The sequence below is a fragment of the Triturus cristatus genome, chromosome 10, assembly GCF_964204655.1.
Source record: "Triturus cristatus chromosome 10, aTriCri1.1, whole genome shotgun sequence".
Taxonomy (NCBI): domain Eukaryota; kingdom Metazoa; phylum Chordata; class Amphibia; order Caudata; family Salamandridae; genus Triturus; species Triturus cristatus.
In genome coordinates this window covers 1216486531-1216730323 of record NC_140593.1, presented here as the reverse complement: position 1 = coordinate 1216730323, position 243793 = coordinate 1216486531, and the positions used below count along the sequence as shown (strand labels likewise).

Below are 243793 nucleotides of genomic sequence, written 5' to 3'. Positions count from 1 at the left end.
GGAGAACATTAATGGCTCTGCCAGAGAGGTATCAGTGCATTGACTCACTGGGAAAGCATATTCTCCACCAATATGGCTCTTTGGTCCATTAGTACGGTTTGCGTTCTGGGGTTGTGCACTCATGCCTTTTGGAAAATATCCAATGAGAACCCTGCAGGCCTTACCAGAAAAGCTCAGAAATCCATTCGCTCCGACAGTCCTGAATGGACAAGAAGCAGCCAAGAATCCTTTAAGCAGCCAAGAATCTTTTAAGCAGCCAAGAATATTTTGTGGGCTGGTGTGCCCACCAAGAGCTGTGCTGGCTGTGCGCCAACAATCTGCCAGTCTAAAATTAGGCTCTAAGCAAGCAATAGACAGATTGTCAAATCAACAGGCATTTAATGAAACACTGTCCACACCGTTAGAGTCGAGTGTAAAGTATTCACTTTATTTCACAACTGTACTAAATACACGTTTACTGAGATGAGGGGTGTGAGAATCTTCAGAAAAAAAGTATATAATTTAAAATCCTACACTGGACATCTAATCCAAAACAAGTGTATTGTCTGTTATCAAATACGTTCTCACACATAACGCTTCTAACTAGTAAATGCAAAGGTCCAAAAGGCGCTCCGACAGAGGCATTACTGTTCAGCCATCAGACAAGGAGATCAGAGCTGTGGAGAAGAACCGCAGCAGTCTACTGAGGGGGTTACCCGACAGTCGAATACATGTTCAGCCGACAGACCATAGTCACCCCTAAGTGAAGTAACCCCAGCAGTCTACTGAGCAGGGTTACCTGACAGTCGAGTACATGTTCAGCCCGACAGACTAGACTCACCCCTATGTGAAGGAACCCCAGCAGTCAACTGAGCGGGGTTACCTGACAGTCGAGTACAAATTCAGCCCGACAGACTAGACTCACCCCTAAGTGAAGGAACCCCAGCAGTCTACTGAGCAGGGTTACCTGACAGTCGAATACATGCTCAGCCCGACAGACCATAGTCACCCCTAAGTGAAAGAACCGCAGCAGTCTACTGAGCAGGGTTACCGGACAGTCTAGTACATGTTCAGCCTGACAGAGTAGACTCACCCCTAAGTGAAGGAACCCCAGCAGTCTTCTGAGCGGGGTTACCTGACAGTCGAATACATGTTCAGCCCGACAGACTAAGGCAAGTGAAGTACAGAACGAAGCAAAAGAGGTAAAGAAAGAACCAGCAGAGGTGCAAAAAGAGGCAATAGGGGAACAGAAAGGGGTAAGAGAGGTGCACAAAGAGGCAAGAGGGGTACAGAAAAAGGCAGGAGGGGTAGAGTCACTCCTAAGTGAAGGAACCCCAGCAGTCTACTGAGCAGGGTTACCTGACAGTCGAATACATGTTCAGCACGATAGACCATAGTCACCCCTAAGTGAAAGAACCGCAGCAGTCTACTAAGTAGGGTTACCGGACAGTCGAGTACATGTTCAGCCCGACAGACTAGAGTTACCGCTAAGTGGAAGAACTGTGGCAGTCTACTGAGCAGAGTTGCCGGATAGTCGAATAAGTGTTAAGTTCCACAGACTACAATTACTGCTAATTGGAAGAACCATAGAATTGTTCTGAGCAGGTTTACTGATATAGGTGAATACATTTTCAGCACCACAGACCAGAATCACCTCTATTTGGAAGAACTGTGGTGGTCTACCGAGCAGGGTTACCGGATACAGTTGGATAAATGTTCACGCTCACAGACTGGAGTACCCTTTAAGTAGAAGAAGCGGGGTAATCTACAGAGCAGGGTTGCCTGATATTGTTTAATAAATGTTGAGCCCGACAGAGCAGGGTTACCGCTAAGTAGAGGATCTGGGACGGTCTCCTGTGCAGAGTTCCTTGATATAGTTGAATAAATGTTCGGCCCCACAGAGCAGTGTCAACTGCACCATCAGGTAAACCTCATATAAAGTCCTCAGTCTCTTTGTGATCATCTCTATACTTTGATGAGCGCCTTCACCCGGCGTATACTGCACCACCTGCCTTTTAAAGCGCCTTCTTACACTGGTACCCGCTCTAGATGTCTTACTACACCAAAGTGGTATCTCCTTTCTGTGGTTCGTCCTGACAGGGGGGAATCAACAACAGGTCACAGGGAATGTGAACCACATGTCATGTCTGAATACTCTGTGAAGCTTGTCACTTGACAAGCTTCAAGTGACAAGTGAGTGTCCCCCCCCCCCCCCCCCTAGGTCCACAGAGCTCCGTTTGATGTGCACATTCTGCTGTGTGAACTGTACCTCCTTTAACGCCCTCGCGACAACGTTACACGGAGAGGATGTATCCCCTCTATTAATCCTGTTCTCTAATACGAAGGGTGTAATACTTTCTTAAAAACACATACATGGGTTTCTGGTGGTTCATCTGTGATAAAAAGATACAGCTCTGGCCTCAAAGCGCTACATTCACAAGGATTCAGCTCTCACTTCACAGCGCCACAAACTCGTGAACTTGAGGCTAATAATTCAAGACCCTGGGATACTCTCGTGAACCTACATAGCCTGCTGTGCAGCTCTCACCCCCCAGTCCTCAGCTTCCTCTTCTCCCCTCGGCCTCCTCCCACACACGTACATCCAGCATCAGCCACAACACACTGATGCCATCACTAACCCTCTGCAGCTCAGGGCGACCTGGGATGCTCCTTAAGTGAAAGCACACACTGCCCTTACACAGACAGGCCCCAGCGGAAATGTAAAAACCAAAGCTGAACAATCCCTAATCTTGTACTAAAACTTAGGAGCATATTTACAAGGACCTAGCACCGCTGCAGCGTCATATATATTATTTTTTTTACAAAGTAGCTTTGCAATTAGTGCTCCACACTGCTCCATATTTACAAACTGAAGCTTTGGACCCAAAGTGTCAGTTGTTGAGGCCTGTGTCACATTATACCTGCACCAGGTATAATGTATGCAGGGTAGACGTTCCCACGCTAAAAGCCACGTAGGACTGATTCAGTGAAATGTACAACTTTTCACTGCGTCACTCTACGACTTGACTACGTCAAAATCCCTACGTCTTCTCAAAGCAGGCGTAAGGATTGACGCAGAGCTTTTAACATGGTACTCATCTCCGTGTTCTGATGCAGTGCTGGAGTTGCGCCAGCCTTACGACTAACTCCAGCAATGTGGCACTTCAGCGAGAAAAGATACCTCAGAATTTCTAACGCATCAGTGAATCCTCGTGCCGTGGAGCCCTGTATTGTAAATACAGTGCATCAATGGCGTCGTTAGGGCATTTGCGGCAGGTGCAAGAAATCTGACACATCAATGCTGATGCGTCTAAATATGCTCCCCAGTCTAAAGAGAAACTAAGGCACTGGCAGCTGCAGGACGGTCTGGCAAGCAGTTCCCAGAAGCAGAAGTCCTGAATGCAAACCTTACAGGCATCATAAAAGGCAAGCTAAGGCACGGAGTGAAAATAAGGAATTTCCTCACATTCATGCTTCAAACACCAGGTCCGGCTGCAAGGTTTTTGAAAACAAAAATAACAATAAAATATTCTATTGAAAACGTTTGATGGAATTATTCTGGCAGAGATTATCTGCCACCAGGGAAAGTCATCCAAGATGGCATTCTATGGCCTCTGGGAGCCTGAGGGTAGGCAGAGCTCTTGTCACCTAGATTCCCCATTTTACCAGCGACCTGATCTGCCCAATCATTAGTATTCTTATTTAGCAAAACTAGGACCCCCTGAAAACAGTGGAAACATTCATATTCAGAGATATAAACCGTGATATTCAGAGATATATCAAAACCTTTACACTGAACAACTGGGTGATGCTTCGACACCGCATATGAATTGATGGAGAACATGTTCAAGCATGACCCACACCCAAAGTATTAGCTTCTGAAAATATTTATTCATCGCCTCTTGGCCTCCTGCAGCTGCTCCTTCCTGTTTCCGGTCTGCCCTTGCAGGAATAAAGAGCAGTTTGCCCCAAGTAGTGCCACATTTGCCAGCCGCCTACCACTTACTGATTCAAAATACTGTAAAACCTAGAGTTTCAAGTCATAAACTTTGAAAGTCTTGTTTAGACCAATTGGCAAATTTCCACTTTGTCAAGATTATGGTTCATTTTCATTGTTGAGTAAGCCCCTATTTTAATTCGCCTTGTACCGTCACCAGGTGACACGACAGATAGGGGTCCATGTTTGGGACACAAGCCCCAACGCCCTGAATGGTCACACATTGCAAGACCACCAGGGCAAAGGCGGTGGCATGGACTGAATGAGGAGTAGTAGGAAGTAGCGAAACATCAAAGTTGGGCCTTCTTCAGGGTCCCTTCAGCAGCTGCACTTCTCCTCGTGGGCTTCTCCGCGACCCTCTGCTGTGAGCTGGACAGAGTTCAGATCCGGTGGGGGCTCGTTTTCTTTCTGCTGCAAAAAAGACACATTTTGACTCACTCACTGACCGTACTGATGGAGTCTTTGGTTCACAATGGAGAAAAACTTCAAACATTAAACAGAACTCAAATGATAAATATTAACAGTACACATCCCTCCCCCCCGGGACACACGCTACAAAACCTATTGGGGAACAGTTATGTTAGCCCTTACCTTGCCCAGTGAGTTGCATCGCTGGGACCCAAGTCTCAACAATGCTTGAGGAACACAAGATAACAAGGTAAAGTAATAAGACGTCATGAGGACAGAGAAGGAAGGAGGGACTTGAGTCTTCCAGCCCCTTGGGTCGGGATGCAAATTCCAGTAAAGGGAAAAAAAAGTCTGGAAATGGAAATGTTGGAGTGACCACAGAGTATTATTCATTGCCCAAAACTTGCAACTTATTTTGCATTTCTCCTTTCAAGACACACAGACTTATCTTCCTTCGAAATGGCTGCAGCCCTTTTGGAAAATTAGCCGCAAATCTTTTGGAAAATCAGCCGCAGGACACCCCTGGCTGGATGGCAGGAAGGTGGGTGGCCCACACCAGGAGACCTGGAGCAAGCTGTCGTTTGTATTGTTTTCAAATACCATGCTGTGTGTATCACGACTTGCAACACACGCACAAATGCTAACTAAATAATTTTTGCTTAAGGAGACAGACTTGATTAACCTTAGGACACAACCTTTTTTTATAAAAACTCAAATCAAAGGTGCCTGGTGTAGAATGCCCCCAGTGAGAAGGTTCATTGTGCCCCGCTGGGGTAGGAAGCTGGGTGTGCAGCCAGCACCTGGTGGGTATGTGTGGAACCTGTGGCATTAACATCCACACAATGACATCACTGTGGGCTGCACACGTCGCAAGCACACCCTGCTTTGTGCAGTACGGAGTTGCACTCAATGAATGCTCAACAGCCTCTGCCCACAATAAAATATAGCACGGTGTGGTAGAGGCAGTAGATCCTGACGCTATCTCTATGTGGCAACCTGCTCCTCATTTTATCATTGTGGCAGAACCACTATGGTCTCTTGTGCAAAAGACCGATGTTACAAGTCTTGTGACAAGTGCAACACTAAGATTTTGATGTTGCTTACTAACAAGAACGCTACACTCTGTCGGGTGATAGGAATGCACCCTAAGTGGTACTACTTTCAACATGGATTCCTACAGTCCCTAAGACCAAGACACAATTAGGACAATGGTTGGTGTTCATCCCAGTGGGGATATTGCCTATTGGCTCTCTCCATGGTAACTCTGTGTAGTCTGATGTGACTGGTCCGTTTGTCGTAAGAAGCGTACATAAGAGCACTTGGGGAACCCTGGGCTGGGGCCTCACATATGTAGACCCTAAGGTTGTATACTGTGCCTTTTCGGTTGGTGGTAGCCAGTGCCGCCAGCTTCCCTTCTAACTGCAGATCCCTTCCACATCTTATCACTCCGTAGAGACTGCTACTGATTGCTTCAGAGAGAATTCTACTAGACGGGGCAAAGTACAACTGTCTGGCTTGAATTTCCATGCCAGAGAAAGGGAGAGGGGATGTTTTGTTGCTAGTTTCCAGCAGCTCAGCCCTGGGTTTGACAAGAGAGGCACCGGCATAACCAATATTTAGTAAAGGTTTGGTAGATGCCTGTCAAAAGTAACAGCTGCCGCCCACCAAACTTTTAGTACATGGAAAGGAACTGTTGTGACCGCGGCCCCTTCAGTGGCGTAGCTGGGGGGTGTGGGGGGGCAGTCCACCCATGACTGCACTGTTTTTTTTGGGGTGGCGAGAGTCGTGTCTTTCGACTACCACCAACCACCCGGCCCGAGAACAAATTGTCCGTTGGACGCCAGCCCTCCCCTCCCCAGCTCTTACCTGCACCCGGGCGGCAAACATAGGAGCCGCCCCGGGTGGCAGTACATCTAGCTACGCCACTGGGACCCTTTCAACATACAAAGATGACCGCTGAGCCGGAGGTCATCTCTAAATTTGGCGGATGGAGTATTGTCAGGATGGTGGAGGTAATGTCCTTCGCCATCCCAAGCTATCCCGACAGACACTCCTCCGCCCGTCAAAGGCTAAATCTGGCCCTTAGAATTTTTATGTCCTAGTTAATAAGGGTGTGGGGATTTTATAGTGGGTGCAGAGATATCCTTTTAAAAATAGTATTTAACAGGCATACTTTCTTCTCACTGGTGGGAGGTATTGTCAGCACCTTGTGCTTCTGAAGGAATGAAACACTACACGCTACCAAATTAAACAAATTGAGTAGTGAAGCCTGTAAAAGAACTAATAGACTGTAATCGATTCACTGGAAAGGAAGAAAGCTGCTATAAACTGATGATGACAAAAATGTCTTCTATTTCATTGAAAATAAGGTGAAGCCGGACATGACTGCATATAAATGATGAATTTGGAGTAGCTACTGACTCCATAATCTAGAAAGCGTTTTTGACCTCGCAAAGAAGATGGAAAGCACCAGGGCCGGCTTTAGCGCTGGTGGCGCTCAGTGCGACAAGGCTTGTTGGCGCCCCCCCAATTACCACCTCCGCCACGGATTCCCTCACTAGCACTCTTTAACAGTGCCCCTCGAGTCTCCATAACCACTCTCTCTCAGATGCATTTAATTTGTTTTATAACGCCACTCATATCCATGTAGGGTGTCAGAGCACTTTGCATCACACACACCACACGGAGACAATACATCATAGGTCTGTAAATCAGTGTGTAGAAAATGTTACGCAAGACAGTGGACTACAAGGTGTAGGAGTGACATGTCATCCATACTGGTAGGCAGGATAGTTTAAGAGTGCTTGGCCTGGAGAAGCACAAACTCAGAATTTAAAACATAACACCGTGGTTGGGGGTTCTCTTTAATAATCAGAATTGATTTCTATCCAGATTAACCCCTTTTCCAACATCACCATAATGAAAGACTGGGGAAAAAAAATCATAACGCTCAGATATATACCTTGCAGTTTGCATGCAGCTCTTTGATGACTGTTAATAGCTCACTGTTATATGTTAGGGTTTTAACTGCAGGTAACAAAAGGAACTCTCAGACAAAATCAGTAACCCACTGACCTATTTACATTATGTGCACTTTGTGATCTGCATGGTACATGTTCTTTGCAGCAGGCATATTAACCCTCTGCGCTACCTTACCATGAGTCAAAACTTCCACTAGACAAACCTCCGATCTCTCTCTAGGAAGGACATTAATCACAGGGGTTATCTTGACATTGTTATTGTTGCCGGGTGCCTGCAATCATGTTTGCAGATGACACCCTGCTGCTTTCTAAATCCCCCATGGGCATACAACGGGTGTTGGATGGGTTTTCGAACTTTTGTGTAAAGCGTGGACTGGAAATCAATGCTTCAAAAACTAAGTATATGATTTTAAACCCACCCTCTTCAACTCGCCCAAATCCGACGATAGGGTCCGTCAGATTAGAGAGGGTCACTACGTTTGATTATTTGGGGGTTACACTTAACCAAACTATGACTTGGGACTCGCACCGAACCAAGGCAAATATGAAATTGGCACAGTTAACGGGTGGTATATGCAGGATGACAAGCAGGTCGACTTATAAACCCTTTGGTCCACCCCTGCAAATTTATAAAACACAGGCTAGAGGGGCAGTAACCTATGGGGGCGAAATATGGGGGCATACAGCTGACCAGAAATTGCAGATCACGGAGAATAACTTCATAAGGCAACTGGCAGCATTACCGCCTAGTACCCCACTTCTCCCACTGAGATTAGACCTGGGCCTAAGACCTATTACGGAGGAGTTGGGACTTAAACCCCTAACCTTTTGGCGCAAAGTCTGGAGCACGCCGGAATTATCTAATTACAGGGCTGAGCTCGTAGAGATTTTGCGCCTACCCAAAGTGGCACAAATCCCATGGTTAAAGTACATTAAGCAAACTTTCGAAACACTAGGAAGACCAGATTTGTGGCATAATCCAGGAAATGCATGTTGCAGGATCTCACGCAGATCTTTATCAAAGGTTTACTATGAGCACAAGCTACGGGTCTCTATTGAGAGCACACGTGAGGGGTCCCTATCTAACTTCTTCCTTGTTTTCAAAGATTCATATCGTCTAGAGCCCTTCTTTGATGACGTAGGTCCGTCAAAAACAAGGAAGTTATATATGCAGTGGCGCTATGGTACTCTTCCCCTTAGGGCATACACTGACCACTGGACTAAACTCCAGCTCACAGTTCAATCAATGCCCAGCATGTGCATACCCGCGAGAGAATGATCTGCATATTATATTTTTCTGTCCAGCTTACCAAAGACCTCGGAATTACTGGCTTGTCCCTCTCCTCAAAAATTTGGGTTTTAGGAACTACCTTCCAGCATACAGAATTTTAAAGACAGATTCATCCGCCCTAATCGTATTTGCAGTTGCTAAATTCCTAACAGCAATGTGGTTTATCCGTAATCGTTGCACTAAGCCTAACATGGTTATATGAATATTTTTAATGATTTTAACCAGATTGTTTTATGACTTTCTTTTTATTCATCTAAATGTAATTATTTTTTTGTGTAATTTATAAATTGTAATATTGTTGCATTCTTTTATGGTCCAAGTGACCGAAATAAAGATTATGATGATGATGAATTGTTGCCTGAAAATTGCTGGAGGCCAGGAACGTGGCAGCAGGTGCTTTTAAATCCATGATATCCTTGCAAACACGACGCCCCCACCCAAAGTTAGCGCCCGGTGCAGTAGCACCGGTCGCACTGCCCTAGAGCCGCTCCTGGAAAGCACTATACAAATAGCAACAATACATATAAACATTTGCGCACAAAAAAAACAGGTGTGAGAGCAGAGGATGACGCTCAGTGGCACATTCCTAGTCTACAGACTTACATTCTTCAGCGCCGCCCTGACTGCGTAAAGAAAGGCCTCTTCCACGTTCACCGACTCTTTGGCGCTAGTTTCGAAGTACTGGGCGCTGTGCCCTTTGCACCACTCCTGCCCCTGCCGCGGAGAAACCTATAGGAACCAAAGCAGAGGAAAGTGTTAGGAATTGCCCCCCAGCCCTTACTGACAGATGGTTGGGACAAGCTTTCCCGATTACCCATCATGAGTTTTACGGGGTTGGTAACTTAATGAACATGGCCCGGTCCAAGTAGTGTTGTTATCCGAGATAGGAGGGCACTTCAGATTTCTGGGGTGTTAGGGATCCAGGCACCTCTGGTCAGATCCTTCTAGTATAGGCTTTGACCACAGTCCCCTTTGAAGGGCCTCCCATCTAAGACCCCCCCGAAGGCTACTAGTGACGAGAACAAACAGGTGTGCAGAATGAGCAGACCCGCTCTAGCCCGGGTGCGGCTATGGAAGCCGGGCTGCCCTGAGACAAGAAACTGGACATCGGAGAGCGGGGTCATCTGGAGAGAAGATCAGTGAGGACCATGAGGGAAACCGAGGAGTCACAGCATCCCTCTTATGAGGGGTCAGACCACAGACTAGCCCACAGAAGGTTTGCTGGTAGTCAACCAGCTGGAGGAGAGGGTGGTGGCTGGATAGGAAGGCAGCATTGGTCCTGCTTGGGGCTTCCAAAAAGTCAACTGACGTCAACCCCAGATACTTTGCCACTCTACTGTTCTGTGCCCTGTGAGTGTTACAGCAAACAGATGATGGACGGAATGCTGACAATGCAAACATTCTCCCCCAGTCAAAAGATCTGGGTTAAATCCATCATTCTTTTGCCCACTATGCCACCCCAGTTTGGACCCAACCATATGCAAATCAGTCTTGACCCTGTGCCCCATGGGAACAGTCCAGACTGAACTGCCAGGCCAGGTCCTCCCTGGACCGGAAACAAGCATCCTGGGACCGGTTTCAGGGTATGTCACCCTTCTTCAGCCAGGCTAGCTTGAATCCAGATACTTGTTTCCAGTCCAGGGAGGACCTGGCTTGGCAGTTCGGGCTGGACTGCTCCCATGAGGCACAGGGTCAAGGCTGGTTTGCATATGGCTGGGTTCACACTGGAATGGCATGGTGAGCAAAAAAACGATGGAATTAGGCCCAGATCTCTGTACTGGGGTGAATGTATGACATTGTTCTGCATTCTGTCCATCAACTGTTGTTTTTGTCTGTGCCCTGTGAGACCCAGCGTGGTTGAACTAAACGCACAACAGATTGACTGGCTGACACGGTGTAAAGGTGCATAGGGCTTCTTTCTCCTGATGATGGGCTCGGTGGCACATAATTTAATTGCCCTTTAGTAGTCTGACTGTGCACTTTTACCTAGGAACAAGCCACAACTTTTGAGAGACCGTTTAGGTCCAAAATGGCAAATGACATGTTTCAACTTGCTTCAATCCATTCAAAGCAACTACAACCTTGTTGATCAAATTCTAGCCAGCGTATCCGTCCTTATGCAGCCCCTAGCGTATCAGTCCTTATGCAGCCCCTCATTAAAGGTTATTTTCTTTAGTAGCGTCATGGTAAGTATCTTTGCAGTTTACATGACTGAATTCCTCAACAGCTTCCAATATTCTTTAAACACGATTCTTTATTCATTTAATCGAAGACACCCAAAGTACAGTCACAGACAAGGGGCTCACATAAGAGGCGAAAGAAGCATAGGATCACATATCACTGCAAAGAGACTGATGCTGTTAACTACAAATAAAACAGCGAAGACAGAAACACACCAATCCCATGCTACCCCCCAAATAAAGGCGTCAAGGTCAAAAGCGAACAAAAGGGGGAAAACAAAAAAGGTAAGACCAGGGGATGCAGCATAGTGAAAAAACACCTCAGATTCAAACCTGGTGTAGCTAACCTACCTGCAGCCTTCGAACCATCGGCTGATCTGATCTTCCCTCCTGGTATAAACCAACTACAGTCAGCCCAGGATCCTGCTCCCAACTAAGATACCAACCTATTTTAGGACACAATGTTAGTCCGGATTTCAGTTTGAATCCCTTAGAAGTAGAATTCAACCCGGGAGAGGCAAGATGGCTGCCGTGAGTCCGTAGGGGAAAGTCGTTTCTTCCCTCCTCTCCCCAGAGTATAGTATTATCCCATAACTATGCTAGGAGATCTCAGGCGCCCACCTTTTTTTTCCGCACATATAGTGATTTATGATCTGCACTTGGGCGAGTGATTTTATGAGCTCTGAGACATGAGGCATGGGACAGCGTCTACAGATACAGTTGAAAGTCTTGAGCTTAACGAACTCAACGGCGCTCTCTCCTAAGCACCGTACTGTGAGCCAGCTGACTATAACCTTAGTTATTGTTTGGACCTCCAGCGTTCAGTGCGGAATAAGGAAAAATAAGAAAATGACCTCCAAAAATCTGCAAGCTACAAAAGGGCTAAGGGACCCCGGGGGAGAAGAGAAAGATTATCTGAATGACAGTCCGGAACATAGCGAACCCGGTGCCCCTGCAGACAATTTGAGAACAAAGACTCGCTTGAAGGTTCAGGCACAGAAGGATAGCGGGAAAAATGTTCGAGCAGAGAGATATGAGAAGGTCTCTAGGAGTGCTCCGAGAAAAGAAAAAGAAGTTAAGAAACCAAAGGTTTTGCCGGCTAAGAAGATCACTAAGAATCATACAGCTGATACGGCGACAGGATCGTCTGGGCTCGAAGGGAGAGATGGGAGAGATGCAGTTCTTCGCCAGCCTACCTTGAGAGAAGTTCTTTCCGCCACAGTGAAGACAACAGTAGCTGACCGAGGGCTGCTCCAGGATCAAGAGAAGGCTCCCCCCTCCTCCGACGATGTTGCCGGAAAGGACGCTGTCAGCAACGTAGCCTCACGCATGCGGAGTGAGAGGATGAGCGGTGAGCTGACTGAGTCCGACTGCGCACTGGGAGCCCGGAGCAAGAATTCAGTTCGAATTACAGCCGGGGGCACGCTCCCTGAGAACATAGCAGATTCACTGCAGCACGAGAAGGACGATGACGACGATGTTGACACTGACCTCCTTGGCGCTTCCAGGAAAACTCAGGTACAAACACAGCCATGGGGGGAGGGGCCAGAATAAAACTATACATTTGGTACATTCGGCACCTGCTGTAAATGTAGAAAGTGAAGAGAATGATACTGGCCTACTCCCTGAGATTGCAGAACCTGAGCCTGGCCTTCAATCTGGGACCAAATCTGGGACCAAATTAGACACACAGCCCACTGCTACGGGAGAACCAGGTGATAGGCAATGCTCGGTTGAATTTTTAACTGAAACTGCTCAAGCTATTACTAGCGGCAAACAAATATTACAGCCCCTAAAAACAGTGCAGGGGGTAGTTATCCCAGGCTCGCCAACTGACGATTGTTTCTATTCAGTGGATGATGACGAGGAGGACCAGGCGGGCAAAAACAAGGGTAAGGGTAAGGGCAAAGGTTCTTCCCATTTGGACTTAGTTACGGACTCAGCCTCGGGGTTAAGCAATAGATCTGATTCAGATTTGGATTCAGATTTGGATTCAGCTTCAGGGTCATCCTCATCCTCATTGTCTTCAGGACGCCAGCCCAGAAAATCTGAGGTTGAAATCGAGACCTCAGAAGTAGAATCAAAAAGAACAATGGGGAGTAGAGACCTCAGAGGCCGTAGGTCGAAGAGCGTTAGAACGAGGTCATATGGAAAAGGGCATGACTTACCACAGAATTTAGCGAGCCCTACGCAGCAGGAGGTGGCTAAGAAGCTAGACTGGGATTATTCAGCCACATCACAGATCTATCAAGAGGGAACTGTACACCCTCAACCCCAGCAACCCCAGCTACTCCAGCAATCTACTCAACATGGTTATCCGGAGCATTCCGCAGCTCAGAACTCTAATTCTAATTTTGATTTACTACTTGGAACATTAAAACAAATGCAGAGTGAAGCAAGGGCAGAAGGCCGGAGAGCTAGACAGGCCAATAAAAAAAATAGAAGGATCCCTGCGCAAAGTAAATAAACTATCTGCAGATATGGCTGGAAGAGTTACAGAGGTAGAGGAAAGGACTGGGAAGCTAGAGGATGTAGTCGCCAAGCTTCAGGAAAATAAATGTCTACAAGAGAAAACAGCGACAGATGTCCTTTGGAAGCTTGAGGAGTTTGAGAATAGACAAAGGCGGAATAATATAAGGCTTCTTGGTGTGGAGGAAGGCAAAGAGGGCCAGGATATCCGGGCCTTTGTGGTGGACTTGTTTAAAGGGGCCTTTCCCGAAATCACTAAATGGAACTGGGAAAATGAAATTCAGCGGGCCCACCGGTTCCCTTTAAACCAGAGAAGAGGAGATACAGAAGGTAACCCAAGGGCGATCCTTGTCTACGTTGGAAACTTTCTGGCGAAAGAAGAGATTATGAGTAAGGCAAAGCCAGCGACAAAGAAGTCTTATAAAGATATACACTTCTTCGCTAGGCCAGACTTCTGTCACACTACCGTCGAAAGAAGATGGCGGATGAGACAATTAATAACTCCTTTTCAAAATGCTGGCTGCGAAGTGTATTTGATGTTCCCGTCTCGCTTAAAAGTGATAGCTAACGGGCAGCATAGGGTGTTCTCTTCTGAAATACTTGCTCAGGAATACCTGGTGGAATTGAAGGATAAAAGGGGTCAGAAGAGTTAAGTAATTATTTCAGACACAATTTGACCAGTACGAGGAATATGATGAATAACAGGAATGCTCATAATATAATCTATGTGGCGAGTATAAGTACAAGAGGATAGTACTGAGGGAATCAACCGGTAGTGTATGGGATAAAAGTAGGAAAAGATAGTGCAGTAGGTGGGTGGGGGAAGGAGGAGATGGACATCTCAGGATTAAGGTAGCCATATATAGGTCAAGTTTGACCTATTTGCCAGTAAGGGGGGGTGGGGTTGCAGGGGGGACACTGGGTGGGGGGGGGAGGTGGGGGGAAGGGGGACAGGGCACAACAAACTAAGAATCGCACAACTGAAGATAAGCAATTAATAGGAGGATTAGTATTGTTATGTATTCTAAATACACAGGGAGAGCAGGTTGCACGAAAATCTGAAAATATTATTGGTAGCAAGGTAGTGATATTTCGAAAAGCAAAGTTCCCATGATTTCTGTTTTTCTTACTATTTTTCTTTCAAGAATATTGTTTTTACTTGAGATACAATGGTGATTAGAATAGCGACGTGGAATGTCAGTGGTTTGAACGATCGCCAAAAAAGACAAAAAATTGCCATGTCATTAAACCAAATGAATGCCGATTTTATACTTATTCAAGAAATGCATATTATGGTTTCACAGGTTTATCTTTTGGACCAGTTGGGTTTCCAAGTATTAGCATATTCAAAGCAAGGTTCTAAACATAGAGGGGTCGCAATACTATCAAAGAGTAGAAACTTGAATATTAGAAGAAAACTGGAAGATCAATGGGGCAGGTGGGCACTAGTTGAATGTTTTATTGAGGGAGAGTGGTATACCCTCGGGGTCATCTATGGGTCAACGGAGGATGACCCAGAGAGCTTTAAATTCCTAGATGCAGAACTATCCTCCTGGTCACCTCAGATTATACTAGGAGGAGACTTTAACATAAATGGTGCAGATGGCTTAGGCGTAGAGACAGGCTCATATGGGAGGTACCAGGGAAGAAAGAAAAGAGTATATCGAGCGCTAGCAGAGCTTGTAAGGAATAATATGTTGTCTGATATTTGGGGGAAGTTAAAAAAAGGAGATAATGGATTTACGTACTATTCTGCCCCTCACCAGGTCTGTGTAAGATTAGACTATTTTTTTGCTTCTAACACAATGCTGCCCTACGTAAAGATAGAAAGACTTCCCCGCATATTTAGTGATCATAACCCTTTGATTATGAGTTTAAATATCCCTATTCGATCTAGGAAAGTTAGAACATGGACATTTGAGCGCGGGCTTCTCCAAGACCAGAAATATATCCAGCATATGACTCTTTGGATCAAAGAGTTTTTTGAAAACAATAGAGATAGCGCAGAGACAGGGATAGTCTGGGATGCCTTTAAGGCAGGGATACGCGGGGAAACTTTAAGTTTTAATACTTTTAAACACAAGCAGGAACAATCTAGAATAGGAGAGTTAACTGGGGCAGTCTTGGAGGCGGAGGAAGAATTGCAACACTGCGTTTTAGCAGGGGCTCCACTAGACCAGGCCCTTTTAAAACTAACAAAGGCAAAGATTGATGCTGAAGAGGTTATTGCAAATAAGGCAGCTAAGATATATCTTACTAACAGAGAAAGGGCCCACGAATTTAGCGAAGCAGTTGGGAGAACATTAGCTATTCGCACAAGACAAAGGATCGCTTCAGGTGAGGTTAGAGAAATTATAGATTCAGAAGGTAATTTGTGCACGAGTCAAGATGAAATAAGAGAGGTATTTAGGAAATTCTATGCCTCCCTCTATGACGAGCAAAATGGGTATGACCTGGACCAGATGGGGAAATATATGGAAGATATCCCAGTGGTGCGAATAGAAGAGGAAGTAGTAGAGGGGTTGGAAGATCCATTGGACCTACAAGAGATAAAAAAACGCTATAGCGAATCTCCCTTCGGGTAAAGCATCAGGTCCTGATCAAATTCCAATCGAATTTTATAAGATATTCTGGGATGCTCTGTCACAAGACTTCGTTATAATGATACAGAAAGCACAATCTGGGGTCTCTGTACCAGAGTCATGGGGTGGTGCTGAAATAGTGGTAATTTTGAAGAAAGGAAAACCTCCCACCATGCCAACATCATATAGGCCAATCACGCTCATGAATACTGATGCAAAAATTTTCTCTAAAATACTAGCTACAAGGTTTGCACAAATAATTGATTCCCTTGTGAGTACTAATCAACATGGATTTATCCCGGGGAGGGGTACGACTCACCATACTCGTAAGGTTATTACACTTTTTGACGCCACGGAGGTTTCAGGAGACCCGATGGCCGTAATGTTATTAGATGCAGAAAAAGCATTTGATCGGGTCTCCTGGAATTATTTGTGGTATACCCTGAGAAGAGTAGGGCTCAAAGATGGCTATATTAAGGCAATTCAAGTGCTATACAGGGCCCCAAGTGCTGTGATCCGGATAAACTCAGGTTTAACTAAGTCTTTTCAAATTAAGAGAGGTACCAGGCAGGGCTGCCCTTGCTCTCCGCTTTTATTTGCGATGTATATTGACCCCCTGGTCCGAAGACTAGAGAGCTGTGATATGATTCGCCCAGTATGCACGCCCATGGGATATAGTAAGGTCCTTGCATATGCGGATGACGTGGCAGTGATCACATCTAATCCCATAGAAGCTATAGCGCAGGTCGAAATTGAGGCCATCAGATTTGGACAAATATCGGGTTACAAAATGAATGCCAATAAGACTCAGATAATTAAGAACAAGTACGTAGACTGCCCTGATCATCGGGTGGTGCAGGATGCGGTGTATTTGGGGGTAACTATCTCTTCTGATTTAGATACATTGGTAGAGAAAAATACAACTCCAGTTTTTCTTAAGGCAAAAAGGGATCTAGATAGGTTCGAGAATCTTCATCTTTCCCTTGTGGGGCGCACTAATATTATAAAGATGTTGATTTTACCGAAGTTTTTATATCTCTTTAGGGCAATACCATTATTATTTGAAACAAAATGGTTTAAGGAATGTGAACATATGATTAATAGATTTATCTGGCCAAAGGGAAAAAGAAGGAGAGCCCTTAGGTTTATGGCACTGCCTCGTGATAGGGGAGGTTGGTCACTTCCGGATCTAAAACTATATTATTGGGCAGCGGCCCTACAAAATATGCTGGGTCTGATAGGAGGGGCAGAGGTCGAAGGACAGGATAAGGCGGGCACATTGGCAATTTATGGCTTAGTCATGGGGGTAGAAGCTGAGAATATATTTTTAAAACAAACCGATTTTTGTTACTTTAAAAGGACACGATTTAAGACGATTCTAGCAGCTTATAATATATGGAAAGCATTCTCAAAAAGTTTTGGCTTAGGCAAATATAATGCATACACTAGAATGAGCATGAACTCTACTTTCCCAGTAGATATTTTTTCAGGTTGGGTTTTTGGAGAATGGGGAAGAAAGGGGATAAGGATGCTGGGAGACATCAGGACCACACAAGGGGTCCTCCAATTCTCGGAGATACAGTCAAACTATGGAATTGAGACGAGACATTTTTTTAAGTTTCTGCAAATAAGAAGCTATGGCGAAACAAAGCGGGGGGGCCCAGCTGGGTTCTCTAGGATTCCAATTATGGATTTAGTACAAGCAGGGTCAGACTGCACGATTCGGAGGTTTTACTCAGAATTGATAAAGGCTAAACAAGACGATAAAGATAGAATGGCGCAGAAATGGGGGAGGAAGCTGGATATAATAGAAGAGTGTTTTCATGTGTCTTTAGAGTTGGGACAGAGTATCTTATGTTCGGCACCCCTACAGGCGCAACATTATAAAACTATTTATCATCTTTATTACACTCCGGCGAGAGTTGCTCAGTGGGGAGGAATCTCGGGAATTAGATGCCCGAGATGTGGAAGCTTAGAGGCTGATTTGACTCACATGCTTGCAACATGTACCCATTTGCAATCCACCCAAAAGAATATCGAGGAATTTCTATCTAGAGTTTTAGCTGTAGAAATAATTTTATCTCCATCGATAATTCTCCTTGGGGTTAACCATACTGATATACACATGAAGGGGGGATACTTCTTATTTGTTGCAATGGCAGTATTAAGACTATGCATAACTTCAGCCTGGCTAGATCCTATATCCCCATCGTACCATCAATGGTTTGCTCGATTATTGGCAATATATAATCTAGAGAATGCTATATATGCTAGAAAAGGGAAAAGAGGGAGAACATTAGGAAGAAAATTTGGGACCCATTGAAGAAATGGAAAGAGGATCCTACCTGACTCCCTACTGAAGTTTTGAAGTAGCGAGAGTATTTTATAAAGATATTGTGTATCGCAATAATATTCTTTTCCTGTGTATTGCTTTGTATATTATTTCATTTCAAATGTGTTGTGCCCTGTGTATAACTTCATAAACTTATAAATAAAATTAAAAAAAATACAATAAAAAAAAAGAAGTAGAATTCAACCCATCACCACCAACAATTGATCGTCAAAACTATGGTTACAACGTTAAGCAAGCCTATCCGAAAATGACCCATGTGACAGATTTAAACTATGACCCAAGGAAAAATGCAACTCAAAAACAAGATTTTAATAACTTGTTTGATGACCGTGAAGCTCCTTTAAGCAGATCTAGTCTTCTGAAACGTCTGCACAGCCTCGATGAATTAAGAATGACAGAATCTTGAGACCTTCAATCGGAGACCATTTGCGAGGGCTTCTCTGATATGCGGTCTAGAGTCATATTTTTCTCGAATATTAATTATCCCTGCTCTGATAATGACCTAATTGACTTTTTTTTTTACACTAGGTGTATTGAGGTGCCTCTCCTTACCTCACTAGACCTAAAGTAGAAAGTGGAAAAGTATAGTTCTAACATTAGAATGACACTGTATTCTTCCTGGCTGAAGCGAAGTTAAAGTCATCAACACGTGTAGACATTAATAGCTTCTGGCGCAGACTGAACACTCTCTAGGACCTGGATTTTCCATGGGATGGTTTGATTCAGAATGCCACCTGCACAGTGAGGTCCTTAAGATGTGCCGCAGTTTAATTAATGATAACTGCTAAGCAAAAGTTGAATGCAGTGAAAAGGAAATATAATTTACTGTTGTTAGAGAAGAAGGCAAATGCTACTTACCAGTATGCATCTGTTCTTGGCATGTAGAGCTGCAGATCTATACACTGTGCATAGATCGCCATCTGGTGTTGGGCCCGGATGTTTGCAGTTGTTTTTCCTCTTGGAAAGTCTTTGGAAGTCACGAGGTCGGTGACTCCTCCCTTGGTTCGTATTGCGCATGGGCTTCGGCTCCATCCTCAGATTGTTTTTCGCCAGCAGGGAAAGATGGAGCGTAGTGATAACCGTGAAGATGCCCATGTGTGTTGTATCTAAATAAGATCAACTGGAACAGATAAAGGTAGCCGGGGAGGCGGGTGAGCGTGTGTAGATCTGCAGCTCTACATGCCAAGAACAGATTCACACTGGTAAGTAGCATATTCCATTCGAGGCATACGAGCTGCAGATTAAACACTTTTGCATATATAGCAGTTCCCAACCTTAGCGGCGACCACCGGTATCTGTTGCAGTGGTTTGAAATAATGTTTTGAGTACAGCCTGCCCCACACTAGCCTGTTGCTTAGTTTGCACATCTACACAATAGTGTTTAGTGAAAGTGTGCGGTGTTGACCATGTAGCTGCTCTGCAGATATCATCTAAGGGGATGTTCCCTAAAGATGCCATGGAAGCCCCTATTTTACGTGTACAGTGGGATTTAGGGAGAACGGATAGCGTTCGTTTTGCTTTGTGGTAGCAAATCTGAATGCATTTGACAATCCACCTAGCTATCCTCGACTTGGAGATGGGGTTGCCTTTGTGTGGTGGTGAGAAAGAGACAAACAGTTGTTTGGTCTTATGAAAGGGTTGTGTTCTCTCGATGTAGTAGAGTAAGGCTCGTTTGACATCTAATGTGTGGAGAGCCCTTTCTGCAACGGTCTGTGGTTGCGAGAAGAATACTGGTAGTTCCACAGATTGGTTTAGGTGAAAAGGAGAAATGATTTTAGGGAGGAAGTTTGGGTTAGTACGGAGAACAACCTTGTTATGGTGCATTTGGAGAAAAGGTTCTTGAATGGTAAGTGCTTGTATCTCACTGACCCTTCTGAGGGAAGTGATGGCTACAAGAAAGGCGGTTTTCCACGTTAGGAATTGAAGTTCGCATTTGTGTAGAGGTTCAAAGGGAGGCCCCATTAGTCTGGTGAGAACGATGTTTAGGTTCCACACAGGGGAGGGTGGCACTCTTGGGGGAATTATTCTTTTGAGACCTTCCATGAATGCTTTTATGGCAGGTACTCTAAAGAGCGATAGATGTTGCCTGTTTTGTAGGTAAGCTGCTATGGCTGCAAGGTGCAGTCTAATAGATGTGTAGGCTAGATTGCATCTTTGTAGGTGTAGTAAATAGCCTATTATGTGTTGAATGGACACATCTAGGGGATTTAAGCTATTGTTGTGACAATAGATCACAAATCGTTTCCACTTGGCTGCTTAGCAAGCTCTAGTGGTAGGTCGTCTAGCTTCCCTAATGACGTTCATACAGTCTGGGGGGAGATTTAGATAACCGAATTCTAAGATTTCAGGAGCCAGATCGCAAGGTTGAGCTGAGCTGGGTCCGGGTGCCTGATCTCTCCATGGTTCTGGGTTAAGAGGCGTGGAGAGAGGCGTAACTTTTGGTGCGGTACTACGGATAGTTCCAGCAGTGTGGTGTACCACGGTTGTCTGGCCCAAGTCGGAGCTACTAGGATTAGTATGAGGGAATGTTGTTGTAGTTTGCACACCACTAGTGGAATGAGTGGGAGAGGCGGAAAAGCGTACGCAACTTTGCCTGACCAGTTCATCCATATCGCATTGCCTTTGGACAATGGGTGTGGATACCTGGCGGCGAAGCTTGGCCATTTGGCGTTTGTGGGTGGCGAAAAGGTCTCTTTGTGGATGCCCCACATCTGAACGTACGGGTGAAGAACTTGAGGATGAAGTTCCCACTCGTGGATCTGTTGTGTTTGTCTGCTTAGTAGTTCGGCCATGGTGTTTTGGACTCCTGGGACATGTTGGGCTAGGAGAAAGATTTTTTGGGGGTATGGCCCATCTCCATATGCTCTGTACTAGCTGAGAGAGCTGCGGAGAGTGTGTGCCTCCTTGTTTTTGTATATAGTACATGGCTGTCATGTTGTCTGTGCGGACTAAGACTGCCTTGCCTGAGATTTGTGTTTGAAAGGATTTTAGGGCTAAGAATATGGCTAGTAACTCCAGGTGGTTGATATGGAGTGACTTTTGTTGAGATGTCCACCTGCCCTGCATGGTGTGATGTAGTAGGTGAGCTCCCCAGCCGGAGAGCGATGCGTCCGCTGTGAGTACTATCTGAGGAACCGGGTCCAGGAATGGTCACCCTTTCGAAACGTTTTTGGTGGTCCACCACTGCAGAGAGCGATGGACACGACCGTCTACCAACACCAGATCTGTCAATTGACCCTGGGTCTGGTTCCATTGGCGCGCTAAGCACTCTTGGAGAGGACGCATCTGGAGTCTTGCGTGTGGTACTATGAATATGCAAGAGGCGATCATTCCTATGAGTTGCATAAACACTCGAGCTGGAAGAGTGTGTTCTGGCTGGAATTTGGTGAGAAGAGCCTGCATGCTTGCTATCCTGGCCGGACTGGGGTAGGCTAGCGCTTTTGAGGTGTCTATGGTGGCACCAAGGTATTGTTTTACGTGGGACGGTTGCAGATGGGACTTTGTGTGGTTTACTGTGAAGCCCAGTTTGTGAAGTAGCTGGATAGTGGCGTGCGTGTGTTGTACACACTGGTTGTATGAGCTGGCTTTTATTAGCCAGTCGTCTAGGTATGGGAAGACGTGGATGTGTTGTCTTCGCAGGTGTGCCGCCACTACTGCCAGGCACTTGGTAAATACTCGCAGTGCTGTGGTGACTCTGAATGGGAGCACTTTGAATTGATAGTGTTGTCCGTCCACTACAAATCAGAGAAACTTCCTGTGAGCGTTGTGAACAGGAATGTGGAAATAGGCGTCTTTGAGGTCCAAAGTGGCCAGGAAGTAGTTTTGGGAGAGCAGTGGAAGTACCTGCTGAAGTGTGACCATGTGGAAATGGTCTGAGTGTATATATTGGTTTAGGGGTCTGAGGTCTAGGATGGGCCTCAGAGTGTCGTCCCTTTTTGGTATGAGAAAATATAGGGAATAAACTCCCATATTTTTTTGGTTGGTAGGAACTAGTTCTATTGCCCCCTTTAGTAGTGTTAAATGTTGCTGTGACATTGGGCGTTGTTTGGGTGGAATGTTTGGGGGGGTCAGATGTTAGTTCGAGGCAGTAGCCTGACCGAATTATTTGTGTTACCCATTTGTCTGAGGTGATGGTGGTCCAGACAGGAAGGAAATTGTGCAGTCTTCCCCCAACCGGAGTGGGATGGTCGGGGGAGTGGAGGGAAGTCATTGGGTAGAGGTGGAGGCAGAGCGGGAGGTGTTTGTCTTGCCTCTGCCTTTATTATTGTTGCCCCAGTAGCCACGTCTTTGGTAACCCCTTGTAAAGGTGGATTGGGTAGGGGCTTTATAGGAAGTGGAAGCATGTCAGAGAAGTAGCCTCTGGATGTGCTTCGAAAGGAAGAGCGGCGAAAGGAGCTCCTGGGAGGGTGCGATTGTAAGGCTCCCATAGACTTCGCCGTATCTGTGTCCTTACTCATTTTTTCTAGGGCCTCATCTACTTTTGGGCCGAACAGATGTTCCTGGTCAAGAGGGTGGTTCAGGATGGCAGCTTGGATCTCTGGTTTGAAACCTGAAATCCTTAGCCAGGCATGGCGACTGAGGAGGACGCTGGTGTTAATTGCCCTAGAGGCGGTGTCAGCTGCATCTATGGCACAGCGGATGGAGGTATTAGTGATGGTTTTGCCCTCCTGAATTAACTCATTGGCTCTATTTTTATTTGTCAGGGAGGTGTTGCATTATGGCTTCTAGTTAGTCATAATGTGCCCTGTCATATCTTGCCAGAAGCGCTTGTGTATTTGCGATGCGCCATATGTTGGCAGCCTGGGATGCAGTGCGCTTGCCCGATGCGTCCAAGAGTTTGGACTCCTTATCAGGTGGTGGTGCCTCGCCTGATGCTTGGGAGTTTGCCCGCTTTCGTGCTGTAGACACTACTAGGGAATCTAGTGGTGCTGGCCCTCTGATGTAGGCAGGATCTGTAGGGACGGCTTTATATTTTTTGTCTATGCAAAGGGGGTTTATAACCCTGGCCCTGACTAGATCTTTAAAGACCTCCGGCGCGTGCTTGGTAACTCCCTTGAGCATGGGCAGGATGGAGGTGGCCCTGTGTGTTGTGTCGAAAGTGTCAAGGAGGAAGTCCTCCTCCACGGGGTCAGTATGGAGATCCACACCGTGGTAGTGGGCAGCCCTCTGGAGTAGGTGGTTGAACCCCAGTGAGTCTTCTGGTGGGGATGGTCTTGAAGGGTAGAAAATATCCTGCGGGACATTAGGGATGTCAGGAATGTTAGTCGTCCTATGGATCTGGGGAGCCTGTAGGAGTGGGGTCCCCTGTAGGTTGGTCATGGGACTCGTCCCCTGTGTCATCGTAGACATCATCATTCTCATCATCCGGATAGGGTGGGGGGGAATGATGAGGTGGGGTAGGAGAAGGAGGAGGAGGGGGAGAGGGTGGAGGAGTAGGTGAAGGTATCCTCAAAGGGGAGGTAGCGAAGTCTCTCCTCTTTGGAGGTGGAGCTGGAGCAGGCTTGTCCAGCTGTCTCTTTTAGATGCTGAGCATCAAATGTCCAGTCTTAGGATCCTTGACCAGTGTTTTTTGCAATGGATCAGGCTTAAAAAGTTCTTCAGAGAGTGGCCTGTCCGTCGGCGCCAAAGGTATCAGGCCGTAGGTTTTTTTGTTTTAGAGTCTGCACTAGTCCGTTGTTTGGAACTATGCGGCTTTGGAAGGGCTGGTTGGTCACTCGGTTCCGAGATGCTTTTCAGCTTCGAGATATGGGTGTCGATGGCCTTGTGTTTCTTGCTCGGCTCCGGGGACGGTGTCGGCACCGAGGAGCTGGTGCTTGTTTTTGGCACCGAGTGCTTCGGGGTGGAGCTCGGTGCCGAGGAGGAGGCCATTTTCTTTTTCGGCGTCGGTGTGGAGGAGTGTTTCTCGGCACCGACGGTGGGCTAGCTCGAGCCCGAGCCACCGGAAGGCTTGATAGGCTTCTTTACCGGTCCCGAAGGTGCGGTGTGGGAAGCAATGTTCTTGGTCGTGCCTAGGCCCGTGGGCGAAGGCGTGCCCGAAGCCTTTATGGATGCCATGGAGGGTGTGGGGCGGAGGTGGATGTCGGTACTCCCGACCCTCTATGCTGGAGTGATGTCCTCAACATCTGATTCGTCGGCTTCGGAGGCGCTGACAAAGCCCTCGTCGGTGTGTTGTCCTTCTGGAGCGTCGACGCCTTCTCCGAAGACGTCATCTGGTATCGATGTCGACGAGCGTGCCATTGTTCTTCTTGCTCTTCGGTCTCAAACTGTTTTCTTGGACCGGAAGGATTTGCACACTGGACAGTCTCGAGCCTCGTGTTCAGGGGAGAGGCAGAGGTTGCATACCTCGTGGAGATCCGTGTGGGGGAATTTGGACCCACACCGAGGGCACTTTTTAAATGGAGTCCTTTCCATTAGCCAGGACCGAAGCTTGGGTAGGCCCGAAGGCCGTTGTCGACGACTGGAATCGAAGATCTGGACCGATGAGAGCAGCGTCAAGTGTGGAGATCGCGATCGAAAACAATACTGCGAAAAGGGGGAAGGATTGCGCGTCGATTGGAGAACTGGAAACTGTTCGAAACCGGAGCGCGAAGATCACATCCGAGCCCGATTGCGGAAAAAAACAATCTGAGGATGGAGCCGAAGCCCATGCGCAATACGATCCAAAGGAGGAGGGACAGACCTTGTGACTTCCAAAGACTTTCCAAGAGGAAAAACAACTGCAAACATCCGGTCCCAACACCAGATGGCGATCTATGCACAGTGTGTAATCTGCAGCTCATATGCCTCGAACACAAGAGTTCTTCGAATTTCAATGAATTCAAATACAAGAAACACATATCTCACTGCAATACAAAACAAGCATTTGCAATGCAATAGGTCTCGCATTACTGATAGTTTGAGGTATTGGCATTGTGAGAAGTTGGCCTGGTATATGCTGCTCACTAGTGCTAGTGATCATCTTGTACCATGCCAAGCAACCCTTATGGTGGTGGTTGAAGTCAACCTTGATAGACCAGCTATCCTAGTGGTAGCTTGGACAGTGCAGTCTGCAGGCTAAACTCTTGAGGGCATGTGAAGCCAGCTGTTTTACCATATGTAACCTCCTTGAATACCAAATGAAAGGACACCACACATATATATTCAAAATATATATGTATTTATTTACTAAAAGTATCCCCTATACTCGTTATGAGCACAGAAGCACATTCGTTAAAACAAGGCAATGTTTAAATATACAAAAGTTGCACAATTATGGATGGGCCCGGGTGGCCCGCTAAACCATATACTAAAATAGTGGTATAAGAACCACGTATAGAGAAGTAAGAAGGCCTAGGGCCTTGGGAATTGCTGGGACTACAAGGAGCTAACAGTAGTTAGTGACCAGGAGGCCCACAGGATGCGTGTGCAGTGTTGAAAGTTACACGCGTGCACCTATTGGATTCAATGGGTGCGTAAAAGTCACAAAGTGAAAGCAAAGGGAGTCTTCCAGATGGACCAGAACCTAACAACTGGAAACCTAGACACTAGAGATGTTTCTCTACACAGGAGCACCGGAGTGCCAGCGTTACCTCACCCACAGGAAGCGGGTGCATAGGTGTCAAAGTGCGTCGGGTTTCGTCATGCAGGTCTATGGAGCCTGAAGATGAAGATGCTGCAGGCGGCCAGGCGAGAAGAGTTCCGGTGGATCCAAGGGTGGATCTGAAGAGTAGAAGACCTGAAAGCAGAGGGGACACTGTTCAGAGTCACTAGCCAGTGACCGGCGTGGAACCAGGAAGGAACCAGGCGATGTCGGGTGCCAACAGGTGAAAAAGTGAAGCTTGTCTCTGCAGCCACGTGGAAGTGAAGATGTCGACGACGTCCAGGAGTCACTCAAGAGCTGTCCCTCGAAGGCTCTAGCGGATGGCGGTGTCGGCTTCTCGATGGGAGCAAACAGGCCTTGGCTAATGCAAGCCATGCAGGAGTCGATGGAAGCTTGGTGCTCTAACCAGCAAGGTCAGAGGGGCTGCTCCTTTTCACAGGAGCAAGGGCCAGTCTGGAGCAACCAGACCAGCAGTGTTGTTCGTAGATTTCGTCGCCAAGATGGCCACTAGCCAACGGGCCAGTAACCGGGATGACGCATCGAGTGGCAAAGAGCAAAAGGGCCCCACGCAGATCTCGTGGATGCTGGAGGGCTGGTCTTTGGTGCAAATGCTGCTCGGTGTTGGGGCTTCTCAGGGCCCTATGCACAACGATGAGGATGCCTCGGGTGCTGCGCAGTCAGCTTGTCGTGGATGTTTCAAGATGGCCGGTCCCACGTCTCTCGGTGCCTCCACGGGTCTCTTCTTTGCAGGGACTGTGGATCAGGCTCTGAGATGTCTGGGAGTCTGGGTCTTGTCGGGCTCTGGGCTCGGTCTCCGGTGGGAGGCGGCGGCAAAGCAGTCGTTGAGTTGCTGGATGGTGCCTGTGTTCACAGGGTGGTCACTCCTTGACCACAAGGGAGATTCTCTTCAGTCTTCTGTGCAGCAGAATGTCGAAGTCCAGTGATTCTTCTTCTTCAAGTCGAGTTTCAGGATGATCTAAAGTCCTGGGACACAGCTCCTACTCTTATTCCAAATCTAGGGGCTGGATTACCTGCTAGGTCCCTCCTCTGGGTGGGACCAGGAAGGGGGGTGGTTACACACCCTCCCCTTTGTTCAGTTTCGCGCCAGGGCCGGGGCTGTAGAGCCCCAGCTCCAGTTTGAACTGGCATATGCACGGGGACACATTGTGTGCCCCAGGCATGTGTTAATCTATTCAGCCCTCCCTAACCCACTACACAAAATCCTGTCTGGGGTGGTGCAAGCACCTCCGCTGACAGGAAACCCTTTGTCAAAACCTCGCAAGCTGGGAGGACTCCCAGCAGCAGGAGGGCAGACTTGTGTCTGTGGTGGCAGCATCCATGTTGTGATGCTGAGGCTCTGTCTAACTTTACCCGGGTGTCAGGTTAGGTACATGTCGTGTCCCTCTAGAAGGGTGGAATGCTACCCCCGTCGCCAGATTTGGCGAGGGGGTAGTATTCCAAATCGTATGACACCTTACTCGACATGTTTTGATAAAGCCAAACCAGAGTTAGCATTTGACCGCGAGGTCCTTAATGCACTTAAGAGTATATGGTATGGCAATATCATGGAAACAGCTAAAGGACGTTGTTCCGAAAGCTGCAGACAGGCTCAGCTCATGCCAGAGCACCATCTCACATGAAACCAAGCACTCTGCCTCCAGGATTGTTAAGACCTGCCATAGGAGTGACTGATAGGTTACCATGTGTCCATATATGTTAGATATAGATATACTATAGCTAAGTAAGAGGTGGTTACACCAACTTACCCCAGATGAGTGATCAGCCAGTTGTGTCAAATAGTGAGGCCAGGCCAGGGGTGGCATAATACATGCTGCAGCCCCTGGTAGGCCTTGGATACACCTATGCCCTGGGTACCTGGGGTACACTGTTACAGGGTCCAACAAGGTGAACCAGTTCCAATTGGTAATGCACCTAGTGTGCATTAGCATTAATTTAGGGAGAGAACAGCAGGGCTGATTAGCAGGCCCACAGCCACACTAAGTCATAAAACCAGTGAAGCAAAAGCAACAATTTGGGGTGACCATAGGATAGCAGACCCTACTCTCCTACAGGCATTGCAGATAATTATGCAACGCCAATAGCTCATACTTTCAGTAATGCGAGACCTAGTGCATTGCAAATGCTTGCATAGTGAGCCAGGAACCGGTACTGCATGTCTAAGTGCAGTAGCGCGAGCTGCTCCTAGTGGTTCCTAGTGAGCAAGGCCCCAGCACTGCTTGTCTAGGTGCAGTACCGCAAGCTGTTCCTACAGGTTCCTAGTGAGCAAGGCACCAGCACTGCATGTCTAGGTGCAGTACCGGAGCTGCTCCTAGTGGTCCCAAGTGAGCAAGGCATCACCACTGCATGTCTAGGTGCAGTACCGCGAGCTGCTCCTAGTGGTCCCTAGCAAGCAAGGCACAGCACTGCATGTCTAGGTGCAGTACCGCAAGATGTTCCTAGAGGTTCCTAGTGAGCATGGCCCCAGCACTGCTTGTCTAGGTGCAGCACCGCAAGCTGCTCCTGGATGTCCCTAGTGAGCATCATAAACTTTTGGTCACATATGGTACTCCCATAATGCATTGCATGCAAGACAGTACCACGAGTACATTCAAATAGCTATGACCATATATACAATTGATAGCTTTGAAATGTGACAAAACAATTATATTAATACTGGTTAGGTTGAACTCTATGTGGAGCTGATGAAGGGAAATTTATAGAAGGTCTAATGTAAATGTGAAATGTGTAGGTGCAGTACCGCAGGCTGTGCCTAGAGGTCCCTAGTGAGCATCATAAACTTTGAAGATATGGAAAATCCACCCTACCCATAATGCATTGCATGCAAGACAGTACCACAGTACATTCATTATATACAATTAGTAGCTTTGAAATGTGACAAAAGAATTATATTAATTTCGGATTAGGATGTACTCTATGTGGAGCTGATAAAGGGAAATTTATAGAAGGTCTAATAAAAATGTGAGATGTGCTAGCGAGTAAAGTAACCACTGCCAACCTTGTTTAGGACCAAGTGAGTGTCCTGTCTGAAGGCCTTTAAGTAAATAGTGCCTTGAGGCTGTAATTAAAACCTAGGGCGTAACAACACATGTAATAGGGGGTGTCCTCATGGGAGATTACAAAAAGAGACAAGCTGGTACTAAGGAGGGACTACAAAGCCTAATGACCAATGAAAAGCCACCATTTACAAAGGACAGGGACAGGAGCCAATTAAAAAGGTGGGCGGGAAGTAGGCGGAGCTTCCTGCACATATCCTGAATACAGCATTTCTCGAAGAGACAGCGCAAGCGCTGCCCAGGCGAAACCTAAAAATCTGGCGGCTGGCTAATGTGGATTTAACAGTGTCTCTGAGCAACCAGGAAGTGCAAGTTAGAGAAGACCAATGGGTAGTATATATTACTGATTTATATAAAAGTTCCTCTCATCAAAAGGTAACTAGAATGGTCTGATCATCTACCAGTAAGACCACAGGAAGTAGGGGTTATCGCAGACGTATTGCGAATATGACATTTTTGCATGCTGCCGGTCTGGACTGTCTGCCTGTCACCCTATTTAAGGGCGACCCACTTTGTGCATGTGTGTTTAGCTCATTTTTTAAGCGGGTGTCATTTGCCAGCATTATACCAGTTCATGCATGGTGTCGTCTTAAAACCGATTCACAAGAAAGGTAGTCGCTCGGATAGTGCAAACTCCAGACTGATAGCTTTACTCAACACTACCTCAAAGATCTATGCTAAATCACTTTTAATCTACCTTGAAAATTTGGCATTTATATCCGGAATTATCCCCAGAGAACAAGGTGGCTACAGAGACAATTATTCAATACAGGATCAGTGACTGGCCCTTTGGACTGCGGCAAGGAGGTCAACCCTGTGAGCTGGCAAATTATTCTGCTGCTTCGTGGACTTCTGGCCCGCATTTGATCCGGTCGACCGTGGGGTACACTGGAACAAATTAAAGACCTTTAAAATTGCACACAATTTATTATTTATGATTCAGCCGTTCCATTTGAGTAACTGGGTTCAGGTAGATCTGGCTAGTTGGGGAATCCTTGCTCCTTTACAGTTTGTCAATCCATGCTCCTTCACAGCTTTTCCATCCTTGCTCCTTCACAGTTTCTGCCGGCCTTGCGCCTTCACAGTTTCTGCCGGCCTTGCGCCTTCACAGTTTCTGCCAGCCTTGCTCCTTCACAGTTTGTCAATCCATACCTCCTTTACAGCTTTGCCATCCTCGCGCCCTCACAGTTTCTGCCAGCCTTGCTCCTTTACAGTTTGTCAATCCATACCTCCTTCACAGCTTTGCCTTCCTTGCACCTTCACAGTTTCTGCCAGCCTTGCGCCTTCACAGTTTCTGCCATCCTTGCACCTTCAAAGTTTCTGCCAGCCTTGCCCCTTCACAGTTTCTGCCAGCCTTGCTCCTTCACAGTTTCTGCCAGCCTTGCTCCTTCACAGTTTCTGCCAGCCGTGCTCCTTCACAGTTTCTGCCAGCCTTGCTCCTTCACAGTTTCTGCCAGCCTTGCTCCTTCACAGTTTCTGCCGGCCTTGCGCCTTCACAGTTTCTGCCAGCCTTGCTCCTTCACAGTTTCTGCCATCCTTGCACCTTCAAAGTTTCTGCCAGCCTTGCTCCTTCACAGTTTCTGCCAGCCTTGCTCCTTCACAGTTTCTGCCAGCCTTGCTCCTTCACAGCTTTTCCATCCTTGTGCCTTCACAGTTTCTGCCGGCCTTGCTCCTTCACCACTTGTAATCCATGCTCCTTCACAGCTTTTCCATCCTTGCTCCTTCACAGTTTCTGCCGGCCTTGCGCCTTCACAGTTTCTGCCAGCCTTGCTCCTTCACAGTTTGTCAATCCATACCTCCTTCACAGCTTTGCCATCCTCGCGCCTTCACAGTTTCTGCCAGCCTTGCTCCTTTAAGGTTTGTCAATCCATACCTCCTTCACAGCTTTGCCTTCCTTGCACCTTCACAGTTTCTGCCAGCCTTGCGCCTTCACAGTTTCTGCCATCCTTGCACCTTCAAAGTTTCTGCCACCTTGCCCCTTCACAGTTTCTGCCAGCCTTGCTCCTTCACAGTTTCTGCCAGCCTTGCGCCTTCACAGTTTCTGCCAGCCTTGCTCCTTCACAGCTTTGCCATGCTTGCGCCTTCACAGTTTCTGCCGGCCTTGCTCCTTCACAGTTTGTAATCCATGCTCCTTCACAGTTTCTGCCAGCCGTGCTCCTTCACAGTTTCTGCCGGCCTTGCGCCTTCACAGTTTCTGCCGGCCTTGCGCCTTCACAGCTTGTAATCCTTGCGCCTTCACGGCTTTGCCATCCTTGCGCCTTCAGTGTTTGCCAGACCTGCTCCTTCACAGTTTCTGCCATCCTTGCACCTTCAAAGTTTCTGCCAGCCTTGCTCCTTCACAGTTTCTGCCAGCCTTGCTCCTTCACAGCTTTGTAACCCTGGCTCTTTCACAGCCTATGCCAGCCTTGCTCCTTCAGTTTCAGCCAGCCTTCCGCCTTCACAGCTTCTCAAATCCATGCTCCTTCACAGCTTTGCCATCCTTGCCCCTTCACAGTTTCTACCAGCCTTGCTCCTGCACAACTTTGCCATCCTTGTGCCTTCAGTTTCTGCCAGCCTTGCTCCTTCACAGCTTGTAATCCATACCTCCGTCACAGCTTTGCCATTCTTGCGCCTTCACAGTTTCTGCCAGCCTTGCTCCTTCACAGTTTCTGCAAGCCTTGCTCCTTCACAGTTCCTGCCATCCTTGCTCCTTCACAGTTCCTGCCATCCTTGCGCCTTCATAGTTTTTGCCAGCCTTGCTCCTTCACAGCTTCACCAGCCATGCTCTTTAACAGACTATGCCAATGTCACACCTTCAAGGCTTCTTCCCAAATTGCCCATTTACAGTGTCTGCCAAACGTGCTCCCTCGCAGCTTCTGTCAGCCTAACTCCGTCACAGAATTATTTAAACGATTAAAACACTCTCTTTGTCTTTCACCAAAAAGCTCAGTCTGGTATCAAAAACAGTGGAAAAGAGGTATTTAAGAACAGGAGTTAACATTAATTTTGTGTCTACCAATTCAGTCAGTCTGCTGTCAACAGGGGGGTCAAACAGCAATGAGTAGTACTGATCAACTGGTGCCTGTCTAACCCGAGCTGTTGCACACTCACCTGTCTGTCAGGTACCAGTCTGTCCAGGCTGTTGCATACACCTGTCGTTCAGGTATCTGTCTGCTTGAGCTGTGGCATACACCTGTCGGTCAGGTATCTGTCTGCCCGAGTTGTTGCCCACACCTATCGGAAAGGTACCCGTCTGCCTTAACTTTTGCATACACCTGTCGGACAGGTACCAATCTGCCTGAGCTGTTGCATACATCTGTCGATCAGGTACCTGTCTGCCCAAGTTGTTGCCCACACCTGTCGGCCAGTTACCTGTCTGCCCGAGTTGTTGCCCACACCTATCGGAAAGGTACCCCTCTGCCTTAGCTTTTGCATACACCTGTCGGACAGGTACCAATCTGCCTGAGCTGTTGCACACATCTGTCGTCAGGTACCAGTCTGCCCAAGTTGCTACACACATCTGTGGGTCAGGTACCTGTCTGCCTGAGCTGTGGCATACACCTGTCTGTCATGTGCCAGTCTGCCTGAGCTGTTGCATTCCTCTGTCTGTCAGGTACCTGTCTGCCCGAGCTGTTAGCCACACCTGTCGGTGAGGTACCTGGCTGCCTGAGCTGTTGCATACACCTTTCTGTAAGTTACCAGTCTGCCTGAGATGTTGCACACACCTGTCGGTCAAGTACCAGTCTGCTCGAGCCATCTCATACACCGGTCAGTCAGGTACCAGTCTGCCTGAGCTGTTGTCTACACCGGTCGGTCTGGCACCAGTTTGCCTGAGCTGTTGCATAGCCTGTCAGTCAGCTACCACAGTCTGTCCAAGCTGTTGCATACACCAGTCGGTCAGGTACCAGTCTAACTGAGATGTTGCCTATACCTGTTAGTCTGGTACCAGGCTCCCTGAGCTCTTGCATACACCTGTCTGTCAGGTACCAGTCTGCCTGAGCTGTTGTCTACACCGGTCCATCTGGCACCAGTTTGCCTGAGCTGTTGCATAGACTGTCAGTCAGCTACCACAGTCTGTCCAAGCTGTTGCATACACCAGTCGGTCAGGTACCAGTCTAACGGAGATGTTGCCTATACCTGTTGCTCTGGTACCAGGCTCCCTGAGATCTTGCATACACCTGTCTGTCAGGTACCAGTCTGCCTGAGCTGTTGTCTACACCTGTTGCTCTGGTACCAGTCTGCCTGAGCTCTTGCATACATCTGTCTGTCAGGTACCTGTCTGCCCGAGTTGTGGCACACACTTGTCGATCAGGTATTAGCTTGCCCAAGCGGTTACATACTCACCTCACAGTCCGGTGCCTGTCTTCGTAGAGATGTTGCAAACTCTTCTGTCTGTCAGGTGCCTGTCTGTGTGGAGCTGTTGCACACCCACCTAGCAGCCAGGTACCTGTCTATCCCAAACTGTTAAACCCTCACCTGTTGGTCAAGTACCAGTCTGCCTGAGCTGTTGCACACACCAGTTGGTCGGTAACAGTCTGCCTTAACGGTTACACACCTACCTGGTGGTCAGGTACCAATCCGCCCAAGCCGGTTCACACTAACCTGCCAGTCAAGTTCTGTCTGCCCGAGCTGTCACACACTCGCCTGTCAGTCAGGTACAGTCTGCCCGAGCTGTTGAACACTCACCTGTCGATCAGCGAGGTCAGTTTTGTTTCCAATCACGACGAAGGGGAAATGGTCAGGGTCGCAGGGATCTGCTTGGACCAGGAACTCCATCCTCCAGGCATCAATGGCGTGGAATGAGGTGGGGGAGGTGACATCGAAGACGATCAAACAGCAGTCAGACCCCCTGTACAGCGCCGCTCCCAGGGACTGGAAGCGCTCTGTCCCGGCAGTGTCCCAGATCTGCAAGAGAGGACAACCTGTGTTACTGTGAGACCCTGGCCTAGGGTCACCCCAAGGACCTGAGAGTGTTCCCAGGCTGGCTACCTCACTGTGCGGAGCAGGGGACACCTGTGACCCTTCTACCTCAATGCATGGAATGTAGAACATTCCAATCTTTCAACCCCACTCCATGGAATACAGAACATTCCCAATCCTTCAACGCCACTCCATGGAATACAGAACATTCCCAATCCTTCAACCCCACTCCATGGAATACAGAACATTCCCAATCCTTCAACCCCACTCCATGGAATACAGAAAAGTCCCAATCCTTCTCCCCCACTCCATGGAATACAGAACATTCCCAATCCTTCTACCCCACTCCATGGAATACACAACATTCCCGATCCTTCTACCTCAATGCTTGGAATACAGAACATTCCCGATCCTTCTACCTCAATGCTTGGAATACAGAACATTGCCAATCCTTCTACCCCACTCCATGGAATACAGAACATTCCAATCCTTCAACTCCACTCCATGGAATACAGAACATTCCCAATCCTTCAACCCCACTCCATGGAATACAGAACATTCCCAATCCTTCAACTCCACTCCATTGAATACAGAACATTCCCAATCCTTCAACCCCACTCCATGGAATACAGAACATTCCAATCCATCAACCCCACTCCATGGCATACAGAACATTCCAATCCTTCAACCCCACTCCATGGAATACAGAACATTCCCAATCCTTCAACCCCACTAAATGGAATACAGAACATTCCCAATCCTTCTACTTCACTGCATGGAATATGAAACATTGCAAAAGTTCCACCTCACTGCATGGAATACCAAACAATCCCAGACCTTCCATCACACTGCATTGAGCAGAGAACACTCTGAATCCTACCCCATTCCATGGAATACAGAACATTACAATCCTTCAACCCCACTCCATGGAATACAGAACAGTCCCAATCATTCAACCCCACTCCATGGAATACTGAACAGTCCCAATCCTTCTACCCCACTCCATGGAATACAGAACTGTTCCAATCCTTCTACCCCACTCCATGGAATACAGAACTGTTCCCAATCCTTCTCCCCCACTCCATGGAATACAGAACATTCCCAATCCTTCTCTCCCACTCCATGGAATACAGAACATTCCAATCCTTCTCCCCCACTCCATGGCATACAGAACATTCCAATCCTTCAACCCCACTCCATGGCATACAGAACATTCCAATCCTTCAACCCCACTCCATGGCATACAGAACATTCCAATCCTTCAAACCCACTCCATGGAATACAGAACATTCCAATCCTTCAACCCCACTCCATGGCATACAGAACATTCCAATCCTTCAACCCCACTCCGTGGAATACAGAACATTCCAATCCTTCCACCCCACTCCATGGAATACAGAACATTCCAATCCTTCCACCCCACTCCATGGAATACAGAACATTCCAATCCTTCAACCCCACTCCATGGAATACAGAACATTCCAATCCTTCCACCCCACTCCATGGAATACAGAACATTCCAATCCTTCAAACCCACTCCATGGCATACAGAACATTCCAATCCTTCAACCCCACTCCATGGAATACAGAACATTCCAATCCTTCAACCCCACTCCATGGCATACAGAACATTCCAATCCTTCAAACCCACTCCATAGAATACAGAACATTCCAATCCTTCAACCCCACTCCATGGAATACAGAACATTCCCAATCCTTCAACCCCACTTCATGGAATACAGAACATTCCAATCCTTCAAACCCACTCCATGGAATACAGAACATTCCCAAGCCTTCTACCTCACTCCATGGAATACAGAACCTTCCAATCCTTCAACCCCACTCCATGGAATACAGAACATTCCAATCCTTCAACCCCACTAAATGGAATACAGAACATTCCCAATCCTTCAACCCCACTCCATGGAATACAGAACAGGCCCAATCCTTCAACCCCACTCCATGGCATACAGAACATTCCAATCCTTCAAACCCACTCCATAGAATACAGAACATTCCAATCCTTCAACCCCACTCCATGGAATACAGAACATTCCCAATCCTTCAACCCCACTTCATGGAATACAGAACATTCCAATCCTTCAAACCCACTCCATGGAATACAGAACATTCCCAAGCCTTCTACCTCACTCCATGGAATACAGAACCTTCCAATCCTTCAACCCCACTCCATGGAATACAGAACATTCCAATCCTTCAACCCCACTAAATGGAATACAGAACATTCCCAATCCTTCAACCCCACTCCATGGAATACAGAACAGGCCCAATCCTTCAACCCCACTCCATGGCATACAGAACATTCCCAATCCTTCTACCCCACTCCATGGAATACACAACATTCCCGATCCTTCAACCTCAATGCTTGGAATACAGAACATTCCCAATCCTTCTACCCCACTCCATGGAATACACAACATTCCCGATCCTTCTACCTCAATGCTTGGAATACAGAACATTGCCAATCCTTCTACCCCACTCCATGGAATACACAACATTCCAATCCTTCAACGCCACTCCATGGAATACAGAACATTCCCAATCCTTCAACCCCACTCCATGGCATACAGAACATTCCAACCCTTCTGTCTCGGTACATGAAACACCTAACATTCCCACACCTCTGCCTTACTGCATGGAATACAGAGCATTCCCAACCCTTCCACCTCTCTGTCCACGTCAGAGGGCACCCCGTCACTCTCCCTGGTCACAGAACAAGGGGTGCCCCCCTTCATACACCTCTAAAAGCCTCGTCTTTTCCAGACCGAACAGCAGCAGCAGCGGCTGGGCGAGGCGGGTTTTCATGTGACGGTTCCCATACAAGCTGCGTGCAACCATCCCCCGCCACACTCCTAGACTCGGAAAACAGGAACATGTTCACAGACAGAGGAGGGCACTGCCAGCCTTAAACCGTAATGCAATAGAGCGGGGGCGGGCTGGGATCGGCAGATAAAAAACACGTGAAGTGACCAGGTTTGCACTCGAGGGGCTGGCCTCGTGACATTTTACAAGGGATGTTTAAAGACATTTCATTGGTCTTTTCTTGCATTTCTCATTCCTATTTTGCTACACCTTCGTTTTGCAACTTTAGACACAAAAGTCGAAAAATCTCTTTATTATGAGTGATAAAAAATGGATTGCCTGTCAATCAGGATAGAGCCTGTCTGTCACACCAGCTCCGGTGCAACGACTCTGAGGTCTGGACAAAGGGGAAATTCGTGGTAGCTAGGAGAGCGGGGGGAGAAGCTTTCGGCTGAGATCTAGCGCCTTGCTGCTGGCACTTGCCTCACCTCTAACCACAGTCGCCTCAGTGTAGCACCAGCCCTTGGTCACACGCTAGCCTAGTGTATGTAGTCCAGTCACCATCACTCTCATAATGTGTAAAACATGTTGCCACCAGAGGGCAGTACTGCCCCAGCAATCAGACAGGGTAATACAATTGTGTTAAATTGTCTTGGCATATTTCTGTAGTGCTTTCAGACCATATGCACGGGTCTCAAAGCGCCCTGCAAAGCGGTTCAAATTCAGTGGCGTTGTAAAATCGTAGGCTTTGGGAGGGCCTAGGGGCATTCACAAAGACACGGGACACAATGTACAGTTCTTGGGTGATCGTGGACTGATCCCCGCCCAGAGCCCTGGGCACTTTATTGACTCTATCACGTGGTCTCCGCAGGGGCGAGACCATTCAGCCTGCTCCCAGTGACGGGGGTCTCTTTTACTAGCACTCCCCTGCTTACAGCGATAGGTGTGGGCTGGCCCACGTCCTATCGCGACATTACATTCCTCCCCAACCCAATAACAAACAACACAACTGGATAACTTTTACAAAACAGTCACTTCTAGTCCTCCGTGACCAACACTCTCGGCAGTCCCTCATGGCCCGGGTCATTAGCTCCAGCCCCATACTCAATAAACTGAAACAGTCTTACTTGTTCTGCGGCTCCCGGCCACCGGTTCCGGCTGCGACTCGACCTCCAGTCGCCGACTAGCCACTGGTGACGTAGTCCTTGTACTTCTGGGACGGCTGAGGGCAGGGGCGGAGATGATACCTGCTCTGGCTGTCCCTTGGCTCTCGGGCTGACGGCAGTGGCTCCTGCAGGCAGGGTGACAGGAGGCCGGGGCCTGGTGACTCTTGGCCTGTCGCGCTGGTTCCTGGGTCTGCTGGCAGGCTGCTGGGTGTAGTTCTCTGGACTGGCGCGCTGGAAGGTGTGGCCGGTTCCGTGGGGAAGACCATCTTGAACAAGGACACATTCCTGGTGACGATCTCCGAACCCTTCCGGGCAGTGACCATGGTACCTTTGACCGCCGTGACAGTCCATGAGTCTTTTTCAAAGGGTGTCCGGAACTTGCTTGAGGGGTTTCGGTCTTGAACTAGGACTTGATCACCGATGGTCGGTTCTTGGGCACCTCTTCTCTGGGATGCTGCAGCATTGGTCTGGGCTCGCCTCAGATCTGACGGGTTCGCTGGGTTTTCCTCCCGTTCCCACAGGGAGTGGTGGGGAATGGTGTCCGTCACAGTCCGACCGAAACATAGGCGGCTCGGTGATATCCCTGTGGTGCAGTGAGGGGTGAGCCGGTACTCTCGCAAGAACTGATAGATCGACTGTTCTACGCTACGTGACTCTGATATTGCAATTTGAATGGTCTTCTTGAGGGTCCGCATTATGCGTTCTAACTCGCCGTTGGCTTGCGGCCAGTGCGGGGTAATCTTGCGGTGCTTTGTCCCATGGGACACGAGGTAAACGTCTTTCTCCGAGCTGGTGAATGGGGGCCCATTGTCCGTCCGCAGTTCTCCGAACAGCCCGTGGGTGGCTATCATCTTCTCGAGCTTCGGGATGACTTCCGCCGCTGACGTAGAAGGGACAAACTCGACCTCCGGGTACCTGGAGTAGTCGTCGACTACTACTAGCATGTAGCGCCCGTCTGGGAGGCTTCCAAAGTCCGCACTTACTCTCTCCCACGGCCGCCGAGGTCCTTCCTCCGTAATCACCGGCGCCGGTCTGCTCGGGAGACTGGTGGCGAGGCACGCGGGACACTGCTGCACTAGTGTTTCTATCAGGTTGTCGAGACCGGGGAACCACACCTTACTTCGAAGGCGACTTTTAGACTTGACGATCCCTTGGTGGGCTCCGTGGGCGAGGATCGCGGCCTGTTGGGTGAGGGCGGCTGGCAGGACTAGGCGCGGGCCTCGCAGGAGACAGCCTTCTTCAGACACCGACAGTTCATGCCTCACTTGGTATAGTGACTTGAGCGTGGTCTGGGCAGTCGTCGTCCGCAGGGGTGAAGGACACTGAAGAGGCTGCCAGTCTCCTGACCGGACGGCCTGTATCGCCAGCTGTAGGCAGTCATCATCTTGTGTGGCTGCGACCACCTCCCGTAGCGACATCGGGAGCGGGCGGGAACGCTCGACCACCATCCGGACGTAGTCTTCCGTCGCCGCGGCTTCCGGCGGCGTGACCGGTCTGGCATGCCGTGAGAGGAAGTCTGCGGGGTTCTTCGAGCCGGGTCGGTATTCCACCGTCAGTTGGAACTCTTGCAACTGCAAAATCCATTTTTCGATCCTTGGAGGGGGTTGAGACGAGGACCCTTGGAAGAGTGGCACCAGCGGCTTGTGGTCCGTTATGACCGTGAACGGGTGTCCGTACAGGTAGATATGGAAGTGGCGGCACCCCCACAGAATAGCTATCGCCTCTCGCTCTATTTGTGAGTACCTTTGCTCGGTGGGCGTCAGGGTCCTGCTGGCATACGCTACTGGCGCCCACTCTCCGCAGCTCTGCCGTTGTGACAACACCGCTCCTAGGCCTGTGGGGCTAGCGTCGACGACCAACTGGGACTCATGGCGCGGGTCAAAGTACACCAACGTGGTGTCCGCTGACAGCGCAGCTTTGGTTTGCTGAAATGACTGTTCTTGCGGCAGGCACCAGGTCCACTGAGCCGTCGACTTGGTGAGTTCTCTTAGTGGCCCCGTCAGAGACCATTCAGCCTGCTCCCAGTGACGGGGGTCTCTTTTACTAGCACTCCCCTGCTTACAGCGATAGGTGTGGGCTGGCCCACGTCCTATCGCGACATTACAGGCGTGTGGTTGCTAGAAGTGTGTTGTCGTCAACGCAGAGATTGTGACTGACACAGTAAGGGCCGGTTCGTGGGTATTTGTTGGTGGGTCGTGCTGCTAACAGTCGCTATCACGGCTACATTTAGGCGCTACGTCTGTGGATGTTGGTGATCGCACGAGGGGTGCTCGTATCTTCTCTGGTGGCGCGACAGGAGCTGGGGGTCTCTCCTGTCTAAATCGACGTCCGTAGCAAGTGTTAGTGGCCCTCGTGCTGTGTCCATACTCTCCAGTGTGCCCCTTTACTTCAACTAAACACAGCGCATCCGCAGAAACACGCCGTGTTTCCATCTGTGTCCATTCATGCAAGACACACGGGGACATAGCGGCTGAACATTCCAAAACCACTGGTCTGAAGTGTCAGAGATACACAACTGACCGCATCACGTGCCTGGGTGTAAATATGTCAATGTGTATTCCAAGGACCGCAAACACTCAGGTGGAAGATTCTGCTTGCACCGAACCCACGCACCTTTTTCGTTCCGTAAGAGACGTGAACACGCTCCCTCCCCCAGGGAGAACAGGAGCTCGACCTCCCTACATATTTACTTCCGGAATTTTACAGAAGAAGAGAGAAGGTGCACTCGATGTGAAGTAAATCAATCCAACCAGATCTATTCCAAAATTGCTTCTTTATTGGATTCAAGCTTAAAACTGACAAACAAGCAACACGTTTCGTCCACTGCGGGACTTCGTCAGGGCTCCAAACAATCCAACAGAGTAGTTAAATTTGATGCAATTGTGAAGAAAAAGGTATATGCATCTATAGAACCTCTAAAAGGCAAAATAGGCCTTAAATGGATACATTGAAATTTTAACAGTATCAGAATCCTATAAATATCCAAAAACAGAAAAACGAATGAATGAGAACCTGTAGTAACTTGTATTGGAAGGAGCATCCAAATGGGGAGTTCCAGGTGTAAATCTATCTAGAGCGGTTCATGGTCCTGCGTAGAGGCACGATCACCTGCTCCTCGAATACAAGGTACTACAAGTCCGCAGTCATTCGTTTTTCTGTTTTTGGATATTTATAGGATTCTGATACTGTTACAATTTCAATGTATCCATTTAAGGCCTATTTTGCCTTTTAGAGGTTCTATATATACATATAACTTCTTCTTCACAATTGCATCAAATTTAACTACTCAGTTGGATTTTTTGGAGCCCTGAGGAAGTCCCGCAGGGGACGAAACGCGTTGGCTGTTTGCCAGTTTTAAGCTTGAATCCAATAAAGAAGCAATTTTGGAATAGATCTGGTTGGATTGATTCACTTCACATCGAGTGCACCTTCTCTCTTCTTCTGTAACATTTCGTCAGTATTTGCATCTTTGGACGGCGGGTGCAGGAAGCGTTTGCACCACTGACTTATTTACTTTACACTGGAATGTGATGTGCTTGACCTTGGTCAGTTGTTTGCTCTTTCTTTGTTAATATATTTACTTCCGGACTGCTTTTAAGGAATGCCTTTCAGTTGCAATATCACACCCGCTGCGTCACGTTTATCACACTCCTACACTGAGTCAGGTGAGGAGTTTACTCGAACTTTGAACAAACATTTTCACCTTACGGTTACCATTTAATGCAAGTGTAAAACAGGTGTCTCTGCCCTGACTCCCTACATTGGCTGCCTTTTGGTTGTGATGGGTACACACCTGTAAACGGGCCTTTTATCCGTTGTGTACATGGATACACGTATACGTCACCCCGCCTCAGTGCCACCTTCTGAGCCAAGGAGTGACGCAGGAGCCTGGATGCTGCTGAAACAGTGGACTCCTAGCAGCTCGCCTGCGCCCTGGTCACCTCTGGGTCCACCTCGCATCCAGGAGAGATGCTACTGAAGGGGGAGATGGGGGTCACTAAAAACCATCTGTAGTCTCAGTAGCCGGAAACATCTCTTACGAAAGGCCTCAGGGTCCACCCCACACCCGCAGAGATGCTACTGAGGGAGGGGGCCTAGGTCACTGAAACCCATCTGTAGTTTCAGGAGCCATAGACATCTTTTACAGAAGGCCCACGAGAGGTCCTAGGTCACTCAAAATATTGGCCATCGAAGGGGCTACACGTCCGAAGGCTCCTCTCAGAGTGACCTGCATCACTCTGCGGCTTCCACCCTTCACCCCTTCTGGGGTCAGCTCCAGACAGTAAGTATCGCTTCCCCTTCCAGGGGGCAGAGATCCCCACACACTCCTCCAACGCAGCACCCAGCACCAACACTCGCATGATGGCGGAACAGGCGCTTCAGCTCTGCCCGGCACCTGAACACTCTGCCAAACAACACACACACAAACCCCACACAGATACACAACAGCACAACATCCTGAGGAAATGCAATGTCGAATCCGGTGCTGCAGGCTGGGGCCCACAATCTCATAGGGGTGGTTCTCCAGGTGCCCCCTGAAGGCGGCTACTTCCTCCGAGATGGACCAAAAATCCCCCGTCGGCGGCAGGAGCACCTTGTTTGCAGGGTGGGAGTTTAATAGAACTGCAAATGTGTAATAAGGGGGTCGAAGAGGCAAGGTTTTATCTAGGGATTTCTTCTTTGTGGGGAAAAATTCAAAAGTTAAATAACCAAGTGCATGTTTGTGTCAAAACTGTGCAACTGAAGGTTCCACTTGGTGTAAATTCTGTGCCCTTGGATTTGACGCACCTCAGAACTCATCACTTAGGACTGCGTAGATTTCCAGGAGTACTCCGGAAACGGTTCCTACATCCATAAAAGTCAAAGTTTTACCAAGTGCAAATCAGTCTTGGCCCTGTGCCTCATGGGAACAGTCCAGCCCAAACTGCCAGGCCAGGTCCTCCCTGGACCGGAAACAAGCCAGGATAGCTTGTTCCCATAAGGCACAGGGTCAAGACTGGGGTGGCAGAGTGGGCTAAAGAACGGTGATGGATCAAACCCAAATCTCTTGACTGGGGGTGGATGTTTTGATTTGTTCTGCATTCCGTCCATCAATGGTGTGCCTTTTACAATCTGCGACCAGGCTTTTTGTAACCAAAAAACGTATCTGAGTCGTAATCGAGCCTATTTAATTAATATTCATGAGCCTGGTCGCAAATTGCGCCTCACTCCGTCTTGTCAAAATCCAGGAATGGAGGTCTGCAAGGGTCAGCTACCACCAGGGCTCGAGTCGGGGTACCACGCGGGTGGACAGCGTCCCCCCACGTATTTAATCGGGAGCTCGATAACTGGAGCAAATGGAGCCACACATTCGCTCTTTGGCCTCTCTGGGGCGAGATCGGAGCTCATTAAGAACGCTGCTCACGCGTTGGCTTCTCTGATGCAATCGCATCTAAGGGGTGAGCGAGGGGAGGCAATCAGTGTGATGGTGCAAGCCACCTTTCGTCATGTCACTTCCTGTCGTGACGTCAGAGTCCCCCCACTTCTTTTTTTTTAGGACTTGTGCCCTGGCTACCACCATGTCTGGGAAGCATTTTAAATAAGGTATCATTTTTTTTATAGACCAATTTCTTAAAAAGGAAACCGATCTGCTTAAAAAGTGCGTTGAGTTATTTAAAGTTTCAGAATGAATGAACAGGCTCTTGGTCTTATAAAGCAGGCAGCTGCTCCGCGGAGGGTCCGGGCAGAGACTGGGCTGTGATCCCCCGCACCACTGCCTAGCCTAAGAAACTTTTTTTAAAGCTCTTTATTGAATTGCATAGGACACAGGGCACAAAGACTTTGGTACACACAGTCCTAATTCGTCAGCATACTTTAGTCAGTAACAACAATGGTGACAAAAATAAACACCCTCTGAAACGTTCACCCTAATTCACGAGGGGAAGAGGTCCGAAGGGGACAGTTTCCTTCTCTCAAACAGGTTATCACCCCAAGTTGGAAGGTGGTAACTCCTCAATGGTTTGCAACCAGAATTCCAGTTGCAGACCTTGGACATATCTGGTAAAGATTCGTAAATTGGAAGGAACGCCCACAACATGATCCTTCCAAATTGCAAATGGGTAACCATTTGGAAATTCATTTTAGTTTATCGACTCCTAAAATGGGGTTCGGACACCCGAAAAATCTCTTTTACGATGCAAACACTCAGATTTTGTGACTCTGAGTGTTTATAACTGCAAAGTAGGTTAGCACACCCGACCCTAAGCCCTTTCTTCCTCACCTTCCTGGGCCGTGATGAAGTATTATCCACAAAAGAAAGGAAGGTGCCCTCTATCACGAGTCATACAAAGCCAACACTTGTAGTAGAAATAGTTTTCTTCTTTTTATTTGTAGTCTTGATTAAAAACCACAGGAACACAGCCAACGCGTTTCGTTCCCTTGTGCCTTGGGAACTTCGTCAGGGCTTGGTACACGTATCAAGAATGTTCAGAAAAACCAAATTAGGGTAACTAGTCAAGGATATCTCAAGAGTCTAGTCTTGTTTTCAACATCGCAAATACATGTAATTCTTAGTAGGTATAAATTATGCGTCCAGTACGCCGCTACTTCAATATTTTGGAAATCATGCAAAAAAAAGGGAAGTCTCCAAAGAGTATCTCTATTCAGTTGTCTGTCCACAAAACAGTATGATAGCTGTTCGCTCCATCGATATCCGCAAGGGAACGAAATGCGTTGGCTGTGTGCCAAAATATTGAAGTAGCGGCGTACTGGACGCATAATTTATACCTACTAAGAATTACATGTATTTGCGATGTTGAAAACAAGACTAGCCCATGTAACCATCACAGGAGGAGTATCTCACCCAGCCCTCAGCATTCATGTAACCATCACAGGAGGAGTATTTCACCCAGCCCTCAGCGTCCATGTAACCATCACAGGAGGAGTGTCTCGCCCAGCCCTCAGCGTCCATGTAACCATCACAGGAGTATCTCACTCAGCCCTCAGGGTTAATGTAATCATCACAGGAGGAGTGTCTCGTCCAGACCTACCTGCACAGTCACCATCCTGTTGTCTACCCGCATCTCCTTGGTCAGGAAGTCCGCCCCGATGGTGGCGCGGTACTGGTTGCTGAAGCGGTTGTTGACGTACTGGTTCATCAGGGCCGACTTGCCCACACTGGGGATGACCAGGAAGAAAGAAACATGATGCGAATGAGTGAGACATGCCGGAGAGAGACCCCGGAGAACACAGCCCACCCAGACCACGTATAGGAAGACTACCCAGACTCAACATAATATCAAGCCCCAACCAGACTCCGCATAACACACCCCAACCAGACTTCGCATAACACACCCCCAACTAGACTCCGCAAAACACACCCCAACCAGACCATGTACCAAGACGCCCCAGACTCCACATAATAACAAATACCAACCAGACTCTGCACAACACACCCCAACCAGACTCAGCACAATACACCCCAACCAGACTCCGCATAACACACCCCAACCAGACTCCGCATAACACACCCCAACCAGACTCGGCACAACACACCCCAACCAGACTCGGCACAACACACCCCAACCAGACTCCGCATAACACACCCCAACCAGACTCCGCATAACACACCCCAACCAGACTCCGCATAACACACCCCAACCAGACTTCGCATAACACACCCCCAACTAGACTCCGCAAAACACACCCCAACCAGACCATGTACCAAGACGCCCCAGACTCCACATAATAACAAATACCAACCAGACTCTGCACAACACACCCCAACCAGACTCAGCACAAAACACCCCAACCAGACTCAGCACAAAACACCCCAACCAGGCTCAGCACAATACACCCCAACCAGACTCCGCATAACACCCCAACCAGACTCCGCATAACACCCCAACCAGACTCGGCACAACACACCCCAACCAGACTCCGCATAACACACCCCAACCAGACTCTGCATAACACATCCCAACCAGACTCTGCATAACACATCCCAACCAGACTCCGCATAACACATCCCAACCAGACTCCGCATAACACACCCCAACCAGACTCCGCATAACACACCCCAACCCGACTCCGCATAACGCATCCCAACCCGACTCCACATAACACACCCCAACCAGACTCCACATAACACACCCCAACCAGACTCCACATAACACACCCCAACCAGACTCCACATAACACACCCCAACCAGACTCCGCATTACACACCCCAACCAGACTCCGCATAACACACCCCAACCAGACTCCACATAACACACCCCAACCAGACTCCGCATAACACACCCCAACCAGACTCCGCATAACACACCCCAACCAGACTCCGCATAACACACCCCAACCAGACTCTGCATAACACACCCCAACCAGACTCCGCATAACACACCCCAACCAGACTCCACATAACACACCCCAACCAGACTCCGCATTACACACCCCAACCAGACTCCGCATAACAAACCCCAACCAGACTCCGCATAACACACCCCAACCAGACTCCGCATAACACACCCCAACCAGACTCCGCATAACACACCCCAACCAGACTCCGCATAACACACCCCAACCAGACTCTGCATAACACACCCCAACCAGACTCCGCATTACACACCCCAACCAGGCTCCGCATAACAAACCCCAACCAGACTCCGCATAACACACCCCAACCAGACTCTGCATAACACATCCCAACCAGACTCTGCGTAACACAGTTCCCACAGGTTACGCAAAATCACACATTTCGTGAAGATGCTACATAACATATCCAAACCAGACTCTGCATAATAACACACCCACTCCGATGCCAAATATTAACGTATCCCACCTAGACGCCAATTAACATATCCCGCTCACACTCCCCGTCACCCCAACCTAATACCACATCTCACCCACACTTTTCATAATTGTACAACCCACTCAGAGTCCACATAACACATCCAAACCAGACTACATAATAGCACCCTCACTCAGATGCCACATAATAACACGTCCCACCCAGACCCCATATAGTAATGAATCCCACCTAGACCCGTTACCACATCCTACACACACTCCCACCCACACTCAGCCAAATACCATGTTTCACCCCCGTTGCACATAAACAGAACATGCAACGCAGACTCCACATGTCCCATCCACGCTCAAAGAACAACACATCTCACGCAGACCACATGTACTAAGGCTTCCAAACTCCACATACCAACACGCCCCAGCCCCACTCCACATAATACCACATCCCACCCAGCCTCCACATAACACGTCTCGCCCAGACTCATGGTAGTAACACGTCCCACAGCACTAGATGGACCCGCCCTCACCCTTCGTACTGTCACTTGCTGCCAGATTCCACATGGTAAGAAGTCACACGCAGAACACACCCGGATGTCACAACACACCTTCGACCCACTCTCTGTGTAATAACACACCTCACTCAGACGCCATGTAATAACGTCATACTCCAACTCCACGCGCCAAGCTCCTTCAAAATCCCAACAGACTCCATATAATAACACATGCCACCCACACTATATGTAATAACATATCTGATCCCCCTCCTGTGCACTGGTGCTTCTAGCACAGACAAGTGCCTCGGAGACGGTGTGCACTAACACGTCCCACCCAGGCGCGTGACCCTGTACACTAAAGTGTCCCGTAGTGATTCTATGTGCTGGCATGTCCCACTCGCAGCCTCTGCACCAGCCCTGCCCGTGAAATATGTTCTTTTACATACATTTTCCTTTGTATTTATTTTTTAATTCAAATCATCAACTACGTTTTTAAAGTTACTTTTTATAGCAAGTTGTTTCATCATCTTGTTTAACTTTAGAATTACATAAAAGGTGCCAGTTTTGTAGTGGGTTGGCAATTTCGCTTCCTAAAACTTCCGAGAAACACACACACTTTCGGTTTCCAAATGAAAGTATTGTATTTATAACTAATCTCCGTGGGGAAGTGTCTGGATTCTCGAGGATGGGGTGACATCAGCGTGCGCGTGTTGTACAATGTGGCACAGTGGCCTGTGCGGACAGGTCACACCCTCACTTTAATGAACAAAACCTCTAATGCAGTGGAAGATGGGCTTAAATTGAAAAACCTGTAAAGATAAAAACAACCAACCTTGTTTTCCCAACCCTGAAGAGACTTGGCAAAGTCAGCGCTGTGGTTTGAAAAAAGCGCCACGTGGTGGCTCGTGGCTTCCTGCCCACAACTTCCTGCAAGGCGCCGAGCTCCCAAAAACTGCCCCCTCAGCAGCCCTAGCTTATGAGTAGACAGATGCCCAGCAGGGCCTCTCTGAGGGGGAGGAATGAGCCACACCAGATGTGGCCAGAGTAGGACAAGAAGTGCTTCGCCCACGTGATGAGGTTTCCACCACTAACATCACGTGGGCAGAGCACTTCCCACCCAATGCAGCAGGGAATGTTCTAGACGCTCAAGGCCCGCCCACTGCAGCACAAAATGTTTCTCAAGGCACGCCCACTGCAGCACAGAATGTTCCAGGTTCTTAAGGCCCGCCCACTGCAGCACAGAATGTTCCAGGTTCTCAAGGCCCGCCCACTGCAGCACAGAATGTTCAAGATCCTCATTGTTTATTGTTTGAGTTTAATATAGCGCTGGCTAGACCCGGAGGTATCAGAGCGCTTTACATAAGGTTCCACAAAATTACATCAGTTACAAGAAAACATTTCAAGAGCGTCGGAAGAAGAAATAGATGGAGCTTAGAAGAGAAAGCGGGTGGGGTAAAGGTGTAGGAGGGAGAAAGGATGGAGATAGGATGGATGGAGAGACGAAGAAGTCTGTCCAAAGTCTGGGTGGGTGGGTGACGGCCGAGGGGGGAAGTCCACAGTCCATCTTCTCTATAGCTATCCGGTAGCTCCACCGGGCATCAGTCAAGCGGCTAGGTCTCAATGAGAAAACAATTAGAGAGCAAAGAGGAGGGATAAATGGAGCGCAAAGGAGAAAGTGGGTGGAGTAAAGGGGTAGGAGGGAGAGTACGACGGAGAGACACAGTAAGGTCTGCCCAATGGCTGGCTGGATAGGTGATGGGCAAAGGGGTAGTCCAAAGCCCATCTCCTCTATAGCTATCAAGTAGCTCCACCGGGCATCGGCCAAAAAGCTAGGTCTCCACGGTCAGAGGTAGGTTAACAGATTCGGTATCCTGAAGGGTAAGCCGGATGGGGGATGTGTTCGAGGTCTGGTCGAAGTCCATTTTTTTCTCAGAGGAGTAGCACGACGTAGTAGGGATTGCTGTGGCAGCCATCTTGGGGCCAGGCAAGGGAGTCTGACCTTGGAGTTAGAAACAGCCAGTTCCCATTTTAGTCTTTCGCTCGAAGGGGGGCGTTTGTAGTGTAATGGAGCAGCTTGACGCCGGAGTCAGTGTCCGCTTTCCTCCCGAGATGGAGAGTAATTCTGCGTTATTGCTGCCATGGGGAGAGACGGATGCCATAATAGGATCGGGCCGGGGACCTCTAGTATCCCACTCGGTTGCTTGTGACGCTAAACGAGGACTTCCCTTGAGACCTGAGCTGTTGCTGCTATTTCAAACAAATAGGCTGAGAATGAAATGATTGTCTCCACATGTCCCCACTGCTGTGGTTATTCCGGCTGGTAGTGGGACAGATCCTGGGACCCCTCTGGAGCTGCTGCTGTCTCATCACGGTAGTTAGGGGAAGACCCTATGATGTGGCCTCATGAGGAAGAGATAGCCACCCACCCACTGCAGCAGAGAATGTTTCAGATTCTCAAGGCCCGCCCATTGCAGCACAGAATGTTCTAGATTCTCAAGGCTTGCCCACTGCCACACAGAATATTCCAGGTTCTCAAGGCTCGCCCACTGCAGCACAGAATGTTCCAGATTCTGAAGGCCCGCCAACGGCCACACAGAATGTTCCAAATTTTCAAGGGCTGCTCACTGCAGCACAGAATGTTGCAGATTCTGCAGGCCCACTGACTGCAGCACAAATGTTCAAGGTTCTCAAGTCCCGCCCACTGCAGCACAGAATGTTCAAGGTTCTCAAGTCCCGCCCACTGCAGCACAGAATGTTCATGTTTCTCAAGGCCCGCCAACGGCCACACAGAATGTTACAGATTTCCAAGGGCCGCTCACTGCAGCACAGAATGTTCAAGGTTCTCAAGGCCCGCCCACTGCAGCACAGAATGTTCCAGATTATCAAGACCCGCCCACTGCAGCACAGAATGTTGCAGATTTTCAAGTCCCGCCCACTGCAGCACAGAATGTTCAAGGTTCTCAAGTCCCGCCCACTGCAGCACAGAATGTTCAAGGTTCTCAAGGCCCGCCAACGGCCACACAGAATGTTTCAGATTTCGAAGGGCCGCTCACTGCAGCACAGAATGTTCAAGGTTCTCAAGTCCCGCCCACTGCTGCACAGAATGTTCCAGGTTCTCAAGACCCGCCAACGGCCACACAGAATGTTTCAGATTTCGAAGGGCCGCTCACTGCAGCACAGAATGTTCAAGGTTCTCAAGTCCCGCCCACTGCTGCACAGAATGTTCCAGGTTCTCAAGACCCGCCAACGGCAACACAGAATGTTTCAGATTTCGAAGGGCCGCTCACTGCAGCACAGAATGTTCAAGGTTCTCAAGTCCCGCCCACTGCAGCACAGAATGTTCAAGGTTCTCAAGGCCCGCCAACGGCCACACAGAATGTTTCAGATTTCGAAGGGCCGCTCACTGCAGCACAGAATGTTCCAGGTTCTCAAGGCCCACCCACTGCTGCACAGAATGTTCCAGGTTCTCAAGCCCCCCGCTGTCCACTGCAGTACAGAATGTTCCAGATTTCCAAGGTCCGCTCACCTGTGCGCTTCATTCAATCGCTGAATAGGTAGCCAGATATATTAAATCAATGCTTCATCTCTTAATTATCTGTATTTGATTTATTTGGCAGTTTTTTTATAGCACTGCTGTAGTGGTGCCCTCTCTTCAAAGCGCTTTCAGAAAGGGAGGGTAACACTGTAGGGAATAAGTGACAGTGGTTTTATCTAAAAATGCACCGATCTCCAACGGGCCCCATTCGGAGGGTCCGACCCTCGTTTATGGTGAGTGAGGGTAAAAATCTACCGTGAACTCCAGCACATTCAGCCGGTCTCCGGCATCTGGAAAAAAAATCATCTTTCCTGGGTCAAATGTCCCTCGCTGCACCTTCAAAAGGGGAGAGACCTTTAGCACCCTCCATACTGTCCCTTTAGGACTCCTGGGTCAGAGGTCAACGGAACCTGCGTATCCTGATCAACACAGATCTATCCTTATGACAAGGCGAATGCAGTGAAAACTTAGTTTGAAATACATTCAGTCTGAAATGTTTGGAGAGTTTGAAATTGTAAACAATCTATGAATTTTATATTTAGTTTGAAAACTTTTAATTCAAAAAAGTTTGGACAACAATAAAATCTGTCATTTTTAAATAACTGCACCTGGCAGTAACTTCGATTTCAACTGTTACCCTTCCTTGTCTGGGGGTACATTTACAATTCGAACTCCAGTCCCGATTAATTTGGGCGCCAAGTCAAGGTAATAGTTCAAAGTTTAACTTTCACTTTTTTTCAGACCAAATATTTTTAAAGTAAATGTTTTATCAGACGACAGGTTTCAAATTATTTGTTTATTAAACTAAAACTTAATCTGAGTGCCAGTTTCAGGGGAGAATTTTCTTTTGCACCTAAATCGGGGTTGCATGGAAGGCATGCGGTATATGCCACAAAATGTGGGTGAGAAAAAAACGAGATTCGGAGTTTGTTACTCAGAATGGGGAACTAACTTTCAGTGCACCTTGTTACTGCCGATTCTCACTAAGAGGAGGTAAATATACCATTCACCTGACACCACATGGTCTCACCTAACTGGTATTAATATAATCTACCACATAGAAACTGGGGTAAATGTATGCAATGTTTATTTTTCTCGAGAGCACAGGACTAGCGCAATAACCAGCATTTACCACTGGATTAACCACTAACCTTGGGTCCAGAGTAGCGCCGTAAAGCGCTTCAGTGCCTCACCAGGGGTAGTAAGTGCTATATAAATGCAATTACAATTACCACACTTAGAAAACACCAGATCCTGTGGTATCAATATTTATTGGGTGCAGAATTACCTCCCCAAATAGCAGAATTCTCAGAATGAGGGCGAAATGTATCAAAATATTTGCCTGATGCCACACTTCATGTATCAGGTTGAGGCCATGGGGGGGCAGCAAGTGGGGGCTATGCCATGAATTTGCTTCTGGCCATTCGCAGAGATCCCTGCTACTGGATTTTTGGGTCTACATTACTGGCCAGCAGTATATCTGTGCCTTGCTCTTAAGGTCTCAAATTGGCTCAAGAAACCTAAAAAAAAAAAAAAAAAAAAAAAAAAAAACCTAGCCGTATGCTGATTAGGGCTTTGGCAAAAGAGTCCGTATTCTCTGACCGCAACCCCACCTGCCAAGACGCAGGCTCGGACACAAGCGGTTCCACAAGCCCGAGAGCCCGTTTCTAGACCACAACATCTTCTCGTGCAGAGCCAGCGCCTCAGTTTCATCTGGTTTAACAGAAGACTACAACTCCCAAAATGCATTCATTTTTTTTAATAGGAAGCACTGAATTTCAACATTATTGTCCAATGTATTTCATAAGCCTGCATTTTGGGAAATTCCTGCTAAAAAGATGGTTTCCCAGGGTCATCCCAGATTTTCTAACCAGATCCTGCACATGGTGGGAGGAGACCCCCAACCCTGAGAGATCTTCCCCAAATCAAATCCCACCTGTTCGGAGATAGAAACGAAGAAACGAAAATAACGTAAATTTCCAAGCATGACCGGCTGTACAAAATGAATACTTGTTTTTCTTTTTTTTTTTTTTTAACTCGACCTGTACTTTATAGATCACTTTTCTAAAATAATTGAATAGTACTTATTTCTGTTGTAACTGTTTTTAATATTCTTGAATATATTTGGATTGTATATGATAAGCAGTTTTCTCTCTTTACAGATGATGAAATCCATTTGAGGACAAACGGCCACAGGGGGAGCCAGCGTTACTACTGCCATCAGATTCAGGCTAAAAATGGGACGATGTGTCTTTAAATTTGTTCTTGAGCCACGAGGGCACCCATCCTTTTCGGATAGCATCAGGACAAGATGTCCTCAACTGACCCAGCTTCACCCTAAGCGGGACAATGTTTATTTATATCTGCGGTCAAGTGGTTCAGTTTTTATTTTGGGTGTTTGGAGACCGAGCCTGGCCTCGAGAGAGTCGGTCTGTACATACTGGGTCACAGCGTGCTTGTGGTGCGCTGGTGCAGGGAGCTGCCGCCAAGTACGGTGACTCGCTTGACCCACACCCTACTGTGGTAAATTTAAATTACCTAGACTTAATTTATGCGGTAAAATTCAATAAGAATAACTCAGTAAAAATAAGAGGCAGAATCCGTGGTATTTGAGGTTATAAAAGGGAATTTATTCCTTACAAAGGAATTATGGTTCGAACCAGGCAATCGGGTTCCGTCACCACAAAGGTTCAGGAAGGGATCAGCAATACATTATTGACAGGTTATCGTATTTATAGTAAATGCATTACAGTAAAGACATATGCAGAAGGCGTTACAGCTGAGAAGAGAGATAAGAATACACATACGTAATGAAAAAGGCGTTACAATAGGCATGTACTAGAAACGTCATTATGATGATGACACAAGTGGGTGGATCCATAAGAGAATCCTGCAAAGTCAGCAGAAATACATGGCAGAGATGCGCGCACAGCCGCATGACGTGTGATTGACGTGTAACTAGAGGGTGAAGGGAACTTGACATTTAGCCCTACATGAGGAGACAGAAGTCTGGGATGTCAGGACAACCTAATCCCAAATCGTATCTAATATCTTGTGTTTTAAGGAACTATATTATCTGGAAGGAAAGGTCTTTCGGACAGAGCCTATTCTATACTGACTGCTAGTGCGTGTACAAGCGTCTAAGTGTCTACACGAGATGCGAGGGGGCATGGGCCTACCATGGTAACGAAAGTCATGAATTACTTGCACGGAGACAGTAAGGCTGGGCCCTTTGCTCTGCAGCTGGAGGGATGTTTACCTAAGCTACTAGACAGGAATGCATTTCTCGAGGAGCGGAGCAGATAACTTGAAGGCTGAATACAGTTTTGGCAGGCAACAGGCCGGGCTAGGCACCGTTAGCCGCGCAGGGAGTAAGACAAAGTTCATGGATACAGATACAGGTCCAGGCTGGAGCATTCAGAGGCAGAAGCAGGAAAAGCTCGATGGCAGAATTCAGGGCCTACCTTGCCAGAGCTGGAAAACGTGAAAGACGTGAAAAGTATACCATATAAAGACGGTGGCAAGGCATACTTAGGAACGGAATATCTGACCCATTCATGGCAGATCTGAAAGAGGACATATTAACGTTGGACACAATTGTATTTACGTCTTCATAGCTTGATGTGGAGGGAACATACATGTACTTGTAGCATGTACATGGAGCCGTTGGGGTCTAGATAGGGGACACAATTGATCATAAAAATTCATATTTCCTCATTCCCTCCTTGTCCCCTACGGACCCTTCATGAAATATCGATCTTCAGGAATCCATCAATCTGTTCATGTAACATCATTTGCTCTTCTTTCTTCTTCCGGGATTTTGAATGAGAACTTGAACGTGGAATACACGATGTGGCACACAGGCCGCAAATCGCCGGTCCACATTGTAGACACAGGCAACAACTGAATACTATGAGAAGGCCAATACCTAGGAAGGATAGGACTTTCCATCCCCAGGCTGACAACACGCTCCAGAACCAACCGGACCATGTCCAGGTGCCTGGATTCTGATGTATCTGGTTTGCAATCTTGTGAAGACGAGTTATGGCTTTATATACGGATGGCGCGTTTTCTGGAATTAAAACACAACAACTTGATCCGATGACCCTACAGGCTCCGCCCCCATCGGCTAGGATGACGTCAAGGACAAGACGATTTTGGAGAACAACAATCCGCATCGCAGACTGCTCCTCTGTTAAGTTGCCTAGGGCGGAAGTAGTTTCATTCACTACTGCTTCAAGGGTTCTGGTTAATCTACGTATCAGTTTACTATTTGAGACAACACCTATGTAAGGAAAGAGACCTTTATTGAAGTCCGTATATTGTTCCCATGCTGTTTCAGTGTAGTCAACAATCGGGATATCTCTCTGGGGTCTATGGTGTACTAGATTGGTATTTCTATGATAATCAGGAGGGGCTAGGAAAACAGGTGGCAGAAGGAATGCAATGTAACAGGTACCATCCCAATCTAGAGGTAAACGTATATATGCGGTATGACCACATATGAAGTAGGAATGACGGGAAGCTCTAAATGTAGACTTGCCTTGATCACTGAATTCGATCACAGTAGTACATTTACTATGACCCAAGTGTACTGAACCATTCTTTCTTACACATAATTCACCTTTGACTGGTAATACTGACATAGCAGGCAAGACTAGTGCAGCTTCAGATTCAACATTCAGAATCATGAGGTTAAGTGTAAAATTACCTAATCCATATACTTCATTTTCTAGGTCAGTTCCTGTTCTTTTGGGAAGTCCCTCCTTGTTAGGGTAACAGGCTTTAAGCAAAACTAAGTTCAGGTTTCCCCATACCCAGTTGCTCTGGCAAACTACAGTGTTTGAATCTAAAGAGTTAATCAAACTAAACCATGCTCCACAGGAACCATTGTGTGTGAACGGGTACGGAAAGAGAGGCAGAACTCCTTTGTATTTCTGATAGGGAGGGAGTCGGCCACATATCCAACAATTTGTAGCATTGCTGGTCTGATGGGAATGATGTAACATACTAATGAATGTGTTGTTGCGCAGCGCAAATCTGTAGGACAACTCATGTGGAGGTAGTTCACTAAAAGAATGTTCGGCAGTAACATTGTAAGCAGAATGAGCACGCTTGAAAATAGGATAGTACATGTGCAACAGTATACTTGCAGCAATAATCAAAAAACTTAGAAAAAACATAATCAACAATGTCACTATACAGTGACTATGAAGTGATTTACAATATGCACGTTTCTTGAGCTGTTTCTGTCTATCTCTCTCTCTAATTCGGTCTAGAGGATACATGTCAGAGACTTAATTCAACCGATTCACCTTGGAGAGGACTTAAACAATCGAATTGTCTGACTTGCTAGACCTTAGTTTCAGTTTGTATTCCTGTGATTCGGTTTTCTCAACCAGGGGGAGTTTTGAGTCAGTCAGTGGAAGGGGAAGGCAGGGCTGAGAGTTCAAATCAGATGGTAGTCCATGAAATTTCTTGATATGGCTCGATTGTAGCCAACCCTTGCGACCCTCGACCTTCACTGCTGTCCTCGTGGTTAGAAGTACCAGTTTTGGCGTTTGCCAGCGAGGCTCCAACGGGCTCCTCCTGTCGAAATTTCTTATGAAAACAAAGTTTCCAGGAACCACTTCATGGGGCTTCACCTCGGTGTTGTCGGGAAAGGCTGCAGCTACCTGTGAACGGCAAGATTGTAGTGCAGACATCAAGGAAGCAAGGTAATCTGTCAGCATATTACAATCAACATCAGTGATTTTACGAGGTATAGGCGTCCCCCACATATTTGATGGCCTACCGAAGACCACCTCGTACGGGGATAGCCCTGTGCGAGAATGTGCTACCATTCTCATGTAAAAGAGTGCAACTGGTAAGGCTACTATCCAGTCGACACCTTTCTCTCTACAGATTTTTGAAAGTCGAATTTTCAGGGTCTGATTATGACGTTCCACGAGACCTGCTGCCTCGGGATGTCGGACACAGTGGAATTTCCATTGATAGCCTAACAAGAGTGAAATGTGTTTCATTAGCTCGGATGAGAACGGCTGGCCATTATCTGAGTACACGATACGGGGCAAACCATACCGTGGGAAGAATTCACGAACTAACTGTTTGGCAGTAGTCGGGGCAGTGTAATCTGAGACGGGATATGCCTCTGTCCAACGGGAAAGAGCGCATACAACTACGAGGACATATTTGAATCCTCGACATCGTTCCATCTGGATATAATCCATCTGGAGGACTTCAAAAGGGTGATCGGGAGGTTGAAATCCACCCTGCTCTACAGGTACGCCTTTACCTGGATTGAACTGACAACAAATCATACAAGTTCGGACTTTCTGTTTGGCTGCAGCTCGTAAGTGTTTGTTGAACCAAATGCGTTGAATACTGTCTAACATAGCTTTTTCTCCTAGATGTGCTGGACTATGTATTGTGTTAATGATAACTTGAACCATTGAGTCGGGGAGAAACCATATAGATTTTCCCTTCGTCATCCATCCCTGATCTGTTTGGATCCCTCCTAATTCAGTCCATTTCTTTATTTCCTCTGGTGTAGCATGTGTCTGTATGTCAATTACATCAAGGGCGGGATCCCTAACTGTCATGCAGTGTGTTGATGTCGGAACTATTGTCTTTGTCAAGTCAGTTGCGTGAGTCCTATTCTGTGCTGTTTGCTTAGCTGTTCGGTCTGCTAGGTCGTTACCCTGGGAAATGATATCGGTGACTTTTGTATGAGCCTTGCACTTCATGATAGATATCGAAGTGGGCGGATGTATTGCGTCTAACAGAGCTTGAATGAGGGGACCGTGTTGAATGTTGGCACCGTGAGAAGTCAAATAACCTCTCTCTTGCCAAAGGACTCCGAAGTCGTGTACAACTCCGAATGCATAACGTGAATCTGTATATATGTTGACTCTTTTATTTTTGGCTTGAATACAGGCTTGTGTCAGAGCGATGAGCTCTGCTGCTTGAGCTGATAATGTGTCAATACACTTTGTTTCAATGACTTCGGTGTCTGTCGTGACTGCATAAGCGGCCACTAATTCTCCTGTACTGGTTCTCATACATGAACCATCTACATAAAATGTCAGGTCTGGGTCTGGTAATGGGACATCTGTCAAGTCTTGTCTGGGTTTTGTCGTAATAGTAATGACTTCAATGCAATCATGTGCCAGTGGGTCTGTTCCACTTAATGGCAAAAGTGTGGCAGGATTTAATGTACTACAACGTCTGATTTCTATGTGTGGCTGAAACAATGTTAGTTCGTAACCGGTCAGTCGTGCTATAGTCAAGTGTTGTGTTTGTGTCCGGTTCAAGAGAACCTCTACTGCGTGTGGTACTTGTACTGTCAATTGATGTCCTAATACTATGGAATCGCTTTGTCTGATCGCTAGAGCTGTCGCTGCGACTGATTTCAGGCACGCAGGAAGAGCCTGAGCTACGGGATCTAATGTGCTAGAAAAGTAAGCACATGGTTTGTGTGATCCTGCTTGTTCCTGAGTGAGTACTGACAAGGCAGTACCTTCACGTTCTGTAACAAAGAGTGTAAAAGGCTTACTGTAACATGGTGTCGCTAAAACAGGTGCTTGGCATAAGGCTTTCTTTAAGTCTTCAAAAGCTTGTGTATGTTCTGGAGTCCAAGGGAGGACAGTCGATGTCGCTGCCTCCTGGGTTGTCAACTGAATGAGTGGTTTTGCTAGAAATGCGTACTGGGGGATCCACTGCCTACAGTACGAAGTGAGGCCTATGAAGGCCCGTACCTCCTTTTGTGTCTTGGGTGGTGGCATGTTTACAATTAACTGGACGCGGTCAGGTGTGAGCTGTCTCCCCCCCCTTGGACAGCAAGTGCCCAAGGTACACAACTTGCTGAACACAGAATTGTAGCTTCGAAGGGGACACCTTGTGCCCCTTGTCGGCCAGAAAATGTAAAACCGTCAGTGATGCTTTTTCACATTCGGGTTCGCTTCGGGCGGTGATCAATAGATCATCGACATACTGAAGCAGTGCAGTGTTAACTGGCATGTGGATACTGTCAAGTTGTCTTTTCAGTGCTTGGCTGTAGATGCTAGGACTTTCTGTAAATCCTTGAGGTGCGCGTGCGAATTTAAAGCTTCGTCCATTTAAACTAAATCCGAACAAATATTGGCTTTCCGGATCGATTGGGACGCTAAAGAAGGCGTTCTTGAGGTCAATTACAGTAAAGAACGTTGCCTCTGAATCAATAGCTGTTAGTAATGAAGAGATATCTGGGACCACGGGATATTGTGGTACAATGCACTTATTCAATTCGCGCAGATCAATAACTAATCGATATACTGGGGGTGCTTTTGGATCAGTTCGTTTAAGAATCGGAATGATCGGAGAATTACATACATTGGAGTCGGTTTCCACAACCACTCCTTGTGCAATGAGCTCGTCAATGATTTGCAGTAAAGCCACTACAGCATCTGGAGGTAACTTGTATTGTCGCATTCGTGGTAATACCACTCCTGCTTTGAGTGTGACTCGATATGGTGTAATGTGCATACAACCTACATCAGTGGGGCCTTGTGCCCATAAATGTGCAGGTAGATTCTGTAACCGGTGATCCATGTCTCTTGACACGTAGTGACCTTTAAAGTCACGCAAAAATAGTCATACTCCGTCCGGAGAACAACATATTACAGCTCCTAGAGCTTTCAATGTTTTTATACCTAACAAGTTTTCTGGGCATGATTTTGTAAGCAATAGATCTGTAGTCCGTGTCAATGGACCAACTGTAAGTGGAAGCGGTTGCGATACTTCGTTAATAGTAGGCTTTCCTGAAAAACCAAGGGAAATATTTTGTGAGCCTGAGAGGGGTGCCCCTGGGACTTCGTCGTGACTTAAAGTTGTTCTGCTTGCCCCTGTATCAAGTAAAAACTTTCTGTCTTTCCCTAATACTTGACTCTGTACATAAGGACCCTCTTGATCTACAGGAACCTCAATAAGGGGTAAGCCAACTTCCCTCTCTAGGCTATTTCATGTGTAGCGCTGATAATCTGGATAGTCATTTTGTGCATACTGGTACATCTGTTGTGTCGTGTTTTGTGTTGCGGCAATAGGCTGTGGCTGTGGTACCACTACGGTCTGTTGTGGAACCGGCATAGGCTGTACATGTTGAGGTGCTTATTGTTGGATCTGATCCTGTCTAGGCGGACGTGGTCTCTCCTTGGTTTTACCCGTAGAGATATTATGTTTCAGAACTGCACAATCGTTTATATAATGACCTGGCTGTTTACAATAGTTGCATGTCCCTTTAACGGGAACCGCTGAATTACTGGACTGTGTCGCACCCTTTTTATGACCGTCAGCTGGAACTGACTGAGCGACGAGCATTTTCATTTTCGTGTCTTTCATACGTCTTTGTTCGTGTTCTTGTTCTTCTCTAATTCTATTCTGGTGATACTGTAACATTTGTAACATTTGTGAAGGAGTGTTAGCTTGCCAAGTGCTCTCAACTTTCAATACTCTGTTTTTAACCTGTGGCAGGGAATTCTCGACTAGTTTTGTTACAAAAAGATGTGGATATGAATCGCTACTTGCTTTCAGGCCGCTATTAATACCAAAACATTTTTCAAATCGGGAATAAAAATCACTAGTGTCTTCATCGGGTTTCTGTTTGCAAGCTGAGATTGCTCCCCAGTCTTCCTTTTTCGTAGTTAATAAACGTGGCAATACTTGTACTAATAATCCTGGTAATGCTTTAGTTTTGTCCCCAAGCCCTACGCCTGCAGTTCGGGCATTTTCTTCGTTTTCTAATGCGGTCCAATCAATCTTTTGGTCTCCCACTTCCCACTCCTTTTCTTTGAGTTTCTCGTAAATACCGGCAGGCAATAATACTTTCAATATTTTCATAATGTCAGGATAGGTATAATCACCCATGAGTAACATGTCCTTTAGTTCACGGTGAAAACCTGCTGGATCTTTGTCATGGCTGGGCACTAATTTTTTCATTTCCAATAGTTCTATTTTAGTTATGGGCGTGTACACGAACACGCGTCTAAACGTATTATCATCATTTCTCACTGGGTGTACTTCGCGTAAGGGATTCTGTCTGTCTATGTAATACGTTTTTCTCTCCATGGAGGGAGCTGGGTCATGTTCTGGACACAAAAAGGCACTATATCTATGTCGGTATTCTAGAATTTCTTTAATTAGATCGGTACCTAGACCTCTCCATTTATTCATGAGTAGTTCTATCAGTATATCAGGTAGGGGACCAGGATCGGAGTGTTGGCCTTTATATAATATAAGGAGATGTTGTATCATGTATATACCAGCTAAACGCTGTTCATCTGGGGTGAGATTCAGAAACGTGTGTGCTAGCGCATCATCACTGTATTTTTCAGAACTGTCAGCCCATTGTACTGCTGACCTGGCTAATTCTTGTTCATCCATAGAATCGAGCACATGGTACCCCCTTCGTTCTCGAAGTAATTTATCAGTAGCCTGGAATAAGTGTTCAGGGGTCCTTGGATTTGAGATAGCTGTTTGAAAAATTCTGTTACATTCTGGACGCATCGGACGCATTGTTTTATTAAAAGATCTTCCTTTTCCTACATAAGCTATCGTTTGTCTAGCTGGTAATTCTAATTGTCCTGTGTTCATTTCTGACTGTTCCTCCTCCTCTTCCTCTGATTCAGTTTTATCTGCTTCTAATCTTCTTTCATGTATTCGTTCTACTTCTTTTCTGATCTTTCGGTACATAACTTCTATATTCTTCTGTTTATCATGTTTTCCGTCTGCTATATTCTGACCCCATCTGGTAAGTACTTGCATTTCCTCCGGATCTACCTCAGGCCTATCTCTGTTTCTGATCAAGCAGTTTATGAAAAAGCGTAACAATAATTTTTGCATGTCCACCTTCTGGTATTCCATGGCCTCGCCAATACTTTCAGGACCTTGCCCTGTTTGGACAAAGCGATATATTTTGTCTAGATGTTCAACCATTCCTGGTAATGTCATTAAATAGTTTGCAACTCGTCGTAAACGTACTGATGATAGCAACATTCTGTCGTGTTTACCTGGCACTGGATCATATCTACAATCTGTAAGAGGCTCATTAAGTATATTGTGATTAGCTGTTTGGGGTGTACGTTGGTGTGCTAAATCCCTATAAGTCAATCTAGATGCTGGCGGTGGCGTGGAAAAACCTCCTGTCGCACCCCCTGTCGCACCTCCTGAGGTGCCAAGTCCAAAAGGATTTGTTGGGTGTAGGGTAGAGAGTGTAGATGCAGGAAGGACTGTAGAAACAGGTGGAACGTTTAGAACGTGAGGAGGAGTTTGTTGCTGCGGAGGTGGGGGCAGATGATTTTGGGGTTGAGCGTTGTCAACAGGTGGTGTGCGTGGCTGCGCACCATTAGCATATTCGGGGGCTGCATCATCTAAATAGGAAGAAAGGAAAATGTCCTTTGCGGTCTTGGGATGTACTTTAATCGGGAGTAATGGAGGTGGCAGATCTTTTGGTACCTCCAGGGTGGCCTTAGGCAAACCCTCGGCCAGAAGAGGATACATACCATTCATAAGAGTGTTTCGTTGTCTGTCTACTTGTTCTGTTTTTACTCGGATACCTTCGTCAATTAATATGTTTTCTCGGGCTCTTTCTGAATCTTCCCTACTTTTCTCTTCTTTTCTGAGCGCTTTCTCTGTGCGTCTATGCGATTCTTTACGCCATAGTTCAATGGCATCTTTCTGTGACTGTCTGGCTTTATTTTTCCATAATACTTCTTCTACTCTCATGATGCAATCTGCATCCCATGTCCCAGCAGCGGGCCATCTCTGACTCTCTGCTAAATCCTTGGTGTAGTCCACCCATAGATCAAGATATAATACGGCATCTAGGCCATGTTTATGGTACATAAAGTACCCTGGAGTGTCCCTAGGTGGAATGGGAACAGCTTCCTCGAGTATCCCTTTTCTAGTTTTTATCTGTCTTAATTTTGAAAATAACGGCATTTTGACCCTTGCTACTTAATTCTTACTCGGTCTTGAACACAATAATTACAATAAACACAATAATGAAGATCGAACAATCACTCATACCACGACATTTAAAACATATCAAAAACTTTTTAGAAACGAACAATAATAATTAGAATAAAACTAGTTAACTGCATAATACTAAATATACTGGATGTACTGCTAAACAGTACAGATACACTGCTGAAACAGTGCAGACCAGGTCTGTGTACCCAAACCCGTCTTGACCGGCACAAACTAATGTGCACGTCTAGATGCGTCCCCAGCAACGGTACTCACCGGGAAGCACGGAACGGAAGGCCTCGGAAGTCTGGACTGGACTAGACCAAACTGGACTGGACTCGACTCGTGACTTAGATACTTCGGAACTTCGGAATCTGGTGGGCCTCTGTATACCTCGGATCTTGCTCTCTCAGCTAGGCTCTGGTCGGGATTCTCCGCACTCCTCACCGCCTCGTCTGGGTGTTGATCGCAGCCTCAGTCGCCCCCGTTGGCCTGAGGGAGATACAGGAAATCCTGCGGGTACGCGTAATTGTCCGTCCGGCTGTGGCAGGAGACCGGGTCTGCAACGCACCTCCGGCGCGTGGGGTGTGAGAGGTGTCCCTATTCGGGCGCCAATTATGTGGTAAATTTAAATTACCTAGACTTAATTTATGCGGTAAAATTCAATAAGAATAACTCAGTAAAAATAAGAGGCAGAATCCGTGGTATTTGAGGTTATAAAAGGGAATTTATTCCTTACAAAGGAATTATGGTTCGAACCAGGCAATCGGGTTCCGTCACCACAAAGGTTCAGGAAGGGATCAGCAATACATTATTGACAGGTTATCGTATTTATAGTAAATGCATTACAGTAAAGACATATGCAGAAGGCGTTACAGCTGAGAAGAGAGATAAGAATACACATACGTAATGAAAAAGGCGTTACAATAGGCATGTACTAGAAACGTCATTATGATGATGACACAAGTGGGTGGATCCATAAGAGAATCCTGCAAAGTCAGCAGAAATACATGGCAGAGATGCGCGCACAGCCGCATGACGTGTGATTGACGTGTAACTAGAGGGTGAAGGGAACTTGACATTTAGCCCTACATGAGGAGACAGAAGTCTGGGATGTCAGGACAACCTAATCCCAAATCGTATCTAATATCTTGTGTTTTAAGGAACTATATTATCTGGAAGGAAAGGTCTTTCGGACAGAGCCTATTCTATACGGACTGCTAGTGCGTGTACAAGCGTCTAAGTGTCTACACGAGATGCGAGGGGGCATGGGCCTACCATGGTAACGAAAGTCATGAATTACTTGCACGGAGACAGTAAGGCCGGGGCCTTTGCTCTGCAGCTGGAGGGATGTTTACCTAAGCTACTAGACAGGAATGCATTTCTCGAGGAGCGGAGCAGATAACTTGAAGGCTGAATACAGTTTTGGCAGGCAACAGGCCGGGCTAGGCACCGTTAGCCGCGCAGGGAGTAAGACAAAGTTCATGGATACAGATACAGGTCCAGGCTGGAGCATTCAGAGGCAGAAGCAGGAAAAGCTCGATGGCAGAATTCAGGGCCTACCTTGCCAGAGCTGGAAAACGTGAAAGACGTGAAAAGTATACCATATAAAGACGGTGGCAAGGCATACTTAGGAACGGAATATCTGACCCATTCATGGCAGATCTGAAAGAGGACATATTAACGTTGGACACAATTGTATTTGCGTCTTCATAGCTTGATGTGGAGGGAACATACATGTACTTGTAGCATGTACATGGAGCCGTTGGGGTCTAGATAGGGGACACAATTGATCATAAAAATTCATATTTCCTCACTACGCTGGGGCTGGATCACCACTGCTGGCCCAGGCACCGATCAGTCCCATTTATTGGATCTAGCGACCGCCCCCGGTCACCCAGGTGCATGCGTCAAAGCGTGCCGGACGTAGTCGGGCTGCACCTCTCTGGTACCGTACACTACATCCCTCAATCTACCCCCAAAACAAACATTTCCAAACAAACAAAACTGGACGTTTCAGACAAATCAAGCCCCTCCAGTTACCAGGCATAGTTCTGTAAACTCACTAATGGTGGTGGGTTGAGATTGATAATGTTTATACAGCGTGCGATTGCCCGAAGGAGTCTTGGCGCTGTTGTCTACTACACATCAAATTCCAGTGAAGATTGTGCCAACCTCTTCCTCGACCTGTGTGGGAGGTGGTCTCCTGGCTGCCAGGAGGGCCTGGGTCTCCTTCTCGGTCACACAACCCCCAGATTATTATCAGGCGCTTTCATGGTCTACGGGTTTGTTGCTCAGAGTCGTTCAGGTTGTTAAAGATCTGCCCACCTTGACAATTCCAGGTCTTCGTGGCCCTCACCCCACCTTGGCCTCTTCTCTTCCGAACGTCCGGGGCATCCAGGCCTTGGTATCTTTTTGAACCAGCACGTGTTGTGGGTTAGGAGCTGGTCACCACTTATTGTCAGGGTCGTTGTCCCCTTTAGGCCAACATTTCCCCATGGTTGGCACTCAAAAGTTTGCAGAATTTAATTCCCAGATTCCTGCCCTGATCAAGATCCAGTGTTCCAGCCTCAGGGACAGAGCCTTGCCCGCCTGTTGCGGCTGGCCCGGCTGTTGTAGTTTGTCCTTCAATGCGGGGTCCCAGATGCATCACACTGGTTAGGCACCCATGAGGGATCTGTGGGTAACGTGTCTCCCACGGGTCACCCAAACATGAGATCCACTGTTTTTTCAGTGCAGGGATGGGCGATACACTCTTACAAGCTGATGAATCACAGTATCCACACTCAGCTATTGTTCATCCCAATTCACATGGTCACATTTAGGGTGCGCATGAAGCGTTCTACCCCCCCATTAGCCTGCGGCCACCAAGTATGATTTTTCGGTGGTTCACCCCAATTAGCCAAAGTCTCAGCCCTGAAAGGGCAGGCTATTGACAATCCTCAACTGGTCGGGGACACCTAAAGTGGCAAAATTATTTTCCAATTTGGGATGTACTTTCTCAAATGCTGTCAATGTATCTGTTTCAGCCACCGGGACTTTTGTGTAGGTGTCGATCATTACCAGGAGTTGGTTTCCATCAGGCAATGCTTGGAAATCGGTGCTTATGTTCTCTCACAGCTTTGAGCAGGGCTCTTCCGTGGGCACTGTCGATGACTCTAGACCTCCAACGGACTGGCCCCACAAACGTGCTCTGATCATCTGGTCCACCTGTTGGTCCATAGCAGGACACCAGAGCTTCTCAGTTAGTCGTGCTTTGGTTTCTATGATGCCCTGATGTCCCAAGTGCCTCCCGCTGAATGACCTGGCCCTGGAGGGCCCTAGGAACAACAATGTGGGATCCCCTCAGCAGCACCCCATCATTCATGACACTTCGTTCGTGGTGGGCCCGCCACGGCACCAGCAGGTCCGGTCTGCTGACCATCTCTCATCCATTCATCTGACCAAGGAACAGAGCCCATACATTTCTCCTGGCAGCCTCCCAGGCCAGTTGGAGGCACTCATCGTCCACTGATGTGTCTGCTATTTCCTGTCGGGATAGTGCTTTCGGCAGTTCAGGTCGGTGATAACATTATTTTGCTCTTCTGCATCTTCAATTGGATCAGCAACCCCAGACCTACTAAAAAACCTGCCTGGTTGTTGCAGCCGAGCTGGACCTTAATTGTGAAATTCTATTTCTGATTCTGGGGGAGGCAGAATGGATATTCCCATAAACAGAGGACCTAGTGGCTTACGATCTGAAATCGCTTCAAAGTCATGAAGCATATTTGTAGTGGTGAAAATGTTGGCACCCCCTACCTGATGGCCAGCGCCTCTCTTTCAATTTGTGAATAAGGTAGCTTTGACCCAGTCAAGGCATGGGTGCTGAACGCAAAAGGCCCCATGCATCTTCACTCGCTTTTTGAAGCAGTACAGGACCTAGTCCTACTGGGCTTGCGCTGCCCAGTGGCACATGGACTTGCGAGGATCAAAATATCTCATTGCAGTGTCACAGAGTAATGCCAATTTTATCTCCTGGAATGCCATTTCCTGGGCATCTCCCCACTGCCAAGATCCTCCCTTTTTTGTGAGAGGTCATAGCAGCTCGATCAGGGTGGCCAGTCAGGGAATGAACCAGACACAATATGTGTTATTCTTTGAAAGCTCCAGATCTCTGTCACTGTACTTTTACCTCTCAAATGTCCTTCGCCTTCTGAGGCTCTGCGCTCGCACAGTCATTCGAGAAGATGTCGCCATAGAACTCCACCCTGTCAGTGACGTAGGTGTGTTAATGTAGAACGAGTCCCCACTCAGCTATTCTTCTAGCATTGCCCTGAGTTGCATGTTGTGTTCATGTACATTCTGGCCGTGTATGATTATGTCACCATATGCATTTAGCACTCCAGTGTCTCCAGGATCATCTTTGGAACTCGTTGGAGGTCGAGGAAATCCCAAAAACTAGCCTTGTGTATAAGCTCAGCATGATACGCGTGAAGAATGCCGCTATGTTTCAGCCGGCCTCAGTCAGTTGTGTTTGGTGGTATCCGACATTCTGATCAAACTTTGAAAACCATCGGGCCACATTCTAATCATGTAGCAAATCTTCAAAGGTTGGCACGATGTGCCTCTCCCTTTCAATTGATTTACTAGGCAGAAGCATGTCTATGCAGATTCGCACACCCCCTGGCTGTTTTGGTTTTCATGTCACTACCATAGGGACTCCCGAGGAGTGCCCCTCCACATTTTCAATCTTATTAAGGTCTTGCAGCTTCCTCAGCACGGCCTTCACCGTATCTCTCAAATGGATCTGGATTCTCCGATGTCAGATCACAGTGGGTTTCAATGACTTATCAATGTGCAGGTCAGCTGGTTTGGTCTTGAGACTCCCCACACCTTTGAACAGCTGAGGAAAGCCCTTCACTCGGTCTTAAACACCCCTGCGGTTCACCTGACTGGCAAACGCCACTAGCTTCGGAGGCTCTACTGTGTTGCAGCTGAGGAGCATGCCATCCCTGGTGGCAGTCGATGAATTTTGCTGGTGTAGGCTTCGCCTCATGCTTTGCTTCTGCTGTATAGACCGCTCGCAGTGGGATGGGATCATCGTTGACATATGCAAAGAGTTTCGTTTTTGTCTTGCCAAGGGTGGATGGATGATCGAACCTCTCAAAGGGGGCTAAGCCCATGACACTTACTAATATTCTTGAGTCAGTGAGGGCCGTGACCGCTTGGCCAAGCATTTGAATCACACACATGGGCTTGGGCGCACAAGGTTTGGTTGCCTGTGCGGCAAATGATATGATGAAGGCTTCTTTGTCGTCATCGTCTTCGTCTTCATAGCCTCAACTCACATCGGCGAGGCGTTATTAGCTGCCCAATTTAGTGTCACCCCCAGTTATTGCATGTCTTGCCTTGGGCGGGGCATCGTTCCATTGGGTGCGCTCCAGCACCACAATATTCAGTGGATCTTTGTTCAGTGGTTTTAGTGGGACGAGAATAGCGGGTCCCTCTCTTGGGTCCTCTTGGCCCAGTTTAGCCATGGGCGACTCAGATTAAATGGGCCTCTTTCATCCGGCTCTTTATTATGGGCCTGTGCGAGGGCTGCTCCATATTCTCCGCTCTCATGTCGGAGAGTTTGTGAGAGCGGATTAGGTGATCATCAAGAGACTTGATTGGTTCACGCAGTATCATTTTTCCGAGTGTCAATGATCTGCACCCTTGTATTGAACCCTGATTTCTTTCAGAGGCTCATCATCGGTGCATGTTGAGGCCAGTTCTCGCAGCCTTACGTATCCCCCATAAATGGTTTCATGTTGGTCTTGAATGTCTCAATGGATTTTCAAAGTTGGGGGTTCAGCTGAGGGCTAAAATAAGCCTCAAAGGTTACAAGCGCCCCTTCATAGCCCTCCTCACCATCTATGTCTGGTACGTTGTTGAACAGCTCGAACCTCTCCTCTCCCGGGTTCTGGGGCAGCAGGCAGAGTTTCAACCCCCCTCATGGCAATTCGTAGCTTTGAAATAATGATAAAGGTTGCCTAGCCATACAGGCCAGCGGGGAGCTCTGGTCGCCGAATCTGCCAATTCATTGTACGGTGGCAGTAGGATATCCAGCTGCTCCTCCTAATTGGTGCCTATACATTGACAGGACGAGGGCAAAGGCTGCTGAGCACCTACGGTTTGTGGGAGCCCATTAGGGCGAAGTTGCTGAGTTCAGGTGCCCAGGGCTTTAAGTCGGCAGGGTCTGACCGGGTCTGAGCACCGGCAGTTATTTTCAGGGGCCCTCGAAACGGGTCTCTATCGGGCTCTGTTTTCGGGCCTCACAGAGGTAGTCCGTTTCCTTTTTTTTTCTTGCACCAAACTTATTTTGCTCTAGCTGGAAAGGCCAGGCTAGATCCTGAGGCCGCTGACCTTTGTGCACGCTGTAGATCCTTTCATGCAGATTTTGATCATATGATGCAGGACTGTGGGGAAGGATCACAGTTTAAGACAGAAAGTCCTCTCTTTAATTAATTACTTTTCAGGCACCTATCTCCGAGTCATTCTGGGTAAAGCTTTGTTTGTTGGGTAAGGTACCTAGAACTAAGGATAATAAAAAAACCTTGTAATTTCATAGATTTAGCGCCTTTTTTGGTAAGCGTAAGATTGCGATCCTGCAAGCAGCCTCCAAACACACAGCGGCAACCGAGTACTTCACAGGTCTTTAAAAGACCACTTTCTTGTTAATGAGGCTTTGTTGTTTTTCACCCCTTCTTAGAGCCCCTGCAGCTCCACTCGAAATTTGGCTCTACTTGCATCACTGGGGAGGGTGTATGGCGTTATCCATACATAGCTTTATTTAGACCACGCCCCTACTTGGATAGGCCACACCCCTTTAGGAGATTTGCCCCGCCCCTTTTAGAGCACCCCCAGGTTTTTTCTCCACTTAAAGCCCTGCGGGTGCCTGTAGCACGGAGCCTTCCCGGGGAGCAGGCACCTTCATATCAGCCATTCGTTGAACTGGACATGCAGATGGTGGTAAGACCTCCAGTCCGAGCTGTCCCCAGCAATGCGGAGGCCGTTTCTAGGGCTGGTCACCTATTTGAAGGTCCTTATCTATGGTGCCCTGGTGGCACAGGAGGGGAGGGGAGAAAGGACCAGTGGCCTGCCTAATATAGTCAGAGTTGGGCGGCTTTGACCTGCATCTGATCTGCCCTCACACTTGAAGACCATGCGCCTCCCTTTTCATCTAGAGCCGGGTAACTGCGCACCTTATTCGTCACCGCAGTCTCTTGAGGTCTTAAAGGCACAAAGATCCTTACAACTTTAGTCAGTGGCTGTGCCATCAAGGTGACCCCACAGGATCTGCCCAGACTCATTTTAAGGATTTTTGGGGCCCGCCCAAGACATATTTTAAAGGCCCCTGTTTGTGACAGTTTTAAATTTCAATACCAATGTTGTGCTGATTCAAGCCTGCACAACGCCACAAATATTAAACTACACATTAGAGTTTTAGAAATAGGATCGCACAAGAGCATCGGAAATGTGTTTGCCTGGGGCCCCAAAAATCTTTTAGATGCCCCTGGTGACGGGAAGAGAATAAGAGAGAGAAACAGACAGAGGTGAGAAGAAAGAGAAACATCACTTTCCAAAGGAGCCAATTTAGAAGGTGGGGGCCCTGGGCAATTGGACGCTTTGTCCATGCCTTACATCATCCCTGGATCTGCCCCTGGCTCTGGAAAAGGACAGAACCAGTGCCACCCAGGAGCACCCCGGGCCAGTTGCTGGCCCTTCGCACCTTTGTCGCCAACGTGGTGCGTTGGTGCAGGGAGCAGCTGCAGGGACTGGTGGTGTGCAGGGACTGCGCCGTGCACTGGGTGCTGCGTGGCAACTGCTGGCCCGTGGGCTGATTCCTCACATTTACTGGCACTGACTACTGCACCACTCACCAGAGCGCATGCCAGACCACACCTCTGTTGTCCCGAACACTACCGGGCTTGGGGGTGTTTTCAAATCTCTAGGACAGAGTGATGCATTGTTAAAAGTTATGTACGTTCACTGATTCACAGACTTGTTTGTTAGGAAGATCCGTAGGTTCACTCCTAGTCATGAACAGATAACAAGCCCCGTCAGCTGGTGCATGTATTCACATGGTACAGACGCCTCAAGCTCATGTACAAACCTTTCGGATAGATTTGTGTACCAGAGGACGAACCATACACTCACGGGCTCCAACGAGGGGTGTACCGCCGGAGGAAACACACTCACGGGCTCTAACGAGGGGTGTACCGCCGGAGGAAGCATACACTCACGGGCTCCAATGAGGGGTGTATAGCCGGAGGAAGCGTACCCTCACAGGTTTTAATAAGGGGTGTGCCGCCGGAGGAAGAGTACACTCACGGGCTCCAATGAGGGGTGTACCGCCGAGGGAACCATACATTCACGGGCTCAATGAGGGGTGTACCGCTGGAGGAAGCGTACACTCACGGGCTCAATGAAGGGTGTACCGCTGGAGGAAGCAAACACTCACAGGCTACAATGAGGGGTGTACCGCCGGAACCATACACTCACGGGCTACAATGAGGGGTGTACCGCCGGAACCATACACTCACGGGCTACAATGAGGGGTGTACCGCCGGAACCATACACTCACAGGCTCCAATGAGGGGTGTACTCTCAGAGGAAGCGTACACTCACGGGTTCCAATGAGGGGTGTACCGCCAGAGGAAACGTACACTCACGGGCTCCAATGAGGGGTGTGCCGCCGGAGGAAGCATACACTCACAGGCTCCAATGAGGGGTGTACCGCCGGAGGAAGCATACACACACGGGCTCCAATGAGGGGGTGTACCGCCGGAGGAAGCATACACTCACAGGCTCCAATGAGGGGTGTATAGCCGGAGGAAGCGTACACTCACAGGTTCTGAGGGGTGTGCCGCCAGAGGAAGTGTACACTCACGGGCTCCAATGAGGGGTGTACTGCAGGAGGAAGTGTACACTCACAGGCTCCAATGAGGGGTGTACCGCCGAAGGAAGTGTACACTCACGGGCTCCAATGAGGGGTGTACCGCCGGAGGAAACGTACACTCACGGGATCCAATGAGGGGTGTGCCGCAAGAGGAAGCGTACACTCACGGGCTCCAATGAGGGGTGCACCGCCGGGGGAAGCATACACTCACAAGCTCTAATGAGGGGTGTACCGCCGGTGGAAGCATACACTCACAGGCTCCAATGAGTAGTGTACCGCCGGAGGAAGCATACACTCACGGGCTCCAATGAGGGGTGTATAGCCGGAGGAAGCGTACCCTCACAGGTTTTAATAAGGGGTGTGCCGCCGGAGGAAGCGTACACTCACGGGCTCCAATGAGGGGTGTACCGCCGAGGGAACCATACACTCATGGGCTCAATGAGGGGTGTACCGCCGGAGGAAGCGTACACTCACGGGCTCAATGAAGGGTGTACCGCTGGAGGAAGCAAACACTCACGGGCTACAATGAGGAGTGTACCGCCGGAACCATACACTCACAGGCTCCAATGAGGGGTGTACTCTCAGAGGAAGCGTACACTCACAGGCTCAATGAGGGGTGTACCGCAGGAGGAAGCATACACTCACGGGCTCCAATGAGGGGTGTACCGCCGGAGGAAACGTACACTCACGGGCTCCAATGAGGGTTGTACTGCTGGAGGAAGAGTACACTCATGGGCTCAATGAAGGGTGTACCGCCTGAGGAAGCGTACACTCACAGGTTCCAATGAGGGGTGTAAAGCCGGAGGAAGCGTACACTCGCAGGTTCTAATGAGGTATGTGCCGCCAGAGGAAGTGTACACTCACGGGTTCCAATGAGGGGTGTACCGCCAGGAGAAGCATGCACTCACAGGCTCCAATGAGGGGTGTACCGCCAGAGGAAGCATACACTCACAGGCTCCAATGAGGGGTGTACCTGTGGTAAATAAAAATTCCTTTACCGGGACTGAATTTGATACAGGAACATAGTAAAATAGCTCAGTAAAATGAGAGGCAGAATCCGTGGTATTAGAGGTTCGGAATGGGCTTTATTCCAGTAATCGATTATAATCGGATGCTTCAAGTTCCATCACCACGGGGGTTCAGGAAGTGAAGTACATACTTTATTGACAAGAAGTAACTTTTATAGTCCATACATTATAATGAAGTGAATACAGTAGGCGTAACAATTGATAAGGAAATTGACGTTTGGGCCGCGTAACCGAAAATGGGTGTAATAATGAGTAAAAAGGAACATAATTGGTTGTGATGTCATGTATAGGTGGATCTATAAGATAATACTTGGCATGGATGCGCGCGCAGCAGTATGACGTGTAATTGACGTGTAACTAGGGGGTGACGGGGATTTGACATTTAGCTCTATATGTGGAGACGAGAAGTCTGGGGGGTCAAGTCAACCTAATCCCAAATCATATCCAACATCCTATGTTTAAAGAACTATGTTATCCACAAAAAGAAGGACTCTCGGACAGAATCTATTCTATACTGACTGTGCGTGCGTGTACAAGCGTCTAAGTGTCTACACTGAATGCGAGGGGGTAGGAATATTCCATGGTAACAGGGCTATGAATTACTTGCATGAGGACAGAGAAGATGGGCCTTTTTGCTTGGTAACTGGAGGGATGTTTACTTAAACTACTAGGCAGGAATGCATCGGCTGAGGGGGAAGCAGATAATTCGAAGGTGAAATACAGTTCTTGGCAGAGAATAGGCTGATGTCAGGCTTCGTGAGCCGCGCAGAGAATGAGACAAAGTTCATGGTCACAGATGCAGGCTCGGACTGGAGCTTTCAGAGGCAGAAGGCAAGAGGAGTTTTGATGACAGAATCAGGGCCTACTTGCCTGGACTGTAAAGTGGCATAAGTGAACCATATAAAGCCGGTGGCCTTTCATATTTAAGAATGGAATATCCGGCCTATTCATGGCGGATCTGGCAGAGGACATGTTGACGGTGGGCATACATGTATTTGCGTCTTCATAACTGGAACTGGAGGGAACATACATGTACTTGTGACATGCACATAGAACCGTTGGGGTCCAAGATAGGGGACATAACTGACCAGAGAAATCCACATTTCCACATTCCCTCCTTGTCCCCTCCTTGCCCTTCAAGAGATATCAATCTTCATCAATCCATTGATCTGTTCATATAGCATCATTTGTTCTTCTTTCTTCTTCCGGAATCTTGAATGAAAATCTTGATGTGGAATACATGATGTGGCACACAGACCACAAATCGCTGGTCCACATTGCAGACATAGACAGCAACTGAATAGTATGAGAAGGCCAATACCTAGGAAGGATAGAACTCTCCATCCCCAGGCTGATACCGCATTCCAAAACCAACTGGACCAAGTCCAAGTGCCTGGGTTCTGGTGTATCTGGCTTACAATCTTATGAAGGCGAGTGATGGCTTTATATACAGATGGCGAATTTTCTGGTATGAATACGCAACAGCTTGATCCGATGACCCTACAAGCTCCGCCCCTATCAGCCAGGATGACGTCAAGGACAAGACGATTTTGAAGCACAACAATCCGCATAGCAGACTGCTCTTCCGTTAAATTGCCTAAGGCGGAAATAGTCTCATTCACTACTGCTTCAAGGGTTCTAGTTAATCTACGTATCAGCTTACTATTAGTAACAGTACCTATATAGGGAAAGATGCCTTTATTAAAATCTACATACTTGTCCCATGCCGTCTCAGTGTAATCGACAATGGGGAGATCTCTCCGTTCTCTGTTGTGTACTAAATGAATATTTCTGTAATAATCAGGAGGAGCTAGGAAAACAGGTGGCAAAAGGAATGCAATGTAGCAGGTACCATCCCAATCTAGAGGTAGACGCATATATGCAGTCTGACCACATATAAAGTAGGAGTGGCGAGAAGCTCTAAATGAAGATTTTCCTTGATCACTGAATTCTACTATAGTAGTGCATTTACTATGGCCCATATGTATGGAACCAACCTTTCTTACACACAATTCACCTTTTGCTGGGAATACTGACATGGTGGGTAAGACTAGCTCAACTTCGGATACGACATTTAGAATCATGAGATTAGGTGTAAAATTACCTAATCCATACACTTCATTTTCTAGATCAGTTCCTGTTCCTTTGGGGCGACCCTCCTTGTCAGGGTAGCAGACTTTGAGTAAAACTAGGTTCAGGTTTCCCCATATCCAATGATCTTGGTAAACTGCTGTGTCTGAGTCTATGGAATTGATTAAACTGAACCATGCTCCACAGGAGCCATTATGTGTAAATGGATGTGGAAAGAAAGGCAGGACTCCTTCATAATTCTGATAGGGAGGGAGTCGGCCACACACCCAACAATTGGTGGCATTACTAGTCTGATGGGAATGATGTAACATACTAATGAAAGTGTTATTGCGCAGCGCAAGTCTATAGGACAATTCATGCGGGGGTAAGTCACTAAAAGAATGTTCTGCAATAACATTGTGAACATTTCTGGCAATAGGGTAATATATGTGCAACAACATACTGGTAATAATTATTAAAAGACTTAAGGAAAACAAAATTAATAAGGTCCCTATACAATGGCTACGCAGTGATTTACAATACGCCTGTCGTTTCATCATTTTTCGTGATTGTTCATGATTCAGGTCTAGAGGATACATGTCAGAGACAGATTCAACCGCTTCACCTAGGGGAGGACTTAAACAATCAAACCGTCTGACGTCCTAGGCCTTAACTTAACTTTGTAAAGTTCGCTTTCAGTTTTTTCCACCAAAGGAAGTTTTGAATCAGTCTGTGAGGGAGTGCAGGGCACAGTGTCTATATCCGAGGATGGTCCACGAAATTTCTTGATGTGGCTTGAATGAATCCAGCCCTTGCGGCCCTCGATCTTCACGGCTGTTCTTGTGGTCAACAGGACCAACTTGGGTGCTTTCCACCTGGGCTCCAGCTGAGTCTTTCGGTCGAAATTCCTCACAAAGACAAGATTACCCGGAACAACGTCATGGGGTTTCACCTCAGTGTTGTCGGGAAAAGCTGCAGCTACCTGTGAACGAGAAGATTGTAGTGCAGACATCAAGGAAGCCAAGTAATCTGTCAGCATATTACAGTCAACATCAGTTATTTTGCGTGGTATAGGCGTCCCCCACATATTTGGTGGTCTACCGAAGATCACCTCATACGGGGATAGCCCTGTTCGTGAATGTGCTACCATTCTCATGTAAAAGAGTGCAACTGGTAACGCTACTACCCAGTCGACACCTTTCTCTCTGCATATTTTGGACATTCTAATTTTCAGTATCTGGTTATGTCTTTCTACGAGACCTGCTGCCTCGGGGGGTCGGACACAGTGGAATTTCCACTGATATCCTAACAGAAGTGAAACGTGTTTCATTAATTCGGATGAGAACGGCTGGCCGTTATCTGAGTAAACAGCACGTGGTAAACCGTATCGTGGGAAGAATTCTCGAACCAACTGTTTGGCAGTAGTCGGGGCAGTGTAATCTGAAACCGGGTATGCCTCCGTCCAACGGGACAGAGCGCAAACAACTACGAGAACATATTTGAATCCTCTGCATCGTTCCATCTGGATATAATCCATCTGGAGTACTTCAAAAGGATGATTAGGAGTGTGAAATCCACCCTGTTCTACGGGAACGCTTTTTCCTGGGTTGAACTGACAACAGATCATACAGGTACGAACCTTTTGTTTTGCTGCTGCTCGTAAATGTTTATTGAACCAAATGTGTTGAATGCTGTCTAGCATAGCTTTTTCTCCTAGATGTGCTGGACTATGTATAGTGTTAATTATAACTTGGACCATTGAATCAGGAAGGAACCATACAGACTTTTCCTTCATCATCCATCCTTGGTCCGTTTGGATCCCTCCTAATTCAGTCCATTTCTTTATTTCGTCTGGTGTAGCATGTGTCTGTATGTCAATTACGTCAAGAGTAGGATCTTTAACTGTCATAAAACGTGTCGGTGTCGGGACTATTGTCTTTGTCATGTCGGGGGTTTGAGTTTGAGCAGTCAGTTTAGCTGTTCTGTCGGCTAGATCATTGCCTTGGGAAATGATATCAGTAACCTTCGTATGAGCCTTACATTTCATAATTGATATTTCAGTGGGTAGATGTATTGCATCTAATAATGCATGAATGAGGGGTCCGTGCTGAATGTGGGCACCGTGGGAAGTTAAATAACCTCTCTCTCGCCACAGCACGCCGAAGTCATGTACAACTCCGAATGCATAACGTGAGTCAGTGTATATGTTGACTTTTTTATTCATGGCTTGAATACAGGCTTGTGTCAGAGCGATAAGTTCTGCGGCTTGAGCTGACAAAGTGTTTATACGATTAGTTTCAATGACTTCAGTATCTGTTGTGACTGCGTAAGCGGCTACTAACTCTCCTGTACTTGTTCTCATGCATGAACCATCTACATACAAGGTCAGGTCTGGATCTGGCAATGGGACATCGGTTAAGTCTTGTCTGGGTTTTGTTGTTATTGTAATAACTTCAATACAGTCATGGGCTAGTGGGTCTGTTCCGATTACAGGTAGAAGTGTGGCAGGATTCAATGTGTTACAGCGTCTGATTTCTATATGTGGCTGAAACAATGTAAGTTCATACCCTGTAAGTCGTGCTATGGTCAAGTGTTGTGTTTGCGTTCTATTTACAAGAACCTCTACTGCATGTGGTACTTGAACTGTCAATGGATGTCCTAACACTATGGCATCGCTTTGTCTGATTGCTAAAGCTGTCGCTGCTACTGATTTCAGGCACGCAGGCAAAGCCTGAGCTACGGGATCTAATGTACTAGAGAAATAGGCACATGGTTTGTGTGCTCCTGCTTGATCCTGTGTGAGTACTGACAAGGCAGTACCTTCGCGTTCTGTAACAAAGAGTGTAAACTGTTTTCTGTAACATGGTGTTGCTAAAACAGGTGCTTGACATAAAGTTTTCTTTAGGCTTTCAAAAGCTTGTGTATGTTCTTGAGTCCAAGGGAGAACAGTCGATGTGGCTGCCTCCTGGGTTGTCAACTGAATGAGTGGTTTTGCTAGAAATGCATATTGCGGGATCCACTGTCTACAATATGAAGTGAGGCCTATGAAAGCCCGTACTTCCTTTTGTGTCTTGGGTATTGGCATGTTAGCTATTAACTGAATGCGGTCGGGTGTAAGCTGCCTTCCCTCCTTGGACAGCGAGTGTCCAAGATAAATAACTCGCTGGACACAGAATTGCAGCTTAGAAGGGGACACCTTGTGCCCTTTTTCGGCTAGAAATTGTAAAACTGTCAGTGATGCTTTTTCACATTCAAGTTCGCTTCTTGCGGTGATCAGCAGATCATCGACGTATTGAAGCAGAGCAGTGTTAACTGGCATGTGGATACTGTCAAGTTCTCGTTTCAGTGCTTGGCTATAGATGCTGGGGCTTTCTGTAAATCCTTGAGGTGCGCGGGAGAATTTAAAGCTACGCCCATTTAAACTAAATCCGAACAAATATTGGCTTTCCGGATCTATTGGGACGCTGAAGAAGGCATTCTTGAGGTCAATTACAGTAAAGAATGTTGCTTCGGAATCAATAGCTGTCAATAATGACGAGATATCTGGAACCACAGGAAATTGTGGCACAATGCATTTGTTTAACTCGCGCAGATCAATAACCAATCGGTATACTGGCGGAGCTGTAGGATCTGTTCGTTTAAGAATCGGAATTATCGGTGAATTACATACATTGGAGTCTGTTTCTACAACTACTCCTTGGGCAATAAGCTCGTCAACGATTTGTAGTAAAGCCGTTACAGCATCTGGTGGTAACTTGTATTGTCGCATTCGTGGTAGCACCACTCCTGCCTTTAATGTGACTCGATATGGTGTAATATTCATGCATCCAACATCAGTAGGGCCTTGTGCCCATAGACGTGTAGGTAAAATCTGTAATCGGGGATCCATGTCTCTAGACACATAGTGACCTTTAAAATCACGTAAAAACAATCTTACTCCTTCCGGAGAACAACATATTATAGCTCCTAGAGCTTTTAACGTTTTTATTCCTAACAGATTTTCTGGGCATGATTTAGTAAGCAATAAATCTGTAGTTCGGGTCAGAGGTCCTATCGTAAGTGGAAGAGGCTGTGACACTTCATTAACTATAGGTTTTCCTGAAAAACCAAGGGAAATATTCTGTGAGCCTGAGAGGGGTGCCCCTGGAACTTCACTACGTTTTATGGTCGTTCGACTTGCCCCTGTATCGAGTAGAAATTTTCTATCTTGACCTAATAATTCACTATGTACATAAGGTCCTTCTTGATCTACAGGAATCTCAATAAGGGGTAAGTCAACTTCCCTCTCTAGGCTAGTTCATGCGTAACGCTGATACTCGGGATATTCATACTGTGCGGTCTGATACATTTGTCGTGTTGTTGTCTGTGTGGCAGCAGCAGGCAACGGTGGTGCAGCTGGCACAAACTGTATTGGCTGTTGTGCGGCTGGCATGGCCTGGGCATGCTGCGTAGCTCCTTGTTCATTCTGATCTTGTCTAAGTGGCCGTGATCTTTCTTGTGTTTTACCTATGGCGATATTATGTTTTAAAACTGGACAATCGTGTACGTAATGGCCTGGCTTTTTACAATAATTGCATGTCCCTTTTACAGGTCCTGCTGAATCGGAATGTGTCATACCCTTTTTATGTCCTTCAGCTGGAACTGTCTGGGAAACTAGCATTTTCATTTTCGTGTCTTTCATGCGTCTGTGTTCATGTTCTTGTTCCTCTCTAATTCTATTGTGGTGGTACTGTAACATTTGTAACATTTGTGTTGGAGTGTTACCTTGCCAGGTACTCTCGAATTTTAATACTCTATTCTTTACTGGGGGCAGGGCATTTTCCACTAATTTTGTTACAAACAGATGCGGGTATGATTCGCTACTTGCTTTTATGCCACTATTTATACCAAAACATTTCTCGAATCGGGCATAGTAATCGCTAGTGTCTTCATCTTGCTTCTGCTTACAGGCTGAAATTGTACCCCAATCTTCCTTTTTCGTAGTTAATAAGCGTGGCAGTACCTGTACTAGTAGACCTGGTAGTGCTTTAGTTTTGTCCCCAAGCCCCGAACCTGGACCTCGGGCCCTTTCTTCTGCTTCTAATGCTGACCATTCTATCTTTTGGTCACCTACCTCCCACTCTTTTTCCTTGAGTTTCTCATAAATGCCAGCAGGCATCAATACCTTTAATATTGTCATAATGTCGGGGTAGGTATACTCTCCCATGAGTAACATGTCTTTAATTTCTCGGTGAAAACCCGCTGGGTCTTTGTCATGACTGGGTACTACTTTCTTCATTTCCAACAATTCTATTTTCGATATAGGCGTATATACAAATACACGTTTAAACTCATTGTCCTCGCCTTTTATTGGGTGTACTTCTCGTAAGGGATTCTGTCTATCCAGGTGATACGTCGTTCTTTCCTTGACAGGCAATGAGACATGCTCTGAGCATACAAAAAGAATATACTGCTTTCTAGATACTAGAATTTCTTTAATTAATTTGGTACCTGGACCTCTCCATTTCTTCATAAGCAATTCAGTCAATATGTCAGGTAAGGGACCAGGGTCCGAATGCTGACTCTGATATAGTATAATGAGTTGTTGAATCATATAAATCCCAGCTAACCTCTGCTCATCTGGGGTTAGATTCAAAAATGTGCGTACTACTGTCTCATCACTATATTTTCCGGGACTGTCCACCCAGTGGACAGCTGCCCTTGCTAAATCTTGTTCATCCATAGAATCGAGAAAATGATAACCCCTTCGTTCTCGGAGTAGTTTGTCGGCGGTTTGGAACGAATGTTCGTTAGACCTTATATTAATTATAGGTATTTGAAAATTCCTGTTATTATCTGGACATATCGGATGTATTGAGTCAGTATGATATCTAGTCTGATTCCTATTACAAGATCTTCCTTTACCTACATAGGCTATGGTGTCCGACTGTCCTGTGGGCAGTCCTGACCCTTCTTCCTCGTTTTGTTCGAACTCGTCTACCTCTAATCGCTCTTCGTGTAGGCGTTCTATTTCTTTACGGATCTTTCGGCACATGGCTATTATACAGTTTTGTTTATCATGTCTCCCTTCCGATATATTCTGGCTCCATCTTGTAAGAATTTTCATTGCTTCCGGGTCTACCCCCGGTCGGTCTTGATTTCTGATCACACAGTTTATGAGGAAACGTAACAGTTCCCCCTGTATCTCTACTTTCTGGTATTCCATAGCTCTGTTAATACATCCTGGATCTCGCCCTGTTTGAACAAAATGGTATATTTTATCTAGATGCGTAGTCATTCCTGGTAGCTTCGCTAAATACCCTGCGGCTCGTCTGATACGTAATGATGCCAGGATCATTTCGTCCTCTTTGCCGAGCACCGGGTCATATCTACAATCTATAAGAAGTTCCTTAAGCGTACGATCACTTACGAATTTGGGTGTACGTGAATGCGCTGACTCTTGAAAAATAAGTTTATTTATTCTAGGTGGCGTAGAAAAAATATTGGTAGCACCTCCCGTGGCCCCGTCTGGGGCGTCGGGTGTGAAAGGATTCGTCGAACGTGACACAGCAACTATAGGTGTGGACTCAGCTATAGAAGTACTTGTAGGAACAGATGCAGAAACAGATGTGCTTGCCGGAACTTGTGACTCGATTTGTTGCTGCAGGGATACGGGTGCTGGATCTTGGTGTTGGACCTCCCTGGTATGCGGTCTACGTGGGGCGGAATTAGCATACTCGGGTGCTGCGTCATCTAAATATGAGGAAAGAAAAACATCTTCTGCGGTTCTAGGATGCCCCTTAGGATGTACCTTGATTGGGAATAATGGGGTTGGCAAGTCTTTTAGTATTTCTGGAGTAGCCTTAGGTAATCCTTCGGCCAGAAGGGGATACATACCATTCATAAGGGCATTTCTTTGTCTGTCTACTTGTTCTGATTTTACTCGGATACCTTCCTCAATTAATAGATTCTCTCGAACTTTATTGGAATTCTCTTTACTCTTCTCTTCCTGTCTACGTGCTTTTTCTGTTCGTCTATGTGATTCTTTACGCCATAATTCAACGGCGTCTTTCTGTGACTGTCTGACTTTTCTTTTCCATAACTCTTCCTCGACTTTCATGATGCACTCTGCATCCCAGGTCCCCGCTGTGGGCCACCTCTGACTTTCTGGTAATCCCTTGGTATAGTCTACCCATAAATCAAGAAATAATATAGCGTCTAAGCCATGTTTGTGATACATAAAGTGCCCTGGAGTGTCCCTAGGAGGAATAGGGACGGCTTCTTCGAGAACCCCTTTTCTGGTAGTGATCTGTCTTAATTTCGAAAAGAGCGGCATATTGAGAACTGACCTTATACTTGATTTTGACCTGATACTTGAATTTGAACAGACTTAATACAATAAACACGATAATGAACAGTCATTCATACCACGATATACAGAACATACTTAAACACTTTAAACATTTAACATTAAACCTTTAACTGAAACAACAATGATGATCGTCTGCATAACTAATCACCAAGCTTAATTCTCGACAATAACTAGACAATAACTAGATACTTCGGAATACTTCGGAATACTTGATATACTGCTAAACAGTACAGATACACTGCTAAAACAGTGCAGACCGGATTTGTGTACCCAAACCCGTCTTGACCGGCACAACCTATGTGCACGTCAGAAATGCCTCCCCAGCAATGGTACTCACCGGGTAGCTTCGGAAACGGAAGGCCTCAGTAACTTGAACTTGAACCGGACCGGACTCGACTCGACTCGACTCGTCGGACACTGGGCTTGACTTCGGACTGGTGGGTCTCTGTATACCTCGGATCTTGCTCTCTCAGCTAGGCTCTGGTCGGGATACTTCGCACTTCTCACCGCCTCGTCTGGGTGTTGATCGCAGTCTCAGTCGCCCCCGCTTGACCAGAGGGAGATACAGGAAATCCTGCTGGTACGCGTTATTGTCCGTCCAGCTGTGGCAGGAGACCGGGCCTGCAACGCACCGCCGGCGCGTGAGATGAGAAAGTGTCCCTGTTCGGGCGCCATCATGTGGTAAATAAAAATTCCTTTACCGGGACTGAATTTGATACAGGAACATAGTAAAATAGCTCAGTAAAATGAGAGGCAGAATCCGTGGTATTAGAGGTTCGGAATGGGCTTTATTCCAGTAATCGATTATAATCGGATGCTTCAAGTTCCATCACCACGGGGGTTCAGGAAGTGAAGTACATACTTTATTGACAAGAAGTAACTTTTATAGTCCATACATTATAATGAAGTGAATACAGTAGGCGTAACAATTGATAAGGAAATTGACGTTTGGGCCGCGTAACCGAAAATGGGTGTAATAATGAGTAAAAAGGAACATAATTGGTTGTGATGTCATGTATAGGTGGATCTATAAGATAATACTTGGCATGGATGCGCGCGCAGCAGTATGACGTGTAATTGACGTGTAACTAGGGGGTGACGGGGATTTGCCATTTAGCTCTATATGTGGAGACGAGAAGTCTGGGGGGTCAAGTCAACCTAATCCCAAATCATATCTAACATCCTATGTTTAAAGAACTATGTTATCCACAAAAAGAAGGACTCTCGGACAGAATCTATTCTATACTGACTGTGCGTGCGTGTACAAGCGTCTAAGTGTCTACACTGAATGCGAGGGGGTAGGAATATTCCATGGTAACAGGGCTATGAATTACTTGCATGAGGACAGAGAAGATGGGCCTTTTTGCTTGGTAACTGGAGGGATGTTTACTTAAACTACTAGGCAGGAATGCATCGGCTGAGGGGGAAGCAGATAATTCGAAGGTGAAATACAGTTCTTGGCAGAGAATAGGCTGATGTCAGGCTTCGTGAGCCGCGCAGAGAATGAGACAAAGTTCATGGTCACAGATGCAGGCTCGGACTGGAGCTTTCAGAGGCAGAAGGCAAGAGGAGTTTTGATGACAGAATCAGGGCCTACTTGCCTGGACTGTAAAGTGGCATAAGTGAACCATATAAAGCCGGTGGCCTTTCATATTTAAGAATGGAATATCCGGCCTATTCATGGCGGATCTGGCAGAGGACATGTTGACGGTGGGCATACATGTATTTGCGTCTTCATAACTGGAACTGGAGGGAACATACATGTACTTGTGACATGCACATAGAACCGTTGGGGTCCAAGATAGGGGACATAACTGACCAGAGAAATCCACATTTCCACATACCGCCGGAGGAAGCATACACTCACGGGCTCCAATGAGGGGTGTACCGCCGTAGGAAGCGTACACTCACGGGCTACAATGAGGGGTGTACCGCCGGAACCATACACTCACAGGCTCCAATGAGGGGTGTGCCGCCGGAGGAAGAGTACACTCATGGGCTCCAATGAGGGGTATACTGCCGGAGGAAGCATACACTCACAGGCTCCAATGAGGGGGTGTACCGCCAGAGGAAGCATACACTCACAGGCTCCAATGACGGGTTTATAGCCGGAGGAAGCGTACACTCACAGGTTCTAATGAGGGTTGGGCCGCCAGAGGAAGTGTTCACTCACGGGCTCCAATGAGGGGTGTACCGCCAAAGGAAGCGTACACTCACAGGCTCAAAGAGGGGTGTACCGCCGAGGGAACCATACACTCACGGGCTCAATGAGGGGTGTACTGCCGGAGGAAGCGTACACTCACGGGCTCAATGAAGGGTATACTGCTGAAGGAAGAATACACTCACGGGCTCCAATGAGGGGTGTACCGCCGGAACCATACACTCACGGGCTCCAACGAGGGGTGTACAGCCGGGGGAACCATACACTCACGGGCTCCAATGAGGGGTGTACCGCCGGAGAAAACGTACACTCATGGGCTCCAATGAGGGGTGTACCGCCGGAGGAGCCATACACTCACAGGCTCAATGAGGGGTGTACCACCGGAGGAAGCATACACTCACGGGCTCCATCGAAGGGTGTACCGCTGGAGGAAGCATACACTCACGGGCTCCAATGAGTGGTGTACCGCAGGAGGAAGTGTACACTCACATGCTCAATGAAGGGTGTACCGCTGGAGGAAGCATACACTCATGGGCTCCAATGAGAGGTGTACCGCCGGAGGAAGGATACACTCATGGGCTCTGATGAAGGGTGTACCGCCGGAGGAAGCGTACACTCACGGGCTCCAATGAGGGGTGTACTGCAGGAGGAAGTGTACACTCACGGGCTCCAATGAGGGGTGTACCGCCGAAGGAAGTGTACACTCACGGGCTCCAATGAGGGGTGTACCGCCGGAGGAAACGTACACTCACAGGATCCAATGAGGCGTATGCCGCAAGAGGAAGCATAAACTCACAGGCTCCAATGAGGGGTGTACCGCCGGAGGAAGCATACACTCACAGGATCCAATGAGGCGTATGCCGCAAGAGGAAGCGTACACTCACGGGCTCCAATGAGGGGTGCACCGCCGGGGGAAGCATACACTCACAGGCTTCAATGAGGGGTGTACCGCCGGTGGAAGCATACACTCACAGGCTCCAATGAGGGGTGTACCACCGGAGGAAGCATACACTCACAGGCTCCAATGAGGGGTGTATAGCCGGAGGAAGCGTACCCTCACAGGTTTTAATAAGGGGTGTGCCGCCGGAGGAAGCGTACACCCACGGGCTCCAATGAGGGGTGTACCGCCGAAGGAAGCGTACACTCACGTGCTCAATGAGGGGTGTACCGCCGAGGGAACCATACACTCACGGGCTCAATGAGGGGTGTACCGCCGGAGAAAGCGTACACTCACAGGATCCAATGAGGCGTATGCCGCAAGAGGAAGCGTACACTCACAGGCTCCAATGAGGGGTGTACCGCCGGGGGAAGCATACACTCACAGGCTTCAATGAGGGGTGTACCGCCGGTGGAAGCATACACTCACAGGCTCCAATGAGGGGTGTACCACCGGAGGAAGCATACACTCACAGGCTCCAATGAGGGGTGTATAGCCGGAGGAAGCGTACCCTCACAGGTTTTAATAAGGGGTGTGCCGCCGGAGGAAGCGTACACCCACAGGCTCCAATAAGGGGTCTGCCTCCGGAGGAAGCGTACACTCACGGGCTCCAATGAGGGGTGTACCGCCAGTGGAAGCATACACTCACGGGCTCCAATGAGGGGTGTACCGCCGGAGGAAGCGTACACTCATGGGCTCCACTGAGGGGTGTACTGCCAGAGGAAGCATACACTCACGGGTTCCAATGAGGGGTGTACCGCCAGAGGAAACGTACACTCACGGGCTCCAATGAGGGGTGTGCCGCCGGAGGAAGCGTACACTCACGGGCACCAATGAGGGGTGTACTGCCGGAGGAAGCATACACTCACGGGCTCAATGAAGGGTGTACCGCTGGAGGAAGCAAACACTCACTGGCTACAATGAGGGGTGTACCGCCGGAACCATACACTCACGGGCTACAATGAGGGGTGTACCGCCGGAACCATACACTCACAGGCTCCAATGAGGGGTGTACTCTCAGAGGAAGCGTACACTCACTGGTTCCAATGAGGGGTGTACCGCCAGAGGAAACGTACACTCACGGGCTCCAATGAGGGGTGTGCCGCCGGAGGAAGCGTACACTCACGGGCACCAATGAGGGGTGTACTGCCGGAGGAAGCATACACTCACAGGCTCCAATGAGGGGTGTACCGCCGGAGGAAGCATACACTCACGGGCTCCAATGAGGGGGTGTACCGCCGGAGGAAGCATACACTCACAGGCTCCAATGAGGGGTGTATAGCCGGAGGAAGCGTACACTCACAGGTTCTGAGGGGTGTGCCGCCAGAGGAAGTGTACACTCACGGGCTCCAATGAGGGGTGTACTGCAGGAGGAAGTGTACACTCACAGGCTCCAATGAGGGGTGTACCGCCGAAGGAAGTGTACACTCACGGGCTCCAATGAGGGGTGTACCGCCGGAGGAAACGTACACTCACGGGATCCAATGAGGGGTGTGCCGCAAGAGGAAGCGTACACTCACGGGCTCCAATGAGGGGTGCACCGCCGGGGGAAGCATACACACACAAGCTCCAATGAGGGGTGTACCGCCGGTGGAAGCATACACTCACAGGCTCCAATGAGTAGTGTACCGCCGGAGGAAGCATACACTCACGGGCTCCAATGAGGGGTGTATAGCCGGAGGAAGCGTACCCTCACAGGTTTTAATAAGGGGTGTGCCGCCGGAGGAAGCGTACACTCACGGGCTCCAATGAGGGGTGTACCGCCGAGGGAACCATACACTCATGGGCTCAATGAGGGGTGTACCGCCGGAGGAAGCGTACACTCATGGGCTCAATGAAGGGTGTACCGCTGGAGGAAGCAAACACTCACGGGCTACAATGAGGGGTGTACCGCCGGAACCATACACTCACAGGCTCCAATGAGGGGTGTACTCTCAGAGGAAGCGTACACTCACGGGCTCAATACTACAGGCTGTAGGCCAGAAGGGATGAACCCAAATGCATTTAGGGGTAGAGGACTGAAGTGCTCCTTTGGAGGAGGGTCAGTCTTGTTTTCATTCGGTTCACTTCCTCCCATTGGGGCTCTGTGGTCTGCTCAACAGCTCACAACAATGCACAGATTCACAACTCTTGGGTCTGCATGTACTGGCCCCCCTCTGCACACATGACTGCAAGCCGCTCCAAATGGTGCCAGAATTGTTGATTCTGAGGCTGTGTTTACTGACCCTGGATATATGCTGTCAGAGCGCATGATTTGAAACATAGTTTGATGTTTCCTGGCACAGGACTTATAAAAGCTGTTTCTATTCAGGGTACAGTGCAACAAATTCTACTTCTGTTGTGGCAACAAAACCTGTTTCTCCTTGCGGCCGGTGTAGTGAGCCCTAAACTTTTTGTAAGCCTGGAAACTCCCCAGAAATGTTTCTAATTCATGAAATTTTAAAATAAATATTTGGAAAATGTATTTCACTGTGTGACTCAGCAGCTGCACGCATACCCTCGGGGTTCTCTTAAAATTATTTTCAGGGTGTTTAGTGCCCTACTCAAATCTTGATGGGTCTCGGGAACAAGGGGCTGTTGTGCAGTTCCTTGTGTTGAGTTTTAACCAGTTGGAAATTAAGTGTGAAACAGCAAGAACATGTGAAGCATAGCATAAGGGGAGATCCTGTGCTCACGCCACTAGTCCAGGTCACCGTGCGCTCCTGTGCTGGGTGCGGTCCACCCTAACACTAAAGCGCAGTCGGACACAGGGCTGAATGCGCAAAGTGCAGCCCAGAAAGGTCTTTCTGGAGGAAGTGCTTCTCCTGTTGCTTCGGCTGGAGTGGCTCATAGGAGCTGCTGCTTTCTGGTTCGTATTATGATAGTGAGTGTGCTTGTCTGGTAAATCACAGATTGGGTAAAAAGGTGCACAGAGGCCAACCACAATCCACATACTCACAGATGGCTCTCACGCGCACTGACTAGCACCTTCACACACACGTGCATTCTCACACATACACAATCACACACACATACACTTTAAAGGGCCCTCATTTGGAACTGTCCACTCCTCACAATCCAACCAAACTAAGTCACACTGTAAGGCCAAAGGTCGTAACACCCGACACTCATGCAGAGACCCCTCCGTTGGAAAAGCCCAAAATCTGCTCATGAGGTCTACATCCAGCTATTTGCTAGAGCGCAAGAGTCCAAGGAACTGATGAACCAGCGCTAGAGAAAAACTATGGAACCCAAGGAAAGTATGGAGGCAGTGGGACATCCTAGGGGTGAACTTGAGTTACACTCTGCCCCTCCCACAACACCATCTACATCTGTTAAGAAGTTACTGTAGGTTTTAGCTTCAGGAAATACACAAAATAGTAGCACAAGTAAGGACCTAGAACGTGACAACTGGAAAGAGATCCTTTCAAATGTGTCCCAGAACATAAGCTGCTGTTACAAACGATCAAACAAAACAGGATTGATGTCAGTGGCAAGAGATTATGAGCTTTGCCATGTGACAAGTATAACAAGCATTTTCAGTGCAATAGGTCTTGTATTACTGAAAGTTTGAGCTATTGACGTTGTTAATAATAATGCAACGCCAATAGCTGAAACTTTTAGTAATGCGAGACCTATTGCATTGGAAATGCTTGTTTTTCTATTTATTTACTTGTAAAACAATCGCGATTCCCGCACTTTAGCCTAAGATGTTTAAAGCCAAAGCGCGGGTGCTGCGATTGTAAAAAAAGTAAAGAAATAGAAATAAAGCAATGCGGCTGTAGATATTTTTTTCTATTTATTTACTTTTGAAGCAATTGTGGCACCTGTGCTTTAGCTTAAGATGTTTTTTAATAAAAGTAAAGAAATAGAAAAATAGGCGCGCAGCTGAGTTCGGCGAGCCGCAAAAAAACAAAAGAAAGGCTCAGCCGCCATTATTGCAGCTGAGGTGTGCTGCGCTGGTTAAAAAACACAAAAAACGTTGGGGGAAGAGTGTGTCCTGGCTGCAACAGCAGGGAGGAGAAAGTCATTTAAGAAAATAGTGCTCACAGGCTGTAACAAAAACATCTAGAGTAACAATACATGTAACAGGGGCAGTTTTCATGGGAGGTTACAACAGGAGAAAAGGAAGGACTACTAAGCCTATTGACAAATCAAAAGCCACCATTTACAAAGGACAGTAACAACTGAAAAGATGGGTGGAAAATGGGCTGAGCTTAAAGTCCATACATGATTACAGCATGTCTCGAAGAGACAGTGCAAGCGCTGCCTAGGCGAGACCTGAAAAGAGCAGAGAATTGCCTTTTTTGAAATCTTTCATAATTATACCCAGTAAATGTAGGCAGGCAGAGGGCATGTGAGCCTGAACATTGCAATACATTTTGGTTTTCTTCATCAGAGTTAGTCACAGAAAGGCTTTTTAAAAATAAAGGCGATATTCAAAGCCAGGCACACTAGTGTTCCCATGGTCCGGTCTCTAAAGTCCTCTGAATTTTTCTAGCATGCACATGCACACTAACCATGTTGTGAGGAACATGTTCACTGAACAAAGGCCTTTTAAATTACTGCGTTCAGTCCCTAATGCTGTAAGTGTAAAAACGTTGAGTTATTTCTAAAATTAGCCCAAAATATTTGCTGCAGAGTAATCATTTATACGTGGAAGTCAGCGTTTTTTACTGGGATTCTCCAAGTGGGCCCACCCACTCTGGGAAAGGCGCCTTGCAGGCTCTGATTGAAGGAGAAATAATGATTTATAAGTTAAATGACAATTTACATCTTTTTGATTGTATATAGAGTCCTTTTCTAAATTTAAGGTGATTCAGATTGTATAATATGCATTCGCTATTGAAGGGCTCACACTTCATTTTTATATATTGTAGATAGGATACTTTTTGTTGCATGCCACATTTTCATTCCGTTATATTGATTTATCATCTACGCGTGTAATCAAGGTGCTTCTGATTTTTTTCTTTCTTTCTCTTTTGTTATTATTCCTTCTGGTTAATGTCAGTGTTTATATTTAAATATAGTTTAATTGGTACTTTTTATGTTTATATGAAGATATCTACTTGTTGATCAGTGCATGTTTAAGTATGAAAACAGAAAAAAAATGCAATACAAAAAGAAAGAGAAACTATTATGTTATTGTATTTCTAACTAGTGCCGGGTCAGTGAAGTGTCAGCTCAGAACATCCTGCACCCTGACGCAGCCTTACACAGGCATGTACATATACCGTGCAGAGAAGCTGATAGAGGGGGCTACTTCATGTATAGATGACTTGGGGTTCTCAGCACCCGAGCTGTCCGTTATGTTCCTGGTATGACTCATGGTTGTGTTCAAATCGTTTATAAAGAGCGGTGCATAGCAGGTTACGTACCGTTACATGGCATGTCTCATTATCATATACAAATCTTTTGGCTAGAGCAGTGCACAGCAAGAGGTTACATGTGCTTAATTTGAGCCAGTGGTTTCCAGTGCTCAGCACCAGCACTTAATTGTCAACACTGGCACTTAATACAGTTTGCCAAATGGGGGAAGGGCGCTGTTTGTCTAATTTAAAGATGAGCACAATAACAGTTGTTTATTAAGTCAATATACATAAAAAATGACTGTTACCTGCCGCCCAACACATTTGTGTAGCTTTGGAAGCCTGGAATAGTCTGGATTGTCACACTTGTAGGAGTGTGATGGTTAGTAGTTGTGTTGTTACTATCACTGGTGTAGGAGAGTAGCATCTGCTTCATATGGGTACCCCCACTTTTTGGTGCTGTTTCACTGTTTTTCGACCTTAGTCTGGCTGTGACCCTGCTAATCAGGACCCCAGCCTAGCTGCTTCCTCTCTAAAATGGTTTCCATGTACATTAGGTACATATCTAATTGGATTCTGGAGTGCCTTATAAGCCCCTAGTATATGGTATACTATGTACCTAGGGCTTAGGTACCTCAGAGGCCTACCAGGGGCAGCAGCATATATTATGCCACCCCAGGGAAGCACTCCAAAATGGCACCGCAGCTCTGCTACTGCAGCCTGGGTAAGGGTGTGCTTGCACCCCTTACTGTAGTATAGGCTACCTATATCACTACCCTATACAGACACATATAAACCTATAAGCCACTCCTATGGCAGGCCTTGACAATCCTGAAGGAAGAGTGCTTGGTTTTATGTGAGTGGGTGCCCAAGCATGAGCTGAGCCCCTCTGCAACTTTCAGAAATACTTACTTATGGCTGTTCTGTGATACAGCCATACCATATACTCTTAAGTGCATTATAACCTCGCGGTAAATGCTAACTTTGGGATGACTGCATCAAAACATGTCGTGTTTGGAGTCAAACGCTTTGGAATACTACCCCCCCCCCCCCCCCCCCGCCAGTTCTTGCGGCTGGGGTAGCATTCCACCCTTCTACACCAGGGAGAGACATGTTCACACTGGCTAAACCCGGTAGGACTTTCCTGAGCCCTGGCATCACAAAATGGATGCCTCTGCCACAGACATGGGTCTGGCCTCCTGCTGCTGACCCAAACTCCAGCAGAGGAGGCCTGGACAATAGGTTTCCTGTCGAAGGGAGGTGTGACCACCTCCCCAGACAGGCTGATGTGTATTGGGGCTGGGCGGGAGCACTCTCTGGTGCTTTGAAGTCCTGCACTGGGGGCACGGTTGCTGTCCCTGTGCATAGCCCAGTTCAAACCGGTTGCAGGAGCTACCTGCCCCTGCTCTGGTGCGAAACTGGACAAAGGAAATGGGTGTAACCACCCCTCTTTCCAGGCCCACCCATAGGTGGGGCCTAAGAGTTAGTCCATCCCCTAAACTTACTATAAGTATAGGAATCCAGTCCCTAGGACTTTAGATTACCCTGGATGAAACTCTGTAACGTACATCCTGGACCTTCGACGTTCTATCCTGACTAGAAGACTGAAGAGATCTCCCTTGGGGTCAAGGAGTGACTCCCCTGCTTGGCAGGCACCAAAGAAGCAACTGACCGGTCTGCATTGCTGAAGCTCCCGCCGGACGCCGAAGTCTTTGCATCACCAGAGGTGGATTTCCAGACTTCCGAGGCTACCCTGAGTCCACAGCAAACTTGAGGCCCGTGGCTATCGTGGGTGACATGGAACCTTGACCCCTGGACACGTGAACTTTTGCAGCAACAGTATCTTTCTGGTCCTCCTCGAAGTTGTGCTTTGGGCTCCGAGTAGCCCCAGCCTTGAGCACCTCCTGCACCGAAGATTGTTGGCCTCCACTCCACGAGTGATCCATGGGCCAGCTCCAAGTGCGACCGCTCGAGGCTCCTTCGCGATCACTAGCCCGTTGGCTAGCAGGTCCCCACGAAGGCAACTCCTTTTCTGATTGGGCGTTCCTGGTTGCTCCAGACGTGCTCTGACTTACCCTTGCTGGGTGAGTCCCTCAGACCTTGCTGGTCTGCACCGCAGTCCTTTCTCTAAATTCCAGTGACTTGCTGTTGCCAAGGCTTGTTGGGTCCATTCTGGTCGCCGACACCGCAGCACTCGACAGACTTCATGGGACAGCTCGAATCCGGCTCGTGGACTTCGTCGACGCTTCCTGGAACTCGTGGCTGAAGAGTCAAGACACCCATCAACTCACCTGAAGCACCCGACATCTGTGGGCATTGGTCCACTGCCCTAGGTCACTGGCAAGTGACCCAGACTCTGTCCGCTCTGCTTTCAGGTTCCTTACATCCTAGATCCAGGCTTGGATCTCTCCGGACACTTCTCCTCTTCACGGCAGCAGCAGTTCTTTGCAGGCTCCCATTGAAATCGACGACGCGACCCGACACCAAAAGACACCTATGCACACGGCTTCCCTGGGTGAGGTAACTCGAGTTCTCCGGTGCTCACGTGGGTGCTAGCCCTAGAACTTCTTAAGTCCAAAAGGGTTTGGTCCTGACTCGATTAGAAGGGTCCCTAATCTTTAAATTTCCAACCGCGGCATTGCCCATAGAAGATAACGGGAACCCGCGGTTGTGTTTACACACTGCATACAGCACCCGTGGGTCCCCTGTGTCACTACCTTGGGTAGTTCCTTGGGGTCCTAGCGATTCTAGAGGCTATAGGCCTAGTGTCTATTCCAGTCGTGGTTCTTATACCACTTTTTCGGTATATGGTTTGGTATGCCCCTAGGCCCCAAACGTGTATTTGTGCTATTACTGATAATTGCTGACTTGTAAACTAAGTACTTCGAACTCCAGTCTCATAAAGAGACCAGAGGGGTGTGTTTTATACTAAATACATATATTTTAAATATATACCTGGTGTGGTTGTCTTTTCATTTGGTCATTCAAGAGATTATAGACTGGTAAAACAAGCTGCTTTACACTCCTTCAAGACTTAGCCTGAAGGCTGCTCTCCATAGCTACCACTAGGATAGCTTTCAATAAAGGTTGTCTTTAACCTATCACCATAAGGGGTTGTTTGGACTGATACAAGGTGCCCACTAGAACTAGTGCACAGCATATATCGGGCCACCTTCTCACAACTGGCAGCACAGCAGGGGCAATGTGTAGTGCAAGCTGCAGTAGCCTCATGACAAGAGCCCTGGCACTTATTTCTTACAAACTAAGCACTGAATGTTTTCACTGGTTAGGACTTCTGGTTGTTTGCAAATCTTTTGGCCAGAGTGGAAAACAGATGGAGGTCACATACTCTCATAGGGTACAACGTGGCTACCCCACGGCATAATAGGACAGGAGTGATGGGGCGACAGCTGCTGATTCCAACGGGTGCGCATCCCAAATGCCCACTTATGCCCCCGCTACGTGCGTCAAAATGTGAGCCTCCGTGTTCCCCTGTTCCCCAGACTGTGCGTCTCTTTAAGAGTATCAGATGAAGTTCTCGACTGTGAGCACTCACGTCCCAAAACTGTGCATACACAATGAAACATAAGTAAAAAACATGGTAATTTACAACGCCAATGGCTCTAGCTTTCCCAAGTGCGAGACTGATTGCATTGCAAATGCTTGTCTGTACAGTCATTCCTCATCTTAACTATTTCTCTACTCTACCTCTCTTCTTCCTTGTTATATTTTCATTTTAAAACTATATTTTCACCTGGAATTGGCCTAGGGGTTACTTGTACCGCTGGCTAGAGGGGACCTACCTGGCAGTTAGGGCTGGACTGTTCGTACTGGATCAGGCCTAAGACTTATTTGCATACTTGCATAGTGGGAAACATTACCTGGAATGCACCACAGATGATCACCAGCGCTGAGGTTAATTCAAGCACGCCTCAAGTCGCTTATTTCCTTTTTTCTAAGTGACGTGCACTAGGTGCGACAGAATGCCTAGAGGTGGGTCCTGTTCTCACTTTGCCAATGAACTCAAGCTGCACCTCACGGATGAGGCCCAAACAGACAGAAATGGTTTGGGGTGGGTTGAGTTCCCATCAGCAGAGGCCCTGGCCTGGTAGGCCAGGCTGGACAGACTGTTCCTTTAGGAGTAAGGCCAAGGCTGTCTTACAAGTGGCTGGTCTCCATCTACATTGGTATGAAGGTCACAATAACGATGGATTGGAATGTGGCTCCAAGTGAATACTGATGACTGATTATTTCAAGCATTGCATGCATAATTTCCTGCCTTCCCAGAAAGGATATCCGTAGGGGCAGCTAGAGCGGCCAGCTCCCCAGAGCCCCCCTCTCAGGCTCACCCAGAGTTCCCGATGAGGATGACCTTCAGATGGGACCTCCCCGTCATGTCAAGATGAACCTGCAACAGAAGACAATAAAGAAGAGCCTGAGACATTAAGGAAAAGAACCAGCAAATATAAGGGCATCGAGTATTAAAGACAGACACCAGTGGAAAGAAAAGAGCTTGTGAAATTGAAACAAAATACTTGGGGAACGAGAAGAGCAGACATCAAAGAGATAGTGAAGAGAAAGGCTCAGCTAGTGGAAGAAGAAGACCTAACAGATAAAAAAAGACCTAGGAAAAGCCAACATGGCATCGAAGAAATACAAACAAAAAGGGACTTTAGGCATCAAAGACCTTGAGTAAGAGGATTTGTCACACTGAAGACAAAGACCAGAGGAAAGTGAAGGAGAAAAGAAACATCTCAGGAAAGAGAAGCACCTGAAACAACCAAGAGAAGAGTGGGAGAAAGAGAAGCAGTTGTGACATAGAAGACAAAGACCTGTGGAAAGAGAATGACTTGCAGCATTGGAGGAAAAGATCTGGATATAGAGAAGAGCTTGTGACATCAGAAAGACCTGTAGAAAGGGTAAGGAATGAGACATTGATGATAAAGACAAAGGGAGAACAAGGATTTGCAATGCAGTAGGTCTCGCATTTACGCGAGTTTAAGCTATTGGCATTGTAAATGACAATGCCTTTTATTTATGCTGTAAAAATGAAAACAAAAATAAAAGGCATTGTCATTTGCAATGTCAATAGCTCAAACTCGCGTAAATGCGAGACCTATTACATTGCAAATGCTTGTTTTAAGTTGTGACACTTTTTTTTTAACATTTGAAGCACTAATAGCCATATTATACTAAATTAACAAGCATACACAATTATTAAAAGACACAGTAAAACAAACCCTAGATTTATCGCACACAGTAAATCTTTGACCACAACATTAGTAACACAGCACCAGATGCAGCTAACCTCTGCAAAGGGTTTGTAGACAAACGGACAGAAGAGGGATAAAACCCACGCCCCCACTCAACTTCTAAAGAGAACACAAGGAATGTTTACGGTGGAACAAAAGGATCTTATGAAACTTGTGCTTATCTCGAGGAAGCGCATTCCTCAAAGGTTCTGTGAAAACTAGCAGAAACCCAAGAATACGCCCCCAGTAACAACACAGGTTGTTTATGGGCTGTTACCAGAGCTATTATAAACATTAAACCAGGAGAAATTAGAAGTTGACCCCCAACGACTGTTTAAACCTATGCACAAAAATAAAAAAATATGAGACGCACACTGATTTGCAACAGGCACAATAACCTACAAAGTTACATGCAGATTTAATGACTAAAAAGAAACAATGCGATTAAGGTGGTGCAACCTTTTTAGCCCCTGGCACAGAGTAATGTCGGAGAATAAAATGTGAACTAGGTCAAAGTTTCCCTGAGCAGCAGACAATCACAGTTGCACGGATACTGATTTCACACCTATATGTGAAGTAATGGTGATTTCACACCTATATCTGCAGTGCACACTTATATGTGTAGTGATAGTGTTTTTATACCAATATCTGCAGTGATGGTTATTTCACATCTGTATGTGCAGTGATAGTGATGTCACACATACAGCTGAAGTAATGGTGACCACAGTTATTTCGCAGTGATACTGATCCCACACCTATATCTGCAGCGATGGTGATCTTACACATATATCTACAGTAATAGTGATTTCTCAACTTTAGTGTACAGTTATGTAAGTGAGAGAATGGAAAAGTGAAAATATTGTGGCCCAATTTACTAGACCACTGATAATAAGTGCCATAGTAGTAATAGCAAATCCTTTTTAATGGTGAAAATGTTGAAATTATTTGAAACTCGACTGGTTAAATGTCCTTTATAAAAGCTAATAAATAGTGTTAAAAAAGCCATCCAGTGTCTGAGGTTCTAATTTAGTTTTCCCTCCATAATGCAGTGGATTGTATATAACTGTAGAACTGTAATTTTTTGCTGCGCAAACCCATAGTTCACCCTACTCCTGTGTGTTTAGGGCCCAAAAGGGAGTATGCATTGTACTGATCAAAATGGCTTTAAATCCTACTGAGAGATAAAACAAACCCCACAGTACAGCGGACATCAGGAAGCATTTGTAAGATAGCTCAGTGAATTGAGCAGATACTGCAGAAAACGGTGCGCAATGTTAACGTTTCAACTTTATCTCCACAATAAGCGGTGTGTCGGACTTAATACTGTGAAGGATGATTAACTCTCAGAAGCCTGATTATTTGACATGCCATTTTCATGGTGGTGTAAAACGCTGGGCCCCAAAAGCAGGCAGATTGCCCAGAGGTTATATGAATTTGTAAACGTGTCGCTTTAATAAAAAATGTTGGAGAGAACACTGAACCTACATACCATGTAGAACAAAATGGGGCCCTGATTAAATATATATATATTTTTTTAATAATAAAACGTAAAAGTGCATTTAAAAAAACACAGTATTAACATTCATTTGCCAACTAATATTTACGGGTTACTACTGTCCTGGTACTGGAAGCCTTCACTTAAAGTAAATGCGACCCAGGCTCCAATTGCACTTCACCCGTGATTAGGCTTGAAGCATGTTAAGACCGTTCCCTTCACATGAGATTAGTTGTTGAGTAAGCAAAGTGAACTGCATAGATACCCGATCAATAGTTACGGGATAGTAAAGTTTTGGTACTGAAATCCTTCCATTATTGTTGAGAATTGCCATAGCCGAAATAAGCCATAAAAACGAAAGTAAAGCATACGCATTTTAAACCTGCATGGTTCCCGTGCGATGTGTTGTTTAGTAACAAAACAAACAGCATTTATAGCCTATAAATATTAACGGGGTACCAAAGTGAAACAAGTATTGAAAATGCAATAGGCCTCGCCTTTTATTAAGTTAAAGACATTTGCTTTGCTATATAATACCATTAGCAAAGCAAATGGCTTTAACTTAATAAAAGACTAGGCCTATTGCATTTTCAATGCTTGTTCTTTTTGAATGTGGTTACATATTTTAGTAATTTTATAAATTATTCAATCAGTTTGTGCACAGGATTGGATGGCTAAAGGGTCTTGGTAGGTAAGGTGCATGTATAGCTTGAGACATGATTTATACAATTACTGAAGATGATTTATTGAGTGGGTGAAGATCTTTTTCTGGGCTGTGGTGTTCTGTGGTGCTTTTGACTTCTTGAGGATCTCACAGGCGGAAAATTTTCCAGACTCCAATCCCGCTTTGGAAGCCTATGCTTCTAACAAAACAATAAACTTATGATTTTTGTTTAGTCCCACGCTTGAATCGGTAGCAAAAAGGAGAAAATACTTGTTTGTGTCCTACTCAGAAAATTAAAAGCGCATCAATTTTAAAAATTGTAAAGTTGAGAGGTGAAAGGTAAGTGTGTGGTTGGACAGAGATAGTCCGAAGCACGCCAAACTGAGCCAAAAAAAAGTGACTGACTGCGCCCAACTTAACTTGTCGCTCAGACGGACTGCTCTAGTATTTAATGTCTCTGTTGCAAAGATTGGTTCTGTAATTGTGCATTTACATTGCGAAATCACTGGAAAGCCGAAGTATCTAATGCATTCCTTACATCGTGCTCAACTGGACAGTGAAAAGCGCTTCACAAACTTAAGAAACCGAAACTTGCCAAAATAGAGAAAATAAACGGTCCCATTTAAGAACAAGTTACCAATGATTTATTTTCCCTAAGGCCACGTGTCTATGTTTGCATAAAGTGCAACCCCGAATTCTTCTTATGACTTTACACATGGTGACAAGACTGGTTTGAAATTCAACAGCGCACGAATGCGAGACTGCAAGGGAGCGACTATGCAGCAAGTGTCAGTGAAAGAGCCAGCGCGTGTATGGGAAGTAATGAATGTGGGCAATCCGCTGAAAGATGGCTGGGATGAGACCTAGCAGAACTGGTCAAAGAGTTACAGACTTTAAAATTCAGAGAACACAGCGAGTAAATGCAACAACTTAGAACACGGCTTCTGTTCTGAATTGCATAAAATGATTGTGGTTTTACTTATGCATTTATTTTACATTTCTACCAATCTTAAATGGATGGTGCCAAAAAATTACGGATTCATGCACAGAATGCCTGGCCTGTGAAGCTAGTCTAATGACTGCTTTTGCCTCGGCCATTGACTTGTAAAGGACACAATCCTGTTCCTAAGAGGCAGTCTGCTGTATAAAAGTTCTAAACGGATTACAAGTTACCAGTTTATGCAGAGATTTAGCTGCATCCTCTTTCAGGTCCTGCAACACATTCACGAGGCAGTTTCACATCCTGCATTGAGGAGCATGTGAGCAGCATTTCAAATAAGACAAGCCCGGCTTCTAAAGTGGCCCGGACGCGAGCGAGCGCCCGCCGCGCGAAAGTGAAAGCAAATTTGTGACGCAGCGGCGCGTGGCGCGCGCGATTGGCGTGGGAGCGCATTCCAGGCGGGGGAGCGGAACCTTTGAAGTATGATGCCGAGGGCGCCAGTGGGCTGAAGCGCTTCCCCAAACGGATTGCATGGTGGCACGATGCACGTGATTGTGCGCGTGCTCGCCATGCAATCCACTTTTGGGAGCACTTTGAAATACCCCTCTTACTAGAGTCTCGCATAGCGATTGCGTAAGCTAGGCGAGACCTAAAAACAATGCCTCCCGTGTAATTGAAAAGTGGCACTGGGAAGAAATTGCCTACAAACAGGATTATAATAAAAGCGTTCTAACAGTGCAAGAGTAAATAAAAGGGTATTTAAAACTCACGCGTAATGAGAGCCGCAGCAGTTAAATAAGTATTAAGAATGCAGCTGTAGCCACGTTACTCGTAATTTTTGGTGTTAACCAAAATGGACATAATAAAAATAGTCTTATAATTTTGTTAATAAGTACGTAGTTTGTACGCTAACTCATGTAGTTAAATCAGTGGCCTTTGCTTTGTTGAAAGTAAGGGAGCCTATAAGTCTGCACTAGTGTTAGAATTCTCCATACCCCCCCCCCCACAGTTGTGAAAGGAAACCAAAATGAGTGAATTGTTAGGCTCGTAGTTGTAAAGATCCAAATCTTTTCTTCAGCAGCATGTGTGAAATGCAGATAGGTAACTTGAGAGAAACGAACAGCAGGATGGCTAATTTGTGAAACATCCATGTTTCTGGCGTAGTGTCTGCAGCGTGCAAATCGGTAACTTTAGAAAACAAGCCACCGCAGCATGATGGCATATATGTGTCTAAACTTTATTTACCATGCATAGGCAAGATGGCGAATGCCTATCTTGAAGCAAGCAATACATTTAAATAACACATGCAAAAGTGGATTAAAGTAAAATGCGAGGTGCAGTAACAAATTGAAACTATCAAGCACTCCAAAAAAAGACAAGCAGGAAGTGGGATAAGGGAGGGGGTGGAAAATGGTGTGCACTTTCGCGGCCGCTTTGATGTTCTCAGTGGCCGTGCGGCTCACTGAGAACATCAAAGCGGCCGCGAAAGTGATCAGGCAGGCTGCCAAATGGTGCGCGCGCCCGGCGCACAAGCACTGTATTTGGAGGCCTGAGAAGCACTAGTTTGCACTTCCAAATCCCCTATTTACTAAAGCTCTCGCCAGAGCAGCGCTAAAGCGCTGGCTCAGGCGAGACCTAGAAAATGTCTAGAGGAACGGAAGGGAATGATCCAGATAAAAAAGGGAATTTCAAGAAAGAGACCAAAGAGAAGGACTAGTGAAATCGAAGAAAATTATTGCGTGGGAAACAGAAAAAGCTTTAGTATCACAGGTGAAGCCATGAGCAACAGCTAAAAGAATAATGTATAGAAAGGACGTGAAAGAACTGAAGAGACAGACCTTGGGAAAAAGAACTGGTTACATTGGAGGGAGAGACCTAGGGTAATAAGTGAACTGGTGGACCGAAGACAAGGACCTGGGGAAAGACAATTAGCAACAGTCAAAGGAAAGAGAAGTAGTTGTCACATTGAAAAGAAAGACCAAGGGAGAGACACTGAATAGACAGCAAGCTCTCATACCATGTACTCAATCCCCTTTGTTATTATTAGAGGCCAGGAGTAGACAAAAGAAGGAAGTAATCTTCACAGTCACCCTTGAGAATTCATGTAATAAACAATAAACCACAATGAAAAATGGTGTTACCCATTGTAAAACCTCCGCTCCCGGTCACCACTAAAATATATATATATATATATATATATATATATATATATATATATATATATATACACACATTTTTATTGAGATTAATTTTTCATTTGGGTCAAATGGCTTCTTCTACATGACTAAAGACTAATCTTGAGCTCTTGAGGGCCTGCAGCAAAATCTACTTGTCGGGTCCCTGTTGAACTGCACCTCTGGCCTCTGATGAACCTCCTGTCCATCAGCTACAGCAACCTATAAAGTTGTGGAAGTGGAGTGAATAGTAAAGATCTACCATCGATGGTAACTCTTACACCTGCCATCTCCATCACAAGCTCATCTCTGCCTCTGCAGAGTCGCGGGCTCTGCTGGAATATCTGTCACGAGCGACAGCGCCTCATGTCGGATTGTTTTCTGCTGAGCTTCCTGCCTCCCGACTGTTTTACATATCCTCAGCCTTTTAAAGTTATCACACCATTACCCTTGTGGTATGGGGCATCTCATGCCAACCAGGCACACGGATGCCTCCGCCCGCGAGTCTCCTGCATTGTTTAATTGCTGTTCCACGACCGATGCCGGAACAATGGGTTTTCCACACATAAGCTATTCAGGGCACAACTCTGTATGTATTTTCCTTCCTCTTAAGAGAGAAAAAGGTGACACACCTGTAGTACTGAGAGGTGAAATGTTATACGACCACACTTTGTCAACAAAATCGTGAACATCCCGGCAAGATGACAGAGCTCCTTGAATACCCTCCTTTGCCAGTCTGTTTGCCCTATCGACTAATCCATTAGAAGATGGACAATATAAAGCAACTTTGAAGTGTCTCATGTTATTGCTTGCCAGGAATGTGCACATTTTGTGAGACACAAAATGTGTGCCGTTATCAGTAACAATAATGGAGGGTGATCCTTCAATCGCGAAAACCCTTTACACAAACATGATTGCATTATCCGTACTAGGTGCGTCACAAAACATATGATACAGCCATTTTGAATTGATGGTGTAAGCAGACACCCGAGAAGAATGCCTTCCAAGTTTAATGATCATGTTTTAGGTTGAAGAAAACAAATTTAACCCATGGGTCATTTTATTGTTATGCTTTGCATTTCTTCGTTTTGGTTATTTGCGTTTTTCACATTGTGAAGGAGGGAGAGGTTGTGGTATGGGGCATCTCGTGCAAACCCGGTGCATAGATGCCTCGAGCCTCCTGCGTTGTTCAATTGCCGTTCCACGACCGATGCTGGAACGATGGGTGCGGGAACTCTGGAAACGTTAATTCAGTTTCCAGAGGTCTTCGCAGGAATCGGGAGCCTTGGTCGTGGGTGTCCGCATATTTCACAATAAAGCTTCCACTTGAAACTTACAAGCGTCTCCGAAGACTCCTCATTTAACAACACTCTCAGTGGTCAACTTGGTCCATGTCGTGACAGTCACTTTCAGCCAGGCCTGGCGGTTTCTGCCAACAGGGACCAAGGATGCTTAGCACTTCCGGTTCAATAATGTCTATGCCTACGAGCTGTCCTGCTCATGTTATAATGTAAACTGACTACGCTCTCAAACAGCACAAGCGCCACTGACACGTTGAGTCCTTGCAGAGAAGCAAACAAAAGATTGGGCGTGAAGTTAACTTAATGTTATGCTAAGCGGGTTTATATATAGCGCGTGGCGACCCGAAGGCTTCCCAGCGCCAAGGAGTCTCACGCACATTTAGTTGCAGTTTTTGCATCCTTTTTAAAAGTTCAAATTTGGTTCTGCACTTTCTAGCTGGTACAATCAGTATGTTTCGTGTGTCTCTCGGTATGCGATTTAGGCTCCAGAGAACAATCGTTAAGTTTATACTGGATCTGTAAAATAAATATCTTCCTCTGTAAAGAACAAACAGATTAAAGCAAAGTGCATGCAACCCAGAAACAACACATGCTCTGCCAAGGTAAACACTTACAATCCTTTAAAGCTGCCAGGTGGCCCCTGTATTTTATCACCTTCATTCAGCCACGCAGGCGGTGTATGCACCAGAACATGCGTTTGAGAGATTTAGGTTCGTTTTACTCCTGTATGTGTTGCTTCCCAAATCCAAGCTCGGAAAGAACCCCTGGTTAATAAGATCTGATTTACCAAAGGTGGCGCGCGAGACATGGAGAACGAGCGGGATTTGGTCAAACGCAGCTCTATTTGGACATCACACTGAAAAAATATTTTTGTTTGTTCTAGAACAAACAAATTCTGTGTTTAAAGCAAGACAGTTTTTCAGCAAAATAAATAAAATATAATGAAACTTGAGGAGACATGTAATCAGATTTTTTAAATCAGGAGTAAAGGGGTGTCATGGAGACACACAAACAATCTAACCCGAAACCCACAACTAATTTACAGATGTTTCAGAGGCACCGTGATGCCACTGCACTACAAGAATTCACTTACAAAAGATAGAATTATAGAATTATTAACCAAACTTTAAGAATTGCATACAGGACAGAAATTCAGAAACAAACCATCTGTAATGTTGGGCCCTAGGCCCTCATGCTGCGTAGAAGGACTGACACGGACACATAGTTGGGGTAGTGGGTAATGGCCACGAGCACGTGCGCTCGCCCTTTTTATTATCCTCGTCACCTGACCCAGTGACGTAGGTGGTGGGTGGGTGTATAGTGTATTACACACACATTGGAACACTAGAACGTGTCCACGCTAGGACACTACATCCCTCCCAATTTTTAATGACGAAAACCAAAGTCAAAGTTCAACCTGTGGGAGAAAGAAAACCCATACATATGTAAGACAGTGACCAAAACTTCCGCAGAGTCTCTTACGCCTCCGCTGCTTGGGGTCCCAGACGATGTTCTTCCTGTCGCGGAGACCGCCAGTTCACTGTGGCACCAGTCATGGGTGCTCGATGGATCCAGTCTGTTGACGACTCTGCCTTGAAGTTGTACTCACAGTCTTTTCTTCACTTTACTTCCCTGGCGACAAACGCAGTTGAAGTTCTTGTGGTTCACCGCTAGCTGTTGCCGTTCATCTTTCCGTCCTGTCCTCTTCTTCATCTGTGGCGTGTATTCTGTTTTGGCAAAAGACGGATTGGTTGCAAGACACCCCTCTCACCATGATGCCCCTCTCGCAGGTGTTCCCCTGCCACGGGATATCCCTGAGGCCCTCTCCATCAGATCTGTCCTGGGTTGAGTGTCCTGTATCGTGTTACTCCCATGCCGATAAGTGCGGGTGCCGAGGAGACGACAAGTCTCACCTCAGATTCCGCAGTCAGACCTGGAGGGTAGCTGTTGGCTCCTGTCTTTTCGCGCGATGTCTTCACCCTCCTGGGACCTTTGCTGAAGGGCGGCTGATGACCATCTCTCGTCGCGGGGATGCTCTCTCTCACTGGCATCCCTGAGGCCTTTGCCCCTGAGTCACCACGGCTGGCGTCGTCCAGTGACCGTGTGACCCCAAAGGTGGATGTTCCGAACGGTCCGGCCGGCTCACCCCTGCAGATCCCAGGTGTGCTGAAAGCACCGCCAAGCAGATGGTCTTCTCTCCGTGCCACGGGTGTTCTCAGGACTTGCTCTCCATGTTCTGGCACTTGTCGCCTTCCTTATCTTCGAGGTGTGAGTAGTCTTGCCACACTCCTCTCTCTTTCCTCGGTTCTAATCTCCGTGAGGGTGTCGAGTCACTCTGACTGCTTCTCCTTCTTCTTGCAGTGGCAACCGTGCCACTCAGATCTCTTTCTTTCCCCTTTTCCTTTTAGTGGCAGACGTGCCACTCTGATGTCATCTTCCTTCTTTTCTTGTAGTGGCAAACGTGCCACTCCGATATCTTCTTCCCTTCGCTTCACGACCTACTCTGGACCGTTTCTGTTCTCCACTTGGTCTGGCCAGGCTTCTCCGTGCAGCGCGCACACTCTGCACGTGTTCCCCCTGGTCTTGTCCTCGTCCGAGGGCACTCTCTCCATCTTCCTCAGCATTCCGAGTTAGGGTCGTGACCTTCTCTTCGTCTTCTCCTTTTCACCAGTTACTTTGGTTGTTGAAGTTCGTGGGGCCATACTCTTGGTCCTCTTCGTTCTTCTTGAGCTTCTTGGACCACTTGACGGTCCGCGCTGCCGATCACTGGCAGGATACTTTCGGTCTTCCGTCAGACCTTTGTTTCGTAGATTCACTGACCCGTGCGTCGGTCACCTCCTTGTGCAACCCCTGGCGGGTTGGCTTTGTGGTGCGACCATTTGGCTGGTCATATATTCACTGACCCGTGCGGTCACCTCCTTGTGCAACCCCTGGCAGGTTGGCTTTGTGGTGCGACCATGTGGCTGGTCGGCTTGGCCTTTATGGTGCGACCATTTGGCTGGTCGGCTTCACAAGGTGCGCAACGTCGTGTGACTACCTGTGTTTGCTGAATTGTCGAGCGCTGGTGCATGCTTCTCTTCGTACCGTCGCGGTACATCTTCAGTGTCGCGTTGCTCCTTGCGCCGTGTGGTTTCTTGTTGTGATGGCTTCTTGGCGCCACTGGGTGTGCCTCTGCATCCTTTCCCGTCAGTGTCGGATACTTGCTGCGCCCATCCTCTTCAGTGGGTTCCTCTCCTGTAGGCGCTGCTGTGTACCTTCCGCGTCCGGGGTACATCTGCGCTGAGTCTTTTAGTTCACTCGAGGGTTCGCTCTACTTGATGCGGCGACAGCGCGATCCTCGCTGGGATGGATGTGGCTTGACCCTTTTCTTCTTCCTTGTTCTGCGGGTTCCTGACGCTGTATCCCCATACCTGCGGGTTACTTGCTTCCTGCACTTCTGTCGCGTTCCTGCGCTTCTGGCGCATTCCTGCACCGTACCTCTTCAGTGATGTATCGCCACCGTCGCCTAGCCGCGTTCCAGTGCGCTCACCCTCGCGCATCAGTCAGACCTTGCGGTACGTGCCTTGCTGCCTCTTCTCTAGCCTGTCTATTCTTTTTCCAGCAGCTGGTGCAATACTGCTCTCCAGCCACTAGATGGCAGTGCAAGGTATGCTCTTCACTCCATTCAGCAGCAACCTTCTCTGCTGCTAACCTTTCCTTCCTTGTTCTTTCACTTTTCCAGGCTTCGGTAGAGTGCAGAAGGGCTGGAGCCACAGCAGAGCAGTGGAGTGCAGGACACGGGGCCTGACAGCAGGCAAGTCTTTTTACATTTATTTATTGAGAGGCAGGGGGCACAGGCATTGTCAGGGAGCATATCAGTAGTCATTGCCTTCGCGCACCTAATTGTAGTTTACTTTTGGTGGCGCTGGCCGCTTGTCTGCAGTTCTTTCGTGTCCTGCGAGGTGGGGGGCATGACCCACATGGCCGGCGGCGGCCGATCTTCACTTTTCCTTTCGCCCTCCCTGCCCGCGGCAGCTTCCTGCAGTCCTCGCGCGGCAGGGAGGGGTTAGGGGTGCACTCGCGGAGCTCCTCACCGCTTCCGGCGTTTATTTATTTAATAGTGTGAGCGGCGCTGGCCGCCTACAGTTCCCTGGGCATCTCCCTCCCGCGGCAGCCTCGCTCACTTCTTCTGCTGCGCGGGGGGGGGGGAGAAAGAATAGAACCGGTGTATTGTGCTGCGGGTGGGCTCCGCTTTTACTGTTACGTTGATTACGCCCCCTCCCCGCAGCCGGTCTCCACACTTTGCGGGCCACGCGGGAAGGGGGTGCTGATACCTCGCTCCTCTCGCCACGGACCGGGAGCTTCCTTCGTGCCGGAGGGCACACCAGGTTCTTCAGCGCAGGGTGGGCACCCGCTGCGACCTCCTCACCACTCGGGGCGCTTCAACGCGGCCATGCGGGTGGGCTCCGCAGTGCGGCGCGTCGGGCGAACAGTCGACACAGGGGGTGTAGTCAGCGGCAGGCACCACTGGGGTCGGGGTAGGCACCAGACCTCCTCGTCTTCACCGTGTTCCCCGTCGCGGGGCTCACCTTCGGCCGGCGGGCCTCCTTCTTTCCGTGGGTGGGCACCGCGTGGTACACGCCTCTTGCGGGGGTCGCAGCCGATGCGGGTGGGCTCCGCTCGGCTTGCCTTCCTTCAGGACACCTCCGGGCACAGCGGCAGGGTCGTCGGGGTGGGCACCCGACCTCCTCCTGCAGGGTCACGGCACCGCGGCCGATGCGGGTGGGCTTCGATCGGTCCGCTCTTCTCCTCCTTCACCGGGAATCACAGCGGCAGGCTCCCGGTCACTACGGGACACGCTGCGGGCTCCGCCTCGCCTGCAGGTTTCTCGGCGCGTTGCGCCTTAATGCAGAGGGGTGTGTCCTCACTGGGGGCAGCCCTCTCTCCCTCTTCGTTTTTTTTTTGCGTTGCGCAGATCGGGACTGCACACGCGGGGTAGAGTACCCGCCTCGTCGCCATTGTAATGTTGGGCCCTAGGCCCTCATGCTGCGTACAAGGACTGACACGGACACATAGTTGGGGTAGTGGGTAATGGCCACGAGCACGTGTGCTCGGCCTTTTTATTATCCTCGTCACCTGACCCAGTGACATAGGTGGTGGGTGGGTGTATAGTGTATTACACACACATTGGAACACTAGAACGTATCCACGCTAGGACACTACACCATCCTAACAGGAGAAGTCGTCGAGTTCTTCCCAGACAGCAGGGCATCCACTCAGTTCTGAATGGTGGAAAGTGAAAGTAAAACAGCCTTGGTTTCAGCACAGCCCAGCTCAGAGATTATAAACCCGTATGCTCTCTCAAATTTACTACAGTTCCATGTCGGCACTGTAGTGAGCCACCCGGCCACTACGGTTACGTTGGATGTCGCATGCATACTGACGGTCATGCGCGGTCGGAGGCAATAAATAAAGACGCACATGGAGGCTTGAGGTCATTGTGCACGCACAGCAGCCAGAGTGGAGCAGCAGTGTGTAAGTGCAGGTGCGGGTAGGCCTAGGCGATATTTGTTGTGTGCTTCCGGACCAGGGAGGACCTGGCTTGGCAGTTCGGTCTGGACTGTTCCCATGAGGCACAGGGTCAAGACTGATTTGCATATAGCTGTGTCTGAACTGGGGTGGCAGAGTGAGCTAAAGAACGATGATGGATTCAAGCCAGATCTGTGACTGGGGGTGAGTGTCTGAAAAGATTCAGCGCTCCGTCCATCATCTCCTTATGTTAGCTTTGTTCGCCCTGAGTTGGCAGGGTATGCCCAGACGTGAGTCCCTTGCTCACATTGCCACTGGATTCAAGCAAGCCCGGTGGATGAGGGCGGTTAACCCAAAACCGCTCCCAGGAGGTTTGTTTCCGGTCCAGGGAAGACCTGGATTGGCAATTCGGGCTGGACTGTTCCCGTGAGGCACAGCTGTGTCTGAACTGGGGTGGCAGAGTGAGCTAAAGAACGATGATGGATTCAACCCAGATCTGTGACTGGGGGTGAGTGTCTGCAAAGTTTCAGCGCTCCGTCCATCATCTCCTTGTGTTTGCTTTGTTCGCCCGAGGCGAGGAGCATCATATCCAGCACAACCCACCCTCCCGCGAGGTCCTTCTGAGCGCGCCAGTGTGCTGCTCCTTGCGATTTGTTTCGACAGCTGACGAAGTGAAGCTTAGCCACTCCGACAGTCCCAGGAGAGGGTGTGCGATGGTGCTGGCATCATTCCTGCCCCATGCTTACCACCAGTGTCCAGTTGGTGCGCGGAGGCGGCCTTTCAGAACACCGGTGAGTAGTTGCTGCATGCTTTCTCGCCACATGGCTAGGGCATGGCTCCCTGGGAGCCTACTACAGCTTAAGTCATCAGCCAGCTCATTATACGGTGAGGGCATCGGAGGTTTGCCGGCTGCCTGGTGATCCCATGTGGCCTACCAGGAAGCATCTGAGGCCCAACTGTGCTGCGTGTGCACAAACAAGTAAACAAAAATAGACTTTGGAGGGAACAGATCCCCAAGTACTGTGAGGATGCATGCCTGTGCGCAGCTTGTGAAAGGAGCCCTTTTGCATGCACTAAACCGGGGGCCACTGAGTTCCAGTGATAAGGTAGACAGTGAGTGCCAAGTACACATACACGCATTTTTGCAGCAGCGCCAGAAGAGAGCGCCATGTCAGCACCACCCCAAGATGCAGTCCCTGCTGCAGCCGTGCTGCCAACGCAGCAGAGAAGCGTCCAGGCCCCAGTGGCAGCATTAACGCCGTTCAGCCAGTTATCTGATCCAGCGACGGTAGCACCACGATGGCGCCAGTGGATTGGATGGCTGCAGAATTTCTTTTGTGCGATGCGTGAGATGGGCTGTGCCGTGAAGAGTTCCGGCCGGAGTGATGGATCCGGCGCAAGTCCGTTGCTCTGCAGCTCCTATGGCGGCTGGCGTGGTGAAGGTCAAGGAGGAACAGGTGGAGGCCATCCGATGGCGCCCAGCTCCAGCAAGGAGGACAACCCTGGCCAGAAAGAGTGAGAGAGCATGCGGAAGCTGCAGAATACCCAGCCACGAGGATCTCCAGCACAAGGGAAAACATGCTTGAAGTGTGGCAGATTGAACCACTTTCCAAAAGTCTGTTGCACTTCCACCACAGGATCCGGCCCAAGTGCAAGAACAGGCCGGACTGTTCAGGGTAAGAAGTCCCTGAATATTCAACAGTTGTCGCTGGAGGATAGAGGGGATGACCAAACCCTGCCTCATGAGACCACGGGGCATCAACTAGATGACGACAAAGAGGAAGAGGTATTTACTGTACATTTCATAGGCCAGAACCACCAATGATGAGGCCACCCCCATGTGACAATTCGAAGTAGACGGCGTGAATATCTCTGCTCTCATTGATACGGAACAGTATCAGACTACAGGAGGTAGCCCATATACCCTGAAGAGACTAGGGCAATCATCTAGATAATAAAACAACGTCTCAAAAGGGTGTAAATTAAAGGTCAGTTATACATAGCACAATTGATTGCTGAGAATAGAATCAAAAAGGGGGAGGAAAAACCAGGGAAACAAATTGTTTTCGTAACAAAGATTGTATTTTACTGAATATACACATTTGACATATTAAGCTTCATATAATCCAACGTATGGTAGGCACTGCATTACATTGAATGACATGTAACCTGTCGGATACTGTGCACAAGTGCTCATGAAGGACTGTGACTGCGCAAGTGACATGTGAGGAAGTATGTACAGCGATAGGAGAGGGCGCAGCAAAGAACAAGTGAAGGTAAAGTTCATATAGTTGGAACACCCAAACAATAAATGGTAATGAATACAAATTTAATCAAGAAGGGTGTCCTTGGTGGGAGCGCCGAGAAATCCGCTGTAAAAAGTCGACGGTGTTTCGGCCTGTTGAGGTATTTAGGCCATCATCAGGACCAGGTTACTTATTTATAAGGCAGTGGCGAGCGGGCGCACTGTCAAGAATCCAGGTGGGATGTGGCAGAGTTCCAGGTGGGACCTGCGAAGGTTCTATTTGGGGGGGATGTAATCGGAAGTCCCAAGGCGGAAAAGGGGAAACACTCACAATCGCGATAACCCAAGGGCTGCAGTTCCAGGTATTTGGGAATGTCAGCACGGGGCACGGAGAGTGAAATCACAGGGCTAGCAGAAAGTCAAGCACTATGATACAGGAGCGTCAGTTAATGTCATTGACTCAGTACAAATCCTGAAGTTGAACCCCAGACCGGAAATCCTTCCTATTAAGGCCACAATATACGTGTTTGTATGTGCAGACGTCATCCCATTAAGAGAGGTCATTGAAGTCAAGGTCACCAGTTGTGACGAGAAGACAAGAACCAAATTCCACCTGACCAAGGGCAACATTGGAACCCTCTAAGGGTGTCACACGCCGAGGACTTGGGACTAATGTTCTTCGCAAGATAGGCCCCAGGTCCAGGTCCACCCTGAGTATGTTATCTATTATATATGCATCACTCCCGCCGACTACGGAGAACATACCAGGAGTTGCCAGTCAAGCTCCTCAGGTCTCAGAGTTGCCGTTCATCCCGCTTCACCGCCAGTTTATTTATATACCTGTACCATGCGTCCCAATGCACCGTCTCCCTCCCTGTTGTAGTGGGAGCAAGCGCCAAGTTGTGGTTTTGGCGGTGGCCCATTTGAGGAGGTCTCTCATCCACACTGATAGATAAGGGGCCATTGTGTATTACCACGCCATCGCTATATGGCGTTTTAGCAAGACATACGCCAAGTCTAGTAATTTCAAGGCATATTTGTTCTTAAGAGTGATGGTCAGCCCCAGCTAACAGTGTAGAGCGTCCGCCTGCAGAGGTCGCCCATAACGTCCACCAATGTTCTTACTGCTTCTGTCCTGAATATTCTGATTTTAGGGTAGTCCCATACCACATGCCGAAAGTCCATCACCGGACAAGGGTACCATGGGCACCTCGGGTCAGCACCAGGGAAGAGCAGCCATGGAAGCATGATATATGTTTGATGCGGATAATTAAATTGCGTATACTTCAGCTGCGGGCTCCTGGAGATCCTGCAGACCTGTTCTAGGGCGAGGGACCACTGCTCGTCTGTGAGCCCCTGTCCAAGTGTGAGGGCCCAAGTCTCCCTCAGAGCGTGAAACTTTGGATCTTGGGACTCTAACAGTCCCTTGCAGATTAGCCTAACTGCACACATGCCCACTCCGTGCTCCAGTAGTAACTGTAGCATAGGTGATCCGGTGGCCTTCACCGGGTCTGATCCCCATACGGTCCCTATCGTGGTTGTCAGGGCATCATTGGTCAAAAACTGGACCTCATATCTGTCCCTGAGTTCCTGAAAGGCCAGCAATGCTTTATGTTCAGGCAGGTCGCACATGGTAAGAACAGCTGCCTCTGTCAATGGGCTTGTGTAATGGCAGTCTGCCATTCTACCAAAAGCAGGAAGTGCCCACAGCAGCAGGGCACGAGCATATGGCTTGGGGCCCAGTCTAGGGTGCACGTACATGCACCAGCAATATTTAGCTATCGTGGCAAGGTGTTCCGTGCCCTGAGAGCCTCTCTGGGAATCCATAAGCCACTCCAGTATGTCCCAAGCTTCTGTGACCCGTAAAAAAAAGAGTCCCTTTCATCATTTGGCACAGCCAACAGCCAGAGCATGGGCACTAAAGCTGTGCCGTGGAGTAGTACAGGTCATAATTGGGGGCTCCCGGCCCCCCTCCCCTTTCCAGAGGGGCATACAACTTGTGTAGGGCCTCTCTCTTTCTCCCTTTGCTCCATATCAAATCGGAAAGGATAGACTGCAGTTCGCAGAACAAAACATTGAGGGAGTGGTATCGGAAGGGCCGAAAAATGATAGATCAGCCATGGTAGTATCAGCATTTTCGCTATTCCCACTCAACCCATCGCGGAGAACGGTAGAGACGACCAGAATGCTAGGACCAACGCACGCTAGCCATCAAAGCCCCGAGCTTACCTTGCATGAGATCGTTGTCCAAATGATAGACATTACTCCCCAGATAGTGGAAGGAGTCATATTGCCAGGTTAACCCCATATATTGGGGTTCATCCTTTTCCAACTCGGAGAGTTTTCGGAGGGGAAAGATGCATGATTTAGTTCAGTTTAGTTTCAGGCCAGAAACAGTTCCAAATTCATCCAGCACTTACATTGCATAGGGTAGGTCTCTATGCACATCTCAGATATACTAATGCGTCATCTACATAGAGCTAGATTGCCTCTCACAAGTCCCCTGTGGGCCCGCAGTAAAAAAAAAAAAAGCCAGCGGCTACATTGCTAGGGCAAAAATGATTGGAGAGAGTGGACAGCCCTGTCTGGTTCCCCTGCCCAATCATAAGTTTGTGATATTTCTTTGCCTGTGCGCCCCCAACCAAGCGGATCCATTTATAGGTGTCCTATCCATTTCAAAACCTCGGTACCAACGCTCATTCGAAGCAGGACTTCCTGAAACCAAGGCCAGTCCAGCGTATCAAAAGCTTTTTCGATGTCGAGGGAGATCGACACGTATGGAGACAACCCCGGAGGGTGTTCCAGGAATAAAACTGTTTTGGTCATGATGGATCAAAGTCGCGAGGCAGTGCTTCAACTGGTTTGCAGTTGCCTTATCAAGAATGTCGCAATTTAAGTTCAGCAGGCAGTGTGGTCTGTACGACTGTGCGTTTAATGGATGTCAGCCTGGTTTAGGAAGAACCACTATCAGCACCTCCCTCAAGGTCACAGGTAATACTCCCCAAGCTTGAGCAGAAACATTTGTAGCAATCGCAGTGCAAGGATGGCCATATAAGTGGAATAGAATTCCACAGGGAACCCATGCATCCATGGAGATTTGGTGTATGCCATCTAATCGATTGCTCGCTGGATTGCCACTAGGTTCATCGGCTCATCTAGGAATTGGCCCTGGGGGGGGTCCAAGCGTGGGTTTGGGAGGTAATTAAGTAATCCTGCAGTGGGGGTCTCTCCAGATACAGAGCACTATAATAGTCGACGAACGCAGTGTTAACGTCAGTCTGTGTCTTCAGAAGAATGCCAGTCTGAGTTTCAATCACATTCAATGGTGGTCTGTCACCTCCTGTACGCAACAACCAGGCCACCATCCTCTCCGCCCTGTCCCCCTCCGCATGCTGCCTGGCAACATATTCCACATAGTCAAATTTCCCCAGTATGTCCAGTAGTACACTATGGTCAGCCCTGAGGGTGGAGAGCTTGTTCACCTACCAGTGCCCTTCCCACTCATATTTTCATCATAATGTCTTGAAAATCACTCCCCAGCCCACATGCACGCCCGCCCCCACCTGCGCCCAGAACGCTGCAGAGTTAGGTATCCACACAAGAAAAACTGTAAATAAAAGCAACAAAAAAAAACAAAACTCCCAACCCCAGATCAAGACAGGAGTCCCAGACCATGTAGAAGTAACACAACAAAACAAATATAAATAAGTCCATCGGGCAGTGGGTTATCCATGATTGAGAAGTGGAGCAACCATGCCACACCCATTATACCGTTACAAAGTGGCCCCCTCCCACATGATAAAGAGACTCATTCAGCTCTGGAAGCTACAATAAAGTATGTAGCGTCTAAGGTTCAGATGACATGGTCCGCTGTCCTTGGGGTAAGAGCGGGGCCAGACCAGAGCTCTGGTGGGAAGTCATCGAGAGCATAGGTTGGCACCATCTCCGGTGAGTTCGCCATAGGTTCAGGAGAGCTCACGGTCTGACTAGGGAGGGATTCCAGCTCAGCTATAGCCAACGCTCGCTCTCTTTCTCTCTCTCCGCTGCTTGTTTCTCTGAGGGTCTGCACCTAAGTGCTCCAGACAGCTGGCACCAGAGCCTCCTGCGCAGCCTACTGCCAGAACTCTGCGAGTGTCGTGGTAGAGGGGTGACACCCTTTGTCTTCAGCCATTCCCAGGCTTCAGCTGGTGTCGGGGGAAAGGTGTGTCCTGACTTTACAATGTGCAGTTTAGCTAGAAACATGAGAGTAGCGTATAATCAGCATGAAATATCCCTGTCTATTCTGCACATCCATGCTATAGTCTGGGTTAATGTTCTCCATATTGTTTTCCACTTGCCAGGGGACCTTCGTATGAGCGACCTGAAAGATGTGTTCTTGGTTGCGTTAGTTAAAGAGCCACGCCGCCACCGGCCGCGGAGGGTCCCCTAACTACGATGCCCTCGCAGGAGCTCTGTGGGCCCTGTCAACAGAGTAGAAGGTGGATCGCTTCCCCAGAACGTCATATTGAGCAACCAACACTCAATGAAGAGGTCCATGTTGGGGCCCTCTGCTCCCGCCGGGAGCCCCACAATGTGAAGATTATTGCAACGTGATCTGCCCTCTGCATCTTCAGCCCTGCTCCATAGCGATGTAACCTCTGCTTGGAGGACCTGTAGTTGTGCCTGCATTTCTGTCACCGAGGGGCAGAGGGATGCCTGGGCAGACTAGTTTGACTCCACTTTGTCTCTCAATTTCACTTGATTTGCCCATAGGAGACTCATTTCAATCATCAAAGCGTCCAGTTTTGGAACTTTGATAGCCTGCAGAAGTTCATCAAACCTTTCCGCATTCGCAGGCGTGGTTCTGAGCCCGGCGCCATCCACCACTCCCAGTGTTACATGGGTGGTGGAGAGATGGGATAGCTCCACTCAACTCTATAGGCTTCCCCTTGGGGCACCGATGCGTCACCATAATTGCATGTCAAGCAGCACTGAGGGGTGGGGGGGCGGGCTCCCCCGCAGGCACCATTTGCTGGCCATTTGCACCTCCGGTGGCCCTTCATCCAGTTCACCAGAGGGAGCACGCGAGGCCGAGGCTGCGATATCCCTCAGGCTGCGGTTCCACATTTCCGCCAACAAATTGAGGCTTTTACTGCTTTGCTTTGTGCTCGGGCATGGGCCAGGCACACTGCGGCGAGTTCCGGGTGGTTCAGTAGGGAGCCCTTGTGTAACAGGATAATCGTGGACAAGCGGGTGGAGCTATCTCACAGTGCACCCACCTTAGCCACCATCTTGGTTTGATCTGTGCATTCCTTCCCTTAAAAAATAATGTAATACAAAAAAAACAAATAATTTCTATTCTTCAACCACTAAGCGCTCCATCATTAATATCAGGACTTTCTAGGTCACCTATCCAAACAGCTTTCCAAACTCTTTGTCAAAACTTTCCTAGGTCATTTGTGCCCTGGTTAACCTGAATCAGCTATGAGGGACAATTTACTCCGTAACCCTAAAACTTGGCAAGTTGTTAGAACCCAGGGCTCCTTTTCCCCAACAAACTCCATGTTCCCGTAAGCATTTCTCAATGACAGTACCACTCGACCATGTCCACCCGTACCATCACCTGCACCATGAGTGCATCTAACATTGGCTTTCTTTCTCTTCACAATATTCTTTGGACCCCTGCACACACTTGCAGAATACTCCACTTTGTCACACAATTTACATTTCTAACCATTGTCAGGCAAAGCTTGAACATTGCATCATGGTTGCTACATCCACATTTGTTGCACTCATAACTTTTATGGTCATTCTTGCCATGACATTCACATCCTGCATTAGAGTTTGACAAACTACCCACACCTGAGCCCTTGGTTTCATTTTTATCTACACTTGTTGTTTCATCCTCTTTTCAGACTGCTCCGTGGCTTTGGCAGCAGCAATGCCATCTTGCAAACTGGGATCCCTCAGCACCCAAAACTGTTTCTGGATTTGTTGTTCTTAACATTCACAATTATCTGATCGCACATCATTTCATCTGCCATTATACCAAAGGTGTACCAAAGTTGCATGGCATTGTGACTGTCCTACCTGCAGCTACAAACTCATCGATTCCCCACCTCTGGCGTCAGGTGTCGAACATGCCTCTATCTTGGTCAATGCTCACATTGGGTTTGAGCATTTTTTTCTAAACTCAGGAGCACTTCTTTGCCCACGCCTGGGGTGCAACTTTAAGAAAGGTTTTAAAACAACTCGCTTTTCTGACCCTAGCTAAGGAAGGAATACAGTCTTACGCCTTTCAACAGCCTCTTACCCCTTCTAAGACTTCCACATAGGTGGAAAGCTTCTCCATTCAGCGACACCATTGGCTAAAAGGTTCCCCTTACTTTGCATAAATCTAGATGGTGGTTCGCATGGTCATGGCAAACTCTATGGAATAAAAAAAAAAAATTTGCAAGTGGAAGCAGAGTAACGATAATGTGTGGGAGCACCCCATCGACCCAACGCTCGCTCAAGTCTCGCTTTGCATTATGCACCGCGTAGTTAAGTCTAATGGAGCTCATCTTCAACATATTTTTATTCAGTCTTTGGCTCAATAGATACAGATACCTCTTACGAAGCAGGAGTTTGCCAGCCAGTCAGGGTAGATGAACATGTTGTAGATTCATTGTAGACGTGCGGGGTTGTGGCTTTCCCAGTGGATGGTGTGTCCAGGAGCAGCATCTCCTCAGCCCACTCGCTCTCTCACTGCCCCTCCCAGTCGCACTGTGACACCCCAGCATTCTATGACCTCATAATCCTGCTGGAGAAAAGCTGGGAAGGAGTGACGAACACAGCAGATTACAATCAATCAACAAGTATTTCCATAGCGCAGCTTTATCAACCCTAGGGGTATCTGGGCGCTGAGGGTGCTGGGTCTCCATCGAAAAGCCAGGTCTTGAGTTTCTTTTCGATGTCCGTCCAGGGAGGGTGCTGCTCGGAGGTGGAGTGACATGTGGTTCCAGGTCTTGGTGGCGAAGTAAGAGAAGGAGCGGCCCCCGCTGCAGCTGCAATTGATGCGGGGGGTGTGTGAGGGCCAGAGAGGAGAAGCCAGGTGTCTTGTGGGAAGATGGAAGTGCATTAAGGCTATAGAGATAGTATATAAAGCAGTACCGTTTGGTGCAGCTCCGGATAAGTATTTTTGCTCTGTTTGGAGCTCATCAGAAGTGTTGCAAAGTTGATTTGAAAGTAGTTGAAATAGCACAGCACCACAGAACTTGTTGGGGGAATTTTTCATAATTTTCTTTGTGTATATTAGGCAAAATGCCTAAAAAATCAGCAAAACTACTGAAATATCAATCTGGCCTCTTGTACTATTTTTTAGCACAAAGAGCGTCCTGGCGTGCATTTTGGACACAAGGATGCATTTTGTGCTTAAAGACAGTGCAAAAGTGCATGTAACGCGAACAGCAAAGTGTTCTGTTCATTTATGTGGTTCCAGTGCTCCTGCAATACAACTTTTACCTGATCAATATCTCAATTACAAGACATGGTATAATGGTGTGATCTTGGGCCTTTCACGCAACAAGCGTAATGTGAAATGCCGGAAATTATACGAGATTACGCCAGCGTGAGTAAAATGTAATCCAGGCCTAATTATCTCCTCCGGCGCTTCCACAGTTGTCCCTAGGAAGCAATCATGGAATAACCAAGCAGAAAGACAATGTTACAGAGATGGTAGAGGGTAGCAATTCACTGGTGGGAGATCACTCTTATTTTCAACCATGCACCGAAAGGTCACCCAGAAGCCAACGCTAATTGCAAAGATCCGTGATCTTGTCCGGGGTATGCGGCACTATAAAAATTCTCCATGTACTCAAACATCCAGAAAGTACTTTGGGCTTAGCAGGGATAGGAAGGGGCTATACCAATTCCAACACAATGCAATAGTACAGGTGTTAGACCTGACATCCTTGGTGTGGTATTGTCCCATAGTTTTTGCCTTCACTCCCTATTTTTTACTGAACTTGTTTTGTTGGCATTAGGACTCTGTGCACTTTCCCCCGCTAACCACTCGCAAAGTGCTTCTGCCTTTAAACATGGTAAAGTTGGCATACACCCAATTGACAGATTTAATTTACTTGTGAGGTCCTAGTAAATGGTACTACGTGTACCAAGGGCCTGTAAATTAAAATGCTACCTGTGGGCTGCAACACTTATTGTGCCACATCCTATCATAGACCTGTAAAACATGTCTCAGGCCTGCCACTGCACGCTGTACTGCAGTTTTAAACTCACATGTCAACCTGGCAACATAAACCTTTTACTAGGCCCAAACCTAACTTTTTAATAATCATGAGTCACCGCCAGGGTAGCCCCTAAAGGCCTATAGGGCAGGGTACATGGTATTTCAATAAGTAGGACATGTGAGATTAAGTTAACATGTCCTGCCTGTGAAAAACTCCAAAAGTCGTTTTTCACTGTTGTAAGGCAAATCTCTCCACTAGACTAACAGTGGATAACCTTATTTCAATTCATAATTGCTAACTTTAGTTTGGGACCAGATAGAGAAATGCTATTTCCAGTCAAAGGAATTGTAATTTAAAAACCTCTTTAATTTTGAAGTCGGATGTTAAGGTAAAATTTTGAAATCTCCACTTTAAGAAAGTTGCCATTTACCTGCCCAAAACAACTGTGACTTTCTGCTAGGGTCCTGGGTCACATGACTGTGAATTGCTCTCCTGTTGTGGGTTGTGTATTGTTTGCAGGTATTGAGACAAAAGAGTCCTAAGTATGAGGGGAGAGGGTCTTCCCGACAGGATGGCTGGGGAGGAGTTGTGGCCTACGTAGATTACACTTCAAAGGGCCCTGCCTGCAGCAATCACAAAGTAACCTGACACCAGGCCTGCCCGTGCTGTTTTCACCCCAAGCAGTTTTAAGATAGGGGAAGGTGAAGAACTGACCAGAACCAGTCTTGTGGGTAGGTCAAGGAAATCCCCCACACAAAGGCTGCCACCAGGTATAAAAGTGGGACCTTCAGAACCTCTCATCAGAACACTCCTGGACCTGTGGAAGACTTAAAAGGGCTGCCCTGCTGTCTGAAGAAAGAGGATTGGATATGATTGCCTTGAATCCAGGCTCCCCAGAAGTGACTCCGACCGTCAGTTGGCTGACATCTTGTTTGAGCTTCAGGGACAAACAAGCTTTTAGAGGCCTCCCTGCAACTGACCAGCTGACTAGCACTAACTGGACCTGCCTGAGCCCTGCTCATGGCCTTTTGATGAAGTGAGTCCTGATTCCCAAGAGGTGCCCCTCGGGTACTAGACCATTTGGTGGCATCTAAATGCTCTCCTTCTGGAGAAAGTTGAAGAAACAGAAGTTTTGGGCTCCTCGTGACTGCAAAGGGACCTCTTTTGCCAAAAACCAACTGCCCGCGATGACCGGCAACACAATGCTTCAGTTAGACCTACTCTTCACACAGACAGTGACAGCCCGCGTTGACCACCAACACAAATCTCCAGTGACAACCAGCTCTTAGCACTACAGCAGCTATCACCCAGGACATCCAACCTCCACTTCGTGGCCCCCGCCAACGCAAACTGTACTCTTCCCACGGACATGGGAAAGTAACGCATCCACAGGGCGAACCTGGTCCCTGTACCTGACCCACGCTCCATCGTGACCCGATAACCGTGAGTGGCGTTTTGTGCTTTTTGATGCTATTTTCACCCAACACTTTAAAAACTCCTAGGGGGCAAGGTTGGGGCAGTGTTGGACCCTCGTCGGAATACCCATCAATATCTGGTCCCTTTGTACAGCAAGCAGAGCCCACAACATCCCTTTGTAAGCAAAGATGTGGTGAGATTTAAGTAACAACACAATTCCACCCATTACGAAATAAAGACGAGAGCTGCCCCAACATAGGCAATAAAAAAAATAAGAACTTGGTGACAGACCGTGGTTCTCAAACAGGTGCATAATTCACTCAGCAGTGATTGAATTCAGCTTCCAGGTGGCACTGATCTACATTTTATCTACTGTGCTGCTTCAGTTATGTGCCACAATTGCTTGTCTGGGTATGCTCCATCAGTGTTTAGATCTGGCCTGCAAATTTCTTATGATTTTCTGAATATCCTATTTAACCTAAGGCTCTTTAACAAATATATTCGGATTACTTAAAAAATGATTACAGTTGAAAGGTTAAAAGAAGCCTCTTTCCACCAAATGTCCAAGGTAACGTTCAGGCTCATTAGCTCCATGTAATTTGGGGCCGGCATTTAAGTCTCAAAGGGTGAATGAGTAATTGAAAATTAATATTTTGACAAATTATATTGGAAATATCTGAAAAGCACTGGACTAAAGTAACTTGGAAGGAAACTGACTGCAACCAGGATTTAAAATAAACTACGCCTATAATGAAGCTAAACAAGATGTTAAAATAATGCGGCACAGGAAGCAGGCGGGACTGAAAGCAGCCAAAAACAGTCGACGCGAGATGGTACCACTTTTGTGAGAATGTACATTGTTGGTAGGAATCAACATCTAGGCCTCAAGCAGTGCCTAGGGTGAGCGGCCACAATGGTTTAACCATGCTGGAAGTAATCAGAAGGGGTTTGTAACTGGTAAGGAAGGCTCAAGCAAGCTAAAGCCCTGATGGTGATTTATTAACTCTTAGGTTCCCCTCCTGGAATGAGAAAATCAGAGTCAGATTGGTGTACTTTTCCGCCCAGACGAGTGTCACCAAATGAGGAGGAACACACACTGGTGGTAATTGTTTGAAGTGTTGTATGTGAGAAATCCAAACCACATTACAAGAGTTCCTCACACAGTGTGATTTTTTTCTCGCCGCACGCAAGGGAACCCGGTTGGTGTTCGGTGAACGCCGCCTTCATTTACCTAACGGAGGAGGAGCCACCAAAAATGGTGGTGGACTAACAATCCTAAACAAGATTGCAAGTCTATCTGAATGTTCAGCAGCTGGAACCACATGGCCAACGTTGCATTCTTCAATTCTTATTGGGACTTTCTATCTGGTGCGTTTCTCTTCTTTAGTCATCCACACAAGCCCTGGTGCCAGCCCTCATACATTGTGGCAGGCCCATCGCTTGGATGCAAGGAGAAAACAGAATTAACGGCTCGGACTTGCAGAAAAATGAAATAATTTTTATCCGCAGCCAGGATAAGACCCAGGTGTTGAATTAGGACTGTCCAGAATCTTGTCGAATGGTGATGACTGCATACTTACTTATCTTCTCCTCCCCATTCTTTGAAAGACACAATTAATATCGCAACATTAACAAGCATTTGCAATGCAATAGTTCTCGCATTGACGTGAGTTTGAGGTATTGACATTGCAAATAACAATGCCTTTTATTTTTGTTTTCTTTTTAAAAACAAAAATAAAAGGCATTGTTATTTACAATGTCAATAGCTCAAACTCACGTCAATGCGAGACCTATTGCATTGTAAATTCTTGTTGAAACTGCTAGAGCTGAACACCAGCAGGACCCGGCCCACTTAAAGCCCTGGGTGTGGGGGCAAAACGTTTATCGCACTGGACACCTTCAACGCTTACACTCAGTAGCTGCTAGAAGGGTTTTCTAATTGCAGATAATGCCTGGGCATTCTGTTCTGTTTGCACGAAAGACGATATTTCCCTTACAATATAAGTAAAGTTTAAAAACTTTCTCGTCATATATTTTCAATTATTAGTAAAATCTTGAATGTATGTACCTTTTATATATACTTAGAAATGCATATGTACATATAATAATAAAGACACAAATACACACAACTCTAATAAAATGTCAGACCAACACACACACACGCATAAACAAACACACACACACACACACACACACACGGATGTACACCTATGCACATGGAAAGTACGAGAAGAGCCTCTGCAAAATCCAGTAAATGGAGTGAAACCATTTGAACATCATTATGTGGCAAAAATTGTATTTTCTTTCCTATGTCTCGCCAAAATAAAAATCAGAAATCAAATGGAGTTTTCCAACCATCCGTATTCAACACATAGATGAACTGTGTTTTTGAGTGGTGTGCCTTTTAGAGAAAAGCGACCTGGAATATCTCAACTAACTGTTCAACGTTGCCGTTCAACGTTGCCTTTCATTGCCCAATTGTTACTTGCTTAGTTAAGTGCACTTTAGAAAGCTTGTGGTTTTCATGCAGTAAACAACTCAGTGGAATAAACACGGGTTGTCTCTTGAGTCACTGTTGTGCCTGAAAATTACTTCTGTCAGACTATGTGTCTACGTCGTGTTTTGGTACCAACTGCACGCGGAGCATGGTGTGAATAAATAAAGGAAGGGGGAGCACGTGGCCTCCCTTTCCTGGGCCATTTTTGGCCCCGAGGATCCCGTCTCCCGGGGCCTGCACCTTTATTAAATATTTTTTTTTTTTTAAAGGGAGGGGGGCTGCACCGATTTGGGCCCCAGGGACTTCCTCCCACGGGGCCCAGCCTGGAGTGTGGGTGATGAGCCATTTGTCGGTTTCATTGCTCGCTTGACAGCAGGCAGGGAAACAGACACATGCTCCGCTTTCAGCAAGCGCGAGCATTTTCTGCTCTCACTTGCTGAAAGGAGAGCAGAGTTTGCTATGACTTGGAGAGAGCAATGCTCCCACCAAGCCATAGCAAACTGCAAAGTTCCGTGGGTGGGCACCCCGGGACTTTGCTAGAGCTGGTCCTGGAGGGTGGCAGTATCCAGGGTCATCTATGGCTCCAGGAGGGGGGCCACGTGCCCCCCCTTTCTTTGTTTTAATACCGGGAAGGTGGTGGTCCTTGGGGCTGCATGAGGGGATGCGCAGGCCCCCCCACATTATTAAAAAAAACTTGCACTGGGGAGGTGGCAGTCCCCAGGGTGTGGGGGTTGCCGCAAGGGCACATGCCCCCGGGACCAGGCCTACCAGGGGGCCAATTAGAAACAAAGCACGGGACACCACACAGTTTTGTTTTTTTGGTGGGAGTCATCGATCCAGCGCGAGTCCCAAGATGGCTGCCAACACTTCCTGGTTGAAGTCAAATTTCAGTAGCATTTCAGTAGGGTGTTGGGCTACCAGATTTCTATATTTTTTAAACTTAAATATCTCAAACTACTGAACGGATTTACACCAAATCACAACAAGCATTTACAATGCAATAGGTCTTGCAATTGCGTGTTTTTGAGCTATTGGTATTTTAAATGACAATGCCTTGAATTTTTTATAAAAGGCATTGCCATTTACAATGCCAATGCCTTTTATAAAAAATTCAAGGCATTGTCATTTAAAATACCAATAGTTCAAAGTTTTGCTAATGCAATACCTATTGTATTGCATAGCGCGGTGTCCCTGAAGCAGGCTCTGCGCTCAGTATTAAAGTAAAAAAATAAAATAAAATAAACAGAGTGCTATGTCCCAGAAGCGGACGCCGCGTTCAACATCGAAATTTTAAAAATAAAATATAAACTGAGCGCAGTGTCCCTAAAGCGGGTGCCGCGCTCAGCATGCAAATCCAAGTAAAAACAGCTGCCATTGTCCCCATCAGTGTAAAAAAACTAAATAGTGCTCACCTACTTATAAAGCAGACCGTCTAACAAGCCAAGTAAAAGGTCCAGTCGTTATGGGCGGTAACAAATGAAGACAAGGCGGTACTAAGGAGGGACTAACAAGCCTGTATACAAATCAGAAGCCAGCATTTAAGAAGGACAATCCAATGACAAATATGGGCGGAGAGTGGGCAGGGATTCCACTGCATACTCTATTACAGCATGCCTTGCAGAGCGAGCAGCGCGTGTGCGCTGCCGGTAGGCTCGGCCTAAAAATAATAGGACAACATTGGTGACTGCCGAACGTGCTTAGAAGTGGACAAGTTGGCAAACAGTCTGGATTAGGCATCACATTTGACTGTCCATTAACTTGATAGGTGCAGCTGTAACAAACAGCTCACTAATTTTACAAACATTTCTCCCTCGCCTTAAGATGGTCAATGCACTTTAATGATACAATTTGGCTTAGGAACAAAAAGTATCTTTTACTTCCATCACCTCAGTTCTTAGATTAGTCAGTTCAATGGAATGGATGCACAGGAATTCAAAAACTTCGACTTGGGCTTAATTATCAGAGGTTGAAAGGAAAAAGATATGTTTAAGCAACAAATTTGCTGATAAAACATGAGGGTATATCACTACTGTGGGGGGGGGGGGGAAGTCTGGGAACTGGTCTTATCATGAAAGTAATACTTGGGTATATTTATGAAATAATAAAATATTCTGAAAATGATGGGCTGAACTGTACGTGTGGGGTCCACATTGGTTGAAATGATTTGGGATCGCAGTAAAATGGATTTTACTACTGGAAGAACTCGGGGTGCCCAGTGAGAAATAAAGAAAGGTAGCTATGTTTTGATTTCTATGGCAGTAGTTAGGGGTGTGATAATTAGAAAGATGAAAATTCACCAACTAAATTGGAGGCTTAAAACACAAAGCCAACAAAAAGAGGTCAACCACCCACTGTATGTAACAGACAGCAGGTAGGAACCTCCCTGCCCACTGCCCGTGTCTGAAGAGCTACCAAGAGAGTGGGATCATTTTCAGTGCAAGCGTCTGAGAGGGGCCATTGCCGCCATACCATCCAGAAACCTCATCTGAGCCCTGGTCAGCAATAGACCTTGCATCCGTCCCCGCCTGCAGCTACCACCATGCTGGTCATCAATAAAGCGTGGACTCAACCACGGCACAGGACTGGTGCAAACTGACCATACCCCCTCCTCCAGCAAAGCGGCAACAGCAACTCCGCCTGGGGCAGCTCTACGTCCCCGCCTGAAGGGCCACAAAACATGGAGCGCTAAGGAAGCCCAGTGCCGAGACCCGCGCTCCTTGACACCAGAGGCACAGCGCACTTCTAGAGGATTGGGTTGTCCTCACAACATATGTATGTACATACACACAAATGCACATATACACACACACACACACACATATACATGCCATCACTATACTTACCATGCGTGCTAAAGGCATGCGTGTTAAAACTTTGCCTGGCAAAGGCATTGCGTGGAAGTGCCGCCAGTGTGAAGACTTTCCCATGGGAAAGACCCGATCAACATGTGGTCATTCGTGCAAAGGATACATGTAGTCTCTGAATTGCATGATTACAAACAAAGAAGACTTCTAAATAGAAGAGATCACATTGGTAATCGTGATTGGCCATGTGACACTCTGAGCTTCCGTACAGTCCTCACCACAGCCTTTGTTTTGACAGAGAAATGTGTTAAAAGCACAGACTTGAACAAGCATTTGCAATGCAATAGGTCTCGCATTCGCAATAGTTTGAGCTATTGGCATTGTAAATGACAATGTCTTTTATTTATGTGTTTTGAAAACCTGCAAGCGGTGTATAAACATGCCCTTTTCTACTTCTAGCTCTTGCTTATAAAAAGCAAGGCTGGCAGTAAAAGAAGCACAGTTACTGCCAGCCTTGCTTCTCCTAAGCAACAACTATAAGTACAAAGTGCGTGTATTGGACTGTCAAAGAATTATTATTTTTTTTAATTGAGATTGAAATGCTCCTTCTTGAATATTGTAAAATTTGTGATTTGGGGTTTGTGGCTTAACGGTGAGCCACAAGGATTGAGCGTACGAAACCTATAATATTTCTTAACTAGGCTCACTGGTGCTCATAGGTTGTGACCTCCACCGTTGTTCTTTGGTATTATCTTTCAACGACCTCGATGACTCAGCCTCAAACATCATTTCAACGACCCTGATGAGGCAGCCTCTGAAACATCATTTCAACGACCTCGATGAGGCAGTCTCTGGAACATTTCAACGACCTCGATGAGGCAGCCTCTGAAACATCATTTCAACGACCTCGATGAGGCAGTCTCTGGAACATTTCAACGACCTCGATGAGGCAGCCTTTGAAACATCATTTCAACGACCTCGATGATGCAGCCTCTGAAACATCATTTCAACTACCTCGATGAGGTAGCCTCTGAAACATAATTTCAACGACCTCGATGAGGCAGCCTCTGAAACATCATTTCATCGACCTCGATGAGGCAGCTTTTGAAACATCATTTCAACGACCTCGATGAGGCAGCCTCTGAAACATCATTTCAACTACCTCGATGAGGTAGCCTCTGAAACATCATTTCAACGACCTCGATGAGGCAGCCTCTGAAACATCATTTCAACGACCTCGATGAGGCAGCCTTTGAAACATCATTTCAACGACCTCGATGAGGCAGCCTCTGAAACATCATTTCAACGACCTCGATGAGGCAGCCTCTGAAACATCATTTCAATGACCTCGATGAGGCACCCTTTGAAACAATTTCAACGACCTCGATGAGGCAGCCTCTGAAACATCATTTCAACGACCTCGATGAGGCACCCTTTGAAACATAATTTCAACGACCTCGATGATGCAGTCTTTGAAACATCATTTCAACGACCTCAATGACGCAGCCTCTGGAACATTTCAACGACCTCGATGGCGCAGCCTCAAAAAAGGAGTTACAAACTATCTTGTCGGCGACACTTTCCAAGCCTAAAGAAAAAAACAATGCACTTTGCTCGTTGCCTTTATTTACAAAGGATTCGGGCCGAGGCACTGATTTAATCAGGGCACTGAAAAGCTTTGTGTGCCTTGTTTCTTTAAGCTGTCACTTTTAAATGTATATTGTGAACCTCAGAACCCAGGAGGCCGATAAAACAATGGGAAAAGGAGGCTGTGCTTTGATTAGAGATTAATTAGGACAGTGGGTATTAACTGGTCGGAAAAACGTTACTTAGGCAACCGAGATTAGATGCATGGCAACAAAAAAAGAATGCTATCTTCAAAAGCTTCTAATGGACAAACACCGAGCTCGGACTTTTCCGGTTTGTTAATGGCCTGCTAAGTTGAACGTCCCACAACATAGTCAGGGTTCAATTCTTCCACTCAGTCATAAACTTATAGGAAAGAAAGGTATTGCCTGAACGAAATGTTTATTTACAAATGCCTTATTAAAACAGAAAGTTTAATGTCAAAAGCGTGCTTTCTCTAAAACCGCAAAACCCATATTGTCTCCAGCTCTACCAATGCAACTGCCCCCAGAAGGCCGGCGCCATGTATTTTTCATTTGCAATGCAATAGGTCTCGCATTTCCGAAACTCTCAAAAATGCAAGGCCTATTGCATTGCAAATGGTTGTTTGTAAAAGCGCCACATGCCGCGCTTTTAGTTTGATGGCGGCTCGTCTAAAGAAAGGGGCCAGCCGCCATTAATGTGAAAGCGCGGCATGGGGCGCTTTTTCAAACAAAAGTTCAAAAATAGAAGAAAAAAAAATAAACTAAAAGGTGCGGCTGACACTGTGGCGTGCCGTGCTATGAAAATAAATAAAGCCTTACGAGAGAGCGTGTACTGCTTGCAAAAGCAGGCAGGTGAAAAGCATTTAACAAAACAGTGCTCGGAGGCTGTAATTAAAGCCTACCAAGTAACAGCACACGTGACGGGGGGTTTCGTCATGGGAGGTTACAAAGGAAGAAAAGGCGGTACTAAAGAGGGACTAACAAGCCTTTTAACGAATCAGAAACCAGCATTTACCAAAGACAATGACACAAGCCAATGAAAAATATGGGCGGAGGTTCAAGTCCATACCTGAATACAGCACACCTCACAGAGCAGCGCATGCGCTGCTAAGGCTCAACCGAACAAAAAGTGATGTTGCGTTAAAAAGGGATGCTTTATTGGTTCAGAAAGTAAACCTAAGGGTAGTGAGAGTTGCAGAAACTCCTCTGTGCAAGCCTCTTTACCATATCTTGTACATGTAATACATAGGATTGTAATGATTGTATTCCTCTCACTGCCACTTAGGTTTGTGTCATTCAAAGATTAACAAAGTTTCTAAACATCATGGACACAATGGTCAAAGAAAACGCCCCTCTGGTCTGAGGAAACACAGAAGAACATGTTTTTGTTTTTTTTGCAGTGTTTTATATAGCGCGAACTTGACCCGAATCCAATCAGGTATCAGAGCGCTTTACATAGCATCAGTTACGTTACATGAGGACACACATTCATTTTTTTTTTGTTAGGCACGGGGAGATTAAGTGATTTGCCCAGAATCACAGGATGTTCAGCGTCATTACCGAGACTCGAGACTCAAACCCAGTTCCCCAGGTCCGAGGTCAAGCGCCCTAGCCGTTAGGCCAACTCCTCTCCCCTGTTTGGAACACAGGTACAAAGTGAGTCGATTTATTTTAAAACGAAATCTGTCTTTTTTTCCACGTTTAAAAAAACAGACTTTTAACCTTTTAGTCTTTCAGCTTTTGTTCTTGAACTTTTGTCCTGTTGCCATGAGTTCCTCTCTGTGTAAGACGATGGAAAAAAGCTCACCTTCTCGCAATACCCAGCCTGTCGTTATGCAGGAAAGAGGGGTGCCTCTGTAAAGCAGGAATGTGCCATTCTCTACTAGTTGTCAATAAATTTGATTGGAAATATCAGTCTTTCAGGATGACATTAAAAGCCTCTCGGCCCGATTTAGATCTCGGCGGATGAGTTACTCTGTCATAACGGTGATGGGCATCCCGTCGGCGACATATAAATCTCATAGGATGGAATGCGCCTGACCCAAGACCACCTCTCCTTCAGGAAGAAGCTGAAGACCTGGCTGTTCGAGCAGTAGCGGCACCCCCCCCCCCCCCCCCCCCAGCGCCTTGAGACCCTACGGGTATGTAGCGCACTCTATAAGTGTCATTGATTGATTGATTGATATTTCGGCGGACAGGATATCCGTCACTGTTGTGATGGAGTAACCCATCCGCTGAGTAGAATGCGTGGCTCACCTGAACCTCAGTTCTCCCCCCTCTGCTAGAGTTGTTCTACAATGGGAAGTCCTTGCACGCGACTACCTGTTCAGCGTGTGTGCCGATAGGCATCCCGCCCTCCTCTTGCTAGGCGCGTTAAGATAAGGATCCACCAATCCTTCTGGATGCTTTCAGCACTAGAAATACTTCGGAGTAAACCCCTTCTCCCATATCCAATGGCGGGACTGTGATCACCGCATTCTTCTCCATCAAGCCTGCCATGCCTTGAAAAAGAGCCGACTGCGCCGATGGACCCAGAGGCCGGGAGTAAGAGCTATTCTAGAATCTGGTAGCATCAGTCAATCAATCAGGATTCATAAAGCGCGGCAAATCACCCGTGGGGGTCTCAAGGCGCTGGAGTTGCTAGCTGCTTCGCGGTGCTCTGTTTATTCAGACAACCATGTCTGGAGTGCTTTTCTGAATTGCCGGAGCGATGCGGCGTTCCTAAGGTGCAGAGGAAAGTCGTTTCAGGCTTTGGCCGCCAGGTGAGAGAATTACATCGAACTTCAGGGAATATTCCTGCTGATTGTGCTGTAGGACACAAGACCCAGAGACAGACTTGTTCTAGATGGGACAGAAAAGGAAATGCCTGCCGCCTACTGATGCTTCCTGCAGCAAGAATCAGCAGAATTAGGGTTTCTATCTAGAATTACAGATGAGAGGTGCAGAACGAGAAACTCCATGGGTTCGAAAGGAAGGCTGGAAACACCACCTCTTCGATGATTGGAAGGAATACCAACGTTAATGCCTCTACAGGACAGCTGGTGGGAAGACTGCGCTGACTCAGGCTGCCCCTTATTATTGAGGGCCTGCGTCGATTTTTAGAAGCAGGTAGAAAGAGTTGCTCTAGATGGTCTTCAAACAGCTTAGCTCCTCAAAAAATATTCTTCTCCTGAAGCCCACCGGCCTTCCAGTCTCACAGATCCATTTAGTATAGGGTGCGGCTGCGTTAGACACCGAGGCAACCGCAGAAGCCTTGGAGATATCGCAAGTCACTTCTGATAGAAAGTTGGCCTGCAGCGCCATGCTTGCTAGACGTTCATTGCGTCCTTGCCAGACTGCAAGGATGAAGTAACTACCGAGAAGACCTTGAATATAGATTGTGGAGAGCAAACTGCATACCCACCTCCTCTGGTGGTCAAGTTGAAACCAGCATAGCATAGTACACAGTATCCACCAATATCAAATCCTCTGTTACCACTGTGGAGTGCCCAGGCGAGTCTGCCGACATGGGATGAACACTCACAAATGAAGAAAAGTCTAATTCCTCTTTGACCAAAGGCTGCCATTTTATGAGAAACCTATCGCGGCTGCTTTTCAGGATCTCTCCATTCTCTTAAAAGAAGGTGCTTACTTTCCGTCTTGATTGGCAACGTGGGAGGACATAAAACCTGGAAGTGTTGACACATCCCTGGACTGGTACTGGAAGGGTTCGCCACGGGCAAGTGGAGATTCCGGGATGAATTCTGAAAATGGCAGGAAGTTCAGCTCTCTGGACAAATTTGTAAGTCGAGGCTAAATATGGTTTAAGAATCCCATCTTCGTTGTTGTTTTCAGAAGAAGGCCGAGATGACATGGCGGCAGGATGAGAGACACCCCAAGAGGCAGATGACGAAGGAAAAGAATCATCACCAGCTAGACTTCAGGGTTCAAAGGACGCTTAGACCCCGGAACGACCTCAGAAAGGGGTTGAATCAGAGCCTGCATCCAAGGTGGATTGAGAAGGAGCAACATCGGAGACCACCCTACACCGTTTCCCTCCTTCAACTCCATGCTGAGAGGAACGGCGACGCTTAGAAGTATACCACCTGTGCTTGATGGTCACACAACACCACAAACAGACCACAGCACCAGTGTGCCCTTGTACACAGGTAGACAGGACCCCAGACGGCCAAAGAACATGCTTGTGACCAAAAAAACAACTCTAAATCCCTAGCGCAACTAAGGATAAAGGCATAAAAAGAACATTTGTGACCAAAAAAAGCATGTGGTACAAATGTGGCCAAGCTGCAAACATTTCCCAAGGGAGGATCAAGAAATACTTGTAGTAACAAAGTAAGGCCTCCAATTGTATTTTACCATCAATGTGATGACGTCCTCCTTTCACTGATTTACTTTCCTACATACTGAAAAGACCTCAGACCCACATTAGAATACTCTGACCCGTAAGAAAAAAAAAAAAGAGAATTGCAAACTAGTGGCTGACTGCTGGGCTCCTGCTGCCACATGCTCTTGTGACTCATTCGTCCCTGACATCCTGCTAGTTCTTCATGAACTTTCACACAGAGCGCAAAAAGCAAAATTAATTGCACTTAGCTCCTCCCAACAAGGCAGCCTAACAATATGACAAGGATCACACAATCTGGTAACATGGGGATGTTCAACTTTGCGTAAATACAGTTTATATATTATTTTAATATGTAGAAAAACCAAAAATGCTGCAGGACTATTAATTTAATTTTGAATTACATTTTTAATTAATTTAAATGTATTAAACGAAAGAGAACATTTTTCTGAAGTTTAATTTAAAAAATAAATTCCTGCCTAAAGTAAAAAAACATGTAATATGCATTAATGTTAAAAGTGAACTATAGATTTAAGAGAAACATAGTTGAATTTTAATAAAAGGAATATGCTACTTACCAGTATGCATCTGTTCTTGGCATGTAGAGCTGCAGAGTCACACACTGAGGATAAGATCGCCATCTGGTGTTGGGCTCGGATGATTGCAGGTTGTTGTTGTCTTCGGAAGAAGCCTTTGGTCACGAGGTTGGTGACTCCTCCCCTGGACAACAGTGCGCATGGGCATCCACTCCATCGTCAGATTGTTTTTCGCCATGATGGGAAAAGATGGAGTGTATAGAAATGAAAGAAAGGATGTCCATGTGTAATGTCTAAGTAAGACGGATGCTGGAACAGATACAGGTCCCGGGGAGGCGGGCGGGCGTGTGTGACTCTGCAGCTCTACATGCCAAGAACAGATGCATACTGGTAAGTAGCATATTCCGTTCGAGGCATATGAGCTGCAGATCACACACTGAGGATAGATTATACAGCAGTGCTTCCCCTTAGCGGTGGTCGCCTGTATCCGTTGCAGCAGCTTGAAATAAAGTTTTTAGGACAGCCTGGCCCACGGAGGCCTGTTGTTTGGCCTGCACATCAACACAATAGTGTTTAGTGAAGGTATGCGTGGTAGACCACGTGGCTGCCTTGCAAATGTCTTCTAAGGGAATGTTACCTAAGAAGGCCATAGAAGCCCCTATTTTACGGGTGGAGTGCGCCCTAGGGGGAACTGTAAGTGTACGTTTAGCCTTGAGGTAGCATATTTGGATGCATTTAACTATCCACCGGGCTATACCTGATTTGGAGATTGGGTTGCCTTTATGTGGTGGTGCGAAAGCAACAAAGAGTTGTTTTGTCTTTCGAAAAGGTTTTGTCCTGTCGATGTAATAAAGCAAGGCTCTTTTGACATCTAAGGTATGTAGGGCCCTTTCAGCTACGGAGTCTGGGTTTGGGAAAAAGACCGGTAGCTCTACTGATTGGTTAAGGTGGAAAGGGGAAATCACTTTTGGAAGAAATTTAGGGTTTGTCCTAAGAACCACTTTGTTACGGTGTAGTTGTAAGAAAGGTTCCTCTAGTGTAAGGGCTTGTATTTCACTTACTCTGCGTAGGGAAGTGATTGCGATAAGGAAAGCTACCTTCCATGTTAAGAATTGTAATTCACATTTGTGCATAGGTTCAAATGGGGGACCCATGAGTCTTGTTAGAACCACATTGAGATTCCACACTGGTGCAGGTGGCAATCTTGGGGAAAGGATTCTTTTGAGACCTTCCATAAACGCTTTGATGGCTGGTACCTTAAAAAGGGACAGGTGTTGCCTATTTTGCAAGTAGGCTGCCAAGGCTGCTAGGTGTAAACGTATCGAGGAATACGCTAGATTGCATCTTTGCAAGTGTAGTAGATAGCAAATGATGTTTTGGATGGAAGCGTCCAATGGATGTATGTCATTATTAGCGCAGTAGATGGCAAATCGTTTCCATTTAGCGGCATAACATGCTCTAGTAGTAGGGCGTCTGGCTTCCTTTATGATATTCATACAGTCTGGAGGGAGATTGAGGTAACCGAACTCTAAGACCTCAGGAGCCAGATCGCTAGGTTCAGTGTTTGAGGATCTGGGTGTCTGATTTCTCCATGGTTCTGGGTTAATAGATCCGGGGAGAGGCGTAGTCTTTGATGTGGAACTAAGGATAGTTCTAGAAGCGTGGTGAACCACGGTTGACGTGCCCAAGTGGGAGCCACTAGTATTAGTGTTAGTGACTGTTGTTTCAGTTTGCGTACCACAAATGGAACTAGTGGGAGAGGCGGAAAGGCGTACGCAAATCTGCCTGACCAGTTCATCCATAGGGCATTGCCCTTGGACTGTGGGTGTGGAAATCTGGCGGCGAAGGTTGGGCATTTTGTGTTTTCGGGAGTGGCGAACAGGTCTATGTCTGGTTGTCCCCACTTTTGGAAGAAGGGGAGTAGAACCTTGGGGTGTAGTTCCCATTCGTGGATCTGCTGTGTGTGGCGACTTAGGAGGTCGGCCACTTGATTGTGGATCCCTGGGAGATGTTCTGCTAACAGATAGATGTTTTGGGGAATTGCCCATCTCCAGATTTGCTGTGCCAGTTGGGACAGTTGGGGAGAGTGTGTCCCTCCCTGTTTCTGTATATAATACATTGTCGTCATGTTGTCTGTGCGTATGAGGACAGTTTTGTTCTTTAGGTGAACTTGAAAGGATTTTAGTGCTAGGAACACTGCTAAGAGTTCCAGGTGGTTGATGTGGAGCAGTTTTTGTTGACTGGTCCATCTGCCCTGAGTGGTATGGTGAAGGAGGTGGGCTCCCCACCCCGTGAGAGATGCGTCGGTAGTTAGCACAACTTGTGGAAGAGGCTCTAAGAACGGTCGCCCTTTGGACAGGTTGATGGTGTTCCACCATTTCAGTGAGCGAAGTGAGCGACTGTCCACCAACACCAGATCGGTAAGTTGTCCGTGAGCTTGGTTCCACTGTTGTGCTAAACATTCCTGTAAGGGACGCATTTGAAGTCGTGCGTGTGGGACTATGGAGATGCATGACACCATCATGCCTAGGAGCTGCATGAACACTCTTGCTGGAAGAGATGGATGAGTTTGAAATTGAGAGATGAGATTTTGTATACTGGCTATCCTGGCAGTGCTGGGATAAGCAATGGCCTTGGATGTATCTATGGTTGCTCCTAGATACTGATGTAAGTGGGAAGGTTGTAGGTGGGATTTGGGGTAGTTGATAGTGAATCCCAAATCGTGGAGAGTTTGAATCGTGCGATGAGTGTGGAGAACGCATTTTTGGTATGTATTGGCTTTTATGAGCCAATCGTCCAGATAGGGGAAGACATGGATCTGTTGTCTTCTGAGGTGCGCTGCCACGACTGCTAAGCACTTGGTGAACACTCTGGGTGCTGTTGTTACTCCGAATGGGAGAACTGTAAATTGATAGTGTTGCCCATCTACCACAAATCGTAGATATTTTCTGTGAGCGGGATGCATAGGGATGTGAAAGTATGCGTCCTTGAGGTCTAATGTGGCAAGGAAGTCTCCCTGTTGTAGGAGTGGGAGGACTTGTTGGAGAGTGGTCATATGAAAATGATCCGAATGTATATACTGGTTTAGTAGTCTGAGATCCAGTATGGGCCTTAGTGTTTTGTCCTTTTTGGGAATGAGGAAGTATAGAGAATATACCCCTTTTCCCTGATGTTGAAGGGGGACTGGTTCTATCGCATGTTTTTGTAACAGGGATTGAACTTCTTGTTTGAGGAGAGAGAGATGATGTGAAGACATTGGGCGTTGTTTGGGTGGTATGTTTGGGGGGGATTGTATGAGTTCGAGGCAGTAGCCAGACTGGATAATTTGTCTTACCCATCTGTCTGTGGTGATGGAAGTCCAGACAGGTAGGAATTGTTGGAGTCGCCCCCCGACCGGAGTGGAATGGTCTGGGGGGAGTGGTGGCAAGTCACTGTTTGGTGGCTGGGGAGGTGCGGGTGTTGTTGTTATTGCCCCGCCCTCGGCCTTTGTTATTGTTTCCCCTATAACCTCCCCGGAAATAACCTCTGTTAGGGGATGTTTGTCCAGAATTTTTAAAGGTGGACGTGGTCTCAGTTGATGTGTTTTTGGAGCCTCCTCTATAAAAGGAGCGACGAAAGGAACCCCGGTTTTGAGGAGACTGCAGTGCTCCCATAGACTTGGCAGTTTCATTATCCTTCTTCATTTTTTCTAATGCAGTATCCACTGCAGGGCCAAATAACTGCTCTTGGTTGAAAGGTTGAGCCAGAATTGCGGTTTGAACCTCCGGTTTAAAACCGGAAATACGGAGCCAGGCATGTCGTCTGAGTAAGACGCTAGTATTGACCGCCCTAGAAGCAGTGTCTGCCGCATCTAAGGCGCATTTAATGGAGGCATTAGATATTAATTTGCCTTCTTGAATGAGGTCAGTGGCCTGGGACTTAAAGGGTTCAGGCAGATGTTGCATAAGGTCCTCAAGTTGGTCATAATGTGCCCTGTCATACCGAGCTAACAGGGCCTGGGTATTGGCAATACGCCAGTGGTTCGCCGCCTGTGCGGCGACTCGTTTGCCTGAGGCCTCTAAAAGCTTAGACTCCTTGTCTGGGGGGGGCGTTTCTCCAGTTGTCTGTGAGTTAACGCGCTTCCTGGCATTTGATACGACCAAGGAGTCTAAAGGGAGCTGGGCTTTAATGTATGCAGGGTCCTGCGGGGCTGGTCGGTACTTTTTTTCGATGCGGGGGTTGAGAACCCTCGCTCGAACAGGGTCTTTAAAGACGTCAGTGGCATGCTTTATAACCCCTTTAATCATGGGAAGTATATGAACAGTTTTTTGTGACTGTTCAAAGGTATCGAGGAGAAAATCCTCCTCAAGGGGGTCCGTGTGCATAGTGACACCATGGAACGTTGCTGCCCTATTTATTAGTTGGCCAAACCCTAGGTGGTCATCAGGAGGGGAGGGCTTGGAGGGGTAGGTAGTGGGGTCAGGCATGTCAGGCATTGGATAAGACCAGTCATCTACCGGTGCTGTGTCTGGAAAAGTAAACGGGTCGGTTGGATCAACAGGATCATTAAATAAATCAGGGTCCGCCCCTCCCCCTAAGTCATCATTATCATCCTGTGGAGGAGGTGAATGATAGGGAGGTGGTAAAGGTAAAGGAGAAACAGGAGGAGGAGGGGGGGACGGGTTAGAAGGTAAAACAGGAGAAGAAGGACGAAGTGGTGAAGTGGCACAGTCCTTTTTCCGTATGGGAGCTGGGGGAGGTGTAGTGTCCAGCTTCCGTTTTTTATATGGGATGGCAGTCACATGTCCAGTGTTAGGATTGATGTAGATCCGCTTTTGAGTAGGATCTGGTCGAAAAAGTTCATCTGGTTCCGAAGGTGGTGGCGGCGACGCCCGCTTCGGGTCTTTATGAGCTGTTTTTGGTGTGGACGTAGTTTTCGGTGCTGATGATGTTTTCGGTGCCGAAGGATGTTTCAGTTCCGATGGATTTTTCGGAGCCGATGGAGTTTTCGGTGCCGATGTATGTTTCGGTGCCGAGGGACTTTTAGGCATCGATGTCGAAGAACGTTTCGGCGCCGGTGGAGACTTCGGTGCCGAGGAACGTTTCAGTGCCGAAGGAGATTTCGGTCTCGAAGCCTGTTTCGGTGCGACAGTGGTTTTTTCGGTGCCGAGGGTGTTAAAGGCACAATCACATGAGGTTTGCTCGAGCCCGAGCCACCTACAGGCTTAGATGTCTTCGGAGCCGGGCCCGAGGGCGGGGCTTCTGAAGAGGATTTCCGGTCGCGACTGGGCCCAGCTGGCGGAGTCTTGACCACTGTCTTTTTGGATGGGGCAGGGGCAGGGGGGGTGGTACTCACACGCTGCCCTGGAGTGATGAGGTCATCGGAATTGTCGGCCTCGGACACGATCTCGAGATCTTCGGTGTCGTCTTCGGGAACATCTTGAGCAAAGATGTCCTCCGGTTCTGGAGCTGGTTTGGCCATAATATGGCGTCGAGCTCTTCGGTCCCGGAGGGTCTTCTTCTAACGGAAAGCGGCACAAGCTGGACAGGTGGACTCGTTGTGTTCCGGCGACAGGCAGAGGTTACAAACCTCGTGGTGGTCACTGTGGGGGAACTTCGCTCCACACTGGGGGCATTTTTTGAAGGGTGTCCTGTCCATCAGCCGCTTCCGGAACCGGTCCGAGTTGATTTCGAAGTCGATGGAATGAAGATTAAGGAGTTAAATTGATTGCTAGAAGTTTTCTGCTGGAGCGGAAAAAAGTTCATCCGAACCCAATGGCGGAAAAAAACAATCTGACGATGGAGTGGATGCCCATGCGCACTGTTGTCCAGGGGAGGAGTCACCAACCTCGTGACCAAAGGCTTCTTCCGAAGACAACAACAACCTGCAATCATCCGAGCCCAACACCAGATGGCGATCTTATCCTCAGTGTGTGATCTGCAGCTCATATGCCTCGAACATAACGTTACTTTAATTTATAAATTCGAAAAAGGTTAAAATATTTTATAATTAAATAATAGTGTTCTATTTTCAGATTTTATAACATTAAATTATACCTATTTATATTTTTAACTATTTTAAATAATTTAGTATAATTTATCATTATTTCCAATGAGGTTTATTTTAAGTTCGTACCTCTATTATTTTGTATGAGAGGGTGCTGCAGTATCAGTGGTTGGCCATGTATGATGCTGAACTTACGGTTTCTGTTTTTTGGCAGTAGTAACTTACACTCGTAAGTTTGACTCCAGCCCCTTTTTCAAGGAGTTAAGATATGCGCGGCTACACTTTTGAGTAACTTTACACTCTGATTTTGTGAACAGTCAAAGTAGTAGAGTTACTCAAAAGTGTAAGAGCACATTACGCATATAAATTACGTGTAAATGTAAGTTACCTTTGTGAAGAGCCCCATACATTGCTCAAGAGCTGGGAGATTTCAGTAAATTAAAAGAGCCACCTGTTGCCTGATGTGTGACTGACTTTGACCCAGCCTCTCAGAGGCATTAGCCTATTGTGACATTTTTCAAAAGACTAGAGCGCCTCTACCCCAGCACATGTCTCCTTCACAGCCGACAGTGTGTTCACAGGGGGAGTCAGCTTGAAGACCTCACATTCCCAAAGAAGCAGCAGAACTCAGCAGGTGCATGGATTGTTGTGACTTGTCCCTGGGGGAAGTCTCCTTCCAGGAGATGTAGGCATGACTTACTCACAGACTTGAGGCATTTATTTGTGATTTGAGTCAGCCCAGGGGGCTCTTCCCTCCTGTGGCTTGTACTCCTTTGAGGTGGAGTTGCTATCATTAGGTCGTTAAGTGCACTGGGACATGGCCCAGAGATGCGACAGGGCTACAACACCACATTTATGGCTGTTTTCATTCCTGTAGGGCTGTAGTTTCCTTGCTTGCATTAGGGTCTCTGGCCTGAAAGCATCCAGAATGTAAAGCCTCACAGTCAACAGTTCGCAGGAGATGCCACGAGCGAGACATCCCTCAGCATCACCGGTACTCACTACAGGTGTCGCATCCCTCAGCATCACCGGTACTCACTACAGGTGTCGCATCCCTCAGCATCACCGGTACTCACTACAGGTGTCGCATCCCTCAGCATCACCGGTACTCACTACAGGTGTCACATCCCTCAGCATCACCATCACCGGTACTCACTACAGGTGTCGCATCCCTCAGCATCACCGGTACTCACTACAGGTGTCGCATCCCTCAGCATCACCGGTACTCACTACAGGTGTCGCATCCCTCAGCATCACCGGTACTCACTACAGGTGTCGCATCCCTCAGCATCACCGGTACTCACTACAGGTCACGCATCCCTCAGCATCACCAGTACTCACTACCGGTGTCGCATCCCTCAGCATCACTGGTACTCACTACAGGTGTTGCTCGCTCAGTCACAATAATTCATGCAGGAGGTGGAGAGGGGAGCACTTGTGCACTTACGTGTGCACCAGGAGCAGACTGGGACAGTGCGCCCTATCACAGCAAATGCGCCATTGAGCGCCCTGGTTCAAAAATGCGCCTGTACAGGGAGAATCGCTTTATTAGTGCAGGAGACAAGCTAGCCTGCATTTTCAAGAGGGGGCACGGCCCCCCCTGTAGCTGTGCATTTGCTTTCAATATGACAGGGCGTACTGTCTGGGTCTGCCCTGTCTCACCCTGTGAAGGGTGGGCTGCAGTGCAGACCGGGGCAGTGCAGCTTATTTGCAACATGGGCCCAGGTGCCAGTACTTGTGATCAGGCCTCACCAAGGGCTGCTTCTAAAAGGTCCTTGGTGAGAACAGACTTTGGAGTACATACGTACCTCAGGTTATGTTATACTGATTGGTATAGCGCAATAATCACCCGAGAGGGTATACAGGTGCTTGGGAAGGTGAGGTCCACAAGGTGCCTATACGAAGAGCGAGGTCTTCTGCTTCTAGTGAACTCAAGAAGTGAGGAGGAGGCTCTGATGTTTTGAGGGAGGTCCTTCCATGTTTTGGGTGAAATGTAGGAGATTGGTCCCTAGAAAGGACAGCTGCTGGGGTAAATACGTGCAACAGGTCCCTAGAGAGAACAGCTGCTGGGGTAAATATGTGCAACAAGTCCCTAGAGAGAACAGCTGCTGGGGTAAATATGTGCAACAAGTCCCTAGAAAGAACAGCTGCTGGGGTAAATACGTGCCACAGGTCCCTGGAGAGAACAGCTGCTGGGGTAAATACGTGCCACAGGTCCCTGGAGAGAACAGCTGCTGGGGTAAATACGTGCCACAAGTCCCTAGAAAGAACAGCTGCTGGGGAAAATACGTGCCACAAGTCCCTAGGGAGAACAGCTGCTGGGGTAAATATGTGCAACAAGTCCCTAGAAAGAACAGCTGCTGGGGTAAATATGTGCAACAAGTCCCTAGAAAGAACAGCTGCTGGGGTAAATACGTGCCACAGGTCCCTGGAGAGAACAGCTGCTGGGGTAAATACGTGCCACAAGTCCCTAGAAAGAACAGCTGCTGGGGTAAATACGTGCCACAGGTCCCTAGAGAGAACAGCTGCTGGGGTAAATACGTGCCACAAGTCCCTAGGGAGAACAGCTGCTGGGGTAAATACGTGCAACAAGTCCCTAGAAAGAACAGCTGCTGAGGTAAATACGTGCCACAGGTCCCTAGAGAGAACAGCTGCTGGGGTAAATACGTACCACAGGTCCATGGAGAGAACAGCTGCTCGGATAAATACGTGCCACAGGTCCCTAGAGAGAACAGCTGCTGGGGTAAATACGTGCCACAGGTCCCTAGAGAGAACAGCTGCTGGGGTAAATACGTGCCACAGGTCCCTAGAGAGAACAGCTGCTGGGGTAAATACGTGCAACAGGTCCCTGGAGAGAACAGCTGCTGGGGTAAATACGTGTCACAGGTCCCTAGAGAGAACAGCCGCTGGGGTAAATACGTGCAACAAGTCCCTAGAAAGAACAGCTGCTGGGGTAAATACGTGCAACAGGTCCCTAGAGAGAACAGCCGCTGGGGTTAATACGTGCAACTGGTCCCTGGAGAGAACAGCTGCTGGGGTAAATACGTGCAACAGGTCCCTAGAAAGAACAGCCGCTGGAGTTAATACGTGCAACAGGTCCCTAGAAAGAACAACCGCTGGAGTTAATACGTGCAACAGGTCCCTAGAAAGAACAGCCGCTGGGGTTAATACGTGCAACAAGTCCCTAAAAAGAACAGCCACTGGGGTTAATACGTGCAACAGGTCCCTGGAGAGAACAGCTGCTGGGGTAAATACATGCAACAGGTCCCTGGAGAGAACAGCTGCTGGGGTAAATACGTGCAACAAGTCCCTAGAAAGAATAGCCGCTGGGGTTAATACGTGCAACAGGTCCCTAGAGAGAACAACCGCTGGGGTTTATACGTGCAACAGGTCCCTTGAGAGAACAGCTGCTGGGGTAAATACGTGCAAAAGGTCCCTAGAGAGAACAGCCGCTGGAGTTAATACGTGCAACAGGTCCCTAGAGAGAACAGCTGCTGGGGTAAATACGTGCAACAGGTCCCTAAAGAGAACAGCCAATGGGGTAAATACGTGCAACAGGTCCCTAGAGAGAACAGCTGCTGGGGTAAATACTTGCAACAGGTCCCTAGAGAGAACAGCCGCTGGTGTAAATACATGCAACAAGTCCCTAAAAAGAACAGCCACTGGGGTTAATACGTGCAACAGATCCCTGGAGAGAACAGCTGCTGGGGTAAATACGTGCAACAAGTCCCTAGAGAGAATAGCTGCTGGGGTAAATACGTGCAAAAGGTCCCTGGAGAGAACAGCCGCTGGGGTTAATACGTGCAACTGGTCCCTGGAGAAAACAGCTGCTGGGGTAAATACGTGCAAAAGGTCCCTAGAGAGAACAGCCGCTGGGGTTAATACGTGCAACTGGTCCCTGGAGAGAACAGCTGCTGGGGTAAATACGTGCAACAGGTCCCGAGAAAGAACAGCTGCTGGGGTAAATACGTGCAACAGGTCCCTAGAAAGAACAGCCGCTGGGGTTAATACGTGCAACAGGTCCCTAGTAAGAACAGCCGTTGGGGTTAATACGTGCAACAGGTCCCTGGAGAGAACAGCTGCTGGGATAAATACGTGCAACAAGTCCCTAGAAAGAACAGCTGCTGGGGTTAATACGTGCAACAGGTCCCTGGAGAGAACAGCTGCTGGGGTAAATACGTGCAACAGGTCCCTGGAGAGAACAGCTGCTGGGGTAAATACGTGCAACAAGTCCCTAGAAAGAATAGCGGCTGGGGTTAATACGTGCAACAGGTCCCTAGAGAGAACAGCCGCTGGGGTTTATACGTGCAACAGGTCCCTGGAGAGAACAGCTGCTGGAGTTAATACGTGCAACAGGTCCCTAGAAAGAACAGTCGCTGGGGTTAATACGTGCAACAAGCTCCTAGAAAGAACAGCCGCTGTGGTTAATACGTGCAGCAGGTCCCTGGAGGGAACAGCTGCTGGGGTAAATACGTGCAACAAGTCCCTAGAAAGAACAGCTGCTGGGGTAAATACGTGCAACAGGTCCCTGGAGAGAACAGCTGCCGGAGTAAATACGTGCAACAAGTCCCTAGAGAACAGCTGCTGGGGTAAATACGTGCAACAGGTCCCTAGAGAGAACAGCTGCCTGGGGTAAATATGTGCAACAGGTCCCTAGAGAGAACAGCCGCTGGTGTAAATACATGCAACAAGTCCCTAAAAAGAACAGCCACTGGGGTTAATACGTGCAACAGATCCCTGGAGAGAACAGCTGCTGGGGTAAATACGTGCAACAAGTCCCTAGAAAGAATAGCTGCTGGGGTTAATACGTGCAACAAGTCCCTAGAAAGAACAGCTGCTGGGGTAAATATATGCAACAGGTCCCTATAGAGAACAGCTGCTGGGGTAAATACGTGCAACAAGTCCCTAGAAAGAACAGCTGCTGGGGTAAATACGTGCCACAGGTCCCTGGAGAGAACAGCTGCTGGGGTATATACATGCAACAAGTCCCTAGAAAGAACAGCTGCTGGGGTAAATACGTGCCACAGGTCCCTAGAAAGACCAGCCTTTGGGGTACATACGTGCCACAGGTCCCTAGAAAGAACAGCCTTTGGGGTACATACGTGCCACAGGTCCCTAGAAAGAACAGCTGCTGGGGTAAATACGTGCAACAAGTCCCTAGAAAGAACAGCTGCTGGGGTAAATACGTGCCACAGGTCGCTGGAGAGAACAGCTGCTGGGGTAAATACGTACAACAAGTCCCTAGAAAGAACAGCTGCTGGGGTTAATACATGCCACAGGTCCCTGGAGAGAACAGCTGCTGGGGTAAATACGTGCAACGAGTCCCTAGAATGAACAGCTGCTGGGGTAAATACGTGCAACAAGTCCCTAGAAAGAACAGCTGCTGGGGTAAATACGTGCAACAAGTCCCTAGAAAGAACAGCTACTGGGGTAAATACGTACAACAAGTCCCTAGAAAGAACAGCTGCTGGGGTAAATAAGAGCCACAGGTCCCTGGAGAGAACAGCTGCTGGGGTAAATACGTGCAAAAAGTCCCTAGAGAGAACAGCTGCTGGGGTAAATATGTGCAACAAGTCCCTAGAAAGAACAGCTGCTGGGGTAAATACGTGCCACAGGTCCCTGGAGAGAACAGCTGCTGGGGTAAATACGTGCAACAAGTCCCTAGAAAGAACAGCTGCTGGGGTAAATACGTGCCACAGGTCCCTGGAGAGAACAGCTGCTGGGGTAAATACGTGCAACAAGTCCCTAGAAAGAACAGCTGCTGGGGTAAATACGTGCAACAAGTCCCTAGAGAGAACAGCTGCTGGGGTAAATACGTGCCACAGGTCCTTGGAGAGAACAGCTGCTGGGGTAAATACGTGCAACAAGTCCCTAGAAAGAACAGCTGCTGGGGTAAATACGTGTCACATGTTCCAAGAGAGAACAGCCGCTGGGGTAAATACGTCCAACAGGTCCCTAGAGAGGCCAGCTGCTGGGGTACATATGTGCCACAGGTCCCTGTAGAGAACAGCCTTTGGGGTACATCCGTGCCACAGGTCCCTAGAAAGAACAGCCTTTGGGGTACATACGTGCCACAGGTCCCTAGAAAGAACAGCTGTTGGGGTAAATACGTGCAACAGGTCCCTAGAGAGAACAGCTGCTGGGGTAAATACATGCAACAGGTCCCTAGAGAGAACAGCCGCTGGGGTAAATACGTCCAACAGGTCCCTAGAGAGAACAGCTGCTGCGGTAAATACATGCAACAGGTCCTTAGAGAGAACAGCTGCTGGGGTAAATAAGTGCAACAGGTCCCTAGAGAGAACAGCTGCTGGGGTAAATACATGCAACAAGTTCCTAGAGAGAACAGCTGCTGGGGTAAATACATGCAACAGGTCCCTAGAGAGAACAGCCCTTGGGGTACATTGGGGTAAATACGTGCAACAGGCCTCTAGAGAGAACAGCTTTTGGGGTACATTGGGGTAAATACGTGCAACAGGTCCCTAGAGAGAACAGCTTTTGGGGTACATATGTGCCACAGGTTCCTAGAGAGAACAGCCTTTGGGGTGCATACGTGCCACAGGTCCCTAGAGAGAACAGCCTTTGGGGTACATATGTAGCACAGGTCCCTGGAGAGAAAAGTCTATGGGGTACATTGGGGTAAATACGTGCAACAGGTCCCTAGAGAGAACAGCTTTTGGGGTACATATGTGCCACAGGTTCCTAGAGAGAACAGCCTTTGGGGTACATACGTGCCACAGGTTCCTAGAGAGAACAGCCTTTGGGGTACATACGTGCCACTGGTCCCTAGAAAGAACAGCCGCTGGTTTAAATACGTGCAACAGGTCCCTAGAGAGAACAGCCAATGGCGTAAATACATTCAACAGGTCCCTAGAGATAACAGCTGCTGGGGTAAATACGTGCAACAGGTCCCTAGAGAGAACAGCCGCTGGTGTAAATACGTGCAACAGGTCCCTAGAGAGAAAAGCTGCTGGGTTAAATACGTGCAACAGGTCCCTAGCAAGAACAGCCGCTGGGGTAAATACGTGCAACAGGTCCCTAGAGAGAACAGCCGCTGGGGTAAATACATGCAACAGGTCACTAGAGAGAACAGCCGCTGGGGTAAATACGTGCAAGAGGTCCCTAGAGAGAACAGCTGCTGGGGTAAATACGTGCAACAGGTCCCTAGAGAGAACAGCCGCTGGGGTAAATACGTGCAACAGGTTCCCAGAGAGAACAGCCGCTGGGGTAAATACGTGCAACAGGTCCCTAGAGAGAACACCTGCTGGGATAAATACGTGCAAAAGGTCCCTAGAAAGAACAGCCGCTGGGGTAAATACATGCAACAAGTCCCTAGAGAGAACAGCCGCAGGAGTAAATACGTGCAACAAGTCTCTAGAGAGAACAGCCGCTGGGGTAAATACGTGCAACAGGTCCCTAGAAAGAACAGCTGCTGGGGTAAATACGTGCAACAGGTCCCTAGAGAGAACAGCTGCTGGGGTAAATACGTGCAACAGGTCCATAGAGAGAACAGCTGCTGGGGTAAATACGTGCAACAGGCCCCTAGAGAGAACAGCCTTTAGGGTACATTGGGGTAAATACGTGCAACAGACCTCTACAGAGAACAGCTTTTGGGGTACATTGGGGTAAATACGTGCAACAGGTCCCTAGAGAGAACAGCTTTTGGGGTACATATGTGCCACAGGTCCCTAGAGAGAATAGCCTTTGGGGTGCATACGTGCCACAGGTCCCTAGAGAGAACAGCCTTTGGGGTACATACGTGCCACAGCTCCCTAGAAAGAACAGCCTTTGGGGTACATACGTGCCACAGGTCCCTAGAAAGAACAGCTGCTGGGGTAAATACATGCAACAAGTCCCTAGAGAGAACAGCTGCTGGGGTAAATAAGTGCAACAGGTCCCTAGAGAGAACAGCTGCTGGGGTAAATACATGCAACAAGTCCCTAGAGAGAACAGCTGCTGGGGTAAATACATGCAACAGGTCCCTAGAGAGAACAGCCCTTGGGGTACATTGGGGTAAATACGTGCAACAGGCCTCTAGAGAGAACAGCTTTTGGGGTACATTGGGGTAAATACGTGCAGCAGGTCCCTAGAGAGAACAGCTTTTGGGGTACATATGTGCCACAGGTTCCTAGAGAGAACAGCCTTTGGGGTGCATACGAGCCACAGGTCCCTAGAGAGAACAGCCTTTGGGGTACATATGTAGCACAGGTCCCTGGAGAGAAAAGCCTATGGGGTACATTGGGGAAAATACGTGCAACAGGTCCCTATAGAGAACAGCCTTTGGGGTACATACGTGCCACAAGTTCCTAGAGAGAACAGCCTTTGGGGTACATACGTGCCACTGGTCCCTAGAAAGAACAGCCGCTGGTGTAAATACGTGCAACAGGTCCCTAGAGAGAACAGCCAATGGCGTAAATACATTCAACAGGTCCCTAGAGAGAACAGCTGCTGGGTTAAATACGTGCAACAGGTCCCTAGAAAGAACAGCCGCTGGGGTAAATACGTGCAACAGGTCCCTAGAGAGAACAGCCGCTGGGGTAAATACATGCAACAGGTCACTAGAGAGAACAGCCGCTGGGGTAAATACGTGCAAGAGGTCCCTAGAGAGAACAGCTGCTGGGGTAAATACGTGCAACAGGTCCCTAGAGAGAACAGCCGCTGGGGTAAATACGTGCAACAGGTTCCCAGAGAGAACAGCCGCTGGGGTAAATACGTGCAACAGGTCCCTAGAGAGAACACCTGCTGGGGTAAATACGTGCAACAGGCCCCTAGAGAGAACAGCCTTTAGGGTACGTTGGGGTAAATACGTGCAACAGACCTCTAGAGAGAACAGCTTTTGGGGTACATTGGGGTAAATACGTGCAACAGGTCCCTAGAGAGAACAGCCTTTAGGGTACATTGGGGTAAATACGTGCAACAGACCTCTAGAGAGAACAGCTTTTGGGGTACATTGGGGTAAATACGTGCAACAGGTCCCTAGAGAGAACAGCTTTTGGGGTACATATGTGCCACAGGTCCCTAGAGAGAACAGCCTTTGGGGTACATATGTAGCACAGGTCCCTGGAGAGAAAAGCCTTTGGGGTACATACGTGCCACAGGTCCCTAGAGAGAACAACTGCTGGGGTAAATACGTGCAGCAGGTCCCTAGAGAGAACAGCCGCTGGGGTAAATACGTCCAACAGGTCCCTAGAGAGAACAGCTGCTGGGGTAAATACGTGCAACAGGTTCCTAGAAAGAACAGCCGCTGGGGTAAATACGTGCAACAAGTCCCTAGAGAGAACAGCTGCTGGGGTAAATACGTGCAACAAGTCTCTAGAGAGAACAGCTGCTGGGGTAAATACGTGCAACAGGTCCCTAGAAAGAACATCTGCTGGGGTACATACGTGCAACAGGTCCCTAGAAAGAACAGCTGCTGGGGTAAATACGTTCAACAGGTCCCTAGAGAGAACAGCTGCTGGGGTAAATACGTGCAACAAGTCCCTAGAGAGAACAGCTGCTGGGGTACAAACGTGCCACAGGTCCCTGGAGAGAACTGCCTTTGTGGTACATATGTGCCACAGGTCCCTGGAGAGAACAGCCTTTGGGGTACATACGTGCCACAGGTCCCTAGAGAGAACAGCCTTTGGGGTACATACGTGCCACAGGTCCCTAGAAAGAACAGCTGCTGGGGTAAATACATGCAACAGGTCCCTAACGAGGACAGCTGCTGGGGTAAATACATGCAACAGGTCCCTAGAGGGAACAGCCTTTGGGGTACATAAGTGCCACAGGATCCTGGAGAGAACAGCCTTTGGGGTACATACGTGCCACAGGTCCCTAGAGAGAACAGCCTTTGGGGTACATATGTGCCACAGGTTCCTAAAGAGAACAGCTGCTGGGGTAAATACGTGCAACAGGTCCCTAGAGAGAACAGCCTTTGGGGTACATATGTGCCACAGGTCCCTAGAGAGAACAGCCTTTGGGGTGCATACGTGTCACAGGTCCCTGGGCCACACATGTAAATGCTTTCTGCTGCTCCTCTCACAGCATGCCACAAGCCCCCCAGACACACCACCAGGTACATGGCACAGTGACCAGCCAGCTCCAGGAATGACTATGACAACATTAAACCGGCCTTGCCACGTGGCCTCGAGCAATGGGGTACATTGGGGTAAATACGTGCAACAGTTCCCTAAAGAGAACAGCCTTTGGGGTACATATGTGCCACAGGTCCCTGGAGAGAACAGCCTTTGGGGTACATACGTGCCACAGGTCCCTAGAGAGAACAGCCTTTGGGGTACATATGTGCCAAAGGTTCCTAAAGAGAACAGCCTTTGGTGTACATACGTGCCACAGGTCTCTAGAGAGAACAGCCTTTGGGGTACATACGTGCCACAGGTCCCTAGAGAGAACAGCCTTTGGGGTACATAAGTGCCACAGGTTCCTAGAGGGAACAGCCTTTGGGGTACATACGTGCCACAGGTCCCTAGAGAGAACAGCCTTTGGGGTACATACTTGCCACAGGTCCCTAGAGAGAACAGCCTTTGGGGTACATACGTGCCACAGGTCCCTAGAAAGAACAGCTACTTTGGTAAATACGTGCAACAGGTCCCTAGAGAGAAGAGCTGCTGGGGTAAATTCGTGCAACAGGTCCCTAGAGAGAACAGCCGCTGGGGTAAATACGTGCAACTGGTCCCTAGAAAGAACAGCCGCTGGGGTAAATACGACCAACAGGTCCCTAGAGAGAACAGCCGCTGGGGTTAATAAGTGCAACAAGTTCCTATAAAGAACAGCCGCTGGGGTAAATACGTGCAACAGGTCCCTAGAGAGAACAGCCGCTGGGGTAAATACGTGCAACAGGTCCCTAGAGAGAACAGCTGCTGGGGTAAATACGTGCAACAGGTCCCCAGAGAGAACAGCTGCTGGGGTAAATACGTGCAACAGGTCCTAGAGAGAACAGCCTTTGGGGTACATATGTGCCACAGGTCCCTAGAGATTACAGCCTTTGGGGTGCATACGTGTCACAGGTCCCTGGAGAGAACAGCCTTTGGGGTACATACGTGCCACAGGTCCCTAGAGAGAACAGCCTTTGGGGTACATACGTGCCACTGGTCCCTAGAAAGAACAGCCGCTGGTTTAAATACGTGCAACAGGTCCCTAGAGAGAACCACTGCTGGGGTAAATACGTACAACAGGTCCCTAGAAAGCACAGCCGCTGGGGTAAATACGTGCAACAGGTCCCTAGAGAGAACACCTGCTGGGATAAATACGTGCAACAGGTCCCTAGAAAGAACAGCCGCTGGGGTAAATACGTGCAACAGGTCCTTAGAGAGAACAGCTGCTGGGGTAAATACGTGCAACAGGCCCCTAGAGAGAACAGCCTTTAAGGTACATTGGGGTAAATACGTGCAACAGACCTCTAGAGAGAACAGCTTTTGGGGTACATTGGGGTAAATACGTGCAACAGGTACCTAGAGAGAATAGCCTTTGGGGTGCATACGTGCCACAGGTCCCTAGAGAGAACAACTGCTGGGGTAAATACGTGCAGCAGGTCCCTAGAGAGAACAGCCGCTGGGGTAAATACATCCAACAGGTTCCTAGAAAGAACAGCCGCTGGGGTAAATACGTGCAACAAGTCCCTAGAGAGAACAGCTGCTGGGGTAAATACGTGCAACAAGTCCCTAGAAAGAACAGCTGCTGGGGTAAATACGTGCAACAGGTCCCTAGAAAGAACAGCTGCTGGGGTACATACGTGCAACAGGTCCCTAGAAAGAACAGCTGCTGGGGTACATACGTGCAACAGGTCCCTAGAGAGAACAGCTGCTGGGGTAAATACGTTCAACAGGTCCCTAGAGAGAACAGCTGCTGGGGTAAATACGTGCAACAAGTCCCTAGAGAGAACAGCTGCTGGGGTACAAACGTGCCACAGGTCCCTGGAGAGAACTACCTTTGTGGTACATATGTGCCACAGATCCGGGGAGAGAACAGCCTTTGGGGTACATACATGCCAAAGGTCCCTAGAGAGAACAGCCGCTGGGGTAAATACGTGCAACAAGTTCCTATATAGAACAGCCGCTGGGGTAAATACGTGCAACAGGTCCCTAGAGAGAACAGCTGCTGGGGTAAAGACGTGCAACAGGTCCCTAGAGAGAACAGCTGCTGGGGTAAAGACGTGCAACAGGTCCTAGAGAGAACAGCCTTTGGGGTACATATGTGCCACAGGTCCCTAGAGAGAACAGCCTTTGGGGTGCATACGTGTTACAGGTCCCTGGAGAGAACAGCCTTTGGGGTACATACGTGCAACAGGTCCCTAGAGAGAACAGCCTTTGGGGTACATACGTGCCACAGGTCCCTAGAGAGAACAGCCTTTGGGGTACATATGTGCCACTGGTCCCTAGAAAGAACAGCTACTCGGGTAAATACGTGCAACAGGTCCCTAGAGAGAACCACTGCTGGGGTAAATACGTACAACAGGTCCCTAGAAAGCACAGCCGCTGGGGTAAATACGTGCAACAAGTCCCTAGAGAGACCTGCCTTTGATGTACATTGGGGTACATACATGCCACAGGTCCCTAGAGAGGACAGCTGCTGGGGTAAATACGACCAACAGGTCCCTAGAGAGAACAGCCGCTGGGGTAAATACGTGCAACAAGTTCCTATAAAGAACAGCCGCTGGGGTAAATACGTGCAACAGGTCCCTAGAGAGAACAGCTGCTGGGGTAAAGACGTGCAACAGGTCCCTAGAGAGAACAGCTGCTGGGGTAAAGACGTGCAACAGGTCCTAGAGAGAACAGCCTTTGGGGTACATATGTGCCACAGGTCCCTAGAGAGAACAGCCTTTGGGGTGCATACGTGTTACAGGTCCCTGGAGAGAACAGCCTTTGGGGTACATACGTGCAACAGGTCCCTAGAGAGAACAGCCTTTGGGGTACATACGTGCCACAGGTCCCTAGAGAGAACAGCCTTTGGGGTACATAAGTGCCACTGGTCCCTAGAAAGAACAGCTACTCGGGTAAATAAGTGCAACAGGTCCCTAGAGAGAACCACTGCTGGGGTAAATACGTACAACAGGTCCCTAGAGAGGACAGCTGCTGGGGTAAATACATGCAACAGGTCCCTAGAGAGAACAGCTGCTGGGGTAAATACGTGCAACAGGTCCCTAAAGAGAACAGCTTTTGGGGTACATATGTGCCACACGTTCCTGGAGAAAACAGCCTTTGTGGTGCATACGTGCCACAGGTCCCTGGAGAGACCAGCCTTTGGGGTACATTGGGGTAAATACGTGCAACTGGTCCTTAGAGAGAACAGCTGCTGGGGTAAATACGTGCAACAGGTCCCTAGGGAGAACAGCTGCTGGGGTAAATACGTGCAACAGGTCCCTAGAGAGAACAGCTTTTGGGGTACATTGGGGTAAATACGTGCAACAGGTCCCTAGAGAGAACAGCTGCTGGGGTAAATACGTACAACAAGTCCCTAGAGAGAACAGCCGCTGGGGTAAATACGTTCAACAGGTCCCTAGAGAGAACAGCTGCTGGGGTAAATACGTGCAACAGGTCCCTAGAGAGAACAGCTGCTGGGGTAAATACGTGCAACAGGTCCCTAGAGAGAACAGTCGCTGGGGTAAATACGTGCAACAAGTCTCTAGAGAGAACAGCTGATGGGGTAAATACGTGCAACAGGTCCCTAGAAAGAACAGCTGCTGGGGTAAATACGTGCAACAGGTCCCTATAGAGAACAGCTGCTGGGGTAAATACGTGCAACAAGTCCCTAGAAAGAACAGCTGCTGGGGTAAATACGTGCAACAAGTCCCTAGAGAGAACAGCTGCTGGGGTAAATACATGCAACAAGTCCCTAGAGAGAACAGCTGCTGGGGTACATACGTGCCACAGGTCCCTGGAGAGAACTGCCTTTGTGGTACATATGTGCCACAGGTCCCTGGAGAGAACAGCCTTTGGGGTACATTGGGGTACATACATGCCACAGGTCCCTAGAAAGAACAGCCGCTGGGGTAAATATGTGCAACAGGTCCCTAGAGAGAAGAGCCGCTGGGGTAAATACATGCAACTGGTCCCTAGAAAGAACAGCCGCTGGGGTAAATACGACCAACAGGTCCCTAGAGAGAACAGCCGCTGGGGTAAATACGTTACACAAATTCCTAGAAAGAACAGCTGCTGGGGTAAATACGTGCAACAGGTCCCTAGAGAGAACAGCCGCTGGGGTAAATACGTGCAACAGGTCCCTAGAGGGAACAGCTGCTGGGGTAAATACGTGCAACAGGTTCCTAGAAAGAACAGCCGGTGGGGTTAATACGTGCAACAGGTCCCTAGAGAGAAGAGCTGCTGGGGTAAATACGTGCAACAGGTCCCTAGAGAGAACAGCTGCTGGGGTAAATATGTGCAACAGGTCCCTAGAGAGAACAGCCGCTGGGGTAAATACGTGCAACAGGTCCCTAGAGAGAACAGCTGCTGGGGTAAATACATGCAACAGGTCCCTAGAGAGAACAGCCTTTGGGGTAAATACGTGCAACAAGTCCCTAGAAAGAACAGCCTTTGGGGTAAATACGTGCAACAAGTCCCTAGAGAGAACAGCTGCTGGGGTAAATACGTGCAACAGATCCCTAGAGAGAACAGCCATTGGCGTAAATACATTCAACAGGTCCCTAGAGATAACAGCTGCTGGGGTAAATACGTGCAACAGGTCCCTAGAGAGAACAGCCGCTGGTGTAAATACGTGCAACAGGTCCCTAGAGAGAACAGCTGCTGGGGTAAATACGTGCAACAGGTCCCTAGAGAGAAGAGCTGCTGGGGTAAATACGTTCAACAGGTCCCTAGAAAGAACAGCCGCTGGGGTAAATATGTGCAACAGGTCCCTAGAGAGAAGAGCCGCTGGGGTAAATACATGCAACTGGTCCCTAGAAAGAACAGCCGCTGGGGTAAATACGACCAACAGGTCCCTAGAGAGAACAGCCGCTGGGGTAAATACGTTACACAAGTTCCTAGAAAGAACAGCCGCTGGGGTAAATACGTGTAACAGGTCCCTAGAGAGAACAGCCGCTGGGGTAAATACGTGCAACAGGTCCCTAGAGGGAACAGCTGCTGGGGTAAATACGTGCAACAGGTTCCTAGAAAGAACAGCCGGTGGGGTTAATACGTGCAACAGGTCCCTAGAGAGAAGAGCTGCTGGGGTAAATACGTGCAACAGGTCCCTAGAGAGAACAGCTGCTGGGGTAAATATGTGCAACAGGTCCCTAGAGAGAACAGCCGCTGGGGTAAATACGTGCAACAGGTCCCTAGAGAGAACAGCTGCTGGGGTAAATACATGCAACAGGTCCCTAGAGAGAACAGCCTTTGGGGTAAATACGTGCAACAAGTCCCTAGAAAGAACAGCCTTTGGGGTAAATACGTGCAACAAGTCCCTAGAGAGAACAGCTGCTGGGGTAAATACGTGCAACAGATCCCTAGAGAGAACATCTGCTGGGGTAAATACGTGCAACAGGTCCCTAGAGAGAACAGCTGCTGGGTTAAATACGTGCAACAGGTCCCTAGAGAGAACAGCCGCTGGTGTAAATACGTGCAACAGGTCCCTAGAGAGAACAGCTGCTGGGGTAAATACGTGCAACAGGTCCCTAGAAAGAACAGCCGCTGGGGTAAATACGTGCAACAGGTCCCTAGAGAGAACAGCCGCTGGGGTAAATACATGCAACAGGTCACTAGAGAGAACAGCCGCTGGGGTAAATACGTGCAAGAGGTCCCTAGAGAGAACAGCTGCTGGGGTAAATACGTGCAACAGGTCCCTAGAGAGAACAGCCGCTGGGGTAAATACGTGCAACAGGTTCCCAGAGAGAACAGCCGCTGGGGTAAATACGTGCAACAGGTCCCTAGAGAGAACACCTGCTGGGATAAATACGTGCAACAGGTCCCTAGAAACAACAGCCGCTGGGGTAAATACATGCAACAAGTCCCTAGAGAGAACAGCCGCAGGAGTAAATACGTGCAACAAGTCTCTAGAGAGAACAGCCGCTGGGGTAAATACGTGCAACAGGTCCCTAGAAAGAACAGCTGCTGGGGTAAATACGTGCAACAGGTCCCTAGAGAGAACAGCTGCTGGGGTAAATACGTGCAACAGGTCCATAGAGAGAACAGCTGCTGGGGTAATTACGTGCAACAGGCCCCTAGAGAGAACAGCCTTTAGGGTACATTGGGGTAAATACGTGCAACAGACCTCTAGAGAGAACAGCTTTTGGGGTACATTGGGGTAAATACGTGCAACAGGTCCCTAGAGAGAACAGCCTTTAGGGTACATTGGGGTAAATACGTGCAACAGACCTCTAGAGAGAACAGCTTTTGGGGTACATATGTGCCACAGGTCCCTAGAGAGAACAGCCTTTGGGGTACATATGTAGCACAGGTCCCTGGAGAGAAAAGCCTTTGGGGTACATACGTGCCACAGGTTCCCTAGAGAGAACAACTGCTGGGGTAAATACGTGCAGCAGGTCCCTAGAGAGAACAGCCGCTGGGGTAAATACGTCCAACAGGTCCCTAGAGAGAACAGCTGCTGGGGTAAATACGTGCAACAGGTTCCTAGAAAGAACAGCCGCTGGGGAAAATACGTGCAACAAGTCCCTAGAGAGAACAGCTGCTGAGGTAAATACGTGCAGCAGGTCCCTAGAGAGAACAGCCGCTGGGGTAAATACGTCCAACAGGTCCCTAGAGAGAACAGCTGCTGGGGTAAATACGTGCAACCGGTTCCTAGAAAGAACAGCCGCTGAGGTAAATACGTGCAACAAGTCCCTAGAGAGAACAGCTACTGGGGTAAATACGTGCAACAAGTCCCTAGAAAGAACAGCTGCTGGGGTAAATACGTGCAACAAGTCTCTAGAGAGAACAGCTGCTGGGGTAAATACGTGCAACAGGTCCCTAGAAAGAACAGCTGCTGGGGTACATACGTGCAACAGGTCCCTAGAAAGAACAGCTGCTGGGGTAAATACGTTCAACAGGTCCCTAGAGAGAACAGCTGCTGGGGTACAAACGTGCCACAGGTCCCTGGAGAGAACTGCCTTTGTGGTACATATGTGCCACAGGTCCCTGGAGAGAACAGCCTTTGGGGTACATACGTGCCACAGGTCCCTAGAGAGAACAGCCTTTGGGGTACATACGTGCCACAGGTCCCTAGAAAGAACAGCTGCTGGGGTAAATACATGCAACAGGTCCCTAAAGAGGACAGCTGCTGGGGTAAATACATGCAACAGGTCCCTAGAGAGAACAGCCTTTGGGGTACATTGGGGTAAATACGTGCCACAGGTCCCTAGAGAGAACAGCGGCTGGGGTAAATACGTGCAACAGGTCCCTAGAGAGAACAGCTGCTGGGGTAAATACGTGCAACAGGTCCCTAGAGAGAACAGCCTTTTGGGTACATATGTGCCACAGGTCCCTAGAGAGAACAGCCTTTGGGGTGCATACGTGTCACAGGTCCCTGGGCCACACATGTAAATGCTTTCTGCTGCTCCTCTCACAGCATGCCACAAGCCCCCCAGACACACCACCAGGTACATGGCACAGTGACCAGCCAGCTCCAGGAATGACTATGACAACATTAAACCGGCCTTGCCACGTGGCCTCGAGCAATGGGGTACATTGGGGTAAATACGTGCAACAGGTCCCTAAAGAGAACAGCCTTTGGGGTACATACGTGCCACAGGTCCCTGGAGAGAACAGCCTTTGGGGTACATACGTGCCACAGGTCCCTAGAGAGAACAGCCTTTGGGGTACATATGTGCCACAGGTTCCTAAAGAGAACAGCCTTTGGGGTACATACGTGCCACAGGTCTCTAGAGAGAACAGTCTTTGGGGTACATACGTGCCACAGGTCCCTAGAGAGAACAGCCTTTGGGGTAGATACGTGCCACAGGTTCCTAGAGGGAACAGCCTTTGGGGTACATACTTGCCACAGGTCCCTAGAGAGAACAGCCTTTGGGGTACATACGTGCCACAGGTCCCTAGAAAGAACAGCCGCTGGGGTAAATACGTGCAACTGGTCCCTAGAAAGAACAGCCGCTGGGGTAAATACGACCAACAGGTCCCTAGAGAGAACAGCCGCTGGGGTTAATAAGTGCAACAAGTTCCAATAAAGAACAGCCGCTGGGGTAAATACGTGCAACAGGTCCCTAGAGAGAACAGCCGCTGGGGTAAATACGTGCAACAGGTCCCTAGAGAGAACAGCTGCTGGGGTAAATACGTGCAACAGGTCCCTAGAGAGAACAGCTGCTGGGGTAAATACGTGCAACAGGTCCCTAGAGAGAACAGCTGCTGGGGTAAATACGTGCAACAGGTCCCTAGAAAGAACAGCCGCTGGGGTAAATACGTGCAACAGGTCCCTAGAGAGAACAGCCGCTGGGGTAAATACATGCAACAGGTCACTAGAGAGAACAGCCGCTGGGGTAAATACGTGCAACAGGTCCCTAGAGAGAACAGCCGCTGGGGTAAATACGTGCAACAGGTTCCCAGAGAGAACAGCCGCTGGGGTAAATACGTGCAACAGGTCCCTAGAGAGAACACCTGCTGGGATAAATACGTGCAACAGGTCCCTAGAAACAACAGCCGCTGGGGTAAATACATGCAACAAGTCCCTAGAGAGAACAGCCGCAGGAGTAAATACGTGCAACAAGTCTCTAGAGAGAACAGCCGCTGGGGTAAATACGTGCAACAGGTCCCTAGAAAGAACAGCTGCTGGGGTAAATACGTGCAACAGGTCCCTAGAGAGAACAGCTGCTGGGGTAAATACGTGCAACAGGTCCATAGAGAGAACAGCTGCTGGGGTAATTACGTGCAACAGGCCCCTAGAGAGAACAGTCTTTAGGGTACATTGGGGTAAATACGTGCAACAGACCTCTAGAGAGAACAGCTTTTGGGGTACATTGGGGTAAATACGTGCAACAGGTCCCTAGAGAGAACAGCCTTTAGGGTACATTGGGGTAAATACGTGCAACAGACCTCTAGAGAGAACAGCTTTTGGGGTACATTGGGGTAAATACGTGCAACAGGTCCCTAGAGAGAACAGCTTTTGGGGTACATATGTGCCACAGGTCCCTAGAGAGAACAGCCTTTGGGGTACATATGTAGCACAGGTCCCTGGAGAGAAAAGCCTTTGGGGTACATACGTGCCACAGGTTCCCTAGAGAGAACAACTGCTGGGGTAAATACGTGCAGCAGGTCCCTAGAGAGAACAGCCGCTGGGGTAAATACGTCCAACAGGTCCCTAGAGAGAACAGCTGCTGGGGTAAATACGTGCAACAGGTTCCTAGAAAGAACAGCCGCTGGGGTAAATACGTGCAACAAGTCCCTAGAGAGAACAGCTGCTGAGGTAAATACGTGCAGCAGGTCCCTAGAGAGAACAGCCGCTGGGGTAAATACGTCCAACAGGTCCCTAGAGAGAACAGCTGCTGGGGTAAATACGTGCAACAGGTTCCTAGAAAGAACAGCCGCTGAGGTAAATACGTGCAACAAGTCCCTAGAGAGAACAGCTACTGGGGTAAATACGTGCAACAAGTCCCTAGAAAGAACAGCTGCTGGGGTAAATACGTGCAACAAGTCTCTAGAGAGAACAGCTGCTGGGGTAAATACGTGCAACAGGTCCCTAGAAAGAACAGCTGCTGGGGTACATACGTGCAACAGGTCCCTAGAAAGAACAGCTGCTGGGGTAAATACGTTCAACAGGTCCCTAGAGAGAACAGCTGCTGGGGTACAAACGTGCCACAGGTCCCTGGAGAGAACTGCCTTTGTGGTACATATGTGCCACAGGTCCCTGGAGAGAACAGCCTTTGGGGTACATACGTGCCACAGGTCCCTAGAGAGAACAGCCTTTGGGGTACATACGTGCCACAGGTCCCTAGAAAGAACAGCTGCTGGGGTAAATACATGCAACAGGTCCCTAAAGAGGACAGCTGCTGGGGTAAATACATGCAACAGGTCCCTAGAGAGAACAGCCTTTGGGGTACATTGGGGTAAATACGTGCCACAGGTCCCTAGAGAGAACAGCGGCTGGGGTAAATACGTGCAACAGGTCCCTAGAGAGAACAGCTGCTGGGGTAAATACGTGCAACAGGTCCCTAGAGAGAACAGCCTTTTGGGTACATATGTGCCACAGGTCCCTAGAGAGAACAGCCTTTGGGGTGCATACGTGTCACAGGTCCCTGGGCCACACATGTAAATGCTTTCTGCTGCTCCTCTCACAGCATGCCACAAGCCCCCCAGACACACCACCAGGTACATGGCACAGTGACCAGCCAGCTCCAGGAATGACTATGACAACATTAAACCGGCCTTGCCACGTGGCCTCGAGCAATGGGGTACATTGGGGTAAATACGTGCAACAGGTCCCTAAAGAGAACAGCCTTTGGGGTACATACGTGCCACAGGTCCCTGGAGAGAACAGCCTTTGGGGTACATACGTGCCACAGGTCCCTAGAGAGAACAGCCTTTGGGGTACATATGTGCCACAGGTTCCTAAAGAGAACAGCCTTTGGGGTACATACGTGCCACAGGTCTCCAGAGAGAACAGCCTTTGGGGTACATACGTGCCACAGGTCCCTAGAGAGAACAGCCTTTGGGGTAGATACGTGCCACAGGTTCCTAGAGGGAACAGCCTTTGGGGTACATACTTGCCACAGGTCCCTAGAGAGAACAGCCTTTGGGGTACATACGTGCCACAGGTCCCTAGAAAGAACAGCCGCTGGGGTAAATACGTGCAACTGGTCCCTAGAAAGAACAGCCGCTGGGGTAAATACGACCAACAGGTCCCTAGAGAGAACAGCCGCTGGGGTTAATAAGTGCAACAAGTTCCAATAAAGAACAGCCGCTGGGGTAAATACGTGCAACAGGTCCCTAGAGAGAACAGCCGCTGGGGTAAATACGTGCAACAGGTCCCTAGAGAGAACAGCTGCTGGGGTAAATACGTGCAACAGGTCCCTAGAGAGAACAGCTGCTGGGGTAAATACGTGCAACAGGTCCCTAGAGAGAACAGCTGCTGGGGTAAATACGTGCAACAGGTCCTAGAGAGAACAGCCTTTGGGGTACATATGTGCCACAGGTCCCTAGAGAGAACAGCCTTTGGGGTGCATACGTGTCACAGGTCCCTAGAGAGAACAGCCTTTGGGGTACATACGTGCCACTGGTCCCTAGAAAGAACAGCCGCTGGTTTAAATACGTGCAACAGGTCCTTAGAGAGAACCACTGCTGGGGTAAATACGTACAACAGGTCCCTAGAAAGCACAGCCGCTGGGGTAAATACGTGCAACAGGTCCCTAGAGAGAACACCTGCTGGGATAAATACGTGCAACAGGTCCCTAGAAAGAACAGCCGCTGGGGTAAATACGTGCAACAGGCCCCTAGAGAGAACAGCCTTTAGGGTACATTGGGGTAAATACGTGCAACAGACCTCTAGAGAGAACAGCTTTTGGGGTACATTGGGGTAAATACGTGCAACAGGTCCCTAGAGAGAATAGCCTTTGGGGTGCATACGTGCCACAGGTCCCTAGAGAGAACAACTGCTGGGGTAAATACGTGCAGCAGGTCCCTAGAGAGAACAGCCGCTGGGGTAAATACATCCAACAGGTCCCTAGAGAGAACAGCTGCTGGGGTAAATACGTGCAACAGGTTCCTAGAAAGAACAGCCGCTGGGGTAAATACGTGCAACAAGTCCCTAGAGAGAACAGCTGCTGGGGTAAATACGTGCAACAAGTCCCTAGAAAGAACAGCTGCTGGGGTAAATACGTGCAACAGGTCCCTAGAAAGAACAGCTGCTGGGGTACATACGTGCAACAGGTCCCTAGAGAGAACAGCTGCTGGGGTAAATACGTGCAACAAGTCCCTAGAGAGAACAGCTGCTGGGGTAAATACGTTCAACAGGTCCCTAGAGAGAACAGCTGCTGGGGTAAAGACGTGCAACAGGTCCCTAGAGAGAACAGCTGCTGGGGTAAAGACGTGCAACAGGTCCTAGAGAAAACAGCCTTTGGGGTACATATGTGCCACAGGTCCCAAGAGAGAACAGCCTTTGGGGTGCATACGTGTTACAGGTCCCTGGAGAGAACAGCCTTTGGGGTACATACGTGCAACAGGTCCCTAGAGAGAACAGCCTTTGGGGTACATACGTGCCACAGGTCCCTAGAGAGAACAGCCTTTGGGGTACATACGTGCCACTGGTCCCTAGAAAGAACAGCTACTCGGGTAAATACGTGCAACAGGTCCCTAGAGAGAACCACTGCTGGGGTAAATACGTACAACAGGTCCCTAGAAAGCACAGCCGCTGGGGTAAATACGTGCAACAAGTCCCTAGAGAGACCTGCCTTTGATGTACGTTGGGGTACATACATGCCACAGGTCCCTAGAGAGGACAGCTGCTGGGGTAAATACGACCAACAGGTCCCTAGAGAGAACAGCCGCTGGGGTAAATACGTGCAACAAGTTCCTATAAAGAACAGCCGCTGGGGTAAATACGTGCAACAGGTCCCTAGAGAGAACAGCTGCTGGGGTAAAGACGTGCAACAGGTCCCTAGAGAGAACAGCTGCTGGGGTAAAGACGTGCAACAGGTCCTAGAGAGAACAGCCTTTGGGGTACATATGTGCCACAGGTCCCTAGAGAGAACAGCCTTTGGGGTGCATACGTGTTACAGGTCCCTGGAGAGAACAGCCTTTGGGGTACATACGTGCAACAGGTCCCTAGAGAGAACAGCCTTTGGGGTACATACGTGCCACAGGTCCCTAGAGAGAACAGCCTTTGGGGTACATACGTGCCACTGGTCCCTAGAAAGAACAGCTACTCGGGTAAATACGTGCAACAGGTCCCTAGAGAGAACCACTGCTGGGGTAAATACGTACAACAGGTCCCTAGAAAGCACAGCCGCTGGGGTAAATACATGCAACAAGTCCCTAGAGAGACCTGCCTTTGATGTACATTGGGGTACATACATGCCACAGGTCCCTAGAGAGGACAGCTGCTGGGGTAAATACATGCAACAGGTCCCTAGAGAGACCAGCCTTTGGGGTACATTGGGGTAAATACGTGCAACTGGTCCTTAGAGAGAACAGCTGCTGGGGTAAATACGTGCAACAGGTCCCTAGGGAGAACAGCTGCTGGGGTAAATACGTGCAACAGGTCCCTAGAGAGAACAGCTTTTGGGGTACATATGTGCCACACGTTCCTGGAGAAAACAGCCTTTGTGGTGCATACGTGCCACAGGTCCCTGGAGAGACCAGCCTTTGGGGTACATTGGGGTAAATACGTGCAACTGGTCCTTAGAGAGAACAGCTGCTGGGGTAAATACGTGCAACAGGTCCCTAGGGAGAACAGCTGCTGGGGTAAATACGTGCAACAGGTCCCTAGAGAGAACAGCTTTTGGGGTACATTGGGGTAAATACGTGCAACAGGTCCCTAGAGAGAACAGCTGCTGGGGTAAATACGTGCAACAGGTCCCTAGAGAGAACAGCTGCTGGGGTAAATACGTGCAACAGGTCCCTAGAGAGAACAGTCGCTGGGGTAAATACGTGCAACAAGTCTCTAGAGAGAACAGCTGATGGGGTAAATACGTGCAACAGGTCCCTAGAAAGAACAGCTGCTGGGGTAAATACGTGCAACAGGTCTCTAGAGAGAACAGCTGCTGGGGTAAATACGTGCAACAAGTCCCTAGAAAGAACAGCTGCTGGGGTAAATACGTGCAACAAGTCCCTAGAGAGAACAGCTGCTGGGGTAAATACATGCAACAAGTCCCTAGAGAGAACAGCTGCTGGGGTACATACGTGCCACAGGTCCCTGGAGAGAACTGCCTTTGTGATACATATGTGCCACAGGTCCCTGGAGAGAACAGCCTTTGTGGTACATTGGGGTACATACATGCCACAGGTCCCTAGTGAGGACAGCTGCTGGGGTAAATACATGCAACAGGTCCCTAGAGAGACCAGCCTTTGGGGTACATTGGGGTAAATACATGCCACAGGTCCCTAGAAAGAACAGCCGCGGGGGTAAATACGACCAACAGGTCCCTAGAGAGAACAGCCGCTGGGGTAAATACGTTACACAAGTTCCTAGAAAGAACAGCCGCTGGGGTAAATACGTGCAACAGGTCCCTAGAGAGAACAGCCGCTGGGGTAAATACGTGCAACAGGTCCCTAGAGGGAACAGCTGCTGGGGTAAATACGTGCAACAGGTTCCTAGAAAGAACAGCCGGTGGGGTTAATACGTGCAACAGGTCCCTAGAGAGAGGAGCTGCTGGGGTAAATACGTGCAACAAGTCCCTAGAGAGAACAGCTGCTGGGGTAAATACGTGCAACAAGTCCCTAGAAAGAACAGCTGCTGGGGTAAATACGTGCAACAGGTCCCTAGAAAGAACAGCTGCTGGGGTACATACGTGCAACAGGTCCCTAGAGAGAACAGCTGCTGGGGTAAATACGTGCAACAAGTCCCTAGAGAGAACAGCTGCTGGGGTACAAACGTGCCACAGGTCCCTGGATAGAACTGCCTTTGTGGTACATATGTGCCACAGATCCGGGGAGAGAACAGCCTTTGGGGTACATACATGCCAAAGGTCCCTAGAGAGAACAGCCGCTGGGGTAAATACGTGCAACAAGTTCCTATAAAGAACAGCCGCTGGGGTAAATACGTGCAACAGGTCCCTAGAGAGAACAGCTGCTGGGGTAAAGACGTGCAACAGGTCCCTAGAGAGAACAGCTGCTGGGGTAAAGACGTGCAACAGGTCCTAGAGAAAACAGCCTTTGGGGTACATATGTGCCACAGGTCCCAAGAGAGAACAGCCTTTGGGGTGCATACGTGTTACAGGTCCCTGGAGAGAACAGCCTTTGGGGTACATACGTGCAACAGGTCCCTAGAGAGAACAGCCTTTGGGGTACATACGTGCCACAGGTCCCTAGAGAGAACAGCCTTTGGGGTACATACGTGCCACTGGTCCCTAGAAAGAACAGCTACTCGGGTAAATACGTGCAACAGGTCCCTAGAGAGAACCACTGCTGGGGTAAATACGTACAACAGGTCCCTAGAAAGCACAGCCGCTGGGGTAAATACGTGCAACAAGTCCCTAGAGAGACCTGCCTTTGATGTACGTTGGGGTACATACATGCCACAGGTCCCTAGAGAGGACAGCTGCTGGGGTAAATACGACCAACAGGTCCCTAGAGAGAACAGCCGCTGGGGTAAATACGTGCAACAAGTTCCTATAAAGAACAGCCGCTGGGGTAAATACGTGCAACAGGTCCCTAGAGAGAACAGCTGCTGGGGTAAAGACGTGCAACAGGTCCCTAGAGAGAACAGCTGCTGGGGTAAAGACGTGCAACAGGTCCTAGAGAGAACAGCCTTTGGGGTACATATGTGCCACAGGTCCCTAGAGAGAACAGCCTTTGGGGTGCATACGTGTTACAGGTCCCTGGAGAGAACAGCCTTTGGGGTACATACGTGCAACAGGTCCCTAGAGAGAACAGCCTTTGGGGTACATACGTGCCACAGGTCCCTAGAGAGAACAGCCTTTGGGGTACATACGTGCCACTGGTCCCTAGAAAGAACAGCTACTCGGGTAAATACGTGCAACAGGTCCCTAGAGAGAACCACTGCTGGGGTAAATACGTACAACAGGTCCCTAGAAAGCACAGCCGCTGGGGTAAATACGTGCAACAAGTCCCTAGAGAGACCTGCCTTTGATGTACATTGGGGTACATACATGCCACAGGTCCCTAGAGAGGACAGCTGCTGGGGTAAATACATGCAACAGGTCCCTAGAGAGACCAGCCTTTGGGGTACATTGGGGTAAATACGTGCAACTGGTCCTTAGAGAGAACAGCTGCTGGGGTAAATACGTGCAACAGGTCCCTAGGGAGAACAGCTGCTGGGGTAAATACGTGCAACAGGTCCCTAGAGAGAACAGCTTTTGGGGTACATATGTGCCACACGTTCCTGGAGAAAACAGCCTTTGTGGTGCATACGTGCCACAGGTCCCTGGAGAGACCAGCCTTTGGGGTACATTGGGGTAAATACGTGCAACTGGTCCTTAGAGAGAACAGCTGCTGGGGTAAATACGTGCAACAGGTCCCTAGGGAGAACAGCTGCTGGGGTAAATACGTGCAACAGGTCCCTAGAGAGAACAGCTTTTGGGGTACATTGGGGTAAATACGTGCAACAGGTCCCTAGAGAGAACAGCTGCTGGGGTAAATACGTACAACAGGTCCCTAGAGAGAACAGCCGCTGGGGTAAATACGTTCAACAGGTCCCTAGAGAGAACAGCCGCTGGGGTAAATACGTGCAACAGGTCCCTAGAGAGAACAGCTGCTGGGGTAAATACGTGCAACAGGTCCCTAGAGAGAACAGTCGCTGGGGTAAATACGTGCAACAAGTCTCTAGAGAGAACAGCTGATGGGGTAAATACGTGCAACAGGTCCCTAGAAAGAACAGCTGCTGGGGTACATACGTGCAACAGGTCCCTAGAGAGAACAGCTGCTGGGGTAAATACGTGCAACAAGTCCCTAGAAAGAACAGCTGCTGGGGTAAATACGTGCAACAAGTCCCTAGAGAGAACAGCTGCTGGGGTAAATACATGCAACAAGTCCCTAGAGAGAACAGCTGCTGGGGTACATACGTGCCACAGGTCCCTGGAGAGAACTGCCTTTGTGGTACATATGTGCCACAGGTCCCTGGAGAGAACAGCCTTTGGGGTACATTGGGGTACATACATGCCACAGGTCCCTAGTGAGGACAGCTGCTGGGGTAAATACATGCAACAGGTCCCTAGAGAGACCAGCCTTTGGGGTACATTGGGGTAAATACGTTCAACAGGTCCCTAGAAAGAACAGCCGCTGGGGTAAATATGTGCAACAGGTCCCTAGAGAGAAGAGCCGCTGGGGTAAATACATGCAACTGGTCCCTAGAAAGAACAGCCGCGGGGGTAAATACGACCAACAGGTCCCTAGAGAGAACAGCCGCTGGGGTAAATACGTTACACAAGTTCCTAGAAAGAACAGCCGCTGGGGTAAATACGTGCAACAGGTCCCTAGAGAGAACAGCCGCTGGGGTAAATACGTGCAACAGGTCCCTAGAGGGAACAGCTGCTGGGGTAAATACGTGCAACAGGTTCCTAGAAAGAACAGCCGGTGGGGTTAATACGTGCAACAGGTCCCTAGAGAGAGGAGCTGCTGGGGTAAAAACGTGCAACAGGTCCCTAGAGAGAACAGCTGCTGGGGCAAATATGTGCAACAGGTCCCTAGAGAGAACAGCCGCTGGGGTAAATACGTGCAACAGGTCCCTAGAGAGAACAGCTGCTGGGGTAAAGACGTGCAACAGGTCCCTAGAGAGAACAGCCTTTGGGGTAAATACGTGCAACAAGTCCCTAGAAAGAACAGCCTTTGGGGTAAATACGTGCAACAAGTCCCTAGAGAGAACAGCTGCTGGGGTAAATACGTGCAACAGATCCCTAGAGAGAACATCTGCTGGGGTAAATACGTGCAACAGGTCCCCAGAGAGAACAGCTGCTGGGGTAAATACGTGCAACAGGTCCCTAGAAAGAGCAGCTGCTGGGGTAAATACGTGCAACAGGTGCCCAGAGAGAACAGCTGCTGGGGTAAATACGTGCAACAGGTCCCTAGAGAGAACAGCTGGTGGGGTAAATACATGCAACAGGTCCCTAGAGAGAACAGCTGCTGGGGTAAATACGTGCAACAAGTCCCTAGAGAGAACAGCCGCTGGGGTAAATACATGCAACAAGTCCCTAGAGAGAACAGCCGCTGGGGTAAATACGTGCAACAGGTCCCTAGAGAGAACAGCCGCTGGGGTAAATACGTGCAACAGGTCCCTAGAGAGAACAGCTGCTGGGGTAAATACGTGCAACAAGTCCCTAGAGAGAACAGCCGCTGGGGTAAATACGTGCAACAAGTCCCTAGAGAGAACAGCTGCTGGGGTAAATACGTGCAACGCAACAGGTCCCTAGAGAGAACAGCCGCTGGGGTAAATACATGCAACAAGTCCCTAGAGAGAACAGCTGCTGGGGTAAATACGTGCAACAGGTCCCTAGAGAGAACAGCCTTTGGGGTACATATGTAGCACAGGTCGCTGGAGAGAACAGCCTTTGGGGTACATACATGCCACAAGTTCCGAGAGAGAACAGCTGCTGGGGTAAATACGTGCAACAGGTCCCTAGAGAGAACAGCTGCTGGGGTAAATATGTGCAACAAGTCCCTAGAGAGAACAGCTGCAGGGGTAAATACGTGCAACAGGTCCCTAGAGAGAACAGCCTTTGGGGTACATATGTAGCACAGGTCGCTGGAGAGAACAGCCTTTGGGGTACATACGTGTCACAAGTTCCTAGAGAGAACAGCCTTTGGGGTACATATGTAGCACAGGTCCCTGGAGAGAACAGCCTTTGGGGTACATATATGCCACAGGTTCCTAGAGAGAACAGCCTTTGGGGTATATATGTAGCACAGGTCCCTGGAGAGAAAAGCCTTTGGGGTATATACGTGCAACATGGGCCCAGGTGCCAGGACCTGTGATCAGGCCTCACCAAGGTCTGCTTCTAAAAGATCCTTGGAGAGAACAGCCTTTGAGGTACATATGTGCCACAGGTCCCTGGAGAGAACAGCCTTTGGGGTACATAGGGGTACAAACGTGCCTCAGGTCCCTCGAGTGAACAGCCTTTGGGATACAAACGTGCCACAGGTTCCTTGAGAGAACAGCCTTTCGGGTACATTGGGGTACATACGTGCCACAGGTCCCTAGAGAGAACAGCCTTTGGGGTACATACGTGCCACAGGTCCCCTGAGAGAAGAGCCTTGGGGTACAAATGGGCCACACATGTAAATGCTTTCTGCTGCTCCTCTCACAGCATGCCACAAGCCCCCCAGACACACCACCAGGTACATGGCACAGTGACCAGCCAGCTCCAGGAATGACTATGACAACATTGAACCGGCCTTGCCACGTGGCCTTGAGCACCTTAGCTCCTCATGACGACACCCTCCTGGCCTCCTTTAGCCACCCCTCCCCGCCACAGGGGAAACCACCTGCAAAAGAATGCTTTAAGAACAGGCAGGCTCAGCAAACTGGCCATGATATTCTGCTTTCAACAACCCAAGAAAAGAGTGACCACCCAAGGTGAAGTGTCCCATTTAAAACAACATTGGCAGAGGCAATGGGTCTAGCCCTGATGAATTGTTGTGATGGTTAATTAAAAAAAACAAGCATTGGCATAGCCAATAGGTCTCGCTTTTGGGACCTTATAAGTATTTAGTTATGCAGCACAATATCCTTGGTACAAGAACATCAACTGTTGCATGGCGAAACACTTATAAGGTCCCAAAGGCGAGACCTTTTGGCTATGCCAATGCTTGTTTATTTTTACAAATTAAGCATTGCCTTAAGTACACATCTACACACAACAAGCAAGGCTGAGTCCTAGAGAGGAAATAAAGAACCAATCCGTGCTTACAGCCTGAACGGCAGCAAACACACCCGGTGTCAGCGCTCTACCTACAGAGTTAAAATACTGTGTCCAGTACAACAGACGCTGGGCTTTGAGGCCTTTGAGGTGAAGGACGGCCTTGGTGCGAACAAAACAAAACTGTGAAACCGGAAGGCAGGACAAAATCTCGCAAGTGTAAGGAAAGGCGCATGAAAAAAGATGGGACGGAAGAAAGAACGGGTGACAGGAGGAAAAGAAGAAGGAATAAGGGAAGGATTGCAGGTGAGGTAAAAAGGAAGACAGGTGAGGGAAGAAGGAAGAGGGAGTATAGAAAAGACAGAAGTAAGAAAGGACAGAGAAGGAAGGAAAGAGAAGGATGGAATAATGGAAGAGGCAGGAAAGAAAGGTGGGAAGCAAGGGAGCAGAGAAAGGAGAACGAATGGAAAGTCTGGGATCCTGGGGCATTGGATGGAGCAGACGGGGGATACTATGGAGGGACAAATAGAATGAGGGAAGGAACGACAGGGAACGTGCGAAGGAAAGGGAGGGATGTAAAAAAGGTAGGGCAGAAGGAAACATGGAAGGTAGGAAGGATGGATGGATGAGGGAAGGTAGGGCGGAGTAGACCGAGGGAGGGGGAAAGAAGGAAGGTGGCCGGACAGGGAAATAACCTAGGGAGTGACAGAGAGAGGGGGCAAAGAGGGAAGGAATAAAAGGAATGAGAAAATAATGGGGCAAGAGAAGGAAGGAAAAAGAAAAGGACGAGGGAATTAAGAAGGCGAAGGTGAAGTAACAAAGAAACAAAGCGCCGGGGTGAAGATGCAGTTAGGTACGGGGAGAGAAGGATGAAAGATAGGAAGAACCAGGGGCATATTCACGAAGAGCCGTCCAGACACAGCAAAAAAATCACTAATAATGGGGCTGGAGGCGGCAATTGGCAAAGCAGAGGAACACATGCTAACTTCATAAATCTGGGACAGGAGGCCTGGAGGCGCACCCTTCCACGAGTCTTACCAGGGCCATTAACTAACAGCATGACTCCCAGAGAAAGGCTCAGAGAGCAGGGAATGAATGCAGGTGCCAGGGCTGGGCTTTGAATCAAGGCGTGAGTGCTGCTTTCACAGCCAGGCTCCAGTGAGGGGGCGGGGTGGCTCCGGTGGCTCAGAGAGAGGCTGCAGCTGAAATCAGGGAGTGAGGAGTGAGAGCAGCACCCGCAAAAAGGGGAGAGAGTGAGGGAAGCTCCCTCAAAAGGGCAGAGAGTGAGTGCACATCCCACGACCAGGTTTGAGTGAGGGTCCCAGAAAGCGCTCAGTCACTGCAGCTCATGCAGCTGGTATCAGAGAGTGAAGAATGAGAGCAGCTCCCTCAAAGGACAGAGAGAGTGAAGGGTGTGTGCAGCTCTGGCAAAAAGGCATAGAGAGTGAACAGTCACTGCACGTCGAGCAGCTGGTATCAGAGAGTGAGGAAAGAGTTCAGCTCACATAAAAAAGGGCAGAGTTTGAAGAGTCGGTGCAGCTCCTGTCAAAGGACAAAGCGGGTGAGAAGTGAGTGCAGTGCCTGAAAAAGGTAAAAAAGTGTGTGGAGTGAGTGCACCTTTCTGCAAAGAGGAAAGAGTGAGCAGTGCAGCTTCCGCAGCCGGAATCAGAGAGTCAGTGAGTACAGTTCCCGCAAGAAGGAACAGAGTGAGTGCAGCTCACAGCAGCCAGACTAGGAGAGTGAAAAAGTGATTGTAGCGCCCGCAAAATGGCACAGAGAGTATGGAGTGGATATAGCTCCTACAAAAGGGAAACAAGGAGAGGGGAAGGAGTAAAAAAAAGGAGAGAGGGAGAGAGAAAGGAGTAAAAAGGGAGCGAGAAAGGAGTTAAAAAAAGGCCGCGCGGCCGTGAAAGTGATTGCGGGCTGTAAGGATGCCCGCGAGCAATGCACTTAATGAGCCATGACTGCTCGTAACTGTGCGTGTAACTGCACGCTTTAGGCCACATAAAAAGCTGTGGTCGGCTTTATACAGCCCACTCACTAAATGTTTAGGCAGAGCAGCGCATGCGCTGGCTCAGGCGAGACCTAAAAAGGATTGCAAGCACACGCCACAAAAATAAAAAGAAGGCAATAAACATAATGGCCATATGCTTTCAATAAATAAGAATGTTAAAGAGAAAATCATTGCATCTAATAAAGAGTATGGTTGTTTTCTAGCAGACGACTAAACTTAGAACGGTATAGAAATCAATTTTAGGTTTAAGGAACATCACAAGAAAATAGGATTGTTCTGCGTGGAAAGAAAACATACATTTTGCTTTGAATTACTGTAACTTTTATACATTGTTTAAATGCATATTGTAACATTAAAAAAAAGAAAAGAAAAAAGGATAATGTATGATATGAAAATGGCAAGCGAAGTACAGCGGTGATTGGCCCACTCTTCTTGGCACTGAAGTGCACTTCTTTTTAGGTGAACGTGTACATGTGATTAGACACAATGCTGACGTCACAGTGTAGGGTAACCAGTGAATGAAGTGGGCTGACCCACTGCCTTGTGATGTGTGTTCTGGTCAGAGGAAGCAAAAGGGGATTGGCAGTGGAGTTGAACAGACCAATGGATGAAGAGGGCTGACCCAAAGCCTCTGTGTTTATACATATGGATGGATGTACTGTGTGTTTAGGAATTACTTGAGGCTAGTGAGGCACGTAACGCAGCCTCTACGCCTGACCTAAAATTAAAGAGTCTGCAACCCCTAGGGTTGAGAAAACCTTTGGAATTGCCTTGCCCAACCTCAGAAGATCTGTCAACAACTGGACTGTCCTCTGCAACGTCCAAAAGCAAATGTCAAGGTGTGGACAAAATGAACTGGGAACAAGCAAGTCCCGGGATGGCGCGGACTGCGCAGGACAAGTAGAGTCTGATGTGTAAGCTACCCCTGCAACAAAGAACTGAGTGACACCATCTTGTCCCCACCAAAGAAAGGCCCAGAACATTCTTCAATGAACAGTGGGGACTTTAGTGTTCAATGGGACATGCCTCTCCATTGAAGACCCCAGTGTTCGTGGATACGCATCTGTGCAGATGTGCACCCACACACCACAAATGAAAATGAATGTCCCTGCCCAGAACTCACTCATTTTTTCCCAACTTCATTTAAGGATTCATCTAACAAATTTGCATCAAAACTTTCCATTTCCAAATGCAGGCATAAGGATGGCATTTTCCGGTATAGGTAGACAGCGTACCAAGGCTTGCAAATTAAGACTATAGCTGTGTAACTCTTTTATTGCATCTATTCTCATTTCTAGTTACAGTGCCTATTTTTGTAGAGAAATATCATGTTCATTGGTTCCACTTTTGGGGTCTTCCGATTCTGATGTGGAGTTCGGGCAGCAAAAGCCCGATCTATGTAATCCCACCAACATATGTCTGGGTCATTGTGGTGACCCGCATTTTTTTTTTATATAGGAGTTCGAAATGGGGTCCATGACTTTTCAAATGTATTGATTTTGGGCTAGATGTACAAAGATTAGTAACAGCGATTGCCGAATAGTGATTTTTTACTAATCACTATTACAAATGTACAAAAGGAATGTCTGGCCCATTAGCGATTCCTAGGAATTCGTAAATGGACTTACTTCATGAATATTAATGAGACAGGTCGCAATTTGTGACCCACTAGGATTTCCTGCCATCATAGGGATGGTGGCCTGCTGGGGTCAATGGACCACAATGTCTTGGACTGCTTTCACATAAAGCAATCATTTTTTTAAAGAAAATGCAGCCCGTTTTCCTTAAATGAAAAGTGATGCATTTAAAAATAAAAAACAAAGTTTCATTTTTAGTTTTTAAAACATTCTCAAAAGAGACGGGGGCCCAAGGGTACTCTCTCATTTGTGTATGGGTTACCACTAACTTTATGTTGGTAGTAAAATGAGAATGTTTTGAGATCACATTCACAGTCACAAAACATTCATACATCCCATTCCGATTAGGTATTTGGAAGGGACGCCCTAAACACACCAGTCACAAATACCAATTCGGTATGTATTCACAATTCCAGATTGTGGTTCGGTAACATGTTACCAAATTGCAATTTGGGATTAATACATACCAAAATACATTTATTGCTGTAGGAAATGCCCTGATTCTGCAAATCGAGGCCTTGTACATCTAGCTCTGTGTCTTTTCCAAGAGCAGTCAGTTTCACCACTGCATACCTTCACTATAGTTTGCACCACCGCATGTTTACAGGAAGGGGTGAAGGGACAAGAACTCACTTTCTTACCATTAATCTTGAGTCTGTGCTTCCTTCACAGAGATGTACTGCTATGCATGACACAGCGTGCTTAGTTGTAGTGGGAGGCCTCTTGGCACTTCAGCGTCTGGAAGCAGAACACAAAAGCAAGTTCCACTTGAAGAATGGAAACATCAACCCTCCTCTGCGACAGCCATCGCTGTGCTGCCGTCCATTCTGGAGCGCCAAGAAGTAAGGTTCACTCTCAAGGGCTCTTCATCGCCCATATCCAGAAGGCTAAATCGAATCGCGTCCAACTGCTACTCCGATCTGGAAGTAGAGAGATTGTGGGGTGATGCCACCCTATTCCCCTCTAATTTTGTCGGGCTTTCTTGGAGTGGATAGATTGTGCACTCCGTGGCTGGCCAGCACTCCTGGGAGGGTGCCCAGCATGGCAAGACGCAGTTCAATAAGCCATGTGCCCAGGACAGACAGTTATCAGAAGCCTGGAGTCTTGATTTTGTTGAAGCAAAACAAAAGGTAAAACGCAAAAATAACTGCAGGCCCCTGATCCTTGAACTCAATAAAAAGGCCACAAGGGAGCTTTAACTTCTTAATACAGGTGTTTGAAAATGTAAACAATTATCAGAATTGGCAAAAATAAGTTTTGGGATAAAACAAGGCCTAAAAGGACCTTGAAAGGGAAGAGCCTCAAGCTCGGTCTTCAAAGTGGAGACTCCAGTTAAAGAATGTCAGGACAATCTTACTGCTACGGTTTGCTGGTAAAATACTGGAGAAGCGGGCTCCACAACTACTGTAGAGCCACTTACAGGCTAATAGTTTCGTGTTGACTCTGCGAGCTGGATCCAGGCCAACCCCAAGAGGAAAATCTGTGCTCTTTACGACTGTGGACAATTTGAGACTTGGTTTGGATGATCGTCCGATTAATGCTTTAGTCCTCTTGGACCGGTCTGCAGAAGTTGAAACAGCCGGCGACTCCATCTTGCTAGACCAAGTCGCTGCTACATGTATAAGCAGCTCAGCCCTCAACTGGCTTCAAGCTCTCCTCTCCAACTAAACTCTGGCAGTAAAATTAGACTTTTTACAGGTCATCAATTACCAGTCACAAGTGGAACAGCAAAGGTGTCTTCCCTCACCCCACATCTTGTTAACATATGTTATTCCTGTTGGAAGTAAGTTGGTGGAAAAATGCATCAAAGGATATATCTATGCCAAGGACACACAACTTTGAGTGCATCTGACAAACAATCCTTCTCATGACGCACTCCAACAGACCATGCGATCTATTTGGAACTGGTTGGGGAGTAACAAACGTAAACATAATCGCGAGAAAACAGAGCTCCTTATTGTCAATGGCTGCAGTGATCGTTGGCTGGACACCTATTTGCCGTCTGAAATGGGCGCGGGATCAACTCCTAAAAGTCTCACGAGTCAAAATGAGCTCCCCTTTATCTTTACCCGTCCAGATAGATTTTGTTGTCTTGCACTTACCATCTTAGAATCTTGCAAAAGATCCTTCCATTACTATCTTCAGATTTCACACAAACTGTGGTTAGGGCCTTATTGGATCACTTTTGGACTATGCGAAATCTCTCTGGAGATACTAAGATATGTCCTGCACAAGCTTCAGGTAATTTAAAATACAGGTGCTTGACTGATTCTTGGTTCCTCACTTGGCACGCATGTTATTCCTTCTGGCTTCCAATCATGTAGCGCGTTTAGGTCAAGATCTGTAGTATTATTCGTAAGGCTTTACTTACCAATTCTACAAGCTTCATCAGCAAACGCCTTCAACAGTGTATCCTTGCAAGAACCCTGCGATATTCCTCTTGCAACCGCTTAATTTACTGTCCAGAGGTTCAAGAACAAAGAGTTCATGCTCTCGACTGCTAGACTCTGGAAGACGCTCTCAGTTGGTTTACGATTAGAAACCTCCACCCAGTTGGTTCTATAAGAGTCAAGGACCATGGCTTTCTCATTCGGCTTTCTCTGTTTCGACTAACAGTGTAGGTTCCCTTCAGTAAGACCACTGCTTATTCAGTTATATGACTAGAAATGACTGACGACGGTGTGTGCTACTAATGATACATAACGTATGAAACCATCATTGCATGGTCCATGCTGGGTTTAGGCGAGACACATGGTTTGCTGGACTGGATTTCTCAGACCGTTCATTGCTGGGACTCCGATCTTTGCCCGCCTCGCACCTCTGGTATTTCTAATTTGCAATACTCACCACGTGGTGGGACCAGAAACTCCAGAAGTTTTTGCAGCCCATTCTGTGCATGGAAGAAGACATTCACAGCCAGGTCTACTCTCCCTTTTAAGGGAGCACTCACTCAACAGCTTCCCTCTTTCGTTATTCAGTGTGCACCGGGACCAGTTTCTCTTGAACTCAGACAATCGGTACTGCTGGGCTGCTGCCCGTGTTTCTTGGACGTCTTGCATGTTTTTGTCCCCTCTGCTAGTATGGCGACGCCATAACACTCGAGGTTAACGCCATGTGTGGAGTGCCTCCGGCACCTTGTAGCTGCTGAGCTGTACACTGCTTGAGAGCAGTCTTAAAAGGCTCTAACATTGGTGCCTACCCACAGAGCAATGACCTAGTAAATCTATGTCAGATGCTTAGCCACCTGCGAGATAAGCCACTCCCGGATACCTAGCCCCTACTGTTCCTGATTGATACTCTACACTGAGAGGTCCAGCAGCCAATGGTAACTCCAGGCAGGCAGCATAATTAACTCCTTGTACCACATGGCCCTCTTATACGTACGTAAGACAGAACTGCTACAGGTCGTGTCTACCATCCAGTAACCTTACCAACCCATGGCAAGTAACCACTGTCACCAACCGGACAGGCGTGGAATGTTTGAAGAGATCTGCATCACATTGCTGACCACAAGAGGGCTCTCACTCCACCACTGCAGGTCCTGGCTGTCTACAGTGACCACAAGAGGGCTCTCACTCCACCACTGCAGGTCCCGACTGTCTACAGTGACTGCAAGAGGGCTCTCACTCCACCACTGCAGGTCCAGGCTGTCTACAGTGACCGCAAGAGGGCTCTTACTCCACCACTGCAGGTCCCGGCTGTCTACAGTGACCGCCTGGGACGACTCCTGGTGGCCTCCCGCCCTGGGCACCGCACCCAAACCGACAGACCATGCACGCAACCTGGGCTTCCTCCTGGACACCTCCCTCTCCATGACCAGGCAAGTCAACAACGTCTCCTCGGCGTGCTTCAACATCCTACGCATGCTACGGAAGATCTTCTGGTGGATCCCCACCGAGACCAGGAAGACCGTCACCCAGGCCCTCGTCACCAGCCGACTGGACTACGGCAACGCCCTCTACGCCGGTACCACCGCCAAGCTCCAGAAGAGACTCCAGCGGATCCAGAACGCCTCAGCCAGACTCATCCTCGACATCCCACGAACCAGCCACATCTCCGGACATCTGAGAGACCTTCACTGGCTCCCCGTCAACAAAAGAATCACCTTCCGCCTCCTCACCCACGCACACAAAGCCCTACACGACCAAGGCCCGAGCTACCTCAACAGCCGAGTCAACTTCCACGCTCCCAAACGCCACCTCCGATCAGCCAACCACGCCCTCGCCGCCGTCCCCCGCATCCGAAGAGCGACTACAGGAGGAAGGTCCTTCTCCTACCTGGCCGCCAAGACCTGGAACTCCCTCCCGACCGACCTGCGCCTGACCCAAGACCACCTCTCCTTCAGGAAGAAGCTGAAGACCTGGCTGTTCGAGCAGTAGCGGCACCCCCCCCTCCCCCCCCCAGCGCCTTGAGACCCTACGGGTATGTAGCGTGCTTTACAAGTGTCACTGATTGATTGAAGAGGGCTCTCACTCCACCACTGTAGGTCCCGGCTGTCTACTGTGACCGCAAGAGGGCTCTCACTCCACCACTGCAGGTCCCGGCTGTCTACAGTGACCGCAAGAGGGCTCTCACTCCACCACTGCAGGTCCCGGCTGTCTACAGTGACCGCAAGAGGGCTCTCACTCCACCACTGTAGGTCCCGGCTGTCTACTGTGACCACAAGAGGGCTCTCACTCCACCACTGTAGGTCCCGGCTGTCTACAGTGAACACAAGAGGGCTCTCACTCCACCACTGCAGGTCCCGGCTGTCTACTGTGACCACAAGAGGGCTCTCACTCCACCACTGCAGGTCCCGGCTGTCTACAGTGACCACAAGAGGGCTCTCACTCCCCTACTGCAGGTCCCGGCTGTCTACAGTGACCACAAGAGGGCTCTCACTCCACTACTGCAGGTCCCGGCTGTCTACTGTGACCACAAGAGGGCTCTCACTCCACCACTGTAGGTCCCGGCTGTCTGTGACCACAAGAGGGCTCTCACTCCACCACTGCAGGTCCCAGCTGTCTACAGTGACCACAAGAGGGCTCTAAATCAACCACTGCAGGCCCTGGCTGTCTACAGTGACCACAAGAGGGCTCTCACTCCACCCCTGCAGGTCCCAGCTGTCTACAGTGACCACAAGAGGGCTCTCACTCCACCACTGTAGGTCCCGGCTGTCTACAGTGACCGCAAGAGGGCTCTCACTCCACCACTGCAGGTCCCGGCTGTCTACAGTGACCACAAGAGGGCTCTCACTCTACCACTGCAGGCCCTGGCTGTCTACAGTGACCACAAGAGGGCTCTCACTCCACCCCTGCAGGTCCCAGCTGTCTACAGTGACCACAAGAGGGCTCTAAATCCACCACTGCAGGTCCCAGCTGTCTACAGTGACCACACAAGAGGGCTCTAAATCCACCACTGCAGGCCCTGGCTGTCTACAGTGACCACAAGAGGGCTCTCACTCCACCACCAGGTCCTGGCTGTCTACAGTGACCACAAGAGGGCTCTCACTCCACCACCAGGTCCTGGCTGTCTACAGTGACCACAAGAGGGCTCTCACTCTACCACTGCAGGTCCCGGCTGTCTACAGTGACCACCAGAGGGCTCTAAATCCACCACTGTAGGTCCCAGCTGTCTACAGTGACCACAAGAGGGCTCTAAATCCACCACTGCAGGCCCTGGTTGTCTACAGTGACCACAAGAGGGCTCTCACTCCACCCCTGCAGGTCCCAGCTGTCTACAGTGACCACAAGAGGGCTCTAAATCCACCACTGCAGGTCCCAGCTGTCTACAGTGACCACACAAGAGGGCTCTAAATCCACCACTGCAGGCCCTGGCTGTCTACTGTGACCACAAGAGGGCTCTCACTTCACCCCTGCAGGTCCCGGCTGTCTACAGTGACCGCAAGAGGGCTCTCACTCCACCCCTGCAGGTCCAGACTGTCTACAGTGACCACAAGAGGGCTCTAAATCCACCACTGCAGGTCCCAGCTGTCTACAGTGACCGCAAGAGGGCTCTCACTCCACCACTGCAGGTCCCGGCTGTCTACAGTGACCGCAAGAGGGCTCTCACTCCACCCCTGCAGGTCCAGACTGTCTACAGTGACCACAAGAGGGCTCTAAATTCACCACTCCAGGCCCTAGCTGTCTACAGTGACCGCAAGAGGGCTCTCACTCCACCCCTGCAGGTCCAGACTGTCTACAGTGACCACAAGAGGGCTCTAAATCCACTACTGCAGGTCCCGGCTGTCTACAGTGACCACAAGAGGGCTCTAAATCCACCACTGCAGGCCCTGGCTGTCTACAGTGACCACAAGAGTGCTCTAAATCCACCACTGCAGGCCCTGGCTGTCTACAGTGACCGCAAGAGGGCTCTCACTCCACCGCTGCAGGTCCTGGCTGTCTACAGTGACCACAAGAGGGCTCTCACTCCATCATCGCAAGTCCTGGCTGTCTACAGTGACCACAAGAGGGCTCTCGCTCCATCATCGCAAGTCCTGGCTGTCTACAGTGACCACAAGAGGGCTCTCGCTCCATCATCGCAAGTCCTGGCTGTCTACAGTGACCACAAGAGGGCTCTCGCTCCATCATCGCAAGTCCTGGCTGTAACAATGACATCTTGTAACAACAATCATAGAAGAGATTAATGCAGCCCAACCAGGCAGCTCTCGGACCAAATCCCTCTCCCCTATTCCTAGCCAGAATCATGAAATCTCACGGACGACCCTGTGCACCCCATAACACGATACCCACCCCTCGGTGGTCATCGCTCACGGCTTGGAAACACTTCCAACACAGGGATGCCCCGAGAGCTCCCTCCAAAACCTCGAGACAAGTTTGATTTCAATTTCAAAAAGAGAAGTCTGGAGGTGAACATGGTGGGTCCAGCAGGCAGATCGACTTCTGAGCACGTTTTCAGTCAATGAGAAGGTGAGGCATTGCTGTGCGTGGTGGGTTATGTAACAGGATCCTCAGGGGCTCTAGCCTCCTCAGGGGCTCTAGCTGCCTCAGGGGCTCTAGCTGCCTCAGGGGTTCTAGCATCCCCAGGGGTTCTAGCATCCCCAGGGGTTCTAGCATCCTCAGGGGCTCTAGCTGCCTCAGGGGCTCTAGCTGCCTCAGGGGCTCTAGCTGCCCCAGGGGTTCTAGCATCCCCAGGGGTTCTAGCATCCCCAGGGGTTCTAGCATCCCCAGGGGTTCTAGCTGCCTCAGGGGTTCTAGCTGCCTCAGGGGTTCTAGCTGCCTCAGGGGCTCTAGCATCCTCAGGGGCTCTAGCATCCTCAGGGGCTCTAGCATTCTCCAGGGTCTAGCATCCTCAGGGGCTAGAGTATCCTCAGGGGCTCTAGCATCCCCAGGGGTTCTAGCATCCTCAGGGGCTAGAGTATCCTCAGGGGCTCTAGCATCCTCAGGGGCTCTAGCATCCTCAGGGGCTCTAGCTGCCTCAGGGGCTCTAGCTGCCTCAGGGGCTCTAGCATCCTCAGGGGCTCTATCATCCTCAGGGGCTAGAGTATCCTCAGGGGCTCTAGCATCCTCAGGGGCTAAAGTATCGTCAGGGGCTCTAGCATCCCCAGGGTCTAGCACCCCCAGGGTTTCTAGCATCCTCAGGGGTTCTAGCATCCTCAGGGGCTCTAGCATCCTCAGGGGCTCTAGCATCCTCAGGGGCTCTAGCATCCTCAGGGGCTCTAGCATCCTCAGGGGCTAAAGTATCGTCAGGGGCTCTAGCATCCCCAGGGTCTAGCATCCCCAGGGTTTCTAGCATCCCCAGGGGTTCTAGCATCCTCAGGGGTTCTAGCATCCTCAGGGGCTCTAGCATCCTCAGGGGCTCTAGCATCCTCAGGGGCTCTAGCATCCCCAGGGGCTCTAGCATCCCCAGGGGCTCTAGCATCCCCAGGGGCTCTAGCATCCCCAGGGGCTCTAGCATCCTCGAGGGCTTTAGCATCCTCAGCTCAGGGGCTCTTGCATCCTCGGGGGCTCTAGCTGCCTCAGGGGCTCTAGCTGCCTCAGGAGTTCTAGCATCCTAAGGGGCTCTAGCATCCTCAAGGGCTTTAGCATCCTCAGGGGCTCTAGGATCCTCAGGGGTTCTAGCATCCTGAGGGGCTCTAGCATCCCCAGGGGTTCTAGAATCCTCAGGGGTTCTAGCATCCCCAGTGGCTCTAGCATCCCCAGGGGCTCTAGCATCCTCAGGGGCTCTAGCATCCTCAGGGGCTCTAGCATCCCCAGGGTCTAGCATCCCCAGTGGTTCTAGTATCCTCAGGGGTTCTAGCATTCAGGGGCTCTAGCATCCTCAAGGGCTTTAGCATCCTCAGGGGTTCTAGCATCCTCAGCTCAGGGGCTCTTGCATCCTCGGGGGCTCTAGCTGCCTCAGGGCCTCTAGCTGCCTCAGGGGTTCTAGCATCCTAAGGGGCTTTAGCATCCTCAGGGGCTCTAGGATCCTCAAGGGCTCTAGCATCCTCAAGGGCTCTAGCATCCTCCGCTCAGGGGCTCTTGCTTCCTCAGGGGCTCTAGCATCCTCAAGGGTTCAAGTATCCTCAGGGTTTCTAGCAGTCTCGGGGCTCTTGCATCCTCAGGGGCTCTAGCTGCCTCAGGTGGCTCTAGCATCCTCAGGGGCTCTAGCTGCCTCAGGGGCTCTAGCATCCCCAGGGTCTAGCATCCCCAGGGGTTCTAGCATCCCCAGGGGTTCTAGCATCCCCAGGGGTTCTAGCATCCCCAGGGGTTCTAGCATCCCCAGGGGTTCTAGCATCATCAGGGGCTCCAGCTGCCTCAGGGGCTCTAGCTGCCTCAGGGGCTCTAGCTGCCTCAGGGGCTCTAGCATACTTGCGGGCTCTAGCATTCTCCAGGGCCTAGCATCCTGAGGGGCTAGAGTATCCTCAGGGGCTCTAGCATCCTCAGGGGCTAGAGTATCATCAGGGGCTCTAGCATCCCCAGGGTCTAGCATCCTCAGGGGCTCCAACATCCCCAGGGGCTCTAGCATCCCCAGGGGCTTTAGCATCCTCAGAGGTTCTAGCATCCTCAGCCCAGGGGCTCTTGCATCCTCGGGGGCTCTAGCTGCCTCAGAAGCTCTAGCTGCCTCAGGGGCTCTAGCATCCTCAATGGGTTCTAGCATCCTCAGGGGTTCTAGCATCCTCAGCTCAGGGGCTCTAGCTGCCTCAGGGGCTCTAGCTGCCTCAGGGGCTCTAGGATCCTCGGGGGTTCTAGCATCCTCAGGGGTTCTAGCATCCCCAGGGGCTCCAGCATCCCCAGGGGCTCCAGCATCCCCAGGGGCTCCAGCATCCCCAGGGGTTCTAGCATCCCCAGGGGTTCTAGCATCCCCAGGGGCTCTAGCATCCCCAGGGGCTCTAGCATCCCCAGGGGCTCTAGCATCCCCAGGGGCTCTAGCATCTTCAAGGGCTTTAGCATCCTTAGGGGTTCTAGCATCCTCAGCTCAGGGGCTCTTGCATCCTCGGGGGCTCTAGCTGCCTCAGGGGCTCTAGCATCCTAAGGGGCTCTAGCATCCTCAAGGGCTTTAGTATCCTCAGGAGCTCTAGGATCCTCAGGTGTTCTATCATCCTCAGCTCAGGAGCTCTTGCTTCCTCAGGGGCTCTTGCTCCCTCAGGGGCTCTAGCTGCATCAGGGGCTCTAGCATCCTCAAGGGTTCAAGTATCCTCAGGGTTACTAGCAGTCTCGGGGCTCTTGCATCCTCAGGGGCTCTAGCCTTCTCAGGGGATCTAGCTGCCTCAGGGGCTCTAGCCTCCTCAGGGGCTTTAGCATCCTTAGGAATCCTAGCAGCCTAGGGATGTGTAATTCGAAGGTCAATTGATGCGGCCTCGCTGGCACTGACAGACACCACACTCCGGCTGTGCCCAATAAAGATGTTTTTGTGCCTCCTATTGGCCCCCTTTACTGCAGGCGTCCTACTGAAAACTAACACCTCCTGTATCTGTCTCGGCCCTCATGTCCCCCCCATTGGAGGTCATCAGCTGGGAGGTGAAGAATTCTGGAGATCAAACTTTAGTTGGCACCAGGGCACTGATGTCCCAGTCAACGGTGGCACTGCAGGGTAGAAGCGCCTCCCCTCCTGGTCATACCTGTACATTGCACTCAGAGGTGGGGCGCTCCTGCCTCCCTCTGCGCATTTAGAGATGCCCCATCTCATCCCGCTCCACTGACTCCGGGGGTGCAATGGGGAGTACAGGAAGCCTCTTCTTATGGGGGTTTTCCTGCAGGACCAGCATACATGAACCATCACCTGAACTTCCACCAACCATCCAGACACCTTCACTCTGCCTCCATCGCACAGACACCACGCATGCGTCATAGCCACAGCGGAGGCCACTCCTTCTCCCACCTCGCCGCCAAGTCCTGGAACGCCCCCCACCTCCGAGCATCTCCCTCGCACTCTGACTTCAGGAAGAGACTCCAGACCTGGCTCTTCGACTAAGCCTAGCAACCCCGCGCCTTGATACCCTCACAGGTGATAAGCCGCGCTTTACAAGTACGGATTGATCGATCCCCACTAGAGAAGGCACATCCTGCTTCTAATCCCTCCTCTCTGCCTTGGGCGAGATACAATCCTGCCAGGTGCAAGTGGTTTTTGGAAAGGGAAGCCCGCCAGTTTGTGGACAAAGGGCTGCGCTGTAAGACGAAGCTGAAAGACAAGGGCCTCTAATGCTCCCAGCAACTCCCTCTGGTGGCAGCTCAGTCCTCCACAGACACTGTAGCTTCCAGTGGCGGCTTCTCAACTAAGGCGGAGGAGCGTCACCCCACTGAACAAAAGGAAAAATGAAATGATGATAACATATCTTTATCATCATTTTAGTTTTCCTACTGCAGTCAGTGGCTCGCGGGGCTGGCCAGAGCAGGGGAAGGAGTGGCTTGCACTCCCTAAGTGTGCATGACAGTTTGGCCGGCCCTCTTGGCCTGGCCAAACAGTCATGTGCACTTTGCATCTTCCCCGCCAGGCTGCATTACACGAGGAACATGCCCTGCCGCTCATTCCCCATCTGAGCACCGAACCATGGTGCTCAGACCAATCACAACGCTGTATTGCAGTGTTGTGATTGCCTCAGGGGAGCCCGGATGCTTCCTGCTGCTGGACCGGAAACATGAAGAAGAGGACGGAGGAGAGGCGGAACCCATCCGTTTTCAGGTAAGTGGGGTTTTTTTTCGGCCCACTGGTAGCTTCTTACAGAGTCTTAGCTTCTCAGAAGGGACATTCTAGGAGCTGCTCCCTGACCTGCAAATGTAATACCTCTGGATAAGAAGTCCCGGTCTCCAGGCAGGAGCGGTTAAAGGGGCATTTGGTGCAGAGAAAACACAATTCTGCATCTGCAACGATCACCAACCCCATGCATGCCAGAATCTTCCTTTGTTTTAGGTCTGCCTGGATGTTAACACCTATTGTGACATCATTCACCGATGACCTCTTCAAAGTCCTCCAAGTAAACAGCAGGGCGCACTGGACAAGGTCAGGGATTTTCCATTTGATGAGCCAAATCTCTTCCATCCCACAGCAAGCGAGACACGGCTGCGACTCACCGGGCCTGTAACTGCGCATGCGCGGCGGCGACTCATCGGGCCTGTAACTGCGTGTAGTAAAGAGCTTGTCTGCTATTCTCCACTGTACTGCTTGGTTAGAATGTTGCATGACATCATAGAATGCCTGGGTGTCTCTCTGGGTGAGATTGTCAGTTGGTCTACTCAGGCTGAGCTGAAAGGAGCTTGCTCCTGGTGGGGCTATCTTTATACCATCTACCTTATCCTACTATCCTGACCACCTATGCTGGAACCAAGCTACTAATAAAGAAGTAACCTACATGAACAGATGGACTCTGTATCTTCCTTTACAACATTTTGGCGACGATCTTAAGGACTGACGCGTGCACTAAGGAGTAAGGACTACTAGGAACTAAGGAACCAAAAGACAAGGAACTAAGGACTTTAAGGACTTTCAAGACGTCAATTGAAACTTAAAAGTAACGCCCTGGTCAGCCCCACCAGTGTCCTGTTCCATCTGGACAGCCTGCAGCCTGGGCGTTTAGTCTACTGTCACCCATCTGTCTGCTGTCACCTGGGAGTTTTCAACAGTGCCCAGCTACACCCTCAAGCTTGCCTAGTTGCTTTGCAGACGCTCTGTATTGGTCTGCCTGGGAAGCCTGCATCCTGGGTGTGTGTCTATGGTGAGCCTGCTGTCATCCTGCTGCCATCTAGAAGACGTCTGATGCCGTCTCTTCAGCAACGGTTTGTTTATCTATTTTGAATGGGAAGTGTTGTTGTCAGCGTTTTCTACGAAGTCTTGGCAGTGACCGACAGTGATTACATAAGCTACGTCCAAGCTATGTCCAAGCGGTAGCGGTGCGGATTTAGTGACAGCTGCGGCGATTTTGGGGAACTGTTCTAGTATTTGGAGTAGCGGTAGGGCAGTGCTTTATGGGGGACACTGATTGCTTCAGACGACTTTCAGCAAGCAACGCACGCATTCGCCCTATTCACCTGCTGCGTGTGGCCTGCTGCGTGTGACAGTTGCTTCGAGAGGAGCTCCGCTGCCCTTGACCTTCTCTCTCATTGTGGTGACGTCGTAGAATCTTCACAGGAGTTGGTGGAACACCGTGAGTACTTCGTGCTTGCGTCCTGGCTCTGCCGTCAGTCGTTCCAAGTACGCTGTTACGTAGGCACATTTCATACGGTGGCGGCCATCTTTGTTTATCATTGCCGTGACAACGCTCATCTGCCAACAGCTGATGAGGAAACTCGGCGTGCAGCAGACATCGTAATTCTCACAACACCGTGTCTCCTGGTTACAACGGCGATGCACACGCCTTCTTGTGTCCTTTGGTGACTTAATACACGTTTACAGTTATTTACTGTGTTTACATGCGTGTAGTCTCTACATTGACTTCTGAGCCTTCACAATGTTACATACGCCAGTATCACGATATGGGACTCTTAGCTCCGTTTTGGTTTCCGGCTACCGTATGGAACTGTCTATCATACTGTCTGTCGAGGTGTCGGGTGAGAGATCGCTCACCGGATTTTTTTTTTTTTTGAAATTGCCTATATTGATAATTCATGTATTGGTCTCTAACTTTCTTTTGTGGGCGCACTCAGTTTACTTTCTAGTCTCTTCGGTGGGCAGTTTATGTTTAGGTGTTTCTAGGCAGTCTCTGCTCTAACTTGTTTTCTAGGGTGACGTTTACTTGCTAACTTTCTGTGTACTCTATATAGGGGAAGTTGAGTGTTTTTCCACGTTGTGTACACTTGTGGTGTACTGGGGTGTTTTGTCATTGATGGCTGGTCAATGTCCTGTATTAGTTCGCTAAGCGAGCACCCTGTGGTGTACCCTACACTATGTAGGGGAGGTGGCGTTGCTTCTGGGTAGTCAATGCCTATGAGCTATTTTCCAAGATTAGTACCCTGTGGTGTACCCTTCTAGGTGTAAACTAGTTAGGGGAGGTGGCTGAGGTTGCGTTTGTAGGTAGTCAATGCCTCTAATTTTGTTTTCAGTTTTGCAGGGTTAGTACTCTGCGGTGTACCCTTCTAGGTTTAAACTAGTTAGGGGAAGTTGTGTTTGTGGGTAGTGGATGCCTCATGTCAGTACCCTACATAGGGGAAGTCAGTTGTTTGGTAGAGTGTTTAACTCATAGTGTACCCATCTCTTTGGGGAGGTTGTGGGGGTAATCAACGCCTCTATTTTAGTTTGTAGTTTTCTTGGGTGCGTGTACCCTATGGTGTACCCTATCTAGGGGAGGTTGTTTTATTTTCATGGGTTAGTACCCTGTCATGTTCTTTGGTGAAGTTTTTGGTTGGTCCCTAATGTTATCTTGGGTCTTCCTTTTCATGTGGACACCATGCTCCGGTCGAAGTCTACCTGCGTGGAATTCGTGGCCAAGGGTTTCACGCTTGTACAACTTTGAGGGGAACGTTTTTTTCGTTGGTGTTTAGGCCTCTTTATGTGTCAGCATGCCTTCTACCAAGGGACCTCGTGTTTCTTTACAGGGTGTTTCCTCTCTGGAGTATATTTGTTGTGGTGGTGACACTCTTCTTGTTATCTGGAGTGTATCTAGCCACTATTGTATCTCTTTGTTGAGGATGTTGTTTTCTCCCAAGGGTCTGTGTTTTACACCCACTTTTGTTTAACAGGGTGTCTACCCTGTGGTGTACCCGAGTGTGGGGAGGTTGTGTGGGTGACTGCCCGTCTTTGTTGCAGTGTTTTTATCTAAGCTGCTGTGTTTTCCCTAAGGGAGGGGGATGGGGCGTGTAGTAATGTTGTTTGCGATTTCAATGTTTAACATCTTAACACATTTCTGTTCATGCCAGTGGAATTCATGATACCTCATGTAATACACCTGTGGATATGTGCACCTTATTGTTGCACCTTCTTGCTAAGGATTTATTGGGGTATCTCATTTGTCGCTACTTTTACTTCTGTTGTTCCCTAAGGAAAGAGGATGTGTAGTAAAGAGCTTGTCAGCTATTCTCCACTGTACTGCTTGGTTAGAATGTTGCATGACATCATGGAATGCCTGGGTGTCTCTCTGGGTGAGATTGTCAGTTGGTCTACTCAGGCGGAGCTGAAAAGAGCTTGCTCCTGGTGGGGCTATCTTTATACCATCTACCTTATCCTACTATCCTGACCACCTATGCTGGAACCAAGCTACTAATAAAGAAGTAACCTACATGAACAGATGGACTCAGTATCTTCCTTTACAACACTGCGCATGCGCGGCGGCCTGGTTTCCAAGCTACAATCAGACTCCAAACCTCCTTCCAACCCCAGGGATTATCAGTTTACCATGGTGAGCCCAGACCTCAGGCAGCTTCAGCGGCCACAAACTCCCAATGCCATTTGCTGCAGTGAGTAGCCTCTGTCTACCAATGGGCATTCATGCCATCTCAGTGGCAGGAGGTGAAAGACTGTACCCCCCCCCCCACTCACCATCCCTGGACCCAGATCACCAATGGCTCGGAGTGCTCGCGTTTGTTTGCGGGGGCTTTACTCCATATGCCCCCCAGCACTTGCCCCCCATTGGACCCACCTCTGCTTCAGTCACTGACCAAAGGAGGTCTGATGGAGCTGGGGTCGCCTCCTCCCCTGGGTCCTAGCGCCCGTCCTTCCCTCCAAGAGGATACAGGGTTTCTACTTCCCTTCTATCTCGGTAATGAGAGATGTGGTGGGAACCCCCGAAACTGGTTCTGTATGATCTTTTTTCCTATATTTCTTTTATTGATTTTTGCAATCAAACAACAGTACAAAAGATGATAACATTCCCTCACCCCCACCCCGCAGATCCAGATAGAGGCATTACTTCGCTGGTTTTGTACGATGTAAAACTGTTCTACACACTGCAGACGTGTAGGGTGCAGACCCAGGCCAAGGGCCTGGCTGCAGGTGCCATGGTTCTGCTCTCCAGACTGCAGACCTGCAACAAGGCCTGTGTCTCCAAGAGCCCGTCTGCAGGAACACAGCCTGCTTCTTCAGTATACGCCTGCGGAGCAGCTTACCAGTGTGGGACTGCGGCTTTCACCTCACTGCAGCCCAACACATACCCACACACATACTGGCCCCTTACTGCCTTTCTGCGGCTATAAAAAGGTCCCCCATGTGGCAGACCAGTTGGTGGGGTGCCCTCTGTAGGAGAGTAGGATCTGCTTCACAAGGGTGCCCACACTTTTTGCTGGTGTTTCACTGTTTTTCGACCTTAGTCTGGTTGTGGCTCTGCTAATCAGGACCACAGCCTAGTTGCTTCCTCTCTAAAATGGTTTCCATGTACATTAGGTACCAATCCAATTGGATTCTGGAGTGCCTTATAAGCCCTTAGTATATGGTATACTATGTACCTAGGGCATAGGTACCTCCGAGGCCTACCAGGGGCTGAAGCATGTATTATGCCACCCCTGGGAAGCACTCCAAAATGGCACCACAGGTCTGCTACTGCAGCCTGGGTAAGGGTGTGCTTGCACCCCTTACAGTGGTATAGGCTACCTATATCCACATATATATACAGACACATATAAACCTATAAGCCACTCCTATGGCAGGCCTTGACAATCCTGAAGGCAGACTGCTGGGTTTTGTGTGAGAGGGTGCCCAAGCCCCTCTGCAGCTTTCGGAAATACTTCCTTATGGCTGTTCTGTGATACAGCCAAACCATATACTCTTAAGTGCATTATAACCTCGCGGTAAATGCTAACGTTGGGATGGCTGCATAAAAACAGGTCGTGTTTGGTGTCAAACGCTTTGGAATACTACTACCCCTGCACAGTAGCATTCCACCCTTCTAGAGGGAGAGACATGTTCACACTGGCTAAACCCGGTAGGACTTTCCTGAGCCCTGGCATCACAAAATGGATGCCTCTGCCACAGACACGGGTCTGGCCTCCTGCTGCTGACCGAAACTCTGGCAGGGGAGGCCTGGACAATAGGTTTTCTGTCAAGGGGAGGTGTCCCCACCTCCCCAGACAGGCTGATGTGTCTTGAGGCTGGGCGGGAGCACTCTCTGGTGCTTTGAAGTCCTGCACTGGGGCATGTTTGGTGTCCCTGTGCATAGCCCAGTTCAAACCGGTTGCATGGGTTACCTGCCCCTGCTCTGGCGCGAAACTGGACAAAGGAAATGGGTGTAACCACCCCTCTTTCCTGGCCCACCCATTGGTGGGGCCTTAGAGTTAGTCCATCCCCTAAACTTAGTATAAGTATAGGAATCCAGACCCTAGGACTTTAGATTACCCTGGACGAAACTCTGAAACATATATCCTGGACCTTCCTGACTAGAAGACTGAATAAATCTCCATTTGGGTCAAGGAGTGACTCCCCTGCTTGGCAGGAACCAAAGAAGCAACTGACCGGTGTGCATCGCTGAAGCTCCCCCCGGATGCCAAACTCTTTGCATCACCAGACGTGGATTTCCAGACTTCCCAGAGGCTACCCTGAGTCCACAGCAAAGCTGAGGCCCGTGGCTATCGTGGGTGACGTAGAACCGTGACCCCTGGACACCGTGATCTTTTGCAGCAACACTATCTTCCTGGTCCTCCTCGAATTTGTGCTTTGGGCCCCGAGTAGCCACAGCCTTGAGCACCTCCTGCACTGAAGATTGTTGGCCTCCACTCCACGAGTGACCCGTGGGCCAGCTTCAAGTGCGACCGCTCGAGGCTCCTTCGCGATCACTAGCCCGTTGGCTAGCAGGTCCCCACGAAGGCAACTCCTTTTCTGCTTGGGCTTTCCTGGTTGCTCCAGACGTGCCCTGACTTACCCTCGCTGGGTGAGTCTCTCAGACTTTGCTGGTCTGCACCGCAGTCCTTACTCTGAATTCCAGTGACTTGCCGTTGCCAAGGCTTGTTGGGTCCAATCTGGTCGCCGACACTGCAGCACTCGACAGACTTCGTGGGACAGCTCGAATCCGGCTCGTGGACTTCGTCGACGCCTCCTGGACCTCGTGGCTGAAGAGTCAAGACACCCATCAACTCACCTGAAGCACCCGACATCTGTGGGCATTGGTCCATTCTGCCCTCGGTCACTGGCTAGTGACCCAGACTCTGTCCCCTCTGCTTTCAGGTTCCTTACAACCTAGATCCAGGGTTGGATCTCTTCGGACACTTCTCCTCTTCACGGCAGCAGCAGTTCTTTGCAGGCTTCCATTGAAATCGATGATGCGACCCGACACCAAAAGACACCTATGCACCCGGCTTACCTGGGTGAGGTAAATCGAGTACTCCGGTGCTCATGTGGGTGCTAGCCCTAGAACTTCTGAAGTCCAAAAGGGTTTGGTCCAGACTTGATTAGAAGTGTCCCTAATCTTAAAATGTTCAACTGCGACATTGCCCATAGAAGATAATAGGAACCCGTGGTTGTGTTTACACACTGCATACAGTTCCCGTGGGTCACCTGTGTCACTACCTTGGGTGGTTCCTTGGGGTCCCAGCCATTCTAGAGGCAATAGGCCTAGTGCCTGTTCCAGTCGTGGTTCTTATACCACTTTTTTGGTATATGGTTTGGTACGCCCCTAGGGCCCAAACGTGTATTTGTGCTATTACTGATGATTGCTATCTTGTAAATTAAGTACTTCGAACTCCATTCTCATAAAGAGACTAGAGGGGTGTGTTTTATCTTAAATACATATATTTTGAATATATACCTGGTGTGGTTGTCTTTTTATTTGATCATTCAAGAGATTATAGACTGGTAAAACAAGCTGCTTCACATTCCTTCAAGACTTAGCCTGAAGGCTGCTCTCCATAGCTACCACTAGGATAGCTTTCAATAAAGGCTATCTTTAACCAATCACCATAAGGGGTTGTTTGGACTGATACAAGGCGCCCTCTAGAACTAGTGGACAGCATATATCAGGCCACCTTCTCACATCCTCCTCCTAGGTTCACAGGTTTCACTCACAACAGACTCATCAGAGCAAGGATTGGCCATTCTGTGTACAGGTGTGGCCCGCGCGTCCTCCTTGATAATGTCCTTCATTGTCCTTCAGGGGCCCCTGCCTCGTGAGAACATTACATGTTGTGTGCCTAGCACTCTGTTTCATCTTGTACTGTGTTTTTTTTGTACAGTATTGCTGTTTCACATATGGTACCTTATGCTCCTCATCCATCCTAGCACCATACACTGCTTTGTTTTAATCTTCCATTAAAGAATTATGAAACAGAGTACGGATTGGGACTCACTGGATAGACATGTCCGAAGCTGCTTTAAGGAGCAAATAAATATGTCGATCCTTGCTCATTTCTTGGAGCTGAAGACCGCCTTCCAAGTTCCTCTAGGCGCCAAGGTCCAGGTGTCAGTGGTACATGCAGACAACACCAAGGCACTTCTCTACATACGAGGCACAGCGACACTGACCGGCCACATCTGTACTAGCCGGAAGGACATGTCCCTCTATTCCCCTACAGCTCTGGGGGGCTCTATCATTGTTAAATAGCCTTCATTCTCATCTAAGGTAAGTCTAAAAATAGGAAAAGAATCAGTCAGTCCTCGTCGCCATCTCTAAGGAGGGGTACGTAGGCAGACACTTTTGCGACACTTGAACACGGTTTCATGTCGTACACGTCAGAGATGGTTTAGTATGCGCTTCCACCAAGCGGACTCCTCTAGTCCTCAGAATCCTTCAAAGGAACAAGGACAGTGCCAGGTGTTCTGTGGTCAAATCCTGCCAGGTTGGGTCTTAGACATGCTGAACCTCTCTTACCCTGAGGTTGAACTTTAGGACCAAGGAGTGATCCCCAAGGTGTTGACTGAGTTTCACGTGAATTAGCAAATTCTTCATCAAGCCATCCCTCAGCTCCTTTGGTTTTCCTCAGCTCACTAAATGCTGTACTTTCTAGCAGTTAGGCCTGCTCACCAGTTTTATCAGGACCAGGGACTGGTGTTCTTAGGACTGTTTTTTTGTCATCTACAGAGGCTCAGGTAAGTCAGTGTCCAAGACCTCGACTGCTCATTGGATCTAGCCCTGCACTTCCTGTTGCTATTCCTTGAACAGAACAGCTCTTCTGCGAATAATCATTATGGAATCCACTAGAGGCAAGGAGGTGATGGTGGCCGTCTCCAGATGTGTGCTTGTCCAGGAGATATGCATGGCAGCTACATGGCCACCACACACACACACCAGTTGCCAAAACACTAGCCCTTGGTGGCCTTCTCCAGATGTGGACCTGTCCAGGAGATATGCATGGCAGCTACATGGACACCACACACACACACCAGTTGCCAGCACTAGCCCTTGGTGGCCTTCTCCAGATGTGGACCTGTCCAAGAGATATGCATGGCAGCTACATGGCCACCCCGCACACACCTGTTGCCAGCACTAGCCCTTGATGCTTCTTGACGAGGTGCTGCACAACTGGACCCAGTGACTTTAAGAAACGCGTGTGCACAAAACATTGGTCACTCAACGCTCCTTTCTCCTCCACCCTTTCATCTGTTCTATTGCTTCAGATTTCACCCACACATTGGAATAAGGCGAGCCCAGGCTGTAGGAGGGTAGGATAAGTTACCTTCATGGTGACTCCATTACTATTAGTTCTCCAGGTGCCCACTGGCATTTTTTAAAATTTGATTTTGTTTTCAATTGTTAACATACATTGACATCGTAATAGCATAATGTAATTACTGTAACTCTGATGCTACCTTTTACAGATTTAATTTGTCCAGGGTTCTCAAATATACCCTCAGTCTAGTATTTACCATGAACATCAACAGTGCCAGTACAGTACCTTTCCAGTAGGAACCTTAACTGGTTATCTTTGCTTAGGCTAGGTGACTGTTGTCTTCTAGTGTTGTGTGACACCTTCACTGCAGGATCTAAACTGCGTGTATGGAAGGTGGATCTGGGGGAAGTATGGGGGGTTGGGTCACTGTCACACAGCCGTACAGATGTTCTAGTTACGTGAGTGTGCTACTAAGTCACTGATCATCTCTCCTCTTACACCTACAACACTGTTCAATCGTCCTGTGCTAACTGCTCCTCCAATCCACACAAGCGAAGGCTTCTGTAGGGCCCATCTTCTGGGGGAACCATCTCCTGGGGGACCCATCTCCTGGGGGACCCATCTCCTGGGGGACCCATCTCCTGGGGGACCCATCTCCGGCGGGACCCATCTCCGGCGGGACCCATCTTCTGCGGGACCTGGTCTCCAAGGGAAACTCTCCAGTATCTCATCTTACAATTAAGCTATTGGGCACCTGCGCTGACCCCTCTTCTTCTCTTCCGTGAGATAGCCGTGACCCTTTTAGCTAGTATCAGAGCTAGCTCGAAAATGTATGACCCACTTTCTTCCATTTTGGTCATGTAAACAGTCCCAGCAAACACCACTCCAGACTCAATAAATTTGTCCTATCTAAGGTTGTCTCCATTATCTCACAACGTCCCCCCACTAATGGATTAAGCCAGGACACCCCCATACCAACCATACGAAGTGGCAAAAGCCTACGTCAGTCTGTGTGAATCAGGGCACTTCAAGGTGTTCACTAAAAATAACTTATTAATTCCTTCCGGGGTCAGATAAACCCTGTATGCATAATCTAATTGGATGTGTTGAAGTCTGGAATGTCTGGACACCCCCATGTGCATGGACCAGCTCCTTCTCCCAAGCATCAGCCTCGAAGTTTTTGTCCAAGTCCTCTTCCTACTGAAGCACAAGCAGGTCATATCCCCTTTATCTTGGAGATCAGGGCTCGTATAACCATGCTTGTGACCAGGTACTCTACTGCTATTAACACCTTCTGGCTGCCCATCTGCCATTGGACAAAAAGGCACCAACCCCAGCAGCTCCTTTAATAAAGGGGCGGGGCAGGTAAATGTGGCCAAAGAGCGTGGGCGTGGCCATAGGGGTGTCTCTCTCTCTCTAAAATGTATGAGCTGTACTTTGAGAATCAGTTTCCCGTTCTGCCAGTAGGTGGCAGTCACAGACTGGGAAGAAACGAGCCCTTACAGTATCACCAGAAAGGTACCTTTATCCACCAAACCCGACCAGGCAGACCCACAACAACCTTGTACAAACACACCAGCGCCCAGAGCCATGGGCCCGAGAGACCTTCTTACCTAGAGCTGAGGATTTGTCTGGCATTTAAACTCGAAACATATTTTATAAATGTGTTTCTTAAGAGTAAATCTGTACTATGGCTTTAGAGTACCTAATGTATGGCGACAGCAATGTACTATGTGCGGTCATCGATCAGGAAGTTTTCTTGTTATGGAGCAGAAAAAGGTGATAGAACAGTACAGCCCAGTTATGTTTATTTAATCTGAAATTGTACCAATAAAAAAGTTTTAAGCTTTTTGAACTATATTTAAAACCTAACAGGATTTTAATTTTAAACATTAAACTAGATTACAAGTGACCAGGATAACAAACAAGGATAACTGCACCCTCATGTAATAAGCATTGGCAATGCCAATGTGTCTGGCTTGTGAATGAAAGTGTCTGGTGAGTTTAGGCACTATATAAGACGCCATGTATATGCACTCTGTCGCTGATCCTTGCGCTCATGCGTTTATTCATCCATCCACTGACTCGGTCTTGCTTTCATGCATCAAGCATGTGCAAGATAAAGTAAAAGATTAAAAGCAGAACAAAGTGAAAATATGCAACCACCTAAATGTGTCAGGCATATCATTGCAATAGAAAATCAAATTAAACCTAGCAGTAGGCGGCCATCTTGGAATGGTATTGTGCAAAGTGCATCATTGCTTTAAAGTGCCACCATGGTCAGTGCTTTTGGTATGGAGAACCAGCACTTCTCAGTTTTCTCCCCTTGGGTACCAGAACTTCTTTGGGCAAGTGGCATCCAGGTTCAAGCTCAGAGGTATGGACACATACAGCGTAAATGCTGCTGAAAAGGAGGCCTTCAGGTGGAGCCTGTCTATGAGCCATTGTGTCAGTCAGTAGCCGGTGCATTCTTGTGCTGGGTGCAGCTGCAACCTTACCTTCTAATTGACAATGCAACAGGAATGAGGGGATGTGAAACGGTCAGAGCTGTCCATATTGGAGCTGGGGAACCATGTTCAAATCCCTGCGTCAGCTCAGCATCTCGTGACTCCGGGGAAATCGGTTAGTACATATACAACTTCTGCCCTTCATGTAAAGCACCAAGTTTGCAACATATAAAACTGTACATTAAGTACCAATTAGGTTCTGCACATAAGAGATAGAGGCGGAGGTCTGCGTCTCTCACAACACACAAAAACCAAATGTACGTGAGGGTGACCAAGGACTGTGTGGTCAGACTGGGGCAGTGAGTAGAGGCACAGCAGACAGAAGTGAGTTCCCAGCAGCATGTTACAACAAGCATTTGCAATGCATAGGTCTCGCATTTACGCAAATTTGAGCTATTGACATTGCAAATAACAATGCCTTTTATTTTTGTTTTTATAACATAAATAAAAGGCATAATCATTTATAATGCCTATAGCTTAAACTCACATAAATGCGAGACCTATTGCATTGCAAATGCTTGTTTTTTGGGGGGGTTGGGTAAACACAGATTTATTTTCTTGGTAGGCACGGGGAGATTAAGTGATTTGCCCAGAATCACAGGATGTGGAGTCGACCACGAGGTTTGAACCTTGGTTTCCCAGCTCCAAAGTTGGCAGTCTAGCCGTGAGACCACATTGTCTCCCCAATAAATTGCAAATCATTGATACAGCTTGTCTTCAACGTGTAAAACTGCCCTGGTTTCCAAACGTGGGCCACTTTTTTAACCTATCTGGTTCGCTTTGGGGGCACTTTTTATTTTGAGTCGTGCCTATTTTCTGGCCAAGTTCGACCCTGATGTTATAGTCTGGATCATTACGCTGGAGCCTCACACTCCTCTGAGTAGGGGGTCCATGTTTCTCCCGTCTCCACAGTTACCTACTAATTGAAAACAGTGTAAAGGAGCTGCCGCACACTTAGGTATGTGCACATTCAACACATCCATTCTATCGGCATCCAAATCCCTATGAGTCAAGCGGCGAACAGGGCCGGACTAGGAACCAAAACCGGCTGTGGCAAAGTGCTCGGTCGGTCCCCCAGGGAGTGGGGTGCGGCTGATCCGTTTGCCACGGCCGGTTTCCGCTGATTTCGTTACAGCGGCCGATATTGCAGCTAAGCTGCAAAAATGACCCTGTAACAAAATCGACCTCCGGGGGCCCAAAACCGGCCCCCACCCCTGGCGGCCCACCGGGGAAATGCCCGGTGCCCACCACGGCCGGTTCAGCCCTGGCAGCGAATACCAAGCCCGCCCTCTGCCTCAGACCAGAGACTTCCACATATGTTCATATTGCACTTAAATTGTGCACTTTCTGGTGCTGCACACGCGGATGCACACCTGAAGCACTGTAAGGTGTGAATTATCAAAAGCGCTTCCTTTTCATTGTGTTTCCGTAGACTCTGGGTATTTCCCACTGTACTTCAAAACTGGTGTGGAAAAAAAGCAAGTTCAAAATATATATACACATTGTCCCTCAACAACAGAACCATTCTAAGGCTGCGATTAAAAGACAGATGTTGCATTGCCAGCTAAGTTATTTGAAAGCAGGTAAATCCTGGTGACCCCTACTCTTGCTGACGGTTTAGTTTATAAAAGAAAGTGTCGGTGCTCAAAGCTTTGCTCAGAAGCTCCGAATACCAAGGCTGTTTTTGGCGTCTTTCTATTTATCTGTCTTTCTGAGCTGTGAGTTTTCCAGCTCTTCCACTCAGTAAATATCTGACACGGAAAAATAAATGTTGGTGCCCCCCACCGGCAACCACTGGCTCAATTAAGCACTGCGTGCCGAGAACACACAATGGGTACTCAGTACGACTAGGATTTGAACGCTCTCTCTTGAGACCGCTAGGGGGTAGCAACCACTGTCACAAATAGCAGTGAGCACTGCCCACTGCCCCCTCCACCCCCCTTGCCCCCATTTCAGAAAGCAGAATCCACCAGGTCTCTTTCTGAGTTAAGCACACTGAACTTGAAGGTTCATATTTACAGAAAAAGTGAAAGCGCGTACCAGCATGCTTGATGCTATTAGCAGAAAACCCCAAAAGCTCTGACTGGATGTCGCTCTCGTCACATGCGGGCAGAGGACAGTCATATTTCAGCGGATACAGGTGCTATATATAAGGAAGCGTGTTCCACTACACTTAACCAGTAACCAATTAAATATTTCCCCATTTAAGCAACGGAAACATTCCATAATTCGGCAGGAGAAACAAAAAAATGTTGACCACAACATTAAGGCATATCTCACGTGCAGAATGTTCATGTTTTTGCAATTTGTCGCAGATGGGAACCGCGACACAAACTCAGAAAGGGCACACCAAGAGGACAGGCGGTGCATGGTATGCGCCTAAGATGAAATGCAAACATGTTCCACAAGCATGTCGCAGATGGATCACTGATGATGCAGGATGCGTTATGATGAAGTCACATAAAATTATTAAATGGATGTGTGTGCATTCTCTGGAATTCAATCCAGATCACAACAAATTCCAAATCGAAAGCGTTTTGCCCACCTTGCCTCTGGACAGGCATTCCCTGCATGTACTTCTTGCGGTGTTCAATATACAGAACGCGTTACCTTCTTGGTCAACTTCAGCGGCCTGAAACTGCCAAAACTATGTTTAATAATGTCAATTTGTAAAATCAAGATGCAACCGTCACAGTTACAGGCCTTGGTGAGAGGTCGATTCTTCTCTTGGAGTTAAAATCCACACAGTCCCCGGAACAGGCAAATATGCTGCAAAGCTCGGGTGCATTATAAGGTTCCGGTAGATTCTTTGCGCAACATGAATAACAAGCGGCATTGTCCCCATCAGTGTCCATTTTAACAAATAGTGCTCACCCACCAGATAAAGCCCATTGTGTAAAGCCGCAAGGAAACGATCCAGCCGAGATGGGCCGTTGCAGCCTCACTTTCAATCGGAGGCCAGCGTTTAACATAAATGATTACGCCAGCCAATCAAAATGATGGGCGTAGCTACAAGTCCACTACAGAAATGTTCTCGATCACAATAAGCCTCGCAGAGTGAGGAACGCATGCGCGCTCCAGCGCTAGGCGAGACCTAAAAAAGAAATGAATGCTGCTACAGGTTGTATGTGTGGGAGGTGAGGGGTCATGGAAGGGCTTAGGTTTTACAGCTTTTTGAGTAACAGAGACTGTCTGCGCATGTTCAAGAGTGCACAAGCTCACATGTTTGTGTTCCATCCCTGCTGGCAGAAGCTCAGAGAATTTGTGCACCTGCTGCAAAAACCTGCTTTCTGCCAGTGGTTAGAACCCTGATAGGAGGGCTTCAACCTTTAATCTGCCAGATTCTGATAAAACCCTACCCTTGAGATGGCTTGTAGTAAACTGCATTGTTCATTAGTAGCACTGCAAACCCACCAGACCTTCATAAAATGCACCATTAATAAACATCAGAAAGTAATTACTGTTTGAACACTCTTTGGTACTCACATAATAAACAGTGTAGATTACTACAACTGGGGAAAATGTTTTTCTAAATAAGAGAAACATAAAATTCCCCGCCTCAGCCACAAAACACAACACCTCCGACAACTCCACTGGCTCCTAGTCATCAGTACAATCACCTTCAAGCTCCTCACACATGCCACCCTGCCCCCCACTCCCCGTCCGTGCCTTGAGACCCTCACGGGTGAATAGCCACACTATGCAAACTCCTGATTGATTGATTGAAAATGCAAATAAAAACTGTCCAATCACAGCTCTGTACATAATGTGTGTACCTCCTTTTCTAGAGTATGGATAATCTTTCTTCTATATAGCATTTTGCACAGATGATAGTTACCAATACACAAACCGCGGATGATAAATTTATCAGTCTCAGAAGGATGAAAGGCTGAATCTTCAAGTCACAGAGATCTCCGGGTGGAGGCACTCAACTTGTGCCGTATTATCTTAGCAGTCTAATAATGAAGAGGGCCACAGACCATGGGCCCTGAAATGTGGATGTGTGACATTAAGGATGCTCCGTACCGGTGTCAGTTGGGGCAAAAAAGGGAACTAACTACAGAGTGTGAGGTTAGCAAAACTCACTCAAATATACAAGACTGGTGTAGTTAGGCAACTGGGATTAGAATGTGGGTCTGCATGTGACACCACTTTAAATTATTCACAAGATTTCATCCTCACCGCAATGGTACATCTTTAACTTTTTTCTGCAATAAGATGTTGGTATGGTGCCTCTTCAAAATCTTTAACATTTGTAGCAAATTGGTGTGAAAATACTACTGTAAAATGCACTACTTGGGTCAAAGATCAACAGCCTCTGAGCGATGCCAAGAAAATGTGGATATTGTTAAATGCCTGCCTTGCAGCCACAGACCCTCAGACAGGCTCCTAACTGCCCCAACAGCCCACCCCAATCAATTTGGGGAGTACCGACACCTCTTTTCCCCCCCATTTAAAGCGCTGAACATGGATGCCATGTTTAGAGGCAATGTGTTGCCCTTCTTGGAGTGGTAAACATTTGTATTCTATGGACAATACCGTTCCAAGATGGCTAATAATTTAAAGGCAGTGGCCGTGTGGAATGCGGTGCACTGCAGAGCTGCAGAATGCTCTAAAAACACATTTTTTTTTAAAAGAGATGGAAATAGAAAGGATAGGAAGCATAGAAATGAAAGGAGACTTATATTTTTATTTTTAGGCGGATGTGCACATCAGATCAGGCAATATTCTGTCACTCAGAGCAAAAAGAACAGATGATGGACGGAATGCTGAACAATGCAAATATTCACCCCAAGAAACAGATCTGGGGTAATCCATCGTTTCTTCCTCACCACGCCACCACAGTTTGGACCCACTCATATGCAAATCAGTCTTGACGCTGTACCTCATGGGAACAGTCCAGCCGAACTGCCAAGCCAGGTCCTCCCTGGACCAGAAACAAGCATCCTAGGACCGGTTTCGGGGTATCACCCCTCATCAGCCAGGATAGCTTCAATCTGGATTTATACCCAGATCTCTGTACTGGGGGTGAATGTTTGACATTGTTCAGTATTCCTTCCATCATTTGTTCTCTTTGCATTTGTTGCCCTAAGTTTGAAGGGTATGCCCAGACGTGGGTCCCTTGCTCTCTGTGCCACAGGAGTGATACCCCGAAACCAATCCTAGGATGCTTGTTTCCAGCCCAGGGAGGACCTGGCCTGGCAGTTCGGGCTGGACTGTTCCCATGGGGCACAGGGTCAAGACTGATTTGCATATGGCTGGGTCTAAACTGGAATGGCATGGGGAGCAAAAAAAGATGGATTTAGGCCCAGATCTCTGTACTGGGGTGAATGTTTGACATTGTTCAGCATTCCGTCCATCATTTGTTGTTTTTGCATTTGTCACCCTAAGTGGGTCGACGTGGGTCCGGTGCTTACCGTGTCACGAGTCAAGCTATCCTTTTTACATTTTTAGATCGAGCCTGGGCAGCGCATGCGCTGCTGCGAGGCATGCAGTATTGGAGTATGGCTTTGAAGAAACATCGCCCATATTTTTAATTGGCTTATGTCATTGTCCTTCGTAAACGCTGGCTTCCAAGTCGTTATTATGCTTGTTAGTCTCTCCTTGGTACCGCCTTGTCTGCATTTGTTACCTCCCATACCGACTGGACCGTTTAATTGTTTGTAACACGGTTTGCTTTATCTTGGCTGTGAGCAGTATTTTGTTTTATACTAGTGGCGTAACACAGGCCCCCGCAGCCCCAGTGGTGCGGGGGGGGGGGGTCTCTCAAGCTCCAGGGGACCCCCTCAGCACAGAACTCTGGCCCGGAGAGCTCCCAAGTTAGTCCAGAGGGGAGCCCTTGCCGTACCTTGCAGGCGGGCCCCCTCAATTTTGATTACGCCAGTGCCCGGTACCACCTACAACATTACAGCATGCCGCCTGCTTTTATTTTATTTACGAATGGCGGTTCGCTTTAGCTATAGCGACCGTGTTTCTTTCTTTTCTTTATTTTAGCAGTGCAGTCCGCTTTAAGTATAGTTACCGTGCTTGCTTATTTTATTTTTTTTGTTTACTAGTGCCCATGCAACGCTTTCACATTCATGGAGGCTTCACTCCCTTCTTTAGACAAGCCATGAGAAAAGAAAGGTGCGCAGCCGCTATTAAAGTGAAAGCGTGGAATGGGAGCTTTTACAACAAAAACAAACTTGACAAACAGATGCTTTTTTTGTCAAATCGCCCCATGCCGCTGTTTAATTTAATGTCGGCCACGCACCTTTATTTAGATTTGGCTTGTCTAAAGAAAGGGGCTCAGCCTCCATGAATATGAAAGCGCTGCATGGCCGCTAGTTATTTGCTGTGCAATAGGTCTCGCATTTGTGAGAGTTTAAGCTATTGCATTACCAATTGCTCAAACTCTCATAAATGTGAGACCTATTGCATTGCAAATGCTTGTTACTTCTGGTAATGGTGGGTCAGCAATAAAGCAGTGCTTGAGTGAATGCGACCATCATCGTTTCTAGATTAAACTACGCCAGTGCTGGCTACACTGGCCCTCTCGAGGCGCTCGGAATGCGGCCGCAGGAGCCGTCGCGAGCCAGCTATCAACAAGCGTCAAGGCGCGCGGAATGCGGCCGCAGGAGCCGTCTCGAGCCAGCTATCAACAAGCGTCAAGGCGCGCGGAATGCGGCCGCAGGAGCCGTCTCGAGCCAGCTATCAACAAGCGTCAAGGCGCGCGGAATGCGGCCGCAGGAGCCGTCGCGAGCCAGCTATCAACAAGCGTCAAGGCGCGCGGAATGCGGCCGCAGGAGCCGTCGCGAGCCAGCTATCAACAAGCGTCAAGGCGCGCGGAATGCGGCCGCAGGAGCCGTCTCGAGGTTCCTTCTCGTTTCTTGCTTCATCCACCTGGATGCACTTTGTCTCGGCCTGGGAAACCGAGAGGATCTCTTATGCTCAAGAAGGCTCCGGAAACTCTTCTATTTTATTAATTATTTTCATAACCTTCCTCATGGTGTTAGTCAGTTCAGCGCCAAGATACCGGAGGGCCTTTGTTGCACTTTTTAACTAACAACTCAATTCATATCTCGCATACACAGATTTTCTAAATATTTAGTGCGTGTCCTCAAGCACTAAATGCAGGGCTGGTGGCAATTTTAGAAGAAATCGAGCAGAAATGATGGCTTGTGGCTCGGTCTTTGGAGATGGAACATGGTCACCTGAGGGGTAGCTCAGGTGTCCGGCACCTGACACAAGGGTAGACTGAGAGATAGCTCAGCTATGTGAAGCCTGAACGGATGACTTATGTGTAACCAGATGCACACCTCTGCTGCTTGAAGGAAACGCATTTACGATCTTTTTCTCAGGGTGCGTTGTAAGACAGATGTAGAATTTGCTTCAATGCTTGGCTTGTGGGTTTATTCTCCAGGGTGGTGTCTACGCAGAGGACGTGCACCAGCCCTCCTCTTGTGTGGGCATGGCACCTGTGCGTCCTACCTCTTCGAACTAGTGGCAACAAAATGCTTGAGAAGCCACTTTCTGCTGCCAAACTACCCTGTCAATAGAAGCAGCACGCCGCTATTGTTTAAAGAGATTGTCGACGTAAAATGACTGGACAACGAAAACACTGATTTGTGAACTACTTGGTCCAGTGTTACAATGACAAACTGTGGCCATGCAGCCTGCCTGGTGTCTCTCTCGTGCTCCATTCACGGGCGTCCCTTTTGCCACCCGAGCCGCGCTTACTGCTATAATTATGATGGCATCCTGCGAGTCTGGGCAAATCACTCAATCTCCGTGTGCCAACCCAAAAAATAATTGTGTCCTTGTTTAATGTAACTGATGCTCATATAAAGTGCTCCAATACCTTCAGGTCGAATTTGCGATATAGAAAACAAACTGTGAAAATAAAAAAAAGGAGAAGACAGGAATAACCATTAAGGAGGCATCATTAGGTCTCGCCTGACCCAGCGCATGCGCTGGTCTGGCGAGACGTATTGAGAGGGCCCCAAAAAGTGCTACCAGGCCAGCCTAGAGCTACAGTGCATGTGCGCGGGCCTCACTTTTGCGGCCTCACGGCCGCTTTGATGTTTGATAGCGATCGCGATCACTTTCACTTTCGTGGCCGCTTGGCATAGCGGTTCGCTTTTGGGACCTTATAAGTATTTAGTTATGCAACTGTTGCATGGCTAAACACTTATAAGGTCCCAAAGGCGAGACCTATTGGCTATGCCAATGCTTGTTTTTGCTCCTCCTAGAGTGACCTCTTTGCAGGACATTGGCCATCAGCCACTCGTTCTGTGTGCTCTGGAGACTGGAGGGCTGCTTGTATCCTCTGCGAGCCGGACTCCGTTTGCTGCAAAGTTATTTCAAGGCACTGATCTTGCCAGTTCTTTCCGCCTGGTGGCATCCCGCATGGGTGTAGCTCCGTCATCTTGTATGAGATCCGCTCAATCTGGGATGCTATTTTATGGTTTTATTTTGATTCAGAATGGCCTAGATTCATGGCAGAATAGTGGCCAGGCGGCGACAGGGCCAACTCATTGGCACCGATTCATTCAATCGCAGGAGGAATGAAAGATGCATTCAAAATCAGGGGCATTCACCCACTGAGCGCACATGTCTGAGCCCTGTACACGTCAGCAGCGTCAAACGTGTCGCAAGATCCCAGTCAGCAGACTGGACACGCACCTTTGGTCAAAGTAAGGCAGCAGCTACTTTCTCAAGATGGAATTAGATTGTTTCATGAGCTCATTGGTGTGGCGGTGAAGCTCAGGGCCTCAGTTACTGCGGCGCAGGTAAAGGACAGCACACAAGTGGTGCGTTGCTGAGCTACACTGTAGAGACCACGTGCGGTCTCGCCCACCTTTATTTATCCCCTCGGGCGAGCCCGCCCCAGGGGTGAGTGGATGCGTGTACAAAGTGGATACAAAGTAGTGGAGAGCCCGAGTGGCTCTCTACATCCCTCCTTTGTTTTAGCTATACAACCCACACACAATCCATGCTTTGGGAACAAGTCTAAACATAGTCTCTTAGTCTCTGGCTAGGCGCCGGATTGGGGCGCAGCCCGTACCTCGGGCATCTGGAGTAAGACTCGGGTGACCTCTCCTGCAAAACCGTCCCGCACTCACCCGTCCCACTATCCTGACTCCCGGACCCCTGGTCAACCCCCTCACCTGATTCGGGCGATCGTCCACCGGCCACAGGGGAAGCTGTTTGGGTGAGGGACGGTGGACCTCCGGCCGGGGCACCACCCGTAGCCAGATCAGGATCTTCGACCTCGCGGCCCATATCCGGCACCACCTTGAAGCTGGACACATTTCTTGTGATGGACTGCTGGCCCCGACGGGCCGTGATCATGGTCCCTTGCACTCCCGTCACTGTCCATTTCTCGGGTTCATAGGGTGTCCGAAATTTCCAGCCCGGATGTCGGTCCTTGATGACCACGCTGTCTCCGACCTCGAGCCCAGTGTCTTGGGCTCGGCGTGCTTCACTTGCCTTTTGGTTGGTCACCTCTCTCCTGGCCTGAATGGCGACATCATCTCGCTCTGCGGGGGTCCATGCGGGGTCCGTCGGGATGCTGTCTCTCGGGGCTCTCCTGAACAAGAGATGCGCAGGTGCACATTTGGTGGTGCTATGGGGGGTCTGACGGTATACTCCCAGGAACTGACTTAGGGCTGCCTCTGGATCATCCCCGGCTTCCACGGCGATTCGCAGTGCCCGGTTTAGTGTCCTCATCATCCGTTCCACCTCTCCGTTGGCTTGAGGCCACAGGGGTGTGATCTTTCGGTGCCGGATGGCTTGACTTGCCAGGTATTCATGAAACTCCCGCCCCTGGAACGGGGGCCCGTTGTCCGACTTGATCTACTCGGGCAGTCCCAGGGTTGTGAACACACGGTCCAGGGCCTTCTTGACGTGGGGAAACGCGGTGGACGCAATGACCTCCACTACCGGGAACTTGGAGAAGGAGTCGACCAGAACCAACATCTGCCGGCCATCCGGAAAACTTCCAAAGTCTATGCTGAGGTGCGTCCATGGCAACGCGCTCGCTTCCTCAGTGATCACCGGGGCGGGCGCTGGATCCCCTCCGGTGATGGTGCAGGCATGGCACTGTCTGACCATTTCATCGACTTTGGTGTCCATCGCTGGGAACCATACCTTGTCTCGGAGTCGTGCTTTGGTCTTGGCCGTGCCCTGGTGGCCCACGTGCGCAAGGGCTAAGACCTTCTGCTGGAGGCTCTCAGGGACCACTATGAGCCGCCCCCTCAGGAGGACATCTTTGTCCCCCACACTGAGCTCACTCCGGATGTGCCACAGCTGCTGACGAGCATGACTGACCTCCGGCCGCAGGGCCCGAATCCCGTCGAGGAAGTGAGCCCAACCTTCGCGATCTAGCGCCTTGCGGACTCTAGTCAGAGTGGGGTCCTCCCGTGTGGCAAGGCCGATTTCATCCAGGGTCATGGCTTTCGGACAGGCGTCTTGAGACACCATCTTCACAAACGCCTCCGTGCTGCCGGTGTCTTCCTGCACTCCAGCCTCGAGACTCGGCTTCGGATGTCTGGACAGGTAGTCCGCGGGGTTGTGGGCCCCTGGCCCGTACACCACCTTGAACCGGTACCCTTGCAGCTGGACGGCCCACCTTTCGATTCGGGGCGGGGCGAGCCTCGTTGATCCCGTGAACAGGGCGATGAGAGGCTTGTGATCGGTGACCACGGTGAAGTCCTGTCCGCAGAGATACAGATGGAAATGCTGGTACGCCCATTTGATTGCCAGTGCCTCTCGCTCGATCTGGGCATACCTCGTCTCCGTGTCCGTCAGCGCCTTGCTGGCATATGCCACCGGCTTCCACACTTCTGAGCTGTGCTCCTGCAGGAGGACGGCCCCCAGGCCCACCGGGCTGGCGTCCACTACCAGTTCCGTTTTCCGTCGCGGGTGGAAGTATGCCATGATGGTCTTATCGAGGAGCCCTTCCTTGATTTCCTGGAACGCTTTGTGAGCTTCCGGGGTCCACTCCCACGGGCGGTCTTGGCGCGTGAGGGCGCAAAGAGGTTCTGACAGCGCAGCCAGTCGGGGAATGAACCGTCCGCAGTACGTCGCCATTCCAAGGAAGCTTCTAACTTCTGTCGGGCTTCGCGGTGTGGGTGTCGCTCGGATGGCTTCCGCTTTCTTCGGATCTACGAGCAGTCCGTCACGTGTGAAGGTGTACCCGAAGAAGTCCACCCGGTCTTGGTAGAACGAGCATTTCGCTTTGTGCAGTGTCAACCCGCACTCTTCCAGCCGTCGAAGCGTGGCCCTCAGGTGAGCATGGTGCTCCTCCAGGGTGGTGGAGTAGACTAGGATGTCGTCACTGAGGTTGATCACCCCTTGCAGTCCTGACAGTGACTCTCGAATGGCGTTCTGGAACACTTCTGCCGCCGAGGAGACGCCAAAACTTAGCCGCTTGTACCTGCGGAGACCAACGTGAGTGGAAAAGGTCGTTATGTAACGGCTGCCAGGGTCCAGTTCCAGCTGGTGGTATCCTGCATTGAGATCCAGCTTCGAGAACCACTTAGCCCCGTTGTGATCAGCCACTATATCGTCCATTGTGGGGGTGATGTGCCTTTCCCTCTTCACCGCGGTGTTGGGCAACCGCATGTCGACACACAGCCGAATGGCTCCGGGCTGCTTGGGCGCCACGACCAGCGGGGACACCCAGGGTGTGGGGCCAGACACCTTCTCGATGACGTCCAGTTCCTCGAGTTTCCGCAGCTCCTCTTCCACCTGCGGGCACAGGCTGAACGGTACCCTCCGGTGTCTCAGCGCTACCGGCCTCACGTTGGAGTCAATATGCAGCTTGAACCTTTTCCCTTTTAGTTTGCCCAGGCCGGTGAAGAGAGCCGGAACTCACGAAGGATGTCCTCTGCGTGGGAGTCGTGCACTTGGTTCGCAAAGAAGACCAGGACCAGGTACTCGGCGGTGTGGCAGCTGAGCAGCGTCCCTTTCTTGCCCTCCGTGACGTAGAACTGCGTCTGCGTGGAGTATCCTCCGCTGGCGACAGTGGTGGGGATAACGCCACGGAGCGGAAGTGGATCCGTCCCCCCATATGTGTATATTCTTGCTTTCGACGACGCCAGCGGGGGCTTTGGAGACAGTTGGTCATACTGGTCCGAGTCCATGACGTTTACGGACGCACCGGTGTCGATCTCAATACCACTGCAGGAGAGAGCCACGGAGAGCTCCACCAGTGCCCCTCAATCTTGAACAGTAAGACTGAATAGCACTGCAGAAGAGAGACAGTAGAGCTCCGCCAGTGCCCCTCGGTCTCAATACCACTGCAGGAGAGAGCCATGGAGAGCTCCGCCAGTGCCCCTCGATCTCAATACCACTGCGGAAGAGAGACAGTAGAGCTCCACCAGTGCCCCCCGATCTCAATACCACTGCAGAAGAGAGACAGTAGAGCTCCGCCAGTGCCCCTCGATCTTGAACAGTAAGACTGAATAGCACTGCAGAAGAGAGACAGTAGAGCTCCACCAGTGCCCCTCGATCTCAATACCACTGCAGGACAGAGCCACAGAGAGCTCCGCCAGTGCCCCTCGATCTCAATACCACTGCAGGAGAGAGCCACGGAGAGCTCCACCAGTGCCCCTCAATCTTGAACAGTAAGACTGAATAGCACTGCAGAAGAGAGACAGTAGAGCTCCGCCAGTGCCCCTCGGTCTCAATACCACTGCAGGAGAGAGCCATGGAGAGCTCCGCCAGTGCCCCTCGATCTCAATACCACTGCGGAAGAGAGACAGTAGAGCTCCACCAGTGCCCCCCGATCTCAATACCACTGCAGAAGAGAGACAGTAGAGCTCCGCCAGTGCCCCTCGATCTTGAACAGTAAGACTGAATAGAACTGCAGAAGAGAAACAGTAGAGCTCCACCAGTGCCCCTCGATCTCAATACCACTGCAGGAGAGAGCCACGGAGAGCTCCGCCAGTGCCAGTGGCGTAACAAAACTTGAGGGGGGCCCCCCTGCAAAGCACATGGAGGGGGCCCCCCTCTCCCAGCAGCACGGCCCTCCATCTACCACTTTGCCCTACCACCCAGAAATCTGGCATATTTTGATTTGAAACCTCCAACATTTAAATGAAATGCCTCTATATTGTCTTTCTCTAAGTTCTAATTAGAAAGTGGGAAACACTCTTAACGTACAAGCTACGCCATTTGTAACAATACCGTAAAAAGCTGATTATTTAACTGAGGCAGCAATCAGAGCAATGCCAAGGACCGGTCCTATTGTCTCAGGAACTGCCAATGGCTGAAGAACAAAGAACAACTATGAAGGGTCTGAAATAGAATTGCCAATACCTTGAAACTTTGAAAGACCAACCCAAACCTGCAATTCCATAAAAACTCGACTGACAATATACATGAGAAGTACACAAGCTATAACTCAGTATCCTGCAAAAGTCAAGAGAAATAGACTGGTGAATTATCTGCATGCCGCATATTAGCGACTGTCAAGGGTTGTGCATGATAATAACGTGAACTGAGGAAGCAATTTCAACCAGTAAGCACTGCAAAACAGGCAGGCAAACAAGGCTGAGGAAGAAAACTGTTTGGATGCTTCAGAACATTGATGCAGATGTTTGTCTGTTTTCATTTATCATTTCTGTAGTGTAAACAATGCTAAATACAAGATTTAAGGTACACGTATTACAGACAAGTGCATGCAATACACCATAAATAACACTGCATGTAGAATACAAACAAACCATATCAGCAAGTACCTAATGACAATCTATTCAAACTGTAGTTGGTAAAGCAAAAGAAAAAGCGCTAATACTTTCAAAGTGCAAAATAAAGCAATCACCAGTCCAGCAATATACAAAAATCAAGCATGTTTTGTAAAACAATCCAACTTTCTTCTTGCATCAAGGTGAAAATACTTTCAAAGTGCATGGTAAAAACAAGCCCAGCAGCTTCCCTCACAAGGACTGACCCGAACCACCAGACTGGGCCTTAGTTCATAACAAACAGAGGCCTCAGACCTCAGTGTGTTAACACTGGCAGTATTTACAATTTACTAAGGGTATAGGCACGCCTGCTAAATTACAGATTCACCGTTGCCTCCAAATGGCTCGATCGTCACGTGTGACAACGCCAGCCAGGCCTGGATTTTAAGCCAACAGCCCCTTGCATTCTGGGAGTTGTGCTGTGACCATCTAAGTAAGGGGTTAAACATTCCAGCATGCAAAGTGTTGTTGGATAAAAGCTACCAATGGACACGACATGGTGCCAATGCCACTTGGCAGCTATGTTTTATACAAGCACAAGGGGATGTTTAATTTCCTCAACACAAGCTGGAGAAGTCTGGCGTCAAATAGCAAACACGTTGTGCGGAGAACCCAGAAACGTGCTGTGTGAAGCCCCCCGTGTATGGACCTGAGGTGTCGTTCTCTAAGAGACCCAGTGGTAAAAGCCCACAGTTGTCTCTAATGCATGTTAGTGCCAGGCAGTGGTCGAAAAAGGTAGATGAACTGTGGGAGGAGAATCAGAGGGCGGGAATAGCCAATGGATTGGGTCAGTGGGCGGAGTGAGAGGTGTGGCAGAAAGAGCAAAATATCACAATTTTTAGTATTCGTTTCCCATTTCACTAACCGGTTAAAGCTTATTACATTATTTAATTTAACCAATAGATGCACATGTTTATATAAGGTTAAATATGTGTTATTGACATTAAAATACATTCACAATGTGGGATACATTTCCAATCACAGAATGTCCCAAATATCCTTAAAAGTGGAATCGCAAGCCATTTGTCTCCCAGCCATGGAGTTTCTGTCATCAGCACTTCTCCTCCCCTTTTCCACAAGAGCCGTTGAAATGAAATGAAATTAAATGAAATAGCATTCATAAAGCGCATGGTTACCCGAAGGCATCCCAGCGCTAGGGCAGAAACCACACTAAGCTGTGGCAATCAATTAGGGAAAAGCCAGGTTTTGAGCCTCCTGCGGAAGACGGTGTGGTCTGGCTCTTTACGTAGCTGAAGCGGCAAGGAGTTCCAGAGTTTAGCGGCGTTGTAAGAGAAGAGCCGGCCGCCACTTCTGGACCTCTTGATTATGGGAACAGACGCCAGGTGGAGGTCATTTGAACGGAACGGCCTGTTGGCTTGGTAGGGCTGGACAAAGGAAGAAATAATAGCGGGTCCCACACCCCCTAGCATCTTATGGGTGGTGCAGAGGGCTTTAAAGTGGACTCTTTCCTGAATAGAAAGCCAATATAAAGACCTAAGTGCAGCTTTGGCTGACTGGCGGCTTGGAGTACCCTCAAGAATCCTTGCGGCACAATTTTGCATGATTTGAAGTTTCTTAAAGACCGCACAGGGAGCACCGAGATAAAGAGCGTTGCCATAGCCCAGGCGGGATGAGACAAGTGCCTGGACCACGAGCGTTCTTGCTTGAGGCGGTAGCAAAGGCAACACTGTACGCAGCAGTCTTAGAATACCGAAGTAGGAGGCAACAACTTTCCTAGTTTGGGTCAAAAAGCTGAGCTCAGAATCAAGCAAGAAACCCAAACGCTTTATTTCGGATTTGGTTATTTATTTTTCACATTTGGAATGTTTTATTTCTCTCCACCCGGAGGCTGGAAAGACAACGTTTCCAGCAAAAATGTTTTCTTTTTTTGGATCCATTTCACAGGGGAGCAAATAAAAGAAAGGAGGAAAGAGAGGGTGATACCCGTTTCTTGAAGTCTCGGTTTTCACTAACTGAGGAGCGAGACAGAAAGAGAGGGAAAACTCGGAGGCTTAGATGTCCTACCTTACAACACTCCTACCATTCCAGTACAAAAACAACAAGAACACCGTGCTATACCAGTGCTGAAGACCCCTCTCTGCTCTGCCAGTGCCCCTCAAGCCTGAGCCTGGTTACTGCACTTCTGAGGCTAATTCACAGCTCTGCCAGTGTCACTCAATCCTGATCTGCACCACCCCTGCCATGCCACAAAGAGCCACATGCAGCTCTCCCAGAGCATCTTAACCCTGGACTGCAGCACCCCCTATTCTATTCTAGCTTAGGGACCACACGCTGCTCTTCCAATGCACCTCCTTCCAAACGTACCTTTCCCCCGCCATCCACCCAGATCACATACAGCTCCCCCGGTGTACCTGCAGCTCTGGGACCACACGCTGCTCTTTCAATGCACCTCCTTCCTAACTTACCCCACCCCCGCCATTCCACCCAGATCACATACAGCTCCTCAGTGTACCTGCAAATCTGACCCCACACGCTGCTCTTCCAATGCACCTCCTTCCAAACGTACCCTTCCCCCGCCATCCACCCAGATCACATACAGCTCCTCAGTGTACCTGCAGCTCTGGAACCACACGCTGCTCTTCCAATGCACCTCCTTCCAAACTTACCCTTCCCCCGCCATCCACCCAGATCACATACAGCTCCCCCGGTGTACCTGCAGCTCTGGGACCACACGCTGCTCTTCCAATGCACCTCCTTCCTAACTTACACCACCCCCGCCATTGCACCCAGATCACATACAGCTCCCCCGGTGTACCTGCAGCTCTGGGCCCACACGCTGCTCTTCCAATGCACCTCCCTCCCAACTTACCCCACCCCGCCATTCCACCCAGATCACATACCGCTCCCCAGTGTACCTGCAGCTCTGGGACCACACGCTGCTCTTCCAATGCACCTCCTTCCTAACTTACCCCACCCCCGCCATCCACCCAGATCACATACAGCTCCCCCGGTGTATCTGCAGCTCTAACCCTACACGCTGCTCTTCCAATGCACCTCCTTCCTAACTTACCCCTCCCCCGCCATTCCACCCAGATCACATACAGCTCCCCCAGTGTGCCTGCAGCTCTGGGACCACACGCTGCTATTCCAATGCACCTCCTTCCTAACTTACCCCTCCCCGCCATCCACCCAGATCACATACAGCTCCTCAGTGTACCTGCAGCTCTGGGACCCCACGCTGCTCTTCCAATGCACCTCCTTCCTAACTTACCCCTCCCCCGCCATCCACCCAGATCTCATACAGCCCCCCCGGTGTACCTTCAGCTCTGGGCCCACACGCTGCTCTTCCAATGCACCTCCTTCCTAACGTACCCCTCCCCCGCCATCCACCCAGATCACATACAGCTCCCCCGGTGTACCTGCAGCTCTGGGACCACACGCTGCTCTTCCAATGCACCCCCTTCCAAACGTACCCTTCCCCCGCCATCCACCCAGATCTCATACAGCTCCCCCGGTGTACCTTCAGCTCTGGGCCCACACGCTGCTCTTCCAATGCACCTCCTTCCTAACTTACCCCTCCCCCGCCATTCCACCCAGATCACATACAGCTCCCCCGGTGTACCTGCAGCTCTGGGCCCACTCGCAGCTCTCCCAGTGCCCCTCCTTCCTAACTTACACCACCCCCGCCATTCCACCCAGATCACATACAGCTCCTCAGTGTACCTGCAGCTCTGGGCCCACACGCTGCTCTTCCAATGCACCTCCTTCCTAACTTACCCCTCACCCGCCATCCACCCAGATCACATACAGCTCCTCAGTGTACCTGCAGCTCTGGGCCCACACGCTGCTCTTCCAATGCACCCCCTTCCTAACTTACCCCTTGTTGGAGCCGGCCTCGTGGCGTGGTCCTGTTCCCCCTCGCCAAGCCGCACGAGGTCCCCTGCACCTCGGGGCTCCTCCATTTTGGATTGTACGTGACTCTGCGCACCAGCCTACGTGACCCCGCTTAACCCGGCCTCGGCCCCAGCAAGCCCCGACATCAAGGCACCAACAACTGGCCAGGGGGTACCGCGTGAACACTTCCCCACTCCCGGCGGAGGGCAGTATCGATGGGACCCCCCACCGTCCTCCCACACCTAGGTGCGATCACCCCACAGCTCTCCTGGGCCTGGCGCCTCTCCTGCTGAGCGTTTGGCCGCTCCCGACCCGGCCTCTCCGCCCCCCCGGGCGCATGGGTCCGGACATCAAAGGGCTCCAGACCTATATCTGGGGCGACCCTGCAACAGGACAGCAGTTGTATCCCGGAGTCAAGAGCCCTGCTGATCGGATCGCGGCTGACCCTACGGAGAAAGACTCATCCTGGAACCACGCTCTGAGCCCTGCTGACTACGTCGCGGCTCCACCGTGCTTAAAGACCTTCACGAACCTTTGGGGCCCTGCTGACGCTGTCGCGGCCCGACCTTGTTGAACTTACCATCAGAGCCCAGCTGACCTCGTCGCAGCTCGACCGAAGCGGACCTACCACCGGAGCCCTGCTGACTGTGTCGCGGCTCGACCCAAGCGGAACTACCACCCGAGCCCTGCAGACACCGTCGCGGCTCTCCACGTCCGAGCTGCTTGGAGACCAGCACCTGCCGCTCCGATCCCCGGAGCCACCTTCGGCCTAACGCAAGGTCTGGCGCAGAGCTTCCCCGTACCAGGCTGGTACTAAGACTATCCCGCTACCCTGGCCTATCCCACGAAGAAATGCGAGAACGGGAGAGGGTCCGGACACACGAATTGGAACTCGCACGACTGCGGCTGGACGGTTAACTACTGCTGGCGGAGAAAAAGTTGGCCTTGGAGCAACTACGGCTGCAGGAGGAAATCGCAGAAAAGAAACGGCATCGAGAACTAGAAGAGAAATGGCTAACCCTCGAGCACGAGAGGGGCCTCAAGGAACTCGAACTGAAATCCAAAACGGGGGAGACCAGCACCCCCGGATCCCGGGATGCTCTGCCACTGACCGAGCCAAAGGTTCATATCCCCAAGGATGTCGTCAAGGAGTACTATAAAAACGACGACATCCAGCAATGGTTCCGAGCATACGAGGTAGCCATGACCTCCCATCGGGTACCCCGGAAGGATTGGGGTGCCGGCCTATGGGGGAGGTTCCTCAGCGAGGGCCGGGATACCCTGCTGCAACTCCCCGACGCGGTGATGACATCATACGACCACATGAAAGAAGCCCTACTCACACGCTACGGACTATCAGCCGAGATGTACCGGCAGCGCTTCCGGGACTGCAAGAAGCTCCCCGGTACCACGTGGGTCGAATACGTGGACTTCTTCAGCAGAGCCTTTGAAGGGTGGATAAGAGGGAGCAAGGTCACCTCGTACAACGAACTGTTCGACCTCATTGTCTGGGAGCACCTCACCACCAACTGCTTTGTCGAACTAATGCAACACCTCCTTGACAGCAAACTGACCGAGCCCCGGAAGCTCGCCGCCGAAGCCGACCGATGGGTCAACACCCGGGTCCCCCGGAACCCCGTGGGGGACTACCAACGGAGTACCACGGGACCTCCTCGCCAGCGGGGCGGAGGAGGAGGGTCCCACCGCAGTCGAGAATTCCCGGCCGGGCCGCCCCGAAGCCCGCCACGAGGCCAAGCCGCCAACCACACGTACCCGACCCTGGTCCGTAGGGGGACCCCCATCGCCAGGCCTGGACCCCGACCAACAGTGACCTGCTTCGGCTGCCAACAGACAGGCCACTATGCGAGCGACCCGGCCTGCCCCGTGAACCGACGAAACGGGACCGCTGGGCCCCCTCCCCGACAAATAGCCGCCGCCGCCCTGGAGGAAGGAGAAGAAGAGGAAAACCGCGACGTCGGGTCCCCCGAGTGGGAACCGGCTGCCATGTCACTCGTATGCCTGGGCACCCGAGAAATGGTGCCCCGAGCCCCATCCCGAGCAACACCCAGAAGTACCAGCAGTGGGTCACCATCAATGGGCAACGGGCCGAAGGCCTCCGTGACACTGGGGCCAGTGTGACCGCTGTCCGCTGCCACCTGGTGACCCCCGAACAGATCCTGCCGCATGTCCTATGCCCTGTCCGGACCGCGGACAACACCGAAAGCATGTGCCGGATGGCCCGGATCCCCTTCGAGTGGGGAGGAGTGTCAGGCACCCTGAAAGTAACTGTCCGCGACGACGCTCCAGTGGACTGCCTCCTGGGGAACGACCTGGAGAGCTCCCCCTGGGCCCAGGTGGAGCGCCGAGAGCATCCGGGGATGCTAGGGCTGCCCGAATGGGCCTGCGCCACCACCCGGTCCATGACCGCCCAACCAGCCGCTGCAGCGGCCCCCGTCGAGCCTGCGGGTCCAGAACTGCCACCCTCCTCCGGCACGGAGGAGCCTGACGATGAGGCCGGGCCATCCGAACTTTCCCCCCGACGAGGCCGCCTCCCTCAGCGAGATCCCCGAGCTGGCCCAGTGGCGCCACGACGGGGGCCCCACCCACGAACAGTTCCAACAAGAACAGAAGGCCTGCCCGTCCCTCGAGGGGGCCCGACAGCAAGCGGCCGCCCAGGCCACGGGGGACCCCACGGGAACCCACTGGATCTATTGGGACAATGACTTGTTATATAGCGAACAGAAAGTCGCCGAACTAGGAGCCGGCCGTGTGTTGGTGGTTCCCCTCCGATTCCGAGAGTTCCTCCTGAACCTGGCGCATGACGTGCCCCTCGCCGGACACCTCGGGCGAGACAAGACCCACAGCCGCTTGGTGACCCATTTTTATTGGCCCCGAATGCGGCGAGACGTGGACCACCACTGCCGGTCCTGCCAGACCTGCCAAACCAGCGGGAAGACTGGGGGTCGAGTCAAGGCCCCCCTCCAACCATTTCCAGCCGTTCACACCCCGTTCGAACGGGTAGGGATCGACATCGTGGGGCCCCTCGACCCCCGAACCGCCCTGGGCCACCGTTTCATCCTGGTACTGGTCAACCACGCCACCCGATACCCAGAGGCCATCCCCCTCCGAACTGTGACAGCTCCAGTGGTGGGCCGGGCCCTGATGGGCATCTTCTCCAGGGTAGGGTTCCCCCGAGAAGTGGTGAGCGACAGGGGTACGAACTTCATCTCGAAATACATGAGATCCCTCTGGCAACAATGTGGGGTCACCTACAAATTCACCACCCCTTACCACCCCCAGGGGAACGGACTGGTCGAGCGGTTCAACAGAACCTTGAAAGGAATGATCAAGGGCCTGGAAGAGCCCCTGAGGAGGAGATGGGACGTCCTGCTGCCATGCCTCCTGTTCGCCTATCAAGAGGTTCCACAGAAATCCCTGGGCTTCAGCCCCTTCGAACTGTTGTATGGGCACCCCGTCCGAGGGCCCCTCAGCCTGGTCAAAGAGGGCTGTGAGGCGAGCGTCCAAGATGCCCCCCCGACGTCTACAGGTACCTCTTGACCCTGCGGAACCAGACTCGGAAGTTCCGGGCCCTGGCAAAAGCCAACCTCGAAGCCAGCCAAGAAGACATGAAACGCTGGTATGACGAAAATGCCTTGACCATCGAGTTCGAGCCGGGCCAGCAAGTCTGGGTCATGTCGCCCATGGACCCCTGCGCCCTTCAGGACAAATGGACCGGACCCTTCAAGGTGGTTGAGAAGAAGAGCCCCGTCACCTACTTGTTCGACATGGAGTCCCCAAGGAACCCCCTCCGGGTCCTACACGCCAACCGGCTCAAGCCCCACTTTGCCCGAACCGAACTAAGCCTGCTGCTGGCTACCGACGATGGGGGCGAAAGCGACTCCGAGCCCCTTCCCGACCCCCTGGGGTCCTCGGACCAAGACGGCTCCATGGAGGGTGTCAAACTCTCCACCACCCTGACCCCAGAACAGCGCCATGACTGCCGGCAGCTGCTGCAACCCTTCGCTGCCCTCTTCTCTCTCACGCCCGGGGTGACCCCCTGGTGCGTCCACGACGTGGATACCGGGGACAGCCCCCCTGTGCGACACCGCGCCTACAGAGTGCCCGACCAGGTCCGAGCCTGCATACAAACGGAGGTCTCGAAGATGCTCGCCCTCGGAGTCATCGAGCCATCCGACAGCCCGTGGGCTAGCCCTGTGGTCTTGGTGCCGAAGGCCGCCGCCCCCGGCACCCCCCCCCCGGAACTCAGATTTTGTGTGGACTACAGGGGCCTAAACGCAGTCACCAAGACCGATGCCCACCCCCTGCCACGGGCAGACGAGCTGATCGGCCGCTTAGGGGCCGCCCACTACCTAAGCACTTTTGATCTCACCGCTGGGTACTGGCAGATCAGGCTCACCCCCGGCGCCCAGGAACGATCCGCCTTCTCCACCCCCGACGGGCACTACCACTTTCGGGTGATGCCCTTCGGTATGAAGAACGCCCCAGCGACCTTCCAGAGACTGGTGAACAAGGTCCTGGTCAGACTAGAAGCCTTCAGCGCGGCCTACTTAGACGACATTGCAGTCTTCAGCAACCACTGGGCCGCGCACCTAGGACACCTCAGAGAAGTCCTGGCCGCTCTCCAAAGGGCCGGGCTCACGATTAAGGCCAGCAAGTGCCAGATCAGTCAAGGATCAGTGACCTATCTGGGCCATCAGGTGGGGAGTGGCCAGGTGGCACCCCTCCAGTTGAAGGTCGATGCCATCCAGGCGTGGGAGCCCCCCGCCACCCAAACAGCTGTCCGGGCCTTCTTAGGCCTCACAGGCTACTACCGGCGATTTATAAAAGGCTATGGCAGTATTGTGGGCCCACTCACGGAGCTCACTTCCAAAAAGCAGCCCAAGACGGTGCACTGGACACCCCGCTGTCAGACCGCTTTTGAAACCCTCAAGGCGGCAATGTGCGCTGCCCCTGTACTACAGGCCCCTGACTGCGGCAAGGAATTTGTGGTTCAGACAGATGCCTCGGAGTACGGGGTTGGGGCGGTCCTCTCCCAGATGGACACCGAGGGCCTCGACAGACCTGTGGCCTTCATCAGCCGCCGACTGCTGCATCGAGAACAGAGGTGGAGCACCATCGAGCGGGAGGCCTTCGCCGTGGTATGGGCTCTCAAAAAGCTCCGGCCCTACCTTTTCGGCACCCACTTCCAAGTCCAAACTGACCACTGGCCCCTGCGGTGGCTAATGCAGATGCGGGGCGAGAACCCCAAATTGTTGCGATGGTCCATCTCGCTGCAAGGGATGGACTTCACCGTAGAGCACCGGCCCGGCAACGACCACGCCAATGCTGACGGCCTATCCAGATTCTTCCGCCTCGGCGAGGAGAACCCCCAAGGAGATGGGTGACTCTCCCTGCCTTCAGCTGGGGGGGACGCTTGTTGGAGCCGGACTCATGGCGTGGTCCTGTTCCCCCTCGCCAAGCCGCACGAGGTCCCCTGCACCTCGGGGCTCCTCCATTTTGGATTGTACGTGACTCTGCGCACCAGCCTACGTGACCCCGCTCAACCCGGCCTCGGCCCCAGCAAGCCCCGACATCAAGGCACCAACAACTGGCCAGGGGGTACCACGTGAACACTTCCCCACTCCCGGCGGAGGGCAGTATCGATGGGACCCCCCACCGTCCTCCCACACCTAGGTGCGATCGCCCCACAGCTCTCCTGGGCCTGGCGCCTCTCTTGCTGAGCGTCTGGCCGCTCCCGACCCGGCCTCTGCGCCCCCCCGGGCGCAAGGGTCCGGACATCAAAGGGCTCCAGACCTATATCTGGGGCGACCCTGCAACAGGACAGCAGTTGTATCCCGGAGTCAAGAGCCCTGCTGATCGGATCGCCGCTGACCCTACGGAGAAAGACTCATCCTGGAACCACGCTCTGAGCCCTGCTGACTACGTCGCGGCTCCACCGTGCTTAAAGACCTTCACGAACCTTTGGGGCCCTGCTGACGCTGTCGCGGCCCGACCTTGTTGAACTTACCATCAGAGCCCAGCTGACCTCGTCGCGGCTCGACCGAAGCGGACCTACCACCGGAGCCCTGCTGACTGTGTCGCGGCTCGACCCAAGCGGAACTACCACCCGAGCCCTGCAGACACAGTCGCGGCTCTCCACGTCCGAGCTGCTTTGAGACCAGCTCCTGCCGCTCCGATCCCCGGAGCCACCTTCGGCCTAACGCAAGGTCTGGCGCAGAGCTTCCCCGTACCAGGCTGGTACTAAGACTATCCCGCTACCCTGTCCCTACAAAGACATTGAGACTCTTTCTGGATCTCTCCATACCCCTGTAAATATTTCGAATGTACTACTACTGATAAAGTACCTAGATAAGCAACTGATACGGAGTCCTGTGTGGTGGTGTTACTGGGCCTAGTACGATCATAGGAGAAAGACCTCCCCTAGGAGGCTTCTCAGCGGCGCTCGGCTATAACTTTGCGTGTGGAAGGTACCCCGGAGTGGGCCCCCCTGACTCCCCGGTGGTCCTCCCTCCAACACCCCTCCCCCGCCATCCACCCATATCACATACAGCTCCTCAGTGTACCTGCAGCTCTGGGCCCACACGCTGCTCTTCCAATGCACCTCCTTCCTAACTTACCCCTCCCCCGCCATCTACCCAGATCACATACCGCTCCCCAGTGTACCTGCAGCTCTGACCCCACATGCTGCTCTCCCAATGCACCTCCTTCCTAACTTACCCCTCCCCCGCCATCCACCCAGATCACATACAGCTCCCCCGGTGTACCTGCAGCTCTGGGACCACACGCTGCTCTTCCAATGCACCTCCCTTCTAACTTACCCCACCCCAGACCATTCCACCCAGATCACATACAGCTCCTCAGTGTACCTGCAGCTCTGGGCCCACACGCTGCTCTTCCAATGCACCTCCTTCCTAACTTACACCACCCCCGCCATTGCACCCAGATCACATACAGCTCCCCCGGTGTACCTGCAGCTCTGGGACCACATGCTGCTCTTTCAATGCACCTCCTTCCTAACTCACCCCTCCCCCACCATCCACCCAGATCACATACAGCTCCTCAGTGTACCTGCAACTCTGACCCCACACGCTGCTCTTCCAATGCACCTCCTTCCTAACTTACCCCACCCCCGCCATTCCACCCAGATCACATACAGCTCCTCAGTGTACCTGCAGCTCTGGGACCACACGCTGCTCTTCCAATGCACCTCCTTCCTAACTTACCCCACCCCCGCCATCTCACCCAGATCACATACAGCTCCCCAGTGTACCTGCAGCTCTGGGCCGCCACGCTGCTCTTCCAATGCACCTCCTTCCTAACTTACCCCTACCCCGCCATCCACCCAGATCACATACAGCTCCCCCAGTGTACCTGCAGCTCTGGGACCACACGCTGCTCTTCCAATGCACCTCCTTCCTAACTTACCCCTCCCCGCCATTCCACCCAGATCACATACAGCTCCTCAGTGTACCTGCAACTCTGACCCCACACGCTGCTCTTCCAATGCACCTCCTTCCTAACTTACCCCACCCCCGCCATTCCACCCAGATCGCATACAGCTCCCTCGGTGTACCTGCAGCTCTGGGACCACACGCTGCTCTTCCAATGCACCTCCTTCCTAATTTACCCCTCCCCCGCCATCCATCCAGATCACATACAGCTCCCCCAGTGTACCTGCAGCTTTGGGACCACACGCTGCTCTTCCAATGCACCTCCTTCCTAACTTACCCCTCCCCCGCCATTCCACCCAGATCACATACAGCTCCTCAGTGTACCTGCAACTCTGACCCCACACGCTGCTCTTCCAATGCACCTCCTTCCTAACTTACCCCACCCCCGCCATTCCACCCAGATCACATACAGCTCCCTCGGTGTACCTGCAGCTCTGGGACCACACGCTGCTCTTCCAATGCACCTCCTTCCTAACTTACCCCTCCCCCGCCATCCACCCAGATCACATACAGCTCCTCAGTGTACCTGCAGCTCTGGGACCACACGCTGCTCTTCCAATGCACCTCCTTCCTAACTTACCCCTCCCCCGCCATCCACCCAGATCACATACAGCTCCTCAGTGTACCTGCAGCTCTGGGCCCACACGCTGCTCTTCCAATGCACCTCCTTCCTAACTTACCCCTCCCCCGCCATCTACCCAGATCACATACCGCTCCCCAGTGTACCTGCAGCTCTGACCCCACATGCTGCTCTCCCAATGCACCTCCTTCCTAACTTACCCCACCCCCGCCATTCCACCCAGATCACATACAGCTCCTCAGTGTACCTGCAGCTCTGGGACCACACGCTGCTCTTCCAATGCACCTCCTTCCTAACTTACACCACCCCCGCAATTGCACCCAGATCACATACAGCTCCCCCGGTGTACCTGCAGCTCTGGGCCCACAAGCAGCTCTCACAGTGCACCTCCTTCCTAATTTACCCCTCCCCCGCCATCCATCCAGATCACATACAGCTCCCCCGGTGTAACTTCAGCTCTGGGCCCAACCGCTGCTCTTCCAATGCACCTCCTTCCTAACTTACCTCACCCCCGCCATTCCATCACATACAGCTCCTCAGTGTACCTGCAACTCTGACCCCACACGCTGCTCTTCCAATGCACCTCCTTCCTAACTTACCCCTCCCCCGCCATTCCACCCAGATCACATACAGCTCCTCAGTGTACCTGCAACTCTGACCCCACACGCTGCTCTTCCAATGCACCTCCTTCCTAACTTACCCCACCCCCGCCATTCCACCCAGATCACATACAGCTCCCTCGGTGTACCTGCAGCTCTGGGACCACACGCTGCTCTTCCAATGCACCTCCTTCCTAACTTACCCCTCCCCCGCCATCCACCCAGATCACATACAGCTCCTCAGTGTACCTGCAGCTCTGGGACCACACGCTGCTCTTCCAATGCACCTCCTTCCTAACTTACCCCTCCCCCGCCATCCACCCAGATCACATACAGCTCCTCAGTGTACCTGCAGCTCTGGGCCCACACGCAGCTCTTCCAATGCACCTCCTTCCTAACTTACCCCTCCCCGCCATTCCACCCAGATCACATACAGCTCCCCAGTGTACCTGCAGCTCTGACCCCACATGCTGCTCTCCCAATGCACCTCCTTCCTAACTTACCCCACCCCCGCCATTCCACCCAGATCACATACAGCTCCTCAGTGTACCTGCAGCTCTGGGACCACACGCTGCTCTTCCAATGCACCTCCTTCCTAACTTACACCACCCCCGCCATTGCACCCAGATCACATACAGCTCCCCCGGTGTACCTGCAGCTCTGGGCCCACAAGCAGCTCTCCCAGTGCACCTCCTTCCTAATTTACCCCTCCCCCGCCATCCATCCAGATCACATACAGCTACCCCGGTGTACCTTCAGCTCTGGGCCCACACGCTGCTCTTCCAATGCACCTCCTTCCTAACTTACCTCACCCCCGCCATTCCATCACATACAGCTCCTCAGTGTACCTGCAGCTCAGACCCCACACACAGCTCTTCCAATGCACCTCCCTCCTAACTTACCCCACCCCGCCATTCCACCACATACAGCTCCCCAGTGTACACGCAGCTCTGACCCCACATGCTGCTCTCCCAGTGCACCTCCTTCCTAACTTACCCCTCCCCACCATTCCATCACATACCGCCATTCCATCGCATACAGCCCCCCAGTGTACACGCAGCTCTGACCCCACACACAGCTCTTCCAATGCACCTCCCTCCTAACTTACCCCACCCCCGCTGTTCCATCACATACCGCTCCCCAGTGTACCTCAATCTTGATCTGCGGCACCCCATTCTATTCCATTAATGACCCCCCCACTGCTCTGCCAATGCACCCCATTCTATTCCATTAGTGACCCCCACACTGCTCTGCCAATGCACCCCATTCTTTTCCATTAGTGACCCTCACACTGCGCTGCCAATGCATCCTATTCTTTTCCATTAATGGCCCACACACTGCTCTGCAGATGCACCCCATTCTTTTCCATTAATGGCCCCAACACTGCTCTGCCGATGCACCCCATTGTATTCCATTAGTGACCCTCACACTGCGCTGCCAATGCACCCCATTCTTTTCCATTAGTGACCCTCACACTGCGCTGCCAATGCACCCCTTTCTTTTCCATTAATGGCCCCCACACTGCGCTGCCAATGCACCCAATTCTTTTCCATTAGTGACCCTCACACAGCTCAGCCAATGCACCCCATTCTTTTCCATTAATGACCCCCACACTGCTCTCTCAATGCACCCCACTGTATTCCATTAGTGACCCCCACACTGCTCTGCCAATGCACCCCATTCTTTTCCATTAATGACCCCCACACTGCTCTCTCAATGCACCCCACTGTATTCCATTAGTGACCCCCACACTGCTCTACCAATGCACCCCATTCTATTCCATTAGTGACCCTCACAATGCTCTCCTAATACACCCCACTGTATTCCATTAGTGACCCTCACACTGCTCTGTCAATGCACCCCATTCTTTTCCATTAAAGACCCCCACACAGCTCAGCCAATGCACCCCATTCTTTTCCATTAGTGACCCTCACACTGCGCTGCCAATGCACCCCATTCTTTTCCATTAATGGCCCCCACACTGCTCTCTCAATGCACCCCATTCTATTCCATTAATGCCCCCCACACTGCTCTGCCAATGCACCTCACTCCCCACTGACACGTGCGGTGGCGCGGCCTGCGGGTCCGATGGCAGGGCACCGGGATGTATAATCAGCGACGCCCAGATCATGAAATCCGGGGGCCGCGGGGTGCTCTGCATCGTTATAGATTTGCCACATATTACTTCTTGTACTACAGGTTTTAACAACAAAAAATCCTCCCAGGCTAGGCGGGTTCAAAGCTACTAAAAAGGATTTCACGCCCCTTACACAGGTTGAACTGGTCACCGTCAGTTGTTTATTGCTACATATAGTTGGTAAACGGGTATTAATGACGTGGAACCTTAGCGCAGACACGGGTTCCATTTGTCCAAAATATAAAAAAATGAAGAAACACTACACAAAATGAGCGCAGTATTTACATTTTCCTGCCGCATACTTTAGTCAACTTTCGGGCATAAACTGGTCCCCTCCTACCGCACAATTCCACTGACCACGAGTGTAGTGCGCCGAGATCAGTTACAGAGAGTGAGTACACGTGATCGGGATCTAGATTCCTTTCTATAGCGCCACGAAGCATGATCTCACTCTAAGGCACAGAGCCGCCTTCCTGCTAAAGTTTGTTGTAGTTTAAGACACAGTAAAGTAGCCGTTAAGTAAGTACAAATCCTTACTCAGGCGAGCCTTACCTGTTCTCTTTGGCGACGGCGTGCCTGTCTCCCTGGTGCAGGGGCTTCTTGGCGCCCGATGCACAGGTGTAACTCTCGGGGTGCAGGGGCTCCTCGGTGCCCCGATGCGCAGGTCTATTTCTCGGGGGGGGGGGGCAGCGGCTCCTCGGCAGTCAGTGCTCACAGCTCCGCGGCGGGGGTTGGGCTCACGCACAGCGCCTCTCTGCTCCACCGAGCCTCACAGAAGGAGAGGCGCTGCAGAGAAGCCCGGCCCCGCCCCCGGTTCCTGGTTCCTGCTTCTGCCGAAGGAGGAGCGGAGATGGGGGAGGGGCCAGCCGGAGGTAGCGATGCCTACGTCCGTGTCTTGTGAGAACACAGTCACGCACGGAGCAGACTCGCCTACACCCTGGGCTCAGCACGAGTCTGACTGTTCTTGCTCGAAAGTTGCTTTGTATGACGCTTTCATGGCACCGTCTGTATTATTTGTATTTCTTTACTTTGCATTCTGGCTCTTGAGGTGGAGTTTACAACGAGGAAAACACATCTACAAGCAACGATTGACTTTGAACCCGCGGTGCTTTGCTAGCTGGGATGTGCACGGCTGTACTTGTAACGGGGGGAGAGAAACACAATGGCACCGCTTAGCCATATGTAACTGTATTGTACCGTAATTTCACTTATATAGCACTTACCAGGCGCGCAACACCCATTGGACTCACAGGGCTTCAGCCCCCCCCCGTCGTGTGTGGCTCCCGGGATGAGACAGCTTCCCGGGTCGCACACACAGCCGCACCCGAGCACTTCACAGGTCTTTAAAAGACCATTTGCATGTTCATGAGGCCTCGCTGTTGTTTCACCCCTTCTGAGAGCCCCTGCAGCTCCCCTCTGCCTATGGCTTAAAAGACTCAGCCCCCCCCCACCCCCCCCCCCCCGAAATTTGGCTCTAGTTGCGCCTCTGGCACTTACTACCCCTGACGAGGCATTGAAGCGCTTTACGCCGGGGAACACGCTGCCCCAGATCCTGTGTTATTAGTTATTGGAATTGGTTTTATGCACCTCAAATTGCCTGCAATCTCTGGGCCCCATTCATTACCCTTTAAATACCAAGGGCCTCATTTATAAGAAGTGACGCATCGCTGCGTGAAAGCAGCGATGCGTCACTTCTCAGTGCGCCCTCCTTGCGACATGATGGATGCGTCATATTTACTGTATGACGCATCATGTCGCAAGGAGTTACAGATGCGTCAGTATTTCTGACGTATCTGTAGGCGCAAATGTGACGCATTGCTGGAGTGTGTCACAAAAGTGACGCAACTCCAGCAATGTGTCCTTTTACATGGGGTTCCTGCGTCAGTCTTACGCCTGCTGCGAGGCAGGCGTAAGATATTGACGCATTTGCACCCGAGAAGTGGCGCACTGAAATCTCGTAGATTTCGCTGCGTCACTTCTACGAGGCTTACTTACGTGGGAACGCCCACCCTGCATACATTATACCTGGCGCAGGTATAATGTAGCGCAGGGGTTTACAAAGTGACGCATCTGCTCGCATGCGTCACTTTGTAAATAGGGCGCAACAGGAGACATGTTTTACGCCACTGATGCGTCAAAAAAAGTGACGCAGCGGAAGAGCAAAACTGTCGCAAGGGCTCATAAATACGCCCCCAATAGCGCAGGTGCATTTACAAGTTGTGCATTTTGCACGTGAGTCCAAGTTTCGCACCTCGATTGGGGGATCATGTAGCGCTGCATGTTTTCAGTTCCATGTGTAAATAGCTCATCATTCTAGGTTTCTTTCCTCTGCATTCTGGGACTTGTAGCCTTCATTTTATAATAGGGTCACAAGGACTACAGATCCCAGAAATCAAAGATAAAACCTGAACCTAATGATCTACTCAAGCGAGTAGAGCTCTATATGATGGTGCTAGAAACGGGGTGTGGCCTGGGAGTTCACCTGGCTCCCCAAATGGCAGCTGCAAATACTACTTTTATCCATATGAAGGGCACTCACCTGTGACTACAAGCACTGGCAGGTTCAGCAGGAGGGATTTCTACACACCATGCACTTAAAATGGGACACAGAACCTCTGCCACGGCGGTGGAAATTCGTTTTCTAAGACACCCCTCCACCCATGCAGAGGCCGGCTGCACAGGTCCAAGATGGCGGCTGCATCACCAACCCAAGACTGGGAGTAAGGAGGGGCTGCATTACACCTTCTGCAATGACGGCTGGAGAGAGAGACTAAAGAGGGGCTGTTGCGGTCTCGCCTGTAGTGGGTACCGGCACTGCCGGGACCTGACGGCAGGAGAACATGAAGAACATGAACGACCCATCCAAGAAAGCAGAAGAATTTGTACAAATCCTCGACGCAGAAGTTAAATCTCTCCTTGATCATGTTACACATCCAGCCCCACGCGGGGCAGGCAAATCCAAAGGCTCCGAGCACAGTTTCGACGTCGTCACTGAGGATTCCCTCCTGAAGAACATCTTGAAAACCAAACCTACGAACCATTCTCTAGACCCGCTCCCTGTCGACCTTGCAATAGACGTCTACACACACACACACGCTCCCCTACTAGACAGATCTGGTTAACCTCTTTCTCAGCCAAGGATCCTTTCCTGATGCCCTCAAAACTGGTCAGATGACCCCACCACTGAAGAAACCCTCAGCTGATGTGAAGGACCTCTACTTCTGCCCTATCACCAACCTCTCTTTCCTCGCAAAAAATCACTGAAAGATCTGCAGCGGAGCAACTCACCCAACACATCAAGGACAACAATCTTCTTGACAAATTTCAATCTGGCTTCAGTCACGGCTGCAGCACCGAAACAGCTCTGCTACAGGGTATCGAGGATTCCCTCTGTGTCCTAGACTCGGGCAGCTCCTGCCTCCTGTTCCTTCCTGACCTCTCTGCAGCCTTTGACACTGTAAACCATCAGACACTTCTTAACACACTAAAACAAAGCATGGGAATTGAAGGCGTAGTACTCAAGTGGTTTGACTCTTACCTCACAAGGAGATCTCAGATGATTAAAACTGAAAACTGTCTCTCAACGCCAAAGGCTGTGGATCAAGGTTTCTCTCAAGGCGCTATCCTTGCTCCGACCCTATTTAATCTTTACGTTGAACCACTAGGATCCCCTTAAAAGAGGCCAGGATCCTTCATCACCTCTAGGCTGACGACACCCAACTCTATCTCAAGGTGTCCTCCACACACGACCCTTCACTTCTCGCCACCATCCTGCACCCCATCCAAGAATGGATGACGTCTCATCACCTAAAATTGAATCACTCTAAAACTGAATTCCTTCTCTTAATCTCAAACTCTCCACCTCCTATTCAATCATGGATGGGGAATTGGAACCTTTTTTTTTTTTTTAGAGTTTTATATAGCACGAACTAGACCCGAAGATATCGGGTATCAGAGCGCTTTACATAGCACCAGTTTCGTTACGCAAGGACACATTCATTTTTTTTGTTAGGCACAGGGGGTAAAGTGATTTGCCCAGATTCACAGGATGTTGAGCGTCGTTGCCGAAACTCGAACCCGGTTCCCCAGCTTTGACGTTGACCGCTCTAGCCGTGAGGCTACATCCTCTCCCCACAAACAGTAAAGCTACCTTTGTTTGCAGTACCAAATCCCTAGGTGTCATCCTGGACAAACGACTTAACCTACAATCCGAAATCAACACTATGGCTAAGAATGAACGCTAACAACTGCTTCCTCTGGGGGATCTGATGTTACATTCCCGAGCAAAACGTGAAAACGCTTGTCTAGTCGTTGGTACTCTCCATACTGCACTACTGTAATTCTCTCCTTGCTGGCCTCCCCAAGACCCACTTATCTTCTTTAAAATCCATCCTGCACTCGGCTGCGCATTTCGTCTATGGGGCCAAAAGAAATTAATGAGGAGAGGAGTTGGCCTAACGGCTAGGGCGTGCGACCTCGAATCTGGGGAACTGGGTTCGAGTCTCAGCAATGACGCTGAACATCCTGTGATTCTGGGCAAATCACTTAATCTACCCGTGCCTAACAAAAATCAATGTGTCTTAATGTAATGCAACATGTGCTATGTAAAGCGCTCTGATACCCGATTCGGGTCAAGTTTGCGCTATATAAAACTCTGAAAAGTAAAAATACCATATCATACCTATGCTGATAACTCTTTGCTGGCTTCCTATTGAAGCTAGGACCAAATCCAAGACTGCTTATGTCGCCCATAAAGCCATTCACACCTCCACCCCTTGCTACCTAGCAAGCAAACTCAAGATTTCAGGTGGCTCTAAACCTTCACAAAATGCTGAAAATCCGTTGCTTGAACCTCCAACCTTCAAAAGGGAAAGGCTTATGGTGCAGTCCTTCTCAGGTAATGCGACTAGACTTTGTCTACCTCCGACCCTTCGCACCACCCACTCTTTCTGGATCTTCATAATGGATTTTATAACTCGTCTCTTCCACAGACATGTTTCTATAGTCGCTCCTCGTCAAGCTCCTCACCAGGCGTGTGCCCTCACTTTTAAAGGCGTGACCCTAAGTGTTACATAACACTCTTGATGGCTATGACGACCTCACTGCTTTAACTCCGTAAATATGTAATATGTATTTGTGTAACCTTAATCACTTTAACTGTTCTACATATGTAATCTGTAACGAATATGTAAATTGTAAACACAACTCTCACCATGAGTTACCGTAGTGGCTATACGTATTGTCACCTACTACCCTGTTACTCTGAATTTCTCATGTAACTTTCTTCGCCCTATTCTATAGCGCTCTGACACCTCTGGTAATGTCCCCGTTATATACAACTTAATAAATAAATCCCTTAATAAACAAGGTCCTGGGTCAGCCGAGAGTGGGGGTGCCCAGGGGAGCCTGTGCTGGAGTGTGGCGCGGTGGCCTGATAGTGGGACTCCTGGTGCAGGGAGGAGTACCCGACGGCCTCCTGTACTGGGTGGTTGTTGCGCACAGGTATCCACAAACAGTAAGGACTCACAGCAATACTATCCTCTGCATGGGAAACACAAACTGAGGCAGAGCCCAGCAGGGAATACAGTGTAAAGGGATTCATGTAACAGATTTAAGAATGTTATATGGGTTTGCAATAGACCTGCTGCTGTCCCGCTCCAGTGCAGGACCTGCGGAGTCATTATCGACTGGGGGCGTAAAGAAGATATCGATCCTGGTCTCTCGTGAGGCTTCGTCCGGATTGCTTGCATGGGATGTGCTCAAGATCTGAACCCAACAGGCTGATTTGGGGTGAGTTTGCCTGCTGCAAAGGTCTCAGTGGACTATAAGTCAGAGCCTTAGGATGATATGCAAGACAGTAGACAGCGCATCCCGAAGGAAGACGAACGCTCATGGGTTCAAAGCATCCAAATCTGCTTTAATGGGAGCATCACTGCTACATAGTAAGGGTGAAAGCTCTCCCTCCTCTGTGCACAAACTTTATACACGTGAAGGACAACCCCTTCGCACTCCTCAACCTCAGGAACTGCAACCATGTTAGGAAATACAACAAATTTGCATAAGTTCAACCTATGCAAAGGGGCGTGTAGTTCATCAATCCTGCAAAAACGATTAATATTCCAAGCAGTATGCTCATATATCGTCCATTCTTTATATACCACACACAGGAAATCCTTCGGGAGTCTTTTAGTTGGAATGTCAATTCTGAATTTATTGTTCCATTCAATTTCTCATCAAAAAAGTACACAATCAAGTCAATCCATCATCATTCTTTAGCTCACTCCACCACCCCAGTTCAGACATGGCCATATGCAAATCAGTCTTGACCCTGTGCCTCATGGGAACAGTCCAGCCCGCACTGCCAAGCAATGTCTTCCCTGGACCGGAAACAAGCATCCTGGGACCGGTTTCGGGTTCATAACCCTCATCAGCCAGGCTATCTTGAAACAGTTGACTGGGGGTGAGTGTTTGATTTGCTCAAACGCTCCGTCCATCATCCCCTTTGGTATCGCTTTGTTCGCCCTAAGTTGGCAGGGTATGCCCAGACGTGGGTCCCTTTCTCACTTTGCCACTGGATTCAAGAAAGCCTGGCTGATGAGGGTTATGAACCCAAAACCGGTCCCAGGATGCTTGTTTCCGGTCCAGGGAAGACATGGCTTGGCAGTTCGGGCTGGACTGTTCCCATGAGGCACAGGGTCAGACTGATTTGCATATGGCCATGTCTGAACTGGGGTGGTGGAGTGAGCTAAAGAAGGATGATGGATTAAACCCAGATCAGTTGACTTGGGGTGAGTGTTTGATTTGCTCAAACGCTCCGTCCATCATCCCCTTTATTAATCGGAGTATTAACACAACTATTAAAAAACCTATATGTTATACCATTTAAATCGATCACTCAAGAACTCAGTCAGACCCCCTGGCTATATCCAATCTAATTCATATTCAAATTATAAAGAACAAAGTTTACGTAATCTCCCATGAGATTAAGCAATGCAAATGCTGGAGACTGGAGAAGAAAGGGCTACACGAACATACACCGGACAGCCACGCAGCCCACAAGGATGCCACCCGCAGACATCACCACCTCATCAGATTAGCCAAGAGATCTTCCTTCAAAGCCCGCCTGGACAACAACGCACATGACAGCAAAGAGCTCTTCAGCATCGTTAAGGAACTCTCCAACCCCAGCGCCAACGCCAAAGACATCCCGCCCTCACAAGAACTGTGCGACTCGCTGGCCACCTTCCTCCACCGCAAGATCGCTGACATCCACGACAGCTTCAACACCTCGACCACCCCAACAACTCCAGTCCCCACCCAACGAACACCACCCGCATCAACGGCCTGACCTCCTGGACCAACGTCAACAACGACGAGACACGCAAGATCATGAACTCCATCCACTCAGGATCACCATCAGACTCCTGCCCACACCACGTATTCAACAAAGCAGACGCAGCCATCGCACCCCAACTTCGGTAGGTCATCAACATCTCCTTCGAGACAGCTACTTTCCCAGAAAGCTGGAAGCACGCCAAAATCAACGCCCTTCTCAAGAAGCCCAAGGCGGATCCCAATGACCTCAAGAACTTCCGGCCCATCTCCCTGCTCCCATTCCCGGCGAAGGTCATCGAGAAAATCGTCAACATGCAACTGACCCGCCACTTCGAGGACAACAACATCTTAGACCCATCCCAGTCCGGATTCAGAAGAAACCACAGCACCGAGACAGCCCTCATCGCCGCCACAGACGACATCAGGCGCCAACTAGACAATGGCGGAACATCAGCCCTCATCCTCCTGGACCTGTCAGCCGCCTTCGACACGGTCTGCCACCGCACACTAAAGACACGCCTCCAAGAAGCCGGAATCCAAGAGAAAGCCCTCGACTGGATCACGTCCTTCCTCACCGGAAAAACCCAGAGCGTCCAACTCCCACCCTTCCGATCCGAAGCCACCGACATAATCTGCGGCATACCCCAGGGCTCATCCCTAAGCCTGACGCTGTTCAACGTCTACATGGCCCCCCTCGCACAAGTGGCCCGTCAGCACGACTTCAACATCATCTCCTACGACGACGACGCCCAGCTCACAGCTCATACTCTCCCTCACCAAGGACCCGCACACCGCCAAAACCAACCTCCACGAAGGAATGAAGGACGTCGCCCGAATGGATGAGGAGCAGCCGACTGAAGCTGAACTCAGACAAGATGGAGATCCTCATCCTCGGACTGACCCCCTCAGCCTGGGACAACTCCTGGTGACCGACCACGCTGGGAACAGCACCAACACCCACTGATCACGCACGCAACCTAGGAATCATCCTCAACTCCTCCCTCTCCATGTCGAAACAGGTCAACGCCGTCACCTCCTCCTGCTACAACACCCTCCACATGCTCCGCAGGATCTACAAGTGGATCCCGACCGAAACAAGAAGAACAGTGACACAGACCCTTGTCAGCAGCAGGCTAGACTACGGCAACGCACTCTACGCAGGAATCCCGGGCAAACACCTGAGACAACTGCAACGCATCCAAAACACCTCCGTCCGACTGATCCTCAACATCCCTCGCCGCAGCCACATCCCCCCCCACCTGAGAGACCTACACTGGCTCCCCGTCGACAAGAGGATCACCTTCAAGCTTCTCACCCACACACACAAAGCACTCCACAACACCGGACCAGCCTACCTTAACAGCAGACTCACCTTCTACACCCCCACCGCCAGCTCCGCTCCGCCAGCCTCGCCCTCGCCTCTGTCCCCCGCATCCAATGAATGACCTCCGGCGGCAGATCCTTCTCCTTCCTTGCTGCCAAGACCTGGAACACCCTACCTACCCACCTACGACAGACCCAAGACCTACTCACCTTCAGAAGACTCCTCAAGACCTGGCTCTTTGAGCAGTAGCGGCACCCCCCTCACCCAGCACCTTGAGACCCTCACGGGTAAGTAGTGCGCTTTACAAGTACCCTGATTGATTGATTGATTGAATGCTTGTTTCAGAGCATAGTTCATGATCCCCACATTTTGACTCTAGCTAGTCTCCTCAACACCAACTATTCCATCCTGATAGCCTGACAAATACAATCCTTTATCATGGTTAATTCATTATGTCTGTTTAGTTCTGCATTGTACAAAAATATTATTGCGTTACCTCGCAATCTCGCGACAATCAGACGGCTTTAAATTTCATGTAGTGCGCCGATCCTTCTTTGGGAATAGCCTTATATTTTAGAAAACGTCTATAGTGAGAAAGAAAAAAGAACGTTGCTCTGGTAAACACCTATGTGTCTCAGTTCCAGGTCTGCAGGGCAAGTCACCTCTATGATAATGTATTCCTCAATGCATCCCCTCCCATACCTTCACTGGGCCCCAGAATCGGAACAGCAGTGTGGTTTTCTTTATAAACTAATAGTTCAGACCCCATTAGCGGTCTCAGAGTGAAAAGCAAAATGCTGAAGCGAGATCATGGCTTAACAAAGTGAGACTGTTGGACTTACCAGAGAAAACAGAATGAGAATGTTTGGAGTTTTATCTAGAAAACTCGACAACTGAATCCTTGATCCTAACGGTTTGTCAAAGCTTTTCTCAACTGAGAGAGCACGTATGGCTTTGCCTCCCCTGCCAGGGGTGCCACCTGGGTGGTAATCGTCCAGCTGATTAACTACAGAGACAGAGATGCGATCCTTCGAGTTGCACATACGAAGATGCGACACAAATTATGCTTTTCTTTGATTACACTCAATAAGTACACAAGCAATGGCACTCATTTGAAGCAGTGGAAAAGAAATGCAGAGAAAAGAACATAAAATACATGTTTTGTTTTCCTGCAAAGCTGAAAATTATCCATGAGGGCAGAACACAATTTTCATTGTGTCGAACCAGGTATGGGACTGGCTAGAACTTCATGTTTAACTAAAGGATGGAGTATGTATGTGTACCCATAGCTGAAGATCCGCGCCACGAAACAGTGACGATGAAGGGCGAACTCAACCGAACCTAGGACTATGGTGCAGAGTGCGGAGGAAAGAGTGGATGGCGGCAACATTTAACCAGCAGCCCTTGCAAGGTCTCAGAGATGCTTAGAATGCCATTAGGGAGCCTCTGCGAGACGTTGCAAGACCCAACTGAGGTTACCCAAGACACCAAGGGCTCACCCAACTGTCCCGTAGTAAACTTTGGACCTAGCACATGGGGGCGACTGGGCCACCATAAACTCTAAGTTGATATATCGGGTCAGGGTTGACTCAGTAATTCTGTCAGCTCTCTGTTTCTACAACAAAGTTGGATATGATGACTAGGATGACATGGAATGTCAGGGGTCTAAATAATTAAGCAAAGAGGGCACGAGTGGAAGCATACCTATGCAGATAGGCAATACAGATTGTCTATTAACAAGAAACATGCCTACTGGCTGAAGATGGCAAGGAGGTGAAGCGCAAATAGACTGGACGATTTCATCACACTTGTTACAGCACGCATACAAGTGGGCTGGTACTGTGGCTGGGAGGACGATGCTAACGGGGAGATGACAATAGTGGGTATCTATGCCCCTAATGTGGATGGCGCAGACTTCTTCATCCGTTTGAGCAGACCACTGACTCTCTACAGCAATAATATGGGAGGGAACTTTTAATTGTTTGCTGGATTGCGTTATGGATAGGATGCCACATCACACCTCATATAAACAAAGAATGGCGGCATTTAAACAAGTTACGTTGGAACAGGATTTAGTGGAGATATTGAGAAAACATAATCCCCTGGCGAGGAAACACTTCCATCATGCGTTGGTACATGATACCTATGCTAGAATAGGCTTTGTAGTGACAGGCACCATCCACAATCTTTCACAGATATACAATACTTGGGAAGGAGCCTAGCTGACCGCTCACCGGCACGGGTCAGGCACAGCACTGGCCATTATGCAGCCAGGCACCGGCAAGGTTACTGCCATCATCAGCACTGAAGGGACAAGTCGGCCAGAAGACCATGAGAACTGAAACTGAAAAGCACTTTAGTGTCAATGCAAACACAGCCAAAACGTATAAAGTGGGATGCTATAAAAGTAGTAATGAGGGGTACAATGCTTTCCAGCGTCACATCCTTGTTAAAGCAGCTAGGCGAAACAATATACACCAAAGAACAAAGACTGCTGCAATTACAATGGCCACAGTATGTAGGTGGGGTGCACACAGAAGAGAATGAAACACCAAGATCTGAAATATTTGAGAAATAATAAAAGAAGAACTGCTGCAAAATAAATCTTTCTGGCAGGTGTCGCACACAACAGATGAAGTGGACAGGCTGTTAGCCGGGCTACTGAAAAAGGAGATGCCCCCACTAATTTTATCTCCATAAAAGACTGCCTACAAAATGTACACCATGTGCAAAAAGACCTAAGCGCGGTATTTCACGGAGACTACAAGCGATCATACTTCATTTATACACACATCTAGAGGAACCAAGAGAATACTGTATGTTAACCGCACAAGCCCTAAACAACTAACCCCTGTACCGAGAGCGAAATTGGAAGAACCAATAACATTGAAGAAATATCAGAGGTCATAAAAGTATTGAATATCTGTAAGTCCCCAGGGACGGATGGGATCCCAACAGAGTGGTACCACGCTTACAGCAATCTGTTGGCCAATACGGTGGTACAAGTTTATCAAACACCAAAGGAGGAAGGAGGTCTCAATAAGAGTACAATTGCAGCCAGGCAAAAATCCTTTAGATTGCAAGGCGAGCAGGCCCCTGTACATGCTTGATACCAACAAGACAATACTAGGCAAGCCGCAGGTGCGCAGACTAAAGGACGTCAATCAACCGCAGGTGCGCAGACTAAAGGACGTCAATCAAGCTGCAGGTGCGCAGACTAAAGGACGTCAATCAAGCCGCAGGTGCGCAGACTAAAGGACGTCAATCAACCGCAGGTGCGCAGACTAAAGGACGTCAATCAAGCCGCAGGTGCGCAGACCAAAGGACGTCAATCAAGCCGCAGGTGCGCAGACTAAAGGACGTCAATCAAGCCGCAGGTGCGCAGACTAAAGGACGTCAATCAACCGCAGGTGCGCAGACTAAAGGACGTCAATCAAGCCGCAGGTGCGCAGACCAAAGGACGTCAATCAAGCCGCAGGTGCGCAGACTAAAGGACGTCAATCAAGCCGCAGGTGCGCAGACTAAAGGACGTCAATCAAGCCACAGGTGCGCAGACTAAAGGACGTCAATCAACCGCAGGTGCGCAGACTAAAGGACGTCAATCAAGCCGCAGGTGCGCAGACTAAAGGACGTCAATCAACCGCAGGTGCGCAGACTAAAGGACGTCAATCAAGCCGCAGGTGCGCAGACTAAAGGACGTCAATCAACCGCAGGTGCGCAGACTAAAGGATATCAATCAAGCCGCAGGTGCGCAGACTAGGTGCGCAGGCTAAAGGACGTCAATCAAGCCGCAGGTGCGCAGACTAAAGGACGTCAATCAAGCCGCAGGTGCGCAGGCTAAAGGACGTCAATCAAGCCGCAGGTGCGCAGACTAAAGGACGTCAATCAAGCCGCAGGTGCGCAGACTAAAGGACGTCAATCAAGCCGCAGGTGCGCAGACCAAAGGACGTCAATCAAGCTGCAGGTGCGCAGACCAAAGGACGTCAATCAAGCCGCAGGTGCGCAGACTAAAGGACGTCAATCAAGCCGCAGGTGCACAGACCAAAGGACGTCAATCAAGCCGCAGGTGCGCAGACCAAAGGACGTCAATCAAGCCGCAGGTGCGCAGACTAAAGGACATCAATCAAGCCGCAGGTGCGCAGACTAAAGGACGTCAATCAAGCTGCAGGTGCGCAGACTAAAGGACGTCACTCAAGCCGCAGGTGCGCAGACTAAAGGACATCAATCAAGCCGCAGGTGCGCAGACCAAAGGACGTCACTCAAGCTGCAGGTGCGCAGACCAAAGGACGTCAATCAACCGCAGGTGCGCAGACTATAGGACGTCAGTGAAGCTGCAGGTGCGCAGACTAAAGGACGTCAATCAACCGCAGGTGCGCAGACTAAAGGACATCAATCAAGCCGCAGGTGCGCAGACTAAAGGACGTCAATCAAGCCGCAGGTGCACAGACTAAAGGATGTCAATCAAGCCGCAGGTGCGCAGACTAAAGGACGTCAATCAAGCCGCAGGTGCGCAGACTAAAGGACGTCAATCAAGCCGCAGGTGCGCAGACTAAAGGACGTCAATCAAGCCACAGGTGTGCAGACTAAAGGACGTCAATCAAGCCGCAGGTGCGCAGACTAAAGGACGTCAATCAAGGTGCAGGTGCGCAGACCAAAGGATGTCAATCAAGCTGCAGGTGCGCAGACTAAAGGACGTCAATCAAGCTGCAGGTGCGCAGACTAAAGGACGTCAATCAACCGCAGGTGCGCAGACTAATCAAGCCACAGGTGCGCAGATTAAAGGACGTCAATCAAGCTGCAGGTGCGCAGACTAAAGGAAGTCAATCAAGCCGCAGGTGCCCAGACTAAAGGACGTCAATCAAGCCGCAGGTGCGCAGACTAAAGGACGTCAATCAAGCTGCAGGTGCGCAGACTAAAGGACGTCAATCAAGCCGCAGGTGCGCAGACTAAAGGACGTCAATCAAGCCGCAGGTGCGCAGACTAAAGGACGTCAATCAAGCTGCAGGTGCGCAGACTAAAGGACGTCAATCAAGCCGCAGGTGCGCAGACCAAAGGACGTCAATCAAGCCGCAGGTGCGCAGACTAAAGGACGTCAATCAAGCTGCAGGTGCGCAGACTAAAGGACATCATTGGACAGTCGGTACATAAAGATCAGTGTCGGTTCATATCTGACAGGACAGCAATTCATATTAGACGCTTAGGATGTGCAATAAGTGAAACTACAGACAGAGAAGAGCGTTTGGTATTAATGTTGTTGGACTCAGAAAAAACCTTCAGCACAGTATCTGTGTGTAGTACTGGAGCCTATGCATTTCAGACCCACCTTTGTAAAACTGGTTAAACTACTTTATACAAAACCATTAGTGAGAGTAAGACCAACGCGGTAATCTCAGGGGAATGGGAATCGGAGAGGGGCCTGAGCAGGGCTGTTAGAAAAGGTAGATGGACCGGGAGGGTCGGCCGGGGTCAGGAGGAGAGGTCTCCGGGGAGAGCCGTCTCCAGCGATCGTACAGACAAGTAACTTCCCCCCCACAGACAGATATCACACACGGATAAGGTTCAGTGATCTTTATCGGCACTTATTTAAGGTACGGTAAAATGGTACAAGGAGGTCTGGACTCAGGGGTCCCCTCGATTAGAGTCTCGTAAGGTAGGGAAGGGGGTAGCGGGACAGTCTATTTACCAATCAGGTAATTCGGATGAGATGGTGATGAGCTCACAATCCTCGAGCTTGGTGGTTAGGTGGTATGGGCCGCGGCAGCGCCAGCAGGTCCCGGTGCGGATGGTCGATACAACGGGCCGCGGCAGCGCCAGCAGGTCCCTGGAAGATGAACGGTCCGCGGCAGCGCCAGCAGGTCCCGGTGAGGATGGTCGTTACAACGGGCCGCGGCAGCGCCAGCAGGTCCCAGGAAGATGAAGGTTGCAGAGGGCCGCGGCAGCGCCAGCAGGTCCCGGTGAGGATGGTCGGTACAACGGGCCGCGGCAGCGCCAGCAGGTCCCAGGAAGATGAAGGTTGCAGAAGGCCGCGGCAGCGCCAGCAGGCAGGACGATGGTTCACAAGAGCGGGCTACGGCAGCGCCAGTAGACCGTCAGGGTTGAGTTCACTCGGTGTCTCTCGACTCCAGGATACAACTGCCTTCCTGCTCCGGAGCTGTCTTAGTTATAGGGCTGGTGCCCTTTGATGTCCGGACCCTCGCACTTGGAGGTCGGAGGGTCCGGGATGAAGGTGTCCAGACACCCAGCAGGGGGTGGAGCCAGCGCCTGGGGGCTGCTGGAGGCGATCGGCACCTGGCGGGGGAAGAGCTCTTGACGCTTCGTTCTCCCATTGACCTGCCAAGTGGTCCGCTCACCTCCTGGGTGGATGGTGGTGCCGGGATGTCGGGGCCGGCCAGGCCCGGGGTTAGGGTCGAGGTGAGGCCACGCGGCCGCGTGGTGCAGGGCCCAAGATGGCGGCTTGACCTGGCCGGGGAAGCCGGTGGGGCTGGACCCCGTGATGAGTAGGGGTCCGAGGGCAGAGGGTCCGTCGGGAGACGGAGTACAGGGGCTTGTCACGGGGGTATGCCGGGTGGGCCGGAGCTCGGGCCCTGTCGTGCGGGGGGGGAGCCAGCCCTCTGTGTGGCCTGTCCAACATGCGTCCCCCCCAGCTGAAGGCGGGGAGAGTCACCCATCTCCTTGGGGACTCTCTTCGTCGAGGCGGAAAAAGCGGGACAGGCCGTCCGCGTTGGCGTGGTCTTGGCCTGGCCGGTGCTCCACAGTGAAGTCCATTCCCTGCAGGGAAATGGACCAGCGCAAGAGTTTTGGGTTCTCCCCCCGCATCTGAATCAGCCATTGCAGGGGTCGATGGTCGGTTTGTACCCGGAAGTGGGTACCGAAGAGATAGGGCCGGAGCTTTTTGAGGGCCCACACTACTGCAAATGCCTCCCTCTCGATTGTGCTCCAACGCTGTTCTCGGGCCAGGAGACGTCGACTGATGAAGGCCACCGGCTGGTCATGACCTTCGGGGTTCAGCTGAGAGAGGACGGCCCCGATGCCGTGGTCGGAGGCGTCGGTCTGTACTACAAATTCCCGACTGTAATCGGGGGCCTGGAGCACCGGGGCGGTGCACAGGGCGGCCTTCAGCTCCTCGAAGGCCGCTTGACAATCAGGAGTCCAGTGGACCCGCTTCGGTTGATTCTTGGATGTGAGTCCCGTGAGGGGCCCCACGATGCTGCCGTAGTCCTTCACGAACCGCCGGTAGTAGCCGGTGAGCCCCAAGAAGGCTCGGACCTCGGTCTGGGTGACGGGGGGCTGCCAGGACTGGATGGCAGCAATCTTAAGTTGTAGTGGGGCCACCAGCCCGCTTCCCACTTGGTGCCCCAGGTAGGTCACAGACCCTTGGCCAATTTGGCACTTGCCGGCTTTAATGGTGAGGCCGGCCCGCTGGAGGGCTTGGAGGACCTCTTGGAGGTGACGGAGGTGGTCGGACCAGTGGCGGCTGTATACAGCGATATCGTCCAGGTAGGCAGCGCTGAATTCTTCGAGCCCTGCCAAGACCTGGTTCACAAGACGTTGGAATGTGGCGGGGGCATTCTTCATGCCAAAGGGCATGACCTTAAATTGATAGTGGCCATCGGGGGTGGAGAAGGCTGACCGTTCCTGAGCCCTGGGTGTGAGGCCGATCTGCCAGTAGCCCGCCGTCAGGTCGAAGATACTAAGGTAGCGGGCGGCCCCCAGCCGGTCGATCAGCTCGTCTGCTCGGGGGATGGGATGAGCGTCGGTCCGGGTGACAGCGTTCAAGCCCCGGTAGTCGACGCAGAATCTCAGTTCAGGGGCGGTGCCGGGGGCAGCGGCCTTGGGAACTAATACAACCGGACTGGCCCAGGGACTGTCCGAGGGCTCGATGACCCCGATCGTGAGCATCTTGGCCACTTCCTCCTGTATGCAGGCCCGTACCCGATCTGGTACGCGGTAGGCCCGGTGCCGGACAGGGGGACTGTCCCCGGTGTCTACGTCGTGCAAACACCAAGGGGTGACCCCGGGGGTGAGTGAGAACAGGGCAGCGAACTGCAGCAGGAGGTCCCGGCAGTCCTGGCGTTGCTCCGAAGTGAGGGCGTCGGAGAGCCGGACCCCCTCGACGGAGCCGTCCTTCTCCTGAGTCTTTAAGAGATCCGGGAGGGGCTCGGAGTCTTCTTCTGTACCACTGTCGGTCGCCATCAGGAGGCTTAGTTCGGAGCGCACAAAGTGTGGTTTGAGCCGGTTGGTGTGGAGGACCCGCAGGGGGTTCCGGGTGGACCCCATGTCGATGAGGTAAGTGACGGGGCTTTTACGCTCGACCACTTTGAAGGGCCCCGTCCACTTGTCTTGCAGGGCACATGGTTCGGTGGGGGACATCACCCATACTGGCTGCCCAGGCTCGAACTCAACGGAGGAGGCATTGTGATCATACCACCTTTTCATGTCCTCCTGACTGGCCTCGAGGTTCGCCTTGGCCATCTCCCTGAAGCGCCGGGTCTGGTTTCGTAGGGCCAGGAGGTATTTGAAGACGTCTGGAGGGGTCGTTAGGGGGGCCAACTCCCAGCCCTCCTTCACGAGGCTGAGGGGCCCTCGCACAGGGTGTCCGTATAGGAGTTCAAAGGGGCTGAAGCCGAGGGACTTCTGGGGTACTTCTCGGTAGGCGAAGAGGAGGCACGGGAGCAGTACATCCCACTGGCGACGGAGAGGCTCTTCCAATCCCCCAATCATCCCTTTGAGAGTGCGGTTGAACCGCTCCACTAGTCCGTTTCCTTGGGGGTGATAGGGGGTCGTGAATCTGTATGTGACCCCGCATTGTTGCCAGAGGGACTTCATGTACTTCGATATGAAGTTCGTACCTCGGTCGCTGACGACTTCTCGGGGGAAGCCTACCCGGGAGAAGATCCCCATCAGGGCCCGGCCAACCACTGGAGCGGTCACGGTCCGTAGGGGCACCGCCTCGGGATAGCGGGTGGCATGGTCCACTAGTACCAAGATGAACCTGTGTCCTTGTGCCGTGCGAGGGTCCAGCGGCCCCACAATGTCTATCCCCACCCTCTCGAACGGGGTGGTGACCACCGGGAAGGGTTGTAGAGGAGCCTTAAGCTTCCGGCCACTCTTCCCGCTTGCTTGGCATGTGGGGCACGATCGGCAGTGGTTCAGGACGTCATTCCTCATTTTTGGCCAGAAAAAGTGGGTCACCAGTCGACTGTACGTTTTATCTTGGCCCAGGTGCCCAGCCAGGGGGACATCGTGGGCTAGGTTGAGTAGAAAGTCTCGGAAGCGGAGCGGTACCACCAGAACTCGACTGGCCCCCAGCTCGGCGATTCTTTGCTCGCTGTAGAGCAGGTCGTTATCCCAGTAGACCCAGTGGGTTCCGGTGGTGTCCCCGGCGGCTTGGGTGCTGGCTTGTTGGCGAAGTCCCTCGAGGGAGGGACAGGTCTTTTGCTCCTGGCGGAACTGTTCTTGGGTGGGCCCCCCTTCTTGCCGCCACTGAGCCAGATCCGGAAGGTCCTGGGGTTGCGCGTTTTCTTCGGGGGCCGGGTCTGGGAGGTCGGCCTCGCCGTTGTCCTCTACGGGGGCAACCGGGGGCGGAGGTGCCGGCCATTCGGTTTCTTCTGATCGGGGGGCGGCCCGGCCGGCCAGGGATCGGGTGGTTATGCAGGCCCAGTCCGGGAGGCCCAGCATCCCCAAGTGCTCTCTTCTCTCGACGGTGGCCCACGGGGAACTCTCGAGGTCATTCCCCAGGAGGCAGTCCACGGGGGCATCGTCCCGGACCGTCACTTTCAGTAGGCCGGAGACCCCTCCCCATTCAAACGGGACGCAGGCCATCTTGCACATGCTTTCAGAGTTATCTGCCGAGCGGACGGGGCAGAGAATGTTCGGCAAGATCTGCTCGGGCTTCACCAGGTGACAGCGGACGGCCGTCACGCTGGCGCCGGTGTCGCGCAAGGCCTCAGCTCTCTGTCCATTAATGGTCACCCACTGACCGTATTTCCTGGTGTTGGCGGGTAGGGGAGCCCGCGGAACCATGTCTCTTCCCCCTAAGCATGCCAGGACCATGGCGGCCGGTTCCCACCCTTGCTGGTCCGGCTCACACTCCTCGGGACCCTCCAACGACTGCTCCTCCCCCAGGGCAGCGGCAGCTACCTGGCGGGGTTTGGGCGTTTGGTTCAGCGGGCAGTTCGGATCGTTGGCGTAGTGGCCTAGTCGCTGGCATCTGTGGCACGTGACGTTGGCTCGGTACCCAGGCCGCAACGGGGGGTTGCCCCGGCCGGCCGGCGGCGGGGTGCTGGCCACGGTTGTTGCTGGCAAGGCGTCTCTCCCCCGCCCCTGGCCTCCTCCTCCTCCCCGAGGACGGTGCTGGCCTTGGTTGCTTCTGTTCTGGTCGTGTGGCCCTTTCCGGCCCACTCGGGTGCTCTCCCACCGGTCAGCTTCGGCGGCGAGCTGCCGGGGGTCAGTCAGCTTACTGTCGAGTAGATGCTGCCGGAGCTCGACGAAGCAGTTGTTTGACAGGTGTTCCCATACCATGAGGTTGAAGAGCTGTTCGTAGGTGGTGACCTGACTTCCCTTGATCCAACCCTCGAAGGCCCGGCTGAAATAGTTCACGTATTCCACCCAAGTGGTACCTGGGATCCGGGTGCAATCCCTGAACCTCTGGCGGTACATCTCGGGCGTGAGGCCGTAGCGGGTGAGGAGGGCAGCCTTCATGTGGTCGTAGGACGACATTTGGTGATCGGGGAGCTGCAGCAGGGCATCGCGACCCTCGTTGATAAATCTCCCCCAAAGTCCGGCTCCCCAATCACTCCGGTCGATCCGGTGGGAGGTCATTGCGATCTCATAGGCCTTAAACCATTGTTGTATGTCGTCTTCTCGGACATACTCGCGGACCACATCCTTGGGGATGTGAACTTTTTTCTCAGTTGGTCCCGGGGTGTGTGGTCTTTCAGGCACCCCCAAGTCCTTATGCTGTTTGCGCAGTTCTATCTCTGCCAGTTGGCGCTCGTGCTCGAGCGTTATCTTTTTCTCTTCCAGCTCTCTCTGTCTCTGTTTTTCTTCTCGCTCCTCTCGAATCCGCATATGCTCGAGGTTGAGTTTCTGTTCAGCTAACTTGAGCTCCCCATCCATCTTGAGTCGTGCCATCTCTAATTCGTGCAGTCTGACTCTGTCTCTTTCTCGTATCTCCTCCGGTGAGAGGCCCGTTCCCCGTTCCTCGGGAGTCGTGGCGTTCCCCTCTGGTGTGACGCTGTTTTGGTCTGGTGTGACGCTGCTTTGGTCGGAGGGTCTTGCGACCCCCGTTTCTGTCCACGACTCAAGGGCGTGCTTTAGGTCATCCTTGGTACTCAGGCCAGTGGTAGCAATGCCAAGTTCTATGCAAAATTGTCTCAGTTCGCGGTGGTTGTACTCCTCTAGTTTCTCCATTTGGAACTTCTCGGTGGAGCTGCTATCTTTGGTCGACATCGTGCTTTGTCGTGGGGTGAGCTACTCTCTGTACGATTACGCGTTGATTCGGATCGCGCCGCTGGCCACCAATGTTAGAAAAGGTAGATGGACCGGGAGGGTCGGCCGGGGTCAGGAGGAGAGGTCTCCGGGGAGAGCCGTCTCCAGCGATCGTACAGACAAGTAACTTCCCCCCCACAGACAGATATCACACACGGATAAGGTTCAGTGATCTTTATCGGCACTTATTTAAGGTACGGTAAAATGGTACAAGGAGGTCTGGACTCAGGGGTCCCCTCGATTAGAGTCTCGTAAGGTAGGGAAGGGGGTAGCGGGACAGTCTATTTACCAATCAGGTAATTCGGATGAGATGGTGATGAGCTCACAATCCTCGAGCTTGGTGGTTAGGTGGTATGGGCCGCGGCAGCGCCAGCAGGTCCCGGTGCGGATGGTCGATACAACGGGCCGCGGCAGCGCCAGCAGGTCCCTGGAAGATGAACGGTCCGCGGCAGCGCCAGCAGGTCCCGGTGAGGATGGTCGTTACAACGGGCCGCGGCAGCGCCAGCAGGTCCCAGGAAGATGAAGGTTGCAGAGGGCCGCGGCAGCGCCAGCAGGTCCCGGTGAGGATGGTCGGTACAACGGGCCGCGGCAGCGCCAGCAGGTCCCAGGAAGATGAAGGTTGCAGAAGGCCGCGGCAGCGCCAGCAGGCAGGACGATGGTTCACAAGAGCGGGCTACGGCAGCGCCAGTAGACCGTCAGGGTTGAGTTCACTCGGTGTCTCTCGACTCCAGGATACAACTGCCTTCCTGCTCCGGAGCTGTCTTAGTTATAGGGCTGGTGCCCTTTGATGTCCGGACCCTCGCACTTGGAGGTCGGAGGGTCCGGGATGAAGGTGTCCAGACACCCAGCAGGGGGTGGAGCCAGCGCCTGGGGGCTGCTGGAGGCGATCTGCACCTGGCGGGGGAAGAGCTCTTGACGCTTCGTTCTCCCATTGACCTGCCAAGTGGTCCGCTCACCTCCTGGGTGGATGGTGGTGCCGGGATGTCGGGGCCGGCCAGGCCCGGGGTTAGGGTCGAGGTGAGGCCACGCGGCCGCGTGGTGCAGGGCCCAAGATGGCGGCTTGACCTGGCCGGGGAAGCCGGTGGGGCTGGACCCCGTGATGAGTAGGGGTCCGAGGGCAGAGGGTCCGTCGGGAGACGGAGTACAGGGGCTTGTCACGGGGGTATGCCGGGTGGGCCGGAGCTCGGGCCCTGTCGTGCGGGGGGGGAGCCAGCCATTAGTGAGAGTAAGACCAACGCGGTAATCTCAGGGGAATGGGAATCGGAGAGGGGCCTGAGCAGGGCTGTCCTCTGTTTCCATTCCTATTGGCTCTGGCGATGGAACCCCTGGCACGCGAGGTTTGATCCTCGGTGAGACACTGGGCGATAGAAATGTAAACATGTGGTGTTGCTATCTGCAGGCGACCTGTTGATTTACCTAACTCGGCAGACTTTATCTACGGTTTTTATTTTAAATGCACTGGAACAGTTTGGAGAACAGTCCGGACTCTATCTTAACAAACAGAAGTCCCTGATATTTCCATTGAGAGCATCAGTTAATGTCCCCGTAGATAATCTCCTACAAACAGAAGTGTCCTGGGAACTGGAATCGTTCCCCTATCTGGGAATTATGATAACACATATGCAGGCTAGACGGCAGGACCTTAACACAGATAGATTAATTAGGGACATAAATACATTCTTGGATTTTTGATTCTCTCTAGCTGGGAAAATAGCAAATGCTGTTTGCTCTGGCGATGGAACCGCCGGCAGGCAAGCTTTGACCCTCACTGAGTAACTGGTTCCCCGGGGACACACGATTAGATAAAGACTCTGTTGGACTTGGCCCTTTTTGCAGCGTCATCCCTGAACTTTTTGCCTTCCTCCTGTATTTTATCTGACCTGTTTTTGTTGGTTTTATGACCCTGGGCACTTTACCACTGCTGATCAGTGCTAAAGTGCATATGCTCTCCCTATTGTAAATTGATGTATGGATTAGTGACTCCATGATTGGCTGGTTTGGTTTACTTGTCAGACCCTAGTACAGTGCACTGAGTGTGCCCAGGGCTTGTAAACCAAATGCTGCTGGTAGGCTTGCAGCACTGGTTGTGCCACCCACAGGAGCAGCATGTAAAAGTGAGTCTCAGGTCTGTGTGCAGTCTGGTACTGCCATGCTGACTGGGCAAGTGCACTCACTGGCCAGTCCCCAAACCTTCCCTTTTCTTCATATCAGACACCCCTATGGTTGGTCCAAGGGCAGGGTGCATTGTAAGTATAATGTAGGACATGCCCTGGTGTGTGTGGCATGTCCTAATAGTGAATTACAACCATTTTCGTTTTTCACTATTGCAAGGCTAACTGTTCCCCATAGGCCAGGCTGGGCAGTTTGATTATTACATCTTATAATCCTAACTGACTCAGGGAACTAGGTAGAAATTCAAGTTTAGTATGCCTGAATTCAGAATGATAAAATACATCTTTTAGTGAAGTTGGTTTTAACATTCTGTTTTTGAAAATACCACTTTTAGAAAATT

General features: G+C 49.6%; 1 protein-coding gene across 2 annotated transcripts; it reads right to left on the bottom strand.

The window, feature by feature from the left end:
• Positions 1-406: 406 nt before the first annotated feature.
• LOC146797100 (ras-related protein Rab-7a-like) lies at positions 407-222118 on the bottom strand. Of its 2 annotated transcripts, none has more exons than XM_085629738.1 (6): positions 221685-222118; positions 94699-94757; positions 44810-44936; positions 33559-33777; positions 9260-9385; positions 407-4387 (listed from the first exon to the last, which is right to left on the bottom strand). In XM_085629738.1, exons 2-6 carry the CDS (start codon positions 94743-94745, stop codon positions 4295-4297), a joined length of 612 nt encoding a protein of 203 aa, XP_085485864.1. In that variant the 5' UTR covers positions 94746-94757; positions 221685-222118; the 3' UTR covers positions 407-4294. The 2 variants fall into 2 exon arrangements, with proteins under 2 accessions (XP_085485864.1, XP_085485865.1); XM_085629739.1 differs by having other exon boundaries at positions 407-4384.
• Positions 222119-243793: the final 21675 nt, after the last annotated feature.

Bases quoted from the DNA above. Each gene is read 5' to 3' on its own strand.
- LOC146797100 (XM_085629738.1), bottom strand. From the start codon at position 94,745: ATGACGGGGAGGTCCCATCTGAAGGTCATCCTCATCGGGAACTCTGG. The intron at 44,937-94,698 runs GTGAGCCTGAGA...GGTCATCCCCAG, and splicing joins ATCCTCATCGGGAACTCTGG to TGTGGGCAAGTCGGCCCTGA. The intron at 9,386-33,558 runs GTGAGTGTTCAA...TGGTTCCTATAG, and splicing joins CTGACCTCGCTGATCGACAG to GTTTCTCCGCGGCAGGGGCA.